This window comes from Chelonia mydas, chromosome 8 (assembly GCF_015237465.2).
Source record: "Chelonia mydas isolate rCheMyd1 chromosome 8, rCheMyd1.pri.v2, whole genome shotgun sequence".
Classification (NCBI taxonomy): Eukaryota; Metazoa; Chordata; order Testudines; family Cheloniidae; genus Chelonia; species Chelonia mydas.
Genome location: NC_057854.1, coordinates 77,854,069 through 78,142,426, shown reverse-complemented (window position 1 = coordinate 78,142,426; position 288,358 = coordinate 77,854,069). Strand labels below are relative to the sequence as shown.

At 43.8% G+C, this 288,358-nt stretch overlaps 8 protein-coding genes across 9 annotated transcripts in view; 3 read left to right on the top strand and 5 right to left on the bottom strand.

Moving 5' to 3' along the window:
- The window catches only part of DNASE2B (deoxyribonuclease 2 beta), a 13,893-nt gene extending 6,888 nt beyond the window's left edge, over positions 1 to 7,005 (top strand). For both annotated transcript variants that reach the window (XM_007068730.4, XM_043521332.1), the window contains 4 exons: positions 1,806 to 1,887; positions 3,271 to 3,432; positions 5,713 to 5,910; positions 6,501 to 7,005. In XM_007068730.4, coding sequence (XP_007068792.2) covers positions 1,806 to 1,887; positions 3,271 to 3,432; positions 5,713 to 5,910; positions 6,501 to 6,844 — 786 coding nt within the window. In that variant the 3' untranslated portion in view covers positions 6,845 to 7,005. The remainder of the gene's footprint in view (positions 1 to 1,805; positions 1,888 to 3,270; positions 3,433 to 5,712; positions 5,911 to 6,500) is intronic.
- Positions 7,006 to 26,162: 19,157 nt separating this feature from the next.
- LOC102932468 (uricase) lies at positions 26,163 to 70,189 on the bottom strand. Its single transcript, XM_007068768.4, has 8 exons — positions 70,093 to 70,189; positions 41,988 to 42,206; positions 40,630 to 40,746; positions 40,425 to 40,503; positions 32,656 to 32,842; positions 31,876 to 31,999; positions 30,018 to 30,101; positions 26,163 to 27,988 (listed from the first exon to the last, which is right to left on the bottom strand). Exons 1-8 carry the CDS (start codon positions 70,183 to 70,185, stop codon positions 27,908 to 27,910), a joined length of 984 nt encoding a protein of 327 aa, XP_007068830.2. The 5' UTR covers positions 70,186 to 70,189; the 3' UTR covers positions 26,163 to 27,907.
- Positions 70,190 to 130,273: 60,084 nt separating this feature from the next.
- Positions 130,274 to 141,176, top strand: RPF1 (ribosome production factor 1 homolog). Its single transcript, XM_037906522.2, has 9 exons — positions 130,274 to 130,628; positions 131,049 to 131,105; positions 133,916 to 133,996; positions 134,441 to 134,536; positions 136,445 to 136,598; positions 137,648 to 137,730; positions 138,708 to 138,889; positions 138,978 to 139,104; positions 140,102 to 141,176. Exons 1-9 carry the CDS (start codon positions 130,455 to 130,457, stop codon positions 140,141 to 140,143), a joined length of 996 nt encoding a protein of 331 aa, XP_037762450.1. The 5' UTR covers positions 130,274 to 130,454; the 3' UTR covers positions 140,144 to 141,176.
- Positions 141,177 to 141,723: 547 nt separating this feature from the next.
- GNG5 (G protein subunit gamma 5) lies at positions 141,724 to 146,575 on the bottom strand. Its single transcript, XM_037906523.2, has 3 exons — positions 146,362 to 146,575; positions 143,162 to 143,317; positions 141,724 to 141,969 (listed from the first exon to the last, which is right to left on the bottom strand). The coding sequence occupies exons 1-2, from the start codon at positions 146,440 to 146,442 to the stop codon at positions 143,192 to 143,194; spliced, it is 207 nt and encodes a 68-aa protein (XP_037762451.1). The 5' UTR covers positions 146,443 to 146,575; the 3' UTR covers positions 141,724 to 141,969; positions 143,162 to 143,191.
- Positions 146,576 to 154,149: 7,574 nt separating this feature from the next.
- On the top strand, positions 154,150 to 197,395 carry SPATA1 (spermatogenesis associated 1). Its single transcript, XM_043553020.1, has 13 exons — positions 154,150 to 155,001; positions 160,026 to 160,132; positions 167,070 to 167,187; positions 168,424 to 168,477; positions 168,571 to 168,904; positions 172,702 to 172,953; positions 177,099 to 177,243; positions 177,413 to 177,473; positions 179,141 to 179,252; positions 180,093 to 180,218; positions 191,482 to 191,660; positions 193,998 to 194,096; positions 196,026 to 197,395. Exons 1-13 carry the CDS (start codon positions 154,966 to 154,968, stop codon positions 196,128 to 196,130), a joined length of 1,728 nt encoding a protein of 575 aa, XP_043408955.1. The 5' UTR covers positions 154,150 to 154,965; the 3' UTR covers positions 196,131 to 197,395.
- On the bottom strand, positions 193,967 to 210,508 carry CTBS (chitobiase). Its single transcript, XM_007068732.4, has 7 exons — positions 210,036 to 210,508; positions 208,548 to 208,686; positions 207,374 to 207,582; positions 206,324 to 206,495; positions 204,022 to 204,119; positions 202,291 to 202,452; positions 193,967 to 201,031 (listed from the first exon to the last, which is right to left on the bottom strand). Exons 1-7 carry the CDS (start codon positions 210,183 to 210,185, stop codon positions 200,846 to 200,848), a joined length of 1,116 nt encoding a protein of 371 aa, XP_007068794.2. The 5' UTR covers positions 210,186 to 210,508; the 3' UTR covers positions 193,967 to 200,845.
- An 868-nt stretch (positions 210,509 to 211,376) lies between these two features.
- LOC102933140 (vitellogenin-2) lies at positions 211,377 to 246,637 on the bottom strand. The gene is made up of 33 exons (XM_007068771.3): positions 246,598 to 246,637; positions 246,341 to 246,361; positions 245,995 to 246,146; positions 241,608 to 241,859; positions 241,270 to 241,431; positions 240,956 to 241,104; positions 240,040 to 240,190; positions 239,762 to 239,919; positions 239,510 to 239,675; positions 237,271 to 237,396; positions 235,907 to 236,125; positions 234,213 to 234,430; positions 233,998 to 234,095; positions 233,407 to 233,531; positions 232,749 to 232,850; positions 232,076 to 232,195; positions 231,782 to 231,971; positions 231,281 to 231,374; positions 230,127 to 230,312; positions 228,667 to 228,811; positions 227,781 to 228,009; positions 227,513 to 227,688; positions 224,678 to 225,070; positions 222,723 to 222,935; positions 222,476 to 222,618; positions 220,484 to 220,622; positions 219,503 to 219,638; positions 217,990 to 218,176; positions 215,433 to 215,527; positions 213,778 to 213,875; positions 213,534 to 213,693; positions 212,299 to 212,460; positions 211,377 to 211,628 (listed from the first exon to the last, which is right to left on the bottom strand). The coding sequence occupies exons 1-33, from the start codon at positions 246,635 to 246,637 to the stop codon at positions 211,510 to 211,512; spliced, it is 5,124 nt and encodes a 1,707-aa protein (XP_007068833.2). The 3' UTR covers positions 211,377 to 211,509.
- Positions 246,638 to 260,759: 14,122 nt separating this feature from the next.
- Positions 260,760 to 287,679, bottom strand: LOC102933366 (vitellogenin-2-like). The gene is made up of 35 exons (XM_043553019.1): positions 287,640 to 287,679; positions 287,495 to 287,515; positions 287,229 to 287,380; positions 285,871 to 286,122; positions 285,261 to 285,422; positions 285,022 to 285,170; positions 284,207 to 284,357; positions 283,926 to 284,083; positions 283,671 to 283,836; positions 282,626 to 282,751; positions 282,074 to 282,292; positions 281,274 to 281,491; positions 281,017 to 281,114; positions 280,297 to 280,421; positions 280,064 to 280,165; positions 278,329 to 278,448; positions 278,056 to 278,245; positions 276,032 to 276,125; positions 275,711 to 275,896; positions 274,741 to 274,885; positions 274,390 to 274,618; positions 274,124 to 274,302; positions 273,182 to 273,709; positions 272,601 to 272,651; positions 269,577 to 269,711; positions 268,573 to 268,785; positions 268,331 to 268,473; positions 267,574 to 267,712; positions 266,867 to 267,008; positions 266,077 to 266,263; positions 265,456 to 265,550; positions 264,224 to 264,321; positions 263,120 to 263,279; positions 261,590 to 261,751; positions 260,760 to 260,878 (listed from the first exon to the last, which is right to left on the bottom strand). The coding sequence occupies exons 1-35, from the start codon at positions 287,677 to 287,679 to the stop codon at positions 260,760 to 260,762; spliced, it is 5,454 nt and encodes a 1,817-aa protein (XP_043408954.1).
- Between the last annotated feature and the right edge of the window lie 679 nt (positions 287,680 to 288,358).

The window sequence follows — 288,358 nt, the reverse complement described above, 5'->3', positions numbered from 1 at the left end:
ATTTGGGTAACTAGGTGTAGGCCTGAGGCTGGGTTACTTTAAGGGAACTGTGTTATGGACTTCTGAATAACCCGTGAAGTATAGCAGAAGCTAATTTGGGCTGGCTTGCTAAATCTAAGTATTGGAATATCCACCAGTTTTGAGGATTGTCTGCCCCATTCTTTGCAGTTCACCCTAATTGAGTGACCTCAGCTGGCTCTCCTGGGAGCCCAGTTCCAGGCAGGAAAAGTCTTTTTGACAGTATTTGTACAGCAACTGGTGCAATGGTTTCCTTGTCCATGATGGGCTTCTAGGTGCTACCCCAATACAAATACTAAAGAATTATGATAAATAATATATTGCCAATAGAAAAGATATTCAAAATTCAGATTATTACACTGTCCCTATGGGTCCTGTCTTGTCATCCTTACTCATGCTGAGCAGTATTTGAATCTTCATGTACTCCCACTGAAATCAATATGGCTACTTGCAATGCAACATACTGTTCGATGGGCCTGATATTCCACTGCTCCGCACCTTGCATAGTCAGTTAGACTTGTGCAAAGTGGTTGACAATGGTATTAGATACAAACATCTTACACCCACTATATACAGATATAAATGACTATACAAGGTACAAGGAAGTGGAGAATCAAGCTCAACCTGAATACAGGTGGCAGAATTAAGCTTTATGTGTGTAACTATTGTTTGCTGTCCATATAATCTAGTATGTACATTTTCCTCCTTACTTTTCTGAGCACAGTGGTTCTTAGTCCTACAATTCTGAGTAACTTCACAACTGTCCATAATCTAGAGAATGTACCATCACTTTCCCCCATCTCTGGTCACAAAGGGGTGAATTAGACACTGAGTGTTAATCTTGGCTATGTCTTTGCATTTTTCTTGTGGGTTCAGATTAGACCAGTAACATTATTTTAACATTTTTAGTTTATTTGAATCTGTGTATGGGAGAGATTTCAAGAAGTCAATCGAATATTTGCATTATCCTTGTGCTTTGTAAGTGGAAGATGTTGTTTACAATCCCAGAATGTAGCCAATAGTTACTAATCTTTCAGTTCTGCCAAGATATGGGGAGAAAAACACCTTTAAACTCTACTGAAAACTATTAGGCCAGTGGTTCTCAAACTGTTTACCATTGTGGGCTGCATATGGAGCTCTCTGTGTGTTATGCGGCCCACATCCACATAGTATATACTACCTGTATGGCCCTGAGGATGTCACATCGGGCGCAGCTGTGTGCTGATTGGGCCGCAAGCGGCCTGTGGGCCGTCATTTGAGAACCACTGGATTAGGCAAAGAAAACTTTTAGGAAGGACAGGATGGAATATGTGTGCCTTGTTAAAGTTAGGACTGTTCCTCCTAAAGAAGAACAGTTGGCATGGCTGCATTTCCTAAACAAGCATTTGATAAACACTTTTCCAACATCTGGTTGTAAATCAACAACAGACTGCAAAGAAAAAGAAAAAGCTGCACTGCAGGTTGTTACCCAATAAAGTGCTTACAAATCGTGTTGTTGCACATATCTGACCTAGCCATCTCTCTGGGAAGGCCTCTTCTACTGTTCAGGAGAACATGCATTTTTTGGTTGCATTTCATATTACATGAAAGAATCAAAATCTCAAAGCTGTATTCTGTTCTAATTTATTCCAGTACTAACCCCATTACAATCAATGAGGTTGCAGCAGTGTGAGAGGAGAATTTGTCCCAAAGTCTTCCATCTCTGAAGTTCTTTATTCTGTTACAAATAGAAATACTCTTTCCTTTCATTGAACTTAATGTGTCACAAATTGGATATTTCTCTGCAGAACGACAGCACTGTCTATGTGATATACAATGATGATGTCCCTCGCTCAAAGCATTACAGCTGGAAACAAGGACACACTAAAGGTACAGAGATAGTACTGTTCTCTGCTTTTTTCTTTATGGATGAGAATTTCTGTCTTTATCTAGCTCTATATATTGAAAATGAAACCCCTGTTTAAGCCAAAGCGAAAGAGCAGTTTGTGTGGTAGTGTTTGTGGTGTAGGTAATATTAACACATGCCAATGCTGTATCTACATTTTTTGGATTTCCCTTCATGGCATCTGTGTTATAGAGCAGCTCCACATCTATAGTGCCCTTACACCCTTCTCACAGGCGCTGAAATTGATATTCCTCACTTTTTGAAAGTAGAAAGCCACACTCTGCCCTTTGCCCAGTTGCGCATTGTGCTGCCAGCAACACTGGCTGGGACAGCAACAGCTTTTCAACTATCCTATGTGACAGAATGAGAAATACAAACCCCCAAATTCTGCTCTACCGATGGAAAATTCCATAGGAGGTTAAGGAACTGAGCCCACAATTCAGGAAATGACTTAAGCATGTGGTTAAGTCCCACTGAAGTCACTGGGACTTAAGCACATGCTTAAAGTTAAAAACATGCTTATGTGGTTTCTGAATTGGGGACTCGGTGAATTTCTAATTGTTCCAAAGAGGAAGGGGGCCAGATTTGGTCAGACTCTCTGTAGAATGAGCAGAGTCTTTGACCCCCCTAAATCTTCGGATTGCAGATGTGATGAGGTCCCTGGAAACCTTGTCTCTTCTCTGCCTCCACGGCAGTATGCCTGCTGTGAGACCAATTTCTCCCCCCACCTACTGCCTCCTCTAAGCCCCGCTTGGGGAGGGATTTGCTCAGTGGTGGTGGGCACCATGTTGACAGTGTGAGTTTTCTCTTACATGATGAATCCCTTTCAGGCTGGCTGAGGATCAGGTGCTATGATGTGGAGACAGAGTCAATGCCATTATTCTGATGCTGTTAGATTTCTAAATATAATTTATAGTTTGTAAAGTGCTTTGGGATCCTTTGAAAAAAATATGCTGTAGAAAGGCAATACAATGGGAACTAAAATAGCTGGGTTGTATTTCTAGCTCTGCCACAAACTTTCTGGGACACCATGGACAAGTCACTTACCCTCTCTATGCCTCGGAGTCCACATTTATAAAATGGGTCTAAAAGAGGTATGAGGGTCAAAAAGAGGTACGAGGATTAATGCAATAATATTTGTGAAAAGTTTAGAGATCCTTGAATGGGAGGCACTGTAGGTGTGCAAAGTGTTGTTGTTGATTTATTATCTATTAAGGTAATATATAATAGTAGCATAAATAAAGTTAAAATAGGACATTACCATCCAACTTGAATTGTATTGCCCTCTGGTATTAGAACAGTACAATGTTCTTATGTATTTCCTAGATGGGTTTCTTAATTTATCTGCAATAACTGTACTTTGACAGGATTTCTGCTCTTGGACAAATCACAAGGTTTCTGGGGGATTCACAGCATCCCTCTGTTCCCTCCATTTCCTGAGGAGGGTTATGGATATCCACCAACCGGAAAGCAAAATGCACAGATGGCCATCTGTATAACGTTCAGATATAACCAGTTTGCAGAAATAGGTATGACAACCTCCTCCTCAATCAGTTTGTGTGTAAAGGGCTTTGAAAATGTAAAGCTTTGTAAAAATGCATAATGGTCATTATTAATAATAATAATTTAAACTTTCTTCATGATTTAAAACATCACTGGGTGTTGTTGGAGCTGGAGTAACAGCACTGACACATCAGAAATATGTTGCAATGTTGTAGTCATGTTGGTCCCAAGGTATCAGAGAGACAAACTGGGTGAGGTAATTTCTTTTATTGGACCAACTTCTGTCAGTGAAAGAGACAAGTTTTCGACCTACATTGAGCTCTTCTCCAGGTAAAATATGGCATGTAGTAATAGCAGGGGTGGGAAGACAGGAATTTATATGAGGACCTTTTGTCACATAAAATATCAATACTAACACAAATGGAAATAAATCTTTTGATTACTGGCAGGTATCTCAGAATGTAATTCTGTGCTGAAAAGTGACTGTAAAAAGCATTGTGGGACGCAATGTTCATTGTCCCTCAATGCTTTTCATATCATGTGTGCTCGGTTTACAAGTCGAGAGATGACTCACTGAATTACCAGCCCTGCAAACTCAACCTGGATTCTGAAAGTCAAGTTCTGTTCTTTCCTGATCACACATCTTCAGTGATAAAGATGCTGCAGGCCACATTACATCCCTGGATCACAGTCTAAGTTCTAATCAGTTACACCTGTGAAACCCTTTTCCCGGCAACAGGGCTGCAGAAGGGTCCACAAAGGTGGACATAAACTCAGTGTCTCAGTGCCCTGAATTTTAGGTGCCCTGCCAGTTATTGGAATCCACAGCCCTGAGTTAGGTGCCCAGACTCCCTGTACAATGCTTGGGAGAGATAGGCACCTAAGAATGGGATTCACAAAAGCCAACATGTTGGAGTGGAGAAACTATATAAATTAGCAAATAGGAAATGCTGAGGAGATGGGTGGAGGAGGAAATGCTGAGGAGATGTTCCTCAAAGAGAGCTAGGCAGCTAACAGGAGGCACATCCTGCTACATGGGATTCACTCTCCTAGAGTTAGGTGTCTAAGCCAGGTTAGTCCTTTCTTGCAAAAAGCACTGGTGGTGCCCTTAAGCCCAGCATCACTGGAGCAGGGACTGGAACCTCAGTCTCCCAGGTGAGTGCCCTAACCACTGGGCTATAGAGTCTTTCTCCCTTTTTCCCTGGCCCAATGTATATGTAAGTATTTTGTACAAACTTCAACAGGAAGGTCTAAGAAACATCTAGCCCAGATACCCCATAGCAGTGGTGGGCAACCTGCGGGCTGCATGTGACCAAGTCAGGGTAATCTGCTGGCAGGCCGTGAGACAGTCTGTTTACATTGACCGTCTGCAGGCACGGCCGCCTGCAATTCCCAGTGGCCGCGGTTCGCCGTTCCCGGCCAATGGGAGCTGCAGGAAGCGGCGGCCCACCACTGCCCCATAGCCCACTGATTAAGGAACTCCCCTGGATAGTAAGAGACCTGAGTTCAAGTCCCTACCCCACATCCGGCAGGGGAAACTGGATCGACCACATCCTGCGTGAATGCTCTGGCTATTTGGTAAAAGAGCTGCACCTCCTCCAGCTGTGTTTTGGTACTGATCTGGTAGGTGGGGAAATGCCAACCTGAGGATCCTGCTGGGGCTTATGCATGAGCTAGATGCTGGGCACCAGGCCAAGGGGTTTTTGCGCATGCTCACCAACAGAAATTAGGCACCTAGAAGACTTTACCAGTAGAAACATAGGCACCTACAGTATAAGGCAGCAGCAAAGCAAGGGTTTTGAGGATTTAAATTTTGGATTTAGGCACCTCCAGTGGGAGTTAGACACCTACATCTTTTTGTGGATCTACCCACAGTGACCCTTCTGCAGCCCTATTGCTGGGAAAGGGGTTTCACAGGTGTAATGATTGGAACTTAGACCCTGATCCTGCAGACATGCCTTTGCTTAACTTTACACATGTGACCTGCTTGTGTGTGTGAAGTGTCTGCAGGACTGAGGCCTTCACTCACTGTTCTGTCAGTGATGCACAAGAGGAAATAGAACCCAGCTTACGCTCTCAGCTGTGTTGACCTGCAGGGCTAATAGGAATAAAAAGCAGTAGAAATATTTTTGTCACTAAAGTCAGTAAATCTGACCTTGAACATACTAAAGAGACAGGATGTGAGGAGTGAAAAGGCACCAAATTTATAGTTACACTTGTCAGGTTAGAACCATACTTTAGAACTTAATCGCTTATCTTTAATATGTCCTAATCTTGTACTTGTTAATGTCTTTGGTTTTGTTCAGACAAACAGTTGTTATGCTACAATCCAAACATCTACAACTGCTCCATCCCTGACATCTTTCAGCTTGACCTCCCAAATCTGCAAAAGCTCTGTGTAGGTTCTGCACTGCCTCTAGTCCCTTGGCGCCACCTCTCCAAACTCCAGTCAGCCCAGGGAGAAAACTTCCTCCACTTTGCTAAATCACGCTTTTTTGTTGATGGTAAGAAAAACTGTCCTTATCAAATACACGTTCTTGGGAAACAAACAAAGCATTTTCTTGGAGGGAAACAAGTTCAACCACAGACAGGAACATAACAGTGGGTAGGGAACATTGTTGCATCATAATACTGACACTTTTGGAAACCACTAACAAATACACAAAATAGGAGATATACTAGTAGCAAGACAGAGCAAAGAGAAAAGCTGCATGGCACTTTGTATTGTAAGGTGTTCAGTATAGGGATCTTCTTAAAACTACTCTACTTTTACTACTCAAAGGAAAAAAATGGGCTTGTGTATTTCTTTTTTGCTGCTTCAGCATGTACAAAGAAGGTATGAACAATTTCTTTTCCAGTGTGTGTTTGGTTGGTTGCTTGCTTTTCCCTGCTTATTCCTTGCATTAGAGATTCAAGCTGTCTCTTCTCTGGAAGACTCTAAGGTGGCTGGAGAACTAATGACATCTCAAAAACTAAGAGATTGAGAGCTGAGAAAATGAGAGGGGAAGGGAATATTAGTCAGACTGTTTCAAACTACTTTTGTTCAGTTGTCTTTGTTAAACATCATTTTCCCACATCTTCTGAAATTACACAGATATCTATGTAGCCTGGATGGCTCAACAGTTGCAGACAGATTTGTTAGCAGAATCCTGGCAGCATGATGGACAGGAGCTTCCCTCAAACTGCTCTCTCCAACACCACGTCTACAACATAAACCTCATTAAGACACCAGGGAATTCCACTTTCCATTCCTATTATGATCATTCTAAATGGTGTGTTTCCTGGAGATATGAAGATCTGTGGACGTGCATTGGAGACTTAAACCGTGCTCCTCAACAGGCTTGGAGAAGTGGTGGTTTCATTTGTACCCAGAATCGGTACATTTACAAAGCTTTCAGACACATGATCTTCCATTACCATAGCTGTAATAACTCCTGAAGATGGATATGAATGAACCACAGTTCTCAAACACTGTACCCACCTATTACATAGAGTATGGAGATTCCCCTTCAGGGATTCTGCTCTGAAAAATGGCATTGTAAGGTTCCGTGTTTGTCTCTTGAATCATTTCTGCAATAAAAGTGCTCAACTTTTTACAAGTAAAAAATTTGGTGTGTTTTTTTCTAGCTTCCAGCCCAGTAAACTCAATCAGGACGCTAAGAAACAAGCTCTGTTCTTTCCTTCTCTGACCTTTTCAACAGTAGGTTCTGCCTGTCACATATACACAACCCAATTGCCTTTGGTGCGTGCATAGATGTAACTGATTGGTGCTTAGTAAGCAATGCTGTTGATGAGGCATAAGAGAGAACAGAATCCAGCTCACTCTCCATAAGCTGTTTTGGTTCTGCAGGATTAATGGATATATTAAACATTACTGTATATATTTGTCACCTGTGGCCTGCTCAGGTGAAGTTAATATGAAGCCATTGAAGTCAATGGGAGTCTTTCCATTGACTTCAGTGGGACCTGGATCATGTTCTAGAGTTAACAAACATGACTGAATACAGACAAGGAGGCAAGCAGACACTTCAAACCATAATTTCTCAATTTTTCAGGGTGATTTTAGTGCATGAAGAAGTTACTCACTTTGTGCAGTAACGATGGTTCTTTGAGATGTGTCCCCCTATGGGTGCTCTACTCTAGGTGTCAGGTTTCAGAGTGGTAGCCGTGTTAGTCTGTATCAGCAAAAAGAACTGGAGTACTTGTGGCACCTTAGAAACTAACAAATTTATTTGAGCATAAGCTATCTCTTCCTACTGCATGCATCCGATGAAGTGGGTTTTAGCCCATGAAAGCTTATGCTCAAATAAATTTGTTAGTTTCTAAGGTGCCACAAGTACTCCTCATTCTTTTTATTCTTGGTGTGTCTGTGTCCCTGCGCTGCTGATTGGAGAACTTTGGTAGCAGTATCCGCTGTGCCACGAGGCTAGTCAGCTTGTCCGGGCTAACCATCCTCAATTCCTTCTCTACCGCATAGTCATAAACGAGAACCCCAAAGTAGAAGGGAGGAGGGTAGGTTGTGGAGCACTCACAGGGGGACACATCTTGAACAACCATCATTACTGCACAAGTTGGGTAACCTCTTCTTCGAGTAGTGTCCCTATGGTTGTTCCATGATAGGTGACTCCCGAGCAGTACCTCTTCTTGACGGCTGGGCTTAGGAATTGAGTCTGTTACAGATGACAGCACTGTGGAGCTGAAGATGGCATCAGAAGCAGAGTCCCCAGTGATTGCATAGTATTCTGCGAAGGTGTGGACTGATGACCATGTCACTGCTCTGCAGATCTCTGCGATAGGGACATCCTTAAGGAAGGCAACAGATGAGATTGATCTTGTGGAAAGTGTACGGATCAAGGCAGGAGCAGGTCATGTTACAAATTTGGTAGCACTGTCTGATGCAATTCTAGACCCATTTAGAGAGTCTTTGGGCTGATATTGCTGACCCCTTGGATCTTTCCGCCATAGAGAGGAAAAGTCTCAGGGACTTCTGAAAGGCTTTTGTCCTATTGAGGTAGAATGCTAGGGCTCCCCTAACATCTAAGGTGTGCAGTATAGCCTCCCTGTTGTCTTGGAGAGGCTTGGGGTAGAAAATGGGAAGATGGATTGACTGACTCATATGAAAAGGGGAGGTTACCTTAGAGATGAACCTTGGATGCAGCCTGAGTGTAACCTTGTCAGGAAAGAATGCTGTGTAGGGGGGATACGCCATCAAAGCTGCCAGCGGCGATGACTTTCTAATCAGCTTGGGGGTGCTCAACCCACCAGCTCTGCCCTTGCCCTGCCCTCACTCCACCCTTTCCCCTCAACCCCCACCCTGCCCCACCTCTTCCCGCCCACACTCCGACCCTGCTCCACCCCTGTCTCTTCCTGCCCTTGCTCCTCCCCTGCCCCCAGCGCCTCCAGCACACCACAGAACAGCCGATCTGCTGCAGGCTGGAGGCACTGGGAGGGAAGTGGATGTGCTGATTGGCAGGGCCACTGGCAGGCAGGAGGCACTGCGGGGAGGGCAGGGAGCTGGCTGTCAGTAGGTGTTCAGTACCCACCATTTTTTCCCCATGGGAGCTCCAGCCTTGGAGCACACACGAAGTCAATGCCTATGAAATCTGCTATCTCCCCTATTCTTCTAGCCAAGGTAATTGCTATCAGAAAGGCTGTTTTCGTTGATCGGTACATTAGCGAACAGGTGGTCATGGGTTCAAAGAGGGGCCTAGTCAACCCTTTCTGTACCAGGGTTTAGGGCCCATGAGAGGGTAGGGAGTCAAGGTTGAGGGAAGAGGTTTATTATACCCTGAAGGAAGCTTGTAGAGGTTGGGTGAGATAGTATTGAGTACCCGTCTATGGCTGGTGAAAAACTGTAATACGTGCTAGGTGGACCCTAAGAGAACTCAGGGATAACCCTAATTTTTTAAGGGTCAGAGCATATTCCAGAATATGGGAAAGAGTTGTAGACATTGGAGAGGTTTGTTGGGACATGAACCAAATCTGAAACCTTTTTGCAGGTAAGTAAGTCGTGTGGAGAAATTTCTACTGTGTCTTAGAACCTTTTTCACTTCCTCTGAGCATGAGCTTTCTAGGTGGTAGAGCCACTCAGGAGGTCAGAAAGGAGAGTGGCGGGCATACCGCAAGCTGTGTCAGGTAAGGGTACCCGGTCTGTCTCACCCAAGTGGGTCGTGACAGGGATTTGTCCATAGTCCAGTGGTTCTCAACCTGCAGCCCATGGGCTGATTCTGGCCCAATCAGCACACAGCCGTGGCCCATGTGACTTCCTCGGGGCCATAGAGGTAGTATTGGATGCAGCCCACAGTGGTAAATAAGTTGAGAACCACTGGTCCAGACAGTCTCTGTTCAATCTGTAAACCAAGCTAAACAATAGCTGGAGGCCTTGCATGTGGAGTCTGACCTGTGGTATCACAGCTGTGCTCACTGTCACATTTGCTGGGAGAGAAGCTGATCCCTGATTAGGGGGTGAGGCTTCTCTGACTAGGGGTCCTATAAAGGTAGCCAGCCAGTCAGGCAGCAGCATAGACAGCTGCAGCAGCACAAGAGCCAGCAAACAGAGCTGTAAACAGTGGTGTTTGAGTGGGAGTTTGCAAGGGGAGTTTGGGGGAAGACTAAGAGAGCCAGGCAGAGGAACAGACAGGGTAGTGAAGGGGGTGTGTGGTGGCCTGGCAGTGTTTTGGTGCTCGTTGGGGGTTTGTTTTGCTGGGGGTGGTGGTGTTTTGGTTTGGTTTGTGTTTCCTGTACTAACAGGACTTAGGTGAGAAGGCTATGACAGATACAGAGGCAGCAGTGGTAGTGACCCAGCAGTGGAAGACCCAATGAAGATGACTGGATGTGGAAGCTGCAGCATGTACATGATCCTGGAGGGGGTACCTGAAAAGAGTTTCATCTGCATGAAGTGCCGCCTGTTAGAACTGATGGAAGAAAAGATCTGAGGATTGGAGATGCAGGTGGAAACTCTGGTTGAGTTCAGAAGGGGGTTCAAGCAGATGGTGGAGCAAAGACATGAGGAGGCTGAAGGGAAAGCTCAGACTTGCAGATGGAAGCAGGATCAAAGAACTCTTGAGGGGAGACTGCTGAGGAAAGTGGACAGTGGATGCATGTGACAAAGAGAAGCAGGCATAGGAAAAGATGGCTAGTGAAGGAGAAATAGAGCTCAGGAACAGGTTTGCAGAGTTGGAAAATGAAGAAGGGGCACAGCAGGTGGTCACTGAAGGTGGGAGGGCAAGTCCTATAGGAAGAGGGGAAGAGTCAATGGAGATAACACCAAATATGAGCCCCAGGAGGATACGGGATGGGTTGCAGAGGATTGCAAGGGACAATAGGAATTGAGAGGACTTGCAGACAAAGGGAACAGGGGATAGACTGGGGAATAGCACCGTCACCAGGAAAAGGCAGGTCTACATGATTGGGGACTCCTTACTGAGAAGAATAGACAGGCCTGTAACCAGAGCTGATCCAGAGAACAGAAGAGTGTGCTGTCTGCCAGGTCCTAACATACGGGATGTGGACCTGAGGCTGAAGAGGATGTTAATGGGAGCAGGAAAGAATCCACTGATTGTCTTTCATGTGGGAACAAATGATACAGCTAGATTCTTGCTGGAACGTATCAAAGGAGACTATTCCAGACTGGGGAAGACGCTTAAGGAAATCGAGGCTCAGGTGATCTTCAGTGGGATTCTGCCTGTTCCTAGAGAAGGGCAACAAAGGTGTGACAAGATTCTGATGATCAACAGATGGCTCAGGCAGTGGTGCTATAAGGAGGGCTTTGGGATGTATGACCACTGGGAAGCATTCATGGACAGAGGACTGTTCTCTCGGGATGGACTTCACCTGAGTAGGGAGGTAAACAGACTTCTAGGGTGAAGGCTGCACAATTGATTGAGAGCTTTAAACTAGGAATTTGCGGGATATGGTTGGGAGATGTCCAGGTAATCGCCACGCCGGATTTTAACATTGAGAGGGAAGAAAATGAAGTAAGAAAGGATACAGCCGTGGGTAGGAGAATGGACATAAAGAGGAAGGGTAGTGTAGATACCAGTCTAATCGGTGATACTGGCAATAGAATGTCTGTGCCCAATCGGGTAAAGAATGTGAGAGAAGCCAAACAGCAAAAATTAAGATGTTTGTACACTAATGCGAGGAGCCTAGGTAACAAAATGGAGGAACTACAGCTACTGGTGCAGGAAGTGAAACCAGATATTATAGGGATAACGGAAACATAGTGGAATAGTAGTCATGACTGGAGTACAGGTATTGAAGAGTATGTGCTGTTTAGGAAAAACAGAAATAAAAGCAAAGGTGGTTGAGTAGCATTGTATATCATTGATGAGGTAGACTGTAAAGAAATAAGAAGTGATGGAATGGATAAGACAGTCTGTCTGGGCAAAAATCACATTGGGGAAGAAAGCTACTAGAGCCTCCCCTGGGACAGTGCTTGGGGTGTGCTATAGACCGCTGGGATCCGATTTGGATATGGATAGAGACCTCTTTAATGTTTTCAATTAAGTAAATACTAATGGGAATTGTGTGATCATGGGAGACTTTAACTTCCCAGATATAGACTGGAGGACAAGTGCTAGTAATAATAATAGGGCTCAGATTTTCCTGGATGTGATAGCTGATGGATTCCTTCACCAAGTAGTTGCTGAACCAACAAGAGGGGATGCCATTTTAGATTTGGTTTTGGTGAGTAGTGAGGACCTCATAGAAGAAATGGTTGTAGGGGACAATCTTGGTTCGAGCGATCATGAGCTAATTCAGTTCAAACTAAATGGAAGGATTGTCATAAATATAAAGGGAAGGGTAAACACCTTTAAATCCCTCCTGGCCAGAAGAAAAACCCTTTCACCTGTAAAGGGTTAAGAAGCTAGGATAACCTTGCTGGCACCTGACCAAAATGACCAATGAGGAGACAAGATACTTTCAAAGCTGGAGAGGGGGGGAGAAACAAAGGTCCTCTCTGTGTATGTGATGCTTTTGCCAGGACCAGAGCAGGAATGCAGGTCAGAACTCCTGTAAAAAGTCAGTAAGCAATCTAGTTAGATATGCGTTAGATCCTGTTTTCTTTAAATGGCTGATAAAATAAGTTGTGTTGAATGGAATGTATATTCCTGTTTTTGTATCTTTTTGTAACATAAGGTTTTGCCTAGAGGGATTCTCTATGTTTTGAATCTGATTACCCTGTAAGGTATTTACCATCCTGATTTTACAGAGGTGATTCTTTTACTTTTTCTTTAATTAAAATTCTTCTTTTAAGAACCTGATTGCTTTTCCTTGTTCTTAAGATCCAAGGGTTTGGGTCTGTGTTCACCTATACAAATTGGTGAGGATTTTTATCAAGCTTTCCCCAGGAAAGGGGGTGTAGTGCTTGGGGGGATTTTGTGGGGGAGACGTTTCCAAGTGGGCACTTCCCCTGTTATTATTGTTAGACACTTTGGTGGTGGCAGCGTTTAACGTAAGCTGGTAAGAATAAGCTTAGGGGGTCTTTCATGCAGGTCCCCACATCTGTACCCTAGAGTGCAGAGTGGGGAAGGAACCTTGCCAAGGATAAACAAAAATAGATCTGTGACTAGGGTTTTTTATTTCAAAAGGGCTAACTTTAAAAAATTAAGGAAATCAGTTAGGGAAGTGGATTGGACTGAAGAACTTGTGGATCTAAAGGTGGAGGAGGCCTGGAATTACTTCAAGTCAAGGTTGCAGAAACTATCAGAAGCCTGCATCCCAAGAAAGGGGAAAAAACTCATAGGCAGGAGTTGTAGACCAAGCTGGATGAGCAAGCATCTCAGAGAGGAGATTAAGAAAAAGCAGAAAGCCTACAAGGAGTGAAAGATGGGAGGGATCAGCAAGGAAAGCTACCTTATTGAGGTCAGAATATGTAGGGATAAAGTGAGAAAGGCCAAAAGCCATGTAGAATTGGACCTTGCAAAGGGAATTAAAACCAACAGTAAAAGGTTCTATAGCCATATAAATAAGAAGAAAACAAAGAAAGAAGAAGAGGGAGCGCTAAACATGGAGGATGGAGTGGAAGTTAAGGATAATTTAGGCATGGCCCAATATCTAAACAAATACTTCGCCTCAGTCTTTAATGAGGAGCTTAGGGATAATGGTAGGATGACAAATGGGAATGAGGATATGAAGGTAGATATTACCACATCCGAGATAGAAGCCAAACTCGAACAGCTTAAGAAGACTAAATCAGGCGGCCCAGATAATCTTCATCCAAGAATATTAAAGGAACTGGCACATGAAATGGCAAACCCATTAGCAAGAATTTTTAATGAATCTGAAAACTCAGGAGTTGTACCGTATGACTGGAGAATTGCTAATATAGTTCCTATTTTTAAGAAAGGAAAAAAAAGTGATCTGGGTAACTACAGGCCTGTTAGTTTGACATCTGTAGTATGCAAGGTCTTGGAAAAAATTCTGAAGGAGAAAGTAGTTAAGGACATTGAGGTCAATGGTAATTGGGACAAAATACAACATGGTTTTACAAAAGGTAGATTGTGCCAAACCAACCTGATCTCCTTTTTTGAGAAGGTAACAGATTTTTTAGACAGAGGGAATGCAGTGGATCTAATTTACCTCAATTTCAGTATGGCATTTGATATGGTTCCACATGGGGAATTATTAGCTAAATTGGAAAAGACGGGGATCAATATGAAAATTGAAAGGTGGATAAGGAACTGGTTAAAGGGGAGACTACAGCGGGTCACACTGAAAGGTGAACTGTCAGGCTGGAAGGAGATTATTAATGGAGTTCCTCAGGGATCGGTTTGGGGACCAATCTTATTTAATCTTTTTATTACTGACCTTGGCACAAAAAGTGGGAATGTGCTAATAAAGTTTGCAGATGACACGAAGCTGGGAGGTATTGCCAATACAGAGGAAGACCGGGATATCATACAGGAAGATCTGCATGACCTTTTAAACTGGAGTAATAGTAATAGGATGAAATTTAATAGTGAAAAGTGCAAGGTCATGCATTTAGGGATTAATAACAAGAATTTTTGTTATAAACTGAGGATACATCACTTGGAGGTAACAGAGGAAGAGAAGGACCTCAGAGTATTGGTTGATCACAGGATGACTATGAGCCGCCAATGTGATATGGCCGTGAAAAAAGCTAATGCAGTCTTGCGATGCATCAGGCGAGGTATTTCCAGTAGAGATAAGGAGGTGTTAGTACCATTATACAAGGCACTGGTGAGACCTCATCTGGAATATTGTATGCAGTTCTGGTCTCCCATGTTTAAGAAGGATGAATTCAAACTGGAACAGGTACAGAGAAGGACTACTAGGATGATCCGAGGAATGGAAAAACCTGTCTTATGAAAGGAGACTCAAAGAGCTTGGCTTGTTTAGCCTTACCAAAAGAAGGCTGAGGGAAGATATGATTTCTCTCTATAAATATATCAGAGGGATAAATATCAGGGATGGAGAGGAATTATTTAAGCTCAGTACCAATGTGGACACAAGAACAAATGGATATAAACTGGCCATCAGGAAGTTTAGACTTGAAATTAGATGAAGGTTTCTGAGGAGTGAAGTTCTGGAATGGCCTTCCAAGGGGAGCAGTGGAGGCAAAAGACATATCTGGCTTCAAGACTAAGCTTGATAAGTTTATGGAGGGGATGGTATGATGGGATAGCCTAATTTTGGCAATTAATTGATCTTTGACTATTAGTGGTAAATATGCCCAGTGGCCTGTGATGGGACGCTTTCCTGGGTGTCTGGCTGGTGTCTGTGCCCACATGCTCAGGGTTTAGATGATCGCCATATTTGGGGTCGGGAAGGAATTTTCCTCCAGGGCAGATTGGCAGAGGCCCTGGGGGTTTTTCACCTTCCTCTACAGCATGGGGCACGGGTCACTTGCTGGAGGATTCTCTGCACCTTGAAGTCTTTAAACCACGAGTTGAGGACTTCAATAGCTCAGACATAGGTCAGGGGTTTGTTACAAGAGTGGGTGGGTGAGATTCTGTGGCCTGCGTTGTGCAGGAGGTCAGACTAGACCAGGGGTCTCAAACACACGGCCAGCGGGGTTCTTTCGTGCAACCCGCCAAGCTCCCTGCGCCCCCCTTCCCGCATGCCTCTCTGTGTGCCCCGTGGCGCCGCAAACCCTGCACTGCTCCCTGAAGTGGCCGGAACCATGCCCCTGCGGCCCTGGGGAGGGGGGGCAGAGGTCTCCGTGCGTTACTCTCACTTCCAGGCACCGCCCCTCACAGCTCCCACTGTCCAGGAACGGGGAACCATGGCCAATGGGAGCTTCGGGGGAGGTACCTGGAGGACCAGCAAGAGCAGCACACGGAGCCGTGTGCCCCCTCACCCACCCAACCTCCAGGGACATGGTTCCGGCTGCTTCCTGGAGCGGAGCAGAGCAACGCTGGGCAAGGAGCCAGTGCAGGCAGGCAGGCAGCAAACCTGCCCTGGCCCCAGTCCGCGCCGCTACTACCCCAGAGCCACTCTAGGTAAGTGGCGCTGGGCAGGAGCCTGCACCCCGCACCCCAACTCCCTGCCCTGAGCCCCCTGCCACACCCTGCACCCCTCCTGCACCCCAGCCCCCTGCACCTCTCACCCCTCCTGCACCCTACACCCCAACTCCCTGCCCTGAGCCTCCTGCCACACCCTGCACCCCTCCTGCACCCCAGCCCCCTGCACCTCTCACCCCTCCTGCACCCTACACCCCAACTCCCTGCCCTGAGCCTCCTGCCACACCCTGCACACCTCCTGCACCCCCTGCCCTGAGCCCCCTGCCGCACCCTCCTGCACCCCACACCCCAACTCCCTGCCCTGAGCCCCCACCATACCCTGCACCCCTCCTGCTCCCCATGGGGATGGGGGGGCGGGGTTGGGGTGGGGACTTTGGGGAATGGGTTGGAATGGGGGCGGGGAAGGGGTGGGAAGAGGTGGGGCAGGGGCAGGGCCTCATGAAAGGGGTGGAATGGGGGCGGGGCAGCAAGGGTGCGGTGTCAGTGATGCAGCCCTCAGGCCAGTGCACTAGTCCTCATGTGGCCCTCGTGGTCATTTGAGTTTGAGACCCCTGGACCAGACGATCATAATGGTCCCTTCTGACCTTAAAGTCTATGAGTCTATGTCCCAGCAGTTGAAAGCAGAGTCTGGCTCATACCTGAGGACTGCATTGAGCCATGTCTGAGTGAGATCAGGGATAGGAACCTGTGTTGAGGTAGGAAGGCTTCGGCCTGTAGAGCATCCAGGTCAGCCCCTATGAACTCCAGGCATTGCACTGGCATGAGAGTCGACTTCTGGATGTTGATCTGCAAGTCCAGTTCTGTAAGCAAGTGCATCGTGGTGTTGGTGGCTTGACAAGCCTCCTGAAGCGACCGGGCTCTGAGGAGACAATGTGCCAGATAAAGGTAGATCATTATCCCTTGCGAGCGTAGATGAGTGGCTACCACTGAGAGAACTTTGGAAAATACACTCGTGGCTGACAAGAGTCCAACGGGAAAGACTCTGTATTGATAATGGTCATGTCCCATAGTGAATCTGAGGAAACGCCTATGAGCCAGTAGTACTGAAATATGACAGTAGGTGTCCTGTAGTTTAAGGGCCGAAAATCAGTCGTCTTGTTCCAGTGGTAGAATGATCATCGATAAGATGACCATCTTGAATTTCTGAGCCTTGACAAACTTGTTTGAGAGATTGAGGTCCTGAATGGGTCTCCAACCTCCCTTCCTTTTCGGTATTAGGAAGTAACAAGAGTAGAATCCCTTGCCTTGTAGATGTTGAGGTACCAGTTCTGTTGCTCCTAATTGCAGGAGTTGATCTATCTCCTGTCATAGTAGACCTCTTGTGAGAAGGGTCCCTGAAAAGGGAAAGAGAAGGGTGTTGTGGAGGAGGTAGGGAGGTGAATGGAGTATCCAGATCAGACAAAATCTAGGACTGATCAGTCTGATGTTATGTGTTCCCAGGCACTGCAAAACACTGCCAAACAGTGGTCAAATGGGTGCATGATCATAGACAGTGGTGGGGAGTAGTCTTGCAATACCTCAATCTGCCCGTCAAAAGTGATGCTTATAGACTGGGGGCTGGGTCGAAGATTGTGGACTGGACAGTTTACGTTTCATGAATTTTCCCTTTTTCCTCTGAGGATCATAATGGCGCTGTGATTGGAATTGAGACAAGTAAGGCCTGTGTTGGGATTGTGGGATAAAATGCCTCTTTTGTTTCAGGATGTATATTCCCAGCGACCTGAGGATGGCCCTCGAATCCTTCAAGGTGTGGAGGGAGGCTCTTCTCAGTGAAGAGCTTCACACCCTCGAAGGAGAGGTCCTCCACTGATGTTTGCACCTCCTTCGGAAATCCCAACAGGTGAAGCCATGATGTCCATCTCCTCATCACAGCCATGGAGATGGATCTAGCTGGTGTGTCAGCGGCATTAAGGGTCAGTTGCAGCAATGTTTTACCACCAGTTGTCCCTCCTGAATGCTGGTCTTGAAGGATTCTTGATGACCCTCTGGCAGCTTATCAGTAAAGTCATGCAGTTTGTTGGAATTCATGTGGTCATATTTCACTGTGAGCACCTGGTAATTGGCAATATGAAACTGTAAGGTGGCTGAGGAATACGCCTTCCTGCTAAAGAGATTGAGGCGCATCCAGTCCCTGTCATAGGGCGTTGCCCTGGAATGATATTGTCAGCCACAAGAGTTTACAGCATCCACTATGATGGAATTGGGTGGCGGATGGGAGAAAAAAAGGAACTCTGATTCCTATGTGGGGACATAATATTTCTTGGCCGCATGCTTACACGTCAGGGCTGCTGATGCCAGAGTTTGCCACACTGTTCTAACTGGATCTAAGATGGCTTCATTGATTGGAAGAGCAATTTTCAAGGAGGGAAAGAGTGGGGCTGAGCAGGGGTTGAGCATCCCCGGGCAAAGGGAAAAGCTGGGGCCTGTGCTATCAGAGGGACTGGATACTGACGGTCGCCATGAAGCGTGGGTGCCAGATTGTCGTCTCAGTGCCGGTGGTGCTGAGGATACCCAGCGAGGTAACAATTGCATTTGGCTAGCCCTGGGCTCACTGAGGGGACTTCCTGCTCTCTTTTCTGACTTGTGAGAGGTGTCCCCAGCCCATTTCTTCAACCCTCTACCCTTCGAAATCAAATGTTGAGGGGAAGACTCATGCCTGCCGAAGATTGGGTTTGGAGAGCTGCCTCCATAAAGATGATTTTTTTGGCAAAGCTGTCTGTCCTTGCGGGATCTTGGCCAGAGCTGCTGGCAAAGGTGAACAGTTCTGTGGGATTTGGCCCTTGCTGAGGCAGCGGATGCACTGGAAATGCTTGTCCACAACCGTGATCGCCTCATCGCAAGTGCGGCACTTCTTGAAACCCAAAGAGCCAGGAACACCCTTGCCCAGCTTCCTCCCCCCTTCCCCCCACCCATGGGGACTGACAAAAGAATAAACTCCTTTCTTCTTCTTTTTTTATTTGTGTGGGGTTTTTTTAAGAAAATGGCCAAATAAACAGTAGAATGAGAAAAGAAACAAAAGAGGCTTCAAAGGAAACTAAAGGTTAGCAAATGTAAGAGCGTTAACAATCCACAAACAGGCAGCTAAAGCTCTGTCTCAAGCCAGTGGTGGTTGAGAAGGAACTGAGGATGGTTAGCCCGCGTCAGCTGACTAGCCTCATGGCGCATGAGGAGAGACAGCACCTGTGCAGGCCTCGCAAACAGTGCTACTGAAGTTCTCCAATCAGCAGTGCAGGGACACAGACACACCTACAGTGAAGCACTTACAGAGACACTACTTGAAGAAGAAATTACTCTTCTGCAACAAATAAGTAAATGAATAAAATGCATTTCCATATGGGCAAATTAAACTGCGTTCGGGGAAATGTTCTGTTTTCAGTCTTCCTCTTCCACCAATACATATCTGCAGCAGGTAGAGAAACAAAGAATTGGGAAAAACAAACATTACATTTTAAGACCTATCAGTAGCTTCCTGGTAGCTTGCTGAATTTAAACACAAGTGGTATCAAAAGGCAAGCAGGCAGCATGTATAATGGTGATTGCTGAGGTACCTTGGCCCACCAGAGAATCACAACATGAAGTACTGGCTGCAGTGCTTCCAACCCCCCTATCTCAATGAAGAAAAGATGGTTTATCCCACTGGTGCAGACCAACTTGAGCCCCACTGCCTAGACATCCCTTAGAGGTTCTTCTCTCCTTTCCCTGGAGGATCTTGCTTCCCATCCAAAGCTGGATTATTCCCGTCCCTAATCACTCCCAGGACCCCACCCCCTACCCAACCCCCTGCTCCCTGTCCCCTGACTGCCCCGACCCCTATCAACACCCCCGCCCCCTGACAGGCCCCCCGGGACTCCCATGCCGTATCCAACGCCCCAGTCCCCAGAACCTCCAAACCATCCAACCCGCCCTGCTCCCTGTCCCCTGACCATCCCCCGAGACCCTCTGCCCCTTATCCAACCCCTCGGCCCCGGCCTGGCACCCTTAACACACCGCTCAGAGCAGCGTGTTGGAGTCAGACACGCTGACGCGCTGATCCACCGGAGAGCACAGACCTGCCCCTCAGAGCACTGCTTTACCTCATTATATCCGAATTCATGTTATATCAGATCGCGTTATATCGGGGTAGAGCTGTATTTTTGTCTCATGAGAAGACCAGACTGGCTGCTCCCTGGAGGGATGGGAGAGTGACAGGCAGTTCTCCGGGTGGGACAGGAGGATGGACAGGCAGGGAGATGGGGGAGTGGAGAGGATCATCCGCTGTGGTATGGAAGAGTGTTAGTGCTGCCCCTTCTCGAGATGGCAGAGCGGAGTGGCTGATCCCATGAGGAACCACACAAACAGCCTGTTGAATGAATGATCTGCTCCCAGCAGAACAGCAGAGTGAACATGCTGCTCCTGGCAGGAGGAGAAGGAGAAGGAAAGAAAAGAAAAAAAATGGAGAAAAGAGAATAAAATTGCAAATATCAGGTCTCAGAGCAGGAGAATGGAAAGGCAGGATGGAGAATTGTGAATTTGTAACAAAATGTAGGGAGAAGAATATTGAGAGAGAACACGAGAAGAGCCTGAACAGAAATCGACCAGGAGACAGTAATTTACTGAATAATTTATTCTAAGCAAAATAAAACAATTGGACTAGGATTTTTTTTTTTGAGTAATTGGATACAGGCTGCAGAATTGCTTTGGTGGGACTTCTGGCAACATCCTCATATCATCTTTCAACATCTGTTGCTCAGCTTCAGATCAACAACATCAGCCCTGTAATCAGGCAGAGCTGCAGCACCAGCCCACTTTATGGGGCTTAAGTAAGGGTGAGCACGCCACGCAATCTATGGGGCTCAGGTAAGGGTTAGTGAGGAGCGCAGGCCTCCTGGCCTAAGAAGAGGGGAGTACTGCCACCCAAGAGGTGGGGTGACGGGGGACACAGGCCCGCTCAATTCCACCACAACCCAGCCCAGGACCCTAACAGTGGCGGAGTGGTTTTTCTCTTGCCTAGTTTATCCATTTGTTTTTATTAGTCTTTGCCTTTTTGTTGTTTGACACATGTCCATTTGCCTTAAACGTCTCCATTTATTTGTAGTCATTTCCAAAAAATTGATACATACTTAAAAAAAAAAAATGGATCAGCCTGACACAAATACCCAGCTGGGAAATTTCAGCCTGAACTGTTTAAATCTGACAAAGTTATAAGCAACTGAAAACAAGATCTTATTGTCAGCAACTGGGATGTGGGCAGTCTGACTTACTGGTTAGAGCTGGAGTCTGGGCTAGTGGTCAGAGCCAGGGCCAGGAGTTGGATCCAAGGGTCACAGCCAGAGTCAGAAGTCATTAATCAGAGACAAAGGTTGGAGCTGAGCCAGGGATCAGTAATTGGAGCAAAGGGTCAGAGCCAGAATGAGAAGACAGAGAGCGGAGCCAAGGCTCAGAGCCAGAGTCAGAAGCTGAGCAAGTCTGGGAACAAGGCAGGCACAGGAATAATCACAGCTGCAGGCGTAAGCACTGAGCAGCCAGCAACATGCTCATGCTGCTGGGTTTAAGAGCTCATCTCCTGGTTCCCTTCAGCCATCTGTGTTCATCCCTCTGCCTGGAGACTGAGCTAGCTAGTCCCAGGCTCAGCTGCAGGCCTTCATTTCTGACACTGATTATGGGAACCTCAACTGTAGAGGGAGCTCAATCTCCACCTAAAATCCACCCCCCCCCCCCAAAAAAAAGTAATATAAAGTAACTCTGTTAACTAATTTGTTTTAAATTAATTCATTTTTTTTAAATTACAGTTTCCTATAAAGCACCCTTTCAATATGTCAGATTTATTTTAAAATTCCTTTAAAAATATTTTATAGGGTTTTTTCTGCTCTTCTGTTGATGTTTCACGGAGTCATAGAATTTAAAAACAGAAGAGAGCATTATGATTATTTAGTCTGACCTGCTACACAACACAAACTGTTCAGAAACAATCTACAATCAAACAGTTATTTGTAGGAATTACCTGGTGAATAATTTGGGACAAAGACGAAATTTTCAGTTGTTTGTGAGCCATTCGCAAACAGATAAAGAGGCAAAATGTAATTTAAAGTGATTTGCTTTGAATTCTACACCCAGTCCTATTTATTACCTAAAAGCCACTCCGATACTACATAAAAATTATTTAATAGCAATTAACAGAAAACAAAGAAACTTCATATAAAGAAAAAAGTTAGTAAAATATTTCGAATATTTGGATAGAAATTAATCATACTCCCAGTGTCGGATAAACTCTTTTTTCCTCAGTACTAGCAGGTATGTTTTATTACTGTAGTACAAGCCAGGTCTAATTACCACTAACAAAAAGGCACTAGCATCTGCCTCCCACACAGCACAGCACAGTTGCTCTACAAGAAATTAAGATGTGTTAGCCCTTGCCTAGATCTGCTGTTTACCAGCTCATGATTACAAAGACAGGCTTTGGACCAACAGGTAAAGAAACCCCAAGGATTCAGAGTGGTCTGGCTCCTCCCTTCTATGAGGATGTGCTCTGCTTCACGCTGCTTTGTCTCCGCTTTTCCAATTTAGCCCAGGTTCTATTCTTTAGGTGTGGTCCAGTCTAGGTTGGCTCATATCCTACAGGTCTGGTGTGGGCCAGTTTCTTTCCTCAGGAGCAGGTCTGGTCTGTAGGTGTCCCATGGTGAGACTGGGATTTTGTGGTTTTATTGGAAATTGGAAATCACAGAGCAGCTCAGTTCATCTTAGAATTTTATTTCTTGCATTTAGACAAAAATATGAGGGCAGGATATTGCTTTGATTTTACTTTTATTTGGCTTCATGTGGAAAATGACTGTACTCAGATCCTTGGATACAGTGATATTCAAATGTTCAAAGATAAAAAGGAGTTTGGTGGTGAACAGGTTTTTTTTTTCTTAAAGATCTAACTTGCTGCAATAAACTTGCCCAATGATATTAAAAAGGTAAAATGTTATATTTTATTTTAGAAAGGACATTTTTTCCTGGCCTAATACTTAGCTATGTAGAGTATAGAATTCTGCATTGTGGTATGGTCAATTTACATAAAGCAATTGTACTTATTTGAAAATGGATTTCATCTCTTTAATCTTTGTTAGCCCAGTTAACAAAATCTGTCTGTGCACACACTTCTTTATACAAAGTTGGTTGTACTTGGAGTTTGAACAGTAGCTGATGAGGTTCGTAGTGAGACCTTCCTGGCCAGCTACTAGGACTGGCCAGATGCTGGGGGCTACACAAATGGAAACCAAAATGGTAGGAACCATTGTGTGCATGTGTGAGACCCCCAGTTAGGTTTTAATTATAGGTTCTGGGCACCAATCTGCAAGACTCCATAGGTCACTAGTGAACTACATGGGTGGATAGCTCAAAGATGCAAGGTCCAACCCCCAGGCAAGGAAATTATTTTGGAGGGCACTTTGGTGGAAGACTTCACATTCCACACGTTTTTGTAATTGACAGAGAGGAGCACTGCTAGGCAACCTATTTTTCATGGTAATGGTTTACATTTACCTTACATTTCACCTTTCATCTAACAGGTTCTCAAAGAGCTTTATAAATGATGGGCCTGCTCCTGTGCACTTTCCCAGTTAAAATTGTATAGGAGTCTATGTAGGTAGAATGTAATGATCCATATTGGAATTTGGTCAGGAGATCAGAGATAATACCTCTTCTCTCGTGAATTTTTGTTCGATGTTTGGCACTTTTCTATTCATCAGTCCGTTGCCTGCCTAACACAAAGGTCCAGATTTGTAAACGTATACAGGTGTTGCTATGCTCAGTGTCACAAAGCCTAAATGTTTTAGACAGCTAAATCCCAGTTTGCTTTTCAGTGAGACTTGGGATCCCATGTGCCTCAGTCACTTTTAAAAATGGAATTTAGTCTTCCAAGTCACTTAGGCCCAGATTTTTCTCTGCTTCTCAGGGCAAGGCCTCTGAATGGATTTTTAAAGGTATTTAGTAGGGCTGTCAAGCAATTAAAAAAAATAATTGTGATTCATCGCACTGTTAATAATAGAATACCATTTATTTAAATATTGTTGGATGTTTTCTACACTTTCAAATATATTGATTTCAATAACAACAGAATACAAAGTGTACATACTCACTCTATATTTATTTTTCATTACCAATATTTGCACTGTGAAAAACAAAACAAAAAATAGTATTTTTTCAATTCACCTAATCCAAGTACTGTTGTGCAATTTTTTTATCATGAAAGTTGAACTTACAAATGTAGAATTATGTACAAAAACCCCTGCATTCAAAAATAAAACAATGTAAAACTTTAGAGCCTACAAGTCCAATCAGTCCTACTTGTTGTTCAGCCAGTCGCTCAAACAAGTTTGTTTACATTAGCAGAAGATAATGCTGCCTGCTTCTTGTTTACAATGTCACCTGAAAGTGACAACAGGCATTCTCGTGGCACTGCTGTAGCCGGCGTCACAAGATATTTACATGCCAGACACACTAAAGATTCATATATCACTTCATGCTTCAACCACCATTCCAGATGACATGTCCATGCTGATGACGGGTTCTGCTTGATAACAATCCAAAGCAGTGTGGACCGATGCATGTTCATTTTCATCATCTGAGTCAGATGCCACCAGCAGAAGGCTGATTTTCTTTTTTGGTGGTTTGGGTTCCGTAGTTTCCGCATTAGTGTTGCTCTTTTAAGACTTCTGAAAGCATGCTCCACACCTCATCCCTCTCAGATTTTGGAACGCACTTCAGATTCTTAAATCTTGGGTCAAGTGCTATAGCTATCTTTAGAAATTTCACATTGGTATCTTCTTTGAATTTTGTCAAATTTGCAGTGAAAGTGTTCTTAAAACGAACAACATGTGCTGGGTCACCATCTGAGACTGCTATGACATGAAATATATGGCAGAATGAGGGTTGATACAGAGCAGGAGACATACAATTCTCCCCCAAGGAGTGCAGTCACAAATTTAATTAACACATTATTTTTTTTAACGAGCATCATCAGCATGGAAGCATGTCCTCTGGAACGATGGCCAAAGCATGAAGAGGCATATGAATCTTTAGCGCATCTGGCATTTAAATATCTTGCGACACCAGCTACAACAGTGCCATGCAAATGCCTGTTCTTACTTTCAAGTGACATTGTAATTAAGAAGTGGGCAGCATTATCTCCCATAGATGTAAACAAACTTGTCTTTCTTAGCGATTGGCTGAACAAGAAGTAGGATTGAGTGGACTTGTAGGCTCTAAAGTTTTATGTTTTGTTTTTGAGTGCAGTTATGTAACCAAAAAACCCTACATTTGTAAGTTGCACTTTCATGATAGAGATTGCACTACAGTACTTGTATGAGGTGAATTGAAAAATAGTATTTATCATTTTTACACGCATATATTTGTAATCAAAACTAATAATATAAAGTGAGCACTGTATACTTTGTATTCTGTGTTGTAACTGAAATCAATATATTTGAAAATGTATAAAAACATCCAAAACTATTTAATAAATTTCAATCGGTATTCTTTTGTTTAACTGTGTGATTAATCGCGATTAATTTTTTTAAGTTAATTGTGTGAGTTAACTGCGATTAATCGACAGCCCTGGTATTTAGGTGCTTAAGTGCCATTGAAATCAGTGAGAGTTAGGCACCCCAATACCTGTAAAAATCTGGCTCTTAGGCCTTGCAGCTATGAGCAGCACACTGGTTAAATACCTTTACAAATCTGAGCTAAAGGTGCACAGCTACAGAGTTCTAGAGACACTGCATGGCATGAGTAATGATGTGTGTTCAGAATCAATGGGAAGTCTGAATAGGGATTTTGTTGTTTTCTTATCATAGAATCATAGAAGGTTAGGGTTGGAAGGGACCTCAGGAGGTCATGTAGTCTAACCTCTGAAGCTGGGCCAATTCCCAATTTTTTCCCCGGATCCCTAAATGGCCCCCTCAAGGATCGAATTCGCAACCCTGGGTTTAGCAGACCAATGCTCAAACCACTGAGCTATCCTTCTCCCCTATCCCTCCCCTCTTCCTGCATCATTTCTTCCATTAAGTTAGTCTAACAGCAATGAGCAGGCTGTCCACAGAAAATAAATTACCTGTTTAACCTAGGAAGAGGTGGTAATGAAATGTTCAGGAGGATCCCTCAGCTTTTTTTCTCAAATAGGAGAGGTGGATCATCTTTTTTGGTCTAAAATTAATATTAGTAATATTATCTAGTGTGTATTCATTTGAATGAGATCCATATGGCCTCATCTCTCATTGAATAAATGGCCAATAATCAACTTTTTTTAAACTTTGCATTTTATTTTCCCATTAAAAGTTACATAGATACACTAAAAGCCCATGCAGTCATTAAATTATAAGGCAGAAGAATAGTAAAGATCTGAAACTCTCAAGTGAAATACAATAAGCTTCACAGAAAGAAGAAAGGAATGTCCCAACACAGAGTTAAATGTACTACAGACCAAATTAGTCAGGTCAACTAGTGAGCAGTTCAGGCAAATAACAGCACATCTAGAACAAATTCATCCCTTGGTGTAATTAGTCCTATTGTTTTTAAGGAGGTGACATATGGTGATGAGCAATGGCTGTCCTCCAATTTCATGTGGCATTTAAGGCAAGCAGGTGAATTCTTTTGTGCAAGAAAGAGAGAGAGATGCTCCTATGTTGCAAGCAACCTCAGTTTACCAAGCACCCAATTAAGGATGTGTTCCCCAATTTTTATTGCTTCCCAAAGCACATGATCAGATCCAGAAGGGAAAAATAAGTCTAAATGTATTGAGTGAGAAGTATAATGCGCAACGTCTTTTGGGGTAAGATTTTCAAGCATGCCTAAGTGATTTAGGCAGAAGTCCCACTGAATTTAATCGCCTATGTCATTAAATTGCTTCTAAATCCTGTCCTGGGAAACTAAAAGCAGCACTTACAAGATGACTGGAGTTGATCAAGATTTATGTTGTGCATGTGTTAGCTGCAAGTTGTGAACATGTAGGAATGAGATTAGCTGATTTTGCTATTTAATATCTTTGCTCAAAACTATGTCCTGGAGTAACTAAATATTTTTAACAAGTTGTAAATAAAGTAGACTTTGTCTACCTATTTTTTCCACAAAAAAGCAATAGCTCACTTCTTGGGTTGACTCCTGCTCCTGCGTGTTCAAAAGTAACAACAAATGAAATTAAAGAAGATTTCAGGAACCCACAGAGATAGCCCAATACCTTTAAACATTTAAATGATTAACACAAAAACAATTATACAGCTGCATAATCCCCACAGATGTTTATTTGATTAGCAATAATGTGGCAGCTGTGTAATCAGAATACTTGCATAGAAATTAGGTAGCATCTGTACTATTAATATTGTAAAGAAGATATAATATATAGGTAGGTAGAATTTTGTTTTATTTCTTCATTTGCTTCATGAAGAAAGCTGGGTCCAATTTAATTTGCATTGGAAATACAAGTAATAATTCTGCCTTATTAAATTTACAATATTGAACCAGACCCTCAGCTGTGTAAATTAGTGTAATCCACTGAAGTCATGCCAGTTTACACCACCTAAAGATTTGCTCTCATGATTATAAATTAATTTTGTTAATGGAAAGAATGCATTAATGCACAAACATTAATAAATAATAATAATGTATAGAACCTATTTAGGATTTTAAATGAGCAAAGCATATTACAGACTTTAACTGATTAACTGAAACTTTCATCATACACCTGAAAATAGTTCTCTTCTAATGAACTGATTTTAATATTTCTTATTGGGATTTTCAAAGGAGTCCAAGAGAATTATGTACACAAATCCTTCCGCAATTCAATAGGATTTGGAAATCTGAATTCCTTAGGCTCCTTTCAAAATCCCAATCTCTGCAATTTGTGGAGGCAAAAATCAATGAATGGAATGGATACATTCTGAAAAGAAAGCGACATGGTAAATTAATCTTATGTGTGTGGCTGGAGCTCAAAGGTTTAGTTTGTCCCCTGTTGAAACATTCATCCAATTCACTGACATTTCTTCTCATCTCTTGTATTTTAGGCTTGCTCTTCTAAGCACTTCTTCCTACGGACTACGCACGTACAAGAACCATAGGGAGTCTCCACTGGGACCACAACCTGAACATAAATGACATACACATAAATTATTCTTCTCCAGCTGGAGTATCCATTAGCTTCAGAGGTATCATAGAACTAAAATCAATATTCATTAGAACCTGAGGGCACTCAACCCATCATAAGATCAAGCCCACAGTGACTATTCCTGATGTTATTGAAGTCAATGGGAGATTTGTTATGGACTTAAATGGGAGCAGGAGCAGACCTATACTGGCTATTCAAAGGATGCCAGGATAAGAGTAGTGGGGGAAGGGGACTCAGACCTGAAGAGAACAGAGAACAAGGGAAGACTAATCCATTCCTCTATCAAAAGTGGCAATCATAAAATCAAATAGCCAGATTATCTTCTCACTTATACCCGGTTTGCATCAGTGTAACTTCATTAGGTCGGCTCCTCAGCTGGAACTGGGCAGTCCAAGAGCCACTGAGAGAAAGGTGTATAAATGTTTTACACCACCTTCCATCCTTGCCCCCCACAAAACTGTGAGTTGTACCCAGTTTTAACTTGTTCCCAGCTGCAACAAAATATCAGAGGGGTGTTCTGGCAGGTGGGTAGTTCTGGAATACATTCATAGATACCAAGACAAGGGGCCATTGTGCTAATCTAGTCTGACCTCCTGTATAACACAGGCCGTAGCATTTCCCCAAAATAATTCCTAGAGCATATCTTTTCAAAAAACATCCCATCTTGATTTAACAATTGTCAGCAATGGAGAATCCACCATGACCCTTGGTAAATTGTTCCTATGGTTAATTACCCTCACTGTTATAAATGTACACCTTATTTCCAGTCTGAATTTGTCTAGCTTCAACTTCTAGCCACTGAGTTGTGTTATACCTTTCTCTGCTAGACTGAAGAGCCCATTATTAAATATTTGTTTCCTACGTAAATACTTGTAGACTGTAATCAAGTCACCACTTAACTTTGTCTTTGTTAAGCGAAACAGACTGAGCTCTTTGAGTCCATGTGTATGTCTACACTACCGCTTATGTCGGCGTAACTTATGTTGCTCAGGGGTGTGAATAAACCATGCCAACATAAGCACTCATCCCGCCGACATCATTTCTACTGTTCATGGAGGTGGTTTTATTATGCTGATGGGAGAGCTCTCTCCCTTTGGCATAGAGCATCTTCACCAGACGCGCTGCAGCGGCGCAATTGCACTGCTGCAGTGTTGTATGTGTAGACATGGCCTCTCGCAGGATTGCATTAGCTCTTTTGGCCACAGTCTCACACAGGGAGCTCATGTTCAGCTGATTATCCACCACGACCACCAAATCTTTTTCACAGACATTGCTTCCCAGGATAGAATCCCCCATCCTATAAATATGGTCTACATTACTTGTTCCTAGATGTATACGTTTATGTTTAGTCATATTAAAATGCATACGGTTTGCTTGCGCCCAGTTTACCAAGCGATCCAGATCGCTCTGAATTAGTGTTCTGTCCTCTTCATTATTTGCAGTTCCCCCAATTTTTGAATTATTTACAAACTATCAGTGGTGATTTTATGTTTTCTTCCAAGTCATTGATAAAAATGTTAAATAATGTAGGGCCAAGAACCGATCCCTGTGGGAGTCCACCAGAAACAGACAGAGTCAGTCAAGATTCCTTGTTTATAACTGCATTTTGAGACCTATCAGTTAGTACTGCCGTGCTCTGGCCACACCCCCTTTCCTTCACCAGTCAATCCACTGGCCCTACATCACCAGAGGGAGTGCATAGGAAGCCAGTTAAACTAGTTTTATGACCCCTTTGCAACACCAGAGCAGTACAAATGAGCCACACTGGGGTCAAGAATTGGCTTGCTGACCTCAATGGCTTTACTTTCAATTTACAGCAGTATAAGTGAAAAGAGATTGAACTTTATCGACGGAGAAACTTCCCTTTCCCCCACCCTTAGCCTCATAATGTGATGATTGATTCCTTAATTCTATTGTACAGAAGTTATCTGGGTACTGTGCCTGTTGCGGCGGATTGGGTTTTTTAGATGATTCTGTATATTTAATGTTTTAAACATCTCCTCACCTCCTTTTCATTGGTCAATCCCAGTTTCTTCAAGTCTACGAAGAAATAGTGAACGTTGTTCAAGATGACTTCAGTCTCCTCTATCTGAAACCATAAAATTGGTGTCCACAATTTGTCACACTACTTTCAAACATGACAATCTAATACATTTTCCATTAGTTGTAAATGTAAGCGGGGCAATGGTCCCGCTATTGTGAGGAACTTTTCTGACTTTTGCACTACCCTGGTGAAATGGGCTAGTGGAAGGATCTGAGTCCTCGCTTCCACTTTCTTTACCCAGAGGCCTCCCTGACCTCGAGGACTCCCCTTCCACTCTCCTGTCTGGCAGAGTCATTGTAACCCCAACAAAACTGGGCCCAGGATTTCTGGGGGGCTTGACCCCCAACCTTGCTGTGGTCACCTAGGACAGGGGCTAGAGTGTCCCTACTTCAAGGTACTCTCTCTGCACTGGACACTTCCCTGACCCACTGATCACTGCATACAATTTAAAGCAAATACATTTAATCAGCAATTAGTTTAAAAAGGAATAAGGAAAAATGGGAAAGGTTAAAGGAAAACACATCACCACGCTCTGTGGCAGGGAACATCACAAAGAGTGTCTCTGGAATGCCAGGGCAGTTCACAGTCTGTTTCTTGTAGCTCCCAGGCCTCCTCAGGCCCTGGCTGTGCTGCAGGGATGCCGTGGGTTGGACACTCGGTCTAGCGGCGGCCACACGCTCTCAGGCTCTAGGTGGCAGGACCCTTCTTCCGAGTGTTGCCCCCGCCCCGTTAGGGTTACGATCCCCCTCCAAGTCTGGCCTACAGGGCCTCTTGGCTGGAGGCATCTCCCTGCGCTAGGCCCACTGCCCAGGGTCCCCTTCACTCTCCCCAGCTGCTCTCCGCACCCGGCTCCGGACTGCTCCAGCCCCACGTCAACCACACTGTCTCAGCACTACTGCTGCTCTGCCTCCAGCTCCCTGGGCTGCTTTTCTGGCCCCTCTGGCTCTGGTTGCTACAGCTCTGCTCCCAGGACAGGTCTGCTCTCTTTGGGCTGTGTCTCCAGCTCTGTGGCCGCGGCTCTGCTCCCAGCAGAGGATCTGCTCTTTCTAGGCTATATCTCTGGCTCTGTGGCTGCAGCCCTGCTCCCAGCACAGGGTCTGCTCTCCCTGGGCTGTGTCTCTGGCTCTGTGGCTGCAGCTCTGCTCCCAGCACACGAACTCCTCTCTCTGGGCTACTTTTCTGGCCCCCCTGGATCTGGCACAGCTTTGCTCCCCAACTCAGCTTGGGCCCCTGCTTTCTCCTTAGCTCAACCCCACTCTGCCTGACCCAGGCAATTCCAGCTTGCATGAAGGACTGGGCCCTCCCTGGCCTCCTGACTCCCTGATTAGCCTGCCTGCCCTGTCAATCAGGCTGACCTGGAGCATTGGCCTCTTTCCTTTTGATACTGGGAGCTAGTCAACCAAAACACCCTCACTGAATATTAGTAAGGGGACAACAGTCCCCTTACATAAAGAAAAACAGTTGAATGATCATAAATGGAAGGGGAGCGCAGAGGATAAAATAAACCGATTTTAGAAACACTTGAACATTATTCTGTAGCATTTTTTCTTTTTCTTTCTGAGCCTACTCCTGTGAAGTGCTGAGTGCCCTTTACTGCCATTATCTTTACAGGACGTGCTCTGCGCCTCACCAGGTTGGTATTTTGTGTGCATGCTCAGTTTTCAAAAATGGCTAGCTGCGTCTTCTGGCAGTTTCATGTTTTACTTAGTTTATCTAGACCAGTTCACGTATAACTCACATGGGCTCAGTCTGAACTTCTCGGTGGACCCCACGACTGTATTTATTTTATGAGCTAAATATTAAATGGTGAAAAAGATACCTGAGGAACTCTTGCCAGGATGAGCTTCTGAATATTGTTGACAGTCTTCTGGTAAGAGGGTGAGTATTCCCCACACTCAGGTGGCCCAGAAAATGCCTCAAGGATACACTCGTGAACAATGCCCCTTAAAAATATTGTATGAAAGTAAAGATCTAAAATTACCAATGAAGCATTTCATTAATTGCCATTATGCTTGCCTTTTTTCTCTCTAATATTTTGTTTGGTTATGATTGTAGTTTTCTGCATCTTCCTAACACCAGATATGACACAGGGTTTATACTAAGCCCACTCCCCTGCCACTTCCCCCAATTTCTCCCCAGCCTCCCTACCCCCAGTCTTACAGTTCTGCAAATAAGCATTTTATTTAAGGTATTTAACAAATTTGATGCAACTTCATATTTTGCAGAGGTGCTCTGTATTCAAATAAGAACTACCCAGATCATCAGCTGGTGTAAATTGACACAATTCCACAGTGGATCTAAGCCAGTTTACACCTACTGACAATCTACCACTCAGAGCCTTATTTTCAGAAACACTTGAACACTCATAACTTCAGCTGAAGTCAATGGGAGCTGTGGGTGCTCAGCAGCTGTGAAAATCAGGCCTAGAGAATTTAAATAAGGCAATTTTAATTGTAACAAAAAGCAAACTGCGGTTGCTTTTTGGGCACAGACTGTGCAGTGCTTACTGCCTGTGGAAGGTTTTTTGTTTGGTTTTTTTTTTTAGAGGGAGTTTAGGATAATACATTTGCCAGCAGACATAATTCAATTCAATACGTACCATATCCAGTCAAAGTCAATATCTTGGCACTTGCCATAGCTCCACTTGCAGAATAATTCTGCACTTAAAACCCTATCTGTCGTCTCAGGCAGTGTGGTGTATTTGTCCCTGAAGAAGCCTTCAAAGCCAGACTGTGTTGTTTTCTTAAGTTTCAGATCTTTAATTCCAGAAGAAACAAGCGGACAACCTGTGATCCAAAAATATCAGAAGGAAAGGGTGAGCTCCTATTCATGCAGGGAGATGGGAACTCTTTGGCGGGGGTGAGGTCAGTTCCATAGCCATGCAGCATTCACCCAAAGCTGCATTTGTATGTATTTGTGTGATACTTAGGTATTGTTAAAAATTATTTTCTGCACACACTTAAGTAGCTGAGATCCAACTTCTAAACATTAGAAGTTAGCATTTGATCCTGAAAGGTGCTAAGCCCTTACTCTAAAGAGAGGCACACTCCTGATACAAGCCCCATTAAAGTCAATAAGAGGATCATAACTATCTCAGTATCAGCCAAATTTCTTGACTTTTTAATTTGAGAAGATTTTTTGAATGAGAGGAAACTTAAGGAGCTTGGCTTGTTTAGCCTAACAAAACAAAGGATGAAAGGAGAAATGATTGCTCTCTACAAATACATCAGAAGGATAAACACCAGGGAGGGGAGATGAGTTATTTAAGTTAAGGACCAATGGTGGTGCAATGGATATAAATTGGACAAGAACAAGTTTAGGTTTGAAATTTGATGAAGGTTTTTAACCTTCAGTGCTTTCCAAGGGGTGTGGTAAGGGCAAAAAACCTAACTTGTTTTAAGACTGCACTTCGCAAGTAAAGGGAGTGGAAGGTATGATGGCATTGCTTGCAACAGCATATGGCCCATCTGCAACACCTATTAGCAAATATCTCCAGAGGCCAGATATGGGACACTAGAGGGGAGGGCTCTGAATTACTACAGAGATTTCTTACCCAGGCCTCCACATGCTCAGGGTCTAACTGATGATTTCAGGACTTGAGTAACTGAGCCAGAGTTTATGGACCTGCTACAGGAGTGAGTGGGTGAAGTTCTATGGGCCTGCAATCTGCAGGAGGTCAGACTAGATGATCATGATCATCCCTTCTGGCCTTAAAGTCTGAGTCTGTGACCACCTTGGGATGTTTCAGATGTCTAATCCTTTTGATTGTTTTGTTTCACTATAGGACGAAGATTTTTCTGAGCAAGAGAAGCTAGTTTTGTTTGATCTCAGGTAACAATTAAACCTCTTTCAGGTTTGAATGGTTGATCTGTCAAAAGGCTTTCCATTAAGATACTTAAGAATTATTACTATTGACAGTTGAGAGGTATTTCATTTTTTTAAGCCCTGGAGAAGCACATGCCCCACATACATAGCAATATGATATATGTAAAGCATGCGACACCAACCTTGCAACTACACCAAGATGTCTCCAAAACTGAGACGTTACAAGTCCAAAAGGGAGTCTGTTCTTCTAAACCAGATAAGGATAAATTTCTTTCTGCTGGTAGGGATTGGATGGCTCAGGGCAATGGCAATGGGGTATAGTCTTTGAAAGGTGCTTACACTCTGAAAAATGATTGTGTAAAAATGGCATTGTGAGTAGAGGATGGTTGGAAGTTTTCCATCAAAACTGTTTTTTAAGATAATTGAGTTTTCAACAAAACAAAATTTGTCATGAAAACTGCTCCACATAAAATACTGAGATTTTGTTGCACCATTTTTGCAGAAAAACAAAAATATGTTTTTGTGTCAGGGGTTTTGGGGGGAGGGGTGGGTTGTTTGTTTGTTCTACCAAAATTTGACATTTTTGTATAAAAATAATTTCTCACCAATTCTAATCATGAGATCTATTTTTATTCTATCTCAGTGATTTTCACATTATCTATCATCTTAAGCGCATTACAATAATTTCTGAGCTCTTATGCAATGTTTATCAATACCCTATTTTATGCTATTACTATTACTCTCTCCAGTGGGCTCGGTGCCACTAGAGGGGACAGAACACCACACTCAGGTGGTCTGTCGGTTACATACTTCCCCTAGCTGAGGAAGCGCATTCCAAGCTTCAGAGACTTCCCAGCTGAAATCCTGGGCAAGCCCCCCTTTGTAATACTAACAGACCCCGGTCATTGGCAGGTGGGATTGAACTGGTGGCCTCTGGAGCTTAGTGCATGAGCCTCTACTGCATGAGCTAGAAGCCATATGGCTGTTTGCTAAGGCTGTAGAGCAAATTTGTTAATCTCTCTCTCTCTGTCTCTGCCTCTAGATGGGACAGAACACCACACCCAGGAGGTGTGTGGGTTACAGAATCACTGCCCAGGAGGCTCTGGCCACCAGAAAACCCCCTGGTAGCCGTATGGCCAATTTCTTTCCAGGTCTAACAAAACTGTGAAACAGGGAGGAGATTGGATATTTCATAGGATTGGTAATGGGCTACAGAGCCTTTTATCTCTAGGTTACAAGTTTGAATCTAGCCTCAGTCATCAGCAATTAAAGGTTGCTACTATCTGGTGGTGGTTGTTCAGTAGCTAAGGAGTCTCTTGTTAGTATTTGTATCAGAGTAGTGCCTAGAAACTGTAGTCCCGTTGTGCTTTACACTATAGCGATCTCAGTCCAGTTCCCAGCATTACATCCCCATGTCACCAAAAATACCAACACATTTGGCTCTAACTGGCACTCTTGTTGGCAGTCACAGCAATTAACTGGAACTTATACATTCAGATTAGCAGTCAGACACATAATATCCTAATTTACATATGCAAATACAGCCTTAAATCCTGCATTTCTTGAGCATTCCAAAACTCTGACTGAAGTCAATGGACGTTTTGGTTATGCAAGAAATGCAGTATTTGCATGCACACATTTGAATGTTTACACATGAAAAATTGCTTGGACAGAAGTATGGGTGCAATTTTAGCGGTTCGGCTGAGGTCCTTCTGACAGTTGGGCCTGATTTGTAATTGCATCTTTTTAAAAATAAAGCCAGGGCATATCCATGGGCTTTGTAGTGTTAATGCAAACTAGGTGGTTGGACTTAAATTCTCTGTCTTTGGATGGATATTGACTGTTAGAGTAATACTAATAGTCAGATTGTAGGCTATACTAGAATATATTGGTTTAAGGAGCTTATTTTCAGAAGACAGTTAAATCCTGTGAGTTTATAAAGTATTAGTGCTTTGTAAACAATTGTTATTGTTATGTGTTTAGAATAACTCTATAAATATAACTCTGGATCCCACATTACTTGCTCACCCATGATTCTGTGAACAAAGACACAGGATCAGATCCATAATAAAAACTTTGTATGTGCTGCTTTCTATGTTTTACCACTACAAGGAACCTTTGATTGTGTCCTAAACTCTTTAACTCCTGCTACTATCCCTAAACCTGTCTGTTTTGAATCAATATAAGAACACAAGAATGGCCATAGTGGGTCAGACCAAAGGTCCATCCAACCCAGTATCCTGTAAACCGACAGTGGCCAATGCCAGGTGCCCCAGAGGGGGTTAACCTAACTGGTAATGATCAAGTGATCTCTCTCCTGCCATCCATCTCCACTCTCTGACAAACAGAGGCTAGGGACACCATTCCTTACCCATCCTGGCTAATAGTCATTAATGGACTTAACCTCCATGAATTTATCCAGTTCTCTTTTAAACTCTGTTATAGTCCGAGCCTTCACAACCTCCTCAGACAAAGAGTTCCACAGGTTGACTGTGCGCTTTGTGAAGAAGAACTTCCTTTTAGTTTTAAACCTGCTACCCATTAATTGCATTTTGTGGCCCCTAGTTCTTATATTATGGGAACAAGTAAATAACTTTTCCTTATTCACTTTCTCCACACTACTCATGATTTTATATACCTCTATCATATCCCCCCTTAGTCTCCTCTTTTCCAAGCTGAAAAGTCCTAGCCTCTTTAATCTCTCGTCATATGGGACCCGTTCCAAACCCCTAATCATTTTAGTTGCCCTTTTCTGAACCTTTTCTATTGCCAGTATATCTTTTTTGAGATGAGGGGACCACAATTGTACGCAGTATTCAAGATGTGGGCATACCATGGATTTATATAAGGGCAATAAGATATTCTCTGTCTTATTCTCTATCCCTTTTTTAATGATTCCTAACATCCCATTTGCTTTTTTGACTGCTGCTGCACACTGTGTGGACGTCTTCAGAGAACTATCCATGATGACTCCAAGATCTTTCACCTGGTAAGTTGTAGCTAAATTAACCCCCATCATATTGTATGTATAGTTGGGGTTATTTTTTCCAATGTGCATAACTTTACATTTATCCACATTAAATTTCATTTGCCATTTTGTTGCCCAATCACTTAGTTTTGTGAGATCTTTTTGAAGTTCTTCACAGTCTGCTTCGGTCTTAACTATCTTGAGCAGTTTAGTATCATCTGCAAACTTTATCACCTCACTGTTTACCCCTTTCTCCAGATCATTTACGAATAAGTTGAATAGGATTGGTCCTAGGACTGACCCTTGGGGAACACCACTAGTTACCCCTCTCCATTCTGAAAGATTTACCATTTATTCCTACCCTTTGTTCCCTGTCTTTTAACCAGTTCTCAATCCATGAAAGGATCTTCCCTCTTATCCCATGACAACTTAATTTACGTCAGAGCCTTTTGTGAGGGACCTTGTCAAAGGCTTTCTGGAAATCTAAGTACACTATGTCCACTGGATCCCCCTTGTCCACATGTTTGACCGCCTCAAAGAACTCTAATAGATTAGTAAGACATGATCTCCCTTTACAGAAACCATGTTGACTTTTGCACAACAATTTATGTTCTTCTATGTGTCTGACAATTTTATTTTTTACTATTGTTTCAACTAATTTGCCCAGTACTGACGTTAGACTTACCAGTCTGTAATTGCCAGGATCAGCTCTAAAACCCTTCTTAAATATTGGTGTTACATTAGCTATCTTGCAGCCACTGGGTACAGTAGTTGATTTAAAGAACAGGTTAAAAGCCATAGTTAATAGTTCCGCAATTTCACATTTGAGTTCTTTCAGAACTCTTGGGTGAATGCCATCTGGTCCCGGTGACTTACTACTGTTAAATTTCTGAATTAATTCCAAAACCTCCTCTAGTGACACTTCAATCTGTGACAATTCCTCAAATTTGTTACCTATAAAAGACGGCTCAAGTTTGGGAATCTCCCTAACATCCTCAGCCGTGAAGACTGAAGCAAAGAATTCATTTAGTTTTGCTGCAATGACTATCATCTTTAAAAAGAAAAGGAGTACTTGTGGCACCTTAGAGACTGTTAAGGAAAAGTTAGCACATGTGACTCCATTTTGGTTTGGGACCCACCATTGTTTAAATGCCAGCACATCATACACCAGGAGGAGTAATCCTTAGATACTGAATCCATGTGAAAATCCTCCTCCTTGTCTCCAGCCTGCCTTGATTTGCAGTATCTGGTTTTTGTCAGTCTCTAACTCCCTGTCTCTTGGCCTTGATGTGAGGCCTCCCATCCTGATTATAAAAGTTACTGATGCATGGCTTTAGGACCATGCTGTGTAATTAACATACTGGTATAGCACGAGGAATGCACCAAGCAGGGATAGGTGGTAGATAAGACAAGGGTTTGTTTATTGGCTAAGGTTTCCGATGCACGAGGGCAGCATGCTTTGCTAAAAGGTATATAACCTTTGTATAATTTGCTTTCAGGGTCCCCTCCTGGCTAGCAGGGGGGCACCACGCTCGAGCGTAATAAACTTAGTGTCTTTTGGGAACTCTGCAGTTGTGGACTTTATTTCTGTGCCTCAGCCTAGATTCGAACTGTGCGTGACCTATCAGGTATAATTCGCAGCATTGGTGTGCGTGTCCTATCAGGTATAATTCGCAGCACTTGTGTGCGTGTCCTACCAGGTGTAATTCGCAGCACTTGTGTGCATGTCCTACCAGGTGTAATTCGTAGCACTTGTGTGCGTGTCCTACCAGGTGTAATTCGCAGCAGTTGTGTGCTTGTCCTACCAGGTGTAATTCGTAGCACTTGTGTGCGTGTCCTACCAGGTGTAATTCGTAGCACTTGTGTGCGTGTCCTACCAGGTGTTATTCATAACAAGACTAACCAATTTATTTGAGCATAAGCTTTCGTGAGCTATAGCTCACTTCATCGGATGCATACTGTAGCTGTAGCTCACAAAAGCTTATGCTCAAATAAATTGGTTAGTCTCTAAGGTGCCACAAGTACTCCTTTTCTTTTTGCGAATACAGACTAACACGGCTGTTACTCTGAAACCTATCATCTTTAAGTGCTCCTTTTGTATCTCGATCATCCAGGGGCCCCCCTCGTTGTTTAGCAAGTTTCCTGCTTCTGATGTACTTAAAAACCATTTTGTTATTACCTTCTGAGTTTTTGGCTAGCTGTTCTTCAAACTCCTTTTTGGCTTTTCTTATTACATTTTTACATTTAATTTGGCAGTGTTTATGCTCCTTTCTATTTACCTCACTAGGATTTGACTTCCACTTTTTAAAAGATGCCTTTTTATCTCTTACTGCTTCTTTTACATGGTTCTTAAGCCACGGTGGCTCTTTCTTAGTTCTTTTACTGTGTTTTTTAATTTGGTGTATACATTTAAGTTGAGCCTCTATTATGGTGTCTTTGAAAAGTGTCCATGCAGCTTGCAGGGATTTCACTCTAGTCACTGTATCTTTTAATTTCTGTATAACTAACCTCCTCATTTCTGCATAGTTCCCCTTTCTGAATTAAATGCCACAGTGCTGGGCTGTTAAGGTGTTCTTCCCACCACAGGAATGTTAAATGTTATTATATTATGGTCACTATTTCCAAGAGTTATTTCCTGTTATAGTTACCTCTTGGACCAGATCCTGCGCTCCACCCAGCACTTGATGGAGAGTTGACTCTCCCCTTGTGGGTTCCTGTACCAGCTGCTCCAAGAAGCAGTCCTTTAAAGTATCGAGAAATTTTGTCTCTGCATTTCGTCCTGAGGTGACATGTACCCAGTCAATATGGGGATAATTGAAATCACCCACTATTATTGAGTTCTTTATTTTGATAGCCTCTCTAATCTCCCTTAGCATTTCATCATCACTATCACTGTCCTGGTCAGGTGGTTGATAATAGATCCCTACTGTTATATTCTTATTAGAGCATGGAATTACTATCCATAGAGATTCTGTGGAGCATGTGGATTCATTTAAGATTTTTATTTCATTTGATTCTACATTTTCTTTCACCTATAGTGCCACTCCCCCCACCGCACGACCTGTTCTGTCCTTCCGATATATTTTGTACTCTGGAATGATTGTGTCCCATTGATTGTCCTCACTCCACCAGGTTTCTGTGATGCCTATTATATCAATATCCTCCTTTAACATGAGGCACTCTAGTTCACCCATCTTATTATTTAGACTTCTAGCATTTGTGTACAAGCACTTTAAAAACTTGTCACGGTTTATTTCTCTGCCCTTTTCTGATGTGTCAGATTCTTTATGTGAATGTTTCTCATCTGATCTGGCCCATACTTTATCCTTTTCCATCCTCTCCTCCTGACTAAAACCTAGAGAATCTCTATGAATAGACTCTCCTCTAAGAGAAGTCTCTGTCCGGTCCACATGTGCCTCTGCAGCAATCAGCTTTCCCCTATTTCTCAGTTTAAAAACTGCTCTGCAACCTTTTTAATGTTAGGTGCCAGCAGTCTGGATCCACTCTGGTGGAAATTAAGAGACATTAAGGAAGAAGTAATGATGCTGCTGGAAAATTATAAGTTATTTACTCACCATTCTGACACTGTTCGACTTCACAAAAGCGAATTCCTTCAGGAACAAAGATAAAGGAATGGACATGGGGAACTCCATCCTACAGATTAAAAACACACATGAAAGTAAAACTGCAATGTACTATAGTATAACTTTTAAAAAATGGAACAGAGAGAAACAATTATCCAGAATATATGTGCTGCATTACACTAGCATTTTTATATACCTTTTCTAGACGCCGCCATGGTGCCTCTTGAATGTAGGCCTTGACATACACCACATGACAGTATGATGAAATGAAGTGATTGCAGATATCCAGGGCAAATTGTTCTATAGTTTCAATCTAAGAAAACAAATAACATCTTAGAGGGCACCAGTTACGTAATGTATATTGGCATACAGGTCCAGATCACTGTAAATGTTGTGGATAAAAATGGGTTTTGTGGCCAATATGGATGCCATTCAATTCTGGGTTTATAAAGACAATGTCTGTCTAACAACTGAGCACAATGCACTCTAAATTGCAATAGGAGCTAAAAAGTCATGTTTTGTCAGAGATCCCTTAGTCCTTACGTAAAGTAGGACTCACACCAAGGAAAGGACAGAGCAAGCTAGAATCACTGGATTGAAGTCCAGTCACTACTAGAACCTGACCCTTAGAAGATAAAATGTCAAAACACTCTGGGTGGGTTATCTGATTCAATAATAAGAACTGAACAAGGATGGGGTTTAATTAAAGATGGGGTTTAATTAATTAGACTGAGAATTTGGTACACAGTGTGACATAATTAGGCTATTTAGAATTAGGACATTAAAAGACTAGCTGATGAAACTAAACTGAGGATAGTGATACTTACCTTCTTTGTAAAGCACTTTGAGGTCGACTGATGGAAAGCACTATATAAGAGCTAGGTATTATTTTTGTTATTATTATTTATTATTTTATTAAAGAGTGCACCAGCTGTCCAAGGTACCCAAAGACATGGGTGAAAACAGTGCTGGCTTTATCAGATAAAAGTCTATCCCAAAACTAAAGAGGGGTCCAAATTCCAATATTCATATTCAGAATTGGATTCATACTTTTCCAAAGTTCAGGGGTATCAGACACAGGGGATCTGGCCTGATCAAATACAAAAAACATTCATGATAAGAGAGGTCAGCCAAGCCTAAAAATGTCTTCAATATATAAAATATAGATTATTCACATTTGTGCACCAAATACCAGATGAGAGAGTCTATTTTCTGTATGAAGAATCAGTACTGGAAAAAGAAAAGATCCGGTTCAAAATCTTGAAGGGAACCTTGGTGCCAAACTGGAAAGCAGACAGAGGAACAAAAACAAATGAAAGAGAGTAGGCATTTTGATCTCATCCAAACTCTCTTCACCTTTTGCCTAGAGAAGAGCTTCTGGAACTGGATGAGCTTTGGAAGGGGACAGGACAGGACAATGAAAGAGGAGGGAGGATGGTTTGATATATGATGACAACAGAAAAGTAAGTACAATGACTACTTCCAAATAAATTCCAAGACAACATCACAAACACCAATCAGTACAATACTAAGTAGAAGAGTTTAAAAGAATACCCCGTTGCATTTTGCCAAAGCAATGACGGTGTTCTTCATGGTGTCAGTAGGGATAACAGCAGAATTGTCTCCCTGCGAGTATTCATTGACAGAATCCAGTCTAAGATGTACACAAGCTTCCACTTCTTTAATGCAGTGTTTCTTGCCATCTCTTCTAATGTGAAGAAGCTTAATCATGTTCTTTCCATACTCAGAATTTAAGATTTCCAGATCTTCATTCTGCAATAAGAACACATGCATTTTCTACTCAGGGGAGATCCCAGTTACAATGGAACCAGAGTCTGGCTTAGCTGGATCAAAGACCTGTTTCCTTATCAATAAATGGTGATATTTTTATTTCTGTGGTTACCTATGATAATTAAAATAAGTAATGGTGATGGTGTGAAATCTTGGCAGGAAGAAAGGAAACATTTTAAGAAGATACTGTTATTAATATATTTAACATTTATATTGCAGTAGTGCCTAAAGACCTCAGCTATTGTGGGCTCTGTTGCGTTGGGCACTGTACAAACACCCCAGGTAATCTGTCTATAGTGTGGAACAAATGTTCTGTTTGACACAGGGAGATATAACATACCACTACGGATATTAGGCCTGATGTACCACTATGTTACTCCTCATATATATATTGGCTGTGACTCCGCTGAAATCAGTGCTAGGCTGAAATCAGTGGAGTTACACCACCATAAATTGGGAATTACAACATTTCAGAATGAGGCCCATTATTAATTATTATATTATTTTATTTTAATTTATTTTATTACTACTACTACTATTGTGGTAGGGCCCAGGGACCCCAATCATAGAACGGGACCACACTGTACTGGGCACTGTGCAAATACATTTAAAAAAAGACAGCCCCTGCCCCAAAGAGCTTACAATCTAAGTATAAGAGAAGAGACAACCAATTAATACAACAAATGGGGGAGAACAAGGAAACAATCAGACTGTGATGGAATATACAAACTCCACCCTGTCCTGGAAGGGGTTAAAGGATGGTACTGGGCCCAGGTAGCCCTGCCCCTCCAGCCTTGCATGCTCCAACTGGAGACAGGGTTGAAAAGGGAGAAAACCCAGCTGTCAAGGTTCCTTCCCCACTCTGAACTCTAGGGTACAGATGTGGGGACCCGCATGAAAGGCCCCCTAAGCTTATTCTTACCAACTTAGGTTAAAAACTTCCCCAAGGTACAAACTTTGCCTTGTCCTTGAACAGTATGCTGCCACCACCAAGCGTTTTAAACAAAGAACAGGGAAAGAGACCACTTGGAGACGTCTTCCCCCAAAATATCCCCCCAAACCCTCCACCCCCTTTCCTGGAGAAGGCTTGATAATAATCCTCACCAATTTGTACAGGTGAACACAGACCCAAACCCTTGGATCTTAAGAACAATGAAAAATCAATCAGGTTCTTAAAAGAAGAATTTTAATTAAAGAAAAGGTAAAAGAATCACCTCTGTAAAATCAGGATAGAAAATACTTTACAGGGTATTCAGATTCAAAACACAGAGGATCCCCCTCTGGGCAAAACCTTAAAGTTACAGAAAACAGGAATAAACCTCCCTCTTAACATAGGGAAAATTCACATAAAACGAAAGATAAACTAATCCACCTTGCCTGGCTTACCTATACTGGTTGCAATATTGGAGACTTGGATTAGGATGGGTTGGAGAAGATGGATTTCTGTCTGGCCTCTCTCAGTCCCAAGAGAGAACAAACAAGTAAACAAAGAGCACAAACAAAAGCCTTTCCACCCCACCCCCCAAGATTTGAAAGTATCTTGTTCCCTTATTGGTCCTTTGGGTCAGGTGCCAGCCAGGTTAGCTGAGCTTCTTAACCCTTTACAGATAACAGGATGTTGCCTCTGGCCAGGAGGGATTTTATAGCACTGTATACAGAAAGGTGGTTACCCTTCCCTTTATATTTATGACATGCCCCCCAAATCACAGATAGGGTGAAACACTGGCTGTGATTTCTTCCTGGAGCTCTAGGATAAAACAGAGTTAATAAGACACATTCATCTCTAAATATACTACTAACTGTATAAAGACTAACAATATTTCCCACATCTTAAGGACGATTTGGACCGGTTGATTCTGGGAAACTTTCACGGGAGAATGCATCAGCCACTTTGTTAGAAGCTCCTGAAATGTGTTGTATGTCAAAATCAAAATCTTCGAGAGCTAAACTCCACCGAATAAGTTTTTTGTTATTTCCCTTGGCGGTATGAAGCCACTGTAGCGCAGCATGGTCGGTTTGCAGGTGGAAACGCCATTCCCCAAACGTATGGGCATAGCTTTTCCAGAGCGTAGACAATGGTTTAACATTCCTTTTCACTGATTGGCCGGTGGCTTTCCCTCTCAGACAGCTTCTTGCTGAGAAACACAACAGGATGGAACTCTTGATTCGGTCCTTCCTGCATTAAGACTGCTCCCACACCATACTCGGACGCACCTGTGGTTACTAGGAACGGTTTGTCAAAGTCTGGGGCCCTTAGCACAGTGTCAGACATGAGTGTTGCTTTAAGCTACTTAAAGGCCTTCTGACACTCTTCAGTCCACTGAACTTCATTTGGCTGTTTCTTTTTTGTTAGGTTAGTCAGTGGGGTGGCGATTTGGCTGTATTGCGGTACAAATCGCCTGTAATATCCGGCCAGGCCTAAGAAGGATTGGACCTGTTTCTTTGACTTTGGGACAGGCCACTTTTGGATAGCATCCACTTTGGCCTGTAGGGGATTGATCATTCCTTGATCCACCTGGTGTCCAAGGTAAGTCACTCTGTTTAGGCCTATTTGACACTTCTTAGCCTTAACCGTTAGTCCTGCCTCCCTTATGCGCTCGAAGACTTTTTGTAGATGTTCCAGGTGTTCTGCCCAGGAATCCGAAAATACGGCCACATCATCAAGGTAGGCGACTGCATATTCTCCCAATCCCAATAGGAGACCATCTACAAGTTTTTGGAAGGTGGTGGGTGCATTCTGCAGCCCGAAAGGGGGCACATTAAATTCATACAGCCCGACATAGATTCATAGATATTAAGGTCAGAAGGGACCATTATTATCATCTAGTCTGACCTCCTGCACAATGCAGGCCACAGAATCTCACCCACCCACTCCTGCGATAAACCTCTCACCTATGTTTGAGCTATTGAAGTCCTCAAATCATGGTTTAAAGACTTCAAAGTGCAGAGAATCCTCCAGCAAGTGACCCGTGACATGTGTGATGAAGGCTGATCTTTCCTTGGAGGATTCATCTAGCAGTACCTGCCAGTACCCCTTGGTTAAGTCCCAGGTAGAGATGAACTGGGCCTGTCCCAGTTTCTCCAATAGTTCATCTGTGCGTGGCATTGCGTAGTTGTCTGAGCGAGTTACAGCATTTAGCTTACGGTAGTCCACGCAAAAACGTATCTCCCTATCTGGTTTGGGAACTAGAACCACTGGAGATGCCCATGCACTCCGGGAGGGGCGGATTACACCCATCTGTAGCATATCCTGGATCTCCTGTTCTATAGCAGTTTTAGCTTGAGGAGACAGCCGGTAAGGTTGGGCTCTAATTGGGTGAGCATTACCTGTGTCAATGGAGTGGTATGCACAATCAGTCAGTCCTGGGGTGGCTGAGAACGCTGGCGCATAGCTAGTGCACAGCTCCTTGATCTGCTGTCACTGCATACGCCCAAGGGTCATGGAGAGGTTCACCTCTTCCACGCCACCATCACTTTTCCCTTCGTAGTAGACACCTTCAGGCCACTCAGTGTCATGTCCTCCCTGGGCTGTAAACTGACAAACCTTTAATTCTCTGGAATAAAAGGGCTTTAGAGAATTAATATGGTACACCTTAGGCTTTTGGACTGAGGTGGGGAATGCTATGGGATAATTAACAGCTCCCAGGCGCTCTTGGACCGTGAATGGCCCTTCCCACGACACTTCCATTTTATGGGCCTGGAGCGCCTTTAAGACCATGACCTGGTCCCCTACTTTGAAGGACCGCTCTCTGGCATGTTTATCATACCAGACTTTTTGCTCTTTTTGAGTATCTTTTAGGTTTTCTTTAGCAAGGGCTAAAGAGGTTCAGAGTGTGTTTTGTAGGTTGGTTAAAGTCCAGAATGTTAGTTCCTGGAGAAGGTGTAAACCCCTCCCATTGCTGCTTCACCAACTGTAATGGGCCCTTAACCTCGCGACCATATACAAGTTCAAATGGTGAAAACCCTAACCTGGGATGTGGTACAGCTCTGTAGGCAAAGAGCAACTGCTGCAACACTAGGTACCAATCATTGGAGTGCTCATTTACGAATTTAAGTATCATGGCCCCCAAAGTTCCATTAAACTTCTCCACCATGCCATTTGTTTGATGGTGGCAAGGGGTGGCAACCAAATGATTTACCCCATGAGCTTCCAAAAGGCTTTCCATAGATCCTGCCAGGAAATTAGTTCCTGCATCTGTAAGGATGTCGGAGGGCCAACCTACCCTGGCAAAAATGTCTGTTAGTGCCTGGCACACACTTTTAGCCCTGTTGTTGCTTAGAACTACTGCTTCCGGCCATCGGGTGGCAAAATCCATGAAAGTCAGTATGTACTGCTTTCCTCTGGGTGTCTTTTTCTGAAAAGGACCCAGAATATCCATAGCTACTCACTGAAATGGAACCTCAATGATGGAGAGTGGCTGGAGAAGGGCTTTGACGTGGTCTAGGTGTTTTCCCACGCTTTGGCATGCCTCACAAGATTGGACATAGGCAGAAACATCCTTGCCCATTCCCTCCCAGTGGAATGACCGCCCCAAATGGTCTTTGGTCCTGTTCACCCCAGCATAGCCACTAGGATGATTATGGGCTAAGCTCAAGAGCTTTCCCTAGTACTTAGTTGGAACTACCAACTGTCTCTGAGGATGCCAGTTTTCCAGGTGTCCACCAAAAAGAGTTTCCTTGTATAAAAGTCCTCTTTCTACAACAAACCAGGATCAATTAGAAGAGTTGAGAGGCAGTGGGTTGCTCCGTGCCTCGGTCCAAGCTCTCTGGAGGCTTTCATCTGCTTCCTGTTCGGCCTGGAACTGTTCCCATAATGCTGAAGACATCAGTTCCTCAGTGGATTGTGGACTTGGGCTTGGTCCCTCTGGAAGCGATGCAAGTGATGGGGCTGTTTCCGTTGGTGGTGAACCGCTCTCCGCTGGTGCACTATGGGGTATTTCAGGCTCTGGCTGAGCCTCTTGTGTAGGGTCATTTGCTGATGCTGCCAGTGCAGGCTCAGTGGTGCCCTCTGGTGTTGGAGCTGTAGACGGGGTTGCAAGCACTGGACTCAGTGCTGTCAATGGTTCTGGTGCTGGTTGCTTCGCCAGTTTCGGTTCAGAGACTGGCTTTGGCTGGGTCTCTGGGACTGGATCCACTACGGCCTTTGCAGTCGTTGGCAGGGGATCCAGTTCCACCACCTCCATCTGGGTCTCTGGTAACACAGACGGGGCCCTGCTGGAAGGCTCAGGAACAGGGATAGGTGTGGAAGCTTGCTTAGTCTGGCTGTGGGTGACCATACCCACCCTCTTGGCCAGCTTTACCTGGTTGGCCAAGTCTTCCCCCAGCAGCATGGGAATGGGATAATCATCATAGACTGCAAAAGTCCACGTTCCTGACCAGCCCTTGTACTGGACAGGCAACTTGGCTGTAGGCAAATCAAAAGAGTTGGACTTGAAGGGTTGAATCGTCACTTGGGCCTCTGGGTTGATTAAGTTGGGGTCCACTAAGGATGGATGGGTAGCTGACACCTGCGCTCCAGTGTCCCTCCATGCTGTAACCTTCTTCCCACCTACACTCAGTTTCCCTTCGCTCTAAGAGTATCTGGGAGGCATCTGGGCTTGAGGACCTTTGGTGTGACCCCGGTGCAATGAACTGTAATCTGCTGGGGTTCTTGGGGAAGGTGGCCTTCACATGCCCCAGCTCATTACATTTAAAACATCACCCAGTTGACTGGTCACTAGGGCAAGGTGGGTTGCTGGAGAATGGTGTGGTGGGATGATAAGGTGTCTGGGGTTTTCCTTGGGATGTAGGTGGGTCCTTGGGTTGCCCCCGGTGATAGGGTTTTGTTTCGGGTTGCCCCTTCTGATATTCGCCCCAACTGCTCCTAGTTTTTTTTCTTTCTGCCACCTCCACCCATTTGGCTCCAATCTCCCCCGCCTCGATTACAGTTTTGGGCTTCCCATCTAGGAAGTACCTTTCTATTTCCTCAGGAACACCCTCTAAGAACTGCTCCATTTGCATTAGGAAGGGCAACTCTTCTGGAGATTTAACACTAGCTCCTGATATCCAAGCATCCCAATTTTTCACAATGTGGTAGGCATGTCGGGTAAATGACACGTCTGGTTTCCACCTTAGGGCTCTGAACCGCCCACAGGAATGCTCGGGTGTTAGCCCCATTCTGACTCTCGCCTGGGTTTTAAAAAGTTCATAACTGTTCATGTGTTCCTTAGGCATTTCAGCCTCCACGTCTGCTAAGGGTCCACTGAGCTGCGGCCTGAGCTCTACCATGTATTGGTCTGTAGAGATGCTGTACCCAAGGCAGGACCTTTCAAAGTTTTTGAAGAAGGCCTCAGTATCACCACCTGCCTTGCAGGTGGGGAACTTTCTGGGATGGGAAGTGGTACCTGGAGCAGGATTGCTAGGGTTGATTGGTATATTCTGCTGAGCCCTTGCCTTCTCCATCTCCAGCGCATGCTTCCTCTCTTTTTCTTTCTCCTCCATATCTCTCTTGTGTGCAGCTTCCTCTGCCTCCACCCTGGCTTTTTCTGCCTCCATAGCTCTCTTGTGGGCAGCTTCCTCTGCCTCCACCCTGGCTTTTTCTGCCTCCATATCCAAGCGCCTTAAGGCCATCTGTCTATCATGCTCTTTTTGTTTCTCTTCAGTTCGAATCTGGCCAGCTCTAGTTTATTAGCTGCTTCACTGGTAGTCATTTTCCTGCTTTCTTGTGCTTAACTCTAGCTATACCCGAGAGTTAGGAAAAAAAAAAAAACTTGTGAATTTCCCTGCAGGAGGTTAACTACCCTGCCTTTAGGTAGAGAAAACTCCAGCTCAAAAAGAAAAATCCCTTTGTAAAAAAACCTAACACCTCTGTCTCCAGGCAGACAGAAAACCCTCTAGCTGCTCTCAGCTTTAAAAAAAACTCTTCAGGTCTGTGCTTTTGGTTCAAAATTATCTCTGGTTCAAAATGATCCCACCTCTCTGCCACCATGTCAATGTTCCTTCCCCACTCTGAACTCTAGGGTACAGATGTGGGGACCCGCATGAAAGGCCCCTTAAGTTTATTCTTACCAACTTAGGTTAAAAACTTCCCCAAGGTACAAACTTTGCCTTGTCCTTGAACAGTATACTGCCACCACCAAGCTTTTGAAACAAAGAACAGGGAAAGAGACCACTTGGAGATGTCTTTCCCCAAAATATCCCCCCAATCCCTACACCCCCTTTCCTGGAGAAGGCTTGATAATAATCCTCACCAATTTGTACAGGTGAACACAGACCCAAACCCTTGGATCTTAAAAACAATGAAAAATCAATCAGGTTCTTAAAAGAAGAATTTTAATTAAAGAAAAGGTAAAAGAATCACCTCTGTAAAATCAGGATAGAAAATACTTTACAGGGTATTCAGATTCAAAACACAGAGGATCCCCCTCTGGGCAAAACCTTAAAGTTACAGAAAACAGGAATAAACCTCCCTCTTAACACAGAGAAAATTCACATAAAACGAAAGATAAACTAATCCGCCTTGCCTGGCTTACCTATACTGGTTGCAATATTGGAGACTTGGATTAGGATGGGTTGGAGAAGATGGATTTCTGTCTGGCCTCTCTCAGTCCCAAGAGAGAACAAACACGTAAACAAAGAGTACAAACAAAAGCCTTTCTCCCCCCTGCAAGATTTGAAAGTATCTTGTTCCCTTATTGGTCCTTTGGGTCAGATGCCAGCCAGGTTAGCTGAGCTTCTTAACCCTTTACAGATAACAGGATGTTGCCTCTGGCCAGGAGGGATTTTATAGCACTGTATACAGAAAGGTGGTTACCCTTCCCTTTATATTTATGACACCAGCTCAGAAGGGAGAGGCTGTGGAGGAAGACTACCTGGAAGGCTCCTGACAAACGTGCCAGAGAAGTCCCCCTGAGGGAACAGGGCTACATGTTGAGCCCAGTTGGGGCTGACGGTTTGGTTTCTTTTTCTTTTTACCTTATCTGGGTCCAGAAGCCTAGAGAGGAAAGCAGTGGAAAGAAGTGACACAACAAAAGTGACACACTAAAGTGCTGTGCTGTAACTGCTAGAACAAACTAAAAGGAACCTATTTCACGTTAATATATTCCTGTCTGACACATGACTACACAGAATTTCCTGGAGTGGCTCTTGATTTGTTTCCCTGTAGATGAGATCACAGTCTGTCCCTCACACTGGAGAGCCAAGTCACCCCATTGGCTCAGATCTGCACTAATATTTTCTGGCTTGCCCCTGAAAATTCATGAATTCAACCAGCCAAAAGGTGTCAAAATCCTTTTAAACCTCCCCCCGTATTTGTAAAACAACAAAATATAAGCAGAAGCAGTAGGCTCTTGCATCAGTTCAAAGCTGCTAACTCCCTGGAACCCACTTATTTTTTCTGCATTGGTTTCCTTCTACACATTAACTTGATTCATTTTTTTTGTGGTTGGCATTTTTCCCCCGTTACCTTTAAAAATATGTTTCTGACTTTCAGTAAGTGCTGAGGTTTCTAGTAACAACCCAACTAAGTATTTAAAAGAATGTATTATAATCATTATTAGTTATTATTTCAAAATGTCCACGGTTGGGTGAATACTTCACCAAAAAGGTGTAAATGACAGGTCCCCACTCCAAAGACCCTACATTCTAAGTGGTAGATCTGTCACACAAGTGAGGCTATAACATACACCAGGAAAGGAGACGGTCAGCAAAGACTGATGTTACTAATATATGAGGATATGGTTACTCAAGTTAGTCATACAAACATCTACTGGTCCAAAAAATGTGGGGAAGGGTGGGAGGGATTTTGTGACACTGCAGAAGTGGGTCTAAGTATGATTTGAATGGAGCAAGGATGGAGGCTTGATAAATGGATTTCAAAGTGTTAGTAGTAAAGAAAGATTAGTGTGAAGGTGCAAGGTAACTTTCATTATAACAACCCACCCAGGCTTTACCCAAAAATTATCTTTTGAGGCTAACATTTTCCACACTTGGACCAAATCAGGTCAAGGGTGATTTTTTAAAAAATTATTCCACCTTTCAAAGTTACCCAAACAATTGGGGGGTGTTATCTTTAAAAAGGAAATGTAACACTTTTTTATGCATGTGTGGCTGAAAAAATTATCAAAATGCAAAATTGCATACTATATCTGTGGTTAGTCCTCAGTGAAATGAGTTTGAAAAGAAGACTTTTAAATAAAAAATAAGTAGTTTAAGTGAATTAGAGTGGCACAGAAAACCTGAAGACTTTCTGTTCTTGACTTGTGTGTATAAGGACCCAATCCTGTAAAAAGAACAGTAGCATTTACTACCATAAGTAGTGTCAATCACTTTGATGGGAGTGGAAGGTGTTTAACACTTCACACCTGACACTCAGAGGTTTCTGGGATTAGGCCCAAAGGCTGTTGAAGCTGCTCAGCACTGCAGCTGTTCAGCAATGTATGTTTATTGCCATGAAACAATTCAACAAAAATGAAAACGTGTGGTTATGTCGGAAATTTTCATGGAGGCTTTTTAGTTTTTTGTCAGAAAACTGAAGGTCCCAGTGGTCAAAAAATAATAAAGCAAACACAAAAAACCCAAAATGTATACATAAATAAAAAGATCTGGTTTTCAGGGGTTAGGTGTTTTTATGAAAACCAGAAAAAAAAATTGGTTAAAACTGAAATTTTCTCACAAAAATTACCATTTTGTCAAAAGAACACTTTTTGTTGAAAAAAAAAAAGTTTAGGTAAAATATTTCAAGCCACTGTTCTCACCACCCTGTCACATGGAAGCCGTTAGAGAGACAAGGTGGGTGAAGTAATATCTTTTATTGGACCAACTTCTGTTGCTGAGGCAGACCAGCTTTTGAGCCACACAGAGCTCTTTTTCAGGTCTGGGAAATGAACGCCCAGCAGCAAAATGCAAGGTGGAACAGATTGTTTAGCATAAGTAGCTAGCACATATTGTAAGGGACCATTTAATCAACACCAACAGAGGTAGGTCCAATAAAAGATACTACGTTAGCCACCTGGTCTCTTTGCTATCCTAGTACTGACACAGCTACGACTACACTGCATGGAAGCAATTGGCAGTGAAGGGCAATTAGCACCTTACAGCACTGAGCTTTCATTGTAAATGAAACATTCCTCATTGTCTTCATTTTTCAACATCTATTCAAACTGTTTCAAAGAGGTAGCCGTGTTAGTCTGTATCAGTAAAAACAACGAGGAGTCCTTGTGGCACCTTAGAGACTAACAAATTTATTTGGGCATAGGCTTTCGTGGGCTAGAACCCACTTCATCAGACGCATGGAGTGGAAAATACAGAAGCAGATAAAAATACATGAAAAGATGGGAGTTGCCTTACCAAGTGTGAGGTCAGTCTAATGAGACAATTCAATTAACAGTAGGATACCAAGGCAGGAAAAATAACTTTTGTAGTGGTAATGAGAGTGGCCCATTTCAAACAGTTGACAAGAAGGTGTGGGTAACAGTAGAGGAAAATTAGTATGGGGGAAATTAAGTTTAGGTTTTGTAATGACCGAACCACTCCCAGTCTTTATTCAGGCCTAATGTGATGGTATCCAGTTTTCAAATTAATTCCAGTTCTGCAGTTTCACGTTGGAGTCTGTTTTTGAAGTATTTTTGTTGAAGAATTGCCACTTTTAGGTCTGTTATTGAGTGACCAAGGAGACTGAAGTGTTCTCCTACTGGTTTTTGAATGTTACAATTCTTGATGTCTGATTTGTGTCCATTTATTCTTTTGCGTAGAGACTGTCCGGTTTGGCCAATGTACATGGCAGAGGGGCATTGCTGGCACATGATGGCATATATCACATTGGTACATGTGCAGGTGAATGAGCCCCTGATGGTGTGGCTGATGTGATTAGATCCTATGATGGTGTCCCCTGAATAGATATGTGAACAGAGTTGGCAACGGGGTTTGTTGCAGGGATTGGTTCCTGGGTTAGTGTTTTTGTTGTGTGGTGTGTAGTTGCTGGTGAGTAGTTGCTTCAGACATCAAGAATTGTAACATTCAAAAACCAGTAGGAGAGCACCAGCACAGGTCTACAACAGTTCATGGAGCAGAGCAGATTATCTGCAGGTTTGGCTAGAACAAGAAGCCCCCATGAATTTGGGTTTTGAGGGGATTTGTGGGGGGCTAGGAAGTGGTGATATCTGCTGATTGTGCCAACTTCAACACAGAGCTAAAGACTAAAGCAGCCATTCAGCTCTAATAATTTAATTCCTTTCCCCTGCCCCCGCCCCTCTCTTCTGTTTGTCTGCCACACCCACTTGTTCTATCATTTTTTTACTTAGATGGTCCACTCATTGGAGCAGGGACTGTTTCCTCTGTATGCTTGTACTACATCTAGCACAATCAGGCCTCTTTCTATGTAGGTGCTTTGGAGTCTACAGTAATATAGATAAATAATAACAATAATTAATGAGAAGCTGACTGCAATGAAGCACTCAAAGAAAGTAGTCTAGAGCATGTATTTAGGGAAACCTGTATTTGATGGAGCTGTTTATTTCACCAGGGATATCCATGGCAATTGAACTACTGCTGACTATATAGAATACAGTTTGTAGAAGATTAAACTGTGTTAACAGTCTGTAAATACACAGCATGCTACAGTTTGTTAAAGTACAAATCTGTTCTGAAAAGTAACACTGTAATAAGGGCAACCTTGAATTCCATGTTTATTGTCTCTTAATTATTTCATTATCAAATATGCTCAATTTGTTGGTAAAAACATGTATCTCCTGGCTCCTACACTTGGAAATTCAATCTGGCACTTTTTCATGAATCTCCAGGAATAACAAAGGCTCTGCAGGGCAAATTAGACTCCAGGTGACATCTGTGAAACCCCCATTGCTTTCTGCACATTTTTGTAGGTGTAACTGATTGAAATTTACTAAATAATTCTGTTGATGAAGTACAAGGAGGAACAGAATCTAGCTCATTCTCTCCTAGCTCTGTTAGGTCTGAAGAGGTAACAGATGTAAAAAACAATAAAAATTACTTTCTGTCACTAGATGTGACACAGACAGCAGAACTGTTTAATAAGACAGCGTCATTTTTCAGCATAGAATTGCCCTGCAAACTATTCTAAATAGCAATGGACGTGCTTCAGGGTGTCTAGAATACTAAGGGCCAAAGTCAGACCTAATGTAAGTGGATTTAATTTTGTTAACTTCAATAGAATTGCAAGCACTTACACTAGGGCTGAGTGTTGCCTAAGATTTATGTTTCCACTGGAGCAAATCTGCGTAGGGCTGCCATCCACAATGGCAATAACAGAACACTGACTCACGCCATGGATATGTTTCTGTTTTATATATTTTTATTATTTTTAGTACATACTTTAAAATGTTTTCAGTTGAAGTTTATTTTCATGGATACAGTTCTCTCTGTGGGAGGCCCTGCTGACTCAAAGCTCTCATGTGGCACATAGCAGAAGGGGATGTTGGCTTATCCATCCCAATAGGATGATTTATAATTTCTAGTTATCCTTCATTGTTGCAGGTCTCTTCTTTATAAGTTACCAAAGTATATAAGAAAAGAAAGCCCTGGGGCTGGGCTGGAGTACATGTACATGGATTCTTTGACGCAAGTTTGGCAATTGAGTAAATTCCTGATCAATATGACAGAGTGCCCTGGGGCAAACATTAAACCAACTTTATGAAGCTTATAAATCCAAGGCAAGACTTATTTCATTATCAGTTGTTAACACATTTACTTAAACCTTCTAAAATGTAAATGAAATGAAACCAGTGCCAGATCCCTAATACGTTTTTATAAGCATAGTGTGACCTGATTGAGATTTATTTTAATAAAAGGAGGAATACATTGACTGATTTGCACCAACATAGGTCTACAAAAGTTCACGGAGCAGAGCAGATTGTCTGCAGGCTTGGCTAGAACAAGAAGCCCCCATGAATTTGGGTGCCTTCTGTGTTCAAGTCAAACCTTTCACAAAGTTAAAATATTGCTAAGAATTAGATTGTAAACTCTTTGGGGCAGGGACTGTCTTTTTCTGTGTTTGTACAGCACCTAGCGCAGTGTGGCCCTTGCGCAGGACTGGGGCCGCTAGGCACTACCATAATATAAATAATATAGTGCCAATAGAAAAGATATTTAAAATTAAAATTATTACACTACCTCTAGGGTTCCTATTCTGCCGTCCTCACTCATGCTGAGCAGTATTTTAATCTGTGAGTACTCTCATTGGAATCTCTTTGACTACTTCTACAATAACATACTACTTGATGGCCTGATATTACGTTGCCTCACATCTGGCATAAACATTTACACATGCGCAAAGTGGTTGTAAAATCATATCCGATCAAAGCGGTAGCAATTTATGCACATTTTACACCCATATAAATGACTATACAAGAAGAAAGGAAGTGAATAATCAAGCCCAACCTAAGTATGGGTGTCAAAATTAAGCCTTATGTGTATAACTATTATTTCCACCTGTATAATCTAGTATGTAAAGTTTCCTCCTTATTGTTCTGATCACAATTGTTCTTTGCCCTTCAGTTCTAAGCAACTTCATAACTGTCCATAATCTACAGAGTGTAATGTCACTGTCCCCCCGTATCTGATCACAAAGAAGTGAGTTAGAGACTGAATGTTAATCTTGGCTATATTTTTAATCTTTTCCTATGTTCAGGTTAGAGGAGGTAAATAAGGCATTTTTGGGAACAAATAACAGAAATATCCAAAACATAAAACTTGATAATGGGGGGGGGCCTTTGGGTTCCAGTGGGGGTGGGGCCTTGGGCAGAAGGGGCTGGGCCAGGGGCTAGCTAGCCTCTGCGAGCTGGTGGTTCACTTGCCACCCAGACCTGAAAATCAAAAAGGAATCCTACAAAAAGTGGAAATATTGATAAATTGCTAAGGGAGAATACAGAAGAATAGCACATGCATGTAGGGACAAAATCAGAAAGGCTGGGGCAAAAAATGAGTTACACCTAGCCAGGTACAAAAAGGCAATAAGAAAAGGTTCTTTAAATACATTAGGAGCAAGAGAAAGATGAAGGAAAGTGTTGGTCCTCTATTTAGTCAGGAAGGAGAGTTGATAACTGATGACATCATGAAGGCTGAGGTGTTTAATGCCTGTTCTGCTTCACTCTTTGCTAAAAAAGTTAATGGTGACCAGCTGCTCAACATGGTTAATATTAACAAAAAGGGGGAAAGAACACAAGCCAAAATAGGGAAAGAAAAGTTAAAGAATATTTAGATAAGTTAGATGTATTCAAGTCAGCAGGGCCTGATGATATTCATCCTAAGGTACTTAAGGAACTAGCTGAATCAATCTCGGAGCCATTAGTGATTATCTTCGAGAACTCAGGAACAAAGAGGACCCTGGGAATTATAGATCAGTCAGCCTAACGTTGATACCTGGAAACATACTGGAACAAATTAAACCATCAATTTATGAGCAGCTAGAGGATAATAGGGTGAAAAGGAACAGCCAGCATGGATTTGCTAAGAACCAGTCATGCTAAACCAATCTCATTTCCTTCTTTGATAGGGTTACTGGCATAGTGGATAGAAAGTATTAGACGTGATATAACTTGATTTTAGTAAGGCTTTTGACACAATCTCACAGGATATTCTCATAAGCAAACTAGGCAAATGCAGGCTAGATGAAATTACTATAAAGTGGGAGCACAACTGGTTGCAACACCATACTCAAAAGAAAAAGAACAAGGAGTACTTGTGGCACCTTAGAGACTAACAAATTTATTTGAGCATAAGCTTTTGTGGGCTAAAACCCACTTCATTGGATGTATGCAGTGGAAAATACAGTAGGAAGATAGATAGGTATAGATATACACACACAGGGAGAACATGAAAAAATGGGTGTTGCCATACCCACTATAATGAGAGTGATCAGTTAGGGTGAGCTATTATCAGCAGGAGTAAAAAAAACCTTTTGTAGTGATAATCAGGATGGCCCATTTCCAACAGTTGACAAGAAGGTGTGAGTAACAGTAAGGGGGGGAAATAAGCATGGCGAAATAGTTTTACTTTGTGTAATGACCCATCCACTCCCAGTCTTTATTCAAGCCTAATTTAATGGTGTCCAGTTTGCAAATTAATTCCAATTCAGCAGTTTCTCATTGGAGTCTGTTTTTGAAGTTTTTTTGGTGTAGTATTGCCACTTTTAGGTCTGTAATCGAGTGACCAGAGAGATTGAAGTGTTCTCCGACTGGTTTTTGAATGTTATAATTCTTGACGTCTGATTTGTGTCCATTTATTCTTTTGGCCAATGTACATGGCAGAGGGGCATTGCTGGCACACGATGGCATATATCACATTGATAGATGTGCAGGTGAACGAGCCTCTGATAGCGTGATAGTGTAATAATTTCTCCTGCTGATAACAGCTCACCTTAACTGATCACTCTCATTATAGTGGGTATGGCAACACCCATTTTTTCATGTTCTCTGTGTGTATATATATATATATCTATCTTCCTACTGTATTTTCCACTGCATGCATCTGATGAAGTGGGTTTTAGCCCATGAAAGCTTATGCTCACATAAATTTGTTAGTCTCTAAGGTGCCACAAGTATTCCTCGTTCTTTTTGCTGATACAGACTAACACGGCTATCACTCTGATACTCAAAAGAGTTATCAATGGTTATCAACAGTTATCAATGGTTCACTCTCAGACTGGGCAGGTATATCCAGTGGTGTTCTGCCAAGGGTCAGTTCTGGGTCTCGTATTATTAAATATTTTCAAGCTTGGAGGGTTGCAAGCACTTTGGAGGACAGGATTAGAATTCAAAATGACCTTGACAAATTGGAGAATTTGTCTGTATTCAATAAGATGAAATTAAATAAAGATAAGGGTGAAGTACTTACGTTAGGAAGGAAAAATCAAATACATAACTACAAAATGGGGAATAACTGGCTAGGTGGTAAGTACTGCTGGAAAGGATCTGGGAGTTATAGTGGATCAGGTATTGAATATGATGCAATCTGACACTTGATTTTCCATTACCAAAACTGCAATAACTCTTAAAGATGGATATGAATGAATCACAGTTCTCAAACACTGTACCCACCCATTACATAAAGAGAGTATGGAGATTCCCCTTCAGGTGCAGTTCTATTCTGAAAAATGGCATTGTGAGGTTCTGTGTTTGTCTCTGAATCATTTCTGCAATAAAAGTGCTCAACTTTTTACAAGTAAAAAAAATTGTTTTTAAACTTCCAGCACAGAAAACTCAATCGGGGCTCTGAGAGTCAAGCATTGTTCTTTCCTTTACTGGCCTTTCACCAGTAATAAAGGTTCTGCTTGCTAGAGTGAGCCCTCAGTGAGACATGTGCAACCCCATTGCCTTCAGTATGTTTGCACAGATGTAACTGGTTGGTGCTTAGTAAACAATGCTGTTGATGAGATATAAGAAGGAACAGAATCCAGCTCACTCTCTTTAAGTTATTTTGGTTCTGCAGGCTTAACAGGAGTAAAAAAAAGCACTAAGAAATAGGAAAATAATAAAAAAATCCTGCTCTATATCTTTGTCATCTGTGGCTTTTGATGAGGTCCCTAAGCACACAAGTCCAGTTAGAGAGATAGGGCCAATTAACCCTGTTACAGGCTGCACCTGGAGGAGAGCGAGAGCTGATAAGGTTTGCTGGCTGATGAAGCCCAGCTGTAGGAAGAGCTGGGCTAGACATAGAATAGAAGCTGGTGGTAAGAGAGGGCTGGAGGGAGGAATTCTGCAGTCATTCCCTAGAGAGGAGAGTAGGTAACAGACAAGGGGGATTTCTAGAGGGGAGCAAGCCCTGAGATCCTGGCTTGAGATACAGACTCTGGCAAGAACCCTAGAGTGGTGAAATAGCCATAGGTAGCAGAGAAATCTCTATGGGTAACCCAGAGGTAAGTCAGAAGATAGGAAGGGAAGTAGTAAGGAGCACAGGGAAACAGCAGCAAGGTCTGGGAATGAGCAAACTGAGATTGCTGGGTAGAGGGGTCCCTTGCTGGAACCCGGAATAGTGCGTGGGCTGTGTTACCCTACCAGCCACTGGGGAAGTGGCATAGTCTGAGAAGTGTTGTGGAAGACTACCTGAGATGGTCATCCACGGAGAATTTGATACTATCCCTGAAGGGGAAAATTATAGTTACCTGGCCAGAGGGCTAAGCCACAAAAATCACCCTGAGTGATGAAGAGGGAGTAACCTGACTCGAGAGAGAGAGAGAGACAGACAGACAGACACTCACCATGGAGTTAGTAACTGAAAGGGGTAGCATCAAACTGGTCATGAGCTAATCCCCAGGTAGGCCACAATGTGTTGCCACAGTGGTGAATAAAAACAATGAGGAGTCTTTGTGGCACTTTACAGACTAACAAATTTATTTGGGCATAAGCTTTTGTGGGATATAACCCACTTCATCAGATGCATGGAGTGGAAAATACAGTAAGCAGGTATAAATATACAGCATATGAAAAAATGGGAGTTGCCTTACCAAGTGGGGGGTCAGTGCTAATGAGGCCAATTCAGCTAGGGTGGATGTGGCCCATTCTCAACAGTTGACAAGAAGGGGTGAATATCAACAGTGGGAAAATTACTTTTTTCAGTGCTAACAAGGCCAATTCAATCAAAGTGGATATGGTGAATACAGTGGTGAATGTATCCCTTGATAGGCCTGCTCAGGTGAAGTTAATGAGAAGTCACTGAAGTCAGTGGGAGTCTTTCCATCGACTTTAGTGGAAACTGGGTCAGATCCTAAAGCTAACAAATGTGACTGGACACAGACTGGGAGGCAAACAGATCTGCGGAGAAAGAAGGTGCCTTTTTTACACAGTTATATTTTTTAGAAATAATCCTACTTTAAACCATAATTAATTGCTCAGAAATGATTCTAGTGCATTTCACTTTTCTGCAACAAATAAGTAAATGAATAAAATACATTTTCAAAACACAAATTAAATGTTCTGTTTATGGTCTTCCTCTTCCATCAATATGTATCTGCAGCAGGCAGAAATATTCTGTATATGCTAGAGAAAAAAATGGGGAAATGCAAATGTACTATGTGTTATTTCATTTGCAATTTCAGTAGAGATGGGCCTAGTCCATTTACTTTGGATCTGGATTTTCAACATGCCAAATCTAGGTGTGTTGGGGTTGGAAATTTTGGTTTGGCTTATTTTAAAGACAAGGGCCATTTGCAAAATTTTAACCTAGATTTGTATTCATATTTCAGAAGTACAGCTGTTTTTAGATCTTGGGTTTGGTGCAAGACCATATCCCTGTTGTAGGGTTATAAATTTTTTCTGACTTGTCACTATCAATTACTGGCATATGGTCAGTCACCACTACTAATATTTTTGTGCCTTGCTCTATGTGCACTCAGTCTACATGACTCATTCTCCCCCCCCCCCCCCCCATGAAAATGTCTGCAGAGGAAGCTGATATTGCAAAGCAAATGCTCACCCACCACAAGCAGTAGGCAAAGATTTCCTTCCCCTTTCCTCCTCAGAAACCAGAACTGAACTGCAAAGTATACAGAATGCCAAGAGAGGCAACTCAGAGAATTTGTGGGGTTTTCTTGAAGTACTGATTTCTGGAGCCTGTTTAATGGGGAAAAGGGGATGAATGAATTGACCTGCAGTTCACTGAACTTCCAGATGAATCTGGAGATTGTAACAGAAGCACAATGATACAGGGGGGAGTCACTGCTGGATAAGTGAGGGGCCAGGAATAAATGGGAGCAGTGGATGATCCCAACTGCCCTCTGTTGCTTCTTGTTTGCACTTAGTGTGTTATCATGATATGCATAGAGAGACATGATATGAAACACCCCATAATGCATAGCATGGTAGCTTGCTGAATTCGAACCACAAGAGGCAGCAAATGGCAAGAGGGCAGCACATATAAAACTGAGGTATCTGGACCTATCAGAGAATCACAACATGAAGTGCTGGCTGCAATGCTTACAACCCCCTGGATGGCCTAGGATGTTCACAAGAAATGCAAGACAAGTGCTCGGTGGGTTCAAGGAAAACTGCCAATTAGAGCTGTGTATCTGGAGAATATTACCAGCAGCAAACCAGCTGGTATGCATTGACTTCTTGCCTTTAGAAGTGGGCAGAGAGAATATTGGGAACATTTTATTAGTGACTAACCATTTTATGCAGTATGTGCAGGCATATCCAACACATGACCAGAAGGCCACTACCATTGCTTGAGTGTTGTGGGAGAAATATTTTTCAGTGTATGAACTTCCAGCTTAGGTTCATTCCAACTAGTGATAGGATTTTGAGAGTTACCTTCTGAAGGTGGTGCTCAGGATGGCAAGAATTAAAAAGTCCAGGACAACCCCATATCACCACAAGGTGACCCTCAGCCAGAGCAGTTTAATTAAACTCTGTTAAATATGCTGGGGACTTTGTCCAGAGCAGAAGACAACTTGGAGCCAGCATGTTGTAGTTTTGGTGCATGCCTACACTGCCACAAAGAATGATGCTATGGGAGTTATACCATATTTCCTGATGTTTGGGCAAGAACCAGATTACCCATGGATCTGTGCTTTGGTGTATCAGAGGATGGAGATAGCTCTGAGATGCATCAGCAGTATGTCTCCCAATTAAGATAAGTTGTGGGATGCTTATCATTTAGCTATGTCTGCAGCCTGCAAGAACACAGATAGTAACAAGCACCAGTATGATGCTAGGGTGAGTTTGCAGGAGCTCCAGATAGGAGACAGAGTTCTATTGCAAAATTTGGGAGTTGCTGGCAAACACAAGTTACTTGACAGACAGAAGGCACTACTTTACCTACGGATGAAAAAACGGGGAGATCTGCCAGTCTACAAAATCAAACCTGAGATGGGACCAGTGAAAATAAAGACCGTACATGGAACCTCTTACTACCAGTGGAAGAATTAGTAGGCACCCCCTACAAAATAGGCCATGACATGGGACCTGGGTGGCAAAAAGGTGCTGGACCGAAGCCATCTTCCCGCACAGGTAGTGGGCCCCGTGGAGCTAACCCACCACTACCCAAAGCATCTGAGAGTGAGTCTGAAGAGAACACATTCTGGTCTCAATCTGCTGAACTCAGTGAGAGCTCCACTTCTTCATTCCTAAACCGCATGGCAGAAGCTTTAGGCCTGTTGCTGGCAAATCCATGCCACCAATGAGACCAACCTGAAGTAAGAAGTCTGCCCAATCAGTGCTTCCAGACCTCCTTGAAGAAAGACAGGAATCAGATAACCCAGCTAGGTTGTTGGACAGTGGGGACAAACAGGTGGAAGGTGCCCCTACTGCTCTGGACCCTCCAGTACTAGAAGAGGAGGTCCATGGGCCTATGCCCAAGAAGTTGTCCCCCCTGCCCCAGCAATGCCCATTCTCAATAGGTATGACAGGATTATCAGGCCAGCAAACAGGCTAACTTATGATGTTTCTGAAGTGGCTTGTGAAGGCTTGTGACACTTGGCTCGCAGGCTTGTGACAACCATAGTAGGCATCCTAAGACCCTATGGGGAGAACTAGTAGACCTGGTCTAATATGGAGTGCAATTGGCCGGGATGACAAATTCTCAGCTGTGAGGAGAATGTAAGCAGGGTCTGAATGCGCTCTCCCCTGACATCTAGTGACAACCTGTGGGGAAATGACTTCAGGAGTGGACCGTATTTGCATAGACACACCTACTCTGCCTAGGTGTCCGCAGATGGAGTTGCTTTACCAAATTGATCACTTTGGCGCACAGCTTGTACCTCCTGTGTCCGATGCTGTGTCATGGTGTTCAATAGCCAAGAGTATCCCAGGACTCAAACTACCACTTTAACTGTTGTCTGATAATCCTGGCCTCCAGGCCAAAAGTTAGTCTTCACAACCAGACACTCAAAGGTTAAGTTTTAATTCTTATTCTTAATTATCTTATTATTCACACGCAAAAGTGTAAGAGATGCTTCACAGAAGACAAAAAAGACACAGCCCTTACGCCAAGGAGCTTAGAGTCTACATTTTAGATGTGACACAATGAGTAACGGTGACTAACAGTAGGGAGGAGATGGGGTGACAAAGGATAAGTGTTACAGCAATATGATCATATGGATGCCTGGTTTACGTATCACACGTTTTGGGGGTATAGAAACAGATGCAATTGCAATTCTGGTTCTCTTTGATTTGAAGCAGCTTTGATTAGTTTTTGCTTTCATTGTATTTTCATGACAAATGAAAGGTATCTACTGTCAAAATACTACAGGCAAACATAAAGAAAGAATAGATATCCCAGTCTCTTCATTTCCCTAAAGAGTGCTATGATCAATAAGAAACTCTATGGATCTTCTAAAAGGATGGAATCTCAGGCAACCTGAGTAAAACTTATATTGCACTTCATTGATTCAGAAATCTAGTACGTGTTATATTCAGTCATCTAGATTTGAAATGCCTACACTTTTTAAAACACATATGTGTACATTTTTCTTTTTAAATCTGCCACTCTGTTGTCAAGAAGTTAAACACTGAATGCAACGATATCTGCTGTTCTGGTGATTAAAAAGAATATCCCAATTTTATTCTCCCTCTGCTGCCCACCTCATCCTCTGCCCTGGAGTGAAGGTTCTGTTGCTGGAGAAGAAACCCAGTCGGGTCTTTTCTGTGCTACCGCTAAGGGGTTCCAGTTGAGATGAGGCTGCTGCTCTAAGAAGGCTGATGCCTCAGACCCATGGCCCAGAGATGTGGGAGAGCTAGTTGCCTAATCCTGTTTCTGGAAACTCTGGAGCGCACTTCTCAGTGTTCAGGTGTGTCTGCAGGAGACATCCCCATGGCTGTTCTGGCAGGGGGGTACTATCCCACTCAAACAAAAGGGGAACATTAAAACAAACTAAAGCTACTTGCTAACGGAGCAGAAGATGTAAAAATCAGACCCAAGAGGGCAGATCCTTAGTTGGGATCCTTAGTTGGGATAACTGTACTATGACAATTTACACCTGCTGAGGATCAGCCCCAACATGCCTGACACAAACTCACAACAGCAAGGAAATGTGAAATCAACTTATATACCTTCTGCTCATTATACTCCACTACCAACTAGTGATTCCTTTCAGCTTGGCTGTGGTTACAGGAAGAGGGGGTTATTTTTGAAGAAACAAATGAGTAAATTCTTTGGCCCTTCTATTCTCTTAATGCATACACACCTCTAGCTCCCAAAGTTTAGCCAAGGAGAGGAAGAACAACTTTGAGGGAGCCCCTTCTTTAAATATTGGCAACACATCACTGGAGTCATTACTACGCTCCATAATTATCCCCAGAAACACCTACACCCATATGTTAATTGATATGAACTACTATATGGATATGGTTATACCTTTATTTTCAGGTATTCAGAAAAATACTTCCTTGGGTTACTCAGCCCCCTAACTTCATTAAAAGACATGAAACCATCTGCGCCCATGGTGAAATATGCAGGAGCTGGAGGTACAGCATTGTCAGCTGTCTGCCATAGTCTGCGAGATGCCTCAGCACGAGAAATCAGTATGAGCCCAAGGCTAACTGTGTTCACAGCATGATGCAAGACCTGCTTTTTCACAACATCCTTTCTACAACAACAGGGCTAAAGAAAGACCAGACTCCATAAATACAGACAGAAAATGACAGAGAGAGAAGGGGGGGGGGATTAAAAACACAAGGAAAAGTGCAGCAAAATCTGGATTAGAGAGCAGAGATCATTCAATGTACTGTGATCCTAGACTGGAACGTCATGCCTTGGATACCACAGTGATTATGTACTTTATAAATACCCAGATTATACATTAGATTCATAAGGTTTTATACTGAGATATTGGACAAAGTAACCTGCATCTTCAAGGTTAGAATGGATTAAGAGACCAGTCCTTCCGGATTCTCAGCAATTGGTCCTCAGAACCTTTTAGAACATACAACTTATCAGCTCAGGGATCAACCAAAGACATCAAAAAAGTGGGATCTATTGATGAGCTAAATTTTATATCCTTTCCATTTTAAATAAGTTGCATTGTTCCATGTATATTTTTCCATAGGGTTTTTAATCCATTTACTTAAGAGTAAAGATCCTTCCATACTTATATTTAAATATCTGAGGTATATTGTACAAGGTATATTTGATATGTTAATTATTTTTTTAAAAGTGAAATAGTAAAATATTAAAAATGAGAATGAGGAAAAAATTATCCAGCTTTCTATTGACAAAAGGTTTATGTACAGTGTAAGTGACTCCTGTTGATTTTAGTATTACTTCATTGTTTTTACAATTTTGTTGATCTAAGATTTGCGCATGAGATGTTTGGGGACAATTATGAGACTCTTGAAAGATGAGTAGAAGTAAGGAACATGCTCCCATCCAACTGACCACTTTGCAGAGCTGGAACAATGTTCAAACAGTGCAGTTTTATAAGAGTGGAATATTGTCTTCACTGCAATCCAGGACCATTCAAATTTGTGTGTGACAGGTCCAGGGGTGAAAGTAACTTAAAGGACTTACCGGTACTCTGGAGTCCTGAGCAGGGGGGCATGGCCTCAACTGGAAGAGGCGTGGCCTTTAAATACCCGGGCCCTTTAAATCAAGATTTAAAGGCCCCAGGGCTCCAGCTGTGGCTGGGAGCCCTGGGGCCTTTAAATCACCCCCGGAGCTACCAGCTGCAGAGGCAGCTTGGAGCCCCGGGGCGATTTAAAGGGCCCCAGGCTCTGTCTGCCGCTACCGCAGCGGAGCTCTGGGCCCTTTAAATCACTGCTGGAGCCCTGCCGCTGCTACCCCGGGGCTGCGGCAGAGGGGCTCGGGTGGTGCTTTAAAGGGCCCAGGGGCTCCGGCCACTGCGGGGAGCCCTGGGGTCTCGGGGGGCTGCTTTAAAAGGCCCGGGGCTCCCCACAGCGGCTGGAGCCCCTGGCCCTTCAAATCAGCACCAGAGCCCTGCCGCTGCTACCCTGGGGCTCCAGCAGCGGGGCTCGGGGGGCGCTTTAAAGAGCCCGGGGCTCCCTGCAGCAGCCGGAGCCCCTGGCCCTTTAAATCACTGCCGGAGCCCTGCTGCCGCTACCTTGGGGCTCCAGCAGTGGGGCTCGGGGGGCTGTGGCCACTGCAGGGAGACCCGGGGGCGCTTTAAAGGGCCCAGGGCTCCTCGCAGCAGCCGGAGCCCCGGGCCCTTTAAAGCATGGCCGGAGCCCTGCCGCCGCTACGCCGGGGCTCCGGCAGTAGGGCTTGGGGGGTGCTTTAAACGGCCTGGGGGCTGGGGCTGCGGCCGCTGCCCCGGGGCTCCAGCTGTGGGGCTGGGCGTGAGGGGGGGAGGCTTTAAAGGGCCCAGGGCTCCCTGTAGCGAGCCGGGGGGTGGGAGGTTTAAAGGGCCCAGGGCTCCCCGTAGCAGTCAGGGAAGCCAGTCCAGTCTGGCACGGCATACTGGCACTTGTCGGTACACCGGACCGGGCCGGCTTACTTTCACCTCTGGACAGGTCCAACAATAATTCATATTCCTACCTGCTGTGAATTGGAGAAGTGAACAGAGATGTGAGAGAGAAGGAGGTGTTGTATTAAGTTGCGTAGGAGACCTTTTACGGTACTGAAATTTCACTGGAGTGTGATGCAACTCATTAGAAGGGACGTCCCTCTTTTAAAACCCAGATTGGCCTCCATCCCAAGCTGATCTGGTGATAACTTGCTTTCTGTAATTTGGTGACATCAGAAAAGTTGACTCATGACACTGGGGTGATAGACAACATTATTTATGTTTTTAAAAAGTCCTTTAATGTTTAGAGATTCTTATGTTCCTTTGATTTTTTTCACATCCCTCATTTCGGGTCATTGTCTTACAATGTGTCCCACATTTGAACTTTGGAGACTGAGAGGAGTTGAATACTCCGTGAACTGCCTGTGATGTGCTCTAAAGCTCAGAGGGCAGCAGCTTAAGAACATTCCCCTGATAGAACAGTCCCATAGAATATAATAGAAATGAAACCAGCACACTTCTATAGAAATGTAATAAGGTTCTATAAAACCAGACCAGATTTAATGGAGAATGTAATCCTTTCAATTGGTGCTGCAATATTATCTGCTCCCCAAACTCTGAAAGACTGGCTAGGCAGGTCATTCTCATCCTTGATTCTGACTTAGCTGCTTTGATTCAGGAAGGATTTTCTTCTCGCTGCTTTCCTCTCTGGCTTTTAAAGAGAGCAGCTGGGAAGAATCAGGATCAGGAAACCCACTAACTCCCCAGTTCAGAGGAAGGAAGGCAAAATAGCAGGTGGATAAATGTGCCAACTGCAAGATGGCAGGAAAATCACATGACATCTTGGCCTGTATAAAGGACTGCATTATGTTCAGTTGTTGCCTAGTTAAAAAACTGAAGTTGGAGTTTTGGATTTTTAAAATAATTTTGGAGCCAAATTTTCAAAAAATTTAGGCATCCAAACTGTGTGCACAAATGCATGTCTAATTTCTCCAAGTGGGTACCACAGTTGTGCATGTAAATCTGTTTGCTTTTGGTGCCAACAGCTTACATTTGCACAGAGTTATACACTTGATGCATCATAGTAATTGTGTGTACAAATTATTCACATAACTGTGCATCTCAATGCAGTACCCTGAAAGTCTAACCTTTCATACTTCTGTGTGACCTAGCCCCATCATTTCCCACAGCTTGGGGTGTTATTTAGTAACAGTGAACACATTTTCACTTATGTTTTATATTATAAAAATTGCAAGACTCACTAAAAGCTGTGTGATTAAGCCATAAATTTTGGACTTGTATTTCAAATACCCCCAGACTGTTGGGGTGTTGAAATCCAGAGTTTGCTTCACACCCCTCTCTTGTGCTAAGCCTCTCTCTATTGGAAGTCAATATTTATATCTCTTCCATGCAGCTTTGCAACTATAGGTGCTTATGCATTGGTCTGATTGTTCTCAGGATCTATGCTTTGGTACCCTGGTGTTGGTGCATTAGAAATGCCTAGATGGGGTTAGAGTGCATTTAAAGTTTCCTCTGGCTCAGGAATCTGCTCCATCTCTCTCATACAGGTCCAGTAACTCACATGCATTGTGCAGGTGAGATCCTGCATCTTTCCCCTGTCACCTGCACATCTTCCAGTCCATACAGATATGATCACTCTCACCCTGAAAGCAGATGGGATCTGCAAGGAGAGAGAAATGGATCTGGCCGTTTTCCTTTAGCGCTTGCACAGTGAAGTGGAGGGCAGAGAATGAGCAGGGAACAGAACAAAGAAGCAGTTCTGCCTCTACGTCTGCAGGGGTCACTGTGTGCAGGGGAGATCAGTTACTACAATTGTTCCCAGCTGCCAGAGGGCCCTGTCTCCCATTCCTCTCTGCAATCACCTGTGCAAAAAGGCAAGGGACTGGGGAAATACGAGTGAAGAGGAGTGTGAAATGAAGAGGAGAGAACTCAGGAGACAGGAGATGAGAACTGGAGGAGGAGAGCAAGTCAGGGAAACAAAGGACCCAAGGCAGGAGCGGGGAAGACAACTGATGGAGAGAGAGAAACAAGAGGAAGAGAGTGAGGTGGCAGGAGCGGTGAAGGGCCAATAGCAGTGGAGGTGGGGAATGAGGGTGAGAGAGACACATGATAGAAGGACAATGTGGGAATAGAAAACCCAAGATGGGGGGAAGAGAACAAGATAAAAAGGGGAGGCCTCCCTAAAGGGTGGGGGGAAAGGAACGGAGAATCCAAGGAAGGAAGGAGTGAAGGGAACTGGACCTGGGGAGAGAAAGTGCTCTAGGAGCTGAGTAAAGCAGACTTGGGGGTGGGGGGGAAACAGGGGACCTGGGGAAAAGGAAAATGAAGGAGATGTACAGAGAAACCCTGAGGTGGAGGGGAATGGGAGAGATTAAAGGCCATGGGGCAGGATAGCAAAGAACCAAGAGAAATAATTAGCACTTTGCACTTTCCTTCCCTATAACTCACTGCACTTTACAAAGCATCATTCACCCCATTTTAATGATGGGGAAGTTGAGGCAGAGAGAGATTACAATGAAAGACCTAAACTGAAGTCACTTGTCCTGGTTAGTAGAAGATTCAAGGTCAGAACTCAGACATCTCCACTTGAATGTCTCGGGGAAAGAGAGAAGAGATTTCACACACAAAAATAAATACTGAATTAAACACCTGAAAAGAATGTAAGATCAGAGAAAACTAATTTGAGAGGGTCGGGGGAACTTCATTTAAGCAGTGAAGAAAAATGAAGTGAGGTAGAGACAAACCTATCTAGCCCTCCAAACCCTTTCTATATCTACAAGCATCAGTGAAAAGCGAAATTAAAAGATTATTGAATATGCTAAAAATAAGAGGGGAAAGTCCATGACTTAAGCAGTGACCCTAAACAATTCATTAGAGTGAACTTAGATTTGACCCAAAGTTCAATCTTGTAAAAATAAGTTTAAAACCAACAGGTCACTTTTTTTGTCATTCCAATGACAACAGGTTTTTTTTAATTCCAATGGTTTTAAACTAATAAAAATTCCCCTGCAACGTTTGCAACCCAAACATTAGAGCAGAGAACCTGAAAATTAAAGTAATTCATTCATTTTCGCTGCCCAGGCTGAGAGAAATGCACAAATTAAATAAAGAGCACAAATAATAAGCAAGTTGGGTTCTTCACATTCTTTCATTTGGGTGTTATTAGTAAATGCCTTTGTTTACACCTTTTTTGGTTTACAGATAAAAATCAAAATTAGGTTATAAACTCCTCTGCTTAGAAGTTTTACCTTATTTCATCTTACCTCCCAACTGTCACATTCTTTTCTACTCAGTTTTAGATGCTAAATAGGTCACATTTAGTTGTCAGAGAACTCTGTGCTAAACTGATTTGGCAACTTTAAAATAAATAGGTGAGCACAAAAATATAGCTTTACATTTAACATCACTGCTTCTCACTGCATTGAGAGTGTTAAAACTTACTGGTAGGTGACACACCGCTGGCCGCTGCATTGTTACTTCCGAGTCCTGGATCACTGAGAAGAGTAATTGCTGCTGCTCTATAAATGGTGTCATCTTGATGTCAGAGGAGGAGCAATGATTGGGGGATGGCCTCACAAATGCAAATATTTCACAAAGTATTCAGCAGCACGTCATTTTTTTTCTGCCCTGGGCAGAAACTTTAATGAAGGAAAATACCTATGGCAAAAAAAGAACGCTACAGCTAATATAGAGACAAGGGGACTGATCCTGATCTTGATCCCACTGAAGTCAATGGGAATTTACCCTCCACTTATGTGGGAGCCGCACTTCAAGACAAAGCAATCACTAAAAAAATTCCAAGGGTGAAATTGTAACTCAGTCATGGTCTATGGCATAAGCTAAAACATAAACAATATTTGGCCCCACTAACAGCTAGTGTAATCCTGCAGTGGGGGATGTCTACTCATCAACCCTGTGGTGTCTATGGGTACATCTAAATTGCAGTAACAGGGTCGACTACATCAGTGGGAGTAGACATACCCAAACTAGTTTAAATCTAATCTAGATAGCTCAGGTCCCAGAGTAGGGAAGCTGCAGCAAAACAGGCTACCCCGGCAATTACCCAGGTACGTTTGTGCAGCCCACACTAAACTGGCTTCACTGCTCCAGGACTCAAGCTATCTCTACACAAGCTGCAATCACATCCTATGATTGCAATCTAGACATACCTTGTGTGGCTGCCAGACCTCAGCCCCTGGGAGCAGTCCATGACTCTGCCATGCTGGCTGCTAGGAATGACATCAGAGAGGCCCGATGCATGTGCAGTTTCCTTGGCTCTGGAGAGGGGCAGGTTACCCTGATGCTTAGCCATGATTAAACTCAGAGGGGTGTATGTCCCAGAGATCAGTACTGGATGACTATCTATCTTAGGTTCTTATCTGTCCCCATTACCATAGTATCTGAGCACCCCACAAACATTATTTGTATTTACCCTCACAACACCCCAGGGAGGTATGGAGGAATTATTAACCCCATTTTGAAGATGGGGAATGGAGACACAGAGCAGCTAAATGACTTGCCCAGGTCACACAGGAAGTCTGTGGCGGAGCAGGGACTTGACCCCTTGTTTCCCAAGTCCTAGGTTAGCGCCCTAAACACTAAACCATCCTTCCTCTCTCACTGTTCAGAACAGCTGGGAGAGAAGCAGCATGGATTGATGCACAGTGTCTCCTGTTCCTCCCCAGTGCTTGGGGATGAGGACACATCCCCCAACATCTCCATTCAATACTCCCCACTAGCACTTCCCCCCTTTTCGGGAACCATCCTCATCCACTTTTCTTCTCACCCAGTTTTTCTGCAGGCCTTGTTCCCAGGGACAAAGGGGAATGAAGATCTGTGGGGGGCTCCTTGGGAAAAATTCAAAGGCAGGGAACTAATTTGAAAGATCTCCCCACCTTCCTGAGCATCTCTGTGGGTGCTATCATACAGCAGGCATGGACAGCAAGGAGAAATGTGGAGGAGCACAGCTCCCCCTCCTCTGCTAAAAGCAAAGTTAGAGTCCACCCTCCACCCCATCCTGGGCTCTCCTTTGTCCCATTCTCTTCCCTATGTCATGTAAGATGATACAATGTCATCACCACATGATGGAAATACCCACAACTACTTACAGCTGGTAGAACTGTTGAGCTCCTGCTCCTATTTGGCTTAACTTTAACCACTGGGTACAGAGTCCCTGCTTGACCTCTTCTGTCAGTGCAGTACAAGAGGGGACTCTTTGGGGGCACCGAAAAGGCCCTTGTTAAAATTCTGCCACCAGATTGAGTGAGGATTGGGATGATTTCCCTTTAAGGAGTCTTTCTTCTCAGGATACTACTAAAGCTTTTCCAGAGAGGTTTGTCTTTCTTGCTCATAAAATACTTCTGAAAAGCTAGTTCTATTTCCTTAGAATAAGCTTGACTCCACTCAATGGCTGGTATTTTTTTAAAATGCCCTGCCAAAGAATACACCTCATTTGCCCCCCTTCCAATGGTACACATTTTATATGGTGCTGTACTCCATTCCATGGAGTCTTCAGGATCAAAGTACAAACATTTCCGGAAGAAGTACTTAACTGAGCCAAGATAGCCAGCAACAGCACTTGGCAATGTTCAAGGTCCCATTTGTATTGAGTATGCCTAACTTCATACTAGCAGCTGAAGAGAGGATGCAGGAAATGTGGGCTGCTGGTTCGGGAACAGCTGTGGATTTTGAAAGCATTGAAAGCTGTGTGAAGCAATTTGGGTTTGCATGATTAGCTGGATGTTTTGCCTAAAATGACTGTCAGTGAAATAAATTACAATGTTAATGCAATAAAGGTGTGACATGCAGGAATGCTGGTAAGGGACTGATCTTTATTTCCTGGACACAGTCTCAAAATGTGTCATAATTACAAAAGGTTGGTACCACTGTCACATGGCAGGGTTCAGTATTCGCTTGCTCCGGTGGTTCCTGTTACATATGCTCTGTTTTTGAAATATCAAATGCAAATAATATTATAATGTCTACTAAAAATAACAGACACAAGCTAATATAGATAATTCATAAAATACCGAGGTAGAGATGTATAGTACCTCCATCTGAGCATTGGACATGGGTCAGTAACTACCATCATTGAACCTCAATGGCTTTTTGATCACACAGCCACTTCTTGTTCTCCAAACAGTTCCTTCTGCAATGGCCTCATCAGTTGCTTAGATAGATTCACCACCTGGAGTCTGTGTCTGATATACCTGATGGTGCTCATTGTCAGTGAATGTGAACAGCTGTCTCTGACCACTGCCGATAGAATCCTGGATGCCCTCAAAAGACAGAAAGCCAGTGTTCTCCTTGGTTTTGTCTCACATGTCTTCTGTTCCTCCTGTAGGCTTGACCCTGTGGATGGTTATGATGCCTGACCTTGGTGTGGGTGGTTAGCAGTTACCTTAGCAAGCTCCAAGTCACTTTTTGTTTGAAATCTAATATTCCATCTGACTTGGAATGGAGGTAACTGTGTACTTCTGTTCTAGTTTATTGGCATGCAGCTCTTTTACAAGTATTTCAGAGGCTATGTCTGCACTACAGCCGGGATCAAAGCTCTGAGATCAATCCACTGGTGGTCGATTTAGCAGGTCTAGTGAAGACCCACCAAATCGACATTAGATCGCTCTCCATTCAACCCCTGTACTCTACCCCGACGAGAAGAGTAAGGTAAGTCAACGGGACAGTTTCTCCCGTCAGCCTTCCACGGTAACTCGACTTAAGGTACGTCGACTCCAGCTACGTTATTTATGGAGCTGGAGTTGCGTAGCGTAGGTCGACTTACCGCGGTAGTGTAGACATAGCCAGAAAGAGTTGTCTTTGGCTCAAATGCTGGTTAGATGCTGGCATTGAGGTTTTTGTCCTTCTGAACATCAGTCTTTGAACTGGTGATTCCAGTTAAGCACTGCAAGTTGTGTTGCAGTATTCAAACTATGTTAAAAGTATGGAAACCAGTGTTCCTGCTCCTGCTTTTCTTTCTTTCTTTTAAATAATCAAGCTCTTTTCTGTGTGTACTGAATTTTCTGCTAATTAATTTTAGTGTGCATAGCATGGATATGACATGGTGTGCATAAACTGATCTGTGAAAGAGAACTGCCCAAATGATCCACTTTTAAATTGTGGGCCATTGTCTGTTATTAACTTTATGTCACAATGCCAATAAACATAAATTAATGTATTGTGCAATCATTCAATTTAAAAAAATCTGAGTAGTAATTCACTAATAAGAGGCCAGCTCTTTAATTTAAATAGATGTGTGCCAAACTGAAACAAGAGCAATCAAGAATTCCATGTAGTTTTACTGTTCTTTTGTATTTTGCTTCCTGCGTCTATTTCAGATTTCACATTTGGATACCTACCCTACAGTGGCAACATTCACACCTGGCCACAACAGGACATCCTGGGCTCTTGTTTTATATTTTTCAGTGTCCAGATAGGCACTGTGAATCATGCTTTTAGCATTTTTTACTTTGTTTTTTGGGATATCGTGACCCAATGTCCTTTATACAGAATCTCAACATATGCAGCAATTTTTGCTCTGTGGTTCAAATGAGGTTTTATGCTTGGAGGTAGATGGGCTTTTATGATTGACTATCCATCAAGAATTATTATTTTCTCAAGTTACCTGTAAAATTTGATCATTTGGGGTTTCTCCTTTGTGTGTGACAATTTCTGTTTTTGGAAATATCCATTTTATCCCAGCAATGCATTTTAAAGTGTGCATGTTGAACATTGTGCTAAGCTACCAATATACTTTGTATATTTTTTTCAGAAATGTCTAAATATTTCCAACAAATTTGAATTTAATATAAGTATATTTGCCCTTGGTGGTGTCCCCCTTCTTGCTTATGTTTATGGCAGAATGTGTTTTATGTAAGACGAAAAGCAAATTAATATATTCCACAGTCTTTTGCCCCTTCCCTGCAAGCACATGTAGTCTTGGGTATGAGGCTTTTTATAGAAAATTGAGGGGAAAATTTGTGGGAGACTCTTTTTAAAATATCAGGAGCACATAATTGATATTCTGCACTAGTCTCATGATCACTAGCCATTCCAATGGGACTGCTCACATGCTTGAAATTAAGCACATGCTTACATGCTTTCCTGGATCACGATCAGAGTGCTCAACACTGCAGAAACAAATTACACGCTCAGACACCAGGGTACTGGGCACATTAATTAGACTAGATTAGTCAAACCAGTGTGGAGTTCCCATGTAACAAGGGCCCTGGATTTGGCACTAAAAAAAGAAATGTAAAGATGTTTGGTTCTATCTGCATCTGAAGTAAATACAGTGTAAAGTATGTATAATGAATATAATTTCAATATGCCAGCATGTTAAATGCAAGATAGATTAACATTTAGGTAAAAGTTGTGGAACAGGCTAAGCTCTTCAAAAAAACATACATAGTAGTTTATGCACTACATTTTGTATTTGGCCATATGGTCATGAGAAGAAAAGCATTTCTTGTAAGAGGAAGTAGGTGTGGCTAGAAACTCCTACTGAAGAGATTTTTTTAAAAATTAAACCTGCTGATGCTGTTCTGTTCTTGTGTTTGAAGTACTAATTAGGAATCTGGCATCCAATTAGGATAATTACTGCTTTTTGAACACAGATTTTCTAAGCTGGAGAGACCAGTTTTCACAAAACTCGTTAGCAAGGCTTTTATGTGACAAGCATTACAACATCAGAAGAAACTGTTAATGGCAAATCAGAGATCCTGAGGGCAAATCTTGGCTTCCTCATACCTTCTCAGGATTGAGTTTTCCAAATTAAGGCCAAGTTTTTCAAAAGTGGTCTGTGAATTTGTGCACCTCCGTCGTGCGCTCACACCAGTTGAAATCAAGGTGAGCTGCCCATGCCCAGCACTTCTGAAAATCAAGTGCCCAGATGTCTTACGCTGGGCATTTGAAAACTGAGGCACCCAAAATTAGTTGCTCCCTTTAAAAAAAAAAAAAAATAGGGCTAAGCTTTGAATGTGTCACATACAGACACTTCCTCTCCATACTTATAAATACTAATTTCACTACCAAGAGAAAAACACTAAAATGAACAAAAAAATAAAATCACATACTATATTTTTTCTTCTACAAATTTATCCTAACTGGAGGTTTCCTAATATGTTGAGGTCAGATTGACACGTATGGATTCTTCTCTAGTATGATCAGTCTGCTGAGCAGTAAAAGGTCAGCAGAGGACAGTGTGATGGATGTGCTGAGGACAAATCAGCTGCTGCTATGCTTGCTGCTAGCTGCAGGCTGATAGGTCATAAGGAAGAGAAAGATTCTATAGCAGTTGGTGAGGAAAAGGGTCGCAGAGACAGGGTGTCTGGCGGGAGCATCATTTGCTCTGGAGTAAGGGGAGCAGTTTTGTCCTTCCCCCAGACTTTTCATAGGTCTATATGCTCCATTATGTCTTCTGCTTTTTTCCTCCCCTAGAGGTTACCGGATATAATAGAATGTTCTGTATACTGACACAATTTTGTCCCTCTCTCCTCCTGAATGTTTTTTGAAATGATGCCCCTAGAGTTTAGAGCATGGTGTTGTACGCAATTGGTGGAGTGCATATTGGGACTCACCAGCTGCTAAGGCCCATAGAGCTTTGGCAGCTGAAGCATCGACTGCGCTTGCCTAGGAATACTGCACCTGGTGCACTACCAAGAAATGGTGTAGCATGGCACACCAGAGACCCCACAAGGTGTCAATGATTACACTGGTGTAACTCTATGGACAGCAGTGGTGTTCCATCAGTGAAGAATATGTCCATGAGGCAGATTCTGAGCCCCTGCAATCTCATGGCTTTGTTCAGCAACAAAACTTAACATTTGTATTACTTGTTTCATTACTGGTAAAGTTTTGAGCTTTCCAAGTGCATAGTATCACTTCACAGCCTACAGAGCCCTGTGGGTCTGTCAAACGAATAATTAGTACCTGAACCACGAGTCCTTTACACAGCTCCCATCTATTTCCACTACATTTGTTATGTGACCAAGGTTACTTTAGCTTACCTTAACCAAGTTTCTCTATTTCTTTCCCCTATATGCTATGTAACGAGCAACTCTTGTACTGGAAGGTATACATGTTTATATTAGCAAAAAGAAAAGGAGTACTTGTGGCACCTTAGAGACTAACAAATTTATTTGAGCATAAGCTTTTGTGAGCTACAGCTCACTTCATCGGATGCATGCAGTGGAAAATACAGTGGGGAGATTTTATATACACAGAGAACATGAAACAGTGGGTGTTACCAAACACGCTGTAACGTGAGTGATCAGGTAAGGTGAACTATTACCAGCAGGAGAGGAAAAAAACCTTTGGTAGTGATAATCAAGATGGGACATTTCCAGAAGTTGACAAGAACGTGTGAGGAAGAGTAGGGGGAAAAAATAAACATGGGGAAGTAGTTTTACTTTGTGTAATGACACATCCATTCCCAGTCTTTATTCAAGCCTAAGTTAATGGTGTCCAGTTTGCAAATTAATTCCAATTCAGCAGTCTCTCATTGGAGTCTGTTTTTACCTAGGGAGGTCGTGGAATCTCCTTCCTTAGATATTTTTAAGGTCAGGCTTGACAAAGCCCTGGCTGGGATGATTTAGTTGGGGATTGGTCCTGCTTTGAGCAGGGGGTTGGACTAGATGACCTCCTGAGGTCCCTTCCAACCCTGATATTCTATGATTCTATGAAGTTTTTTGTTGTAATATTGTGACTTTTAGGTCTGTAATCGAGTGACCAAGGAGATTGAAGTGTTCTCTGACTGGTTTTAGAATGTTATAATTCTTGACGTCTGATTTGTGTCCATTTATTCTTTTACGTAGAGACTGTCCAGTTTGACGAATGTACATGGCAGAGGGGCATTGCCCACCCCTCCAGCATCTCTGAGGAGCACTTTAAAAAGTGGAAATTAAATCCTAGTGATGAAAATAGAAAGAAGCATAAACTCTGGCAAATGAACTGGTGTAAAAATATAATTAAGAAGGCCAAAAAAGAATTTGAAGAACAGCTCACCAAAGACTCAAAAAGTAATAGCAAAAAATTTTTAAGTACATTAGAAGCAGGAAGCCTGCTAAACAACCAGTGGGGCCACTGGACGATCGAGATACTAAAGGAGCACTCAAGGATGATAAGGCCATTGCGGAGAAACTAAATGAATTCTTTGCATCAGTCTTCACGGCTGAGGATGTGAGGGAGATTCCCAAATCTGAGCCATTTCTTTTTAGGTGACAAATCTGAGGAACTGTCCCAGATTGAGGTGTCATTAGAGGAGGTTTTGGAACAAATTGATAAATTAAACAGTAATAAGTCACCAGGACCAGGTAGTATTCACCCAAGAGTTCTGAAGGAACTCAAATGTGAAATTGCAGAACTACTAACTCTGGTATGTAACCTGTCATTTAAATCAGCTTCTGTACCAGATGACTGGAGGATAGCTAATGTGACGCCAATCCTTATAAAGGGCTCCAGAGATGATCCCAGCAATTACAGGCCGGTAAGTCTGACGTCAGTACCTGGCAAACTGGTTAAAACTATAGTCAAGGACAAAATTGTCAGACACTTAGATGAACATAATTTGTTAGGGAAGAGTCAACATGGTTTTTGTAAAGGGAAATCACACCTCACCAATCTGCTAGAATTCTTTGGGGGGTTCAACAAGCATGTGGACTAGAAGGATCAAGTGGATATAGTGTACTTAGATTTTCAGAAAGCCTTTGACAAGATCCCTCACCAAAGGCTCTTAAGCAAAGTAAGCTGTCATGGGATAAGAGGGTACGTCCTCTCATGGATTGGTAAAAGACAGGAAACAAAGGATAGGAATAAATGGTCCGTTTTCAGAATGGAGAGAGGTTAAACAGTGGTGTCCCCCAGGGGTCTGTAGTAGGACCAGTGCTATTCAACATATTCATAAATGATCTGGAAACAGGGGTAAACAGTGAGGTGGCAAGATTTGTAGATGATACAAAACTATTCAAGATAGTTACGTCCCAGGCAGACTGCGAAGAGCTGCAAAAGGATCTCTCAAAACTGGATGACTGGGCAACAAAATGGCAGATGAAATTCAATGTTGATAAATGCAAAATAATGTGCATTGGAAAACATAATCCCAACTATACATATAAAATGATGTGTGCCTGGTGTTAAATTAGCTGTTACCACTCAAGAAAGAGAGCTTGGAGTCATTGTGGATAGTTCTCGGAAAACATCCCCGCAGTGCAGCAGCAGTCAAAAAAGGGAACAGAATGTTGAGAATCATTAAGAAAGGGATAGATAATAAAGCAGAAAATATCTTATTGCCTCTATATAAATCCATGGTACAGCCATATCTTGAATACTGCGTGCAGATGTGGTCACCACATCTCCAAAAAGATATACTGGAATCAAAAAGGTTTAGAAAAGGGCAAAAAATGATTAGGGTATGGAAGGGCTTCCATCTAAGGAGAGATTAATAAGACTCGGTCTTTTCAGCTTGGAAAAGAGACAGCTAAGGGGGATATGATTGAGGCCTATAAAATCATGACTGGTGTGGAGAAAGTAAATAAGGAAGTGCTATTTACTCCTTCTCATAACCCAAGAACTAGGGGTCACCAAATGAAATTAATATGCAGCAGGTTTAAAACAAACAAAAGGAAGTATTTCTTCACACAACACACAGTCAACCTGTGGAACTCTTTGCCAGAGGATGTAGTGAAGGCCAAGACTATAACAGGCTTCAAAAAGAACTAGATAAATTCATGGAGGATAGGTCCATCAATGGCTATTAGCCAGGATGGGCAGGGATGATGTCCCTAGCCTGTGTTTGCCAAAAGCTGGGAATGGGTGACAGGGGATGGACTACTTGATTACCTGGTCTGTTCATTCCCTCTGGGGCACCTGGCATTGGCCACTGTCGGAAGACAGGATACTGAACTTTGTTCTGACCCCGTATAGCCGTTTTTATGTAATTGCAGGGAAAGTCCTGCTCAGCCTCTGTTGCCTCAGGAGCGAGCATGCTTGGTTGTTCTATAGGGATGGTGTATGCAGCCTCGGGTTAACACAGGAATTGTGAGGGCATGGAGCATGCTCAGTACAGATGGACTCTTTGGAAATTTTAGTTACCAAACTTTAACTCTTTACTCAGCAGATGTGAACTGTGATTTTTTTGGAATCCTATAACTAGCTCAAATTTTCACAGAAATTGCAAAGCTGTATTCCTGACATCAGGTCAAAATCCTCCTTCCCATCCCACAGGCCAAATTTTTAGCCCCTGTTCCAAAGCCAGTTTGCAATGCACATTTTTTCCCATTATCAAAACTACATTTTTCTTTCAAATTTTACTTTACAATGAAAAAGGTATATAAGGACTCATGTGCAGCTGCTGACACATAAGTGCGCATGTACAGTTACAGATAGATAAAATCTTCCCCATCAACTACTTCACTTCCAACCTCCCCACAAGTCTGCCCCTCCCAGCTGCCTCTTGGCCAAGCACCCGCACCTACTCTTAAGTATTAAAAAAACCTCATCAAATTAATACACAAAAACTAGGCTGTAAGCTTCTTAAAGTTGCTACACACATAACATTACAGCTGTGCACAGAAAGGTAATTCTGCTTCGCAGAGGATTTTAATATTCTGAAATGTGATATCTATCCAATTCAGAATGAAAACCAAAAATTTCAAAATTCTCCATGATATGGAATGGAGCCCCAATTCCAAGGCATTTTCCCTGTGGACTGTCCTAGCACCACAGACCCTGGAAGATCAGGGATTCCCAACTTCAAGGCCGTCTGCCTGCTAGCCCCCGCCCCCCTCGGAGCTGTAGTCTCTGGAAGCCCTGGTATCTCTGACTCCAAGGCAGTCCTGCAGGTGGGCTGCCACAAAAACAGACAGGAACCCCGCCTCGATTCTGCTCAAACATTGCTGAAATCAAACCATCACCATGAAACATTTTGACTTCAACAAATTGTCAAATCTGGCAAAAAAATGTTTTGTTGGAATTTTTCCAAACAGCTCAGCATAACACACTTGGCACAAATCCACAAATGAAAAGTAAAGCCAGTTCATAATAGGTACTTCTTTCTCTCGCAGGCACACACTTTACCATTACCACAACTACTATACATTGTGGACCATGCAACATAACTTTAACTCTGACCCCGCTCGGGTTGCCAGGCTACCATCATCCCCTTCAATTGCCCTTCTGTCACACCCCTTTGCCAAATTACCGTCTCCTAACACAACCAACTATGACACCAAAGGTCCACAGCCACCACTGTCAATAAAAAATAATCTGGAAAGAAGGATCTGTACAGAAGGGACAAAGCGGGGCAGATTTGAGGTTGCAGTGTGTGGTCTGTGGTATACAGTAGTTGTAGTGATGGTAGAGTGTGTGCCTATGAATGGAGGAGTAGGGGGTATGTCAAATTAAAAGGTAACTTTTCATTTCTGTGCTTTTGTATGTTTGTATCTGGTATATTACAGCAACTCTAACTTCTCCTAAACACAGTTTTTTGTATATTAATTCACAGGATTGTTCACAGACTAGTTCTTAATCTGGGTGAAATTCAGAGAGCCCACACCGGGCCCTAATGCGCCATTTAAGCTCCACTTAAATCACTCTGGCTTGATTTTCACCCTCAGGACATAACTCCTTCCAGTTTCTGCTAGGGTGTGTCATGTAGGTAAATGTTGGAACATTGGCTTGAGAATGTTCTGGAAAGTTCCATGGCAGTTGACTTCCATCTGGCAGTTCTTAGACTGTTGGGATGCTGAACCCAGAGCTCCTGGAGCAAGAGGAGATCAACTGGCCGTGAGGGTGACAGGAGCCCCCTGTTCCCCATAAGGACATGGAGGAAGGAAATGTCCTGAGCCAAGCAGACTGTTTTTGTCTGACTGCTTCCTGGAGGGGTGGGACAGGAGGCTGGATGGACAGGGAGGCAGGGGAGTGGACAAGATCGTCCTCTGAGGTGTGGGAGAGGAGAGGCTGCTCCGTGGCAGCATGGAAGTGTTAGTGCTGCCCCTTGTCAGGATGGCAGAGCGGAGTGGCTGATCCCATGAGGAACCACACAACAGACAGGTGAATGAGTGGTCTGCTCCAAGCAGAACAGAAGAGTGATCATGCTGCTCCTGGCAGGATGAGAAGGAGAAGGAAAGAAAAGGAAAAAAAGTGGGGGGGGGAGAATAAAATTGCAAATATCAGGTCTCAGAGCAGGAGAATGAAAAGGTAGGATGGAGAATTGTGAATTTATTTTAACAAAATATAGGGAGAAGTTGAGAAGAATATTGAGAGAGAACAGGAAAAAAAGGAAACAATTTACTCAGTAATGTTTTCTTTTGCTTAGAATAAAATCAGATTAGAATTTGTTTATTCTGAGTAATTGGATACAGGCTACAGAATTGCTTTGGCAGGATCTCCTGCAACATCCTCATATCAGCTTCAGATCAACATCAGCCCTGCAGGTTGTGTAATAAAATAATGATGCACCCAGGAAGATGATAGGCAGAGGCACTGGTGGGAAGGTGGAGGAATACACGCTAATCCCGTCACCTACACACAGGTAAGAAATAATTAGGGTTAGGTGAGGCTACATGCCACATAAGGGAACTTGTTTAACAAACAGGACTAACTGAACTAAACTTCTATAAACTATTAAATATCTATTTTTGTTTGAAGTTCAATTGCAGAGGCTGTGTCCAGGTGCATTCTCCCTTGGTGGATGTGATCCTAGTTGCAGACTTCAGAGTAGCAGCCATGTTAGTCTGTATCCGCAAAAAGAACAGGAGTACTTGTGGCACTTTAGCGATGAACACATTTATTAGAGCATAAGCTTTCGTGGGCTACCGCCCACTTCATTGGATGCATAGAATGGAACATATAGTAAGAAGATATAGATATATACACATACAGAGAAGGTGAAAGTTGCCATACAAACTGTAAGAGGCTAATTAATTAAGATGAGTTATTATCAGCAGGGGAAAACAAAACTTTTGTAGTGATAATCAAGATGGCCCATTTAGACAGTTGACAAGAAGGTGTGAGGATAGTTAACATGGGGAAATACATTCAATAGGTGTAATGACCCAGCCACTCTCAGTCTCTATTCAAACCCAAGTTAATGGTATCTAGTTTGCATATTAATTCAAGATCAGCAGTTTCTTGTTGGAGTCTGTTTTTGAAGCTTTTCTGTTGCAAAATTGCCACCCTTAAGTCTTTTACTGAGTGGCCAGAGAGATTGAAGTGTTGTCCTACCGGTTTTTAAATGTTAAGATTCCTGATGTCAGATTTGTGTCCATTTATTCTTTTGCGTAGAGACTGTCCGGTTTGGCCAATGTACATGGCAGAGGGGCACTGCTGGCACATGATGGCATATATCACATTGGTAGATGTGCAGGTGAACGAGCCCCTGATGGCATGGCTAATGTGATTAGGTTCTATGATGTTGTCACTTGAATAAATATGTGGACAGAGTTGGCATCAGGCTCTGTTGTAAGGATAGGTTCCTGGTTTACTGTTTTTGTTGTGTGGTTGCTGGTGAGTATTTGCTTCAGGTTGGGGGGCTGTCTGTAAGCGAGGACTGGTCTGTCTCCCAAGATCTGTGAGCGTGAGGGATCATTTTTCAGGATAGGTTGTAAATCTTTGATGATGCGCTGGAGAGGTTTTAGTTGGGGACTGAAGGTGACAGCTAGTGGCATTCTGTTATTTTCTTTGTTGGGCCTGTCCTGTAGTAGGTGACTTCTGGGTACTCTTCTGGCTCTGTCAGTCTGTTTTTTCACTTCAGCAGGTGGGTATTCTAGTTGTAAGAATGCTTGATAGAGATCTTATAGGTGTTTGTCTCTGTCTGAGGGGTTGGAGCAAATGCGGTTGTATCTTAGAGCTTGGCTGTAGAAAATGGATCGTGTGGTGTGTCCTGAATGGAAGCTGGAGGCATGTCCATAAGGATAGCAGTCAGTAGGTTTCCGCTGTAGGGTGGTGTTTAAGTGACCATTGCTTATTAGCGCTGTAGTGTCCAGGAAGTGGATCTCTTGTGTGGACTGGTCCAGGCTGAGGTTGATGGTGGGATGTGTCAAAGTCAGATTCAGGACTCACATAATTTGTCAGACCACTCTGTTTATTAGCAAAGCGCCTTGCTAATGCACCCAGAGGTGAGCCCCTCTCTGAGGCCCAAGATAACTTATTTATACAGCTAAGCCAAAGCCAATTTAACATAAGAGACAAAAGAAAGCAGAAACTGACAAATATACATACATATCTTATTTGCATACTAACGTTTACCAATCTCCTAGCTCAGTAGGAGCTCTAAGTTAATTAGTTTGAGGACCCATTGTCTCACACTCCTTAATGTTTCTCTTCCTGACAACTATATTTCAACAAACCCTTCAAATAGCATTTCTTTAATCAATTATAATTTCAATATAATTCATTCTACTTTCACAATCCCTCCTTTTGGTCAAGCTACGCAATGACCAACAATGACTGGGTTCCACATATCAAGCGTTCTTTATCTCTTTGTTCATCAGTGATATTTAAAATCATCAAATTAGCACTCTGGTTTGGGGCAGCTATCTGTGTAGCATGCCTGACACAATTTTGGATACAACAGGAAAGTAACTGAAAACATATAAAAATTGTTAGGGCTCCCTGAAACAACCAGTTTCCTATGCCAGAGAAATTGAAAAAGTTACTTAGCTACTTCCATAAAGAACTTGGCTCTTCATGGGGAAGATATGAGATTTGTTCTAAGTGGCTAGCACGATCTATTACCTCATTGGTGTTGTCTGGTATATACACACAGCAGTCTTTTCCAATGAGAGCACAAGTCCCTCCTTTTGCCACCAGCACTATGTCCAATGCCTGACGGTTTTGGAGAGCCATCTGTCAGATTGCCCCTGTTTCTTTGGCCAGGGCTCTTAAACTTTCTGCGGTTTCATTTGCCATTATTTCAACTACTGCTTGTAACCTTAGGAGCCTTTTTGCATGGTGTATTACTCCCCCTAATGGTATTAAGGAACTGCCAATGGCTTCTTCCCAGGTTAAGGGGCTTATGTTATTTACATACCATTGGGCATCTGTTAAGTCCCTTCTTTTTCACCTGAAATTGCGGAGGCGTTCTCGAGGGAAGGTTCCTAGCACTTGGAATTGTGGGAAGAGTCGGGCAGGATAACAGATTCCTGACCAATTAGCTGGTAGTGCGGTATAAGCTCTGGTCCCACACACCCAGTGATGGCCTATTAAGGCCGGGAAGGGTTGGTTGCACCCATTTGTCATATAGGTGTTTGCAAAGGAGGAGTAGTGTCCCCTAAAGGGTACAGGTAATTCTTCTTACGAGGAGTGGTGTTATTTGCATGACATTGAAAGATTGTATTGTTTTCACTAATGTTACTATAGGGGGAACACGAGATTGATTTCTCTGTTTGATCCCAGGTTGAGAAAAAGTTCATATCTCCATACCCGGCCTGCCACTTTTTAGTTTTGTTTGAATAATCCCATACACCATTGGCCACAATATGCTGAAGGCAACGGCTTTTCCCCAGATCCAGCCCTGTCCCATTACACACCCAACACCAATGACCTTTTCCCTCCACCACACTTATCCATTTAGATGCATTTATTCCCACCGCTTCCCAAGTGTCATTGCTGTTCCATATTTTGTTAAATGGACGAGGCCCTCCAGTGAGGTCTGGGGACTTGAGTGGGATAGCCAGGACAGGAACACCAGTTTGAGAGTGAGCTGGGATGTGGCTGCAGACCCAGCAATTAGAAATATTAAGGGTCTGAGCTATCCACACCTGCTGCTGGATAAAAGAATTGTCATCATGGTCTCCCCAGACCGTAAGATACCAGCAGCCGAGGAACAGGCTGAGGCGCATGTTGGAGGCAAGGCTCTTCTGGTTCTGACAGCCTCAACTGGGGGAACCGCAGTCACGGATTTATGCCCACCAGGCAGTAGGCACTAGGCTCACTACTGCTTTTTTGTTTGTTTGTTTTTTGTTCGTCATCTACTTCTGGCAACCCTTACGAGAGCGTAGATTGTAAGGTATTGCAGACTGTTCCTCTACGTCTTCTTCTGGAGTCAAAATTGACTCTGCGTTGTCCTGAGGTGATGATTGGTTCTCTGGGGATGGTGCCTTCTTACACTGTGAAGCATGTATCCACGCTGCAATGCCAGACAGTTTAACAGCCATTTGTGTAGTAAGCAGTACCTGATGAGGACCCTTCCACCGGGGCTCCAAGGCGTGCTTTCGATGATGGCGCCGTACGTAGACCCAATCACCTGGCTCGAGGTTGTGGCAAGCGTCGGAGGTGGATTCCGTGGGCCAGGCGACTCGAACCTGTGAATGGAAGTGACTTACAGCTTGCATTAGTCCCTTGCAATACTGAAGGAGTGAACTGTGAGTCAAGTTCAAATCTGGAACGGGAGTAATGGTAGTCATAGCTCGCATAGGGCGTCCCATAACAATTTCAAAGGGACTTAATTTATGCCTTTGGGATGGAGTGGATCTCATGTCCATAAGGGCTACTGGCCAGCTTAATCCTGTAGAGTCACAAATTTTAGCAAGCTTATTCTTAAGTACACCATTTTGTCTTTCAACTGCACCTGCATTCTGTGGGTGGTAGGGACAGTGCAACAGGTGTTTGATACGCAATATATGGTCCAGGTGTTGAACAAGTTGTCCAGTAAAATGTGTACCCCGATCACTGGACAGAGTAGCAGGAATTCCCTTGGCAGGCATAATATGATTTAACAAACATTTGGCAACAGACAGTGAGTCAGCCTTGTGACAAGGAAAGGCTTCAATCCAACCGGAGAATAAACATACCATAACCAATATAAATTCATATTGTTGACACTTAGGCATTTGTGCAAGAACGGTGCTTGAGGCACGCTCCAGAACCCCGGGCCACTTTTACAGGTTTACCTGTAAATATTATGGCTTTGGCAAATGGTACAGGCTGCACAGTGGCGGGCTGCAAAAGAGCTAAAATGGGGGGGCCCACCATCCTGTCTTTGTTACAGCAGAGACCATCCCCTCCTTTCCGACATGCGAAACACCGTGTAGCAGGGCGGCCAGAGATGGGTAGAGTGAAAAGGGGGCTAGAAAGGCACCAGTAGGTGAGCGCCAAAAGGAATTGGGATGTAGAGAGCAACCTTGGGCAATCCAGGATTCTTTCTCGGTTTCTGGGGCAGAGTCTTTGAGCAGGGTGAGGTCAGTGAGGGACCAGGAGGGTAAGAGGAGAGTGGAGAACAAGGGAATCAGACATTTCGACTAGGCGCGCTGCAGCAGCCACAGCACGCAGGCAGGGGGGTAAGCCTTGGGCAACAGGGTCTAAAGTAGCAGAGAAATAAGCCACTGGGCGGTTCTTTTCTCCGTGCATCTGAGTGAGAACTCCATGTGCACACCCAGATTTTTCGTGGCAGAAAAGGGTAAAAGGCTTAGAATACTCAGGCAGCCCTAAGGCAGGGGCAGAAGCCAAACCCTGTTTGAGGGAAACAAAGGCAGAATTGGCCTCAGGGGCCACGGCATGGGGTCAGGCACAGAGAATCGAGTGAGTTCCTGGAGAGGTTTTGCAAGGGAGACATATTGGGGAATCCATTGTCTGCAAAATCCAGCCATGCCTAAAAACTTCCGGACCTGGCGTGGGGAGCGGTGTCGGGGAAAGCTAAGGATAGCTTGGACACGGGTGGGAGAAAGTGCACAGGAACCCTGGGAGAGGAGAAAGCCAAGGTACGTGGCAGAAGCTTGACAGAGTGGTAGTTTAGAGCGAGAAGCTTTGTGACCCTTATTTGCTAGGGCAGTAAGGAGCACTAAAGAGTCAGTTTCAGAGGCAGACAATGAAGGGGAACAGAGGAGTAGACCATCTACATATTGGACTAGTGTGGACCTGGATGGGAAAACAAGGTCAGCAAGGTCTCGGGCTAATGCTTGGGAAAAATATGACGGGCTTTCAGTATACCCCTGGGACAGTGTGGTCCATGTGTACTGTTGAGACTTGTAAGAAAAGGCAAACAGGAACTGGGAGTCAGAGTGAACCGGGACAGAAAAGAAAGCAGAGCACAAATCAACAACAGTAAAACGAGTTGCATCTGGTGGGATAGAAGCCAGAATCTTTGAGAGAGGCAAGTTTTGATTCTGTCCACCTATGATTTGCCTCTTCCCACCACTGGATGAAACAATCAACCTTTCCTTTTGCCAATTTAGTTTTAGGTTGGCTGAGTTTGTCTTTTAAGACGTCTACTTGGTCCTTGTCCCAAGATCCTAACAGTGGCCACTGAATTTTGGGATTCTCCTGAGTTAGCCTTTTGCATTCCCATACACATCTTCCCCCCCTCCCCCCGCCCAAGGTCAGCCTTTTGAAGCCATCCCCCACCGATGTCATGAGGTTTTCTGTTCATTAAAACACAACAATGCTAGCAACAAGACAAACACCACAGACAAACAACACAAAACATAGATCCATGGTATTCTGAGTTATTCTTCCGCTGGTGCCAGCTTGCTTGTAGAGTCTAAAAACAAAAGAAACAATTTCCACCCCCATGGTGGGGACAGATTATTGCTTAATAAATAATACCACTTTCTTTTACAAATTTCCTTGCTAATTGCAGGAAAAAAAGAAGAATTACCTCCAGGCTGTACTTATTTTGTTCTATAGTCAGGCTGTTCTATAGTCAGGCTAGTGAATTACCCCAAGGGTTTTACCCAAGGCGCAGTGCGGCTGCGATTGTGCAGATTTCACTCACTCAGACCGTGGGGACTGGAACCCTTTGGTCAGCCGATCCCCGGATGGAGACGGCGCCCAGACTCAAACACACCACAGGGAGGATGGATAGACACAGAAACAAGACAGTCCTCAGTCCGGACAAAACTAGAAATAATTACCTGACCAGATTCCTGATGTCAGATCCCGGGATGCCTACCAGAACAGAGTGGGAACCAACAGGTTCGATGGCGTAGACTTCACTGTGGTCATGCACCCTTCTGTTCTGGCGGAGGACGGCTCGGGCCAAATGCCCAGGTGCCAGCTTGCCACGGCCGTCCTAAGAACAGTCAGGAGTCACACGGCCCCAGTGAAGACGGTTGCCATCTCGGTGGAACCTCCAAATTGTCAAAGTCAGATTCAGGACTCACATAATTTGTCAGACCACTCTGTTTATTAGCAAAGCGCCTTGCTAATGCACCCAGAGGTGAGCCCCTCTCTGAGGCCCAAGATAACTTATTTATACAGCTAAGCCAAAGCCAATTTAACATAAGAGACAAAAGAAAGCAGAAACTGACAAATATACATACATATCTTATTTGCATACTAACGTTTACCAATCTCCTAGCTCAGTAGGAGCTCTAAGTTAATTAGTTTGAGGACCCATTGTCTCACACTCCTTAATGTTTCTCTTCCTGACAACTATATTTCAACAAACCCTTCAAGTAGCATTTCTTTAATCAATTATAATTTCAATATAATTCATTCTACTTTCACAGATGGAAATTGTTGAAATCATGGTGGAATTCCTCAAGGGCTTCTTTTCCATGGGTCCAGATGATGCAGATGTCATCAATGTAGCACAAGTAGAGTAGGGGCATTAGGGGACGAGAGCTGAGGAAGCGTTGTTCTAAGTCACCCATAAAAATGTTGGCATACTGTGGGGCCATGCGGGTACCCATAGCAGTGCTGCTGATTCCTCACACGTTGCCCTACTGTTCCTCACACGTTCTTGTCAACTGCTGGAAATGGCCCACCTTGATTATCACTATAAAAGGTTTTTTTTCTCTCCTGCTGGTAATAGCTCACCTTACCTACATGGGGAGGAGGTGACCAGCCCTCTGTGGAGAAAGAAGTGTTTCGGGACTATTTAGAAAAGCTGGACGAGCACAAGTCCATTGGGCCGGATGCTCTGCATCCGAGAGTGCTAAAGGAGTTGGCGGATGTGATTGCAGAGCCATTGGCCATTATCTTTGAAAACTCATGGCGATCCGGGGGACGACTGGAAAAAGGCTAATGTAGTGCCCATCTTTAAAAAAGGGAAAAAGGAGGATCCTGGGAACTACAGGCCAGTCAGCCTCACCTCAGTCCCTGGAAAAATCATGGAGCAGGTCCTCAAGGAATCAATTCTGAAGCACTTAGAGGAGAGGAAAGTGATCAGGAACAGTCAGCATGGATTCACCAAGGACAAGTCATGCCTGACTAATCTAATTGCCTTCTATGACGAGATAACTGGCTCTGTGGATGAGGGGAAAGCGGTGGACGTGTTGTTCCTTGACTTTAGCAAAGCTTTTGACACGGTCTCCCACAGTATTCTTGCCAGCAAGTTAAAGAAGTATGGGCTGGATGAATGGACTATAAGGTGGATAGAAAGCTGGCTAGATTGTTGGGCTCAACAGGTAGTGATCAATGGCTCCATATCTAGTTGGCAGCCGGTATCAAGTGGAGTGCCCCAAGGGTCGGTCCTTGGGCCAGTTTTGTTCAATATCTTCATAAATGATCTGGAGGATGGTGTGGATTGCACCCTCAGCAAGTTTGCAGATGACACTAAACTGGGAGGAGAGGTAGATACGCTGGAGGGTAGGGTTAGGATACAGAGGGCCCCAGACAAATTGGAGGATTGGGCCAAAAGAAATCTGATGAGGTTCAACAAGGACAAGTGCAGAGTCCTGCACTTAGGACGGAAGAATCCCATGATCTGCTACAGAGTAGGGACTGAGTGGGTAGGCAGCAGTTCTGCAGAAAAGGACCTAGGGGTTACAGTGGACGAGAAGCTGGATATGAGTCAACAGTGTGCCCTTGTTGCCAAGAAGGCCAATGGCATTTTGGGATGTATACATAGGGGCATTGCCAACAGACTGAGAGACGTGATCGTTCCCCTCTATTCGACATTGGTGAGGCCTCATCTGGAGTACTGTGTCCAGTTTTGGGCCCCACACTACAAGAAGGATGTGGAAAAATTGGAAAATGCCCAGCAGAGGGCAACAAAAATGATTAGGGGACTGGAACACATGACTTATGAGGCGAGGCTGAGGAAACTGGGATTGTTTAGTCTGCAGAAGAGAAGACTGAGGGGGGATTTGATAGCTGCTTTCAACTACCTGAAAGGGGGTTCCAAAGAGGATGGATCTAGACTGTTCTCAGTGGTAGCTGATGACAGAACAAGGAGGAATGGTCTCAAGTTGCAGTGGGGGAGGTTTAGTTGGATATTAGGAAAAACTTTTTCACTAGGAGGGTGGTGAAACACTGGAATGCATTATCTAGGGAGGTGGTGGAATCTCCTTCCTTAGATATTTTTAATGTCAGGCTTGACAAAGCCCTGGCTGGGATGATTTAGTTGAGGATTGGTCCTGCTTTGAGCAGGGTGTTGGACTAGATGGCCTCCTGAGGTCCCTTCCAACCCTGATATTCTATGATTCTACCTGATGATTTTCATTACAGTGTGTATGGTAACACCCATTGTTTCATGTTCTCTGGGTATATAAAATCTCCCTACTGTATTTATCACTGCATGCATCCGATGAAGTGAGCTGTAGTTCACAAAAGCTTATGCTCAAATAAATTTGTTAGTCTCTAAGGTGCCACAAGTACTCCTGTTCTAGTTGCAGACTGAATATGCTCACTTCTCCCTGAACATCTGTGTTAAGTTCAGGTTCCTCTCTCAGCTCTTGAAATAGTCCACACACAGTCCTAGCAAACAAAAAAATAAACCCAACATCCAATTTTCCTAACCTGGCCAGGGAAAAAAACCTAATCAGATTGGAAATATGGACACGGCAAAGCGGTGCTTAGCTAATTCTTCCTTATCCACAGGGTACAGTGATCTCTTACTGAAAGGGTGTTCCTGATCCTTTTCCCTACCCGTTATCATGGAAGAAAGGAGGGGGGGGGTCAGTCTTCTGGGGTGCACTTTGTGAATGGCAGGGTGAGCACAAAATGTGCTGAACCACCGGAGCACAGACTCGAGCTAGGGATCAACAGCTGTTCAAGGAAATGTAGCCCAAGTCCCAGCTTCATGGTAAATTGGATCATACTTGATTCATGTGAAGGAAGTGAATCAGACTAAGCTGGACCAGACAAGCTCCTTCTGTAAATCACTATAAAACAAGGTGAAATCTAGGCAAGGGCTAACAGAGCATAACTTGGGGAACTCTCTGGGTTTTCTGGAGGGCAGGGGTGGCTTTATGTGAGGGAGGTAAATGCCACTGACTTTCTGTTAATAGTAATTAAGCATATCTTGACCTTTTTAATAAAAGATACATGTGCATACTGAAGAAGAGCTTCCTCCACACTAGGAGCATTACATTTTGCCAGCTAAATGTTTTACAATATTCACTACCTTCTGTTATTTCAATATTAGTATTATTTATATATTGCCCAAAGATATAGAGTTTACAGATGCAAGAGAAGAAAGGTTCCTGCCACAACGAGTTTACAATATAAATAAACACACAGACCACAAAGAGGGGGGCAATGGGATACACACCTAAAGTTTTTACCCCAGTTTTCCCTTTTTTTAAATTGTTTTTTCCTTGCATAGTTTGTCCATTTGCTTTTAAAAGCTTTTGCTTTTTGTTGTTTGACGCATGTCCATTTGCCTTTTGCTTCTCAGGTTCTTTTGTAACCATTTCCAAAAACAGATATATACTTTCCCAAAAAAATCAGCCTGATACAGACACACAGCAGGGTTTCATAAGGGTTTTTCTGCTTCCCTGTTAATGTTTCACAGTCATAGAATTTGAGACCAGAAGAGATTGTTGTGATTATTTAGTCTGACCTGCACAAACACATGCCACAGAATTTCAACAAGGGATTCCTGCATCAAGTCCATAACTTCCTGTTGAACTAGGGCAGTGGTTCCCAAACTTGTTCCGCCACTTGTGCAGGGAAAGCCCTTGGTGGGCCCGGCCGGTTTATTTACCTGCTGCATCTTCAGGTTCGGCCGATTGCGGCTCCCAGTGGCTGCGGTTCGCTGCTCCAGGCCAATGGGAGCTGCTGGAAGTGGTGCGGGCTGAGGGACATACTGAACACAGCAAAGTGGTGCTTAGCTAATTCTTCCTTATCCACAGGGTACAGTGAACAAACCGGCGCGGCCCGCCAAGGGCTTTCCTTGCACAAACGGCGGAACAAGTTTGGGAACCACTGAACTAGGGAATATCTTTGAGAAAGACACCCATTCTTGATTTAAAGACATGAAATGATGGAGAATCCATCACATCACTAGATAAGTTGTTCCAATGGTTAATTATCCTCATTATAAAATTTACACTTACTTCTAGTCTTAATTTGTCAATCTTCAGTTTCCAGCAATGGGACCTTGTTCTGCTTTTCATAAAGTAAAGAGACTTCTACTGTCATAAACATTCTCTTCATTTAGGTACTTCTAGGCCATGATCAAGAATCCTTTAACCTTATCTTTGATAAGCTAAATAGACTTGAGTTTCTTTAATTTCTCACCGCAAGCAATGTTGTCCATATCTCAGATGATTCTTGTAGGTCTTTTCTGAACCATTTCTAATTTTTCAATATCCTCTTCCAATATGGACACTTGAACCAACATAGCATTCCAGTAATGGTGTATACACTAGTAATAAAACTTTCCTACTTCTACTCAGTGTTCCCCTGCTTATCCATCCAAGGATTGCATTTGATCTCTTAGGCACCACATTGCACTGGGAATTTATGTTCAGTTGGTTATCAACCATGACTCTTAAGTCCTTTTCTGAGTCATAGATTCATATATTCCAAGGCCAGAAGGGACCATTGTGATCATCTAATCTGTATTACATAGGCCACAGAACTTCCCCAAAATACAGCCCCCACCCCATCCTATAAGGGTGTCCTGTAATCCTTGTTTCTAGACGTATGGCCTGGCATTTAACTGTACTGAAATCATGTTGTTCAAGTCCGTTCAGTGTACTATTCAGTTCAGCTCACTTTGAAGAACTGACCTGTCCTTATCATTATTTACCACTCCACCAATTTTCCCATCACCTGCAAACATTACCAGCAATAATTTTATAAGTGTCTCCTCAGCAAGGGAGTAACTGATGGTCTATAAAGAGTAACAGTGAAACTGACTATAAAGTGTCATTGGCACTCTATAAATACCTGTGATAGATATTGGTTATGCTAGGTAGATAAGGGTACTGATTCTACTGTCCATCCAATGTAAAACCACTGCTTCTGAGAGGAGAATCAGAATCAGATTTAACTATCCACCACAGGTATTTGCAGAGTACTAATGAGCATGAGATCTAGGCATTGAAATACAATAACATAAAATTTACAGGGACTTAATATTTAAATAATATGATTTTGTGAACCCACAGTCCAGGTCAACTCCTCCTGCATCTGATCAGGAGCTGGGAGGTTTGAGGGGAACCCGGGCCCGCCCTCTACTCTACAGCCCAGAGCCCTGTGGAATGCAGCTGTCTAGAGCGCCTCCTGGAACAGCTGTGCAACAGCTACAACTCCCTGGACTACTTCCCCATGGCCTCCTCCCAACACCTTCTTTATCCTCACCATAGGACCTTCCTCCTGGTGTTTGATAATGCTTGTACTCCTCAGTCCTCCAGCAGTACGCCTTCTCACTCTCAGCTCCTGGTGCCTCTTGCTCCCAGCTCCTCACACACACCACAAACTGGCATGAGCTCCTTTTTAAACCCAGGTGTCCTGATTAGCATGCCTTAATTGATTCTAGCAGCTTCTTGATTGGCTGCAGGTGTTCTAATCATCCTGTCTGCCTTAATTGTTTCCAGAAAGTTCCTGATTGTTCTGGAGCCTTCCCTGTTACCTTACCCAGGGAAAAGGGACCTACTTAGCCTGCTCTCCTGCTGCTGCCGCCCTCTGCCCTGGGCTTTCCTTGCTTTTTGCCCCTGCTTTTGGCTTCCCCCCGACCGGGCCAGACGCTCTCCCCCCTTCTCCTCCCTTTCTTTTCTTTTTGTTGTTTTTTTTCTTTCCTGCTATTGCTAGAGTGCTGGCCGGCTGCTGGCCGGCTGTTAGCCCCCCGCCCCCGCCCGCCCTCAGACGCTGCTGCCTCTCCAACTGAAACCCCCCCCGAGAGAGGGGGGGCCTGCCGGCCCGCTCCCCAGAGTGGGGGAGTGGAAGGACCCAGACCCAACCGCTTGCTGTTTGTCTGCAGACCCGTCTTCGGTCGAGAGGACTCTTATCACTTACTCCAGCATTTCTGGAATGCTATTGCTGAAAAAAAGAAAACCCAGAATAGACAGAGAAAAAGCCGTCCACCAGAGGAACACCGCCCGGGGAATCTACAAATCGCCGTGGAGGGGGCCTAAGACTGAGTAAATTTCGAACTGTGCTCTCGTGTGGGGGGAGGTCTTGACTGTGTCTTAATTGTGTTTGTAGGGACACAGGGGGTGTGGCATGGAGCTGCCCCCCGATCCGTGTCCTCCCAACCCCCACACTATGACCTTCCTCACTGCCCCCCCCCGCCATCTTTGCTGGCTATCTAACATCTGCCTCTGGACTCAGCTGCTTGCCCTGATTCCACCGCATGGACCAGAAGCACCAGCCAACCAAACAGGACTCTCTGGACAAGCGTACAGTGGTTTATGTGCCCCCCCCTCCCGAATTGTCCATCCCACAGCTTGTCCCTTTCTATCTGACCCCTACTCCTGTCAATCACCTGCCACCGCCCCTGCTGGGGTATCGGCAATGGAGAGCACTGGGGTGACCTCCACCGCTGCCATGCCCATCGCCTCCCCAGACTCTAGGGAAGCCCCTCCAGCCGGCGGGAAAGGCCAGGGCAAGAAGAAGGGGAAGGGCTCTGCTAAAACCACTGGGCCCTCCATGGCAGGGGCCACCCCCACTGCTGCGGCCCCGCCACCGACCACAGCGTCCTCCCCCGCTGCCCCCTCCACCAGCTCTGCAGATGTCCTTCCCTCAGCCCCCAGGACGTATGCCCGGGCGGCAGCAGCCCCCCCGCCTGCCGCCTCATCATCTCTCCCGCTTACCGCCTCCGCCACCGTCAATAGCGGCCGGGGCCCCTTTCCCACCATGACAAGGAAGCACGGTGTCCGATGCCTCCTGGTGCCTGCCTCGCCCCACGTGGAGACCTACGTGCGGGCGTTGGCGAGGGTGGTGGGGCCCTTAGCCATTGAGGTGGCCTCCAAAATGTACGGGAAGGTCGTCTTCTTCTTAGCATCGGAGGCTGCCGCCCAGGAAGCAGTGGAGAGGGGCCTGGCGGTGGTGGGGGTGTTTGTCCCCCTAGAACCGCTAGAGGACCTGGGCGTCCGCCTGGTCCTGACCTCTGTCCCTCCTTTTCTCCCCAATGCTGCCCTGCTACCCGCCCTTTCCACCCTGGGGAAACCTGTTTCTGTTATCAGCCCTCTCCCGTTGGGCTGCAAAGACCCCACCCTCCGTCACATTTTTTCCTTCCGCCGGCAACTTTTATTGCCATCGGCGGCACGCGACGGAGTGGCGCTCGAAGGGTCCTTCCTAGTCCCCCACCAGGGGGCCCGTTACTGGGTGTACTTTTCCACGGGGGAAGCCCGCTGCTACCTCTGCCAGGCGTCGGGGCATGTCCGGAGGGACTGCCCCTTAGCCCGGCAAGGAGGGGCACCTGGGATCCCCGAGACCCGGAAGGACATCGGCCCCGTCATTGCCGACGCCCCTGGCCGCCCAGTACCCGAACCCGCCCCCCCTCCTCTTCGGACCACTGCTACTCACGCTCAGGCCCAAGGGGCACCTCCCCTATAATGCCCAGACGAGCGGGAGAGCCCCGCCCTCACTGCTGACAATCTAGCGGGGCCTATGGAGGAGAGTGTGGCAGAGATACCACCAGGCATGGGAGAGAGCCTGCCCCAGGGAGAATCCTCCCTCCCTTATGCTGCCCCACCGTTCTCCCCACAAGTCCCTGAGCCATCGCCTTTACCCCCTGACACGACCCCTGCTCACCAGCCCCCAGATGATGCCATGGAGGGCTGGGCCCTAGACCAGGGGAAGCGAGGCAAGCGGAAGGCTTGAGCTCCGCCTCATCTACCCGAGGCGGAGGCCCCCCGGAAGACCAGGAAGGGGGGCACCGATGCCGAACCTTCCGCTTTGCCCACGAGTGCGTCCCATCCACCGGTGTCAGCCGGGAAAGACGTGGCAGCACCGGAGGATAGTGTCTCCCCTCCACGGGAGACCCTCCCCTCCGAGACCCTCGAGGAAGCCCCTTCTGTCCTGATGCTACCCGAAGCCCCCGTGAACCCCGAGACAACCGTCGTGACGGGTGCCAGCGGGGAGAACCCCAGGGCGGTGGAAAGTGTCCTCTCCTCCATGTTTGAGGAGATCGAGGCCTTAGATCTGACCCTGGTCGCCCAGGGGGAGGTCAACCTTTTGCCAGCAAATCTCGATCTGGGCGACCTCACTCCACCCCTCTTTTGCCCATGCTCCCTCCCCTTAACTGTTGCTTCCTCTCCCACCTCCGAGGAGCCCCTGGACTCCTCCACCGACCCAGCCGCTGATGGCACCCCACTGACGACCACCGAGCCTGCTCAGGTGACAGCCGGCGCCATGCAGCCGGGGCACAAGTCTCCAGGGACACCCCCCGTTGGTGCAGAGCAATCGACTTCCTTCCCGGGCGGGGGCCCTACAGAAGATAATCCACCTCCTGATGCTGTGGCCGCTAAATCCACCACAGAGCGCATGCCCAGTGTCACTGAGAGCTCCCTCCCCACCCCCTTAACCCTTGAGCCTGATCGGGAGGCACCACCATTCAGCTGCTTGCCTCCCGAAACCCAGAACCTCGCCTCTGCTCCTGCCCCTATCCAATTTACCTCCTGCAATATCATTGCCGCCCGCGGGGCTGTCTCCTTCCCTTTCCCAACTGATGACCCCCAGGGAGCGGCCTTTGTGTTCTCCTGCCCTGACCCATTAGGAGCTGCTATCTTCCCTCCACCGCCCCCTATCGCCCCAGAGCTTGAGGTGGGCCTAGAAGCTCCAGCCCATCAGGCACCCCGTTGGGAGTCCGCACCCTGCTTATCCGTTTTAGTGGATCACAGGGCTGCACCAAGGGCCCTGCCGGGGAACAACCGGGAAACCGTAACCCCACCCCCCGCCCCCATGAGCTGCGAGAAGAGCTGGGAAGTTTTTAGAGGATGTCCGTGGCTCCCGCAACAAGGGACAGCTTGCTTTCCAGCGATGGGGGGATTTTTTTTCAAATCCTCCGGGCCACAAGGGCCCTCATGGGGGAAGATAAAGGGACGGGGAAGCAGGATGCTGTGGCCTACTGGCGGGTCCGCGTCTTCCGTGACCAATTACTGACCTACGGGATGGGTCAAGGACTATTGCACGGCCCGCTGGGGGATGCGAGTGTCCCTGCCAGTGAGGATCCCCTCCGGCCCCCCCCCATGACACCTCTCACCATCGCAACGTTGAACACCCAGGGTTGTAGGATGGGTCTACGCAGGTCCCAGGTGCTCTCCTTCCTTCGGCAGGGAGGGTACTCTGTGATTTTCTTGCAGGAGACCCATACGGATCCGACCGCCGAAGACAGTTGGCAGCTGGAGTGGGGGGACAGGGTCTACTTTAGCCATTCCACGATTCAGCAGGCTGGAGTGGCGACCCTGTTCTCCCCCGACCTACGGCCCGAGGTTCTAGGGGTCGCCGTGGCCGTACTGGGTCGCCTGCTGCATCTCCGGATCCGTATAGAGGGGCTCGTGGTTAACCTGGTTAATGTCTATGCCCCGACATCGGGCCCGGAGCGGCTGCAATTCTATCAGCAAGCATCCGCTTTCCTCGGCACCTTAGATTCTCACAAGTGTCTGGTGCTGGGAGGGGATTTTAATACCACCCTCGAGGAGCGAGACCGCTCGGGGACCGAGCAGAGCCCGGCCGCCGTGGACACCCTCCGGGAGATAGTTGAACATCACTCCCTAGTGGACATCTAGCGTGACCACCACCCGGATGACACTTCCACGTTCACCTTTGTCCGGGTGGAAGCCCATCGGTCGAGCCACTCCCAGTTGGACTGCATTTATTTATCACGCTTCCATCTCTCACGAGCCCACTCCTCCAGCATCCGGCCGGCCCCTTTTTCTGACCATCACCTAGCCACCGTGACAGCCTCCCTCTGTGCGGAGAGGCCGGGGCTGGCCTATTGGCATTTTAACAACAGCCTGTTGGAGGATGAGGGCTTCGTGATGTCCTTCCGGGAATTCTGGCTGGCCTGGCAAGGGCAGCGGCGTGCCTTTCCCTCGGCGCGGCGATGATGGGACCTGGGGAAGGTGCGTGCCAGGCTTTTCTGCCGCGACTACACCCGGGGCACCAGCCGACGGAGAAATGCGGCGATAGAGCAGTTGGAACGGGAGGTCTTTAGAGCTGGAGAGGTGTCTGGCCGCCAGACCCGAAGACCCGCTCATCTGTGGAGCGTGCCAGGAGAAGCGGGAGGAGCTCCGGGCCCTTGAGGACCATCGGGCCCGGGGCACCTTTGTTCGATCCCGCATCCGCCTCCTTCAGGAGATGGATCGCGGCTCCTGCTTCTTCTATGCCCTGGAGAAAACAAGGGGGGCCAAGAAACACATCACCTGCCTCCTGGCAGAAGACGGCACCCCCCTCATGGAACCAGTGGAGATGTGTGGGAGGGCCCAAGCCTTCTACGCAAGTCTTTTCTCCCTGGATCCGACCAACCCTAGCACTTGCAGAGTGCTTTGGGAGGAGCTCCCTACAGTCAGCGCGAGTGACTGAGACCAGCTAGAGTTGCCTCTCACTCTGGCCGAGTTCTCGGAAGCCCTCCGTCGTATGCCCACTAATAAGTCTCCAGGCATGGACGGGCTGACCGTGGAGTTCTACCGCGTGTTTTGGGACGTCCTCGACCCAGACCTAGACACAAGTCTCTGCAGAGCGGGGTCCTCCCTCTTTTGTGCAGGCCAGCTGTGCTCGCCTTATTGCCGAAGAAGGGGGACCTCCGCGATTTACGAAATTGGCGTCCCGTCTCGCTCCTCAGCACAGACTACAAAATCGTAGCGAAAGCAATCTCGCTGCGGCTAGGGTCTGTGCTGGCGGACGTGATCCACCCAGACCAGACCTATAACGTCCCGGACTGCAGTATCTTTGATAACCTATTTATGGTTCGGGACCTTTTGGAACTCGGGCATAGAGATGGTCTGTCGTTCGCCCTCCTGTCCCTAGAAGGCGTTCAATAGGGTGGACCAGGGGTACCTCCTGAGCACTCTGCGGGCCTTTGGCTTCGGACCCCAGTTTGTGGGTTTTCTCCGGGTGCTGTACACTTCCGCAGAGTGTCTGGTTAAGCTCAAGTGGACCCTGACCAAACCGATCAGCTTCAGGCGAGGAGTACGGCAGGGGTGCCCCCTCTCGGGCCAGCTGTACGCTCTGGCGATCGAGCCCTTCCTCTGTCTCCTCCGCAGGAGGTTGACAGGGTTGGTGCTGTGGGAGCCAGAGCTGCAGCTGGTCCTGTCGTCATATGCTGATGTCATGCTTCTCGGGATCCAGGACCCCGGCGACTTGGTGCGGGTGGAGGCTTGCCAGGCCATCTATTCGGCAGCCTCCTCCGCCCGGGTCAACTGGGTCAAGAGCTCTAGCTTGGCGGTAGGAGACTGGCGGCAGGTGAGCTCCCTCCCACCCGCGCTTCAGACCATCCGGTGGAGCGCGGGTCCGCTGCTCTACCTTGGCGTTTACCTTTCTGCCACGCATCCCTCTCCACCGGAAAACTGGGAAAATTTAGAGGGCGGGGTGATAGAGCGGCTCCGGAAATGGACGGGACTACTCCGATGTCTCTCCCTCCGAGGGAGAGCACTGGTGCTTAATCAACTAGTCCTGTCCATGCTCTGGTACCGGCTCAACACCCTGGTCCCGGCCCCAGGTTTCCTGACCAACCTCTGGACATCGATTCTGGGGTTCTTTTGGTCAGGAACGCACTGGGCCCCTGTAGGGGTTCTTCACCTACCCCTGAAGGAAGGAGGACAGGGCCTGAAGTATCTACACGCTCAGGTTCATGTCTTCCGCCTCCAGGCCCTACAGAGGATCCTCTGTGGTGCAGGCAGTTCGGTGTGGAGCATACTGGCGCACGCCATCCTGCGCCGCATCTGAGGGCTCCGATATGACTGGCAGCTCTTTTATCTCCGTCCTGGAGGTCTTCTGCGAGACCTCTCGGGGCTGCCGGTCTTCTACCAGGACCTCCTCCAGACTTGGAAACTGCTTTCAACAACCAGGTCCATGGCGGCCACCGAGGGGGTAGATCTCCTCGCGGAGCCCCTGCTACACAACCCCCAGCTCCGTGTGCAGGTGGCGGAGTCCCGCTCGGTGTGCCAGAGCTTGATCCTGGCAGAAGTCACGAGAGTCGGAGACCTCCTGGACTATGACCGGGGTGACTGGCTGGATCCCCTGACGCTTGCCCGGCGCAAGGGGCTCTCCAGACCTCGCACCCCCTGGCGCGTACTTCAGGAGGCGAAGGCCGCTTTGCCGCCCGCTGCTCGAGCTTACCTCGACCGGGTCCTGCTCGAGGGCATGCCCCGCCCACCCTCTACCCCAGGCCCGCCGGACCTTTTAATTGGACCCCTGCCCTGCAGACCCAATCTACCCCCTCACCCCTTCACTGTGAGCCGGCTGCATGAACTGCAGCCGGTCTGCTTCCAAACCGTGCCAAGGAAACGTCTATACACGCTCGTGCTCCACACCCTTCATGCCCTCACCCTAGTGTCCCGCCCCGACACAAAGTGGCGAGACCTTCTGCCACCTTTGGAGGGTGAGCAGCCCCGGTGGACCAGCCTATATTCCACCTTGGTTCCAAGGCCCGTCGGGGACATCAGTTGGCGGCTCCTTCATGGAGCTGTAAGCACGGGCACGTATTTGGCGCGGTTCACCCCCGTCCCAGATACTTGTCCCTTTTGTGGAGTGAGGGAAACCCTGTCACACATATATTTGGAGTGCGCCAGGCTGCAGCCCCTGTTCCAGCTCCTCACAAATCTCCTATTACGTTTTTGGTTGCATTTTTCCCCTCACCTTTTTATTTATGCACTCCCCATCCGTGGCCTCACAAAGTCGCGGGATCTCCTAGTTAACCTCCTTCTGGCCCTGGCTAAAATGGCCATCTATAAAGCTAGAGAGAGGAGGTTGGCCGATGGAGTTTCCTGTGACTGTGGGTCATTTTCCGATCCTCGGTCCGTTCACGTATCCAGGCGGAGTTCCTCTGGGTGGCGTCCACCGACTCCCTTGATGCTTTTGAGGAGCGGTGGGCGCTGTCCGAGGTTCTCTGCTCGGTGGCCCCGTCCGGGTCCCTTTGTCTGACCCTTTGATTGGGGGAGAGAGTAAGGGACCCCAGCCCCAGCCATTGCTGCTGCAGACACCACCACCTTAGAAGGGTCCTTTCACATGTGGGTGCATGTGCCCCACCCGGATTGTCCACCCCACAGCCTGCCCCTCTTGTTTGGTGCTTTCAGAGAAGGGAATTGTTGGTGACACTCAGGCGTGGCGCCAGGTAACTCGAGGGGGTGGAAGACGAAGAGTGGCGATGAAGCCCCCTCGCTCTGGGCCACCAGGTAACTCGGAAGGGTGGAAGACCACGAGAGTCGAGGAAGCCCCCCACTCTGGGCCCAGGCAAGCTTGAACACTTCCCTCCCCTGAAGCTAATGAGAAAACAGTTGTGATTGGTTGCTGTGTTACACATTGCATATGCTGCTGTTTTTGCTTTGTAAGTGTGTTATGCAAATAAAAACATCTTTTGCTTCAAAAAAAAATTACTCTCCTGTAGCCCTCTGGCCTGGAGGGAGAGGGCTGCTGCTCCTAGGCCCTGGCTCTCCCTGCTGGTACTGCTGTTGCTGCTCCAGCTGCTCCCCTGGCTGTGCCAGACACCCCCCCCCCCCCCCGCTGCTACCTGATTGCTGGCCGGCTGCTGGACCCCCCACCCTTGGGTGCTGCTACTGCTCCAACTGCGGCCCCTTGCAGGGAGGGGGCCTGCTGGCCCGTTCCCTAGAGGGGGGGAGTGAGGGACCCCAGCCCCAGCCATTGCTGCTGTGGACACCACCTGAGAGGGGCCCTTTCTGCCTGCCTGGACCACCACCTAGAGTTGCTGCTGCACAGTTTACTGCCTGGAGCTGCTGAAGCCCCGAGGAGGAGAAGAAGAGGACCATCTACCAGAGGCGGAGCACCTAGAGACTTTGCAGACCACCGTGGAGGGGGCCTTAAGACTGAGTATCTTTCAAACTGTGCTCTTGTGGTGGGGGTCTTGACTGTGTTTGTCGGGACACAGGGGGCGTGGCGTGGCGTGGAGCTGCCCCCTGATCCATCTGGGTCCCTCCCCAACCCCCACCACTACCACCACCGCTGCACCCTCCACTCCCCCCACTAGCTGTTTACCATCTGCCTCAGCTCCTACCTCTGGACTCAGCTGCTTGCTTGGCTTGCCATGCCCTGATTCCACCCTTTGGGCCAGAAGCAGCAGCCAGCCAAATTGACTTTGTGCAAGCGCACGTGGGCGCATGTGTGCCCCCGGACTGCCCACCTCACAGCTTTTTCCTCTTGCTACTTGCCGCCTTTGCAGCCTTTGCCCCCCCTTTTGCCCCAGCCCCCTTACTAGCTTCAGTTTGTTTGCCTGCCCCGTCCATATTCCTTCTACAGCCTTTGTTTGCCCCGCCCCAGCCTTTGAAGCTAACCCCTTGGTTTCCCTCCTGACTCCAGCCCGCTGAGCCCCTTGCTCCATGCGCCCATGCCCCCTCCCATGCGCTTGTGCCACTCCCCATTTTAGTTTCAACCCTTTTCACTGCACCCGCAATGTTGTTGCATCCCCACACCCCTAGTGCAGCTAGAGGAGCCGGAATTCCACCCCGTGTCGGCGACTGACCCCTAACCCCTGTTTTGTCCCCACGTCCAGCCCACCCCTTTTGGTGCCCTCCTCCCCTCCCTGCAGCCTAGCGGGGAGGAGTGGTCGACCTGCTTCCCCTTTCCCCTCCTCCTTTTGGTGTCTCCCCTTCCCTCCCTGCTCACGATGGCGGGGGACGAGATGGGTGGGGCCCCTCCAGCAGCGCCAGCTACCCCCCCCCCCCGACTGCCCCTCTGTCACCCCCCCAAGCCTCTACCTCCGCTGCCGAACCACCTGTTACCGCACCTGCGGTGACCTCCGTTGCTGCCACGTCCCTCGCCCCCTCAGATTCGGGGGGAGCCCCCCCAGCCGGCAGGAAAGGCCAGGGTAAGAAGAAGGGGAAGGTCCCCGCTAAAAAAACCAGGCCCTCCATGGTAGGGGCTGCCCCCACTGCCGCAGCATTGGCGAGGGTGGTGGGGCCCGTGGCCATTGTGGCGGCCTCCAAAATGTATGGCAAGGTCGTCTTCTTCTTAGCATCAGAGGCCGCCGCCCTGGAGGTGGTGGAGAAGGGCCTGGCAGTGGGGGGGGGGGGTGTTCGTCCCCCTGGAGCCGCTAGAGGACCTGGGTGTCCGCCTGGTCTTGACCTCCGTCCCTCCTTTTCTTCCCAATGCTGCCCTGTTACCCGCCCTTTCCACCCTGGGGAAACCCATCTCTGTCATCAGCCCTCTCCCGTTGGGCTGCAAAGACCCCGCCGTCCGTCACGTCCTCTCTTTCCGCCGGCAAGTGCAGCTTCAACTGCCGCTGGCGGTGCATGACGGAGAAGCGCTCGAGGGGTCCTTCCTGGTCCCCTACCAGGGGGCCCATTACCGGGTGCATTATTCAACGGGGGAGGCCCGGTGCTACCTCTGCCGGGCGATGGGGCACGTCCAGAGGGACTGCCCCTTGGCCCGGCAAGGAGGGGCATCCGGGACCCCCGAGCCCCGGCAGGGCACCGGCCCCGTCATCACTGGCGCCCCTAGCTGCCCGGCCCTCGAAGCCACCCCTCCTCCTTCCCAGTCTACCACTGCTCCCGCTCGGGCCCAAGGGGCACCTCCCCCACTATGCCCAGACGAGCGGGAGAGCCCCACCTCTGCTGCTTGCAATCTGGCCGGGCCTGTGGAGGAGGGTGCGGCAGGGACACCGCCGGGCATGGGAGAGGGCCCGCCCCAGGAGGAATCCTCCCTCCCTCATGCTGCCCCACCGCTACCCCCCCATCCCCGAGTCCCTGAGCCATCGCCTCTGCCCCCGGACATGACCCCTGCTAGCCAGACCCTGGATGATGCCATGGAGGGCTGGGCCCTAGTCCAGGAGGAGCGGGGCAAGCGGAAGGCTCGAGCTCCGCTTCTCCAATCTGATGCGGAGGCCCCCCGGAAGACCAGGAAGGGGGGCACCGATGCCGAGCCTTCCGCTTTGCCCACAGGTGTATTCCATCCACCGGTGCCGGCTGGGGAAGACCTGGCAGCACCGGAAGGCAGTATCTCCCCTCCATGGGAGTCCCTCCCCTCCGAGACCCCCAAGGGAGCCCCTTCTGCCCTGGTACCATCTGAAGCCTCCGTAAGCCCCCAGGCGACCGTCGCGTCGGGTGCCAGCAGGGAGAACCCCGGGGTGGCAGAAAGCGATCTCCCCTCCATATACGAGGAGATCGAGGCCCTGGGTCTGACCCCGGTCACCCAGGGGGAGTCCGACCCTATGCCAGTGGGCCTTGATCTGGGCGACTTCACTCCAGCCCCCGTTTTCCCATGCTCCCTTCCCCTAACCGCTATTTCCGCTCCCACCTCCAAGGAACCCCTGGACTCCTCCATCAACCCGGCCGCAGATAGCACCCCACTGACGGCCACCGAGCCTGTTCAGGCGACAGCCAGTGCCACGCGGCCGAGACCCGAGCCAGCAGGGACACCCCTCGTTGGTGTGGAGCAATCAACTTCTTTCCCGAGCGGAGGCCCTACAGAACATAGTCCACCTCCTGATGCCATGGCTGCCAAATCCACCATAGAGCCTGCGCCCGGCATCGCTGAGAGCCCCCTCCCCACCCTCTTAAGCCTTGAGCCTGATCGGGAGGTGCCAACAACCAGCTGCTTGGCTCTCAAAGCCCAGAATCTCGCCTCTGCCCCTGTCCCTGTCCCTGATTCCGGCCCTCCCCTTGATGCTATCCCGTCCACCTCCCATGATATTATTGCCGCCCCTGGGGCTGTCTCCTTCCCTTTTCCAGCAGATGACCCCCAGGGAGTGGCCTTTGCGTTTCCCTGTCCCGACCCACTAGGGGCTGCTATCTTCCCTCCGCTGCCCCCTATTGCCCCAGGATTCAAGGCGGGCCTAGTGGCGCCAGCCCATCAGGTGCCCCGTCGGGGGTCTGCACCCTGTCTGCCCGTCTCAGTGGGCCACGGGGCTGTACCAAGGGCCCCGTCGGGGCATAACCAGGAGACCGTAACCCCACCCCCCCATGCGCTGCGAGAGGAGTTGCGGGAGTTTTTAGAAGACGTCCGTAGCTCCCGCAACAAGGTACAGCTTTCTCTCCAGCGATGGGGGGACTTTCACCAAATCCTCCAAGCCACGAGGGCCCTCATGGGGGAGGGTAAAAGGACCGGGAAGCAGGCCGCCGCAGCATACCCGCGGGTCCACCTCTTCCGTGACTCCTTACTCACTTATGGGGTAGGTGACGGACTGTTGCGCGGCCCATCGGGAGCCGCGAGCATCCCTGCCGGTGAGCAGCCCTCCAGCCCTCCTCTTACATCGCAACGTTGAACACCCGGGGCTGTAGGATGGGTCTACACAGGTCCCAGGTGCTCTCCTTCCTTTGGGAGTTTGGGTACTCTGTGGTTTTCCTGCAGGAGACCCATACGGATCCGACCGCCGAAGACAGTTGGCGGCTGGATTGGGGGGACAGGGTCTACTTTAGCCATCTCACAGTTCGTATGGCTGGAGTGGCGACCCTGTTCTCCCCCGACCTACAGCCCGAGGTGCTGGGGGTTGCCGAGGCTGTGCCGGGCCGCCTGCTGCACCTCCGGGTCTGTATGGAGGGGCTCGTGGTCAACCTCGTTAACGTCTATGCCCCGACATCGAGCCCGGAGCGGCTGCCATTCTATCACAGGCGTCTGCCTTCCTCGGCACCTAGGATCCTCATGAGTGCCTGGTCCTGGGAGGGGACTTTAACATCACCCTCGAGGAGCGGGACCGCTTGGGGACCAAGCAGAGCCCTGCCACCGCGCACGTCCTCTGGGAGATAGTCGAACACCACTCCCTGGTGGACGTCTGGTGCGACCACCACCCGGATGACATTTCCACCTTCACCTTTGTCCGGGTGGAGGCCCATCAGTCGTGCCACTCCCGGTTGGACTGTATTTATTTATCATGCTTCCATCTTTCACGAGCCCACTCCTCCAGCATCCGGCCGGCCCCTTTTTCTGACCATCATTTAGCCACCGTGACAGCCTCCCTCTGTGTGGAGAGGCCGGGGCCGGCCTATTGGCATTTCAACAACAGCTTGTTGGAGGATGTGGGCTTCGTGACGTCCTTCTGAGAGTTCTGGCTGGCCTGGCGAGGGCAGCGGCATGCCTTTCCCTCGGCGCGGCAGTGGTGGGACCTGGGGAAGGTGCGCGCCCAGCTCTTCTGCTGTGACTAGACCTGGGGTGCCAGCCGACGGAGGGATGCGGCGATAGAGCAGTTGGAACGGGAGGTCTTACAGCTGGAGAGGCGTCTAGCCACCAGCCCCGAGGATCCGCCCCTCTGCGGAGCATGCCGGGAGAAGCGGGAGGAGCTCCGGGCCCTCGAGGACCATCGGGCCCAGAGTGCCTTTGTTTGATCCCGCATCTGTCTCCTTCGGGAGATGGATCGCGGCTCCCGCTTCTTCTATGCCCTGGAGAAAAGGAGGGGGGCCAAGAAACATGTCACCTGCCTTCTGGCAGAAGACGGCACCCACCTTACGGATCCAGTGGAGATGTGCGGGAGGGCGAGAGCCTTCTATGCAAGCCTTTTCTCCCCAGATCCGACCGATCCTAACGCTTGCAGAGTGCTCTGGGAGGAGCTCCCTACGGTCAGCGTGGGCAACCGAGAATGGCTCAAGCTGCCTCTCACTCTGGCCGAGTTCTCGGAAGCCCTCCGTCGCATGCCCACCAATAAATCTCCAGGCATGGTCGGGCTGACCGTGGAGTTCTACAGTGTGTTCTGGGACGTCCTTGGCCCAGACCTAGTCACCGTCTGGGCTGAGTCTTTGCAGAGTGGGGTCCTCCCTCTTTCGTGCAGGCGAGCCGTGCTCGCCTTATTGCCGAAGAAGGGGGACCTCCGCAATTTACGAAATTGGCGTCCCGTCTCGCTCCTCAGCACGGACTACAAAGTCGTGGCAAAAGCAATCTCGCTGCAGCTAGGATCTGTGCTGGCGGACGCGGTCCACCCAGACCAGACCTACACAGTCCCGGGCCGCAGCATCTTTGACAACCTATATCTGGTCCGGGACCTTTTGGAACTCGGGTGTAGGGATGGTATGTTGTTCGCCCTCCTGTCCTTGGATCAGGAGAAGGCATTCGACAGGGTGGATCACGGATATCTCCTGAACACTCTGCAAGCTTTTGGCTTTGGACCCCAGTTTGTGGGTTTTCTCCGGGCGCTGTATGCCTCCGCAGAGTGTCCGGTCAGGCTCAACTGGACCCTGACCAAACCAGTCAGCTTCAGGCGAGGAGTATGGCAGGGGTGCCCCCTCTCGGGCCAGCTATACGCTCTGGCGATCGAGCCCTTCCTCTGTCTCCTCTGCAGGAGGTTAACAGGTTGGTGCTGCGGTAGCCAGAGTTGCGGCTGGTCCTGTCGGTGTATGCCGACGACGTGCTCTTCGTGGTCCAGGACCCGGGCGACTTGGCGCGGGTGGAGGCTTGCCAGGCCATCTATTCGGCAGCCTCCTCTGCCTGTGTCAACTGGGTCAAGAGCTCTGGCCTGGTGGTCGGGGATGGCTGGCAGGCGAGCTCCCTCCCACCCGCGCTTCAGACCATCTGGTGGAGCGCGGGTCCGCTGCTCTATCTCGGCGTTTACCTTTCTGCCAAGCATCCCTCTCCACTGGAGAACTGGCACGATTTAGAGGGCAGGGTCACAGAGCGGCTCCGGAAATGGACAGGACTACTCCGGTGCCTCTCCCTTCGAGGGAGAGCGCTGGTGCTTAATCAACTAGTCCTGTCCAAGCTCTGGTACTGGCTCAACACCCTGATCCCAGCCCCGGGTTTCCTGGCCAACCTCTGGACATCGATTCTGGAGTTCTTTTGATCAGGACTGCACTGGGTCCCTGCAGGGGTTCTCCATCTACCCCTGGAGGAGGGAGGGCAGGGCCTGAAGTGTCTGCACACTCAGGTCCATGTCTTCCTCCTCCAGGCCCTGCAGAGGCTCCTTTATGGTGCAGGTAGTCCGGCGTGGAGCATACTGGTGCACGCCTTCCTGCGCCGCTTCCGAGGGCTCAGATACGACCAGCAGCTCCTTTATCTCCATCCGAGAGGTCTTCCGCGAGACCTCTCCAGGCTGCTGGTCTTCTACCAGGACCTCCTCCGGACCTGGAAACTGCTTTCAACGACCAGGTCCGTGGCGGCCACCAAGGGGGCAGATCTCCTTGTGGAGCCCCTGCTACACAACCCCCAGCTCCACGTGCAGGTGGCGGAGTCCCGCCCGGTGCGCCAGAGATTGGTCCTGGCAGAAGTCACAAGAGTTGGAGACCTCCTGGACTACGACCGGGGAGACTGGCTGGATCCCCTGACGCTCGCTCAGCGCATGGGGCTCTCCAGCCCTCGTACCCCCCGGCACGTACTTCAGGAGGTGAGGGCCGCTTTGCCGCCCGCTGCTCGGGTTTACCTTGACCGGGTCCTGCATGAGGGTGCGCCCCGCCCACCCTCCACCCCAGGCCCGCCACACCTTTTAATTGGGCCCTTGCCCCGTGGACTCAACCGACCCCCTCCACCCCTTTACCGTGAGCCGGCTGCATGAGCTGCAGCCGGTCTGCTTCCCGACCGCACCAAGGAAACATCTATACACGTTCATGCTCCACACCCTTAACGTCCTCACCCTCGTGTCCCACTCCGATACAAAATGGTGGGACCTCCTGCCACCTTTGGAGGGTGAGGAGCCACGGTGGGCCAGTCTATACTCCACCTTGGTCCCGAGGCCCGCTGGGGATATCAGTTGGCGGCTCCTTCATAGAGCCGTGAGCACAGGCGTGTACTTGGCGCGGTTCACCCCTATCCCACACACCTGCCCCTTTTGCGGCATGAGGGAAACCCTGGCACACATATACTTGGTGTGTGCCAGGCTGCAGCCCCTATTCCGGCTCCTCACAAATATTTTGTTATGCTTTTGGTTGCACTTTTCCCCTCACCTTCTTATTTATGCACTCCCTATCCGTAGCCCCACAAAGTCACGGGACCTCCTGGTCAACCGCCTCCTGGCCCTAGCTAAAATGGCCATTTATAAAACCAGAATGAGGAGGTTGGCCGATGGAGTCTCCTGTGACTGTGGGGCCTATTTCCGATCCTCCGTCCGTTTACTTATCCAGGCAAAAGTTCCTCCCTTGACTCCCTTGATGCTTTTGAGGAGCAGTGGGTGCTGTATGGGGTTCTCTGCTCAGTGTCCCCATCCGGTTTCCTTCGTCTGACCCTTTGACCACACTCCTGTCCCTGTTATTTCATTAGTTGTCCCCCGTATTTATTTGGTGTCTAGATCCTGTGGATCCCCCTCTTAGGCTGGGGGGGGGATCCTTTAGCAGTGGGCGAGCTTTGCCTGCCCACTTCCCGGATCCCAATAGGATCACTCTCCTGTAGCCATCTGGCCCGACCCTGTCACAATACATATGCACATACATATTATGGAAGCACCCGTTGTGACTCCACTCTACCTACAGGTAAAGATGACCTGCAAAGGAGGGAAAAAACACCTTGAATATTACACTTGCAACAAACTGTTCACAAACAATCTACAGTCAAAGAATTATTTGTAGGAATTCCTCGGTGAATAATTTTGGACAGTGGGGAAATCGTCAGTTGTTTGTGTACAATTTGCAAGCAGAAAGAAACAAAATTTAATTAATAAATGATTTGCTATGAATTCTACACCTACCACTATTTAGTACCTAGAAGCTACTCCAACAATACACAAAAATACTTTAATAGCAATTAACTGAAAACAAAGAAACATAATGAAAAGACAGAAGGTAATAAATTATGTAAACCATTTGGATAGACATGAATCATACTCCCGGTATCAGAGAAACTTTTTTCTTCAGTACGTGCAGGTATGTTTTATTAATGTAGTACAAGCCATGCCTAATTACCACTAACAGAAAGGCCATTGTGTTCACCACCCACACAGAGAAGCACAACTGCCCTGCAGAAAATGCAGGTATTTCCTCAAGAAGTGAAGGTGTGTCAGCACTTGCCTAGATCTGCTCTTAACCAGCTCACATTACAAAAAGATGGGCTTTGGACCAACAGGTCTGGCTCCTCCCCTCTGTGAGAAGCTGATCTGCTTCACCCTCCTCTGTCTCCCCTTCTCTGAGTTAGTCCAGCTGCTATCCTTTAAGTGTGGTCCGGTCTGAGTTGGCTCATATACGTCAGGTCTGGTGTGGTCCAGCTTCTCAGGATAATGTCTGGTATATTAGGTGCCCCAGGGTGAGACTGAGACTTTGTCTAGGCCTTCTTTTGTTGATTCTGGCCGCTGGTTCTGGTCCAACCTCCCCCTCATGCAGCAAGGTCTGTGCTTCTTCTTGGGTATCAAGTTATATACGCCCTGTTCCACTCACTGAGAGGCTCACAGATAGGTGCTCAGCAGATAGGTCCCTTGCAGCCCAGGAGACAGGGGAAAGAGGAGAAAGAAGCAAGAACACCATTTTTATTTAATTTTTGTCGTGTCCGAGATAAATAAAAAGAGGAACAGTTGTATGGGAACTGAAGAGTACTAAATGTTGCATCAGAGAGCTGGAGTAAGAGAAAACTGCCTGTCTAGAAGATATGAACCAGTGGATTGAGTCAAAAAATCAAAATATTATAAGATACTGAGTATACATGAAAGCTGAGTTTTATTTTTAGTCTTGCACATTAATAATATTTTACATAATAATTTATTTTTAAATTATAAGCTTTTCTTCAAGTCTATCCAATTTTCATACAAACTCTGAATACCAAATACTAATAATATCTCAAGCCATGGATGGATTGATTTGAACATAACTCATAGCTCCATTGACTTCAGTTCAGTTTAGAAACAATTTTAGGGTATGGTTACACTCCTACCCATCCATACATAACTTTGACTCAGGTTTGGAGGTGTTTTAAGTCTAGGTTAGTTTCCCAGCATAGAGATGTGAATTAAAACCTGAGCTCCAGTTTACCTCAGGCTGGAGTCTGCCCACTTTGCAGTGACGATGCAGGCAAAATCACTTGAGTGTTGATAGTCCTCCAATGCCCTTCCCACAATTCCTCCCCACCAAGGACAAACAAGTTTCTCACAGTTTACAGAAAAAGAATCCTAGGTGTCTAGCACAAAGAACCATGGGATGTGCCCAAAGACACACAAGCCAGTGCAGAAACAGTGGGTATGTTTACAATGCAATGTAAGGCCAGGGTTAGTGGAACTCGAGTGAACTGACCCTAGGTTAGAGAACCCAGGGCTTGAGCATCTACATCTTGATTGTTAACCCTACATTAAGAATTTTCTAAGCCAGGTTCAAACCTGGGGCTCTGGCATCCACACTGCAGCATGCAGACCTGAGTCAAATCAACCATATCACAGACTCCCTAGCACCAACTCGAAATGTGGCCACTCTAGCCCTTTGACCGTGGTGCAGTGTGGGAAAACTTGACTGTCCACCCTGCATATTACAGGAAGTTTGAACAGCCCCAACACATCCTGCTGAGCAGTCATTTTGGTCTGTGTGATTCCCAGCTCCCGGAGCCAGCAACAAGGAAGAGAGGCACTTTCACTCCTGTGTCAGGAAATGAGCAGAGCTGCCATGAGATGCTTGTGGAGATTTCAGCAACATTTTCTGACCCACCAAAGGAACCTGACACAGACTATGATAGAGCAGGAAGAGGAGGAAGCAGAAGAGGAGGAGTACACAGGCATGGCAGACTCAAACTGGCAGATGTTTCTCAATACACTTGGGCCCTTGGTGTAAATCGATGTTTCTGGAGCAAGGCCTCAAGCACAGACTGCTGGGATCACATTGTCATGAAGGCCTGGGATGACCAGCAGTGAGTCCAGAACTTTTGCATGAAGAAAGCTATATTTCTGGATCTTTGAAAGCAGCTTGTCCTGACCCTCCAGCATAAAGATACATGCATGAGATCAACTCTGCAAATCCAGAAGTGGGTTGCTGTAGCCATCTAGAAGCTGGCTATGCCAAACTGCTACAGGTCCATTGCAAACCAGTTTGGTGCTGGAAAGTCAGCTTGGGTAAAGTGGTTGCAGAAGTTTCTGAGGCAATCAGGCATGTGATTTACCCCAAGGTGGCTCTCAGAAAAGATATTCCTGAAGTAATTGCTGGCTTTGAGCTAATGGAATTTCCAGACTGCGCTGTGGCCATTGATGGGATTCATGTGCCCATAGTTTTCACTTCTCAAGGAGAAGATAAACCATAAAGGGTACTACTCTATTGTTATGGAGGCCCTCATGGACCACAAAGGGTGATTTATGAATGTCAGCATGGGTTGCACTAGAAAAGTTTATGATGCCAGGGTTTTCCACTGATCAGGAGTCTACATTCATGGACAGGCTGGGACACTATGGCACCAAATGACATTGTCACAAATGGAGTTACTGTCCTCACCATTATTCTGGGAGGGACCCTGAAAACCTTTGCCTTGGCTTATGAAACAGTACCCTGATTTCAGAGGCCCTGGCAAAAGATGGCTTAATTACACTTTTAGCAGGTGCAGAATGATTGTTGAATGTGCTTTTGGCAGATTGAAATCCCGTTTGATGTGTTTACAGACCCATTTGGATGCCAGTGTCATCAATGCTGTCTGCATGGAATTTTAGTGCCATGCAATATTCTTTTGAATGACATGACCACTTATAAAAATGAGGGGAGGGGGTTCTTCACAGTATGAATTGATATAAGGAAATGATTGAAGTATGAATTACTATAGATAACTATATTGAGGGAAAGTCTTTGCATACTAATTCCCAATTGTCCCTGATCACGTGCTTACCTATATTATGTTGAATATGCATCATGTGATGTGAAGCAGTGATAGAAATAAACTTTCCTGATGAAATAAAAAACTTTATTTATAAACAGGTATTAGAAAAGTACGCTGACCCTTTCCCAGGCAGGCCAGCTGCCATTCCCACACCAAAACACTAGTAACAACAGAACCTTACAGGTGAAAAAAAATCAAAACAAAGCACATGAAAGTGCAAACAGTAAAATCATGTACAAGACAGAAACACTCTACCCCTGGCCACCTGTTCTCCTTTCCCTTCTGTCCTGTGCTAGTGGTGCTGTGGGAGGGAGGTGGAGGTATCCACAGGGGAGGAGGTCAATATGGAGGGCTGTATGGGGCAAGGTTGCCCTGCCCAGCAACTCATGGGACCTGATTCCATGTGCCACCCAGGCATGTAGTCTTCCAAGCTGCTTTTGGACCACAGCACAGGGTAGCACGCAGGGGACTCAGGCCATGGTGTCAGTGATGCAGCAGGAGCCACTACTCTTATCATGAGTGAGATGAGACACTCAAGCAACTCTTTCTGATGAGCTCTGTCCTCCTCATTTAGTCACCATTCCTGTTCCAGGAACTGAGAAGCAAGTGCCTACTCACACACTGAAACCCTGTCCTCAAGCTGTGCAGCCAGCCCGAGCATATTCTGTTGCCTTGCAGCATGCCCTTCCTCTAGCCACAAGTCCCTCTGTCTTTGGTAGTGGGCTTGTTGGTTAGCCCTGTCCAGAATTTCAGCCATAAGTTCATCATGGAAACACTTCCTCTTGGAATGGTCCATGAAACTACCTTGGCCCAGGCTTCTGCTGCAGAGTGGGAAAGCTGTGGAGATGCTGCAGCCAGTAGTGGTTGCAGAGCCTGCAACAGGACAACACACAGAGGATTATTGTCTCATATAGTTCACTGCAGGCATGAACACAGAAAAAATCCTTGTGAAATTTCAAGGACATAAAATGATACTTATAACAAACTGAACTTCATTATTTTCTGAGAAGGCTGCTTTAGACAACAGAAGCTCTCTGGACACAGCTAGGTTAACTACAGCAAAAGAATTGCAGGAACAATGGTAAGTTAAAAATGCAAAGTTGCTTTTCTGATTTTAGAAAATTGCAAAACTACTTGCATTTGGGGGGGAGCGGGGAGGAGGAAAGTTGCCATCAGTGGCTGTGCTACAAAAGCTTTTTCTATGATTTCAGGCCTTCCACATTTTGGAGGCCATAACAGTTCTTGTGGTGCCTGACTGTCAAAGGGAGATGTTATTCCAAGCTGCTGGTGGGAAACCTGCAATTTATGCAACAGAAGTATTCAAACATATAGTGACTGAACAGCACATCTATGAGTGGTGTTGGCTGGTCATCTACTAAGATGGCCCTGGAAAATACGCCCTTCCCTAAAATACATGTCTGGAACTTCAGGAAAAGTTTGCAGCTATCAGCACTGAGGATTGGCTCAATTCATGAGGGAATCAACAGGATGCTGTGTTAGCTCCCACTTCCTGTTAAGACTGTATGCAAACACGCAGAAATCCACAGCCTTCCTCCTCCCTACCCCTGGTACATTTCTGAACAAAATTTCAAACTGCAGTCATATTTGGGATAAAAGATTTTGTCATCTATGGACTGCATGAACTACATCTAACTGAAATGGACAAGGTTTGGGAATGTAACACATCTCCCCGAACACAGAGTTCATTGTTTCTAGGTGGCTCGATAGACCATAGAATGGTTGCAGAGTAGCATACTTACAGGTATAACAATGTAAAGTTATCATTTTTCATGAACAGGAATGGCCCTAGCAAAAATCTGTGCCCTTCCAGTCAAAATACACTTTAAAGGTGCTATTTACTGTTTGCCATTTTGAACTCCATTTGGTGATGAGGGAACCACGCTCCTGGCACACAATCCAGCATTCGTTTTGCATTGGAGCAGAAATCCCTCCCATTACTGTATTAATAAACATTAAAATGGAGCCAGAAACTTACCAGGCTCGAGGGGTGGCTTCTCTGTCTGCTTCAAGCTCCACAGCGGGCTGTTTCTCAGGGAGTGCATCAGCTCCTCTGAGTGCTGACCCAGAAGGTACTGCTGCTGTTCCAAAGCCTGCTCTGGAACTGGTTTCAGCAACAGAGTGACTTCCCTGTCTCCACTCAGTGCCTGTTGCTGGCTCCCATCAGCCCCCATGCTGGACTCTGGGGCCAGCAGGGCACCATCCCAGGTGACCAGATCATCATTCACTATGGTTGGCTCCACGCTGGGTGCAGGGCCCAGTGCCCGGTCAAACTCCTCATAAAACACACATGATTTTGGCAAGTTGCCCAATATGTGGTTCTGGTTACTGGTTTTCCAGTACCCTCTCTTGAGCCACTTAATCCACTCCCTGCACTGGTCACTGGGCTGGTAAATTTGCAAAGCTATCAGTTTCTTCACTATTTGCTAGTACGCATGGTCATTCCTGGTACTCTGACTAAAGTCCACAGTTCTGCTGGCCTTGCACCAGAAATTTACCAAAATCAGTAGGGTTGCCACCTTTCTAATTGCTGGTAACTAGACCCCCGAGGCCCCACACCCTGCCCTGCCTCTTCCCCCCAGGCCTCACCCCCTGCTCTGCCTCTTTCCCTGAGGCCTCACCCCCTCCTCCGCCTCCTCCCTCCAAGGCCCAGAATCCATCACTCGCTTCTCTCCCCTGCCCCCCATCACTCACTGGATAGTCTGCAGGTAGGAGGCAGTCCCAGCTGAGCAGGGGCTGGCACAGGTTAATGACCCGGCGCTTTCTCCTGCCCCGCGGCAATCGGACTTTTGGTTCCCAGCTGGGCAGGGAGCCAGGATCCTGGGGCACAGCAAGGTTCCCAGCAGGGAGCCTGGGCGGCAGCCCAAGCCAGGAGTCTGGGTGGCAGCCCGGTTTGGAGTGGAGACCGGGCGGCAGCCCGGCTGGGAGCCAGGAGTTAGCTTTCTTGTAAATTTTAAGCCTCCAATGGAGCCGTGAAATTTACAAGAATGATAGCCAACAGCCGATGTAAGGAACGCAGTGTCTACACGCTAATAAAGTGTGTGTCCCATTCCCTTCTAATGGCTGGTCCACATAAAGGAGAACACCTTAGTACTGTACCAGTTACTCTGCTAGCACAAGTGGCAGAGGTCTGTTCTGTGGATCTCAAGATTCCAACCCTTGTTGCCTGTGCAACTTTAATTCAACCCCACTGCACATGTACATTATGATACAGTCTTTAATTCAGTGTTCCCATGTACTTAAGTGTATTGAAGTATTCTACATACTTGTATTTAAGTGCTTTAAATATTCTGTACTTAGTACTTGTATTTAAGTACATTTAAAGGTACTTAAAGTGTGAGTAACTTTTTTATCTGTAAGTACTTTTCAAAATAGCTTTTTGAAACAATCACATCCCTCCCAACTGTCTGGGATTCTGGTTGGCCCCCTGAACCCACTGTCCCAGTTTGGGAGCTTCAGGCATTGAGTTCCAGCTGCCAGCGCTTTTTCTGTTAGCTCTGCTATTCTAACCGCAGGGGGGTAGCAGCCCTGTTCCCATCACTTCTGATTGGTCATGCAAAAGGGAGCAGGGAGCCTTGCTCACTAGCCCAGCAGCAGTGGGAAGACTTATCATCTAGCCTGGCCAAGCCCAGCAGAAGGGTGAATCAGTGTAGTAGGGCTGAGACCCCTTGGGATGCTTATTTGTCTCAGTTTAACTTCACAGCCCAAATGAATGGCTACAGAGATAGACAGAGAGGGGAGTTTCTAGCAGCCAACCTGAGGGGCCCAACTCCAGTGGTGTTGCAGAACATACCTCCAGAAAAGAGACTGAGTTAAACACATCTGGTACACGCTCTTGATATGCAGTTCAGCACCAACCATCCATCTGAGCTGGCCAGGGAACAGCTAAGAGCTAGAATGAGATGGATAGAAGGGAGACCACCTGAACTGGCAGAGGACCAGAGGAGATGTGTTCCTGGCATATCCAGATACTAACAAGTCCTGCCAGGATAAATTAGCAATTCACCAATTCATAGATGCTCATCTGGATTTGGCTTTCAGGTCAGTGAAAGGAGGCCAAGGACACTTCAAAAGGCTGTGAAATTTGCCATGGAAGTTGATTCTTTCCTTGCAGCAGTCCATCAGTAAAGGAAGGAGGAGGGATAGCTCAGTGGTTTGAGCATTGGCCTGCTAAACCCAGCGTTGTGAGTTCAATCCTTGAGGGGGCCATATAGGGATCTGGGGCAAAAATTGGGGATTGATCCTGCTTTGAGGAGGGAGATGGACTAGACGATCTCCTGAGGTCCCTTCCAACCCTGATATTCTATGAAGCAGCCTCTAGGAAGATGAAAGCTGTCAGTACAGACATGTCTAATATGCATGATGGAAAAGGGGATTCTAATTTGGTTTGTGACATTTTTAAACAATTGGAAAAAATGTTAAATTTGGTTTGTAGAACAAGGAAAATTGGCAATATTGCAAACATGAAGAGAAGCAGTTCAGTAAATGGTGGTACTATGGAAAATTGTCCACAAAAAGGATTGTTATAAATTTAAGGTTGGCCAGGACACAGCATCACAGGCGGTTAGTGAAAGTCCATCACCCACTACAGAAAATGGGGGCCATCAAGCTGAAGGGGTAAAGTTTGGAGGTCTCTCCAGGCTTCTCGTGATACACTACAGTACAGCCACAGAAAGGTGTGTGAGATCTTCCTGGAATGGTGCATTTGTGGAATTCCTGTTCCTGAGGGGCCACTCACAGAAGAAGGGGATGCGGGGGAAGAGGAAGAGGTAACGGCAGAGGAGGAGGAAGAGGAAGAGTAGCAGGAGGTTGTGGCTCTCAAGGAGGGGCGCCATCAATGTCCATGACAGGCCCAGCGGCAACAGTCCCTTGTTGACAGAGGAAGGAGCATATGGAATCAGCTCCTGTGAGAGGTGTTCTAGACCATCAGCAGGTACCTGTTAACTTAAAATGAATTTTAGCAAAAAAGAAAGATAGACTCCAAAGTGTATGCCAAAATTTACTTCTATTTAGTGCAACACAAATGCTGGGGGAGGGAGGAGTGGTACCTAACTAAAGAAGTTGCATAAAATTCCACAAATAAGGGTCTGAATAAAAGACAGAAACAATATAAATCTGAATTAAAACAATACAAGGTTCAAAAACACTCTGAGTTAAAAATGCCAAATGGTCAGGTGCTCTGAGTTAAAAAAACATCGTGTTCCAAATCAGAAAGCTAAGATGATGTCCTTAAAATGCTGTAGGTGACACACTCAAACAAAATGGCACTGGATGTTCTGCTCAGAGATAAAAGGTTAAAATAAGGATCAGTTAAAACAATGAAAGAATTCTCATGATGATAATTGACTGGGTACATGTCACCTCAGGACGGGATGCAGAGATAAAGTTTCTTGACACCTTAAATGACTGCTTCTTGGAGCAGCTAGTCTCTGGAACCCACAAGAGGAGAGGTAATTTTAGATTTAGTCCTAAGTGGAGCACAGGATCTGATCCCAGAGATGAATATAGCTGAACAGCTTGGTAAGAGTGACTATAATATAATTAAATTTAACATCCCTGTAGCGGGGAAAACACCACAGTAGCCCAACACGATAGCATTTAATTTCAGAAAGGGGAACTACACAAAAATGAGGAAGTTCATTAGTTAAACAGAAATTAAAAGGTACAGTGCAAAAAGTGAAATCCCTGCAAGCTGCTGCATGGAAACTTTTTAAAAATACCATAATAGAGGCTCAACTTAAATGTATACCCCAAATTAAAAATCATAGTAAGAGAATCAAAAAAGTGGCACTGTGGCTAAACAATGAAGTAAAAAGAAGCAGTAAAAGGCAAAAAGGCATCCTTTAAAAAGTGGAAGTTAAATCCTCCTGAGGAAAAGAGAAAGGAGCATAAACTCTGGCAAATGAGGTATAAATTAGGAAGGCCAAAAAAGAATTTGAGGAACAGCTAGCCAAAGACTCAAAAAATAATAACAAAAAAAAAAAAATTAAGTACATCAGAAGCAGGAAGACTGCTAAACAACTAGTGGGGCCTTTGGACAATTGTGATGCTAAAGGAGCACTCAGGGATGATAAGGCCATTGTGGAGAAACTAAATGAATTCTTTGCATCAGTCTTCACGGCTGAGAATGTGAGGGAGATTCCCAAACCTGAGCCATTCTTTTTAGGTGACAAATCTGAGGAACTGTCCCAGATTGAGGTGTCATTAGAGGAGGTTTTGGAACAAACTGATAAACTAAATGGTAATAAGTCATCTGGACCAGATGGTATTCACCCAAGAGTTCTGAAAGAACGCAAATGTGAAATTGCAGAACTACTAACTCTGGTATGTAACCTATCATTTAAATCAGCTTCTGTACCAGATGACTGGAAGATAGCTAATGTGACGCCAATTTTTTAAAAAGGCTCCAGAGGTGATCCTGGCAATTACAGGCCTGTAAGTCTGACGTCAGTACTGGGCAAACTGGTTGAAACTATAGTAAAGAACAGAATTGTCAGAGGCATAGATGAACATGACTTGTTGGGGAAGAGTCAACATGTTTTTTGGAGAAATCATTCCTCACCAATCTACTAGAATTCTTTGGGGGTTCAACAAGCATGTGGACAAGGGGGATCCGTTGGATATAGTGTACTTAGATTTTCAGAAAACCTTTGACAAGGTCCCTCATCAAAGGCTCTTAAGCAAAGTAAGCTGTCATGGGATAAGAAGGAAGGTCCTCTCAGGAATCGGTAACTGGTTAAAAGATAGGAAACAAAAGGTAGGAATAAATGGTCAGTTTTCAGAATGGTGAGAGGTTAAACAGTGGTGTCCCCCAGGGGTCTGTAGTAGGACCAGTCCTATTCAACATATTCATAAATGATCTGGAAAAAGGGGTAAACAGTGAGGTGGCAACATCTGCAGATGATGCAAAACTACTCAAGAGAGTTACATCCCAGACAGACTGCGAAGAGTTACAAAGGGATCTCACAAAACTGTGGGACTAGGCAACAAAATGGCAGACGAAATTCAGCGTTGAAAAATGCAACGTAACGCACGTTGGAAAACATAATCTCAACTATACTTATAAAATGATGGGGTCTAAATTAGCTGTCACCATTCAAGAAAGAGATCTTGGAGTCATTGTGGATACTTCTCTGAAAACATTCACTCAATGTGCAGCGGCAGTCAAAAAAGTGAACAGAATGTTGGGAATCATTAAGAATGGGAAAGATAATGAGACAGAAAATATAATATTGCCTCTATATAAATCCTTGTCCGCCCACAGCTTGAATACTGTGTGCAGATGTGATCGCCCCATCTCAAAAAAAGGTATATTGGAATTGGAAAAGGTTCAGAAAAGGGCAACAAAAATTATTAGAAGTATGGAGCAGTTTCCATATGAGAAGAGATTAATAAGATTGGGACTTTTCAGCTTGGAAAAGTGGCAAGTAAGGGAGGATATGATAGTCTATAAAATCATGACTGGTGTGGAGAAAGTAAATAAGGAAGTGTTATTTTCTCCTCATAACACAAGAACTAGGGGTAACCAAATGAAATTAATAGACAGCAGGTTTAAAAGAAACAAAAGGGAGTATTTTTCCACACAACACACGGTCAACCTGTGGAATTCCTTGCCAGAGGATGTAGTGAGGGCCAAGACAAAAACAGGGTTCAAAAAAGAACTAGATAGATTCACAGAGGATAGGACCATCTATGCCTATTAGCCAGGATGCACAGGGATGGTGTCCCTAGCCTCTGTTTGCCAGAAGCCGGGAATAGGTGACGGGATGGATCACTTGATGATTACCTGTTCTATTCATTCCCTTTGGGGCAACTGCTATTGGCCACTGTCAGAAGACAGGATACTGGACTAGATGGACCTTTGGTCTGATCCTGTTCTTATGTTCTTATGTAATGCTAAAATAAGGCTAAGAATAATGGTAAAATAAGGATAATAAGGGTAAAAACAGAACAGTATTGAAATGGTATCCAGTTAAAAAACTGCTTTACAGACATGTACAGTGGGGTGGGCTATCAAGGTGTGGTGCTGTAGGAAGTGGGGCTATCAGCGAAGGAGGTGTCAAAAGCAGAAACCCACCACCGCTTAACACCTCATACTTCCGCATTTTCCCTGTGGAGTGTCTACAAAGCCCAAGCCTGGCAGTGACTATCTCTGCATGTTCTTGGCCAACTTGAAGAGACATGCAGACACTCGGGGGGGCCATATTTGTCAGGATTATGTAGTCACATGTGAGGACAATGGGGAAGCCTTGGCAGTGAGAGGGACCTGATGATGGGGAATTTCTGTTTTGGTCTCTATGGAGATGTGGGGAAATGGGGGCGGGGGTGTCTAATGGTCTAAGTTGCTGGGGGAGGCGGTGTCCAGGGAGAGGCAATAGGAAAACATATGTTGGGTGCAATAGCTTCTTCAGTGGGGGAGGGGGAAGGAGAGAGAGGACCCCAGACAGGGAAGGGTGTGGGTCAGGAAATGGATTGGGAGGTGGGGAAGGCGAAGGGGTGGAGGAGGACATGGGTGTGAAGACAGAGGAGCGCAAGAGGAAGGGATAAAATACATGGGGTGAGTAAGATTGCACAACAGGGAACAAGACATTCAATGAGCGCTGACTGAAGCTGTCAGAGAGGAAAGAAATGGGGTATTGGACAAACAACACTGAGAGACAAGGCAGAGACAGATGAGGGGGCATGATGGAGGGACACCTGGGGTCAGCAGGGAAAACAGTGGGGGAAAGAGAGGAGGGGAGTGTGATGAAATAGGAGGCAGAGAGAGTGACAGAAGAGAACAGAGAGAATGTCAGAGGAAGAGAAAGAGCAGGAGCAGAAGAGCAAGAGGGAGTAGGAAAGAGGGTGAGTGGGGGGAGAGAGAACAGGAAAACATGATGAAGAAGTAGGAGGAGAGAGAAAAGGGAAGCCAGGAGAAAAGGAGATAGGAGAGGTGGGGGAACCAAAATTGGGGTACCCAGGCTCCAGGTGATGACAGTAACACTCTGGGGGTCTGGGTGGGGCTTGGTCTCTGACACATTCAGGAGGTGAGTGCTGAGGCCCCACTGGTATGGGTTGCTTCCTAGGGAGAACAGATGCATCCTGGTTCTGGGTGGCATTAGCAATACATCAGCTATTCAATTCACTGCCAGAACTAGTCTGTCCAGAGTCTCATTCTGAGCTAAAATGACCTTGTAACGCCATTGTGGATGACATTGCTCACGTGTGCCTCTTTGATCTGTAGATCCCAGTGCCACATCACCCATTTGAGACCTTTTGGATGCCCCCTTCTAAGCCCTGCAATTTTTTGCACCAGGGCCTTATTCTGAATGACAAGGAAGCAGAAACACTCTTGTATTACCAGAACTGGGACCGGTTGTGCGTTTGGTGGCTCCCTGGGCTCATCTGGAGCTTGGGATGAGATAAGCCTAGATTCTGATGTTGTGTTGTTTGAGGGAGCTATATCCAGGGCACCCTGCCCGTGATGTTTCACTTCCTGGATCAGTGGCGGGCTGTGGACAAGGAGGGAGCTGGTCGAGAGCAGGATCACAGGGGAAACAGCAGAGGAACAGGATGTTGCAAGGGACATGCCAGATCGTGATGGTGTTCCAGTGGACGCATGCAGCAGGGTAACATCGGGTCTGCACTTGGGGTCTGTGGTGATGTCGTAGATGTGCCAGGTCATGGGAAATGAAGGTGAAGTAATGGAGGTTTCAGATAAGGCAGTGAGGCAATGTGCAAGATGATGTTGGTGAGGTGCTCCAATTCAGTGCTGATAGGGGGGCTTGTTCTTTAAGGACTGGGGTGCATCACCTGGTGATGTGCTACATGGGAAACAGAAACCTTCGGACTGTGAAAAGCTTTCTTTGTGTAGTGTGTACCACTATCAGACACCTTGCAGTGCACTACCTGAAGACCCATACTGGAGTGACAAGTGGCAATATGTAAGACTGATGCCTTTCCTGGGACTGGGAGAGAGGCGACGGGATTAATGGGAAATGGAATTATGGTGCTTCTTTGTTGCTGTGATCCCTCTCTGGACAGTAGGACAGATGACAGTGGAGTCTGTGACTGTACAACATAGCTATTGCAATAAATGACCTATAAAGTGCATGTGTCCAGTCCATGCGTTGCAGTGTCCTCATCCGTCCTATTGCTCACACTTACAACGTTACTGGTGACGCACCCCTGTGGTGTCAAACTCCTCACACCCATCATGATCAGGGCAGTGAGGGTAGCCCCTGCCAACCTCAGTTTCTCTGGGAGTTGAGCCACCCATGCTTCTTCCTCTTATGGCCCCACTTTCCTCATGCAATAGCCTGCATGCCTACTTTTACCTGCTGCTACTTCTTAATGTCTTTGATTCCCTGCCCATGACCTCCCAGGGCGTGGACTTGAGCCCTAAGCTTCCCTCAAAACCTGTCCCTAGCAGCTGAGTTTGTGTTTGCAGCACCCATCAAGACGTTGACTGAGGTAGTCATAAATGCATTTATGACCTCACAGTGTTGGTTGGTTGTTCTAATCCTTTTTTAAAGTTGTAATTCCCTTTTAACTATAGTTCTCCAGCTTATTGTTCAATACATTCTGGTTGCTATTTCAAAACCTTACCTTCTCCCTTAACCTTCATATTTTTTCATTTATTTTCTTTTACTCTCTCTGTAAATAATTTGTAATGGCATATTTTATCCCCTGCTGTACACACCCTCCTTTCAACCTGACCCTAACGCACTCCCAGTTACTTAACTGACATGGAGAAAAAAAAACACCAGAAGCTGCCAGAATCTTGTGTATGCTACAGCTCCAATTGGTGCTACCACCAGAGACGGTCAACACGGGTTACACAAATGCAGTTTTTCCCAGAACAATTCCATACCGTACACACGACCTGAATGTTGACTTTTTCCATTACTGACCCCCAGTTGGACCAGCCATTTGTCAATTAACCCAAAATGAAACTCCCAATGTCTGTTCTTATTAAAGTACCGAAGCAGCTTGTCCCAGAGCATCAGCTGAGTCTGCTAGCACTGAGACATGACAGTTGTAAACATCTCTGGACTAAGTATTTAGAATCTGCAGCTAAGATTAGCACAAGACTGCAGGGCCCATCAAGCCAATGAGAGACATTGTATCTCTTATTAGTAAATATTTGTTTAGTAGTAGGTTTCAGAGTAGCAGCCGTGTTAGTCTGTATTCGCAAAAAGAAAAGGAGTACTAGTGGCACCTTAGAGACTAACCAATTTATTTGAGCATAAGCTTTCGTGAGCTACAGCTCACTTCATCGGATGTCCGATGAAGTGAGCTGTAGCTCACAAAAGCTTATGCTCAAATAAATTGGTTAGTCCGATGAAGTGAGCTGTAGCTCACAAAAGCTTATGCTCAAATAAATTGGTTAGTCTCTAAGGTGCCACTAGTACTCCTTTTCTGTTTAGTAGTAGTTTGTCATGTTTTAATTCAATGGTTATGTCTCCTATTAAAGTATTAAGTGATTTTGCCATATTCTTCCCAAGTTCACATTGTAATTTTGTTTGTGTTTGCAATTATTTCCATTGCCTGTCCTGGGCTCTGTGAAGTTTTAGTATTTATTAACATATATCATTGGTGAGGGGAAATGGGATTACTGGAAGAAAAGCTTTGGAATATTAGCAGTCTACCCACCCACCCCCTTTACTGGAACAGGAACAGATAATGTGGTTTTTCACAGGTAGGAAATGAGCTTCTTACTGTAACCTGAGCCCCGCCGCTCATAGTTGAAGCCGTTGCAGTTTGGCCCTGGACAGTGGGGCTCAGGCTTTGGTTTTGGCCCTGGGCTCCAGCAAGTCTAATGCCAGCCCTGGTGACCCCATTAAAACAGGGTTGCGACCCACTTTGGGTCCCGACCCACAGTTTGAAAACCACTGTAATACTCAATGAAGAAAACTACCCATGCACTTCTGATCAGTTTAAAGTACTATTGGCAACCATACTTTATGCTGCGTATCGTAAAGGCTTTAGTTAGCTAGTCGAATTGCCACTTCTGGTTGCAAAGTCTAGAAAGATTTTCACAGGGCATAACTGTTGTAGAATCTGTGTCAGGACCAAAATTACCTAGCACTATGCCAGTATTTTTTTAAAAAAGAAACATCTGTTGAATGTAATGAAGAAAATGCTAGACAGTCTTGGGGCCACCAAAGGACTCCACTCCACACTACTATTTCTTCCCCTTAAGTATCGGGGTGAGAAGAGGCAGGGCTGGGGCAGAGCAGACGTGGGCCACGGGCTGGAGCAGCACACAGCTGTGCAGGGCACCAGGAAATTTGCTGCGTACTTTGCATATGGGTAGCGACGGCCCTAGTTAGAAGAGACCTCAGAAGGCCATCTACTCCAATCCTCTGCTCAAAGCAGGACCAACACCAACTAAATCATCCCAGCCAGGGAAAGGTGTTGTGCTCCCCGTCAGGAAACCAGTCTCCTGCGTGAAAGGCAGGAATACTCACCACTATACTAACGAGGAAGTTGTATGGTCCCACCCTAGCTCAGAGAATTTGTCCTCCAGTTACTCTGCAGTTTGAGACTGAAGAATAGAACTCTATACTTTGGAAAGTATTTGACCCTTAAAGCCTGAAAGTTCAGGTTCTATGCAGATGGAATGTGGAAAGGTAAAATTCACCACCGGAAACCACAACCAGGGTCTGAGATTGCTGCTATGCAGCAACCCTCCCAGCTGCTATGCTAGTCTTTGCACAGTAAAAGCAGCTGCAGCCCTAAGAACTAGTTGCACAGGACACTGGGGTCACTGGATCTGCACAATCACAGATCCAGTTCCTCAGTACTGCCCTGTGCTGGCCTTGCACAGGTTAGTATGGAGACTAGTTTTGTGATATGTGAGGCATGTGTAGGCCCCCCTGCATGGCTGCTTCGCCAGCCAATCCCTAGCACAACCCCTACAAGAGGGTAAGTGGTGTGGAGGGCCAACACAAGACCCTCTAGTCTAAACTAACAGTTAATTTCACTTAAGTGGAAATACAATAAGACCTCCATGTGTAGGCCCTAAGATTTAACAGCCCAAATAAATTTAAGTAAAAAGATTTCAGTTATCACAGGAGCCAAGTACAGCTGTAATGGTTAAAGAGACTTTATGTGTAACCTTTTACATTTTCAGAAATGCTTGCTGAACACATTATAAGATGACATGTAAGTATATTTGTTTTCCTTTTGATATACAGTGGAATACCAAACTACCTATGATTTTAATAAAGCTGTGAAATCTCTAGGTCTGGGAATTCTCATTTCACCATCACAATAATTAAGAATCTTGGCACAATTTACTTCCTTTCAGATAAAAAAATCATAATTATTTAAAATATGTGCTGATTCTCATATATTAGCAAAAATAAATAATATTTAAAAAAATTGAGAATATGGGGAGCGGGTCAATTATGCAAAAAGAGTTGTTGTACCCACAATGTCCTACAATTAATTTAAAAAAAAATACGTTGAGCAAATAACTAAATGCGAAACAATGAGTATATACTAGAAAATACAGAACAGCGAGCATGCTCATACCACTGACTTCCATTTGAGAACATATGACAGCTGTGTGAATGTTGTCAAAACAGAAAACTTTAAAAATTAAGACAATGTGGAATATACGTGTGACTATAAGAGTTGGCGTGACAGCCCGATTATAAATTACATATTAATAATACTTTACATTCAGGAACTGCCTTTCATCTGATGATCTCAATGTTCTTTGCAAGATGAGTAGTTACTAATATCCCTATTTACACACGGGAATAGTGAAGCACACAAAGGTTACGTGAACAGCCTACAGTCACGTACAAATTTAAGTATCACTATAATTGGAGAATTCAAGAGTTCTGACTCCCAGACTCCAACACTTACCCCTGACCAACACTGTTTTAATAATAAGTCTCACCTCACAGCCATTACTATATTTGGCACTTGGGCAGAATTCTCTGGCATAATGCTGTCCACACTCACTCACCTAAAAAGAAAAGGAGGACTTGTGGCACCTTAGAGACTAACAAATTTATTTGAGCATAAGCTTTCATGAGCTACAGCTCACTTCATCGGATGCATAAAGTGGAAAATGCAGTGAGGGTGTTTTATACACACAGACCATGAAAAAATGGGTGTTTATCACTTCAAAAGGTTTTCTCTCCCCCTCCACCCCACTCTCCTGCTGGTAATAGCTTATCTAAAGTAATCACTCTCCTTACAGTGGGGGGGGGGAAGGAAAAAACAAGGGGAAATAGGTTACCTTGCATAATGACTTAACCACTCCCAGTCTCTATTCAAGCCTAAGTTAATCGTATCCAATTTGCAAATGAATTCCAATTCAGCAGTCTCTCGCTGGAGTCTGGTTTTGGAGTTTTTCTGGTGTAATATCGCAACTTTCATGTCTGTAATCACGTGACCAGAGAGATTGAAGTGTTCTCCGACTGGTTTATGAATGCTATAATTCTCGACATCTGATTTGTGTCCATTTATTCTTTTACGTAGAGACTGTCCAGTTTGACCAATGTACATGGCAGAGGGGCATTGCTTGCACATGATGGCATATATCACATTGGTAGATGTGCAGGTGAACGAGCCTCTGATAGTGTGGCTGATGTTATTAGGCCCTGTGAAGGTGTCCCCTGAATAGATATGTGGACACAGTTGGCAACGGGCTTTGTTGCAAGGATAGGTTCCTGGGTTAGTGGTTCTGTTGTGTGGTATGTAGTTGCTGGTGAGTATTTGCTTCAGGCTGGGGGGCTGTCTGTAGGCAAGGACTACCCTGTCTCCCAAGATTTGTGAGAGTGATGGGTCGTCCTTCAGGATAGGTTGTAGATCCTTGATAATGCATTGGAGAGATTTTAGTTGGGGGCTGAAGGTGACGGCTAGTGGCGTTCTGTTATTTTCTTTGTTAGGCCTGTCCTGTAGTAGGTGACTTCTGGGTACTCTTCTGGCGCTGTCAATCTGTTTCTTCATTTCATCAGGTGGGTATTGTAGTTGTAAGAATGCTTGATAGAAGTCTTGTAGGTGTTTGTCTCTGTCTGAGGGGTTGGAGCAAATGCGGTTGTATCGTAGAGCTTGGCTGTAGACAATAGACCATGTGGTGTGGTCTGGGTGAAAGCTGGAGTCATGTCGGTAGGAATAGCGGTCAGCAGGTTTCCGGTATAGGGTGGTGTTTATGTGACCATCGCTTATTAGCACCGTAGTGTCCAGGAAGTGGATCTCTTGTGTGGACTGGTCCAGTCTGAGGTTGATGGTGAGATGGAAATTGTTGAAATCATGGTGGAATTCCTCAAGGGCTTCTTTTCCATGGGTCCAGATGATGAAGATGTCATCAATGTAGCGCAAGTAGAGTAGGGGCATCAAGGGACGAGAGCTGAGGAAGCGTTGTTCTAAGTCAGCCATAAAAATGTTGGCATACTGTGGGGCCATGCAGGTTATGGGTGAGGACAAAGTCATAAAGTTCAGCCACCAGGTTTGCCGTGACATTATCGGGGATAGTGTTCCTGACAGCTTTGTCCTCACCCATAACTATTTCACATTTGGGGACAATGTATACCTTCAAATCAGCGGCACTGCTATGGGTACCCGCATGGCCCCCCCACTGTTTCTCAGACGTTCTTGTTAAACCCTGGATTTGTGCTGGAAATGGCCCACCTTGATTATCATACACATTGTAAGGAGAGTGATCACTTTAGATAAGCTATTACCAGCAGGAGAGTGGGGTGGGGGGGAGAGAAAACCTTTTGAAGTGGTAAACACCCATTTTTTCATGGTCTGTGTGTATAAAACACCCTCACTGCATTTTCCACTTTATGCATCTGATGAAGTGAGCTGTAGCTCATGAAAGCTTATGCTCAAATAAATTGGTTAGTCTCTAAGGTGCCACAAGTACTCCTTTTCTTTTTGCGGATACAGACTAACACGGCTGCTACTCTGAAACTCACTCACCTGAATCCACAGGCTCCACAACTACTGTCACAAGTATCAGCAGGGTTATTAATTCAAAACCTAACCACGTATTGACAAGATGGCAACTTTAAAAGAGCCACAATTTAGTGCACGGAAGCATTTATTTTTATTCATATTTATTTCCATGCTGTCTTCTTTATATTGGTGTTTTAGACGCTTTGACATTTAAAGCTCCCCCTACGATTTTCGCATTAAATACTTAGCTTATAGTTAGAACTTTTGAACTTGAAGGTGCCTTATAAAAGGTAAATAATTAATCCTCATCCCGTGCGGGGAGGCGAGTAAAAATTGTCTCCATTTTAAGATGTGGAAACTCAAACAGTGTGAAGTTGTGCAACAAGCCAAGATCCCATTGCACGGTACAGAATGTGTTGTCCTGGCTCCCCAGTCTGTGCGCAGCCTATCTCTGATGACATCTGCCTCTCACACCACTTCAAAGGGGACCTGACACACGCTCTTTACAAGCATTAGATGCCTTCTTGAAACCAGCGAGTCAGGCACTTCCACTCCATTTAAACAATAAAGGCCACGCGCTTGGGGCCAGCCAGGGACACTGCGCACCCGCCAGCCCTCCTCCCACAGGGACCGGCAGGCGCAGCGACGAAGAGACGGACGCCAGCGTGCGCGCGACCCGTGCCGTCCCCAGGGCGGAGGGGCGCGCACCCTCCGCGCTCCCCCATCCCATAGACCACCTCGCCTGACGCAGGCGCGCACCGTTTCTATTTTTATTGCGGTCTCACCCCACTCCCATCGCGCAGGCGCACAAACCAGTTGCTGGTTGGTCGGAGAAGAAACAAGGGAGTCCTGCAGCACCATACCCTCCCCCCCCGCCCCCCGCCCTCCGGTACTGGCTTCTGGTCCCTACTGAGCTGGGGACCGTGCCTCCTGTTTGCGCATGCGCACTTAGAGGGTCCACTGGCGGCCCCGGAAGGAAAATGTCTGGCCTGGGCAGCATGGCCAGCGGAGCGGCGGGCTCGGCCGCGGGGCCCGGGGACGCGGCGCGGGCCCCGGACCAGGCCCTGTTCCCGCCGGGATTCAGCGTATCGGAGATCAAGAACAAGCAGCGGCGCCATTTCATGTTCGTGCGCTGGAAGCAGCAGCAGAGGAAGGTGGGAGGCCTGGGGCTGCCTGCGGGGGTCAGCGCTCGGCCCGCCCGGAGGGCGTGTGGCGCTTGCTTGTATTGCAGCACGTGGGCCGGGACCCGCTGGGCTCGGTGCTGTAGCAACCGCCGGCAGGACAGCCCCTGCCCCGGAGAGCTCACACGCTAAGTATCAGCCCCGACCGCTGCAGACACGCAGGGCAGCACAGGAAACACTGTTTCAAAGGGGGGCTCTGTCACTGGGTGCATCGTTAAAATACTTCCCAGCAAATGGTTTTGGAGTTAAAGTCCTTCCTCTCTGAAAGGGCGGCGGATGGACCCAGTGTAGAGAGGGGATTCCTGTGCGAAGGCCAGCAGAGTGACTGGCATATGCAGAGCTGCCTTTAACCCACTGTTCCCAGCTAACCAGTCCGATATCTGTCTTATTCAGGATAAATTGGCAAATAAGAAAAAACGGAAAAAGGAGAGAGAAGCCCTTGGAGATAAGGTAAAAAAAAAATGTTATTCATAGGGTCCTGTGTGTTACTATTTGTGTCTGTAAAGCATTATGCATAGTATAATATTCGTATCCCTTTAAAATAAAATTTTAAGTTTAGTATTGTACCTTTTGCAGTTTGAAACCTGGAATTATTTCTCTAAACATGCTCTAACAAACTGGGGTAGTGGATGCTTTATAATTGTGTAGTCAGACCATTAGTGATCACAGTGCTGTTCACATCTATTGTTGTGGCAGAGGTGGGGAGATACAGTGAATATTGTTTTGAATCTAAGAGAACTGTTGTTTAATATTCTGTTGAATTGTGGTATGACTTTGGGCAGATAATTTCTCAGGTGTTTCAGTCAAATGGACTGTAAAATTGGGGAAAAGCAAGGCCTTCCTGAAAACCAGATGCAGTATTTATATATGCACATATATATAAACAGTGGCTTTGCTAGGTTCTAGCCATTTGACAGAATCACTATACAACACTGTGTCTCAACAGCACTATGATGAGCAGTCCCAGGTAAACTGACTATAAATACTCATATTTGTACAAACAGTGAATAAATTGGTTTTTGCTTGTTGCTGAAACCCAGCGACGTTTTGGTATTTGCTTGTTGCTGAAACCCAGGGGTCTTTTAATCTCCACCGTTGCAATGTTCATGAGGAGCTGGACACATTACTTATACATTTCTGCACTAATGCACTCTGTATCTAATGCTGCTTTGAGTGAAACAGCCTGACGCTGTGTGATCTTAGTCAACTTTACAGCGGATGCTGTGGGTAAAATATTTTGCAGTAGGGACCTGGTGCTTTTCTTTCACAGCTACTGGCTGAAGCCTGGAGAGAATGGTGGGGAAGAAAAAAAACAGGCTGACACAGAACAAAGAAACGGGGAACATAATGGGGAGCAATCACTTCCTATGAACTTGGAAACTAAGTGGGTTGAATATTGTAGTTGTGTTCTGCTCCATATATTGCCTTTCTAGTATTAAACTAATGATCTCCTTTCAGAATGAAGGTGATGGTATCACTGATGTACAAATAAAGTAAGGCCTCGTCCACACTTAAAATTGAGGTTGATTTAGTTACCTCGGTTGGGGTATGAAAAATCCACATCTGTAAGCAATGTAACTATGCCGACTTAACCCCAGTGTTGATGCAGTTACGTCAACAGAAGAATGCTTCTGTTGACTTAGCTACTGTCACTTAATGGATAAACCTTTTCCATTGGTGTAGGCTGTGTCTGTACTATGGATTTGTGCCAGCATAGCTGTGGCAACATATCTATGCCAGTATAGTCTCTGTAGTGTAGACAAAGTCCACAGTTAGTCTTAGGGCACGGTTCTCAGCCTTTTTCTTTCTGAGCCCCCCTCAACATGCTGTAAAAACTCCATGCCCCACCTGTGCCACAACAGTTGTTTTTCTGCATATAAAAGCCAGGGCCGGTGTTGGGGGGGTAGCAAGCAGGGCAGTTGCCCAGGGCTCCATGCCATAGGGGGCCCTGCAAAGCTAAGTTGCTCAGGCTTCAGCTTTAGCCACAAGTGGCGGGGCTCTGGGCTTCTGCCTTGGGCCCCAGTGAGTCTAACACCAGCCCCCTTGGCAGGTCCACTGAAACCTGCTTGCAACCCCCCCACCCCGGGGGTCTCAGACTCCTGGTTGAGAACTGCTGTCTTAGGGTATCTTCCAGCTTTTAAAGAATTATTACTAAAAACTGACATAAAATGCATTACAGAATAATTGAGTCACTCACTTGAATGTGGAATTGAGCTCATTGTTTGACTCAGAGCTTGTCTACTTAGCTTGGCAAAGTGTGCCAGAAGGATGTGATTTGTAAGCAACTTTGTTGATGTGAACTAGGTTCCTTTAGAGCATGCCAGCAGGGTTTCCACAAGATAGAGCACAGCATATTAGAGCACTTTACAAATCACAACCCTCTAGCCAAGGAGTGGGCAAACTATGGCCCACAGGCCGGATCCAGCCCATCAGGCTTTGGATCTGGCCTGTGGGATCGCAGCCCCCGCGCCGCTGCTGGAAGCAGCCGGCACCGCGGCCCCTAGGGGAGAGGGCACAGAGGGCTTCTTGCGCTGCCCTCACCTGCAGGCCCCGCCCCCCGCAGCTCCCATTGGCCAGGAATGGGGAACCGTGGCCAATGGGCGCTTTGGGGGAGGTACCTGCAGGGGAGGGCAGCGCGTGGAGGTCCCTGTCCTTCCTCTGCAGCGCCCCCGGGGGCCACTGGGCCATGGTGCTGGCCGCTTCCGGGAATGGCATGGTGCGGGGCCAGGGCAGGCAGGGAGCCTGCCTTTGCGCCGCTGCCACCCCGGAGCTGCCCCAGGTAAGCGGCTCCGGGTCAGAGCCCACACCCTGAACCCCTCCTGCACCGCAATCCCCTGCCCTGAGCCCCCTGCCGCACCCTCCTGCACCCCAACTCCCTGGCCTGAGCCCACTCTGCACCCCCTCCTGCACTCCAATCCTCTGCCCTGAGCCCGCTTGTACACCCTGCACCCCTCCTGCGCCCCAGCCCCCTGCCCTGAGCCCCTTCCTGCACACCGCACCCACTCCCACATCCCACACTCCCTCCCACACCCCAACCCCCTGCCCCAGCCCCTACATTCATGACCCTGCATGCAATTTCCCCACCCCGATGTGGCCCTCGAGCCAAAAAGTTTGCCCACCCCTGCTGTAGTCTGCTTTGCCAGCACCATGTAGACAAGCCCTCAGTACCACAAAGTACAAATAATGCCTTACATTTTATTTTTTTAAAGGGATTATTGCTGTAATTTATTGTATTCTTAATAAACTACTTTATATTAAAGGCACCACCAAAGCCTGTACCGAAGACAATTGAAAATCAGAGAGTTTATGACGAAACAACTGTAGATCCTAATGATGAAGAGGTAAATGTATAATCCCTACATATGTGGTAAAGCACGTTTTGGAGGAAATCATGGTTTAACTAAAAGGGACTGATTATAAAGTATGAATATATATTTTCCACTCTTATGTTAGGACATTTATGAATTGATAATATTGCAGATGTTGTCATCCCTTTATCATTTCATTTAAGATAATTTTCTTAGCAATAATTTCTTAGCAAGCCTTGTCTGTGATCTTCTCTCCCGTTGTATTGTTAAAAACACAGATACAAAATGGGACAGATTGACTAAACAATACAGTATAGCCCAGAACTTGGACCCGTATAGAATTTTGCTGTTGACTTCAGTGGTACCAGAATTTAAGTGAACTGTGTAAAACTGTGTAACAGGGCTGCTACTCTGAAACCCAAAAACGGTGCGTTTTTCCTGTACGTTTTTTAATTCGCCATCTTTTTTGGTTCCCAGGTTGCTTTTGATGAATCTACTGATGAGTTTGCACCATACTTCAATAGACAGACAGTTCCCAAGATTCTTATCACAACTTCAGATAGACCTCGTGGGGTAAAATACATTTATAAAATTTAAGTGTAATCTTTAAATTTTTGTGAATCACTTAATGGGGAGGTCTGAAAGACTTAGGCAGCTGATTATGGAATAGAGGTTTTCATTTCATGCTAGATGGTGTTACTGGAGTCCAGAAGTGACTTAAACAATGATCCCTTTGTTGGTAATCTCAACAGAGAGACAGAGGACTTAATGGGCAGGGAAACGTCTTAATTCTCAACTCTGCGGTTCCTCTGTGTCAGGATAGATGTACATTGGCAGTGCAGCATCAGGAAATGTTTACTGCCACTGTCTTAAGCTTTGTCTCTTCATTTGATGAATAGGAGACTTCATTCTGTAGATCTTTAAATGTAATGCCTTTCACAAGCCCTCTGCATTTGCGCAGTCTTAAAAGAACACCTCCAAATTGAAAATTGCGTCTCTATCTGAATTGTTTTTCTTCAGTTGGTTTACTTTGTTTATAGTCTGTTCCTTCCCTTTGATCTCAATCCTGCAATGAACTCTTCATGGGTAGAGCCTTGTGCCAACGCAGTTTTTTATTGCAGGATTGGGGCTATTGGTGGTTTTCGCACAGAGCATAGAAGAATGAAAAACACTCTTTAAAATTAAGAAAATGTGATCTGTAAAACCTCAAATTGTCCGGGGACTTGGGCAGGTGTCGTACCTGAAACTACTTTTAACTCTTTTTTTTTTTTAAGTGATTTATTTGCAAGCCGATTGTGTACCTTTAATGTTCTGTTATTGTATTAAAACCATGAGTGCTATTACTTAATATTAGAATTTTTCCACTTTACTGTGTTCAAGGAATAATGGAATCTCTACAAAAATAGTGTTTTCTGCATTTTTTGAGTGTCAACACAGAGTGCTCTCCAAAATGGAGGGAAGCTACTGTCCTTGCCCCAAGGAGTTTACTTTCTAAGTAGAAGATGGACAATACAGTTCAGACCTGTAATGCAGCAGAATATCAGACACTTTTTTTCTCTAGTGACTGGTGTGGTGTTTTCAATGTACAGCACTTTGCTTTGTGTTAATGTTGGTAGAGTTCATGGAAGAAATGTTTAAGAAAAACACAGTACGGTAAAAGCTTTGTTATCCGATATGTTGGGGGAATGGGGGATGCCGGTTAGTCAAAAATTATAGTTAACTAAGAGTTATACTTACCAATGGAATACCAATTTTCAAAGCATTAGAATACAATAAAACGAATAAACTATAAAATAGTACTCACTAATCCAGTAGTAGTACTGCACTGCAGGGTGGTTGGTTTCTTGAAGCACTTAGGTGTATACAGGTAAAGGTTTCTATACAGGTGAAGGTTTCTATACAGTAGGTTATCTTATGACACCACGTATCACTGTGGGAAGCACATGACGTGCACCCAGATCACAAAAAATACACTTAACACTAAAACTATACTGAATATAATTTAATCTTTGATTCTGAAGACACTTCAGGATCTTGCAGTGCCTCAGAGTCATCATTATCAACATCAATTATCATTGTAGATGTAGAAGGTATAGGAGATTGGGCTGAATCTGTAATGACCCTATGACAAACCTTGGAAGCTGCTTTTTTGAATAAATTCCTGGTATCAGCTTGCTTACTTGTCTTCTGCCTCTTTTGCATAAAAGTAGAGTGCAGAATGTGCAATTGCATAACCTACTGGGCAGTATACTAGTCCCGGTTACTAGATTGAAGATTTGTATTAGGAAATATCAGAAATGCCGGTTAATAGAGTTTTCTGGTTGATAAAGTGCCAGATAACAGAGCTTCTGCTGTATTTGATGAAGAGGTAGCTAGATACACTAAAAGAAGGAGGCAGTTGTATGAAATGTAACCCTTTTTATGAGCCTTACAATATACCCAACAATTGAGATATTGCAATCAAGGCTTTCTATTGTGCAGAGAACAGTGAGATTCTGTGAACAGCTGTCTACTATCATACCTAACTCACATGTTTACTATCGAAGAGGACTGGCTCTGAAAAGAATTATCCCACAGTGCATCTCAAGAGACTTCACAGATCTGATTGTTATTAATGAAGATCGCAAAATACCAAGTATCCTTCATATACAAGAGGGAGTTTCTTCATAGAGTTATCTCTATTATATGATGAAGATATTAGTACACTAATTCTAGACAAAGTTAAGAAAATAATTGGGCTATATAAGTCTCCAAGTTCTCTCCCAAATCCTTTATGCTTTTGTCTTCACTGTGCAATTTCAAGTTGATGTAGTGCAATTTTTCACTGTCTTTAGAAGTTAAGAACCAGTATTTCTACTTTTCTACAGGCCAAATATGAAACCAAAGGCCATTTTTTGGGTCTGTCTCAAACTGTAACTTGTAATTTTGTATTTATAAGGTTTTAAGAACAATAACATGCTACTCAGATATCTGCATGCCTCAGGTCAATTCTGAGGCCCACAGCGCAGGTGCCATAATATGGTTCCATATCGGTATTCGATTTGGCCACATCCTTGTATGTATTGTTTTTATGTCTGATCATAAAGGGGATCAATTTAGCACTTTAAATGGAGGGATATTCTTGGTGGTTAGGTAAAGAAATGATGAATGTATCCAATATACCAGCATTCTATGTATGGCTTGGAATTCTTATCAACAAGTGAATCACTCTATTTTTTTTGAGACAACTTAGTGCATGAATAAACATTCTTATTGCCCTAAATTTAAGCAGTTTAATCAGCTGTTGGATTTTGTTAATATACATAAACTTTCATTGTTATGTTTATAGTGATCTATAGGAAAATAGAAAATAAATAATGTGTTCTGGTTAACTATTTGACAAGTAAAGTTTTAATGATACTTCCTAATATGCTAATACATTTTCTATAGTGTCTTTGTGTAAGTATGGAAATTTTAGTAATATGAGACCTTGTTGCAGCATTCCAAGCTCCACTATTGCTGAGAAGAGGGTAGGTATAACTGTCTTATATATGAAATATAGGTTGTATAAATTAGAAGAGCTCTAATGTAATGTTTCTGTGGAACTCAACGCAGGTTTCTATATAAATCACTTCTGTTGTATTCTGTTTAAATTGCATTCTGAACTTCTTATCTATGCCAGCTTTTCTTAACTCTCTGAAACAGATGGGCTTGTTTTAAGTCATTTGCCTAATGGTCCAACTGCTCATTTTAGAATGAGCAGCGTTCGTCTGCGTAAAGAAATAAAGGTCAGGTTTATTATTCCCTCAATAACAGCAAAAAACTAATAAATGCATGATCCAAATGACTTAGTGGTATAAGTTTTTCCTTTCACATTTTCTTAACTTTTGTCTGCTGAGGAAACTGTTCAGACTTGCATGATGTGCAGCTGATTTCATAAAGATGGTGATGTTCTACTGTTTTTGAGGCGAGGAGGACCAGGACCTCTATTCTCTAGTTTGACTTCTTACACAACAGGGGCAATAGACTTTCACCCAATAATTCCTGCAGTGGATTGATCACTTTGTTTTTATCTCTGATACATTTTTGCACTCATTGCAATAGCATTATATAAAATCAGTTGTGTACCAACTCCCAAAGTCTCAGTTCTCCACTTTGTGTATATATTCTCTTACTTTGTTTTTTATACAGTGCCATCACGAATGTATAGGAATCCTGATGGTGTACTGGAAATACTGAACTCTTGTTTAGCCCCAAGTAGTCTAAAAGCTCTCTGCTCTTTTTTTAATGCACTTTAACAATGAAGGAACTGAAATGACCTTTAGTCAATCTGGCGTCATTAAAGGTTGGCCTGGATGCATGGATGAAAGAGTAGCTTTGGTAGCAACGAGACTTGAATGTCCGCAGAGATTTTCAAGGTTTTTGTGATGGCTGAACTGATTTTTTTTTTTTTTTTTTTTTTTTTTGTGAGGGGAAAATATAGAAGGAATAACTATCATTCTCTTCATATTTATTCAAGAAATTTGTTTTTTTTAATCAATGAATTCGTAGAATTTTGAGGTCCTTTAAATGTTGCCAAATGATGCTGCACTATATATGTGTTCTTTATAGCATTTAACATGGGGAGTTACATCATCTTTTGGCCTTAACCTTCTTCCCCTCTTTTTTTATATTTGTTCAAATTTCTGTCTTTGAATATATATATCTTTGGAAATTTTTTTGTATTTAACTTGTTATCCTCCCTACCTTGTTACTTTCATTCCAGCGAAAAGGAAAGGCGCCCACAGAACATCAACCTGAAGTAATCCTGAATAACTTTACAACACGACTGGGCCATTCCATTGGTCGCATGTTTGCCTCTCTCTTCCCACATGATCCTCAGTTCATTGGAAGACAAGTAGCTACCTTTCACAATCAGCGAGACTATATCTTTTTTAGATTTCACAGGTAATCTTTTCTCACATTTTGCTAGTGGCTAAGAAAAACTGCATTCCTGTAACATCCCACCCTAATGTGTTCCCCTTTGGCTTTGAAGGTACATCTTCAGGAGTGAAAAGAAAGTGGGAATTCAAGAGCTTGGGCCACGATTTACCTTAAAACTGAGGTCTCTTCAAAAAGGAACCTTTGATTCCAAATTTGGAGAGTATGAATGGATTCACAAGGTATGCCTTTCAGTAATGATATCGGGATGGGCACTTAAAATTTTGGCATTCTGAAATGTGACCACAAACGTCAGCCTAAAAGAAAAGTAGTAAATGGCATTTAAAGTATGGACGTGGCTAACTGAAACTTCATTTAGAGTTTCTAAAGAAATATAGCAGAACCTTTCTAACTTGCATATTGGAAAATAAGTGATCAATAAAAAAAAGCAAGGATAACAAGTACTAATATACCTCAATCAGTTATTTGTAAAGTGTAGTTGAACTTTAGCATAATTAGTAGTATACAACTGTTCTGTGACAGAACTTGTAAAAAGTCTTACTGAGACTTTATTAATGTGGACTTGCTACTGTCTTGCTGGTAAAGTTGATTAGAGTTATTTCTGTTTACACCCTAATGAAATAATCATAATGTGCAAATAAGTGAGGATTGATTGTGTGCATAAATATCTCAGGTCAAACTGACTTTTCACATAATTTTAAATAAAATGGGAGTGATAGAATCAATAGGTAGTATTGAACAACTTCACTAGTCATTTTTGGCCATGGAGTTGTAGCGCTTAGCTTCCAAGTTTAGACATATTAGGCAGCATTGCAAAGCTACAAGAGGGAAAAACTCCGGTACGCTTTGATCTGTCGGAGTAAGTGGTAGATGTAGTCCTCTTCTTAAACAGACATGAAAGAACCATAATCACCTTTATGGTGAGTGTGTCAGCACATCTCCATTTATGAGCCATCTGTGTGATTTTGATAATGCCACACCTAAAAATGGAATATGTACTCTCTGATCTTCATCTTCCCCACTGCTAATCCTGGCAGGCTGAATTCAAAAACTAGTTAAAGTACATTGCAGCTGCAGTGCCACTGGGAAGATACATACCACCTTCCTCCCCCTGCTATAGTTTTGTTTTAAAATATGTATTTGCCCATTTCTTTAGTGTCTGCTACTGTTACATTTAACAGCAAATTTTACAGTGAATATCTTTTCTTTAAATTTCAGCACCGTGAAATGGACACAAGTAGAAGAAAATTCCACTTATAATGGAAATGATCATCTAGTTCTACCTAATTAATAGGAGTGCAGAACTTTCTTGAATTCTTCTATAACTAAATTGAGTCTGGCTTTGGTCCTGTCATCTCAAATTCATTGTTGTTAAACAATGTTGCTCATCACTGAGCAATGTTATCTGCACAGGCAAGCAGACTACAAACATCTTCAAACTTTCTACAACAGATATTTTGAAACAGAATTGGTGTCGTCCTCAACCTTCCCACTAGGCCTCAATGCTGACTCCTAAAGCAGTGCTACTGCCTCTAAGGGTATGTCTGTGCAGCAGCTGGGAAGCACAATCCCAGTGCTGGTAGACAAACACGTACTAACTCTGCTTGAGCACAGCAGTGTGGCTGTGGGGGTGGCATGGGCTAGCCACCTGAGTGCAAACCTGCCTGATCCCCTAGGAACTTACTTAGATGACTGGCCTGAGCTGGGGCTCATGCCACCCCCAGCCACGCTTCTATTTTTAGCACTCTAGTATGAGCAGAGCTAATGCATGTTGGTCAGCCTGCATTGGGAAGCATGCTATAGAATGCTGAGTAGACACATCCTTTGATTCAAAACTGGCAGAGTTTCCTAGAATGTGAGTAGTAGCTGCCAGTAGGTTGCACGGTAGTAATTACTGAGACTGTATCATGACTACCCCAATGCCTTAGTAACAAAGCTGTTTGGGAGTAACATGGTTGGTTGTGCTCAAAGGTAAGTAGACACAGACTCTACTGTCAGTTAAAATAGGTTAGACATGAATGTTGCTGTTTCTGTAAATTGTGCTGTCACAGCTCTACTTCTACTGTTTCAAGAACTGTATTTCATAACCAGATTAGCTGTACTTGAAGAAAAGCTTTATTGTGAGAGGTGGAGTCTAAAGGAAAAGATATCTGACCAAAGATACGTATAGTCTCTTACTAAGACAGCACAGAGTTAAATACACTAAGTATTTAACAAGTTTCCAAAAATGGAGCAAGTGTGTGTGTATATATAGCTGTATCTGAACTTCATTAAATGCACACACTGTCTGAAAGGCAGCTTCTTCCATTTGAGTAATTTGCCTCCGGGTGCAAATATAGCCCTAATCTGGGTGCTAAAAAGCGAATAGCTGGCTAGTGGTTTAACAAATTGGTAATCAAAGTCCATTTTGTAGACAAACGCTTTAAATCAGCTAAATGGGTGTGAGGAATTGGGTTGTACAGCTTCCAAGAGGGACTTTTGTAACGAATCAGTCTTATGTTGCTTTTAAGAACAAGTAACATAAAAATTATGAAGATACTTTATGTATCTTGAGTAGAAAAGAGCAATGGTTCTTCTCTACTGCAAGTAACGAGTAAAACAAAAACCTTCACTGGCTTCAGCATGTGAGCACCGACTTTGTATGGGCACGGATGAGTACTTCTGAAGAAATCTGTGCTTTTGGCTTCAGTTGGAATTGTTACAGGCTATTGATGTGGAATACCCACAATATTTGAAGTCTCCGATCAGAGTATGCTTTAGTAAATATATAACTCAAATAACTTTTGAGAAGTATCGGAGTCACGGTAACAAAACAGCTGCACAGTCATTCCAAAAACAGATTAAGTCAAAACATTTTTATTTTTTGCTTGGTATGTAAAACTGATTCCCTCATGAAGTAGAAGTTATTGCAACTAGCACACAGTTCATTTGGAGAGGTAGATGGTAAGAGGTTTGATAACAGTAGCGATTTACAGAGTTAACTTGGCACATTGTTAAGGCTAAGCTTTTGTACAGACTTCAAACCAAGCCACTCCTTGAGTCACATTCTCTCCACACAGAGCAGCTGTGAAAAGGTGTTAAAAGATCTGAAAGACAAAAAAAAAAAAAAAAAGGAAGTGGTTAGAAAAAAATAATGAAAATCTGTATGCATGCTTGATGAAGGTACTCCCACGTAAATCTGACACTATAGACAAGTAAAAAGAAAAGGAGTACTTGTGGCACCTTAGACTAACCAGTTTATTTGAGCATAAACTTTCGTGAGCTCTAGCTCACTTCATCGGATGCACAAGTAGGTATAAATTAGTTCACCTTCACAGGTAGCTCATGGGACAAAGGGTGGCTTTCATTGCCATCACTTTCAGAAGTTTATATACTGTAAATTCTCCCAGGTAGGATGTTATACAGCAGGGACTAGAGGCAGAATCCAACTTGTACAAGTAAATAGGGGGCTTGTTGTCCTGGGAGCTGGATCTGTTAAATTGAGTGGTCTGAACTGGTTGACCAGAGAAAATAAATTGTTCTACGGCAACAATAGTTGCAAACATTCTCCTCTAAATACCACCTCCACATGAAGAGAGACAGACTATTGGGTGAGAGGTGGTAGCTACTGCCTCCACTAATGCTGTAGACCAAGGACAATCACTTTGCTGCCCCACCACTACCAGGTGTTCCTAACTTTCTGGCTCATCCTCAAAACAGAGTAGGACTGCCCCCATAAAGTTTGCTGTTTGGAGAGGTTACAGGGGGGAAAAACCCTCTCTTTTAGAGGTAGTATGTCTAAACTGTTGTCCAAAGGACTTCTGCATGTGATGTCAGCAGAAACAGATGTTTCAATTCCCCCCCTGCCCCCCAAGTTGTGATGGTAGGGGCTGGGACTTGAGAAATAGCATTTAAATTCTTATTACAAGTAAGGGGTTTTTTGAGTGGAGTACTAAAAGAACTTGATTACCACTGCATCTTAATTCCTGGGTGTGGTTCTCAGGAAAAGCTTAGTGTAGAGCAAAATCTTACACTGCCAGAATCCATGTTCTACCTGCTCCATGGACAAAAGACTTTAGGACTGGCAAACAGGATATTGTTCACTAGCATTAAATTCTTTTCTTTGGTGAGGAAATGAGCAGTCTATTTTAGTGGAAAAGTTTATTGAAAAGTCAGAACTTTTTAAAAATATACTCCACAACGAATGTTATATACATTTAAAATGAATGACCTGATGGCAGCTTATATTATCAGGACAAACAGGAACAACTTGTATCATTGTTCGTTTAAAAAACTTACCACTGAAAGAGACCAAGATAGTTCACCAAATTACAAAAATGAACAGACTTTCTGGGGTCTGAATGGATTTGTACTTGAAGACACTCCTGTCAGTAGGGGATCATGTTGTGCATTCTGCAGACAGAACTGCTTCAAGTCTGCTGCGGCTTGAGAAACCTAGTCATAAAATAAATTTTAAATTAGGATTCACAGCAAATACTTTATCTTGTATGTAACATTCTGTAACGTATAGAGGGTGCTGCATTCAGTACAGCTAGATTTTATTACACACAAAACACTTGCATTTTAGTTTTTGTTCAGTCAGAAAAACTACAGCATTCAGTAATATTCTATTTTAAGGGAGTTGGTCTTGTCTTCAGATACTGGGTGCACAGTTCAGCACATCTTTGAAAGTCAGCTCTTGGCTACTATACATACAGGTCCCTCAAGCTGAAGTAGCATTGAATGCACTATGGCTAATTTTTACAAGACATGCAATCATACACCAGTGTCTGCCACCTGATGCAAGTCCCAAGACTGTTTTACTTTATACTTTTTCTAAGGGCTTGTCTTCACTACAGGGTTAGCTCAAGGTATAACAAGTGTTGACTCTATCCCAGCTCCTGTGCACAAACAACTAGGTTCAGATAAGTGGTGCTTTTAACTTGAGGTGGCTGGTTTGGCAGTGTATAGGTTGAAGCTCAAGTGTTGCTAGGACAGAGGTTGGAAACTACGGCCTGTGGGCCACATCTGGCCTGTGGGACCGTCCTGCCCGGCCCTTTAGCTCCTGGCCGGGGAGGCTAGCCCCTGGCCCCCCTCCCTCCCCTGCAGCCTCAGTTTGCCGTGCCACCAGTGCTCTGGGCAGTGGGGCAGCAAGCTCCTGCTGGGCAGCATAGCTGCCAGTCCTGGCACTCTGAGCAGCATGGTAAGGGGACAGAGGGTCCTGGGGGGCAGTTGGGACAGGGAGTGGTTGGCTAGGGGGTGGGGTTCCGGGAGGGGGCAGTCAGGGGACAAGGAATAGAGGGGGTTGGGTGGCTCTGAGAAGGGCAGTCAGGGGATGGGAAGTGGGAGGGGGCAGAGGCCAGGCTGTTTGGGGAGGCACAGCCTTCCCTACCCAGCCCTCCATACAGTTTTGGAACCCCCATGTGGCGCTCAGGCCAGAAAGCTTGCCCACCCCTGTGCTAGGACTAGTAAAGCAGTGGGGACTCAACTACTCCATGCTGCTAATCCAATCCTATTGTGCTGCTCTAATGTTTTTCAGTGTTCTCAACTCCTCTCACTTGAATAAGTGTGAACTCGATAACTTACGCTAACACTGAAGACAAGCCTTCTTAAGAATAACAAGAGCCATGTTAGTATACCATTTTTGTATAAATATATTGATAAAAGAATCTATATATGCCCTCAAGAATGTGAAAAATCCACCCACCGTATTTTAAATTCAGTTCCAAACTAAGCACAGTGATGATCCTAGAAGTGGTATCTATCTGTATTACAGTTGCAGGCTGATGACTCAGAGTGGGGTGACACTGTGGAGGTCACAGTGCAAACTCATCACAGTCCCTCCCCAAAAGAGTTTAAGCCTTTGAATTAAGTGGGAGGAGTGGCTGAAAACAAAGCCTAATTTACTCTAACCAAACCTTCCAGTAGCTGGTCATTTAAACTGTATTTTATCTGCACCAAAATGTGAGGGAAAAGCCTTCTGCCATTCAGGTGAAGAATTTTAAATAAGTGGTTTTCAACCAGGGATATGCATTCTGGGGTTACATAAACTTATCTAGGTATGTGTCTAGTTTTACAACAGGCTACAGAAAAAGCACTAGTGAAATCAGTACAAACTAAAATTTCATACGACTTATTTATACTGCTCCATATGCTGTACACAGAAATAAGTATATTTATATTCCAATTGATTTATTTTATAATTCTAGGTAAAAATGAAAGTGTGCACATTTTCAGTACTAGTGTACTGTGACACTTTTGTATTTTTATGTCTGATTTTGTAAGCAAGTAGATTTTAAGTGAGGTAAAACTTGGGGGTTTGTAAGACAAATCAGACTCAAGAAAGGGGTACAGTAGTCTGGAAAGGTTGAGTCTCACTGTTTTAAATCATCCTTGATGCTGTCATGCTTAACTAACATGTCTGCAAGTCCATCACCAAATAAATTTTAAAAAAACCAATTCTCTCTAACTTAGCCTGAAGGTTGCTTTACACATTTTTTAAGCTTTCCCCAAAACATAAGAATAGCCCTCATTGTGGAGGAAAAACAAGGCCAATTGTGGCTGTCTCAGATAAACTAACTTCATTCTCCCATTCCTCTCCATCAAGAAAACATTCTTGGGATGAGACAAGACATGAAGAGCATTATTTTTTTACAAAAGGTTGTAGGTACATTAAAACATAACAGTAAAATGAAAACATAGCAGGTGCTTTCTCCCCAGTTACTCATTTTGAAAGGAGACCTGCAAACTGTATCTTGCCAATTTGACACAAGGCCTAGCCTAGCCACCAAGTCCACAGGCGATGCTCACTCCACGTATGCGAGGGCTCCAGGGATGTTTCCATTTTATATCTGAATAATCAAAACGGGGTAGAGGCCTGCAACAGCCGAAGCCGGGGTAGTCAACAGGTGGACCGGGGGCCAAACGCAGATCAGTGGGAACGGACCTGGACTTTTAATTATTTTCTCTGCAGTTTGGACCTTGACCAAAGCTAATCGACTATCCCAGGCCCAGGCTGAGCGAGCCCTGTGCAGAGAGGTGGCAGGGCGGGGAGACTCCGCACAGCAGGGCACCTTAAGTGACGGGCCCGGAGGGGAAGGTGCCCAGCTGGGGCAGCCCCGCCCTGCAGCGCAGCACACCCCGGGACCAGGAAGCGAGCGGCTGCGGCGCGCTGAGCCTGCGGCCGCTGGGACCCCACCCAGTTGCCCGGCGCAGCAGCGCGGTACGAGAGCCCTGCGCGTGGGGCGCGTCTGTCCGCACGTACAAGAACGGCCCGGAGCCCCGCCCCTGCGCGGCGGGCCCGCTCGGGGCTCGGGGCCCGCGCGGACAGCTGGGCACAGGGGCCCTCGACCAGCCGTTAGCCCAGAGTAGCGGGAGCTGCGGGCCGCCCCAGGGGAGGAGGGGACCGGTGGGCGGGGCGGGCGGCAGCTCTGCCCCTCCGGCGCGGGGCCTGGGCGCGGCACTGGCGGCCCGGCCGGGTGCCCCGCGGCCTTTCCCACCTTCACGCGGCTCACGCTGGCCTCCAGGCGCAGCTGCTGCACCACCTTCTTCATGGCCGCCACGCTGGAGGAGCCCGACATGGCGCGCGGGGAGCGGCTCGGCTCGGCTCGGGCGGCAGAGCCAGGCGCTGCTCGGAACTTTAGCACGAAGTTTCCGGCGCTTCCCAAACTGCCGCCGGCGCCTGCGCAGCCGCCGTCTCGGCTGGAGGGCGGCGCGCCGGGCGCGGCCTGAGGGGGCGCTGTGACCGCGCTCGGGGGCTCGCCGGAGCGGCCCCTGGCAACGGGGCGGGGCGGCCCCAGCCCGGGTGTGCTGTGGGGTCTGGGGCGGCGGAGCCTGTGGGAAATGACGCCAATGTCACTGTCCCGATACAGCCCCGCAGGTATCCCCGTAGCGGCGTATCTCCCTAGGGCCTGATAGCGTGGCCATACCCCCGTCCCTGGGCCGCCCCAGCGCCAGGAGTCCCGGGGTCGGGGTTCAGCGCCTCGGCTTGGTTTGCTCCGGCCCCTGGGACAAATGGCGAGAAGGCGCCGGGGCAGGTCATCGTGGCTCCTTAGTGACCCGGTGTTTCTGTGGTCAAGGGCCTCTGCTCGCCTGGCCGTGTTTGAAAAGGGAAACGTTACCCAGGCAACCTCTCCCTCGGCCGGGGCAAGGCCAGCCAAGCGGCGCAGGGTAAATCAAATAACCCAAACCGAAGAAGAAACATGCAAGATAATGTAATTTGCGGCTCTGTTGCACCTGCTAGCCAGAGATCCCAAAGTGCTTCCTATATAAACTCATGAAGTGAACCTCCTGCCCTGCTCACCTTTGGAGTAACAGCCCATTTTATAAATGGGGAAGGAGAAGCTGCAACTTGCCTAAGATGAGATCACACAAGCCTGTGGCAAAGTCGACCAAAAACCGCAATCTCCTTCCCTCATTATATTTGAACAATCAGAACATGGTTCCTAGGAGTGCCCCTCTGGCACTAGTGACTTCTGTTTCTTTCATGTACTGCTTAAACTGGCTTATCCTTTCATCAACACAAGTTGACTTACCTCACCCACCCTGCCTCTAGGACAGTTAGTTCTACAAGTATACATTAGTATACCGTTTTGTATTAGATTTTTCATGGATTTTGAGTATTTGATTTATAATTCAATATTTCTGAGAAAAATAAGGTGAATAGTAAAACAAAGTTTCAATCCCTGGCATATAATGCTCCCACTATATATTGAGGGTTTGGGACTTTGCTTTTCTTTAGTGGCTTCCAAGTAATTTCTGGAGAAATTCCCCTAAAATGGAGACAAAATGGAAAGTTTTTTTATGTTGGATTTAGGGAGAAAATAATGCTGAATCCAGGCCTAGAGAGTTTTTATACTATAAAATAATGCTTGTGATGAGTCAGAATAAAATTAGCTCCTCACTCAGATAAATTGACCTAAACATTTCAATCTAATTTCAACAGATGTTTCTAGGAAAAAATACTTAATTTAGAGGACTCCCATTAACTAGATGCATTTTGAGTTTGTTGCAATTAATTCAGACAACTAAAGATTAATAGAAATTGTAGTTTGGGGGGTTTTTTTGCTGAAAAACATAAATTCTCATCTAAAACCTTTTGACACCTGGTTTTAAATCCCTTATTCTAGAAAAAGATGGTAACTGAACGACTGTGATATAGTGTTTGATAATAGATATGTTGTACAATTATTGGCCATTTTATAATCCCATTGATTTCAGTAGAAGTTAGGAACCTAAATACCTCCGAGGTTCTTGGCCAAAGATCTTAGAATCTGGATTTACTTTGACAAAACAGGAAAAAGCAATGGGATAGAGACCGAGAGGGAGGAAATAAGGAAGGAAGGAATCTGTAGAGTAAGGCACTGGGGTGGGTGGTACAGTAAGCATAGGCTTTTTGTTTGTTTTTATAGTGATAGAAAATTACATCCGTGTAAAACACAAGATTGGAGAATTTGTGGTTTGTAGGCCAAGGGCCTAAGGAGACAATTAAATCTGTTGTTTTAAAGGAACCATTAGATATGGTAATCTCAGTCATCAATGAAAAATGTAAACAGTGTTTGCAGTCTAGATGGAATAGGAGGAAGAAGAATACTTTGCACTCCTCAGGTCTTTTTACTGAGGATCTTAAAGCACTTTATGAACAATCATTAATCAAGACTCATATCAGCCATGCGAGGTCAATGAGAATTATTATTTTCATTTTAGTGATAGGGATACTGAGGCACAGAGTTGTTAAATGACTTTCCTAATGTCTCAAAAGAGGGGTCTGATCAAAGTGACCTTGTGTTCCTTATTCAGGTAAAACTACTGAAGTCAGGATCAGAACTCAATGAAGGGCATAACTGGAAATGAAAGCCAGATGCTCAATTCTGTCCTTTTAATGATAATCTATCTGTCTCTATTTGTTAATCATAAATAGGGCTTCTTAATTTAGGTTTTAACCAAAAAACACAAATAAAACACCCCCGATGCAAAACAAATTAAATTGGTGCTTATCCAGTTAACACCAGAAAAGGTTACTTGTGTCTGAGGGTATGTCTACACTATGGAATAAGGTCGAATTTATAGAAGTCGGTTTTTTAGAAATCGGTTTTATATATTCGAGTGTGTGTGTCCCCACAGAAAATGCTCTAAGTGCATTAACTCGGCGGAGTGCTTCCACAGTACCGAGGCTAGAGTCGACTTCCGGAGCGTTGCACTGTAGGTAGCTATCCCACAGTTCCCGCAGTCTCCGCTGCCCATTGGAATTCTGGGTTGAGATCCCAATGCCTGATGGGGCTAAAACATTGTCGCGGGTGGTTCTGGGTACATATCGTCAGGCCCCCGTTCCCTCCCTCCCTCCGTGAAAGCAAGGGCAGACAATCGCACCTTTTTTCCTGAGTTACCTGTGCAGACGCCATACCACGGCAAGCATGGAGCCTGCTCAGGTAACCGTCACCGTATGTCTCCTGGGTGCTGGCAGACATGGTACTGCATTGCTACACAGTAGCAGCAACCCATTGCCTTCTGGCAGCAGACGGTGCAATACGACTGGTAGCCGTCATCGTCGTGTCCGAGGTGCTCCTGGCCACGTCGGCCACGAGCGCCTGGGCAGACATGGGCGTAGGGACTAAATTTGGAGTGACTTGACCAGGTCATTCTCTTTAGTCCTGCAGTCAGTCCTATTGAACCGTCTTATGGTGAGCAGGCAGGCGATACGGATTGCTAGCAGTCCTATTGCACCATCTTCTGCCGAGCAGCCATGAGATGTGGATGGCATGCAGTCCTTCTGCACCGTCTGCTGCCAGCCAAAGATGTAAAAGATGGATGGAGTGGATCAAAACAAGATATAGACCAGATTTGTTTTGTACTCATTTGCCTCCTCCCCCGTCTAGGGGACTCATTCCTCTAGGTCACACTGCAGTCACTCATAGGGAAGGTGCAGCGAGATAAATCTAGCCATGTATCAATCAGAGGCCAGACTAACCTCCTTGTTCCAATAAGAACAATAACTTAGGTGCACCATTTCTTATTGGAACCCTCCGTGAAGTCCTGCCTGAAATACTCCTTGATGTAAAGCCACCCCCTTTGTTGATTTTAGCTCCCTGAAGCCAACCCTGTGAGCCATGTCATCAGTCGCCCCTCCCTCCATCAGAGCAACGGCAGACAATCGTTCCGCGCCTTTTTTCTGTGCAGACGCCATACCAAGGCAAGCATGGAGGCCGCTCAGCTCACTTTGGCAATTAGGAGCACATTAAACACCACACGCATTATCCAGCAGTATGTGTTATCCAGCAGTATGTGCAGCACCAGAACCTGGCAAAGCGATACCGGGCGAGGAGGCTACGTCAGCGCGGTCACATGAGTGATCAGGACATGGACACAGATTTCTCTGAAAGCATGGGCCCTGCCAATGCATGCATCATGGTGCTAATGGGGCAGGTTCATGCTGTGGAACGCCGATTCTGGGCTCGGGAAACAAGCACAGACTGGTGGGACCGCATAGTGTTGCAGGTCTGGGACGATTCCCAGTGGCTGTGAAACTTTCGCATGCATAAGGGCACTTTCATGGAACTTTGTGACTTACTTTCCCCTGCCCTGAAACACATGAATACCAAGATGAGAGCAGCCCTCACAGTTGAGAAGCGAGTGGCGATAGCCCTGTGGAAGCTTGCAACGCCAGACAGCTACCGGTCAGTTGGGAATCAATTTGGAGTGGGCAAATCTACTGTGGGGGCTGCTGTGATGCAAGTAGCCCACGCAATCAAAGATCTGCTGATATCAAGGGTAGTGACCCTGGGAAATGTGCAGGTCATAGTGGATGGCTTTGCTGCAATGGGATTCCCTAACTGTGGTGGGGCCATAGACGGAACCCATATCCCTATCTTGGCACCGGAGCACCAAGCCGGCGAGTACATAAACCGCAAGGGGTACTTTTCAATAGTGCTGCAAGCTTTGGTGGATCACAAGGGACGTTTCACCAACATCAACGTGGGATGGCCGGGAAAGGTACATGATGCTCGCATCTTCAGGAACTCTGGTCTGTTTCAAAAGCTGCAGGAAGGGACTTTATTCCCAGACCAGAAAATAACTGTTGGGGATGTTGAAATGCCTATATGTATCCTTGGGGATCCAGCCTACCCCTTAATGCCATGGCTCATGAAGCTGTACACAGGCAGCTGTTCAACTACAGGCTGAGCAAGTGCAGAATGGTGGTAGAATGTGCATTTGGACGTTTAAAGGCGCGCTGGCGCAGTTTACTGACTCGCTTAGACCTCAGCAAAACCAATATTCCCACTGTTATTACTGCTTGCTGTATGCTCCACAATATCTGTGAGAGTAAGGGGGAGACATTTATGGCGGGGTGGGAAATTGAGGCAAATCGCCTGGCTGCTGGTTATGCGCAGCCAGACACCAGGGCAGTTAGAAGAGCACAGGAGGGAGCGGTACGCATCAGAAAAGCTTTGAAAACCAGTTTCATGACTGGCCAGGCTACGGTGTGAAAGTTCTCTTTGTTTCTCCTTGATGAAACCCACCGCCCCTTGGTTCACTCTACTTCCCTGTAAGCTAACCACCCTCCCCTCCTCCCTTCGATCACCGCTTGCAGAGGCAATAAAGTCATTGTTGCTTCACATTCATGCATTCTTTATTCATTCATCACACAAATAGGGGGATGACTACCAAGGTAGCCCAGGAGGGGTGGTGGAGGAGGGAAGGAAAATGCCACACAGCACTTTAAAAGTTTACAACTTTAAAATTTATTGACTGCCAGCCTTCTTTTTTTCGGTAAATCCTCTGTGGCGGAGTGGCTGGTTGGCCGGTGGCCTCCCCCCACCGTGTTCTTGGGCGTCTGGATGTGGAGGCTATGGAACTTGGGGAGGAGGGTGGTTGGTTACACAGGGGCTGTAGTGGCAGTCTGTGCTCCAGCTGCCTTTGCTGCAGCTCAACCATACACTGGAGCATACTGGTTTGGTCCTCCAGCAGCCTCAGCATTGAATCCTGCCTCCTCTCATCACGCTGCCGCCACATTTGAGCTTCAGCCCTGTCTTCAGCCCGCCACTTACTCTCTTCAGCCCGCCACCTCTCCTCCCGGTCATTTTGTGCTTTCCTGCACTCTGACATTATTTGCCTCCACTCATTCGTCTGTGCTCTGTCAGTGCGGGAGGACAGCATGAGCTCGGAGAACATTTCATCTCGAGTGCGTTTTTTTTTTCTTTCTAATCTTCACTAGCCTCTGGGAAGGAGAAGATCCTGTGATCATTGAAACACATGCAGCTGGTGGAGAAAAAAAAAGGGACAGCGGTATTTAAAAAGACACATTTTATAAAACAGTGGCTACACTCTTTCAGGGTAAACCCTGCTGTTAACATTACATACATAGCACATGTGCTTTCGTTACAAGGTCGCATTTTGCCTCCCCCCACCGCGTGGCTACCCCCTCAACCCTCCCCCTCCCCGTGGTTAACAGCGGGGAACATTTCTGTTTAGCCACAGGCAAACAGCCCAGCAGGAACGGGCTCCTCTGAGTGTCCCCTGAAGAAAAGCACTCTATTTCAACCAGGTGACCATGAATGATATCTCACTCTCCTGAGGATAACACAGAGAAATAAAGAACGGATGTTGTTTGAACGCCAGCAAACATACACTGCAATGCTTTGTTGTACAATGATTCCCGAGTACGTGTTACTGGCCTGAAGTGGTAAAGTGTCCTACCATGAAGGACTCAATAAGGCTGCCCTCCCCAGAAACCTTTTGCAAAGGCTTTGGGAGTACATCCAGGAGAGCCGCGAATGCCAGGGCAAAGTAATCCTTTCACATGCTTGCTTTTAAACCATGTATAGTATTTTAAAAGGTACACTCACCGGAGGTCCCTTCTCTGCCTGCCGGGTCCAGGAAGCAGCCTTGGGTGGGTTCGGGGGGTACTGGCTCCAGGTCCAGGGTGAGAAACAGTTCCTGGCTGTCGGGAAAACCGGTTTCTCCGCTTGCTTGCTGTGAGCTATCTACAACCTCATCATCATCATCATCATCTACTTCGTCCCCAAAACCTGCTTCCATGTTGCCTCCATCTCCATTGAAGGAGTCAAACAACACGGCTGGGGTAGTGGTGGCTGAACCCCCTAAAATGGCATGCAGCTCATCATAGAAGCGGCATGTTTGGGGCTCTGACCCGGAGCGGCCGTTCGCCTCTCTGGTTTTCTGGTAGGCTTGCCTCAGCTCCTTAAGTTTCACGCGGCACTGCTTCGGGTCCCTGTTATGGCCTCTGTCCTTCATGCCCAGGGAGATTTTGACAAAGGTTTTGGCATTTCGAAAACTGGAACGGAGTTCTGATAGCACGGATTCCTCTCCCCATACAGCGATCAGATCCCGTACCTCCCGTTCGGTCCATGCTGGAGCTCTTTTGCGATTCTGGGACTCCATCATGGTCACCTCTGCTGATGAGCTCTGCATGGTCACCTGCAGCTTGCCATGCTGGCCAAACAGGAAATTAGATTCAAAAGTTCGCGGTTCTTTTCCTGTCTACCTGGCCAGTGCATCTGAGTTGAGAGTGCTGTCCAGAGTGGTCACAGTGGAGCACTCTGGGATAGCTCCCGGAGGCCAATACCGTCGAATTGTGTCCACAATACCCCAAATTCGAGCCGGCAAGGCCGATTTAAGCGCTAATCCACTTGTCAGGGGTGGAGTAAGGAAATCGATTTTAAGAGCCCTTTAAGTCGAAATAAAGGGCTTCATCGTGTGGACGGGTGCAGGTTTACATCGATTTAACGCTGCTAAATTCGACCTAAAGTCCTAGTGTAGACCAGGGCTGAGAGCTTGTCTACATGGAGCAGTAATGCAGACTATGGGAGGTGTGATTTGTAATTCACACTAACATATTGCAACATTAATTGGTCTCTGTAGACCTTGCTGATGCTCACTAGGGAACATTACAAAGAGATTACTCATTACAGCATATATGACTGTAATGAGTAATATATATATATAACATATACAAAGAGAAAGCCATGAAAAACCCTGGTTTTTGGACATCTACATAAAATTCAAAAATTGATAAAAATAATCCTCCCAAAATTAATAAACTCAAAAAACCAGAAGCACTAATCATCAGCCTGTCTATACTAGCACGTTTGGTACTTGTCAGCAACCTGACCAGTAGTGTATATTTATGGCAGCAAAGGATCTAAAGCAAGTGTTGTGTAAAAGCCTAGGAAGTGTATGTGCCTTTTTGATGTTGAACCTTGTACCCAGGCCAAGAAACAACCTTTATTCTGGTTTGACCAGGCATTTGCTTTTACCAGTCTAGCTTCCAACACTGATCCAGGAAGCCTTTCTTGCATTGAAACAATGCATTGATGGTTCAATACCCCGCTAAAATGAGGGTTAAATAGCATGAAAAATCTGGGTATTGGAATCCGTGGAGAAATGATTACAGTTTGAAATGTGCATATCCGTAGATAGGATTAATGGTACAGGGACTTGCCCATTCCCACATCCTCTCTTGCTTCATGGATAAAGCCCAGTGTCCTTGCAATACTTTTCCGTTTTGATTCTTGCATGCTGAAATGTCATAGGTGTGAATGACTGCATGGCTTCAGACTCTGCCATTCTTGCCCACCTACCAAAAATAAATCCAGACACTGGAAGAAATACAATTTGCGTTTGTTAGATGCACTGTAGAAATATATAGAAAACTATATACAGTAATTAAATACTTTTTGATGAAAGAAGAATGGAAAATGTTACTCAGAATACTAATGCAAACCTCAGTTGCACAACTGCAATTATGCAATTCACTGGGTTACTTAGGTGATATTTAGTTGTATAGAAGGTGTGTTCACTTCAAAGGGAGTATTAAACCTACTAGTCAATACTTAACTCTTTGCAGTTTGTCTTCAGGTTTTGCTGGAATCAAAGCCTTCAGCCTGAATCCAGGACCTACTTACAAGCTCTCTGCTGCTTTTTTCTAAAACTTTTGTACGAAGTGGAAACAGATTCAAACTGAATGGAATGCCATTTTTGACTTACAGGATTTATCATAACCCTTACTGTTAAGTAGTGCTAAGATACAAACGAAATTTAAAAATCCATCTGGAATTCAGTGACATCCAATACAGGCACCAGTGAATATGTCATTCAGTCAAACTAGACCTCCAACATCAGAGGTGAGAATTTTTGCTCTGAATATTTTAGAAAATCTGTATAACTGTTCTAAATTGTGACAGTTTCTGCCATGCATTTTCTGACAGATGTGTGAAGAAAATATCCACTTATTTTAAAGATGTGTACGTGAAAAACCATTCAAAGTTAGTTTATATTTAATACCCAAAAGTTTGTAGGAATATTCACTAAAGCTTATTTGTGATGGTTGTTTATATAGGCCACATCTACACTAGGAAACTTTTCCAAAAATTTCCCACTATTTCTAACACTGGTTCAGCTGCATCAAAGATAGCAATATTGGCAGCTCAGCTATCAACAGGGCTCCCATGGCCATCACAGTTTTAAGCATAATGTCACCTAACCCTCCTCAGTTCAGGTCCAGTCGTGGTTTGAACAGCCACTGGCCTGTGCACTTGAGTACTTGGACTATTGCTATAATTCTTAGAAGTCTGGAAATGTTTTGAAATTTTTTCCTAGTGTTGTCAGGACCTCCGTCTGTATTTGTCATTAAGAAGACGAATGTATATTAATGGTGAGCCCTGCACTCCTTTCTGTTGCATGGCTCAGAGTGAAGGCAAGGAGTAAAACTAGAGCATAAAGGGTCTGATTTTCCATTGCCTTACACTTTGTGTAGCCATTTACAGCCATGCAAAGTAGTTGTAAAATGCCAGCATTCTGATCCAGAAAAGTGTATATGAATACACAAGATGCAAGGCAGTAGAGACAGTGATTAATTTGTGCCAGGGCTGAGCCTGGCACCTCTAAGTTTTGCATTTCATAGCCCTGGCACTTCTGGGCTTGCTGCATCAGTTATGAATGTAAATAAATTGCTTGAACCCCAGCACCTAATTGCTTGAGCCCTAGCACCTCTTTCATTACTAATTAAGCCCTGAGCCCTTTCCCTCAACACAGGCACATGGAGGCTTCTCCACACACCGTTTTACACTGAGGCCCTGATCCAAGCCCATTCAAGTTCATAGAAGCCTTTGCATTGACTTCAATGGACTTTGCATCAGGCTCTTAGAGCTCTACAGATTTTGGGAGGTCACATATCTCTCTGAGGACTTCAAGTATTTCTAATCAGTTCCAATCATTGCTGGCGGAATAACATCCAACAGCAGCACAGCTCCTCTCCCCTGACTTCTACAGAATAAAATATAAAATAGTTTCAACGTTCTTTCTGTGAAAAATTTCCACACTGAACACGCTGTCAATTGAAATGTGTGCGGTCCAAATCCAGCCCTCATGATTATTTATGTCGCCCACGTGAAATATTCAGATTGTGCTGAATCCAAGTTTTCTTTCTTTCTTTTTTAAAGTACTTTTCTAGAACTTATAATTGCAGAGAGAGCCTGCCAAATGTGAACCAAGTGTAAATTGATATAATGTCTGCAAACAATGACTCAGAGGTCTAAACTCCTCTGCTGGTCTTGAGTCTGCATTAGTATTTTTATTAATATAGAAAACATTTATAATTTTATAAAATGATAATTGGAGTGAGGTTTGTAAGGAGCAGAAAGGAGATATTGGACCCAAGTTTATAGTTCTACTGAAACATTCTAATTTGCAAAAGTGAACCTCTACAATCAGGAAAAAATGTTTTACAAGATATCATTGATAATTATTCCATGGCTGACATTTGTCAGCACTTTAGCTATTTTTCTTATTCGTGAGCCATATCCTATCACTGGGAAATTTCTGAGTTAATACTGAAGGATTTGGTCCATTACTATTATATTATTTCAGGTTTCAGAGTAACAGCCGTGTTAGTCTGTATTCGCAAAAAGAAAAGGAGTACTTGTGGCACCTTAGAGACTAACCAATTTATTTGAGCATAAGCTTTCGTGAGCTACAGCTCACTTCATCGGATGCATACTGTGGAAAATACAGAAGATGTTTTTATACACACAAACCATGAAAAAAATGGGTGTTTATCACTTCAAAAGGTTTTCTCCCCCCCCTCCCCCCACTCTCCTGCTGGTAATAGCTTATCTAAAGTGATCACTCTCCTTACAGTGTGTATGATAATCAAGGTGGGCCATTTCCAGCACAAATCCAGGTTTTCTTTCTCCCCCACCCCGCAAACAAACCCACTCTCCTGTTGGTAATAGCTTATCTAAAGTGATCACTCTCCTTACAATGTGTATGATAATCAAGGTGGGCCATTTCCAGCACAAATCCAGGGTTTAACAAAAACATCTGAGGAACAGTAGGTGGGGGGGAAAGGAATAAGCAAGGGGAAATAGGTTACTTTTTATAATGACTCAACCATTCTCAGGCATTGGCACCCAGACAGCAGGATTGTCTGGCTATGTAGACTCCCTCCTCAGGCCCTACACTTCCAGCACTCCCAGCTACCTTCGAGACACCACTGACTTCCTCAGGAAACTACAATCCATCGGTGATCTTCCTGATGACACCATCCTGACCACTATGGATGTAGAAGCCCTCTACACCAACATTCCACACAAAGATGGACTACAAGCCGTCAAGAACACAATCCCCGATAATGTCACGGCTAACCTGGTGGCTGAACTTTGTGACTTTGTCCTTACCCATAACTATTTTACATTTGGGGACAATGTATACCTTCAAATCAGCGGCACTGCTATGGGTACCCGCATGGCCCCACAGTATGCCAACATTTTTATGGCTGACTTAGAACAACGCTTCCTCAGCTCTCGTCCCCTAACGCCCCTACTCTACTTGCGCTATATTGATGACATCTTCATCATCTGGACCCATGGAAAAGAAGCCCTTGAGGAATTCCACCGTGATTTCAACAATTTCCATCCCACCATCAACTTCAGGCTGGTCCAGTCCACACAAGACATCCACTTCCTGGATACTACAGTGCTAATAAACGATGGTCACATAAACACCACCCTATACCGGAAACCTACTGACCGCTATTCCTACCTACATGCCTCCAGCTTTCACCCTGACCACACCACACGATCCATTGTCTACAGCCAAGTTCTGCGATACAACCGCATTTGCTCCAACCCCTCAGACAGAGACAAACACCTACAAGATCTCTATCAAGCATTCTTACAACTACAATACCCACCTGCTGATGTGAAGAAACAGATTGACAGAGCCAGAAGAGTTCCCAGAAGTCACCTACTACAGGACAGGCCTAACAAAGAAAATAACAGAACGCCACTAGCCGTCACCTTCAGCCCCCAACTAAAACCCCTCCAACGCATTATCAAGGATCTACAATCTATCCTGAAGGACAACCCAACACTCTCACAAATCTTGGGAGACAGGCCAGTCCTTGCCTACAGACAGCCTCTCAACCTGAAGCAAATACTCACCAGCAACTACATACTACACAAGAGAACCACTAACCCAGGAACCTATCCTTGCAACAAAGCCCGTTGCCAACTGTGCCCACATATCTATTCAGGGGACACCATCACAGGGCCTAATAACATCAGCCACACTATCAAAGGCTCGTTCACCTGCACATCTACCAATGTGATATATGCCATCATGTGCCAGCAATGCCCCTCTGCCATGTACATTGGTCAAACTGGACAGTCTCTATGTAAAAGAATAAATGGACACAAATCAGATGTCAAGAATTATAACATTCAAAAACCAGTCGGAGAACACTTCAGTCTCTCTGGTCACTCGATTTCTGATCTCAAAGTTGCTATCCTTCAACAACAAAAATTCGAAAACAGACTCCAGCGAGAGACTGCTGAATTGGAATTAATTTGCAAATTGGATACAATTAATTTAGGCTTGAATAGAGACTGGGAATGGTTGAGTCATTATAAAAAGTAACCTATTTCCCCTTGCTTATTCCTTCCCCCCTCCCCCCCCACACTGTTCCTCAGACATTCTTGTTAAACCCTGGATTTGTGCTGGAAATGGCCCACCTTAATTATCATACACATTGTAAGGAGAGTGATCACTTTAGATAAGCTATTACCAACAGGAGAGTGGGTTTGTTTGAAGGGGTGGGGGGGAGAAAACCTGGATTTGTGCTGGAAATGGCCCACCTTGATTATCATACACATTGTAAGGAGAGTGATCACTTTAGATAAGCTATTACCATCAGGAGAGTAGGGTGTAGGGGGCAGGGGGGAGAGAAAACCTTTTGTAGTGATAAACACCCATTTTTTTCATGCTTTGTGTGTATATAAAGATCTTCTACACTTTCCACAGTATGCATCCGATGAAGTGAGCTGTAGCTCATGAAAGCTTATGCTCAAATAAATTGGTTAGTCTCTAAGGTGCCACAAGTACTCCTTTTCTTTTTATTATATTATTGTAAATCTCCTTTCTGCTAGCAGTCCAAAGCCCGTATAACTGACTACCTGATAATGATTTTTAACCATGTATATACATTACTTCGAAAATCTACCTGACTCTGCAAGTCTAAATGTTATTATTCAAATAACTGGTTCACTGATACCAAGTAAAAGCCTTGTGTGCATTAAAAACATGTATGTTCTAAGGAGCCTGCCCTGCCCGCAGTGCGCACCAGGCTGGACCCGCCCCCAAACCCCTCCTGCAGCCAACCCCCCTGCTGCACCCCACACCCCTCATGCACCCCGACCCCCTGCCCTGAGCCCCTTGACACACCCCACACTGCTGCCCTGAGCCCCCTGATGCACCCCACACCCCTCCTGCACCCCAATCCCCTGCCCTGAACCTCCTGCCACACCCTGACCCCCTGCACCCCAACCCCCTGCCCGAGCCCCTGCCACATCCTGCACCACTCCTGCACCCCCTGGGGGCAGGGAGCAGCGGAGTTGGGATGGGGATTTCAGGGAAGGGGTTGGAATGGGGGCAGGGAAGGGGTGGGAAGAGGCGGTGCAGGGGCGGGGCCTCACGGAAGGAGAGGAGTGGGGGCAGGGCCAGGGCAGTGGTGGGGGGTGGTCAGTGGTGCAGCCCTCAGGCCAATGTACTAGTCTTCATGTGGCCCTTGTGGTCATTTGAGTTTGAGACCCCTGATTTAAATGCTTACTGTATATCTATAACTGAGATAATCTTCTCTCACTGCATTTAGTTGGTAGAGCTTCATGTTTTTTATGTCCCAGAAGAAGTGTGGAACTTCACATTAAATACAGTTTCTGCAGCTCTTACTAGCAAATTCATTTCAGCTGGATTTATAAGGTGAGTAATTCCTAAATAATGACGAAAAACGCTGCTTTAGACCCCAATCCTGCATACACATATGCACATGCTTAACTTTGTGCCTGTGAGTAATTCCTTTATACAGTGCTTCAGCTAATCCATGCAGCTGGATAGCTCTGTAGGGAACCATTGCAGCACCGCATTAGCTAGAACAGTCCTTGATGTTCCTGTTCTGTGGTCGCTTCCAGAATCCAGGAGACACAAAGGTGGCACACAGCCAACTTTGCTTTTCTTGGGCTACACGAAACTTAGCTGCACCACAGCCAAGAATCTGGACCACTAAAATGCATTTCCAAAAGGGGAATTAGTGAAAGAGAGAGAGAGAAAGAGAGAGTGCCTCCCTTTTAGAAAGACATGGTGTTGGACAGGTGGTTAGACAGCAACATGAATTCCACAATTGGAATGTTTTTTATTCATACAATTGGTAATTCATACAATTGGAATGTTTGCCTTTCCATATTTATTGTCCTTTGTGTAACTTAGACTCCAATTGAGCTCTGCTTGGAACCTATTAAAATTGATGTGGCTCCATGTGTGCATAGGGTCTACCTGGGCAGAGCTCATTGCAGAATCTGGGCCTAAATTTCTAAAATATTTTTACCAGACCTTGCAACAGAAAGCAAAAGGTTAACCTTTAACATTTTTTATTTTCTGAATGTTTTCTCTTTTGTAACATACAAGTTATTAAGGATGAAACCCTAACCCCTTTGCAGTCCTGAGAGTTTTGCCATTGATTTCACCACTAAAAGTCTAATGAGTTTAAGAAAAGGAAGCGAATGCTATAGTTAATTTAACTTGAAAGAAGACACTGTCTGACATGCTTTAAAACAGGGGTCTGAAACTCAAATGACCATGAGGGCCACATGAGGACTAGTAAATTGGCCCAAGGGCCGCCCTGCTGCCCTGGCCCCGCCCCTGCTCTACCCCTTTTGTGAGGCCCCGCCTCTTCCCATCCCTTCCCTGCCCCCATTCCAACCCCTTCCCTGAAATCCCCACCCCAACTCTGCCCTCTCCCTGCCCCCAGGGGGTAAAGGATGGGTGTGGCAGGGGGCTCAGGGCAGGGGATTGGGGTGCAGGGTGTGGCAGGCAGCTCAGGGCAGGGGGTTGGGGTGCAGCAGGGGGCTCAGGGCAGGGGGTTGGGGTGCAGGAGGTGTGCAGGGTGCGGCAGGGGGCTCAGGGCAGGGGTTCGGGGTGCTGCAGGCGGCTTAGGGCAGGGGGTCGGGGTGCAGGAGGGGTGTGGGGTGCAGCAGGGAGCTCAGGGCAGGGGGTTCGGCTGCAGGAGGGCTGCGGGGGGTGGGTCTGGCCCGGCGCACACCAGGGGCAGGGCAGGGGAGGGCAGGCTCCTTGCCTGCCTGCCCTGCCCCTCCGCTGCTCCAGGAAGCGGCCGGGACCTGAGAGGGAGGGGCCACAGGGGTCTGTGTGTTGCCCTGGCCGCTCCTCCAGGTACCTCCCCCGAAGCTCCCATTGGTCGCGGTTCCCCATTCCCGGCCAATAGGAGCTGCGGGGGGGGGGCGGTGCCTGGAGGAGCTGCCAGTGCAACACTCAGACCCCTGTGCCCCCCCCTCCGCCTCCCTCAGGTCCTGGCCCCTTCCCGGAGCGGCACGGGGGCAAGGCAAGCAGGCAAGGAGCCTGCCCTGTCCCCGGTGCGTGCTGGGCCGGAGCCACTTTAGGTAAATGCTGGGGGGGGGCGGGGGTGCCGCGGAGAGCTGGCGGGCCGCAGAAAATAACCCCGTGGGCCGTGTGTTTTAGACCCCTGCTTTAAAAGAATGTTACCCCTGACTTCCTACTGAAGGCAGGTCATGTTGGTGTGAATGACCAGCTGAAGCCCAATCCACTCCCACTTAAAGCAGGATTGAGCCCTAGTCTGTGATCACAGGTAAGGAAGGGTACTATCATCTTTATTCACAAGAACAGCCATTAGGAACCCTGAGGGTGCAAAGAAGTTACAGAAGATCAAAATGATCTAAAGGTAATAGGTACCATCAAGCAGTCTAACACATTGAAATGTTCACTTGCATTGTAAGCTCTCTGCATACCAAAAGGATAGCTAGTTGTCCTTGTCACGTGAGCCCCAAAAGAACTCCTTACAAAGCACGGAGGGATGCCAAAGTAAATATTCTCTCACTTTCTTTGTGGAGCTTTGAGAAGAAAACTAATCACTGATGGAGATCTTGCAATGTAGAAATCAAGTTTAAAATAGCAAAGCAACCCAGAGTGTGGGTTTGTATTGCACACAAATTGGGGTATTAAATTATGTACCTGTTTAGCTTATGGTAAACGTATCAAATGTTTATTATGGTAATGTTTTGATGTTGCAGTGAACATTGTATCTGTGTTTGCATTATATGCTCCAGGTTTATTTTCAAGAGTTGCTATGTGGGCTGCAAAAATTTGCTGTTAGCTAAATCTTGACACCCAAAGGTTTAGAGAAAGAATGAATATTTTCTTTTTGAGGTAAAACATTAGATTTTTTTTCTACATGATGGAAAGAAAAAAATAGTAAATTTGTCTGTTTTCAGATAAACTCCTGTGCTCTAATTAAATAACAACATTGTTTTTGAAATTGAAATTTTCTAGCCTACCTGTCTAGCCTTAAAATATACAAGGAAATAAGATAAAAAGTCAGCTCTGGCTCATGAGATGATTTCTGAAATATTTCATAATATCTTCATGTCACAATACCATCCCAAAAGGTCCCATGCTGTGGGAAACCATCCCTGAAGGATGGACAGCAAGTGAAGGCAAAGTATATGAGAGGTTTCAGAGTAACAGCCGTATTAGTCTGTATTCGCAAAAAGAAAAGGAGTACTTGTGGCACCTTAGAGACTAACCAATTTATTTGAGCATAAGCTTTCGTGAGCTACAGCTCACTTCATCGGATGCATACTGTGGAAACTGCAGAAGATCTTTTTATACACACAAAGCATGAAAAAATACCTCCCCCCACCCCACTCTCCTGCTGGTAATAGCTTATCTAAAGTGATCACTCTCCTTACAATGTGTACGATAATCAAGTTGGGCCATTTCCAGCACAAATCCAGATTTTCTCTCCCCCCGCCCCACAATAATGTCACGGCTAACCTGGTGGCTGAACTTTGTGACTTTGTCCTTACCCATAACTATTTTACATTTGGGGACAATGTATACCTTCAAATCAGCGGCACTGCTATGGGTACCCGCATGGCCCCACAGTATGCCAACATTTTTATGGCTGACTTAGAACAACGCTTCCTCAGCTCTCGTCCCTTAACGCCCCTACTCTACTTGCGCTATATTGATGACATCTTCATCATCTGGACCCATGGAAAAGAAGCCCCTGAGGAATTCTACCATGATTTCAACAATTTCCATCCCACCATCAACCTCAGCCTGGTCCAGTCCACACAAGAGATCCACTTCCTGGATACTACAGTGCTAATAAACGATGGTCACATAAACACCACCCTATACCGGAAACCTACTGACCGCTATTCCTACCTACATGCCTCCAGCTTTCACCCTGACCACACCACACGATTCATTGTCTACAGCCAAGCTCTGCGATACAACCGCATTTGCTCCAACCCCTCAGACAGAGACAAACACCTACAAGATCTCTATCAAGCATTCTTACAACTACAATACCCGCCTGCGGAAGTGAAGAAACAGACTGATAGAGCCTGAAGAGTTCCCAGAAGTCACCTACTACAGGACAGGCCTAACAAAGAAAATAACAGAACGCCACTAGCCGTCACCTTCAGCCCCCAACTAAAGCCCCTCCAACGCATTATTAAGGATCTACAACCTATCCTGAAGGATGACCCAACACTCTCACAAATCTTGGGAGACAGGCCAGTCCTTGCCTACAGACAGCCCCCCAACCTGAAGCAAATACTCACCAGCAATCACATACCACACAAGAGAACCACTAACCCAGGAACCTATCCTTGCAACAAAGCCCGTTGCCAACTGTGCCCACATATCTATTCAGGGGACACCATCACAGGGCCTAATAACATCAGCCACACTATCAGAGGCTCGTTCACCTGCACATCCACCAATGTGATATATGCCATCATGTGCCAGCAATGCCCCTCTGCCATGTACATTGGTCAAACTGGACAGTCTCTACGTAAAAGAATAAATGGACACAAATCAGATGTCAAGAATTATAACATTCATAAACCAGTCGGAGAACACTTCAATCTCTCTGGTCACGCGATTACAGACATGAAAGTTGCGATATTACAACAAAAAAACTTCAAATCCAGACTCCAGCGAGAGACTGCTGAATTGGAATTAATTTGCAAATTGGATACAATTAACTTAGGCTTGAATAGAGACTGGGAGTGGCTAAGTCATTATGCAAGGTAACCTATTTCCCCTTGTTTTTTCCTGCAAACCCCGCCCACCCCCCAGACGTTCTTGTTAAACCCTGGATTTGTGCTGGAAATGGCCCACCTTGATTATCATACACATTGTAAGGAGAGTGGTTACTTTAGATAAGCTGTTACCAACAAGAGAGTGGGTTTGTGTGGGGGGGGGGGGGGGGAGAGAGAAAACCTGGATTTGTGCTGAAAATGGCCCAACTTGATTATCATACACATTGTAAGGAGAGTGATCACTTTAGATAAGCTATTACCAGCAGGAGAGTGGGGTGGGGGGAGGTATTTTTTCATGGTTTGTGTGTATAAAAAGATCTTCTACACTTTCCACAGTATGCATCCGATGAAGTGAGCTGTAGCTCACGAAAGCTTATGCTCAAATAAATTGGTTAGTCTCTAAGGTGCCACAAGTACTCCTTTTCTTTTAAAGTATATGAGGAGGCAGTCAACCAAAGAGAGGCTAAATTCCCAAGTAGAACCTTGCATTCTCATGTGGTTGGCTCTGTCCCATTTCTATTCTACTCTACCTTGGTATCAGTGGGCTTTTCTACACTTAAAACTTTACAGCAGCACAGCTCTGCCTCTGCAACTTCACTGCTGTGGCACTTCTGTGTAGTCCCTACCTATTGCTGATGGGAGGGATTCCCCTGTCAGTCTAGGTAATCCACCTCCCCAGGAGGCAGTAGCTAAGTCTACAGAAGAATTCTTCAGTCAATCTACAACTGTCCATAGGGAAACTTAGGTCGGCTTAACAATGCTGTTTAGGGGTGTTGATTTTTCACACCTGTGACCGAGGTAGTTAAACAACCTAATTTTCTAGTGTAGACCAGGCCTAAGTACCTTCCAGTAGCGCATTAAGCACCATAGAATCATAGAAATGTAGGACTGGAAGAGACCTTGATAGGTCATCTAGTTTAGTTCCCTGCACTGAGACAGGGCTAAGTATTATCTAGACCAGGGGTCTCATACACGCGGCCCGTGGGGTTATTTTCTGCAGCCCACCAGCTCCCCGCGGCACCCCCACTCCCGCAGCATTTACCTAGAGCAGCTCCAGCCCGGCATGCACCGTGGACAGGGCAGGCTCCTTGCCTGCCTGCCTGCCTTGCCCTCACACTGCTCCGGGAAACGGCTGGGATCTGAGGGGGGGCGGCGGCGGCAGCACAGGGGTTCCCGGGAACAGGGAACCACGGCCAATGGGAGCTTCAGGGGAGGTACCTGGAGGAGCGGACAGGGCAACACACAGACCCCTGTGCCCCCGCCACCCAGGTCCCGGCCTCTTCCCGGAGTGGCGCGGCGGCAGGGCAGGCAGGCAAGGAGCCAGACCTGACCCCTGAACCCCTCCTGCAGCCAAATCCCCTGCCCTGAGCCTCCTGCTGCACCCCGCATCCCTTCTGCACCCCAACCCCCTGCCCTGAGCCCCCTGCCACACCCTGCACCCCCTGGGGGCAGGGAGGGGGCGGAGTTGGGGTGGGATTTCAGGGAAGGGGTTGGAATGGGGGCACGGAAGGGGTGGGAAGAGGCGGGGCAGGGGAGGGGCCTCACGGAAGGGGTGGAGTGGGGGCGGGACCAGGGCGGGAGGTGGTCAGTGGTGCGGCCCTCGGGCCAATGTACTAGTCCTCATGTGGCCCTCATGGTCATTGAGTTTGAGACACCTGATCCAGACCATATCTGGCAGGTGTTTGTCTAACCAGTTCTTAAAAACCTCCAGTGATGGAGGTTCACAACTTCCCTAGGTAATTTGTTCCTTACAGTTCGGAAGGTTTCCTAATGTCCAACTTAAATCTCCTTTGCTGCAGTTTAAGCCCATTACTTCTTGTCCTGTCCTCAGTGAAGAACATTTTATCACCTTCCACATACTTGAAGACTGTTACCATGTCCCCTCTGAGACTGCTCTTCTCCAGATTAAACAAACCCAATTTTTTCAATCTTTCCCTGTAGGCCATGTTTTCTAGACCATTAATCATTTTTGTTGCTCTCCTCTGGTCTTTCTCCAATTTGTCCAATAACATGATTAATATCTGTCACATATTTTTGTTCTCTCATCCTTCTCTGGGGAAGAAGTGTGTGCTGTGGAGTATTTTGTTTAATAACACACATGCACATACATTCCTATATGTTTCTATTAGAGAAGGCAAGATGCACTTTGCATTTAGAGTACATCTGTGATACTCCTTTGTTCCTAGGGGAATTGACTCCGCAGTTTTGGGCCAGCCACCAAGAAAGTTCTGTCTTTTGCACAGATACCCTCATTGTAGTTCACAGTAATTTTGTCTTCTAGTGTCAGACAAGCAAAAGTGTTTCCCACACCTTTTTCAAATTGCAGGTCCTGCCCCTTTGCTTTTTGTATGGATAAGTGAGATGTGAACACTTCTCAGGTAGTTTTGTGATCACATTTGATTCGCAGTATTATCATATTGTGATGCACCATCATGACTTTGAAACACTAAGCCTGTCTGATCTGGAAATACAACATTTCAGGCACATTCTCACATTGCAAACTAAATAGCCATCATCATTTCTTACAAATGTAATAATGAATAATGGTGTTCTAGGGTGCCTCGTCATGTCACATTGAGAGTACTGCGGGAGCAGCTTGGAGACTTCCTGGGTGAAGATGCTGTTGCAGATAAGTTTATATTTCTGAAACATATAGGGAAAAAGCTAGCAGTGGTAAGTTATTTCTGCATTTTCCCTAGATTTTTTCTTTTGCATTTTTTTTGAAACTGGATATTTGGCAACATTTTATACCTTTTCCCCCATTAAACTTTTCTGAAGCAAAACAGGGAAGTTTTTCCCCTGCTCTACTGAGATTGTCAGATATTTAATAAAGTATTTTTTCTTTAATAGTTAGAAAATTAAAATATCCTAGCATAGATAACTGGACATTTTTAGCACCAAGCTGTAAATATTGATTTAATCTTGTGAATTTTAAAGTAGTCCTATGCAGTTGGTATTATCTTCCTGTTTGTTTGGGGTCATGGTAACCTCTTGTATTTATATCTCTGTGATCAAATATTTGCTGAGTTTTTCAGTTCTGCTCTTTCACAACAGTAACAATGTAAGCTATTCCAAGAGCTGCACCTTTCTTACAAAGTAAGGGGCATTTGAATTAGGAAAACATTTGAATTAGGAAAACATGTTAACTTTTTTTTTTAATAATTTGTAAGTGAAATCGATGTTATTGCCTTTGAGTAACTGAGAGCAGAATTTTGTCCTATATTTAGTTTAATTGAATTTATTTAATTGGTTCAAGATAGGGTTAAATAGAAGTTCAGATTTCTTATTCTCCATAAGACACACTGATTTCAAATATGCTCTTAAATATGCATTGATCACCTGAGATTTTGTTTATTAAGAGGACTAAGTGAAAATCTGAAAAGGATGTAGCCAAAGATATCAAGACAACTAATAAAAAATTCCTTAAGCACAATAGAAGTCTGCAGGAGAGTCAGTGGATTCTTTTTCTATATTAAAATATTTGTTTTAACAATTGAATTGAGAGAACCATATTACTTAACACACACTTCCTATTCAGACTGGGCCTAATCCAACTCCTAATGAAGTCAACAGGGAGTCTTTCCACTGACTTCAGCTGGGAGTTGGCTAAGGGCCTTTGAGCCCTAAGTGAAAGCGTAACGGGTGAAGATATTTATAAAAATACACACATGCTCCTGTTGGGCTGATTCTAGCACACATTTTGAAGTCTGACAAAAGTACAAATGAATAGATGCCATGTCAGAAAACAGAGAATTGTCATCTATGTTATTCCCACCCAAAGTGCTAGTGTAATAAATGTAATTTGTCATATGTAACTTACCAAGAAAATAACATACAAATCGATTGGTATGCTGCATTCCTTTTATAGAAGTTATTTTGTTGATTTTACTTGCTTTTTTGTGTTCCAAGGTGAAGGCAAAACAAGAAACAGAACTGAAACTCAAGTTATTTGCTCCCCCACATGTATGTATCATACAGTTTTCAAGTTATCATTTCAAGTGTGCACTTCATGTCGCTTATTTCTTCCTTGTCTAATTAACACATTGTATGTTTTAGGCACTTCATCCCGAATTATATTTGCTTCCTGGAGTGGACCACTTAGAAATTGCTTATTCATCATCATCAACTCCAGATACACAGCACTTTAATGTAGAATCCCATAGGTCTCCCCATGGACCAAGTACTTTAAATCTTCCAAAGAAAAAGCCTGAAAAAAGTCCAACATTTCTAGAAGGTCCACAGAAACATACTCTCAGGCAGAATCAGGAAGATTCTAGTTCTTTAGGATGGAGTGAGACAGAAAAAGAAATGATTCCAGTTTTGCACATAAAACCTGAACAAAGCCTGAACAACAGGACTCAGGAAAAAAAGATTCCACATAGAAGGAAAGGTAAGATTTAACTAGTATGGGGAAGGGCGAATGAGATGCTTAGGTACAGACCTAAACAGGAACTAAAAAGAAAATGGCCAATTACACTATAAATCCAAACAAATCCAAACCTGTTGAAATAACGTTGTAAGAAGACTGACTTAAATGATCAAATTCAGATCTGAAGATGAAGCCATTTCCTTCACCTCACTATATCATACTAACCGTCAAATAATTTACTTCTTTGTACTTCGCATTTGGTGATTGTTGTTGTTGTTGTTCAGATTGACTTATAAAAGAAGGGAAATGGATTTCTGCTCTTTTTTGCCTGATTAGAATGCACAAAGTAGTCCTGAAAGGGTGATTTTTGTTTGGGGTTGTATTTCTTTCATTTTTTTTCAGACTAATTTTTAAATTACAATACAGATCTTTTCTTCTCTGGGAGAGACTGTGGATAGCTGGAGAATTGGTATGGTTATGACATCAGGGAGGTCATGCCATTAAAACTTGATTAATTGAGATTTAAAACTTTGTTGTTTGTTTTGGTGATAACACACACTTAAACCAAAATACTCTACAAAAGGAGGGAAGAAAAGATCTCTTTCAAATATTTAACACACAGCCTAAGGGCTGAGAAACCTCACAATATACATGAGAGACCTCCAATATGTTCTCCATCAAAGCTAGAGAAGATCAGACTTGATGTTTCTTTTGCTGTTTCAAGCCTTTGTATTTTATAAGGAAGCTGAAAATAAAGAAGCGTGATGCTATCTGAAGTGGCTCACAACCGTGAGTCTGATCTCAGGTCAGACTGTCAGAAAAAAAGTGCAGAGTCTCCAAACTGGTGGTATATCTATAATTAGATTTCACCAAGCCAGTAACATATGTGCATGCCTGGATCACTATATTAGTCTTACCATGGAGTCACAAACAGTCCCCCTACCTTGCTACCCAGACAAACTGGACTTTATGATATTGGTCACGATACCAAATATCACATCATGTGAGGGGTTACTCCCAACTCCAAAGGGCCAGTCACTTACCCAGGTCAAGTTGGTACTCCAGATCTCACCAAAGACAATGCTGAAGCCAATTTCTCTAGTAAACTAATTAAGGCCATATCAACACTTACAAGCTCACAGCGGCACAGGTGTACCGATACAGCTGCGCTGCTGTAAGATCACTGGTGTAGCCACATTATGCCAATGAGAGAGAGCTCTCCTGTCAACTTAATAAAACTAACTCAATGAGCGACGGTTGCTATTTCAGCGGACGAACATCTCCTGCCAACATAGTGCTGTACACATGAGCACTTATGCGGGAAAAAACTTATGTCACTCGGGGGGGGGGGTGGTTTTTTCACACCCCCGAGTGACAAAAGTTTTGCCGACATAAGCACTATTGTAGACATGGCCTAAAGGTTTATTCACCAATAAAAAGAAATTAGAGTTATTGAGAGGTTAAAACAGGTTAAATACATTAATAGGTGAGTCCAAATTTGTAAGTCCAAAGTGATAGCAGAAATGTGGTAATCTGCAAGTGTTCTATAAATTTCTCAGGGTTACCCACAGTAATTCTGGGGATCTCAGTCCACTTGTTCAGTATTTCACCCTGTTAGAATCCAAAACACTTCAAAGATACAGGTAAGGTTGCCAACTTTCTAATTGCACAAAACTGAACACCTTTGCCCCACCCCTTCCCTGCCCCCCCACTCGCTCCAACCCTCTGCCCTTCTTCTGTTGCTCACTGTCCTCCACCCTCACTCACTTTCACTGGGCTAGGGCTGGGGTTTGGGATGCGGGAGGGGATGCCGTGTGCAGATTCCAGGAGGGGGCTCAGGGCTGGGGTTGGGGTGCAGGAGGAAGTGCAGGGAGTGAGCTCTGTGAGGTGGTTTGGGTGTGAGAGGGGGTTCTGACCTGGGGCAGGGGGTTGGGGTGCAGGGTCTGGGAGGGAGTTAGGATGCAGGAGGGGATTCCAACTGGGGGCAGGGGGTTCAGGGTGCAGGCTCCAGCCCAGTGACGCTTACCTCAGGCAGCTCCCGGTCGATGGTGCAGCAGGGCTTAAGGCGGAGTCCCTGCCTGCCCTGGCTCTGCGCTGCTTCTGGAGGCGGCCGCCATGGCCAGCCAGTTCCCAGCCAATGGGAGCTGCAGAGGTGGCCCTCGGGGTGGGGGTGGCGCACAGAGCTTTCCTGATCGCACCTGTGCCTAGGGTCTACAGTGACATGCCGGTCACTTCCAGGAGCTGCATGGAGCCAAGGCAGGCAAGGAGCCTACCTTAGCCCCACTGCGCCGCCAACCCTACTTTTAACGGCCTGGTCAGCAATGCTGTCCGGATCCACCAGGGTCCCTTTGCAACCGGGCGTTCCTATCAAAAAACAGACGCTTGACAACCCTAGATACAGGATCGATCCCTGGATCCATTCTTTTAGCATCTTTTCAGGAAAGGCAATCTGGCAGCCATATTCATTTACAGCATGGGCTCTTCCTTTGTTGATTAAATGCAAACAGAGTCTGTGAATATCCATTGTCAAACAAAATGACCCATGCTTTGAAGTTAGCAATCTTTTACATTTCCAATGCGCCAATCTTGTGTGACGGATAAATGTAATGTAAACACATTGTGACAGCCAGAAACAATCCTTCATTAGTTTTCATCAAGTAAATTCCCATCTTAATACTAACACACAGTTTTGATCTAGGGTTAATTAAGTACAGGGATATACATAATGTAATGTGATTGCATTCAACAGGTTACAAATAAGTGAAGACAATAATCATAGAATCATAGAATCATAGAATATCAGGGTTGGAAGGGACCTCAGGAGGTCATCTAGTCCAACCCCCCTGCCCAAAGCAGGACCAATCCCCAATCAAATCATCCCAGCCAGGGCTTTGTCAAGCCTGACCTTAAAAACTTCCAAGGAAGGAGATTCTGCCACCTCCCTAGGTAACGCATTCCAGTGTTTCACCACCCTCCTAGTGAAAAACATTAACACTTTTTTTATATCCACACACAAGTTAACTGTCCTATTCCTCCTTTGATATTCACACACAAGTGAATTAGTCTATGGCTTTGATTTGAGCTGGTCTGTCAGCGTCACAAGCACAATCCCATTTTCTTCCCTGAGAAGGCTCAAATTAGGGAAATGACAATTGGTTGGAAGTAGGAGAAGGATATTTTCACTGGGATGTACAGGGGTTAAATTGGCAGCCTAAGAAATCCAGCAGCAAATAGTGTAATTTGTGCCAGCTATTTTCCATTCCCGGGTTCTCGAGAGCCTCTCTTGCATAGGCAGCATGGTTGGTAAAACAGATGGCACAAGATCTGAAACTGATGCAGACTTGGCAAGTTGTACAACCGATAAGTCCTATGATGTTTTATAGACTTGTTTCCTGACCTGTTGTTTATCACCAAGATCTGTATGGTCTGAGAGTCTGTACTGTGACCATGAATTCCACTGAGAGCACTGAGTTTAGGAAGCAGGGACATTTCTTTTGAGGGGCCTGTATAACCCTGAAATTCTCTCTTTCTGTCATTGATATCATTTGGAGAAAGCTCAAAATCTGTTTGTTTCCTTTTAATTTTGTGTATGTGGTCTGATTATACTTATTCCTTACTGCTTTGCTCTGAGACATACTTGGGATGTGTTGTTCTTTTGTGGTTATCACTTTTAGTTTGTTTTCATTTACTAAGGCTTTCAAAGGTCTTCGGCTATTGGACTCTGAAGAAAATAAAATGTATGATTATTAACATTTTAAGGGGCACATTTAAAATTGTGTATTTCTTTTCCCATGTAAAATTGCTCCATTGTAATGCAGACCAAATTGGATCCAATGGATCTCTCCACATACCAAGTAGTTTAAATCCCACGAAGTGGGAATCTGGAAAAAATCCTACATCTTTGGAAAGTGCTCAGAAAAATCATCTCAGCCAGGATCAGAAAGAATCTAATACACTTAGGTGGAGCCAGAAAGACAAAGGGACTCTTTCAGGTCATCATGTAAAACAGAGCATTGAACAAGCCAAGAACAATGAGACTCAGGAAAATCACATTCCCCCTGGAAGAAAAGGTACGATTAATTAACTTGTCTACTCTTTAAGGGTGCTTTTTAGAAAGGGGGCATATAAAGCTAAACAAGAATAAAAAAATCTCTAATTTCACTATGAAAACTGTTCAGACAATGTTATAAGAATGATTTGGAATCACAAAAACAAAGGAATCCAATTCTTTCCTTCACCTCACCCTGTTGTGCCAAAGGCACAGTAAAATGCTCTTTAACTGCATCCACTGTTTTGAGACCCTTGCAATATGTATGCCCAGTTATATAAATTAATGGAATTTCTGCATAAACTCTAAATTTTATTGTGGAGAAATAGTAGTTAAAAAGTTTGAAGCCAGTTTCTGTTATAAAAAACACTTTGACTTCCGCTTTCTTAATTTCCTCAAAATCTACCTGAAATTTTGCAGCCATTAATTTATGTTGGGGTAGAATTTTTCTGGAAAGTTTGAAGCAAAATGGAAAAGGCCTTTGGGAAATAAGGTTAAAAAAATGAGGTGAGCTTGTTTCTTGAACATTTTCTTGAATATGTTTAGCTCATCATAATTCCAGAATGGTTTGGTTTAGAAACTCTGAATTTGATTTAATCTGTTAGCGTTTGAGATGAAGAGATTGGGAGGCAAACTTCCGTGTTTTTCAGAATTTCTAGGTTAATTTCAAGATTAGGTTTTTTTGACTGAACCAAAGTGTTCCCTTAAGTAATTAATAGATGTTTACAGTATTAATTTAAGTTTAAGAAAGTTTTCTTTCTCATCTGGAATTTATCATTTAACCAGATGTACTAGAACCTTCAGATGGTAAATGTAAACGTTTATTACAATCCGTAACTAAAATCCTGATTCCGTTGAAGTCAACAGCAAATCTCCTATTGTCTTAAGTGAGGCCAGAATTTCATCCATAATTTTTACACCATATGCCTCCTACTGTAATGGTCAATCCTTATTAATATATGGCATGAAATATGAGTTTATGTCAAGGTCCAATTGTCCCATTTATCCTTCACATATATGTATTTCTTGTTCCCCATTTTACTGATACGATTTCCTCAACATTTTCAAACACAAGTTCCTAAAATTAGGCTCTTAAATCCATTGTATCTGCAATACCCAAAGAGTTCAGTGTAGATGTTCAGCATCCATGAAAATAAAAATATTTTATTCAGATGACTTATAGATTTAGGAGCCTAAATTTAGACACCTGACTTTCAAAAATTTGACTTACAAATATAGTTTTGTGGGTACACTAATACCTTAATTTCCACAGTGCATAGATGTTTCCTCATATACCTTGTCAAATACACAGTGAGATTTTTGTTATTTTCTGGGAATGTCATTTACAGAAAAGATCTAAAGATCTAAAAGCTATGGGTGCTAATGGGTTCTGGATCAGGCCCAAATTACACACTCAAAACTCCCATTGACCTCAATAGAAGTTTTGTCTAAGAACTGAAAGATGGGACCCAAAATTTTTAACCTGTGATATCAAGGCTCATTATATAATACATAAATAAAGTGATTGAACAATTAATCTGTAGACAGCTGCTTTATTGAGCTATTTTACACTTTAAAATGAAAGCCTTTTATGATTCTCCCAGAAAACACTTTCAGAGATCTGCAGCTGTGATTTATCCTGGCTGAGCCCTCCATCCCTGACTACTGATACGGGAATACTTAAACATGCTCAGGTTTCAGAGTAACAGCCGTGTTAGTATGTATTCACAAAAAGAAAAGGAGTACTTGTGGCACCTTAGAGACTAACCAATTTATTTGAGCATAAGCTTTTGTGAGCTACAGCTCACTTCATCGGATGCATACTGTGGAAAGTGTAGAAGATCTTTTTATACACACAAAGCATGAAAAAATACCTCCCCCCACCCCACTCTCCTGCTGGAAATAGTTTATCTAAAGTGATCACTCTCTTTACAATGTGTATGATAATCAAGGTGGGCCATTTCCAGCACAAATCCAGGTTTTCTCTCCCCCCCCCACCACACAAACCCACTCTCCTGTTGGTAATAGCTTATCTAAAGTGACCACTCTCCTTACAATGTGTATGATAATCAAGGTGGGCCATTTCCAGCACAAATCCAGGGGTTAACAAGAACGTCTGGGGGGGGGGGGGGTAGGAAAAAACAAGGTAACCTATTTCCCCTTGTTTTTTCCTACCCCCCCCCCCAGACGTTCTTGTTAAACCCTGGATTTGTGCTGGAAATGGCCCACCTTGATTATCATACACATTGTAAGGAGAGGTTTCAGAGTAACAGCCGTGTTAGTCTGTATTCGCAAAAAGAAAAGGAGTACTCGTGGCAGCTTAGAGACTAACCAAATGCTCAAATAAATTGGTTAGTCTCTAAGGTGCCACAAGTACTCCTTTTCTTATTGTAATGAGAGTGGTCACTTTAGATAAGCTGTTACCAACAGGAGAGTGGGTTTGTGGGGGGAGGGGGGAGAGAAAACCTGGATTTGTGCTGGAAATGGCCCAACTTGATTATCATACACATTGTAAGGAGAGTGATCACTTTAGATAAGCTATTACCAGCAGGAGAGTGGGGTGGGGGGAGGTATTTTTTCATGCTTTGTGTGTATAAAAAGATCTTCTACACTTTCCACAGTATGCATCCGATGAAGTGAGCTGTAGCTCACGAATGCTTATGCTCAAATAAATTGGTTAGTCTCTAAGGTGCCACAAGTACTCCTTTTCTTTTTTCTTTAAACATGCTCAGTGGATTTTTGCATGAAAAGACTTTATTTCCATATGATAATTAGGAGCAATAAATTATTAAAATCCTTTATCAAGAGTCTGAATTAGAATACGATAACGGGGAAAGTAATTTCATTCACTTCAGTTTTCATTTTTAACGATATCTACTGCAATTTACATTTAGCCATGCTCTTAGCACTCAGAAAAGGAAAATATTTCTACTGTCCTCCCACAAGGTAGAATTTTAATTTGCTTTTACAATATTAAAGTTTGACTCCTAAAATTGAGAATTGAACATTTTCTCTGAATAGACTAGAATGGAAATAGTACAAAAGTGTGGGTGGGATTAAAGCAAAAATAAAGCTAACAGTTATATGCCAGAATTGAAAATGTTTTTTTGAAAGAGATCTGTCAGCTACACATTTTCATCTAACACTGGATGGTTGCTGCGTACTGGAAGCCAATATTTATAGTAGTCTCTTCAGAATGGTCTACTACATTACTCTACTACCCAATTTAAAAGGAAATTATTGATTCAATGGGTATAGTTGGATTGTAAGTGACAACTGATGTAACGTTAGTAGCTTGCCTATGACCATCTTCTTGTCTTTCATTTCTGAAGAAGACAGTTTAAAAAGTTCTAATTAATTCTTTGTTTAGCATCCATTCTGATTAAATTACAGTTTTAAATCACATTGCTAATACAGCATTCAAAATCTGAATACAAAGAGGTTTACAGTCAAATATAAAAACCTTACATTGTCCTACCTTAGCGTTAGCTGATAAAACTTGTACTGAGAAACTACTAGATGCAATAATATTCCAAGTTTTCAAGTGCACCGGCACTATTAAATGTTAATTTAGGCAAACCCCTGGATGTCCAGCAATTTGGATTAGCACCCAGTGGTTTGGATACTTATCAAAGTTTTAGCCAAATTTCTGTTTTACACTGGAAAAAAAATGATGGTTCAGAGAATCCAATCCGTCTTTTAATGTTGCACATTTTCACGTGTTTTCAAAAACTCTAAGATTCTTTAATTATATAAAGATATAAGATTGTATTTTGTTTGAAAGGAGTGCATCCTCTGAATCAATATTTTCATTTTGAACATTGGATCTTAATGTAATTGTCACTCATTTTTAATAACATTGCGAATATATAGATTTGATTTAGACAAAATCAGAATCTGCTTTTGAAGTCAGACACTGGAAGTGTAAATTACTGGATTATCTTTTTAAAGATAAAAAATCAGGAAATGTTCAAAATCATATTTGTATGCAGTGTAGTTGACAGTTTCATTTTATTTTCCCTAAAGCAACAGTGAGCTTTCCAGTTTTTCTTAATGATGCTAACAAGACCTATTTTTAACTTGGTCCTTTTGATGGGCCATTAGTAAAGTCCAAAGGGACCCTTGAATATTGTATATGTTGCCTAAATATTCTGTACTTTGTTGTAGAAGAAATCCCTATAGTGGTGGGTGCAAATGTGGAAAATAGATGCAATCTAAAAGCTATCAGGATGGGAAGAAACACTACAGGGGATTCTGAAATTCCAGAATCATTGGAAGTTGGAGACAAGGAATATTTGCACAATAAGAAAAGGTAATTATAGTGAGTAGTTATACTGACAAAATATTTCATTAATGGAAACTTCTTTAAATACTTATATTAAATGAAACCAAGGAGAAAAATATACACTTTAATTAAATTTAAGACAAATTTATGTTTTTTAAGTTAATTTTTACTTGGTACTTTTTTCTTTTATCTTCAGTCCTCAGCAGTCTGGAATTAGAGAATCTGTGGCTGATACTGGTATCAAACAGGATGATAAGGTATGTTTCAAAGATAAAGTATTAGTGCTAGTATAAAGAAATAGATCCATTCCTCCCAGCAGGAAAATTCCTAATTTTAGTACAGCTGGCTCAGGTTACAAAGATGCACTATTCAAATGTAGGTTTCAGTATAATTGAAAAACGTTGAGTCTGCTCTGAAACAAATTTGCAAATGAAAAATATCAACAACTGCTTAAGCAATCAATGAACCCCTCAAAAGTAGGCATTACAGTGACTAGCAGCTTGTTTCATTGAATAGAGACTACATTTACTAGGTATTATAATATTTTTTAAATCTTAACTGATTTTGGTCCTGCTCATTACCAAACATAAATATAGATTTATTGACATTGGCTGCTTTTTAGTAATTAGTATCCATTTCCTACTGGCAATATCTTGAAGACCTCATTCAAGTACAAATGCCATTGAAGTATAATATAAAAAACCACTTATGTTGAGACTTCTGAAAACAACAGGTATAGTATATCTATAAAGCTAAAATTAGAGCATCTTTGAAACAGTGCAGAAGACACATCTGAGGTCCTGAGTACCACTTAAACTCAGAAATTAGAGTTCAAGTGGGTTTAACTCGCACATGTGGGCCTTCTGTAGAGTGACTTTTGATCGTTAGTTGAATTACTTTTGTAGAATCTTACTAAAGGAATTGGACAACACAAAGGCTGCTCTTATGACTTCTGCTATACTTAGAGTAGAGCTGGCTGAAAAAAATTGAAAATTTCAATATTTGACACACTTTTTAACAATTTTCCCACTTTTTAATTTTCACACAGCTCTGCTTTACAGCAGTTGAAAGTTCTGGTTTTTTAAAGGAAATGGTTGTTAGTTGTCAGAAGGAACCTCACACCAGCTGGATTGTCTGTGAAGAGTGACTTTTAGTACAAGTTATTTTTATACTATCATAAATTATACAGAGTGTGTGAATACACGTATTTACATTCTTTTTTTATTTTATTAATGATAAAATATAACCACACATAAATATATTTATCACTCAATAAGAAGAAAGCTACATAATAAAAAAGATTACCACAAATCTTTGATTTCAGTATATTTCTCAGGGATAGTGAAAGATTCATTACAGTATCAAAGGATATCTCTTAGAAATGTGTAAGAGAAATGGAAAGCTCATAAAAGTTATCTGAAATGTTAATGTTCAGCTTACTCTGAAATGTGATTCAATAAAATTGGCATTGTGGAGCTTCATGTTTTGTCTCAATGATTTCTATATAAAATGTTCTCTGTTTACAAGTAAAAAGATGTTGTTCTTTCAGCCCTAAAATTCAACCTGGATCTAAGAAAGAAGCTAGGTTCTTTTCTTCTTGTGCATTATCACCAGAAATTAAAGTTCTTTAGGCTAAATTCTGCCATCAGATTTACCTCTGCAACCCTACTTCTTTCTTTTGGTTTGCAGAAGTCTGACTGACTGGAGCTTAGTAAACATGTCTTTTGATGACACACAAAAAGAAAGCTTAGTCAAATTCAGACCTCCCATTCACCCATGCATTCTTTTTGGGCAGCACAGATTAAGGGGATGGCTGAGTTTGGCCCCTCATGCATATTAACTTGATTAGAAACGTTTCTCCAAATACAGTACAAGAATTCAAGGGTCAATATTATGCATTTTTATACTTTTCATTTGCCTCTAGACAGATAAGAATAACGTAACTCATCTTGAGTATTCAAGTCGATACATTTCTCCTCCTCCTCCACCGGCTCTTTCTATCAACAGAGCTCAAGTTCCCATATTTCAGACAGAGAGTAAGTATACGCTTCCAAGAAATTACAAGAAATTGAACCTTTATTCAAGATGTGAATGTTTATTTTAAAAGGTGAATTTATAAGTGCAAAGTATTAGTTAGCCCTGGAGCACCCCTGGAGTCGGCGCTATGTACCAGATCACATCTGCCAGCTGAGATAGATGGGCGAATGCCTAGTCCATGAATCTCCCTGGAGCTCAGGTGTGAGCTAGGAGCTGAACTTCTCAGCACCATCAGAATGTAGATGGCTTAGCACATGCCCCAAGACACTTAGGGGATTCTAACAGTGGAAACTTAGGCATCTATAGGATTAGGTGGCAGCTGAGCCAGGGTTCTGCAAATGCCCCTGGCATCTAAGTGTTGGACTTAGGTGCCTAAAAAGGAAGTTTGGTGCCTAAATCTCCTTTCTGAATCTAGCCTCTAGTCACTAACTAACCATTTTGTTGCAGTATATTTAGCAAAATGCTTTCAGCAGGAAATAGCCCTCTTGAGTTTTTGGGTATCTGGCAACAGTTTTCAGCACATGTAACGTGTTTCTCATGCCTTCCCTTTTAAATATAGTTTTAGTGATGTATATGTATTTAATATGGACATTAGTTCTAATTCATTTATGCATTTATAAATATATATATAACCCTTGTGTGAAGCATCAAGTAGAGGTCAGTGTTAGAGATAGTTTATTGGACTGTGGGAATCCCTACTCTATGTTCCTGCAAGGAGACAAACTGAAAAAGTTGGGCATGCTTTATGATACATGCACTTCACTGAGACATAACTATGGCTGGCCTTTCCCACTTTTAGCATCCAGAACTTTACTAAGTGTAGGCTGTAATTTCTTTAGAAAGCAAGATGGTTGAACAACTGAAACAAATGAAGGCAGAAAGAAGGCACATGGAAAGAACTAGAGAGGAACTGGTTAAAAAAGTCAAAGGTTTGATTGAACAAAATAAGCTGAGGAGATATCATGGTATGTTTTTCAATTGTATCATAACTGTGTGAAAGTAAATGTGAAACTTCTTATCTGCCTGTGTCTATGTAGTGTTATAGTATATGCTTAATTACAGAGATAGCAGCTGGAAAAAAATACCGCTCAAAAGGCTCATTTGTATGACTAAGTATGGTAGAGAGGTCGAGGACTAAAATGTCTGCTCCCATTGATGCTCAGTGGTACTCCTATAAATATCTATGTCCCTAGATATTATGAACCATAGCACCGTTATGTTATCTGTAGAAGTACAGTATTCAGAAGGCATCCATAAACCACATCATAGTGCCAAGCTCATGAGTTAAGCATTCCAAAGTGCTGTTTTTAGGAGTGGTACATGAGGGCATGACAGAAAACTTGTCTGCTACGACCCATACAATTATTAGCGGCACCCAGGTACCCCTCTATTTTACTCCATGAAATAACTGGTGACAAACCTTATTTTTCTATAATAACAGATAAAGCCTATAGAAACAAAATGCATACAGAACACGAACTTCTCTGAAAACCAGATCTGTCTCTTTGGCACGGCCCATGCCTTCTTTTGTGCTTGTACATATAAAACATCTTAATTCTTTTCCCTTTCAATTGTTTAAATGATAAATTAATTCTCAAAACAAAAATATGGTAAGTACCTTAGGGGAAAACAAGCAATGTAGTAATGCTCCATTTCATAGGTGTCAGGCAGAATGAAAAGAGCTCTGGACAAATCTATGGATTCTGTGAGAACCACACAGGGTACCTTACAGAGTCACATGCATCTCTACAGCCATATGATGAGTGTCACTGCCCAGAATGGTTAAATATCACAGATACCTAACTGATCTATGGAGAAATATCAATATACAGTAATTATTGATATAGTGCAACCTACATTATACAAAAGTCTCAGTGGACAACTGAAAACTTCAACTCCTGTTGGGCTGGTTTCCCCCTATCATAGAGACAACAGGCCTCTGCAGGCCTGGTTGGTTTTTTATACTCGGGACTTCACGTTTCCAGTAGAGTCCTGCCATTCCATTTATCAACAGCCCCAAGAGTTTTCACCAAGTGCCTTGTGGTAGGCATTTTTAAGATTACAGAGTATTCATGTTTACCTTACCTCAAAGACTGGCTCATTTAAGGAACTTCTCCTTAGCAGGTCTCAGACAAACATCCATTACATCCTTGCATTCTTTGCCACGTCAAGGCTCAGGGTAAGCAAGAAGTCACCTGTAGTACCTTTCCAAAAGACAGAATTTGTAGGCGTGCAACAGCATACTTACTGCCCATCAGCTGTGAAGTTGTGGCAGAGCTTATGAGTCAGTTACACAGCAATCCTCAGACAACAGTACAGGAATGTCTAAGAATGCTATATTACATGCATTGTGCATGTTTGTCACTCCTCATGCGTTGTTGTATTCAAGACTGGTTGAAGTCCAGCTACCTATCAAGCAAACACCACATAGATATGGCAGTGCAGATACCTCAGGAGGTCCTATTATCATGAGATCGGTGGAAGGATCCTCTTCAAGTATGCAGAAGTGCTCAGTTTTCTTCTCCTCTGTACACAGTAATGCTAGTAATGGATGCTTCCAACCTCAGATTGGGAGTGTACTTGAATCAACATAAGACACAGGGACTATGGTCAAGAGCAGAGGTGGGCAAACTATGGCCCGTGGGCCACATCCAGTCCGTGGGACCCTCCGACCCGGCCCCTGAGCTCAGTGGCCCCTCCCCTCAGCTCACGGCACCGCCGGCACAATGCTCTGGGCGGGGGTGGGGGGGGCAGGAGCTGCGAGCTCCTGGGGCAGCGCAGCTGCAGAGCCCCGGCCTGACCCGGTGCTTGGAGCTGCGTGGCAGCGTGGCTGTAGCGCCGCCAGCCACTGGTGCTCCAGGCAGCGCGGTAAGGGAGCGGGGGGGTTGGATAGAGGGCCGGGGCGCTCGAGGGGCTGGTCAGGGGTCAGGGGTGTGGATAGGGGTCGGGGCGGTCAGAGGGTGGGAAACGGGGGTTGAATGGGGGCAGGGGTCCCAGGACGGCGGTCAGGAAGGAGAGGAGGGGATGGATGGGGCGATGGGGGGAAGTCAGGGGCAGGGGGTCTGGGGCAGTCAGGGGACGTGGATTGGGCAGGAGTCCCAAGGGGGGCCATCAGGGAACAGGGGGATGGATGGAGTAGGAGTGCTGGGGAGGCCGTCAGGGGGCGAGAAGCAGGGTGGGGTCGGATAGGGGTCGGGGACAGGGCCAAGCCTGGCTGTTTGGGGAGGCACAGCCTTCCCTAACCGGCCCTCCATACAATTTTGGAAACCCAATGTGGCCCTCAGGCCAAAAAGTTTGCCCGCTCCTGGTCAAGAGACAAGTCTCATCTTCACATAAATATCTTAGAACCCAGAGAAATTTGTTTACTGTATATGACATTCCAGTCTCTAATCCATGGTAAAACAATACAGGCAAGACAAACAGCTTGGCGATGTTTTACGTAAACAGACAAGGAGGAAGCAGATCATTTCCATTATGCCAGGAAGCTGTTAGCGAACGGAACTGGTGCAGCCGACATCAGATTACCCTGACAGCCATTCACCTTCCAGGATTAATATCCTAGCACGGTGTTTCCCAAACTTGGGACGCCACTTGTTCAGGGAAAGCCCCTCGCGGGCCGGGCCGGTTTGTTTACCTGCCACATCCGCAGGTTCGGCCGATCGCAGCTCCCACTGGCCAGTTCACACAAACCGGCTGGGGAAGGAGGAACTCCCTCCCACATAGCTTTTTGCCCTATAGTTAGGGTATTCACCGGGGTTGAGGGGGACCCCCACCCCAAGTACCCCTTCTACCTGAGGAAAAGAAGGGATTTGAACACGTCTGCTACTTCTCAGGTGGGGCATAGGACATTTTGGGGTGTGTGTTGGGGGCGGGGTGGGGGAGGGCTCCCTCCGTTTCATTGGAGCAGGGGAACTGGATTTTTGGGTTTCCCATCTCCTTGATAAATGCACCGGCCACAAGCGTCAGTGTCATACTTTCTTTCTCACTGGTCCAATGCCGCTTTCATTATTTTTCCACAGTGGAATGTTTCAACAGGAGAAGCTCACATCAATATAGTCTCTAGCCCAATGTTTAGGCCACCTTCTCCAACAAGTAGTAGATTCCCTATTAAAATCCCTTCTTTCAGTGCAGGTGAAGGGGGACTTCAAGAGGGTGTCTCCCATAAGCCAGGTAATCTAATGCCAAGGAGGGGGGTTGCACTCAAGAATGCCAAGCAGATGGAAGTGCTTCGCTGAAGTCTGGACTTAGCCCTGGTCTACACTAGGACTTTAGATCGAATTTAGCAGCGTTAAATCGATGTAAACCTGCACCCGTCCACACGATGAAGCCCTTTATTTCGACTTAAAGGGCTCTTAAAATCGATTTCCTTACTCCACCCCTGACAAGTGGATTAGCGCTTAAATCGGCCTTGCCGGCTCGAATTTGGGGTACTGTGGACACAATTCGACGGTATTGGCCTCCGGGAGCTATCCCAGAGTGCTCCATTGTGACCGCTCTGGACAGCACTCTCAACTCAGATGCACTGGCCAGGTAGACAGGAAAAGAACCGCGAACTTTTGAATCTAATTTCCTGTTTGGCCAGCGTGGCAAGCTGCAGGTGACCATGCAGAGCTCATCAGCAGAGGTGACCATGATGGAGTCCCAGAATCGCAAAAGAGCTCCAGCATGGACTGAACGGGAGGTACGGGATCTGATCGCTGTATGGGGAGAGGAATCCGTGCTATCAGAACTCCGTTCCAGTTTTCGAAATGCCAAAACCTTTGTCAAAATCTCGCAGGGCATGAAGGACAGAGGCCATAACAGGGACCCGAAGCAGTGCCGCGTGAAACTTAAGGAGCTGAGGCAAGCCTACCAGAAAACCAGAGAGGCGAACGGCCGCTCCGGGTCAGAGCCCCAAACATGCCGCTTCTATGATGAGCTGCATGCCATTTTAGGGGGTTCAGCCACCACTACCCCAGCCGTGTTGTTTGACTCCTTCAATGGGATGGAGGCAACACGGAAGCAGGTTTTGGGGACGAAGAAGATGATGATGATGAGGTTGTAGATAGCTCACAGCAAGCAAGTGGAGAAACCGGTTTTCCCGACAGCCAGGAACTGTTTCTCACCCTGGACCTGGAGCCAGTACCCCCCGAACCCACCCAAGGCTGCTTCCTGGACCCGGCAGGTGGAGAAGGGACCTCCGGTGAGTGTACCTTTTAAAATACTATACATGGTTTAAAAGCAAGCATGTGAAAGGATTACTTTGCCCTGGCATTCGCGGCTCTCCTGGATGTACTCCCAAAGCCTTTGCAAAAGGTTTCTGGGGAGGGCAGCCTTATTGCGTCCTTCATGGTAGGACACTTTACCACTCCAGGCCAGTAACACGTACTCGGGAATCATTGTACAACAAAGCATTGCAGTGTATGTTTGCTGGCGTTCAAACAACATCCGTTCTTTATCTCTCTGTGTTATCCTAAGGAGAGTGAGATATCATTCATGGTCACCTGGTTGAAATAGGATGCTTTTCTTCAGGGGACACTCAGAGGAGCCCGTTCCTGCTGGGCTGTTTACCTGTGGCTAAACAGAAATGTTCCCCGCTGTTAGCCAGGGGGAGGGGGGAGGGTTGAGGGGGTAGCCACGAGGTAGGGGGAGGCAGAATGCGACCTTGTAATGAAAGCACATGTGCTATGTATGTAATGTTAACAGCAAGGTTTACCCTGAAAGAGTGTAGCCACTGTTTTATAAAATGTGTCTTTTTAAATACCGCTGTCCCTTTTTTTTTCTCCACCAGCTGCATGTGTTTCAATGATCACAGGATCTTCTCCTTCCCAGAGGCTAGTGAAGATTAGAAAGAAAAAAAAAAGCACTCGAGATGAAATGTTCTCCGAGCTCATGCTGTCCTCCCACACTGACAGAGCACAGACGAATGCGTGGAGGCAAATAATGTCAGAGTGCAGGAAAGCACAAAATGACCGGGAGGAGAGGTGGCGGGCTGAAGAGAGTAAGTGGCGGGCTGAAGACAGGGCTGAAGCTCAAATGTGGCGGCAGTGTGATGAGAGGAGGCAGGATTCAATGCTGAGGCTGCTGGAGGACCAAACCAGTATGCTCCAGTGTATGGTTGAGCTGCAGCAAAGGCAGCTGGAGCACAGACTGCCACTACAGCCCCTGTGTAACCAACCGCCCTCCTCCCCAAGTTCCATAGCCTCCACACCCAGACGCCCAAGAACGCGGTGGGGGGGCCACCAGCCAACCAGCCACTCCGCCACAGAGGATTGCCCAAAAAAAAGAAGGCTGGCATTCAATAAATTTTAAAGTTGTAAACTTTTAAAGTGCTGTGTGGCATTTTCCTTCCCTCCTCCACCACCCCTCCTGGGCTACCTTGGTAGTCATCCCCCTATTTATTTGTGTGATGAATGAATAAAGAATGCATGAATGTGAAGCAACAATGACTTTATTGCCTCTGCAAGCAATGATTAAAGGGAGGAGGGGAGGGTGGTTAGCTTGCAGGGAAGTAGAGTGAACCAAGGGGCGGGGGGTTTCATCAAGGAGAAACAAAGAGAACTTTCACACTGTAGCCTGGCCAGTCATGAAACTGGTTTTCAAAGCTTCTCTGATGTGTACCGCGCCCTCCTATGCTCTTCTAACTGCCCTGGTGTCTGGCTGCGCGTAACCAGCAGCCAGGCGATTTGCCTCAACCTCCCACCCTGCCATAACGTCTCCCCCTTACTCTCACAGATATTGTGGAGCACACAGCAAGCAGTAATAACAGTGGGAATATTGGTTTCGCTGAGGTCTAAGCGAGTCAGTAAGCTGCGCCAGCGCGCCTTTAAACATCCAAATGCACATTCTACCACCATTCTGCACTTGCTCAGCCTGTAGTTGAACAGCTCCTGACTACTGTCCAGGCTGCCTGCGTACGGCTTCATGAGCCATGGCATTAAGGGGTAGGCTGGGTCCCCAAGGATACATATAGGCATTTCAACGTCCCCAACAGTTATTTTCTGGTCTGGGAATAAAGTCCCTTCCTGCAGCTTTTGAAACAGACCAGAGTTCCTGAAGATGCGCGCGTCATGTACCTTTCCCGGCCATCCCACGTTGATGTTGTTGAAACGTCCCTTGTGATCCACCAGAGCTTGGAGCACTATTGAAAATTACCCCTTGCGGTTTATGTACTCGCTGGCTTGGTGCTCCGGTGCCAAGATAGGGATATGGGTTCCGTCTATGGCCCCACCACAGTTAGGGAATCCCACTGCAGCAAAGCCATCCACTATGACCTGCACATTTCCCAGGGTCACTACCCTTGATATCAGCAGATCTTTGATTGCGTGGGCTACTTGCATCACAGCAGCCCCCACAGTAGATTTGCCCACTCCAAATTGATTCCCACCTGACCGGTAGCTGTCTGGCATTGCAAGCTTCCACAGGGCGATCGCCACTCGCTTCTCAACTGTGACGGCTGCTCTCATCTTGGTATGCATGCGCTTCAGGGCAGGGGAAAGCAAGTCACAAATTTCCATGAAAGTGCCCTTACGCATGCGAAAGTTTCACAGCCACTGGGAACCGTCCCAGACCTGCAACATTATGCAGTCCCACCAGTCTGTGCTTGTTTCCCGAGCCCAGAATCGGCGTTCCACAGCATGAACCTGCCCCATTAGCACCATGATGCATGCATTGGCAGGGCCCATGCTTTCAGAGAAATCTGTGTCCATGTCCTGATCACTCACGTGACCGCGCTGACGTCACCTCCTCGCCCGGTATCGCTTTGGTTCTGGTGCTGCATATACTGCTGGATAATGCGTGTGGTGTTTAATGTGCTCCTAAAGTGAGCTGAGCGGCCTCCATGCTTGCCTTGGTATGGCGTCCGCACAGAAAAAAGGCGCGGAACGATTGTCTGCCGTTGCTCTGACGGAGGGAGGGGCGACTGACGACATGGCTTACAGGGTTGGCTTCAGGGAGCTAAAATCAACAAAGGGGGTGGCTTTACATCAAGGAGTATTTCAGGCAGGACTTCACGGAGGGTTCCAATAAGAAATGGTGCACCTAAGTTATTGTTCTCATTGGAACAATGAGGTTAGTCTGGCCTCTGATTGATACATGGCTAGATTTACCTTGCTGCACCTTCTCTGTGAGTGACTGCAGTGTGACCTAGAGGAATGCGGGGTGGGGGAGGGAGAGCAAATGAGTACAAAACAAATCTGGTCTATTTCTTGTTTTGATCCACTCCATCTATCTTTTACATCTTTGGCTGGCAGCAGACGGTGCAGAAGGACTGCATGCCATCCACATCTCATGGCTGCCCGGCAGAAGATGATGCAATAGGACTGCTAGCAATCTGTATCTCCTGCCTGCTCACCATAAGACGGTTCAATAGGACTGACTGCAGGATTAAAGAGAATGACCTGGTCGAGTCACTCCAAATTTAGTCCCTGCGCCCATGTCTGCCCAGGCGCTCCTGGCCGATGTGACCAGGAGCACCTCAGACATGACGATGACGGCTACCAGTCGTACTGTACCATCTGCTGCCACAAGGCAAGGGGTTGATGCATTGCTGTGTAGCAATGCAGTACCACGTCTGCCAGCACCCATAGGGTGACGGTTACCTGAGCGGGCTCCATGCTTGCCGTGGTATGGCGTCTGCACAGGTAACTCAGGAAAAAAGGCGTGAAACGATTGTCTGCCCTTGCTTTCACGGAGCGAGGGAGGGAACGGGGGCCTGACGATATGTACCCAGAACCACCCACGACAATGTTTTAGCCCCATCAAGCATTGGGATCTCAACCCAGAATTCCAATGGGCAGCGGAGACTGCGGGAACTGTGGGATAGCTACCCACAGTGCAACACTCCGGAAGTCGACGCTAGCCTCGGTACTGTGGAAGCACTCCGCCAAGTTAATGCACTTAGAGCATTTTCTGTGGGGACACACACACTCGAATATATAAAACCGATTTCTAAAAAACCGACTTCTATAAATTCGACCTGATTTCGTAGTGTAGACACACCCTTAGATGTGAAACTCTCTGAGAGAAGTGGGGCTTCGGCCGTACCCCACATCTTGGCAGCTCTCATTGGTTAGCTCAGGGAGCCACCTAGCATGTTGGCTTTTGTTAATCCCATTCTAAGGTCCCTATCTAGCCTCACTCATTGTATAGGGAGCGTAGGTGCCTCACTCAGGCTTTGTGAATCCCAGTGATTTTCTAGGCACCTAAAAGGGGGGTGTGTGTGTGTGTGCGTGCGCGCGCGCATGGGGGTTGATGGTGACCATTGCCACACTTACACGCCTTCGTGAATCTAGCAGTTCATGAGTTGCATGTGCTGTGTGTGTGCGGGATTGGACTCTCTTGCCCAACAGTGTTTGTTGGCTTGTGCCTGCCCCCTAAGTGCCCGGACACACACCTTCACGGGGCATAAAAGGGTGGACAGGGAAGAACTACCTCTCAGATCTGTTGGCAATGTAGAATCCAGGTGTTACAGGCTCCCAGAGTACTGGGGAAGTAAGGGCTGGGGGGGTGTCATGGAACACATAGACAACATCTCTCATAGAACCAGTGTTACTTTTTTGAGGGATTGTCTATATGTAGCACACAGGAGTGGCAAGTTGTATGGGCCTGTGGTGCCTGGGAGCCCGGCTCCACCAATGTTTGGGGCCGGGCCTCTTCCCCAGCCCCAATGCACCTCCCCTCTCTTCCCCAGCCCCAATGCACCTCCCCTGAGTGTCCCTTGGCCCCCCACTTGCTCCCCCCATGCACCTCCCCCCAGCCCCCGAAGCATCCCTGCCTCTCCCCTGCAGCTCCACTCCGAGCTGCTGGCTCTGGGCATCAACTTCCACCGCAGGGTCCTAGTGCCCCCCCATTCATTAGTGGCAGGGCAGGCTGCCCTTCCGCCTCGGACCCTTCCCTTTTCCAGCAGGACCCTCCATCAGCACAGGGGGCTCCCCCCACCCGCAGTCACCGCTCCTGCCCCACGGTGGGCAGGGGGCAGCTCCATCCCTCACCCACAGTGAGGCGCAGCAGGAGGGGAGGAGGCGCACATGTGATGGCAGCACCACAGGGGAGGCGAGGGGGTTTCCTGGACCTGAGAGGGGCTCTAGGAGCACGGGTAGTGGTGCAGGGTGAGTGTGCTGCTGGGGCGGGGGGCATCCCCCAGAGCTCACTGCTGCTGGCGGGGAGAGGGCTGGGGGGGGGGGTCCTCCTCTCTGGCCCCAGCCCCAGGGCAGCCTGCCTGCTCCCCAAACTCCTCACGCTCTGCTCCACCCCAGAGCCTGCACCCCCCCAGCCAGAGCCCTCACTGCCCCTTTCCCCCCCCCCCCCCCCGGCACTGCTACGTGAGTCCTTGAGGAATGAGCCTTAATTTGAGCATGAGGTCCTAACTTAGCTAACTGATAGCATAATATAAAACAGTTTGAGCTTCATTTAGCTAATTGCTGGAAAGAAATGGCCTAGCTGCTCATTCTTTCAGCAAATGCTACAAATACTCTAGCTGTGCGTCTGAAGGACTGAGTTCTCTTTAACTAAAAAGAAAAGCTGTGATATGTCCAGGGAGTAAAGGCTCTTCTGTTATCATTACAAAGGGTTTTAGGGAGAAAATAGGTATGTGAATACAGTAGTCCGGTTTACACGAAAATCTGAAACTACATTAGGAACAAATTTTGGCTGGGGTTTAAGGGAGACCTTATCCTTATCAAAACTAGTGTATAATGGCCCTGCCATGACTGCTTGTGGGTCTCCTACTCTACATGCCAGGGTAATTGCCACTAAGAAAGCTCTTTTCACAGAAAGGTAGTATAAAGAACATGATGCTAATGGTTCATATGGCAGCCCCCATCAATCCAGCTAAAGCCACAGTGCAATCTCAGGAGGGAGGTGGCTCCTATATAGGAGAGAATATATGTATTAATTCTTTGACACTGTAGGATGTGAAAATATACTGTGGTAAGTGGAGATAGTGTATTCTTTTAATAGTGTATTCAGATCACTTTAATCCACATAGATAATTTTAAATCATGGGACTGAATGGGAGAGTTGATGTTGTTCTGCTCAAAGAGCGAATCTTTTCCATTTGGTGTAAGTGAGCTTTGTCAAGGCCTTCCTGCTGTGAATCAAGATGTTCTGGACAGCTTTGGAACATGAGTTCTCTGTATTAGTCAGGCAGCCAGCATCTAGGCTGTAAGGTACAGAGAGAGTGGATCTGGCTGGAATGTCTTGGGAGATTATATCCAGATCCAGGGGTAATGTTATTGGAGATTATACTGAGAGTGTTAACAGGTCTGAGAACTATAACTACCTGCACCAAGAGGCTGCTAGCCATATCTATATGGCACCATCTTGTCTGAGCTTCCACACTGTCCTCAGAATTGGAGGGATCAGTGGATAGATATAAGTTAGCCCAGGAGATGAGCTGAGGAAAAGTATCCAAAAGAGATCCTGGACTCAGACTCCCTTCTGGAATGAAAGGTATGGCATTTCTTGTTTGACTCCATCACAAACAAGTCTATGGCTGGGTGATCTCATTTGTGAAAGATATGTGATTGACTGAATCCTTTACGGACCATTCATCGTTAAAAGAAGAATGTCTGCTCACGTGATCTGCTGGGACAGGAGCTGCTGCTGCAGCAGGGATAGTGTAGGGGCAGACTTGTTCTCCAGCCAATTCCATCCTCCCCCCTGCCTCCCCTTTGCACCTGGCTGGGATTAGGGTTGCACTACTGGGGCAAAGAGTGCTGCTGCGGATGGTCAGTGCCCCCCCTTTGCATCAGTATATTGCACCCACTGAGGCAGGAGGCTACATCCACCTCCGAATTCTGCTCAGGAACTCTGGACCTGTGGAGTTCCCCAGCTCTGCATAACACATGCTCCTAGTTGGGCTTCTCTTTAGCACTGGACCTGCAGAACTAGCAAACTTGGCGCTCTTTTGTACATCTTAGTCGTGCAGCACTGCAGAGCTCCACAGGACTGAAACTCTGGTCCTACAGCGTTCCTGCTGCAGCTTCAGAGAACAGATCTAGCCTTTAATTTTAGTTGGCTGGGGTCCAGCTAATCCTGGTTTGACTGAATAGTTAGTGTAATGTTTAGTTTAGCTAAACATTCATTGATTTTTAAAAAAACAATCTTACATTTTTCATATATGTATAAACCACTGAAGTTGAAGCACACTACAGCAGTACTGTGTGCTGGTCATTATTAATTATTATTATTAATGTACTGTATGTTAACCTGATCAAGAACAAACAGAGCTGTTGTTGTCCTGTATAGCCCGTGATGCATGGAAAAAGAAATACTTTGAAACTAAGAAAGCTACCACTTCATTGGAAGACATTTTAAATAAACTGCGACAAGATTTAGAGCTTTACTACCAAAAGTTACTGTTGCAGCTGGAAGCCAGAGATATCAGGAAACGACCAAACAATTTAACACACATTGCAAACGCCAAGGTAATATCATTTGTTCATATTTGTCAATTCCCTTCTCTCTTTCCATGAAATTTGGCTTCTGTTATAGAGTATAAATTGTAACAACAAATCTACCACCATAATCCAGAGATTCCAAATTTTACTAATTGCTTCTGAATGACATTATCTGTAAAACAGTCATATGTCCTTCAGAGGTGAGCATAGCCCATCTAATTTAATCAGTGTACACCATTGACCAGGTTTGTTTTAGGGATTTTATATCTAAAAAAAGCTTAATTAGTTTACCAAGAATAGGAGCATTAGTCCATTTGCATAGTATAAGCCATTCTGTTTGCATAGGCCACGTGTGGACCATCCCTGCTGATCTTATAAATTACTCTTTGTTTGCCCAGAGTGTTTCATGGAAGTAGTATACACCCCATTCCATGAACGCTGGATGAATGCATGAGTGTGCATGGAAGAACACAGTTTACTTCTTTTCCATATGGTAACAACTTGTTTGGTTTTGTATAAACTAGTATTTTTTTTAATAACAGATTTTTCATGAATGAATTCTATGTATCACACTTTGTATGCTGGTGTAAAGATGTTCCAAATGCTTTTGTACAACAGCACAGCCATAGCTCTGTGTGCACACTGGGCACAAATATCCTTTAGGAAGTACGTAATCTTTCTGCATGAACTTACTCTGTTGAAGAAGTAGGGAAATAGTAATCTTGGTCTAAATGCCTTTGGTGCACTTGCACTTTGAAAATTGTGTGTAGCTCTGAAACCCACATTAGCAGAAGGAATTGGTGAGAGTTAAGGGAAGAGTAAACTAAACTGGTCAGACAGACTGAGGAAAAGCTTCCTGACAGTGAAATCTCCTAAACAGTGGAATAATTTGTCAAGAGAAGTAGTGGAAGCCCTTTTGATAGTTAATCTGAAACTAGACTAGGCAAAATAACAGAAAACCTACCGTGGCAAAGTATTCGTGGATGTTTTTTTGTTCACATCTGAAAGCTGTAAGTGTAATTATTAAGCATACTAATGTTCATGTACCAGCGCGTGGCTCTCTGTCTGCCCTGCCAGTATTACAGAAGCATGTGCTCTGTCAGTTACTTCTATTACTTCAACCTCACTTTAAGGGGATTTCTTTCATTGGTGTGTAGTGTACCTGTATGTGTAAGCCCATAGCACAGCTACCAGTAGCAGTGTAGATGGTGAGGCACAGCTCAGACAAGTAAAAGCATGCTTGAACAATGTGCGCATGTACCTGCATACATACCCTGATGGCTCTGGGCTCACCCTAGCTCTGCCTCCACATCTACACTGCTAGTTTCAGTAGTGTAGTGTCCTCTTGCTTGCCCACCGCAGGAGCTTTTCTTCACCCCAGGAAGAGACTCTGGCAGCAGGGAAAGGCTCAGGCAGGTTGAAAGACTCCAGCAGTGTTGAAAGGCTCTGGCAGGGGGCAGCCACCAGGGCTCAGGCAAAGGCTCTACCAGCTCCCTGCTGCTGGAGCCCTTCCCCCACCACAGGGAAAGACTCCAGCAACACGCTGCCAGACTCTTTCTTTGCCACAGTAAAAGGCTCCAGCGGTGGAGAGCTGCTGAAGGTTTTCTCCGCTGCCTACTCTCTGCTGGAGCCTTTCATTAACACATGTAGCTACATACTGCAGTGTGGACCAACCTGTTTTTCACTGTGCCATGTACACCGCACACCACCGCCAGTGGCATGTAATGCAGATATAGCTGCTAGGATATAAAGAGGTTTTCAAAGGCCTAGAGCATCAAAAAAGACTAACACACACATCCCCTTCAGCTTCATTCACTTCAAGGAAGTAATGCTGATTTACAGCAGCTAAGGATCTGGCCCATACTTTTGAAAACTAAGCCATTTAATTTTTGAAAAATGACACTGCCATTGCAGAGGTGGTGTTCTGTTTAATCCACCACTATTCAAGAATATAGCAGATTGCCATCAATGTCCTGACTGAGACAAAGTAATGGCATTCTATGGGTGAGATTGAGACTTCATATTTTTTTATATCATAGACAGAGTCCAGTCGTGAAGACCAGTAGCAGAATAATGTGCTACTATACATTGCCCAAAGTAACAGGGATTGGGAAAATTGTGGGTGCCCCCTGCTCATCTGAAGGCCAGCAGGGCCTGGCTCTTGGAGGGAGCTTCCCTCCTTTTGAGAGAAGACTGCTACAATACAGGACATTTGAGGGCGGGAAGTCAAAAACTGAAGGAGGCTTGGAAGAAGAGTTTAGAGGATTACTATCCGGGGGGGGGGGGGTGTCAATAACTGCAGCGGTAGAAAAAAATATGTAATATAGCGGAGCTGCATAAAAGCTTTTTGTTTATTCCCCATAGAACACCACAATCATCCAGATTACAACAGTGCAGCACGAAATTGATCAACTAAAGAGAAAGCTGGATAATACAAAAATGAAACTCATAATAGAAATTAAGGTAATCTGCATTTATTCTAGCCAACTTGGAAATTAAACAAATAGAGATTTTCTTCGCTATAAAATCTAGAGCCATAATATATTTGAAATTTTTAAAAGTTAGGCAGTATTTGAGGAGATATTATGTTATATGACCAACCTGCCTTACTCCACATCATGTAGTAATAAGCAGCATTCATAGTGTTTCCATTTTCCATGAACTGCATAAACTAAAGCCTTGTCTACACTGCACAGTTTTTTCAGCAAAACTCTACTGCTGTGCCAACAAAATAAAACCCCCTCGACAAGAGGCATAGAGCTTTTTGCGGCAAAGTTAAAACGACAAAGCATCAGTGTAGACACTGCTGTCTGCTATGTCACCATAACTGACCTCCCCCAGTATCCCACAATGTCCACCGTGACCGCTCTGCTCACTGTTTTGAACTCGGCTGCCTTGGCATGCAACCGCTCCCCTTTCAAAGCTCTGGGAAGTTCTGACAGCGGAGCATGCTGCTCTGCTCCGGCAGTAAAGAGCAAATCATTGCCATGGAATCCTGCTCTCTCCAGCACTAGGGTTATCAACTTTCTAATCCCCAAAAACCAAGCACCCGTGCCCCACCCCTCCCTAATGCTCCATCCCTGCCCCATCGCTCACTACCCATCTCCCTGGAGGAGAAAGCTGACATAGTAGACAATATAGGCCATAGTTTGGAGACTCTGAGATTGACACATCCTCGTAGAGCCTTTCAGAAATGTCTGATGAAAAGATGAGTAGCGTGATATGGAAGGCTACACCAGCCTAAGAGTTGTAAAGAACCAGCAGACTTAGATGAGCACAATAGAAAAATCTATAAATAAAAAAAAAACACTGATGTCCATTGCTCACTAATGAAAGAAAGAGGATGCAGAGGTGGAATAAGCATCCCATGAAGTATTTTCAAATCTAAATCAATGACACTGAGGGCATTTTGGAAGGGCAAAGTAAAAAAGGGACCTGAGAAAGTTATTACTGCCTCACATTGTATCCAGACAGCAAATGAAGTGGAACAAAAGTTGAGTATTTGGGAAAACAAGCTCAAACACAGCTCTAGGACAGTAATTCATTATCCAGCCTTGTTTGTAAGACACCAACTTCAGAAAGTGGAAGAAAAACATCTAATTATAGCTGTTGGAGATATATCCTTGATGTAGAGTCACATCTATGAGAGACTGACAGGAGTAAATTCACAATTTTAAACATCCACAGGGTAACAAGGTATTGACATCCTCAAAGGGTACTAATGGAGCAGGCAACAACAGAGATGAGATAAGGAGGCTAGCAAACATTTATAAAGAAATGGAAAAAATTAATATCAGGGAAATCAGATGGTCTAACCTGAAGATAAAGGACAGAATGAAAACCCATGAGCGTTTAATTGTCTGACAAGGTCATTTTATTCACAGACCAGGTCTGGTCTAGACAGCTGCAGTACAATACACATCTTTTCACACGAGCTTGTAGCCAGATTTTAATTTTAGTTATGGAAAAAAGTGAGTTCAGAGTATGACACTGAAATCAATGTGGATTGTACTGTTGCAACTAAAATAAGAATTTGTCCCTTTGCCTTATCATCTGCAGTGTGGGAGACAATTCTGTCCATTGCTAGCAAAAGTCAAACGACTAGAAAATGTATTTCTAGAAGAGAAATATTGTCAGTTGTACAAAGCAGTCCTGAGAGTCTTAGTCAGGCAAACCCTTACTGATGGCGATCGGAATTTGCTGAGTAAGGATTTCAGGATTTGACTTTTAAAGATGACACCACAAAGGAAACATGCAGAAAAGCAGGGCTAGAACTGGATAGAATCAAAGCGTCCTGGAGATGAAAGGCACATTCTATATCCATCTAACCCACATAAAAATTAAATCTTCAACTTCAAAATCTTCCTTAAATAATCTCTAGTTCTTTTGCAGATGAGAAAGCAGGCAGCCTCTGATTTACGAGCATTGAGAGCAGAGCTGGCACAGAAGAAAATTCAGTCATCTTTAATACTCCAGTCTGAAACACCAACATTTTAGAAGGATCACATTACTTGGGATTGTGTAATATATTTGTATCGAAGCTCAACATATCAGTAGTTGGTTTTATGTTCCTATGCTTTTATTGTACAGACTTCTCAATATGGAAGATAGGATAATTGTATATGTTAAAATAGAGGTATATCATTTATTTAAAATGCCCTAAAATATCTCAAGCTAATAATTGTAACTTAGTTGTAATTCACTTATACTTATAAAATATGCAGTTTAACCTATTAGCGTGTTTATTTTTGACTATAAGCTAATCAAATGTAAAGAAATGGCATTAATTTTTTTTCAAATAGTGAATTATGTTTTTTTATATAATGAAGATCAATATGGAATTGTAATTTGAACTAGTATACCCATAGTTGTGGATAAAAATGTATTTTTGGTCTTTTGAAGTACATATAGCTCAATCAGTTTAACCCACAAAATAGTTGGCAATTTTTACAGGACTGGGGCAGCAGAAATCTGATTTCAGATATCTACTCATTGTGCTTTGAAATTCAAGCATTGTAATCATAGCAGTCTTGTAGTTTCTTTTCTCTCTTTTAAATGTAGCTGCACTGACAATCAAGTGCCCTTGTCCTAGCCATGAGGTTGTGAATATGATCATGGTCAGACTTATATGAAAGAAAATGTAGCGCATACAGTATTTATTAACCAAGTTCAGAGTGGAGGCAACAGGCATGTTCCTGTATGGAGCATCAGATCTCTGGAAGGGAAATAGTACCCCCTCCATGTTAACTTTTTCCATTCTCTCCTGCTTGCTCCCTCAGTTCCAAAGGGTATTATATCTAGCAAAGCAGGACGCTGCAAGAGGTTAATGTGAAGCAGCCACAAAACTGACAAGGCTATACTAAATTATTGCAAGTGACAGAAACAGACAGGATGTCAGTAATAGGATGTGAAAGTTTTTGAAACACTTTCAAAAGGAGGAACTCTAAATCTTGTGAGCTATACAACCTCTCTGTCTCCAATGTAATCCTTCTTTAAAGCCTTCCCTAAAGCCTTCCCAACAAATGAACCAACCCCTGTTCCACTTCAAGATTGGAACCTAAATCCTATGAATCTGAACTGTATTGGCTAGGACCAATTTAGATTTCAAACTCTAGAAGGAAGGGACTGTCTTTTTTCTGTTTATACAGCATGGAAAACACTAACGGTATTTAATAAATAAGAGCAGAGGACTGGACTTTGGGTTCCATTCTCTGCAGTGATACAGAAAACTTGAAATTATAAATAGTTCAATTAAAATTCTAGTTGATGAAACAGATTCAAGTGTTTAATTTTTAAAGTTTTAACAAAAGTTAGCATATGAAATACACAGCAGCAGATGAAAAGAGATACCACAGATAAAAGGTGATCTAGTCCCTTTTGTTTTACAAGTGTAAGGAATCCAGATCCAATCTGTGACCCCCTGAGGGCTGGAGGTTTAGAGTCATGGCTCTGCAGCAGCATCCCTTTTCCCCAGAAGCACTTCATGGGAATGTGGCTCAAAATGTTGGGAGGGGAGTGGACTGAGACAGTTCCCCGAAGCATTGTCTTTTCTCAGCCCCATAGAGATTCCCCATTCTCAGATACTGCTGAAATCCCTTCATAGGAGTCAGGTTTCACAGGGTTTTGAGGCAGGGCCAAAGGGTAAGTGGCTACAATATGTGATCATCTCCACAGCAGAGAGGACACCTAAATGAATATCCACGCCCAAATTAACAGCTAACTCATGCTCCTTGCATGCACCTTCTTCAGGGAGGAAAGTTTTACATAAATGCAAGGTGTCTCCTCCCTGATGGTACACACTGAAGTAAACCAGGTCACCTCCACCCAGAGTTTCCTAGCCCCTGTAGTCCAAAAAGTCTCTCTCAATGTGATCACACACTATAATAATCTACAAGAATAAATGACAACATATTAAGAGGACAAAGAGGGAAATGGTTGTGTATTAAATAGTAGATTCAATCCAGTTCTGTAATGATTTCTTCTTTTACAGAAAAAATCCTCAATCTAGCATTTATAGAAGTTATTTATTTGCTGGATGCTGGCTTAATATTCCTCAGTCCCTCAGATGAAGTCTAAAAGCAGTTAGATAAACATTCATACCAAACATCCAATTTACTTCTTAGTTTTCAGCACTCTACCAATGCTTACTTTGTTGGTGTTGTGCATTTTCCTAATACAATTCTGCAGCAAGCAGTCCACACAAACCTGTTTAAGCTATACTGTGTTCAACAGTAAAGTTTTATACACCCCCAGCAGTGTCCATTTGCACTTCTCTAACAGTTATAAAACAGCTTTTAAAGATTTTATGACTGACACTATGTTAAGCACTTTTCAACTAGTAGAGAAAGTACAGTAGAACCTCAGAGTTAAATAATTGACCAGTCAACCACACACCTCATTTGGAACCAGAAGTATGCAATCAGGCAGCAGCAAAGACAAAAAAAAAAAAAAAAAGCAAAAACACAGTACAGTACTGTGTTAAACATAAACTACTAAAAAAAACAAAGGGGAAGTTTAAAAAAAAGATTTGATAAGGGATCATTTGAATTAAGATGGTTAAAAGCGGCATTTTTCTTCTGCATAATAAAGTTTCAAAGCTATATTAAGTCAATGTTAAGTTGTAAAATTTTGAAAGAAAATCCATAATGTTTTGTTCAGTTATGAACATTTCAGAGTTACAAACAACCTCCATTCCCAAAGTGTTCATACCGCTGAGGTTCTACTGTAACATCAGTTGCAAGTTATAGCATAGTCAGGGCCTAACTTGACAATGTTAGGTATTTAAACCAAAATCCTGATTAAGGAGGGGGGAATGTCAGACTCCTATTAATTATTTCACTGTGTCCACAGATTCAATAAGACAAATATCAACATTTAAAAAACAACACTTAGTATATCAACTTAAGTGCATACCTGAGTAGTCCCACTGACTTCAATGGGAATACTCATAGCATATAAAATTAAACAGATGCGTAAATGTCCACAGGATATGGGCCTATCTTTGTAACAAATACACAGCAGGACTAGAAAACAGTTTTCTTTCTTCTTTCATTGCAGTATGTTCAAAGACAAACCACAGACTCAGAAAATTTGGATTACACCTCACTTTTAAAATGTTATATACAGAAAATCTCTCAAACAGTTTAGTAGATCATTTATTTATGAAATAATCCTTGAAACATTAAAAAACAAATATTGTATTTTGCTTCTAGGAAAATGAAAGTGCCATGAATTGTTCTTTTGCCTCAGCCTTAATATTTCCTTTCCATTTTAACAAAACTTCACTGAAATACGCGCATGAGCACACACGCACACTCGCTCTCTATAAATGTTTGCAAACATCTTAATATTTCATTCAAAATTCCCCTGGCACAATGAATCATCATCAGAATATATTAGGACTAACCTGAGATTTTCTCATTCTGAATATTTTCACATTTTATAAGCAACTAGAAATGAATATAGGGTCCTTTTATTCAGCCTGAGTTTTGTGTAAAGAAATGTGAAAAACACCATGCTAGATCAAGGAATCTATCCTCTTTAGTTGTCAGGAATCACAGCATTTAAAGACGAAAAACATCTATTAGATTATCCAATCCATCTCTCTACTGATACAGGATTGTTCTCTCCGCAAGATCTACATAAAATTGACCTAAAGACAGATTTTTTCAGGGTACCATGTTATAGCCAAATTCTAACCTCACTTTTATCCATACAACCCCTTTAACTTGAACAGAAACATGATTTATCCACACACACAAGATCAAACCACAATATAGCACAAATGAAGCACTAGCACTAATAAATACTGTGCCCCAAAACAAATTCCAATGTGTAGATGGGCACCTTTTCTACAAAAAAAGTGTTAAACTAGCCAATATGTGTGCATATGTTTCCCATAGCTAGTAGTACCAGTTACTGACATGAAGGATGAGGCGAATAAACCTCTAAATACTTAGAGAACACCATCCATTCCTCTGATTATGAATTAAAAGCACCATGTAGACTTTATACTAGCATCAGAAATTACAGCAGTATGGTGACTACAATTATCTAGTTCAAAAATGTAGACACTTAAAAATGCTAATTATGAAATCAATGTGTTCAGACAAGTCATAAGAAATGCTTATCATCATATACACTTTAGAATGCTGCTTTGAGAAAAATGGGCTTTCTTTGAAGCCCAAGGTTTTCTGGCTTTTGAAGTTGTAAAAGAACCTCACAATGTTATGTAAACATAAAAAGAATATTTAATTCTTCAGTTTCACTGGCAACAAAGCTAAATGCTACAAATAATTAAAACCTTCACAACCTTTACAGAATAATTAAAACCTTCTCAACCTTTACAGAATAAAGAACAGTAATTGGTTATGTTAAAGCATTTGTGTTGAGCAGAGCACTTCATTCTCATATGCTCTCTTTTAAATGGTTCAACGTACATATGTTGTTAATATATATTATGAGTGTCAAGTTCAAGGTCTGATGCAGTTATGAAAGTTTTGAAAATGAGAAAAACCAGAACCTGTTAAAACAGTGTTAATGCAATGTTAAATACTTTCTAAGGTATAAAGCACAGACTGACAAGATGAAGTTTTGCTTGTAACCAGTGCATGCTTGCAAGAAGGCATAAGACAGTATATTAGCCATAACAACTACCAATTAATTTTCTACAGTCTAAATCCAGAGGTAGTGTTCACTATCTTACATAGTTGCTATGGTCTCAAGGCTCGCCACATTGCTTCAGTCTGCTGCTCTGCTACAGAACTTCTGGAGTAGTCAAGACAATTTCCATTCCACATGCCAATACCCCTTAAACCACGTTTCTTTGCAAACGCTGCCTTCAGGGAAATGCTCTGCGGATTATCGTACCATACTTGATGAAAATGACCAAGAGAGTCCTATAAAAAGTTCATCGGACATTTGTGTTAGCATATATTAACACTGTATACAAAGAGGTTAAATGCAATGAATCAAAACTATAATTATAAATGAAGTAAAAACTCAGATGAATAAAATGTGTACAGTGCTTTTCCAGACTTACATTTAAAAGCTCTCCAAACAAGACAATCTAAAATTCCCTTTCCAAAAGTGCAAAGAAGCTTCTTAAAAGGGGGGGGGGGGGGGGGGTGTGTGTGTGTGTGTGTGTGTGTGTGTGTGTGTGTGTGTGTGGTTTAAAACAAAACAAAACAACAAAAAACCCCACAACTCCAGCTATCTTTCTTCGACAATGCACAGACCAGTAAACATCTCTGCTTTCTTACTCGTATTTTTCTCTGATCTCCAGACAAGCAACCACAAATGAGTTACAAAGATGTTTGTATTAATTTTCATTAAATGAGATGACTAGATCTGTGTGTATTTTATTGATAAATTTAATTTAAAAATCTGATAATATCAAAGGCTTGGGCTAGGATTTCAATCGTGCAGTCTAATCTAGTAAATGAAATTCAGTCACAGAGTATGTGTTTGTGTTCCTAGCAATAAACATAGGTTTAGAGAAAGTTATGGAATTTTGCTAAATAAAAATTATATTGCTTTCAGCTGGTGATGACTTTTAGAGCTTTTAGTCAGTCATCACTGCACTAAAGTTATACAAAATTTAATACCAGGTAACTGACAATCCATCACCAACGGAACCATAAGAAATATTTACAGCTTTATAAATGCACACCAATAATATATGGGCTCAGTCTTCCACTGCATCCAGATGGAGTTTGGACACAGTGAAGAGGGGACGCCAAAGGGAGACAGTTACAGCTCCCTGATCTTGTGCCACCCAGCACCAGCCGCAATTAAGAGCGGCTGGGATCCTGTTTTAACTTATATCACTGGCATAAGGTTCCTTAGGGGCCTTATGACAAGGGAGGATAGGCATAGTGGAACTCTGTCCTACCAAACCCCCTTCCTGGCATCATATGCATCCTCCCTCTCAGTGAAGAGGTGGGAGGCTAGTGCAGGAGCCAGCTCTGCCACTTCTGCCAGCATTATGTCAAAGGAGAGTTCCCCTGCACAAGTTAAGCTGGAATCCATCCACTCTGCAACACATAAGCATCCAAAGTGGACAGATCACACCTGAGAATCTAGCTTTATGAGAACAGAACTAAGGTTCATGTACATTTAGTTCACAGCTCAAACGTTTGTCTAGGAAACTGCTTACCTTATATTCATAATATGGAGCCTTCTGCTCCTCATCCCACAGGCTCCCAGAAATAGAACTATTCACCTGCTTCATTATTGTTCCATAGGTGACCTGACGCCCTGCAGCATCGCTGCATGGAGCCCCTCGGAAAGGAATATTTGGGAGGGAACAAACATGATCCTGAAAAAACAGGGAGTTCTGGTTCATGTTTCTTGGATTTATTAAACCCTTCAGAAGGGATAAGCCTGGAAGAAAGTCAGAAAGAGGCACCTGCCAAAAATAACTAAATATTCACACCAGATATGGATTACTATCTGTTTCAATAAAATGTAGAGAAAGAAGTTCAATTGAAGTTCAATTTCATTTAATTGAAATGAGTAACTTCCAGCTCCTCATACTGGTCTACTGTAGGAAACAACACTAATATTCACTTTATATTATTTGTATAATAAAATAAAATAATTAAATAAATAACAAAACTCCTCAATAATATTTTGTACTTGTAGCCCCCTTGCTAATTTGGCGGCTTCAGAGAAAGAGGAGCAGAGGCACAGACTGGATCTTCAACTGAGACTGCTTGATTCACCTATGCTTGAGCCCCAGTGTCTGTAGGGGCTGGCCCAGGAACCTGACTGACATGCCTGGACAATCAACTGCAGGTCCCAGAAAGCCTTCATATGCCTGGGCCACATGACTGAGCATGGCAGGGACCATGTGAGGAGGGAGAGCTGATTTCAGGAAGTCATGTTGGAAGAGAAGCAGCCTCAAGACAGCATCTCTCTGCAGTAGAAGGGGAGATGGCTATTTTGACTCTCCCTATCAGAGGGCCTGAGACTGACCTGGAGCCCCTAGCTCCACAACAGAGAGACCAATCCCAAGATTCTGCTGCACCAGTGAGCGCTGAAAGCCAGCAGAACCCGACAGTCAGGGCTCAAGGCCACCAGGGACTCCATTCAACTGAAAGGAAGGACTATCAGTTTCCCAGGAATGGATACCAGCCATCCACATCAAACTCCCAATCCCTCCACCCCCAAGATAAGGCCTCTAGGGAGCACTGGTGGTGGCAGGGGGAAGAGGGAACTGTCATATCAATTTAGTGTGTGGGCTTTTATTTGCAGGATTTGGGGGGTAAGGAGCTTATTTAACATCTTTGATTCCTTTTCCTGTTCTCTTCCCCTTCCTTTTAATTTACCCCTATCCTTTTCAGGAATTAAATGCTATTTATGTAATTCCTTGATTTATTGTACCCATAAATTATAATATCCTAGAGGTCACAGGGTTGATTACGGATTTGCGCACCTGAACACAGGATGGAGGCACCAAGAACTCAAAGACCACTGGTCCTAAAGGGGGTCACCAAATCCCTGTAGAGGGATAAGAGGCTCCACTACCTTCAGAAGGGATCAGGCTGCCCCACAAGAGGGAGTTACATACTTATATAGCTCTTTTCATCCAAAGATTTCAAAGCACTTTTGGGTATCCAAGTATCATCTTAATTTTACAGAGGAGGAAAGGGAGGCACAGAGGTAAAATGACTTGCCTGGAATCACACAGTAAGTTACTGGCAGAACCAACTAGAACACTGATATCTTAAGTCCCTGTCCTGTGCTCTTATCTTAGAGACCACACAGTCTTTGCATTTCCTAACTGTAAAAAAAAAAAAAAAAAAAAAACCTACCAAAAATTATATAGCATATCATAGAAAAAAATATCAAAAACACAGCTATGATAGAACTGCCTTAATCTTACCTTAGACAAATCCAGACATCTATAATCATAGCCATACCAGGGAACACCCATCACAAGCTTCTTTGGCTCAATGCTCATGTTAATGTAGTCATCATATCCTAATTTAAAAGAAAATATGAATTTACATGCATACTTCTTTTTTCTGCTGTATATATTTACTAACTTGCCAATGTAATATAAGGTAATGTAGTTAATGCAAATCCATAAGGGTTTATGGAAAACAGACCCTGTTAAACAAACGATATCTTTTTTGATGAGATTACTAGTTTGGTTGATAAAAGACAACAGTGTTGTCATAAGACTTCGGTAAGGTGTGTCACTTGATATATACCACATTTTGATAAAACACCTAGAATGATATAAAATTAACATGGCACACATTAAATGGATTAAAAACTTGCTAACTGATAGGTATTAAAATGTGTAACTACACATGGGAAATCGCTTTGGAGTTGGTCTGTCTCCAGTGGGGTTCTGCAGGGATTGTTTCTTAGCCCTACACTAAGAACATAACTGTTTACCATTTTTACCAATGACCTGGAAGAAAACATACCATCATAAATGATAAAGTTTACAGATGACACAAAAATTAAGGGAAACAGTAATGAAGAGGACAGATCACTGATTCAGAGCAATCTGAAACGTTTGGTAAACTATGCACAAGCAAACGGTATGTGTTAATACAGATAAATGTAAATGTATACATCTAGGAACTAACAATGCAGGCCACACTTACAGGACAGGGGATTCTATTCTGGAAGGCAGTGACTCTGAAAAAGATTTGGGGGTCATGGTGGATAATCAGCTCAATATGAGCTCCTAATGTGACGCTGTGACCAAAAGAGCTAATGTGATTCTGATATGCATAAAAAGGAGACTCTCAAGTAGGAATAGAAAGGCTATTTTACCTCTATATTTGGCAATGCTGTGACTGCTGCTGGAATACTATGTCCAATTCTGGTGCCCACAACTGAAGAAAGATATTGATAAATTGCAGAGGGTTCAGAGAAGAGCCATGAGAATGATTAAAAGATTAGAAAAAATATAGCGATAAACTTATAGTGATAGACTGAGCTCCGAAGAGAAGGTTAAGTGGTGACTTGACAACAGTCCATAAGTATCTACATGGGGAACAAATATTTGAGATAACAGATTCTTCAAACTAGCAGAGAAAGGTACAACACGATCCAATGGCTGAAAGTTGAAGCAAGACAAATTCAGACTAGAAATAAGGCATAATTTTTTTTAACAGCAAGAATAATTAACCACTGGAACAATTTACCAAGGGTCTCCATTGCTGATAATTTTAAAATTAAGATTGGATGTTTTTCTTAAAGATACGTTCCAGTCATTACTCTGGGGAAGTTATATGGCCTGTGTGATACAGGAGGTCATAATGATCCCTTCCGGCCTTAGAATCTATGCCTAGAGCAGATTTCTCAACACTAATGAAGCAAAGGTTATCAAGGCAGATATTCAAAATACAAATACATCTACGACCCTCTTTCCAATGTAATTCCTTTGGTATAACATTCTTTTACTGTTTGATCTACCATATGATTAATTTATTAATAAAGAAATGTCTAAAATCATATAAAATTAAGTACTAAAAAGACTCAAGTATCAACTATCTGCAAGACATTAGGAAGCTCCAGGGAAGTGCACCAATTAGCTTTCACAGCCATGCTTTCATATGATACCCTGGCCAGCGAGGAAAAACAAAGGGCGTTTCAGTATATGCAGAAAGCTGCCAACATTATTGAAATATGAATTCTAAATACAAGAAAGTTCTACATGATGCACAGAAAGGAAAGAAAGATTAACAGCAGAATAAAGCAGTTCAAGATGTTTCAGTAGCTGATAACCTGAGCAGTTGTAGGGTGACAAACTGCATGAGCCATTAACCTGATGTGGAACCCTGCATATTTAAATAATTTTCAGTCAAGAAAGAAGTTAAATGGGTGCAGGTGGAGCCTTAGGTAGGTACCATTTGTGCCTATGCCCTAATCCAACTCTTGCCCATGGGTGTACCTGAATCCCACTGAGGGTGACATATAATTCAGGTGTCAAATAGCACATGACTGCTCTACGTCCATCCATGGTGCCACAAAAATCTGAGGTACCTATTCCCCCAATGTGAAAACAGTTCTCTTAGTAGATTTTAGTAATATCAAAGGCTTCAAGAAAACAAATAATGCAATCAAAAGGCATTTAATATATTTTAGGAAAAAGGTGTCCCCTTCCAATAATGCATTTTAAAAGAGAAATGTGCCAGTTGCTGACATTATTGACTGATTCTTACCATCTAAGGTCTGACTGTAGGGAGCATTCGCTCTTGCAATACATCCTGTCCAGACCTGACTCTGCTCATCATAAGACATCACGAACAAGAAATCACAGGCATCTGCAATCCCACTGTAGTTGTAGCATCTTTTGTCTATGCATGCTGGAGACCAAGCCACATCAAAGGTGACCTGATAGAGAAAACCACAACTTTAAATCTAGTGTGGAATTCATATGTTCTATTCCTTTGCTGTTTTGTAAAGCAGAGCTATGTAAACTTTAGTGGGATGTTTTCAAAATGCTGCGCTGTTCGATACCCATGGATTGTAAGAGGAACTGTAATATTTCTGAGTTTTCAGAGCAAATCTGCCTTTACAACTATAAAATTAATATGCATAAAAGGGGCACAGTCAAGACTAGTGGGCCCAAAATCTGATTCACCTTTTTTAAAAATATGTCTGCAAAGTCTTCTATGTGTGTGTAATTTAATACACACACACAAAAATAGAATTATGAACTATGACCAATGATAATCTATTTAAGAACATGACAGAGAACAGGCAAAGAATAAAGATAAATCTTTTCAAAGGAAATCTTTAACATCTTTCATTCCTTTGCCTGTTAAATCCTGCTAAAGATTTATCAAGTTTTTCCTCACATCATGCTGAAATTATCAGTATTTTCAAAGTTTCATTAAGTCATACCAACAACAACATAAAAGTGATTTACCTCTGGCAGCCAATACACCAAAAAGGTCTGTAATGAAAATACTGTCAATCCCAGCAAAATTGCTTCTATTTTAATATTTGAGTTCCATAAAGGATGCATTTTCAATTATCCTTCAGAGAAAAAGAATACAGCCATTTTTGTTCTGTTTGTACAGCACCTAGCTCAATAAGGAGCTTATATATGACCATAATAATAATATATAATACAATGTACACTTGGGAAACAGTGCCAGTGGCTTGCACAGAATTTTACAGACAAGTGCTCTTTACATAATGGAATAAATTGCCAGGACATCACAGATTTAAAATCTATCATTTTATAAAATAAATTTTGTTTTCACCTGTGATCCTGGAATTTCTCTATGAAAAGCATCAGTAGTTTCTTTAACGAGAGCCGTTAATGCATAGTATTCAGGTGACATCTCACGAACTTCTTGCTCTATGTCTATATTAATTCCATCCATATACTGCTTTTTGGCCAGGTCCACCTGTTGTGCTATCCAGGCTGTTCTGTTAGCAGAGTCAATAATTTCCTTCACAGGTACATCTCCTAAACAAGAAATCTTAATAAATTACCACTTATTTGAATAATGGTAGATATTGGGGTGGGAGGGAATCCTATTCTGCCATATACTTCATTTCCATGCTCTACGTGGACTGTATAGTGGAGACCAATTCAAGTGTGGGGTAGCTTGGTATTTTTTTGGTACAGTTTCCTTGGGAGATCATACTATGCCGTGAGATTATTCCTGAATTTTTCTTTGTAGTTTCATCCCACTACTTCTGGTTATTCCTTCTTTAGCCACTGTGAACAATTGCTCTCCCTTCCTCGAAGCTGACACCTTTCTAATACTTCCAGACATAGTGACGCACTCTTCTTGTTTCTTTTAACCTTTCCTTTTAAGCGATCCTCCTTATTCCCACATCTTTGTTGCCTTTTTCTGTCTTTTTTGTAATGAGAAGTCCAAAACTCTGTGTACAACTTGTAAGTGTGGCCACAAATGAAGGATTTCATATATAAAATAAACCCCAAATATGAACAGCATTTTCAGCCTCATAGGTATTACACTATTTTTTTTTTATTATTATTATTTTTTTTTTTAACATTTAATACTTTACACACTCCTTCCTCCTAGTATATATTTGGGGCTATTCTTGTCCAAGAACCTTTAAGATTGAGTTGTAGCTCCTTAATTCAACATTTGATTTTTAAGTATTATACAAATACATGGAGCAGAGACCTGGCACAAGTCCTGCATATGCTTTTCTCTTCCCATTTCTTCCTCTCCATTCCCATGTGACTTCTACTGGTCTCTTTCCCAGTAGATCCTTTATTTTGCTGACACTGAAGTAGTTTTGTTACTATTGGGGCAGAAAGAATTGGAGTTTTGCCTGTTTTATACTTTTTTAAAAAATTCTGGGTGGTAGTGTATTATGACCCTATGCAAAAGGGGGCATATTATTCTCTTATAAATTTAATACATAAATGCCCACATTTCCCTAACTGTAACCAACCTTTTAGTACTACCCTGGCTCCTTTAGAATGAGCATAACACAATAGCTCAGGGTCATACTTTCCAAAAGCTGCCACAGTTGTAATCTGTGACCAATCATAGAACTTCCAAGATTTTCTTCCAACATCAAACACAAAGACCTGCAAAAGCAGAACAAAAAGTAAGTGACTGGAAGCACACCAAATGTCAGACTCTCATGACAGTTTAATTTAAATTAAAGCTGCGTCATTCCTTTCCCTTGCATCCCAAATACATTCTAGGTAGAGTAAAAAGTTAAATTATTCATGCTTCTTGAAAGCCAGCTTGTCCTTTACAGATCTAGTGCCTGCCAAATTCAATAGCTGACTGGTCTCAAAATGCAAACAAACTGGCAGGAGCTTTGACAGGATCCAACATCATTTCCCAGTAATTCATGCTGACCCAGTTTATAAATTTTTTGTCAAACAGAAGCTGCCAGATCAAATAAACCTACCCTAACTGATTAGATTAATTGAAACAGTTTGCTAATGAACTAATTTGGACTCATTTAAAACTTCAGGAAGGTCGTCATGGATTACAACTCATTTTATTCTATTAAAAATAAGACTGTTTTGATTTAATGGGCTGGATTTTGTAAGAGGTTGAATAAATCATCCACATAATTTAACAGCAGACCAACATTTGAGGGTCTACTCTAATCAATTTTCAAAGTTTCATATGTAAAGGTGTAATGACCAGAAAGATACATTAGAGCCCAAAAAAAGAGAAGCAACCGATTAGCCACGAACACCTGAGTAATAAAGACAACAAAACAGCTCACTCCCCAACTCCAGCTTCTGCCCTAAGAGGAGTCACAATTCATATGTACTTTAGCCTCAACCTTTCAGCTCGCTGGCACTGCCAGGGTGGTACACAGAGTCCCCGGCCATAACCGACCCCTTAAAAGGGCCGTCAAATGCCCTGGAAGAGCTGCGGCCAGCGGGACTTTGCTTCGAAGGCGCCAGCCCGCCCATGTCTCCAAGCCCTGACGAGCCATCGCGGGAGCTGGCTGGGGCAGGCGGGCGGTGCTCAGGAGCCCCTCCCAGCCCCTCCGTAGCCATGCGACACGCCGCGGTGCTGAGGGCTGGCAGGCAGCCCGAGTGGGAGGGGTCTGGCGGCGGGGCTGGGGGAGACCCGGAGCGAATCCGAGACTCTCCGCCAGGGAATGGGGAGGCAAGGACGGCACGACGCCGCCCGCCAGGCCCATGCATCGGGGGTGGCACGGGGCAGCCCGTAGAGCGGCGGTAGGCCCCAGCCAGGGCCACGCCACTGCACTGTGGACTGGGATCAGCAGGCGCCAGGGTGGGAGGCCAGAAGGGCCGCACCGGTGAGCTGAGGAGGCTGAGGCGCGCAGCGCGGACCGGACGCGAGGCCCTCTGGGGGAGGCGGTGCAGGAATCGCCGCAGGGCCCTGAGACGGGCAGCCCCGTTCCCAATCCCAGAGCCCCTTGCGGCGCTCGGAGATGGGATACCTCGAACTCCCGGGCGCCGGCGATGGGGAGACAGAGCGCGGGCTCGCGGCAGGGGCACGCGCCGCTGCTCCAGCCCAGCCGCAGGAGGGCGAGAAGGAGAACAGGGCAGCCGCGGGACGCGCACGCGCCGGCCCGCAACAGCCGCCTCATGCTGAGCACTCTCGCTACGTCACCCTTCCCTGATCCGGGCACGCGGCAGCCGCTGCCGGATCTCAGCTGGGAGCCGCGCTTCCGCCTCGACTCCAGCTACGGGAACGGGAGCGGGCCAATCCTCCAGCTCTCGCTGCTGGCCACGCCCCTAGCAGCGCCAGGGGTCCCAGGCAGCCCCGCGCCGCCCGCCAGGGACTCCGGCTGACGAGACGGGGCGACACCGGCAGCTCCAGGGCTGCTTGGGAGGGGAGGCAGCACGAGTCCGGGCTTCGGCTGGAAGCGCGCTGGGGGCGGGGGCGGGTTGTGGGGGAAGCCAGGCTCCCCGGCCCGGAGCTAGGCGGCGGGGCGTGTAAATACCGCCCGGGGCCTGGAGACTCAGGGCCAGCCCGTCACTGACCGACAGCGAGCCCCGCCCTCCTGCGGACCACGTGCCGCCCGCCAGGCCCCCGTCGGCCCAGTGAGCGGCGCTGGAGGTGGGAGCCTGGAGGCCCTTGTGCCTCTGCCAGAGTGTGGCCCGTTACTTCCCCCGCCCCCTTTTAACAGCTGGAGAAACTGAGGCAAAGGGAGCAAGTAGTTTGGCAAAAGGCTCCAGAGGAAGTAGGCGCGAGGGCCACCCCTGGACGGGCTCTCAACTGTCGCCCGCTCCCTGCTGCCCCCCTCCTTGGTGCCCGGCAGTACTGGAGCTGGAGGTATGCGGGGGGAATCAGGCCCCACGGAGCATTTACTCTAACCTAGCCTCGGACTTTGGCTACCTCAGTTATTGGTACCCAAGAGATCCAGGCCTGCTTTTTACAGGCACTGAAAATATGTAACACAAATGTAAGCCCATAGGAACTGCATGTGCTTAGCACTGATGAAAATGAAGCCTTGGAGTGTGTAAAATTGATTATCCTAAAACTGGGACACACAAAATAGGCTCCAGTCCTGCGATTGACACTGCATGAGTAGGCGCCTGCACAGTGCCAGTTGCAGGATTGGGCCCTGGAGGCAACTTTTAAAAGTGTAGCTTTAAATGACGGCTGAAGGTTGCTGCATAGCGCAATAATATAATGAAGCGTTTTATTTCTCTGTGACAAAATAATTATGTGTAGTCAAAAAATAAACCTGAACAACTGTTTAATTTAAAGTACAAATATTTATTAAGGGTAACCAAAATTGTTTTCAAAATTTTAAAATATTACATTGAGAAATCATTTTATAAAATAATTCAGTGTTACCTTCACTGTTTGAAACAAAGTAGTGTGTCCATAATTGCAGAGAACGAGTATACATACATCAAAAAAACCCCCGCCATTAGGGGTATCTAACCCTGTGAAATGTAGTGTCATGCTGCACACTGTAGTTGTTCACAGGAACACATTGTATGAGCATCAACTGTGTTCTCCAAATCCTCAGACTTCTGGTCTAACCTAATCTGCTCTTCATCAAAGCTGGTTGTGGAGTCTGAAAATAAGAAAATGAGGGGAGGGGAAGTGATGCGAAAGTTATTTGTATACTTTCCCTGGACTCAAATGTGCTAATTCAAATGGATTATCTATGATTATACAGTTTCAAAATCTGCATTTTGATTACTTGAAGAGTAAAGCAAACATCTCAAAACCCTAGGCCAAAGCAATAAAAAACTAAAAAAAAGTTGTAGGAACCAGTCTTTATGCAGGTCCAACTCCCACTGAACTCAATGAGAGTTTTGAATGCAGAAAGACTCCAGGGTCAAGCTTGTCATTTTAATGAGCATCATTATTTGGAATCTTATTTTTTTAAGACAATACACTTTTAAAAATCATTTAGGCTAGCTTCTCCTACCCTTACCCATGTTGAAATAACTTTGCTCTGCAAGTAGACTTTACTGCTTTTTTATTCCTCCCAAAATTTAGGGTTTGGGGGTATTTGGGGCTTTTTCACATTAGAAATAACACATCCTCTCTTCTTTGTGCTGAAGATTTTTGGTAAACTCTTTGAACAACATGAATAACAGTGTCAAAGGAGGCTGTAGCCTGGACTGATGCACTTCCTCCCATAGCTGATGGGACAGGGGATGCTAAGTCTTCATAGAGTCTAACAATCGGACATCCATGATACACCTCCTGAAAAGGTATGGAGTTTTGAGACTTACCAGCTGGCACACAATGGAAACCAACAAAGACAGGGGCAGTTCTAGTTGCTGAACATCCTTTCACACAGCGCAAAACTGGCTCGACTGAATAGCATTTTGAGGCCACGTTTTCAAAACCAACTGGCTTCTCAATTTTGATGAGTGTGTGCTGCAGTTTACAAGCTACAAGAAGTCAAATAATTGGATTTTAAAACATAAGCTCGAGAAAGCATATACATTTCCCCAACTACAACTGAGCATTACATAGAAGAATCAGTGAAATCAAAGAGATCTAAACAAACTAGATCAGTGATAAATAATATTTTAAATTTGCTCCCATTGAAGTTGATGGGAGTTTTACCATTGATTTCAGGAGGAGGAGGATCAGGCACTAAATTCTGCCCTGAAGAATGCCAACGGGATAACAACTACATGTCTGTAACAGGAGGCATCCTGCAGTAACAGGCCAAGACAGCGCAGGGCAGGTGTTATGCTTTGCAGAGTAGGGTTGCTCCTTTGTGCAAGTGTGATGCACATGCCTGACCTGCTCCTGGCAACATGGGCGGACTACATGCTGCTCACCTTGGGGCACAATTACATTCCTTTTCTTCCATGTCACATCACACCGCCTTTGGCCATAGAGGGCATTCTGACTTCTTACAGGGTGTAGCTGCTAATATGTTTTTGTACATCATGGCAAGATGTCATGTGCCCCCACCCTCTATCCATTAAAATGTTGTCTCTCTATAGCTCCTAATCAGTTTAGTGTAATTAGGAGAGAGAAACTTTATATTTTTGATAGACAATAAAAACATGAAAGTAGCAGAATACAAATCAGCAATGAAGATATGCCCAATAAAATGCCTTTAAAGAATATCTGTTTTTCATAGGCATTTACTGGTCCTTACCTGACTTACATTGCAAAAAGTCATTTTTGTGTTTATATGATTTAGCACACACACATCCCTCATGTAGATGCATGATAAAACACTAACCTGGTATAACAATGCAACGACACAAGACCTTGCAATAAACTACCAGTCTCAGGAAAATGTACTTTCTTTTATCTGTGAGCACCAATCACATTGATAGTGAAAAGCATGCACTCGTAGCAGATTGTCAGGTACTCTATTGTCCACCTCTGCTTTAGAACTTGGATCCAGTATAGCACATATATCTAAATATTGTAGCTATTCTTGAAGCTATTCACTTGTGACTCATGGTAATAGCACAAATATATTTTAGAATCTTCATACCTCCAGCACAGGGCTCTTCTGAGAGAATCCAAGATTGAGCAAAGCTCACTGCATCTTTAGCTACATAGCCACTAGGCATTTGATATTTCTGTTTACTCTCGCCGTCATATTTTCCACAAATACCACATGTTTTTCCAGCCATCCAGAAACCAACTTGAATCTGTATGAAAACAAAGGAAAGGTCAATTTAAATGTTTATTTTATAAAAACAAAAACACTAACAGTGAAGAAAAAAGTACTGTACCTTAAGTGTATGTCCATCATAATAAAGTTTATCTATGCCATACTCTGGGGCTTTTACTGACAAGCCGTCCTTCTCACTGCTGATCAGTATGTGTGCATCTGCAACATAATAGCAAATTGATCTTTCTTTGAAGGCAAAAGTCACTCTTTTAGAGCCTGATCCAACTCCCATTTAAGGAAAAGTCTCCTGTTAACTTCAATGGCATTTGGATCAGGCTCTTAAATTGACAAGTCTCTAAAACCTCAATCCTGAAATCAGATTGGCAAATGAGTACCTCAGCTCCTGTACAAAACCCCAAATAAGTAAAGGTGCCAAATTAATATTACTTTGTTAGGCTCTGATCCTGCAAGCAGGTCCAATGAGGGTCTTTGTCAAGAGATCTGATTGCAGGATCAGGGAATAACACAGTAATTGTTACATATTAAATCAATTTGGGAATAGCTGTTATAAAATATACACTGAATACAGTCAACCTGTACAATTCCTATAGTGATGACAGTTGTCTATGGAGAGGAATGGCATGCTCTAACATTGTTCTGGCTGCATGCCACAGAAAGAAGCAAATTTTTTAATATAATTTGTGGGAAATAATTTTTAAAACACCAATACGATCCATTTTAACTGTTTAAGTGAGCCATTATTTGTTTCAAACAAACAAACACCCCCAAATCAGAAAACATAAATATTGGAAACTATAATAAAAAATATGGGATCAGATTGTGCCAATTGCCTAGAGTCCAGGCATGCAGAACAGGAATGGGACACAATTAAAAATGACCACTGCTCTGGCAGAATCCCAGAGACACTTGGCAACACCCCCCCACCCCACACGGTGGCCAATATGTTAGCCAAGATGCTGCAATACTGTAGCTGCTGTAACTCTATTGCTCCATTTCGACAAATAGAGCTGGGCTAATTTTTTGTACAAAAAACTTTTGGGGCAAAAAAATGCAGATTTGGCTTCAAAACATTTAACAAATCCATGTCAGTTTTGCCAAACTGTTTTGGTCAGGAAAAAAACTAAAAAAAAAAATCAAAACGTTTGATTTCAACATTTTCAAAATGAAATGTTTTATTTAAAATGACTTTTTGAATCAAAATCTTCAATTTTTATTGTTAAAAAAAATCAATAATGTTTACAAATGCTTGAAACCTTTTCATTTTGGGTGGAATGAAAAGTTTCATTTTACCCAAACAATATATTTATGTTTTTGGATAAACTCGGGTACAAGATTATGCAGATCCAGTGTCCCTGTTTTTTGCCCATCTTTTTTGCTGCCCTCCAAAACAGTCTTGGTGGAGCCAGTGCAAAGAATCACAGTGTGGCATGCAGAGGGTGCACAGGCCACCCTGTACACATTCCTCTGTCATGGTCTGTCTGTTCCTTGCCTACCGCCAATGGAATTCTTAAGTAGTGCCGAGGGCCTTAGTCAGGCTCTCTAGATCAGGGTGAATTTTATCCTGAGAGAGTTCTGCAGAACCACGCTCTTAAATATTATTCCCCAGCCACAAGTCTGATAATATTGTTAGGTTTTAATTAAAATACTGCTGCTACATTTATGGGGCTGACGTGCCTGGTGTGGTTCTCCCTCTTTCTTCTTCAAATATATAGCAGGAAAGATTAAATGCAATATAAAATATTCTGTGTCACGTACCAGAATTAGATGTGTATGGGAGAATCTGTGCTGGGGTTTGAACACCATTAATCATCAGCTGGATGAGTCCATTTGAAGGATACATGTCAATCTCACTTTAAAAACAGAACAAAATTAGTTTAAAGTAGGGGTGGGCAAACTAAGGCCTGCAAACTACGGTCCAACCCATCAGATCTTTTAATTCAGCCCTCGAGCTCCCACTGGGGAGTGGGGTCGGGGGCTTGCCCCGCTCCACATGTGCTGTGGCTCTGCGCAGCTCCTGGAAGCAGCAGCATGTCCTTCCTCCGGCTCCTATGCATGGGGCGGCCAGGTAGCTCCGCGTGCTGCCCCTGCAGCTCCCATTGGCTGGGAACTGCAGCCAATGAGAGCTCCTGGGGCGGTGACTGCAGACGGGGCAGCGCGCAGAGCTGCCTGGCCGTGCCTCTGCCTAGGAGCTGGAGTGGGGACATACCGCTGCTTCCAGGAGCTGCTTGAGGTAAGTGCTGCCTGGAGCCTGCACCCCTGACCTCCTCCCATACCCCAACCCCCTCCTGCCCTCCGAATCCCTCAGTCCCAGCCTCCCGCATCCCAAACCCCTCATCCCCAGCCCAACCCCAGAGCCCGCACGCCCAGCCGGAGCCCTCACCACCCCCCCACACCCTAACCTGCTGTCCCAGCCCGGAGCCCCCTCCCACACTCTGAAATCATTTCTTGCCCCACCCCAGAGCCTGCAGCCACAGCCCTCACCCCCTCCCTCACCCCAACCCCCAATTTAGTGAGCATTCATGGCCCACCATACAATTTCCATACCCAGATGTGGCCCTAGGGCCAAAAAGTTTGCCCACCCCTGGTTTAAAGGAATGTTTCCCTTTTGTGCTAGTTAACTCACAATTCATAAACACTGTAGCTCTGACCCTGCAGGGTCCTGAGTTCCTTTACTACCCTGAAGTGAAGTACCCCAACACACTATAGGAGCTAAACAGATACTTCTATAATAATTAAAGTGAGTTGATGGTGCTCCACATTCCACAAGAAAATTGGGTTCTCTGTGGCAAAATTATGATCTAATTATCTGAAAATACTACATATTGTAGCATTTTTCCCCAGGAAAAATATGTTTTAAAATTTTATTTAGACATTACATTTACCATAAACAGTTTAGTTCCCCCAAAATATTTTAGCAATCATGATACACTGTTCATAATGTTTAAATAAGAATTTTAACAGAGTCAGAAAATAAAAGACTGTTTCCTTATTAAATTACCACTTTAAAATAAAAATGATCCATAAGAATGGAGATTCAGTCACTTTTTTCAAATGTTCCCAAATGAGCTCACCACTCCTGAAAGGTGATAGCCTATTTGAATTCTAGGGAGCAGTAGGCAGAGCCCACCAAACTAAAGGCTCATCCCCATCAGGTGAGAAAGGGACCATAAGATCCAGGATACAAATGATTACTTGGGACAAAACATAATACAAACAGGAATGGGAATGCAGGTCCAAAGTGTAAAACAAGGGCACTGTATGGGGACAGCGAGCAGGGAACCCCAGACAGCACCCACTGCTCTGTGAGGAGTCGGTGGATGTTTCCTAGAGGAACACCTCCAGGATGCATGAAATGACAAGGGAATGGAAAAATTCTCCACTGTCACAGAGAACGCCCCTAGTGCAAAAGGTGCTAGACCAGGGATTCTCAAACTGGGGGGTCGTGACTCATCAGGGGGTCACGAGGTTATTACATGGGGGGTCGTGAGCTGTCAGCCTCCACCCCAAAACCACAATTCACCTCCAGCATTTATAATAATGTTCAATATAAAAAAAGTGTTTTTAATTTATAAAGGGGTTCACACTCAGAGGCTTGCTGTGTGAAAGGGGTCACCAGTACAAAAGTTTGAGAACCACTGTGCTAAACCGACAGACTTGGAGCCTGCAACCTTTTATTTTGCCACAAAACAGGTACAGCACACTGTAAGCTTCCCTATGCTGCCCCAACTTATACCTTATACTAGAGGAGACCACCTACATTTCAAGGAAATAAAGGACAAATCTCCCTTATTGTTTTTTGTGGTACATAATCATATACACTTTATAATATCAAACTTTTCTATTACAGTGTGCAATTCTGCACAGTTGCTGCTGCAATATAAGACAATGTGTGTCCTAAATTGACTTGATTATAGATGTGGAACATTAGGCATCAAATAACGGATCACCTCTAAAATGAGAGAGTAGTTCAGTTTCCACCTACATTCAAACGTGTCCGCTCTGCCGAGATTGTCAAGCAGGATGCTAACTAGTATAATTGCAATCCTTGTACTTGCTCCCTAAGAACTGGACTGAGACAACCAACTAATTTCTCATAGTTTAATGAACAGCTGTCAGGTGCTAAAGATTTTTGATTAGTACAAACCTCAGTTGCATTTAAAAAAGTGACCTACAGGTGTAAAGCTCTGGGTGTCTTTCAATTGACTTCAATAGCCATTGGATGGGCCCTCTGCCATTATCAATCCCCTTTAATCCTCAAATTCCCTTGTGATCATTTTAGCATCTAATTGCCACATTCTCTGGAATTACTTACTGACTGGCAAGTTTGATATTGATTGCTTTAAGGTCAGCAGACTCTTCAGCTTTCTTCATCATCACCAGGAATTTCAGTTCTGGGCTACAATCTTGGGCCAAGACATGGTAGCAATTTGCAGGCATTGAGTAGTTGAATTCAACTTCATTGAAGGTTGTGATCATGTTCTGGGAGACTGAACAATGACCTGAAAAAAAAGCCCACCATTAGTGAGCTTTTTTCATTTTAGGTGTTCAAATGTAGTAATTTTTTTTTTAATTTGTTCGGCCAGTTTCTGTTCTTGCCGACGCTAGCATAAATTCAAAGTAACCCCATTCTATTGAATAATTTCATATTGGCTCCAGTGTGAGAGCAGCATTTGGCCCAGCACTGCACACAGGCAAGCAGAAATATGACCATTACGAACACTGAGATAAATTCTGCTCTTACTTGCTCTGGTGCAATCCTATAAATTTGGCCTATTGACCACAGTAACCTTGATGTGATGTAAATGAGAGCAGAATTTATCTCACCATGTTAATAATAATTACCACATCATTGACTTCAGAGAAGTAGCACCAGAAGATGGAGTTCCATGACAGAGTATTTGACATCTTATATGGCTTTATTGATTATACTGAGTTTTATCTGGATTAGTGCTGGTTAAAACCAAATCCTCAGAATATCAGCATTCTCCCCAACCCACTTTTCACTGAAATGGCATTCTCAGAAATTTTCCTACCAGCTCTAATCAGCTTTGACGTCAATAAAGTAAAATCATGGGAATTTGTCCCAGTGGGTTTATGGTCGTGTAACTGAGAGCAGAATTGGCTCCTATATGTTTTCTTATTAAGTTTCTGAAACAAATGTAGAGACCAGTTCTGCAGTCCTCCACATTGGGCCAAATTCAGCTGTGATACAAATCTATTGACTTCAGATGAATTGTGTCCATTTGCACCAGTGCATAATTTGGCCCTTTCATTGAAGATTTTACCTGAGAAAGGATCGCACAACTGGGTCCTTAATATTTCATTATTGAAAAAGTAAACCCTTAAAAACACAAATAAAGGAGGTGAGATTATGGCCAAGATTTGCAGAAGTGATTTTGGGTGCTCTTTAAGGAGTCTAAAGCTGCTTGCCCAAACACTGAAGTACTCAAAATGATTGATCACTTGTAAATCTTGGCCATACATTCCAATCTAATTTTATCCCAGGATTCTTAAGAGATAATGAATCTGACACAAAATAATGTGCAAATTTGGGAGAATGTGTGTTTTTCACTGCTGTCAATGGGCAGAATCAAACCTTAATTCCTGACCTAGATTTGAATATTTGTAGTCATTAGTACAACATATGGTACACTGAGCCAAATTCTGCTCTCATTTACACCTGTGCAACCTAGCTCACCTTGATTATAGATGTAAAGTTTTTATTTGCAGTTCAATTTATTTTTTAATAAATGTAAAATAATTCCAAGTAATGAAAAAAAAATGAGGATATTAGTGCATGCCTTTGAAGATGATTAATTACTGACCTTTAAGACTGTCAATGACTGAGGATGGTATTTTAGTGAAGAAATTCCAAGCAGGATACTGCAGCACTGAAGTTGATATATGTGGATCTAAAGGGAGTGGCAGTGGAAGGCTAATGTCTCTGTCATAAATTGTGAGCTGAAAAGGAAACAGAAAACAGATTAGAATATAGACTATGCCAAATTTCTGCAAAACCAATATTTTTATGGTACTATTCAAAGGGGGCCGTGTTATGCATTATCTTTTCACTGATCGAAATCTACATGGGTCACAAGTGAAAAGGAATGGAAGTCCCTATTTGTCTACACTACACAATGACTGCACAGGTGGTACATATGAAGTCTCTGGAATAACAAAAGGTGATGTAGATTAGCTCTGAGGTTCATTAATGGAGCTCTTTGAGGAAACATATACCACAAACCTCCACTGCCCAAATGGCCTGGGACCTGTTTACATGAGAGAGGAACTTCCCAGGTCTGAACTACCAGAGTCAAGATCAGTGAAGCCTCAGACTGGAGCTATATCATTTTGAAAGGGCTGCTGATAGGACATTATCTGTCAGGGGTCCTCAACAGTAATGTGTTCTCCCTGTTCTTGGCCCAACAGAGCCTGGATTTGTCAACCTTCCAAGCATGCTATTCTCTTCCCGGATATTTGGGGAGGTGGTACTCTGAAGGCTGAACTGTTTTTTGTTAGTTAGTTAGTTGTTTGTTTCTTTGTGTATTTGTTAGGCTGGCGCTATTTTATTTGCTGATTTGTTTTTTTATCCATTTGAGTAGGGAAAAGTCAATTACAAGATATTTTTATTATGAAACAAAATTATGTAAAAGCAGCAAGAGCGTAGAATAGGAGTTTATTCCTGTTTATATAAACTGAAAAAAATATTTGTGGCTCAAGCCAAAACTCTTAACCTTCAATTTTGCGAGCGCTAAATTCTCTGGCAAACCTCTTTTTAAAAAAAATAAAAAAAGTAAAATATTTACATCAGGTAGCTTGAGAGCAACATCACAGGTTCTTGGAGAAGTTAGAGCCACAACCAGAGTAGCCTGTTGAGAGGGATTGTTCTGTTCCCTTTGGGAAAATCCAAACATGTATGCAACTCCTGGAACAAATGTGTAAAACCTGGAAGAGGGAATAAGTGATGTAATTGATTTTCTGTGGAGAGTTTTATTTAAATTCCATTCATACCAAAACACTCATAATGAAGTAAATGCTGTATTTGGCATCGGTTACAGAGCAAGCCTGTCACCAAGCAGTGCATGTTAGTATGTGGTACTGTGCAGGGCAGGAGAGGCAGCAGTATCAAAAACACTGAAAATTGCTACTGAATTCAGGAGGCCGCATGGCAGCATGCAGTAAGCGGGGTGGGATAGCCAAGCGGCGTTAAAGACATTCAATGTTGAGAATTGGGTACCCCCAATCCATTAAATACCTAAAAAACAGACAGCTTTTTATTAAAGCCCCACTATGTGTTAACAGGATGCATTAGCATGGGCCCTTACACTCACTTGGATTCTCACTGTGAAAAGATGAGGACCTCATCATCAGTCCCTATTATAGGTTTGGGTCCTAAATAAGCAATACAAAAAATTGCCTCAAAACAAGTGTTGCCTCCAAAAGAATAAGAATGAACTCTGTTACACTCAGTCCCCTGTTCATCCTCCACAATAAGTGCATGTATTGTACATGAAAAAATGCATTCAGAACAGAATTTTCCAGGTATCCCATTGGATAGTTTCTATCTAGGGTAGCAAGAGCAGATATCAGCCTAACCAAGTAATCCAACCTAGTTTAAACTATGTTCTCCTCAAGCATCTGGTGGTAATTTGTTAACCAGGCAGCTACTATCCCAGTGTCTCTAACTAACATGTACATGTATGTATTCAGGTGTCAAGAGAAGTTGCCATCTGTGTGTCTCCATGTTGGACAACATTGAAAAAACCCCACTGTAGTGTGGCTGTGAACCCATAAAAGAAACCTATTCTGAATCTAGCAATGCACCATTTTCTTATAATCATTGCCACATTAATTAAAAAACGAGGAGTACTTGTGGCACCTTAGAGACTAACAAATTTATTAGGGCATAAGCTTTCGTGGGCTAAAACGCACTTCATCGTATGCATGCAGTGGAAAATACAGTAGGAAGATATATATATACACATGAAAAAATGAAACCCACTACATGAAAAAATGGGTGTTGCCATACCAACTGTAACAAGACCAATTAATTAAGGTGGGCTATTATCAGCAGGAGAAAAAAACCTTTTGTAGTGATAATCAGGATGGCCCATTTCAAACAGTTGACAAGAAGGTGTGAGTAACAGTACGGGGAAAAATTAGCATGGGGAAATAGTTTTACTTTGTGTAATGACCCATCCACTCCCAGTCTTTATTCAAGCCTAATTTTATGGTGTCCAGTTTGCAAATTAATTCCAATTCTGCAGTTTCTTGAGAAACTGCAGAATTGAAAAACTGATAATAGCCCACCTTAATTAATTGGTCTCGTTACGGTTGCTATGGCAACACCCATTTTTTCATGTAGTGGGTTTCAGCCCACGAAAGCTTATGCCCAAATAAATTTGTTAGTCTCTAAGGTGCCACAAGTACTCCTCGGTTTTTTTGCTGATACAGACTAACACAGCTACGACTCTGAAACCTGCCACATTAATGTACTCTAATCAGTATTTAATGAACTTTGTGTTTCAAATGGACCTATTGTGCTGCTCTAAGAGAGACTCATGCTAAGGATTACACTAAAAAAAAAGTGAATTGGAGACTAAATAAAATAGGAGAGACCAATGTGTGGTCTGATCCTTCGAAAATTTCCACATTCAGGAGTTTTGCCTGTGTGGGAACTGCAGGATTGCGCCTGTAATGGTTGAACGCTCATTGCTGAATATGCATTCTCCAAGTTTGATTATGTTGTAAAATAAGTAAAGAATTTAGATTTCAAAAAATGATGAGTCAAATCTCACCATCTTGCAGCTATTTTGATTCTTGAAGGAACTTTAGGCCACTCTAGCTTGATCTGTGTGGCTGGGTAATCAGCAAATTGGCCAGTTACAACTTTTCCAGCAATCCTGTAGTCCTGGCAATCCTGACCCCATTTTAGATAACCCTAAGAGAGAGGAATAATTACTTTTATTTTCAATTTAAAATATAAAAACATAGTAATATCAATATAAAACATTTACTGTTGGTCAGATTATGTTTGAACCTTACCACTGCTTTGTAAGAATTTACTATTGAAGCATCAGCGCAGAGTTTCCATATACTTGATTCTGAGATGTTTGACACAAACACTTGTATCCTGGGTGTTGTGGAGTGCAAGTCTGTGTACAACACAAGCTGGAAGCCTGCCAGCTTTCTGTCATTTCGAACAGCACGAAGAATAACAGCCAGTATTGGAGGTTTACTGTCTCCCAAGAATTTAGGCTAAAGTCACAGGAGAAAAAGTCAGTTGGATCATTTTTAAAAGTAAAGTAAAGTACTACACTGCATGTCACATAAATTAATATTTGTTAAAGGAATGGTCTTTATTAAAAAAAACATGCTGTGTGCAGTATTCGGCAGAATCCTATCCAGAAATACTGGGAAATCCTTTAAGCATGTGATCCAGCCCATTGAAGTCATTGGGAGTTTTGCCATTGACTTCCAGGGGAGCAGGATCAAACCCTAAACAAGTAAAACAATAATGGAAAAAATCTTTTACAAGAGCAATTTCAGTCTAACAGAAGGAAACATGGAATAGAAATGTGACCTGACAAAGAACAGATCTTTTAGATTAACAAGATTTGGGATTGAGCCTGCATTCTTTATTCATTCAAAACTCATAATGAAATCAAACAGCACAGGATCAGATTCTTTCATTGTACCAAACTGAAATTTAGTTAATAAAATAACTGCCTTCTTAAACAAATACATTTTAACTTTTAAAACCATAATAATTTATGTCAACAAACAGATCTGTTCAGCATATTTACACTGCACAGAGAAAACATTATGTTCATTAAGGTCCAGATGCTGTCTGTCATTCTTACATTGTGTAATACCTGACTATGCACATAGGATAAAATTTTCAAACGTCCCCAAGTCCCATTAACTTTCAGTGGAACATAGGTTCCTAAATGTCTATGTCACTTTTGAAGATAGGACTTTGGTTCCTAAATCACTTAGGTGCTGTTGAAAATTTTACCCACGGCCTTGTTGAGATGAATGGAACTACCTGCAGAGAAAGGCTCTACTACACATGCATCAGGACAGCAGAATCAGGACCTAAGCAGTACAGGATGCAATCTGCTGACAACACAAACCAGAAATTGCTATAGGCCTGATTCAGATACTTTTATACATGTTGAGTAGCACTTCACAAGTGGTCCCATTTATTTTAATGGGACTACTCACTTAGTAATGCACTATGCATCATGTGCAAGCATATCTGTTAGGTTCCGTTAACCCACCTTTATTGGACATAGTAGTAAGAGCTATTCAGTGACAACCCAAGGCACAGTACTTCTACACTAGCAAGAAAGAGAGTTATAATAATTTATATATTATTTAATTATATTATTTAATATAATAACTCACTAATTATATCTTTCCTTTACTAGTATCAGAATTTTACAATAGATGGAAATCCGTGGCAGTGTTGACTCCCATAAAAGCTACTTTGGGTTACTGCTCCAAAAGGTGCAGCACAAAATATGGCAAAATATTAGGTAATAATTTCAGTAATAAAATATACGCAACACTCAAATCTGAGTTACTCAAAGAATCTCAGAAGTTAGAGATGGAAGAGATCTATATTAGGTCACCTAATCTATCCCCATGATGGCAGAGAGCAATACTGTACAATATATTTTTATTACTTTGCCCAGTGCTCCATATGCTTCTAATTTCCAGCCTCACTCTCTGTATAAACTCTCTTGTATAAAGAGGGAAGTAAGAGTAAATTCTACTAATGCCACTGAACTCTCTAGGTCTAATTCTGCCCTCAGTTATGTGAGTGTAACTCTCATTCAATTCAGTGAAGTTACTCCTGTGACGGGGCCGAATTGGTCCTTATATAATTAATTCATAATGCATAATTTCCTGATTTATTATAACAAAGTGCATAAAGTAACGTAACAATTACCAGAAGTATAATTCATACAGACTTAAGAGTCCGAATGAGTTACCTGCTGTTTGGAATACTCGCTGTCACTGCTGCTGCTACAGCTCCTCACTGGTTTGTCACTTTTCCCTTGCTGTTCCTTGTTTGCAGCATGATCCTCTTCATCGCTACTGCAGCTTCTGCTGTTACTACTGTCACTGCTCCTGCTCCTGCTGCTGTCGCTGCTGCTGCTTCCTTCTCTTTGTCTAGGTTGCCATGTTTTGTCTTTCATGTCTGTATTCCTGTATTTGTCACCAACAGAAGAGGAGGAGGAGGAGGAAGATGATGATGAGGACAACGATGAGGATGAGCTGGATTGATATTTAGCAGCTGGATCTGTGCGAATTTCTGCAATTTTGACTTTATCTTTCTTGGCAGCCTGCTTCTTAAGGTGCTGATGCGCACTTCTGTTTGCAGCCTGCAAGTCCAATCAAATGTTACTTTGAAGAATTGTATCAGTTAGTGAGGCAGATTTTTAAAAATTCATTTTCCCATCATATTCAGTGCAATGTTATTGAATTTAAAGCCACCTGCATGTTCTTGACTTTCCAGGAATAATAGCTTCATTGCTTTGGGAATTATATAACGTTCAGGCCTCCTATTCCCCTATGTTGGAAATATCCATCGAAGGGACAGGAGATTTTGTGATTCTTCCTCCAAATCATTTGGCAGGGTTAGCCCTGCCTCTTGACGAACGGGGCACTTTGCCCCATAAACCTAGCCTTTCAGATGCAGGATATCCACAGGACATAGGAGAAGCTTTTTGGAAGCCCAAGATCTCCACACTGCTTCCTTGGCTCTCATCCTCCTATGTAGCACAGTCAAGTTCACATTCTGTATCTCGTCATATACTAGCACAATGCTGCAATGTTTGCGTTGTAAATACTGAGAGGGAATGTTTCAAAGTATAGAATCATAGAACTGGAAGGGACCTTGAGAGGTCATCTAGTCCAGTCCCCTGCACTCAAGGCGGGACTAAGTATTATCTAGACCATCCCTGACAGGTGTTTGTCTAACCTGCTCTTAAAAATCTCCAGTGATAGAGATTCCACAACTTCCCTCAGCAATTTGTTCCAGTGCTTAACCACCCTGACAGGAATTTTTTCCTAAAGTCCAACCTAAACCTCCCTTGCTGCAATTTAAGCCCATTGCTTCTTGTCCTATCACCAGAGGTTAAGAGGAAAAAAAAATTTCTTCCTCCTCCTTGTAACAACCTTTTACATACTTGAAAACTGTTATCATGTCCCCTCTCAATCTTCTTTTTTCCAGACTAAACAAACCCATTTTTTTCAGTCTTCCCTCATAGGTCATGTTTTATAGACCTTTAATCATTTTTGTTGCTTCTCTCTGGACTCTCTCCAATTTGTCCACATCCTTCCTGAGATGTGGCACCCAGAACTGAGGCCTAATCAGAGTGGAGTAGAGCGGAAGCATTACTTCTTTTGTCTTGCTTACAACACTCCTGCTAATACATCCCAGAATGATGTTAACTTTTTTTGCAACAGCACTACACTGTTGACTCATATTTAGCTTGTGGTCCACTATGACCTCCAGATCCCTTTCCGCAGTACTCCTGCCTAGGCAGTCATTTCCCATTTTATGTGTTTGCAACTGATTGTTCTTTCCTAAAAGGAGTACTTTGCATTTGTCATTACTGAATTTCATCCTATTTACTTCAGACCATTTCTCCAGTTTGTCCAGATCATTTTGAATTTCAATCCTATTTTCCAAAGCACTTGCAATCCCGCCCAGCTTGTTATCATCTGCAAACTTTATAAGTGTACTCTGTATGCCATTATCTAAATCACTGATGAAGATATTGAACAGAACTGGACCCAGAACTGATCCCTGCGGGATCCCACTCATTATGCCCTTCCAGCCTGACTGTGAACCACTGATAACTACTCTCTGGGAACAGTTTTCCAACCAGTTTTGCACTCACCTTATAGTAGCTCAATCTAGGTTGCATTTCCTTAGTTTGTTTATGAGATGGTCATGTGAGACAGTATCAAAAGCTTTACTAAAGTCAAGTTATACAGCATCTACCATTTCCCCCCATCCACAAGTCTTGTTACCCTGTCAAAGAAAGCTATCAGGTTGGTTTGACAAGATTTGTTTTTTACAAATCCATGCTGACTGTTACCTATCACCTTATTATCCTCTAGATTTTGGCAAATTAATTGCTTAATTATTTGTTCCATTATCTTTTCGGGTACAGAAGTTAAGATGACTGGTCTGTAATTCCCCGGGTTGTCCTTATTTCCCTTTTTATAGATGGGCACTATATTTGCCCTTTTCCAGTCTTCTGGAATCTCTCCCGTCTTCCATGACTTCTCACAGATAATCGCTAATGGCTCAGATATCTCCTCAGTCAACTCCTTGAGTATTCTAGGATGCATTTCATCAGGCCCTGGTGACTTGAAGACATCTAATTTGTCCAAGTAATTTTTAACTTGTTCTTTCCCTATTTTAATCTCTTCTGATCCTACCTCATTTTCACTGGCATTCACTACGTTAGACGTCAAATCACCACCAACCTTCTTGGTGAAAGCCAAAAAACAACCAACAAACAACTTCTTTATTTGAAATGTAATAATAAGATACTGAATAGGTCTGATTTGATTAAGCTTTTAACTCTTCTTTCCTTCCTTTTTAGTTTAACAAGTCTAAACTACCTCGCACTGTCCCTTCAGCATATACTTTTTTACTCCTCAGAAAATATTTACAGTTCTAACTAAATCAAACTCTGTTTTTTTCCTGCAGATTTCCCTCTAATTTTGTAGGACCATTTATTTTGTTTCGTTGAATGGGATTTTTTGTTGTTGTTCAATTATCTTTCATTTCAAACCAAGTCAATTACCTTAAATATACTTTCAATTCCTAGGATCTTCTTCAGTTTCGTTTGAACCACGTCATCTGGAGTTGAATCATCATCTTCCTCTGACACTAGGGTTACCAGCTGGATTATTCTGAAAGCTGCTCTAGATCCTGCCTGAATCTCCAGCTGTATTTTGTCAATAGCAGCAGCTGTACGGACTAAACAGCAGACACATGCATTAAGTTTTAATGCATACTGCTTTAGTTGTACTGATGTGGAGAAACGGAAAATTTTGTGCATAATACGATACCTGGTTTTAAAACTAATTTGATTTCACCCTCTCCAACCAATCTGTGTAGAAATGTATCTTTTAAGAAAGCAGCATCTCGTAACTGAAGGTTAAGACAGGTTTGGCAACCCAAACTATGTAATTTGCTACAAAAGACTAGTGCATAAGATCTTCCTCCAGCTCTGTGGTAAAATTCCTCTTCTGAGCCATAGGAATATGTCTCGGACATCCCGTCAGAAGCTGTTCTTTGCTGCATTAAACAGAAACATGGCAGGTTTAAGGGGAATTGGAGAGGGAGCAAAAGTGACTCAAAAACTGGTGCAGGACTCCCAAGCAGCAGCTGGCCCCCCGCCTAAAGGGGATTCCCAAGCACGAAGGGCACTTAGCAAAGCAGAGCCTGGGGCTGTGTTACCATTTGCACTGATTCCCACAGGGCTTGGGAAGCAAAATGCACATCCTGTTCCCTGCCCTCTCCATCCTGCCTGAGGCCTACACCTTCCATGTGGATCTGATGGCCCAGGGAAGCCTCTCTATGAGGTACTGGGAAGAGGAAGAGAGCCCCATGGTTATGGATGATCCCTCCTACTGTGAAGAAACAGCCAGATCTGTACACTTAGGGTCTGCTCTGCACAGAACAGAGGAATGAGCAGACGAAGAGTAAGAATTCCATCACTTGGCCCATTAAATTCTACTGCAGCGATGTATATGAAGACTGATTTCAAATGGTCTGAACACCTAAGTCCCATTGACTTCAACGGGAGTTATGGGAGCTCAGCACTTCTGAAAATCAGATCCATTATCTATCTATCTATCTATCCATCTATCCATCCACCTAGACCATCTATTATCTATCCATCCATCCATTATCTATCTATCTATAATATACAAATACAGGAGTGTTAATTACCGTTGTGGCACCATTTCTTGAAGTCCTTTCTGCCGATTTAAAACGTTGCTCGGAGATATCCAATACAGCTTCTTCTGGTAGAACTAACAATCTCTTTGCTGAAGTTATCTCTTCCACATTTCTTGAAATAGCATAAAGTTTAGTCCTGTGGGGATAGGCATGATACACTACTTGTAAATGGCTCTATCAATAATATATTTTATTCTATTCTGATTTTTCACAGGCCTGCTATTTTTAATCCAGAAGAGATAGAGTTGATGCTTGGCAGAAGAAAGCAATCTGAAGAAATAACAAGGGTTTTGACTGCTCTGTTTGTTGGTGGAGTCTACTCATCCCTTTCAAAAGATGTTCACAATCTCAGGGTTGTTGGGGGCTCTCTGTTGCTGTTGGATTCCCATGTAACCATAGTGGCTCAGAGTACTTTGTTTTATCTGTGGATAATAAGGGTAATCTATGACTTCTCCTTGATGACTTTGCCACAGATACTGCCTTTGTCATGTCCAGATTGGACAACTGCAATGCACTCTACTTGAAGCTGCCCTTGACGCTGCCCTTCATCTACTTAGTGAAATGCACACTACAGCTGTTGTCCATATACTGCACTGGCTCCCCATCTGCTTCTGGTTGAAATCTAAGGTGTTGGTTCTATACTGCAAAGCCCTTCATGATTTTGGATCTGGCTCTTTTAGAGACTCTCTCTCTCCCTAAGTCCCACCAAAACTGCTGAGATGAACTGATGTGTTTTGAAGACATTCTGTAGCTGTGATGACTTAAGGATTGGAGATAGGGCACTGGCAGTCTAAGGTCCCACCTATGGAACTCCTTCTCTCAACTAGTCCTCCAGAACTTAAATTTACTGCCCTGCTGAGTATAGTTCAAGACACATCATGTTCTGAACAATGGCTCTGCAGTGGACTATTTATGGTTAATTAGAGTTGATACAGTATGTTGCTTAACGGGGACAGTTCGATTTAATCGGTTTCATAGTTCTAGATGCTAACAGCATGAGCTCATAACAATTATTAACTAAATAAAACGTTAGAGTAGTTGAGCTCTGTATGAGCCAAACAAAGGATTATAAAGGCAGGGGCATTTAGAAGTGCAATAATGGCAATTACTCTACAAGTTAACTTGTATTTAACCACCAGAAGTGCACTGGGCCTGATTCTGTAGTTCTTACTCTGAGTACTCAGGCAAAGCCCTCAATGACTTCATTGCCTGAGTCAGGACTTCAGGATGAGGACCATTAAATGACAGAGGACTGAAATTGCCGGTAAAGTTGAATACAAAAAAATACATCCTGAACATAGTGAGCAAAAGAAAATATTTAGCATTCTATAACTATCCTACTACAGCAAAGTCTTAGCAAAAAGCTGTGTCTTTATCATTTTATAATAAGTAATTCACCATCAATTGTACAGAAGAGTTAAAACTAAACAAACTAAATATAACTGCTGTACCTTGCAGTCACTAGTTCAGTTTCCTGGTGACACGGGGTTGTTTCAAACTTCAAACTTTTATCTTTGATGTTTATTCTGGCATAAAATTTCATTGGGATGTTGGCACGGAACTTGGCATGAAATTCAAGACCACTCTGAAAGTACTGTGTATTGATTCCCATCATTGCCACTGTATGAGTGTATATGCTGAAAGAGAGGGAAAATATAAACATGCCTAACCATATAAATCGATAAATATATACTTAGCAAGCACACTTTGAAATGTAGAATTCCCTTTATATAAATATCTTTTTTTGGAAATGAGAGTTTGTTGCTATAAAAGGAAAAAGGTCAATCTATTGACAGATAAAGAGATATATCATATATGTGGAGGTGAGATCCAGATGACGAATTGCAGAGTCATGTGATAAATGAATTTAACATGGACCATTAGACCTCCTCACCTGCCCTCTTCAGTTCTAATCCATCACCCCAGTTCTTATTCTAATATTAGAAAACTCTGAGCTCTTTCAAACAGCTGCTATTTTTAAAAAACCAACTATCTCAAAAATATTTCTTCTTCTCTTCTTTTCTTGCCCGCCCCGGCAAAATTACACTAGCCTGAGGCCCAGAATGACCATATTTAGTGCTGCATCAGTAGCAGCTTTTTTATATGTAAAATGTCATGACTTTACATCTGATATCACTCATCCTTGAAGGGGTAGAAATAGAAGCTTTATGAGACATGGTAGAATCCCAGCTTCCCAGTTTGGATCCAGCACACACTGATAGCACTGCAAGGTCTGGGATAACATACTTTACAATCTTGGCATTTTTTAGGTATAGAAAAGCTATTTTATGTCTTGTTTAGAGATACTGTATTTATATGGTTTGCTCTGAGGCCTGGATTAATGATGACTAAGTCACCCAGCAGTGTAGGCACAAAAAAACCATAATTCCAGGATATTTTTTTAAATGCTCTGTAATGTATGTGGCAAATACAGAACATGATGATGTAGTGTGGAATAAAAGGTTTAACAGCACCTGTTTGGATTGACCTATATAACTTACACGTGGCTTCACCCTTGTAAATAATTCAGCTATCCTAAATCTCTGCCAATAAAATTATACCATACCATCATATTTATATACATATATATCCTAGTTTTCCTCACCTTGGGTTGATATCAGCATGAAGTTGCACATTGGCATCAAAGAACTGCAAAGGTTTAAAAGTGCCAGATAAAGAGGGGGACATATTTACACCAACTGTAAAGAGATAGAAAAGAATTATAGCAATGGCAAAACAATATATTAAGGGTTCCAAATTGACAGTTTTGTTAAAATAATAATAATTAGCACTTAGGGAGCACTTTTGCATCTTCAAAACACTTACAGAATTAAGGGCCCAGTTTTACCCTTGTAGTGCCTACTGAAATGAATCAGGAGTTACACATCTGTATCCAAGGGCAGTATTTATACCCAGCTAATTAATTCTTACACCACGTATGATATAGTTATGTATTACTACCTCCATATTAGAAATCGGGAACTCGAGACAGAAGGTAGGCGACTTGCCAAGACTACAGAGGGATTTAATGTTAGAGCAGGGATTAGAACTCTGAAATCCCTATGTGTTGAGGTGAAACCATTAAATGATGCTTTTCAAAACTCACCACTGGCTGTAGCGTGTATCAGACCAGTACTATATAAACTAAGTTCCAGTGGCAGACCAACACAGGTAGGGACAATGTGCCGAACTTCTCCTGCCAATATTGCCTGTGTCCATTGTCCTGCAATGCCTCTTTGGATTTGATTGATCACTTTCTTCACTAACATGTGCCTATCTGATGATTCAGTCAGAGCCTGCAAAGGGACAAAGATCCAGAAGGTTAAGTAGAGGGATCAGAGGAGCGGAAGGAAACTGTGAAGCCCCTCAGACAAAACAGAAAAATAGGGGCAATCAATACCTTCACTGTCTGTTGAATGAGCTCCTTGTTGACCTCAGCAAAGGCAAGCTCATGGCCAAATACTTTTACATAGGCTGATATGAGTGGGTTTTCAGGAGGCAGTTCCTTCCATCCCAGAACCTAGAGAAAAAATGTTGCTTTATATATAGGACTGTATTAACAAATACTGGGTCAAATCCTGAGGATGTTATCTAGGCTTATTCAGGCAAAACTACCATTGACCTCAGTGTGAACTTGCCCATTTAGTACCTGGGTAAAGACCATTGTAAACAGTGGGCTACACCCAAGAAAGCGCTAATAAAGAAAAAAATCCTATACAGCAATCATATTTTTAAAGAAAATTGATATACTGTATTTTAACATGCACTTTAATGTTTGTATTAATTATTACTATCATCATCATCTGTACTGGCCCCAATCAGGGATCAGGGCACCCTTGTGCTAGGCACTGACACATATACAGTGAAAAGATGGTGCCTATCCCTAAAAGCTTGCGGCGTATGGCTAGATATGTCATTTGGGGCTTTCTCCTGTACTCTTCACTCACTGACACTGCTGTGGGAGTTTTGGCTGGGTACTAGTTCTAGATGCTAACAGCATGAGCGCATAACAATTATTAACCAAGAATTCCAGTAATATTTTTCAAACAGACGTGAAGAATGAATACACATACCGTTTTCCCAAGCACCTTCAATTTTTTGTATGTGTCATATTCAGCAAAGGGGATGTTCTGTTTCCTGACGAGCTCTGTTAGGCCTTGTGACTGGAGAGCCACCTATGCAAAACAAATAAAATTAGGCAGACCAGAATATGACACAGTTAAAATACAGAGAGTGGAGAAGTATCAAACATTGGTCTTTACTAGGTGAAAGCCATGAGAAAACTAGTAATGATGGAGAGAGAAAATATGGAGGGTCAGATTTAACTATTGTCATGAGCCGTCATGACTCCATTAAAGTCAATAAAATTGCTGCTGTGTATCCAGTAGTGGATCTGGCTCAAAGAGTAGCAGGAAATCCCTAGTATAACCTTTACACACATATATGTTAGGCAGTTATGGTTCAGGTTTACAGACAGATATTCAATGAGCCTTCTGAGATTTCCTTTACTTTTGTTACATTTTATTTCCACACTGAATGCTTTCACAGCCTCTCTCATCAAAGTCTGTAGGCCAAGAGGGCCAAGAACAACTGCAATCAGACTCCCTCTCCAAGCCTTCCATCTGCACCAACCCCTATTCAGGGCTGTGGTTAAATGCTGCAGTCCATCCAGAAGGCTTCCATGAGAAATATTTGTATAGGTTTGATTGTTGCTCTAAATGTAATATTTACCTCGACAAAATCAGTTGCGGTATTTGCATAGTATCCTCTCAGTTTCATGATTATTGCAGATGGCAACATACTGCTTGGACTGTTCATGAGATAGATTCTTCCAATTGCACCAGCTCTATATTTCGCTATAGTAGAAATCAAAATACAGCAGAGGTTTGGTTTTCATTATGGTGTCCAATGATATCTTGTGCACATAAGGTATAGTCACCTTCTGTGTGTAATCATGTAAATGAGTCTGTCAGCACTGATTTCTATGTGTTGCCCAATCTTCACATGCAAAGTCTCTCTGAGGGGAGAATTTGGGATCATGTCCATTCTGGGAGGTGAGGCGGCAGGTCTGAGGAATATTGGGTGTCTACACAAATACCTCAGTCCATAGCTGAAGTCTAGCGATCCATAGTATTCTCCATAGATCCTGAGACATCTGCAGTTTAAGAGGTCTATGTGCTTTTCCTACTCCAGGAATGGACAAATCCCACTGCCAATGGCAGGATTTCAGTTGAAATTCATGGCATGTCATGGCTTTTCTATGGGAATTTTCTAAGAATATAATATTAGCCAAAGCAGTTCCCCAGCATATCTGGTACTCACAGTAATAGCCGCCAACGTGAATAACCTTGCTGTAACGATAGCTCAGCCTGTCAAGTCTTGGGCTCAGTAGTTTAAGGGCAATGTTGCAAGCAGCAGATCTAAATAAAATGGAGATAATGCTCCATAGTAACTGAATTCACTTTGCATTTATACTTAGAAAATTGTAATGGAAATCACTACTTACAATGGAAAGTTTTACTTCTCTTTTTACTCACACATTAAAGAGCTGTGGGATCCTGCTTATTGCCAAAACCTTCATATGGGAATATGTGAAACTGGCAACCTGCAAACTGCTCTCCTTTAGCAGAGCATTGGCCATAGCTGTTACGAGAGGAAGAGCAGGCTTAGTTTCAAAGATGACAACACAAGCCATCATTCGGACAGTAGGAGTGAGTGAATGGTCCACAAAGATCTGGAGAAGAATTTCCTGTACCTGAAGGGGAAAAACAAAACAAAACAAAAAACAACAAAAAAATACATTTCCAGGTCCTAATAACTTCTTAGGGTGTATTCTCCCTTTAAAAGAATGCAGTTTGCACTGGTGAGTCACCCACATATATTGAGGGGAGAATAAAACTGAAAGTATGTCCGTCTGTGCAACGTAGGCGCTGATGCACAAAGATAGGTATTATTGGGGCACAATGAACAGAAGTGGGGGGGAACTGCCATTAATAATATGCCCAGTCTTGCAGCTTACAATGACCTAATTCCCACTGATATCAGGGAGAGTATATTGTGTGCAATAGGGAAGAATCAAAGTAATTTGTATTCACCATTGCTTACATTACTTGCTATCAGTGCAACTTCCATACATAGATTGTAGTCAGTCAGATACAACAGTAATAAGCATGGTATAAACGCATAGACAGACAAATAGACAATGGATTAACACACACTCTCTTTCTCCCCTGTATTATTTAAGTTAATAAAAGATCTCAACATACAGTATAGGAAACAGAATTCTTTTTCATCTGCAGTTTACAATTCTGATAAAGAATCCTAAAAAACAAGGAAGTGCCTATACTTATTACATTTTTATAGTTTTACTTTTTAGAATGAGATCCCGCGGTCCTTTTTTACTTAAAATTCCTACTGATGTCAGTGTGAGCTTTGCGTGGACAGCAACGACACAATCAGGAATGCCTATAATAATGATTATCCAATTTTATTTGATTTTTTATATATCCTCACAGTGATCAACTTTCAGCTTATGCATTAATCTATTATCTATGTCCAGCCATATATATGTGAAGAGCTAAGGGCAGATCCTCAGCTGTATAAATTGCTATAGATATGCCCATTGGTGTCAGTGGGCCTATGCTACTTTACACCAGCTGGGAATCTGCCCCTAGTGCATTCCGTAGTAGTGCTAGAGACAAAACAATCAACAAACCTGGTGAATGGAACCATTTTTGAAAACCCATGTCATGAGCCATGCTAAAATGATGTAACAGTATTTTACTCTTCTGAATTAAAATAAGACTATTTCTTGTCTTAATTTTAAAGTCTCATATAGCCACAATATGGTATATTGTACCACTGATTCTACTACTATGAACCTCCATTGCAAATTATTTTGGGCTCAAACTTACTTCCACTGCAATCAATGGCCAAACTCTTCTTGATTTCAGTGAGACCAAGGTCAGAGGGAGCAGTCTTTAATTGTGTACATAAAAAGCATGACAGGTCTAAGAGATAAGACATTAAACAATGCGAACCAGATCCTCAGTTGGGGTAAATCAGTTTAGTTTCACTGAAGTCAATGGAGCTATGCTGACTTACTCTAGCTGAGAATCTGGCCTTGGGTATCTGATATTACATACTGACTGCACAAAAAGTGTGTCACGGACATGACCAGCATTACATTCTTTATGTCCAATGAGTTTGTTTAAACAATAGTTTCACTTACTTTTGAAGGGTCTTTCCTGGCTATTTTTCTCAAGGCCAAAACAGCATCAATATAAATTCTAACTGGAAAAGCCATCGCGGCAGGTGAAAATATTGGCAAGAACTTCAGGATGCGCTTGATACTGGCTGGTTCTCCTGCATTGCCAATGGCTTTCAGAGCCAAGGCCATGTCATCTTCATGGTTCTTGCTGACTGCCTCAGCTGCAAGGTCATGGAGGGGCTGCAAACAAAGCAAGAATGTGTAGCTTTGTTAATTCAGATAATAATCTCACATGTACACACTGCCATCCTTGCCCACAGGGAATAAAAAGCCTTTTGCTCCAAGACCTTGCGCTCTTCTTTGAGCTGAACCTTGCACATTTCATTCCCAGGCTCCCATTACCATAGTGCCAAATACAGAGAAGAGGAAGTAGTACTCACTGACTTAGACTAGTGTAACTTTCCCTGCATTATACCTGGGCCAGGTTCATCCCTGTTCACCCGCCCAGGGAGTTGCAAACTGCACCTCCCCAGTCCAGCCTGGCCCCTGAGCCCTGGGGGAATTCACAGGGTGACTCTCTCAATGATTCTATTGCAGCTTCCCGAGCCCCATAAAACAGGCACCAAATTCAGTATTGACAACACCCCTAGCAATCTCTATTAGAGTCCATTAGGTGCTGCTAAATGTGTTCCCCTATATTCTCATAACTTCATCTGAATGTTTTCTGCTTCCCAGATTCATTGGGTAGGATTTACCCATATGACAAGGACAGATTACTTTTATACAGGCTTTCCTTTGTTTAACCCTTTTGTGCTGGTTTTCAAGGTTCAAACACATTCTGATGTAAACAGACCATCTCAGTACTCTGGTACTTCTGAACATAGGAATAGACCTCCATAGACTGAAGACAATGATCAGAGAAGACCTGGGACAGTGTACAGTGTACAATCATGAAGTTTCTTCTTAAGATGCTCATTTTAGGAGCCGTGACTTGGGATATGTCTGGAGCTTCATTTATAGTGGTATTGAGGAGTAATGTTACCAATGTAAAGTAGCATGTACTATATCTAGGAACAGATACCATAGTACTCTTATTATAATCTGACAAGTTGCCACTCGTAAATTCAATTTCAACTTGTTTACAGAATCCATTTTTCTTATGGACTATCACTGCTTGCATTCAAAATTCTGAACAGTTAAGGTTTTTCAAAGAGCTTCCACTCACCTTCTAATTTTGTTTGCAATTTTGCAGTTGACCACAGCTGCAAATGATGGAATTTAAACCTCTATTGACCTGATTTACACACAATTAGGTGGGAACTAAACTAGAAGCAGTTTCTGAAATTTCTTCAGGTATTAAAAAATCTGAAATAAAACCCACTCACCTGAAGAATTCTATTAGGACAAGATGATGATACAGAACAATATCTGTTTATCATGGAACCATATGCCAGGTAAGCAAGCTTGCGAAGCATAGGAGCTCTCTGAATTCGGAAGCTGGTCACTAGATCCTGCAGAAGTAAGAAGCAGCACATCTTAATATTGGTATCCAGTAAAAATCATATTTAGTTGAATGTTCACCTTACCTATTAGAACAAATCAGAAACTATCTTGGATTTTCCTAGGTATTTTCAGTAAAATGAAACCAGACTTGTAACAAATTCAGACATACGACCAGGATGTGAAGTTGTTGTGATATTACTGACGGTAACTAATTTCCCTCACATATTAATGATCAGAGTGGGTCTAAATTGTCCAAATTTCTATTTCTGGCAGAAAAAAATGATGAAAATTTTCATAGATGGGGGGGAGGGGGAAAGGGTGGTTGACCAGCTATCATCAAATATCCAAGGTGCTTAAAAATTTTCAATGATTGAAAAAATTCATCAAAATATCAACATTTTTCTAATGACCCTGAACTTTACAGTGAACTGCTTTAAAAAGGAAATATGTCACATCCACCACATATCATTGTGTAAATTCACTAATAAAAGTGGATTGGGGTCTGCTAGTAGAAGGAGGACCCAACACATGGACATTACACCACATGCCAATATCCTGGACTCTGCGATCAGCTTCAACAATGGAACCCTATAGACAACTATATACAAGAAACCCATGGATCACCACACCTATATTCACAGATCCAGTAACCACCCCAAACACACCAAGAAATCTGTTATCCACAGCCAGGGACACAGATACCACAGATTATGCTCTAAGGGGAAAGTCCAAGATGTACACCTTAACCCACTTAAAACCGCCTTCACCAAACAAGGACACTCCCCCAGAGAAGTAGATCAAATCATGGAACAGGCCACCCAAATACACCAAGAGAATCTGCTTCAATACAGAAAAAAACACCCGCTTTGACTGCGCACACCTAGTTGTTTCCTGCCACCCCGTACTGGAGTCCATACAGGGTATCATTCCACAATTACAATCCAGACTCGATGGGGACCACATCTGGAAAGAAATCTTTCCTAAGCCCCCTCTTCTGGCCTTCAAACAGCTGCCCAGTCTCTCCAGGCTCATCATCAGAAGCAAGCTCCACACATACCAGGTCCTACCAACTCAAAGCAGCACCAGACCCTGCCATAACAGATGCAAAACCTGCAGACGTATCTCCACTGCTATAATGATAAAAAAAAAACCCACAACTCACCTTTCAAGATCAATGGGTCTTATACATGCCTGTCACAACATGTGGTGTATCTCATCCAATGCACTAAATGCCCCAGTACAACTATGGGGGGTGAAACTAGACAATCACTACATTCTCAAATGAACTCAAACAGAAAAATGTTAAAAGGTAAAAACACCATATCAGACATGAGTGAACACTTTTCACAAAATGATCACTCCATATCTGACCCCGCGGTTCTCGTCCTCAAAGGAAACCTGCACAACACCTTCAAAAGATGAGTCTGGGAGCTTAAATTCATAACATTGCTAGACACTAAAAATCATGTTGTCATAAAGACACTGGATTTATGGCTTATTGCACCAATCTGTAACCCACTACCCTCCCGCTTTTCTATCCTATGGCTGCAGTGACGTTAACTGGACACTTCACTTTGAATAGTCTCTTAGAATGTAACTACTTCTGGTAAACAATCTGTTCCACCCTGTGTTTCGCATGACAATAAGGGCAGATCTACCCTGCAGCATTACTTCGGTGTAACTACACCTCCCAGGGATGTGAAAAATCCCCATTCCTGAGAGATGTAGTTATACCAACCTAAATGCCAGCGCCGACAGTGCTATGTCGGCGGGGGGGCTTTTCCTGCCGACACAGCTACCACCTCTCGTGGGGGATTAACTACGCCAACGGGAGAGCTCTCGCCCATCAGCGAAGAGCGTCTTCATTAAAGCACTACAGCAGTGCAGCTGCACTCATGTGGCTGCGCCCGTGCAGCATTTTAAGTGTAGGCTCGCCCTGAGTACCTGTCCTACACCTGAAGAGCAGCTCTGTGAAGTTCGAAAGCTTGTCTCTTTCACCAACAGAAGATAGCTCAGTAAAAGATATTACACCCCTCACCCCACCCCCCCACACACGCTGTCTCTCTAGTAGAAGAATTACAAGACAACAGAATGAGGAATGATCCTATGTACTGTACTCACTGCTACAGCTTGTAAAGTGTGGTCATCAGCTTTGGATAAATGGAAGGCGAGAGCGATAGTCAGAGCTGATTCCAAATAGCTCATGTCCTCATTATGAATTTTTTGCTTAAGGAACATGAATGTCTCAGTAGTTCCTGCTGCACAGATTGCGCTCAATAACCAGCGCCTGTAAACAAGAGGAGGCATCTATTATTTTCATTGTCAGAATTTCTCTATTCAGAAATGTTGATTGAGAGTGATACAGTCAATTACCGATATTGAGGTTTATCAGCAAATTGTTTCCAAAGAGACTCAAGGTTTTCAGGGGTTGCCACACGACAAAGCTGGATAAGTTCTAAGAATTTGGCTGGAGCTTCTCTATTGTACCCTTGTTGATCATGCTGAATTAATTGCTGTAGTATTTCTACTATCTGATAAAAAAACAGAAGGCAGAAGGGATTACAAGATATCGTAAGTGTCTGAAATAACTTCCTGATCTTCCATTAGCTTTATAAATAATGAAAGAGCCTAAAATATTAAGCATCTTATACCTGTGATTCAGGATTTTTCATCTTTATTAGATGAATTGGCATCTGGAGTAGTTCTCTTGCAAAATGGTAACGAAGACTTCCATAGTTTTGCAACTGAATTTCTGATGTGCTTGCTTGACTGTTTCTAATATCATTCAAAGTAAGTTCTTGTCTGCAAGGAAAAGAGTGAAATGTAGCCATAACATTTTACTTTGGGTGCTCCATTTGTCTAAGCTAAATCCAGTGGATATTATAACTGAATGAAAGACTCCCAACAATAACTTCACATTGTCTGCAAATGGGTCAGAAAATTCTCAAATTTATTCATTATTCAAAATCCTGAAAAATTTCTTGAGGTTATCATTTTACATTTGCAGATTGTTCACAAACTGTTCAGTAAGAATATTAACAAGTCACTCCATGTTGGTTATTTATATAAGCCATCAGGGTGTTGGGAGACTTAACTGGAGTTTGTAAACACATGGAGATCTCTGGCTAAAAATATCAAGTGTAAAATATGAGCACGTATGAAACTTGCAACAACATGAACATTTTTACAGTACAAAGTTTATATTTAAATCTCACAGCTTCTCTATCATTTTAACAAGGCAAACTGAGGAGAAGCTAGTATTAACAGCATCTTATTGATATTTACATTTCTCAGATATTTCAGTTTACATGTATGTGACATGTACCCTATGCAAAAGTGAAATGCCACGTACAGCAATTTGGGCTGCATTAATTACAGAGAAGAAACTTAGATACAGGCAGAGACACATAGGACCGGATTACTCCTCTGAATGCCAAAAACTAACAAAAGAACCATCCAGTTGCAGCAATTTTTATTTTATTCCCAAAGTCTTGGTGAATGTATTTTAAAGCTATTCTCCCCGGTCTGATCATTATACTCATTTACAGTGTAATGGCTGAGGCCTACCTTGCCTCCATGACAGCAACACCAGCAGGTTCACTGAAAGGGGAAATCTGATAGACCTGCTGCGACACAGCTTGTGTGATCAGGGTGCCAGCATCTGTGTATTTCATTTTGTAGGTGAATGCAGCTGTTCCTTTTATGATCTTTTCTTTCTAAAAGGGCAAAGAACTCCCATAGTAAATGAGAACAGACCATTGTTTAACTCCAGATTTATCATGAATGAGCCAAATTCACCATTGAAATGAGTATACTCCATCTCTGCGATATGTGTATACACCTGCAGTTAATTTGGCATTATATGTCTATATGTTCCATACCAGTGGGCAGGTAGCACAAGAGCGGATGTAAGCCATTCCAATGTTCTTCTCCACTTTATCCTGGCAGTTGTTGAGGTCTTTGGTTTTGAATACTGTGACTCGGTTACTCTTCCTGTCTTCCTGGATAATGTACCTTGTATGGCAGACACCTCCAATCCCGGCCTATAGAGATTGATAGAGCTTAATTGCATTTCTCATTTGAAACAGACTTTCATTCCAGGACAAGGAGCAGGTGAACAGTAACCTTCCTGGAAACTGTATCTGAATCAAAATAATTTTATAATAAAAAATGAATGTTTGTTCTTATGACAGAGTAGAATTAGAAAGGAAAAACAAACCTCTTGCAAGTCATATGCGTTCTGTGACTTTTTGACAGTTATCTGCAACATGTTCAGAATCCCTCTCACTAGGTTAACACATGTGACAGGAGTATCTTTGGGGGCATAAATGTTCCCAAACTGCCCTCTGTTGTATTCAAACTTAAAGAGTTGGGTGAGACATGATGCAATTGTCAGGATGAGTTTGGAAGATCGAGTGAATGGATCTCTGGGCCAGATTCCATTGTATTCGTCCAACTGTGGAGATAGGATCTGAGAACAAAATTCAGAAAACACACCTGTCAAAATTTTTGTCAGTTAAAAATATTTCCCCAAGAGAAGAATCTAAGCTCCATCATGAAGCCACTTGTCTAAACATTTCATAAAATTATCTCCTTTCCTTTCCTATACTTGGGTCTGGGATGAGGCTGTCAAGGCACAATTTCCACAAAGGATTTCTGCCCACCCAAAGTTCTGACAGAGAATAAAACAAATCATGCAACCTTCATTAGTCCCACAAACCTGGTAGTACCATCTGAATGTTCAACTGGAGAGCAAAAACCTTGATTACACAGACTATCTGCTGGGGAGGGAAATACCTTCCCTATCCCCAAAGCTTCAGTCAGCTTTCACACAAAGTGTTCTGGGAAGCGCAGCCGAAACACTGCTTATGTGTGCCTCCATATACAAATGTTTAGAATTACGGCTGCTAGCCACTGTGCTGCACAAAAACATCATTGATTAGGAGAATAAGGGGACCATTGTTTTTAATAGGGGAGGAGGAAGGATCTCTGGTTCCTACCAACACAGATATTATGCCCTTCCCTCTGGAGGTGTCAACCAATTATAGTGCTAGGTTTCAGAGTAACAGCCGTGTTAGTCTGTATTCGCAAAAAGAAAAGGAGTACTTGTGGCACCTTAGAGACTAACCAATTTATTTGAGCATGAGCTTTCGTGAGCTACAGCTCACTTCATCGGATGCATACTGTGGAAACTGCAGAAGACATTATATATACAGATACCATGAAACAATACCTCCTCCCACCCTACTCTCCTGCTGGTAATAGCTTATCTAAAGTGATCATCAAGTTGGGCCATTTCCAGCACAAATCCAGGTTTTCTCACCCTCCGCCCCCCCCCCCCCCCCCCCACACACACACACAAACTCACTCTCCTGCTGGTAATAGCCCATTCAAAGTGACCACTCTCTTCACAATGTGTATGATAATCAAGGTGGGCCATTTCCTGCACAAATCCAGGTTCTCTCACCCCCTCACCCCCCTCCAAAAACCACACACACAAACTCACTCTCCTGCTGGTAATAGCCTATCCAAAGTGACCACTCTCCTTACAACGTGCATGAAAATCAAGGTGGGCCATTTCCAGCACAAATACAGGTTTTCTCACCCCCCGCCCCCCCCCGGAAATGGCCCACCTTGATTGTCATGCACATTGTGGGGAGAGTGGTCAGTTTGGATGAGCTATTGCCAGCAGGAGAGTGAGTTTGTGTGTGTGTTTTGAGGGGGGGGAGGTGAGAAAACCTGGATTTGTGCTGGAAATGGCCCACCTTGATTATCATGCACATTGTAGGGAGAAAGAAAAGGAGGACTTGTGGCACCTTAGAGACTAACCAATTTATTTGAGCATGAGCTTTCGTGAGCTACAGCTCACTTCATCGGATGCAACTGTAGCTCATGAAAGCTCATGCTCAAATAAATTGGTTAGTCTCTAAGGTGCCACAAGTCCTCCTTTTCTTTTTGCGAATACAGACTAACACGGCTGTTACTCTGAAACCTGTCATTGTAGGGAGAGTGGTCACTTTGGATGAGCTATTACCAGCAGGAGAGTGAGTTTGTGTGTGTATGGGGGTGGGGGGGTGAGAAAACCTGGATTTGTGCTGGAAATGGCCCACCTTGATTATCATGCACATTGTAGGGAGAGTGGTCACTTTGGATAAGCTATTACCAGCAGGAGAGTGAGTTTGTGTGTGTGTGTTTTTTTGGAAAAAAAAGGTGGGGGGGGGGGGGGTGGGAAAACCTGTATTTGTGCTGGAAATGGCCCACCTTGATTTTCATGCACGTTGTAAGGAGAGTGGTCACTTTGGATAGGCTATTACCAGCAGGAGAGTGAGTTTGTGTGTGTGGTTTTTGGAGGGGGGTGAGGGGGTGAGAGAACCTGGATTTGTGCAGGAAATGGCCCACCTTGATTATCATACACATTGTGAAGAGAGTGGTCACTTTGAATGGGCTATTACCAGCAGGAGAGTGAGTTTGGGGGGGGGGGGGGGGGGGAGGGTGAGAAAACCTGGATTTGTGCTGGAAATGGCCCAACTTGATGATCACTTAGATAAGCTATTACCAGCAGGAGAGTAGGGTGGGCGGAGGTATTGTTTCATGGTGTCTGTGTATATAATGTCTTCTGCAGTTTCCACAGTATGCATCCGATGAAGTGAGCTGTAGCTCACGAAAGCTCATGCTCAAATAAATTGGTTAGTCTCTAAGGTGCCACAAGTACTCCTTTTCTTTTTGTGAATTATAGTGCTAGCAGCCTATAAAAGATGTTTAATTTTACAAGTACTTGCTTGTAATCTAGAGACGTGAGGGTAAGGGGGAATGTAAAAACAAGATATCTCCTATATATAATTCTAATTCTATTCTAAGCCTAGTTTAGTGACTGCTGCTAAGTGTGGATTGCCCCTTTGTCATTTTAATCTATGTCAGTATTCTGTAATTCAGAATCCCTGCATGTTGCCCTCAGTAATGTAAAGACAGAGCTACAGAATCAATAGACATTTAGGGTCAATTATTGGTTTCTTTTACACCAGTGAGACTCTTAGAGTTCAAAAAAAAAGGAGTACTTGTGGCACCTTAGAGACTAACAAATTTATTTAGTCTCTAAGGTGCCACAAGTCCTCCTTTTCTTTTTTGCGGATACAGACTAACACGGCCGCTACTCTGAAACCTCTTAGAGTTCAGCTGGGTTTCCCCAGTATAACTGTGATCAGAATTTAGCAAAGTGAATAAATATTTCTAACAGATATTATATTATTTCCATTCAGATCTTTCATTATGTTACCATTATCCTATCGTAGGGTGAGGTACATAATAAATTACGTTGGTGTGGCACAGATCCATTTGTTACAGTAAATGTAACAAAGAAAAATAGCTTCTGGGCCAAATTCTGGCAGTGTTTATATATATATATATATATATATATATATATATATATATATATATAAAATATTCCCCCACATTTGTCTCTTATTTCCATTTGTTTAGATGCTTAGACCCCTTTTCTCTTGCCATGTTTTAAATTGTTGAATGTATTTTTTTCTAATGAATAGGAACACTCCTATATTATATTATTGTTGTAATTCTCCAGTTCTGAATAAAAATTAAAGCTAAACAATATTGAAAAAACAGATCGAGGAAACAGGAAATAACACCAGGCATGACATTTTATCTACAGCATTCAGCTTTTCTCAAGCTATGGAAAAGATATGACAAAATGGGGTTATTTTATTCTTGAATTTTTATTAACTTTCTTTTTAAAACGTCCTGTTTGTCTGATAAAGTATTTGTACAGACAGTTGTTTTCACAAATGCCTCTGGTATTTTTCAAGCATTCAGGGTAATTATGTGAATACAGCCTTGAAACAACTTATGTAACTTTGTTTTGAAAAGCATCTATAGATCTGTTGCCTGCTCCTGCTTCCTTTGAAATCAGCGGGAATTTTGCCATTGACCTCTGTGGTAGTAGGATCTTCCCCTGATCTGTAATTTTCCATACACAATCTGAGTTCTCCAAAACTTTTTGGGTGCCTACTGCTGTGGAGCGCTGAGTGCTCTGAACTCCTCAGCTTCCAGCAAAACCATCAGGAGACAGGGCATTCAGCAACATACACGATCAGCTATGAGGCCAATTCTTAGGTCTGGCTCAGTACAAAACCTTGGTGGGGGGGCAAAGAAGGCTTTATACCACCTTCACCACCACATCCTGGGGCCACCCAGAGACCAGTCAGCTCCTAACACAACTAAGAGCAGCCTTAGTGCTGCTCCAATTTGAAACAGTCTGCAATAGCTCTGCATTGTGTCAGTCAAAGACAGCAGCAGCACTACTGGTCATGCCCTCTTTCCCCAGCCACCTCCTTAGCTGAGCACCTACACTTGGAACTGGGAGGGGGGTATAGAGCTAAACACACTGACTCTGCACTACCTGGGGATTCCCCCATGCCGGGGGAAATCCTTAACTGACTGCTTATGGAGTTACAGGGTCCTAGGATTCTAATGTGGTTGTTCTCTGGCTGCCAGTCCATTACACAGGCCTGGATGTATTACTATAACTTCCATTACTATTTAATGCATCTTCCTTTGCTTGCTTGCTTTCCTTCATATACATTGTCATTTACCTTCAGCATGTGATAGTTGTGTGACAATCCACTGATCTCTACTTTGCATGTCAGCCTTAGCCCAGCTCTTGCCAAACCTCTCTCTTGCAGACCATGCAGAATGAGGCCTTCATAGCTGTACAAGTAGGTCTTGCTGTTGCTAAAACCAGGTGCTAATAAAAAAAAGTAGTTGAAATATCTACTTATGCCAACATTTTTGTGACATTATAGTTCATCATCATCATCACAACAAAAAGTCACATGCCCAATTCTACCCCCAGAAAAACAGGAGACGTTAGTGGGAGAGGTACCAGTATATATGATGGCAGAGTTAGGTCCATTAATTTAAAATGAGCAGTAGACTTACCAATGTCATATTTCTGACTCCCTGTGGGGAAAAAAATCAAATGGATATGTGAGACACTGAAAACAACTATTTTCACTTCACATTTAATATACTGACTTATCCATAAAACTCTGATAAAGCTTGTGACTAGGGCTTTAAAAAGTGCCTAAGGGAGTTCAGCTCCATCTCACGTGAAAGTCAATGAGATTTGGGTGCCTAATGTCTTCAGGCCCCCTCTGAACATCCCTGCCAAGTATTATTAGAAAAAAGGAGCTTACCCACAAAAGCGAACATCAGTGCCAGTATGATTCTCCTCATGATGAAGGTGAAAGAAGCCCTCAGGGGAACATGCAGCTTTTATAGAAGAAGAATCATTAACTGGTGGGCACTGCTGGGGTGAATTTTGTTGAGTTATCAACTTTTTATCAAGTTACTCAAACAATTTTTTTCCGATGCTGTTGACTTTTTATTCTGAACTGAAGGTATCGTTGGCATAGTCCCACTCTGATCGTTCCACCCGAGCCATTTATACCTTTTGAAAATAACTTTCAAAACAGAGCTGCTTTTTAGACTTTTTTTGAAGGATCGTTTTAAAACAAAATATTTAATTCATAAAGAAAATTGTTGATGAGCCTTATTTTCTGGAAGTTTCTGGTGCTGTAATGTTTGTGATAACTTTGTCCTGGTTATTCTGACCTGACATAAGGCACAAGAGCTTATCTAACTGATAATGGCTCAGAAGAATTGTGCAAAAACACCAGAGAAGCGGAGAGTCACAAGGTTGTCGTTACCTTAGTAACCATATTAAAAAGTTTCATTTTAAGTACTATTTGTGCATATACTAAAGTAACATAGCAATATTAAACTTGCCTAATTGTTACAACGGCTATGGCCGGAAAAAAAGGTCATGAACTTTTCCGTCTCTGTTTGCTATAAGAAAGAGGTGTTAATAACTTAAGGTATGTTTATACTGTATTGTAAACCTGGGATGTAGGTTTCAGCCCAAACCCTCCATTGGCCTAACACAAAATCTTTCTGGCTTGGGTTAGTAAACCTTCAGGACCCAGGTCCAGACCACCCAAGAGAAATACGGGGCCTTGGACCATCAGGTTCACTGGAGGCCTCACCCCCTCCCATTTAACTTTATTAATACAGAAGTTACAGACTTTTTTGTGGGGAGGGCACCTGAGCTTGGGGCCCCAGTACAATTGCCCTCTCTTTCCCTCCCTGTCATCAGCCCTGCCCCACAGACCCCTCCCCTGCCCCCAGGGACGGGTCCAAGCCCGAGTCCCACTGTGAATCAGGTCCAAGCCTTGACATGTTGCAGTGTGGATGCAGCCCAAGCCGCAGACCTAAGTCACAAGAGCCGTGTAGTACAGTATGGATGCATTACCACAGTTGTGAGACCCGGGGCCAGCAACTGTAAATCCAGGTTTACAATGCAGTGTGGATACTCAGTCCCAGGCTTGGAAATCTCAAGTCCACAAGTGAAGAGCCCAGAGACCAGGGTTTATAATGCAGTGTAGACATACCTATAGGTCAAACTGTTTCTCTCCACTCATGTGGGCAGGTTGAACTGGGTTGCACAGTAAGTGAAGTATGGTGGGGAGGGGGAGCAGCTTTATCCCAGCAAGAATATTACTGGATCATACAGAATCTGATCTATTCTGATGCATGACTTATTCATATTTGAATGTCTGATTCTAAACACCCTGCCAGAATTATTATGTCAATGGGATTACTTCTGTAAGTATGGGGAGCAGGAGTTGAGCCATGAGCAAGAGGGCTGTAATTTCAAGTATCTCTTCTTTTTGTTTTCAGGCAAAATGCCTAGATTTAATTTATTATTCTTAGCAAATCCAAAATACAGTTTATTTCAATATGGAGTGACAATTCACTGAATTTTATATAAATTGAGCTGTCAAGCTTATCCAAGTCAGGTGATTTAGTTTTACTAAATTAAGTTTTTTTGGTCACTGGTGTAATTTCCGATATCACTGAATGGCGGGGATTATTTTTAGCTCCTAAAATTTTCTCTTTTTTATAAGGTCTGAGAAAATGTAGATGTTGCTCCTTGATCAGCAGTTTCTTCTGAAAGGTTTTTCTAAAAAATACGTAGTAACTATTTCACCAATAGTCATTTGTAATGATAGCATTAATCCCAAATCTGTTTTTCCCTTCCTATAAATATTTGATAAGAAAAAGTAATATTTCACTCCATACAAAGAGAGAGAGAGAGAGAAGCCAGCCTTATCTTTCAGACCTAAGAGTGTTTATATCTGAACTGAATAGATTTGAAAGGTGTAATTCATCCTAGATTCATAGACTTTAAGGCCAGAAGGGACCATCACGATCATCTAATCTGACCTCCTGCACACCGCAGGCCACAGAACCTCACCTACCCACTCCTGTAATAGATCCATAACCTCAGGCTGAGATAATGAAGTCCTCAAATCATGATTTAAAGACTTCAAGTTACAGAGAATCCACCATTTACATTAGTTTAAACCTGCAAGTGACCTGTGCCCCAAGCGACACATGGCAAAAAGACGAAAAGCCCACAAGGTCTCTGCCTATCTGACCCGGTGGAAAACTCCTTCCTGACCCCAAATATGGCGATCCTTCCATCCCCCGCACAAAATAACTGGCTTTGTATGAGACACTACGTAAGAGAATTCTTCCATGAGAGTTCCATTCTTCCAACTCTCCATGCTGCATCTCCATGCTGCACTCTCCATGTTCCCTACATGGGGGGTTCTTGGCTAATGTACCATGCTGATGGATCCCATGGACCCCTATGCCAGCCTTAGCTGCCTTTTCCTCATCAGCCTGTTTGGAGCTGATGTCCAGCTCTATTCTGTGTCAGGCAAAAGGTGCAGAGGCTCTTCCCACTGTAACATATTGTAGCCCTCTCTCTTTAAAATTAGTTATATGTAATCACTGGAGGGCCTCCCAGTGAAAGAGGTCTCTCACATGATGCAGGCACACTCAGGGTCTGCATGCTCAGAGTCTGTAGGAGCCATCTTGTTATGTATCTAATAAAGACAATTGTGGGTTAAACTGTACATCCCTGGTCTCACTTCCCAAAATACAGAGGCTGTAGTATACTCCCAAGGAAGTCACTCTCAGCTCCCTGTCTGTGCTAGAAAGCATAGAATCATAGAATCATAGAATACCAGGGTTGGAAGGGACCTCAGGAGGTCATCTAGTCCAACACCCTGCTCAAAGCAGGACCGATCCCCAATTAAATCATCCCAGCCAGGGCTTTGTCAAGCATGACCTTAAAAACTTCTAAGGAAGGAGATTCCACCACCTCCCTAGGTAACGCATACCAATGTTTCACCACCCTCCTAGTGAAAAAGTTTTTCCTGATATCCAACCTAAATCTCCCCCACTGCAACTTGAGACCATTACTCCTTGTCCTGTCATCCGATACCACTGAGAATAGTCTAGATCCATCCTCTTTGGAACCCCCTTTCAGGTAGTTGAGAGCAGCTATCAAATCCCTCCTCATTCTTCTCTTCCGCAGACTAAACAATCCCAGTTCCCTCAGCCTCTCCTCATAAGTCATGTGTTCCAGTCCCCTAATCATTTTTGTTGCCCTTCGCTGGACTCTCTCCAATTTTTCCACATCCTTCTTGTAGTGTGGAGCCCAAAACTGGACACAGTACTCCAGATGAGGCCTCACCAATGTCGAATAGAGAGGAACGATCACGTCCCTCGATCTGCTGGCAGTGCCCCTACTTATACATCCCAAAATGCCATTGGCCTTCTTGGCAACAACGGCACACTGTTGACTCATATCTAGCTTCTCGTCCACTGTAACCTGTAGGTCCTTTTCTGCAGAACTGCTGCCTAGCCATTCGGTCCCTAGTCTGTAGCGGTACATTGGATTCTTCCATCCTAAGTGCAGGACTCTGCACTTGTCCTTGTTGAACCTCATCAGATTTCTTTTGGCCCAATCCTCCAATTTGTCTAGATCCCTCTGAATCCTATCCCTACCCTCCAGCGTATCTACCACTCCTCACAGTTTAGTGTCGTCTGCAAACTTGCTGAGGGTGCAACCCATGCCATCCTCCAGATCATTTATGAAGATATTGAACAAAACCGGCCCCAGGACCGACCCTTGGGGCACTCCGCTTGATACCGGCTGCCAACTAGACATGGAGCCATTGATCACTACCCGTTGAGCCCGACAATCTAGCCAGCTTTCTACCCACCTTATAATGCATTCATCCAGCCCATACTTCTTTAACTTGCTGGCAAGAATACTGTGGGAGACAGCGTCAAAAGCTTTGCTAAAGTCAAGGAACAACACGTCCACTGCTTTCCCTTCATCCACAGAACCACTTATCTCGTCATAGAAGGGAATTAGATTAGTCAGGCATGACTTGCCCTTGATGAATCCATGCTGACTGTTCCTGATCACTTTCCTCTCCTCTAAGTGCTTCAGAATTGATTCCTTGAGGACCTGCTCCATGATTTTTCCGGGGACTGAGGTGAGGCTGACTGGCCTGTAGTTCCCAGGATCCTCCTTCTTCCCTTTTTTAAAGATGGGCACTACATTAGCCTTTTTCCAGACGTGACGTGACGACAGACGTGACCACAGTTTGCATGAAGCGGTTGTTTTTGTCAGGAGCACTGTGGATCAAATTACTACACACAGACAAGAAACTGCGGTTAGCAGACCAGCAGGAACCAAACAGAAGCTACAGAGTACTGAGACACACTGGCCATGTCTACCTTCAGCTGGGAGGTGTGATTCCCAGCATGTGTAGAGGTACCTGTGCCAGCGCTGCTTGAGCTAGTGTGCTAAAAATAGTGGTGTAGCTGGGCTAACATGGGCAGTGCCATTTACTCGGGCTAGCTGCCTGGGTACAAACCCAAGGAGTCTGGGAGGGGTAGACATACTCAGACAGCTAGTCAGAGTTGCTCTTTTTAGTGAGCTAACTCAAGCAACAGCGCAGTGACGTCTATGCAAGCTGGGAATCCCACCGCCCAGTTCAAAGGTAGATGTAAATAAGACTTTAACAGCGGCCATACTGGGCCAGACCAATGGTCCATCTAGCCCAGTATCCTGTCTTCCAGCAGTGGCTGGTGCCAGATCCTGCAAAAGGAATGAACAAAACAGTAATTTACTGAGTGATCTATCCCGTATCATCCAGTCCCAGCTTCTGACCATCAAAGGTTCAGGGACACCCAGAGCACGGTGTTACGTCCCTGACAATCTTGGCTAATAGCCATTTATGGACCTATTCTTCACTAACTTACTGAATTATTTTTTGAATCCACTCATACTTTTGGCCTTCATGACATCCCATGGTAACAAGTGCCACAGGTTGCCTGTGTATTGTGTTAAGAAGTACTTCCTTTTGTTTGTTTTAAACTTGCTGCCTATTCATTTAATTGGCTGACCCCTGGTTCTTGTGTTATGTGACGGGGTAAATAACATTTCCTTATTCAGTTTCTCTACACCCAGTCATGACTTTTAAGTACCTCTATCATATACTCCCTTAGTCATCTCTTTTCTAAACTGAACAGTCCCAGTCTTTTCAATCTCTCCTCATATGGAAGCTGTTCCAGAATCCTAAACATTGTTGCCTCTCTCTGTACTTTTTCCAATTCTAATACATATTTTTTGAGATGGGGCAACCAGAGCTGCACACAGTATTCAAGGTGTGGGTGTACTATGGATTTATAAGTGGTGGTATGACGTTGTCTGTCTTATTATCAATCTCTTTCCTAATGGTTCCTAACATTTTTTGACGGCCGCTGTACATTGACGGAATATTTTCAGAGAACTCTCCACAGTGACTCCAAGATCTCTTTCTTGAGTGGTAACAGCTCATCTAGACTCCATCATTTTATATGTACAGTTGGGATTAGGTTTTCCAGTGTGAATTACTTTGCATTTATCAACATTGAAATTCATCTGCCACTTTGTTGCCCAGTCGCCGAGTTTTGTGAGATCCCTTTGTAACTCTTCACAGTCTGCTTTGGACTTAACTCTCTGGAATAATTTTGTATCATCTGCAAACATTGCCACTGTTTACCCCTTTTTTCAGACCACTTATGAATATATTGAACACCACTTGTCCAGTACAGATCCCACAGAGACCCTGTTATTTACCTTTCTCCATTCTGAAAACTGACCATTTATTCCTACCCTTTCTTTTAACCAGTCACTGATTCAGGAGAGGACCTTCCTTCTTATCCCATGACAGCTTACTTTGCTGAGGGACCTTGGATCACCCTTGTCCACATGTTTGTTGACCCCCTCAAAGAATTCTAATAATATTGGTGAGTCAAGATTTACCTTTCTGAAAGCCATGTTGACTCTTCCTCAACAAATCAGGCTCATCCATGTGCCTGATTATTCTTTACTATAGTTTCAATCAATTTGCCTGCTACTAAAGTTAGGCTTACAGGCCTGTAATTGCCAGGATCACCTCTGGAGCCTTTTTTTAAAAAAGGCATTACATTAGCTCTCTGCCAGTCATATGGTACAGAAGCTGATTTAAGCAATGGGATACATACCACAGTTAGTAGTTCTGTAATTTCACATCTGAGTTCCTTCAGAACTCTTGGGTGAATACCATCTCATCCTGGTGACTTATTACTGTTTATCAATTTGTTCCAAAATCTCCTCTAATGACACCGCAGTCAGGGACTATATCTCAGATTTGTCACCTAAGAATAATGGCTCAGATTTAGGAATCATGGCTTTTGCTAGTTGCTCTTCAAATTTTGCTTGTCCTGCCTAATTATTTTACACTTGCCAAAGTTTATGCTCCTTTCTATTTTCCTCACTAGGATTTGACTTCCAATTTTTAAAGGATGCCTTTTAGCCGCTAACTGCTTCTTTTTACTCTGTTGTTAGGTATGGTGGCTTTTTTTTTTGTCCTCTTGCTGTTCTTTTTTTATTTGGGGTATACATATTGTTTGAGCTTCTATTATGGTGTTTTTAAATAGTCTCCAGGCAGTTTGCAGGCATTTAACTTTTGTGACTGTTCCTTTAAATTTCCATTTAAATACCCTCCTCATTTTTCTGTAGTTCTCCTTTTTGAAGTTTAATCTACTGTGGTGGGTTCCTTTGGTATTTCCCCCCTACTAAGATGTTAAATTTAATTACACTGTGGTCACTATTACTAAGTGCTTCAGCTATATTCACCTCTGGGACCATATCTCGTACAGCACTTAAGACTAAATCAAGAAGCTCCAAGAAGCTGTCATTTATGGTGTCTAGCAATTTCATCTCTGCATCCCATCCTGAGGTGACATGTTCCAGGTCAATGTGGGGATAGTTGAAATCCCCCTTTATTATTGGGTTTTCTGTATTTGTAGCCTCACTAATCTCGCTGAGCATTTCACAGTCACTGTCTCCATCCTGCTCAGGTGATTGGTAGTATGTTCCTACTGCACAACCTGACCAATTTCTGGTTCCCCTGGCCTACTTCCTACCCCACTCTGCCAGCATTGCTTTGTCAGCATCAGGCTCCATCTCACTGCTTTGTAGTTGGGTGGTGTCCCCTCAGGTCACTCCTCAGGACTGCCTGGGTCAGTAGGGTGCTGGTCTGCTCAGCCGCTGGTCTAGGATCATGAAAAGGGCTCAACTCTCTAGCAGAGACATCCACCTCCTTCCCTGGTCCAGGCTGGGCTCTGGGGGCATAGGAGGTGCAGGTGTCTGGGCTGGGCGGGTGCCCCGCAGCTGGGCTCTGGGGGTGGAGGTGGCAGAGAAACAGGAACTGGGTTGCTGTAGCGGTTTCTTTCTTTACTCCTGGGGGAAAAATTTTTGTGCCTGTATTGTCACAGGCATACTTGCTGACAGGTATTTTGAAATAAATTACCATAATATTTGAAACTGGTGTGATTACATAGTGTTATTTTGACAAATAAAATATGCAGAATTTTAAAATAATGTGTTCAGAATTTTAATTTTTTTGGCGCAGAATCGCCCAGGAGTAACACATCATCAAGCATTGCAGTGAAACATACTACAGACCCAGATGGTGAAATCACTGGAGAAAAGGTTGTCTATGCAGTTGAGATCACTTCCACACTCAGCACAGACTTGTTAAACAAACTGAAGGAGGATGAACATAAATCCTGTAATGCACACCTTACACCGTATTGTACATGAGGGCTGGCCAGGCAGCAAAAGACGTATGAATTCCACACGGCAGCCATATTGGGCTGTGAAAGACACTATAGTGTTTCATTACAACAAGGTTCATTAATTAACAACGTGGCAGGACATGCTTAACTACTTACATGAATCACATCAAGGCATTCAGAGAACAAAAGCAAGAGCTAAGCCAGGTCTGACCCAACACAGAATAACGCAGAGCATATCAGAAATATAGGCCAAGAAACCAAAAAGACACATTGTGGTCTCATGAGATTAGTGATGGTCCATGGCACAAGACAGCTGCAGGTATTTTTGACTTTGGCAAACACACCTATCTACTACTTTTCCAAATTTCTAGAAGTTCTGCATCTGCAAGACAAGTCAGCACACTCTGTCAATGCTAAACTGAGAGCTGTATTTGTAAGACACGGCATCCCTAAAAAGTTAGTGAGTAACCATGTTCCATTTGCAAGCAGAGAAACGGGTAACTCAGAGATCTTAGGGAATGAAACGCGCTCACTCCAGTCCTGGATAGCCACTCTCAGTGGCAGCTGGTGAACTTTGGGGCTAGTGCAGCATAGCAAAAAAAAACCCCATGCCTGCTTGTCCCCATGGCACTCCTACCCCTACCCCCATCCCCAAACACAGAGAATGGAAGGATCAGCCCAAGGAAAGTTGCCCTACCTTGCCACCTAGAGTCCTTACATACCTTAGCCAGTCCCAGGCTTGGACCTCCTTTCCAGGATCGGACCTCCTTTCCAGGATCCTCCTCTTGTCCCTCTGTTGTGTTCCCTCTCTCTGCCGCCGACTTCTTCTGCCCTGCCTGGTGAGGCCTCCGCCAGCAGCTCTGCTGCCTTCACTGCAGCACTGAGCTGCAGGCCTTGCCCCAGCCAGCAGAGCCTGACACAGAGACAGCCCTCCATCCAAGTCAGTCCTAGCACCTGATGCTTCCTTGACACGCCACTAAGGACCTCCCCCAGAGTACCTACCCACCATTGTCTCCAGCTAGGGATTCCCCTCACCAGGCCCATACCCAGCTAGGAATCACCCTAGCAACGCCCACACACTGCTCACCTTTAACAACCCACCACTAGTCTGTGCTTGGACTGGAGGGATGTAAACTGTAAAGCAGCTGTTCTCAAATTGTGGGGTGGGACACCAAAGTGGGTCACGACCCCATTTTAATGGGGTTGCCAGGGCTGGTTTAGAGTTGCTGGGGCCTGGAGCCATAGCTGAAGCCCGAGCCCCACCACCCGGGGCCAAAGCCCAAGGGCTTCAACCCTGGGCGGCAGGGTAGGTTACAGGCTCCCTGCCTGAGGCTGAAGCCCTTGGGCTTTGGTTTTGTCCCCCGCCTGGGGTGGTGGGGCTCAGGCTTCGGTCCCCCTTCTGGGGTCATGTAGTAATTTTTGTTGTCAGAAGGGGGTCGCGATGCAATGTAGTTTGAGAACCCCTGCTGCAGAGCATTGTAAAATGTTGCTTTCTAACTGGCCCCTGCTGGTGCACTCTAAAAGTTACCTAGAGCATGTTAATGGCAGCCTGTCGGTTCTTCATTTGTAATGAAAAGGGTGCCGGGGCTCAAGCAATTTTTTTACATTCATAACTGATGCAGCAAGCCCAGAGGTGCCAGAGCTATGAACTGCCAAACCTAGAGGTGCCATGGCTCAGCCCTGGTACAAATTAAGCGCCGAGTCTTGTTTGAAATGGCATTACATCTGCACAAACTAGGTACCTTTTCGAGAGCATCAGCAGGGTCTATGCAGGCCAGCTGGAGTACAATGTTACAGCATTTGCCAGTCACCGCAGCCTGTGACAGTGGATCCACCACCCCAAACACCCCTGAAAAGTGCCACTGCTTCTCTTCCTGTCAGACCTTGATTGCTCAATCTGTGCATATGCTGGAGAAGATGAATGCCCTGAAAATAAAGAGCCCTCATGAACACAGCAAATCAGTAGAAGGCTGTTACAGATTTGCTGTGTTGGCAAATTGTATTTAGTCTCTCTCTCTCTCTCTCTCACACACACACACACACACGTTTGTGTACTTTGGTGGGTGCCACAACACCCTCTAGCCATGGGCTGGCGTTGCCCACAATCCACTGGAATGGCTGAGAGAACCATTCAGATAATAAAATCAGTGTTTCACAAAACAGCTGCATCAGGTAGAGATCCCTTCTTAGCTCTTTTGGGGTTGAGAAACACATCTGAGCGCATCTCTGGCCTTCCACTTACAGTATCCCTATTTCAGTCCTATGCCATTTAGCCTGGCACTTTAGGAAGTTCAATGGCTAAGCTGCTTGGCAGCATTTATAACTACTCAGGGTTAACATTAAATTGTGCTTTTAGGGGTGTTTATGAGTGTTATTCGTTAGAAATAAGCCCAGACCAGATCCCTGACTCTGAATAGCCCCAATTTTTGAATAAAGTTGGATCTAAAGCTAGGTCTGAATTTCCATGCTGGTTTCTTGCTACCAAGGGCTGACCAAAGATCCCATTTCTGAACATGCCACATTTTGGAGAAGTTTGGATCCAGTTCAGCATCTTGCAATCACATTGCAATGTGGTTCAAGTAAAAGAGGCTGGCAGAGTGTTTTCTGTGAGGGCTCTAGGACTGTGGAATTTTCTCCTCAGTCCAAAATTGTCCAAATTTGCTGATTTTCCTGGTGCACTGCAAGAGACCTCTGTCTGAGAGGGTTTTTGGATGGGCTGAGGATGTACTGATGTTGCATGATGATAATGGGGCAGAAAGGAGTCTCTGTAAGTGGCTGGCCGAGTTCCTGTTGAAAGGAATGCATTAATGCTACTGGGATTTTATTGTATGTTTAATGAGGCATTAGGGCTGCCTAGAGCCTTGTAGAGGCTTTTTATTTACTTAAAATCTAAATAAATAAATAAAAACATTACAAGAAAATCATCCACTTTGACAAGTCTTCATCCAGGACACATGAGCCCAGAAAGGACATTTGATTGTTGGCTTAGAGCCCTACTAAATGGGATAAACGGGGAGGCCTGCAGTGGAAATGGGGGAAAAAACCGTTACCAGAACTGTTGTGAAGCAGGAGGTAATAACTGAGTGCTTCAGTGCTCCCCTCTCAGCTCAGCAGCTGCTTCTGCCATTGGGGTTGGGAAAGTTGTTGATTGGCTCTCGGCGCCTATGGATGAATTTGCTCAGGACAGGTCTCCTGCTCTGTAGGGGTGACTGTCCATTTTCTTTTAGGATCAGAGGAGTGAAGTTAGAACAGCCTTGCAAGGGAAGCAGTGGGGGCAAACTACATATCTGGCTTCAAGACAAAGCTTGATAAGTTTATGGAGGTGATGATATCATGGGATAGCCTAATTTGGCAATTAATTGATCTTCAGCTACTAGCGGTAGATATGCCCAATGGCCCGTGATGGGATGGGATCTGAGTTACTACAGAGAATTCTTTCCTGGTTGTCTGGCTGGTGAGTCTTGCCCACATGCTCTGGGTTTAGCTGACCGCCATATTTGGGGTCGGGAAGGAATTTTCCCCCAGGGCAGATTGGCAGAGGTCCTGGGGGTTTTTCACCTTCCTCTGCAGCGTGGGGCATGGGTCACTTGCTGGAGAATTCTCTGCACCTTGAAGTCTTTAAACCACGATTTGAGGACTTCAATAACTCAGACGTAACTTAGGGGTTTGTTACAGGAGTTGGTGGGTGAGATTCCATGGCCTGTGTTGTGCAGGAGGTCAGACTAGATGATCATAATGGTCCCTTCTGACCTTAAAGTCTATGATTCTATGTCTATGATTCTATGATCTTTTTGCCTCAATAACTTACCCATTAAGTTCTTTTTTCTTCTTCCTTGAGTTTGAACGGGGAGGCCTGAAAAGGGAGAGTCTTCCAAAGATTGGCATGATGCCTTGGAAGTGTGGTATACTGGAAACTGGTTTAAATGACCAGCGATCACTTTAAGCATGAGAGATTTCCTGGTTCTGCTTACAGACTAGGGGGCTTTGAGTGAAGCCCTGTAGGCTGGGTTGTCTGAGTCGGTCAACAGGCAGCCTGTCTGGAAAAAGTCAATTTAAAACAAGGTGAGGTGAATTGTGCCTCACTGCCTCAGGGAGTAGCCTGTTTTCTCTCTCTCTCTCTGTCTTTGTTTTTGGAGGACAAGCAGGGCTTGGCATCCAGCCCATGCTGAGACTGCTCATGATGGTGAGAGGGTGTATAAGGGAATGAGCTTTGCTGCAGAAAGGGGCATGCAGCTGCAACCAAAGACTGACCATCATTGGTCAGAATGAGAGTCGGGCATGACTCTTATGCCAGCACATCCCTTGGAGTTCTGGTGGGTTCATGTCTCATATTTATTCCAGGCTTTGTGGTCTGGTGAGTTCTATTACAATAATGCACTATGGGGTATTTGATGGAAATCTGTATTTTCCATCCCAGCTCCAGAGTGCAGTGTGTTTGTATCTTTGGTATTAAGCTAGTCTCAGTGCTGAAAGATTCATGCCAGGCCATATCCTCTATAATGCAACTGTCCTAATACTGCTTTGTTCAGAAAGCAAAGTACATAGTAGAAATGAGTTGATTTCCAAATGATCTACAGTCTACAAAAAGAGCAATTCTACTGAGTGCAATGTTGTTAAGGTGGGTGATACTGAGATAGTTCCAAGTAGTAAAAAGCAGCTGTGTACATCACACTATTTGTAAGACAGGGTAACCATGAAATCATTGAAAATTTAACTTACATTAACACTTAATCCTCCCAAAGCACTAACTTTGGTGCCATTTTTTCAAACAATAAATCCTTACACACAGTCACAGATGTTGAAAGTATCAGCCTGAGAGAGCAGGAGCTAGCTCACAATTATAACTCTAACCTGTACAAATCTCCCACATGTTTTCTGTATATATGAATATTATTAAAATAATAATAGTTATTATGAAAAATAATACACCATGATCTAGTGGGACAGGGATGACAGGACTCGAAATCAGCAGATCTGGGTTTCAGTACCAGAGCTGATACTAGCTCACATCATAACCATAGTAAGTCATTCTACTACCTGATGCCTCAGTTTCCCTGGCTGTATGTTGAGCATAATTATACCAATCATGCCTATCTCACAGGGGTGCTGTGTGTTTAATCAATTAAGGTTTGAAGTTCTTAGATAGAAGATGCTATATAAGTGATAATTTCAAGTAATTATAATGTTTAGCACTTATATAAAACTTTTTCCAGCTCAAAGTGTGTTGCAAACGTTAACTAAGCCTCACAATGCCAGTAAGACTGTCTTCTGCTTTGCATCAACAGAGTGTCATGTAAAAAATAAAAAGGTGTCAGTAATGAAATGGCCAGGTGGCAATATTTCTCAGCAGGATGCTTAATAGCCAGTGGGGATAAACGCAAAAGGTAAAGGTCAGTCCCCATTCAAGTCAGTGGCGAAACTCCCATTGACACCAAAATTTCACACAAAAGGGACAAGAGTTTTTGGGCCTGATTTTGACCTCACTAACACCAGTTTTACACGGATGTAATTCCACTGCCTGCAATTAAAAAACTCTTGATTCACACTGGTGTGAGAGCAGAATTAGGCTCTTTATACATTGCAATAAGTGGTTTTAAGTACTAAACAGTTAAATTCTCAAACATGCCCCTTCGTGCCTTCTCCCATGCTGCCCCACACGTTTGGGAGGCGCAGCCCATAAATGTCCACAAAACGACCTCAGTAGCCACCTGTAAAATCTCTCCTCGACGCTCTCCTTTGCCAGCATACCTACAAAAAACGTGGCAATGTTTAGGCCATGTGTGTTGAGCCCACACCTCTCACGCTGACTTCTTGCCCTCCCCTGTCTGTATGTATCCATCTGTTGTCTTTTGTCGTGTACTTAACTGTACGCTGCTTGGGGTGGGGATGGTCGTTTTGTTCTGTGTTTGTACAGCACTTAGTACAATGAGCGCTAGTCCCTGACTAGGACTCCTTGGTGCTGGGTAATAATAAATAACAACAACAATTCTTTACTACATTGAACCTTCCCATTCAGATGGGAAGTAGGTGTGTGTGACATGAAGCAAAACAGACCTCTTCCTTTCTAAATACGGTGAAATAAGGAACTCTTCGCCATTTCTTTTTAGATGCACAGATTTATTAGGAAATCACATATGTATGAAGAGTCAGTATTGTTTCTACAGCGATAAAGTGTAACATTTCCTTAAAAGATCAGTTTTCTCCAAGAAGATTCAGTAGGACTTTAAACACTTAAATTAACATATCTGTGATTGCCCGAGAGGAATTTTCTGGCATCACAGTATAAAAACAATGCTCCAAGTTTCTAATCTGCTGAACTGTAGCCTCATGCACTGCACTGTAGTTCCTCACATGAACATGCTGTATGGGCCTCAATTGTGTCCTGTATATCCTCTGACTTCTGGTCAAGCTTCATCTGTCCCTCAACTAAGCTGGCAGCTGAATCTGGACGTGAAGAAAAATGACAGATAAGAATGAAGAAGAAAAAAACCAGTCAGTTTGCAACACGTGGGATTTGTCATACAGACTCCATTAGTACACTGACTGGACTTAGATTCTCCTAATTATCATGCACATTTCATTTGACAAACTGGATTGGAAAGCAGCCATCACAGCAAACTAACCATTAATTTAAAAGACAGCAATTATAATGCTCATTTATACTTGTTCATTTTGAATCTATTGTTTTTTAAATGTCAAACTTTGAAAACAAAATTGCATTGTAGATACCAATATTTGTGAAATCTCAGTTGCTGTCTTAGAGTCTGGCCCTAACCCAAACCATTGACAAAACTCCACTGATTTCAATGGAAGCAGGATCAGGCCCATAGACAGTGATGAATAAACAATAGATAATATGGGACCTCCATTTAGCTACAGATTTAAAAAGTCATTACCAGGAAAAACATCGTAAAATGCTGACAGGCAACATATTTATTTTTACATCCACTGAAGTTAGTGTCACACACCAAATGTTAGCGATTAAGACTCCAATTCAGTGAGGTCCTTAAGCACATGCCAAAGCTTATGCATGTGAGCACTTTCATTGAAATCACAGAGTTTACTCACCTGCTTAAAGTTAAGCACCTGGCTCATCAGGGCCTAAAGTAGTAAATGTTTGGATAGCTCCTATACTATGATTTTTTGTTGACTTACCCGCTGGCAGACAATGGAAGCCAACCGAAACTGGGGTGGTCTCAGTTGCTGAACATCCTTTCACGCAGCGCAGCACAGGCTCAACAGGATAGCATTTTGAGACTTCGCCCTCAAGTCGCATTGTTTTCTCAAGTTTCACAAGTGAGCGCTGCAGTTTACAGGCTGCCAATACAACAATCATTGATATTTCAAAACCATCTGTAAATGGCTTTAGATTTTCTCCGAAGTTCTCCATCTGCTAGTGATAGTTTGTGTATATCAAATGAATTGGCTCCATCCAAAGTTCTATATGGATCACATGTAAAGCAATATCCCTGACTAATAATTTTCCTTTGCTTTATTTAATTCGATATATATGGGGATATAAGATGCTTATTTCAGATGGAGTTCTGAGTTATCTCTAGATGAATATGGAGATATTTAACTTAATATCCTAATGAATATTATGCGGGTAAATTGGCTCACTGAGTAAGTGCAAGACCTGAGTTTAACAGAGAATAGATCTCAATCTTCAGGAGAAGGACCTGGTGCTGTGCACAAATAAAAATAATCAATAGAGAATGGCATGAATATCATGACCGTTCTGATTAAATATATTTGTAGATATATGGTAGATCTGGGTGTTATTGCTATGAAGAAACAATCCCCATTGGTCAGTAACAGATAGGTCTGATCTTCGGTGATCACTACAGCCAGTTACAGGTGGATGAGAAGAACCTCAACTTACTACTGATAATTTTACTCTCTCTATGCACACATTGAATGTAGGCACTATATACACTGAACCGCATTGTAATCTAAACTAATGTAACAGAATAAACTAGAAGGGCCCCGATTCACCAAACAGTTTAAGCATGCACTTTACTTTAAGCACATGAGTAGTCCTAGTGAAATCCATGGGAATACTCACATGTTTAAAGTTAAGAATATGCTTAAGTGCTTTGTTGGATCAGGCCAAAAATAGTAGCACTGAGCCAACAATTTAAATTGTCACTCAGAGTAATAATGAGAGCTGGTCAAAAAAATCTGATGGAAAAGTTTTCTGTCAAACAATGCTGTTTCATTGAAATACAATTTTTTTGCAGGAATGTGTTGATTTTGATGCAATTCTCCATGGAAAATTTTTGAAACAATTTGAAATTGAAATGGAGTATTTTGTTTCAACTCTCTTCTTTCATTTCCTCTTGACTTTCTTCTTTTGTTTCATTGTGGCTTTATTGTTTCATTTCAACTTTTAATTTTTTTAAACTTAAATTTTAATATTATGTATGTTATATTTAATATTCATATACCAGAGTTAATATTTTATAATGTTTCAACGTTATCAAAATGAATCAGTTCAATAAAGTATTTTTGATGTTTTGAATCAAATTATGTTGGAATTTCTGTTCTGAGAAATATTTCAAGATTTCAACTTTTCATACTTATGTGGGATTTTTTTTTTCAAAATGTCAATTTCCCACAGGATGGAAATTCAGTTTTCTGACTAGATGTAGTAATCATACATTATGTATAGTAAAGTTTTCATACCGCCAGCACAAGGCTTTTCTGACAGAATCCAAGACTGTGCAAAGCTCACTGCATCTTTAGCTACATATCCACTGGGCATCTGAAATTCCTGTTTATTTTCAGCATCGTATTTTCCACAAATGCCACACGTTTTCCCTGCCATCCAGAAAGCAACTTGAACCTTTGTGAAAACAAAGTAAAAGTTAATTCAAGTTTATATTTCAGGATAATGTCAATGAAACAAAATTTTGTTACAGAATGGTCTCCTGAGGTAACATAATTGCAGAGGAAAATAAAAGTTAAGGTAAAGCCAGATTATTTGTTTTTAAAGAACAAGATTTGATTCTGTGCTTTCCATAACAATCACTCTGGCTGAGATTTTCAAAGGGGCCTGAGTGAGAGTTATTTGAATGCTTAGCTCCATGAGGTCCTTTTGAAAATCCCTGTGTCCATGTCTAATCTATTAAATGATTGATGCTGAAGATGTAAACATTTTGTTTGATGGATGTTTTTAATAGATCAATTAGCACTTGCTATACATGCCATTTATTGATCTTCTACGTTCCTAGCAGACGATTCTTCTATTCAAGTTTTTAAAAAAAATCAGAGTTTTGACTAGCTGAAGAGTTATATAATGAGAAGTACAGGGGACAGGGATTCAGAATTCCTGAGTTCTCTTTGCAACTATGTCACTGACTCAATGTGTGTCCTGGGCAAGGCACTTCACCACCCCATGTTTTAGTTTATCTAACACACAGGCAGGTTCTGAGGCTTAATTCCTCAGTGTCTGTGAAGCACTTTGAGATCCTCGGATGAGAGGTGCTATGTAAGAGCCGAATATTATGATGACTGGCTGGAGGCTGTTATTCTGTAAACGCTTTTACCCTGATCTTAAAGTTGGCTTTGCTAATGCAGACCCTTGCACTCATGCAAAGTTTCATCTACTTCAGTGAACAGGAATCTGTATGGATATTGGAGTCTGAATGTGGAATTGGAATATCACTAAATGGGGTAAAATAATCTTGTAATCTGATTAGCAGAGATTCCCTTGTGTAAATATGGAATTTTGTGGATTTTCTGGGAAGTTTATGCAAATGAAAACACTAGCAGAGGAGAGAAAAATACCTTGAATGTACGTCCATCAAAATATAGTTTATCAATGCCATAGTCAGGAGCCACAAGTGACAGACCTTTCTTCTCACTGCTGATCATCAGAGAAGCATCTGTAATAAAAATACAAATGATCTTTTATAATCTTTATAATAATTCTGTAAAAATATAATCAAAGCCTTGTTTTTCTTCAGGTATTTTGTTGTTGTTGAAGAAGCAAAACACACTGTATATTAACAAATTACTTTCCTTAAAATTTGCAAATATGGAATGTAGTTGTTGGCAGGAATAGGGAAACATGATTTTAACTCTATAGCCCTAACAATCACATTTGTATTAATTTTCCTTTGTAAATATTAACAGGTTCCTGGGAACAACAATGGAGTCCTCCAATGCTTAGTATTACATTTTTGTAGATAATTAAGGCCCTGTCTACACTCCAATGGAGTCAGAAGACTTGACTGCAACTTGGTAGTCACCTGATCCATTTATAGCAGTTACCTGTAACCAAGTCAATGATAATGGGATAAAACCCTGGACTCCCAAAATGTTAATCCAGTTTTGGAGAGGTTTGGCCACATCGATGTCCTACATTTAATTGTGTTATTATAACCAAGTCGGGGGACAACTGTATTGTATCCAGCTCTCTTGCTTGTAAACAAAGTTTTAATGTGTCTATTCATAGAACAAAATGTGTATGCATTGGGAGAACAGAACAGGCTCTGCCTGGTGGCTGACTTTATCCCTACAGTTCTCCATATTTTTTGCTAGTATTCTGTTTTTATAAATATTTCTATTGATATAAAATCCCTAAATGTCACATATAAGTCAAGTTGGCAAAAAAAGTCCCACCATATAGATATGGCAACTATAAGAAAAACTATATTTGGAAAAGTTTAATCATATAAGTGATTAAGACATTTGGGCTAAAATAATACCTTTCCTCCAGTTCAGAACTTCTGAGAGTCAAAATCCTACATGCCTACGCATTCTAGAAAGGGAGCGGTGGGTCAATGAACCTCAACTGTCTCTTCCTTAACTATTCAAAAGTTCCCAATTCTACTCTGTCTTTATAAATGCTGATCCGCAAATATGTAAATAAATGCACAATTTGTAAAGAGTAAATATTATTCTTTAGCCCTAAGTACAAAGCAATATCACTGCCAAAATGGTAGAAATACCTCTACTGGAGTATATTTCTCTCTCTCCTGATCCAACCTATGAGAAAGGGCTAAATGGACACCTACCAAAGTCAGATGTATATGTGACATTCTCCACTGGGGTTTCAACACCATTGACCATGAGGTTAAGAAGTCCATTTGCAGGATACATGTCAATTTCACTTTGAAAAGAGAAAAAAATGCATTTATATTCTGCTCTGATTGTGTTCATGAACACACCATGTCCAGACTACAACCTCTTTCACTAAATATCCCTGATTTTAGCATTATTTTGTTTCAACATCATAGTTATAAAGGGAAACACTGACACAACTCTGGGTGCAACACCACCAATGTAACGCTTAGACGGAAGTCTCTTCTGCGTTACATCTGGATGGTGTGATACCTTTGCATTTCCAGTGTCAGGCCAGAAGAGGAGCTGGATGAAAACAAACTGGCCAAATCACAGTCCAGATAAAATGGATGTGGGGCTGACGAGTTGCAGAGTATGTGGCAGAGGTAACATCTGCTCCCTCTGAGGAAAATGTAGGGAGAGTGCCCCTCTTTTTTTAGTGAAGTTTGCAAACTGGTACATCTGTGGCTGTTTCTGGATTCCCAGGTTTGCAGCAGAAGCCAAGAGTGTTTTATTCGAGGTTGCCTTTGTCACTTCAGGACTGGATGATTTTAATGAGTTTTAGAATGACTTACTGACTGCCAAGCTTGATATTGATTGCTTTAAGGTCAGCATATTCTTCTGCATTCTTCATCATTACCAGGAACTTCAGTTCTGGGCTACAATCCTGGGCCAAGATGTGGTAGCAGTTTGTGGGCAGTGAGTAGTTAAACTGTACCTCATTGAAGGTTGTGATCTTGTCTTGGGAAACTGAGCAACGAGCTGGTAAAAAAAAAAACATGCCATAGAAACAAGTGAATATTTTCCTTTTCATAAGAGATATTTATTTAAACATAATATTTTATTTTGGCTCTACATTTCAGTGAGAGAACAGATAATATTTTTCTCTAAGATTACATGGGATTTAGGCTACTCAGTGCCCATAATCTCTAAGCAAGGCATGAAAAATATATTCCTCACATTTTAGCAACAAATTAGTTTTCTGACAATTCAAAATGTATCAGTCCATATTTTCCAGAACAAATGATTAAAGTGAAGTCATGGATTCCTGTGTAAATTTATCTTGACTCTTGCAGACAGACTGGATGTGAAACAACAGCAGTAAGTGCACCAATGTGAAGAGTTTTTTGGAAAGTTTAATATCTCTGATTTCCAATCTGGAAATAAATACTTCAGGGCTTCTGTGCACCATACATTATGTTCTCTACAGTTGAAAATGATGTAACATTATCATAATGAAGAAAAATCACTAGAGTGCTATTTATTTCTTAAAAAGAGAAAAACCTTTCCATGTATTATCAGACAATGCTAAAATAGTGATAGAGCCTGTAGAGCTTGTGCCTCTAAAGAGGGAGAACTGCTGACCTTTCAGATGCTCCAGGACTGCGGATGGTGCTTCAGAAAAGAAATTCCAGATCGGGGGCTGCAGTGATGAGGCAGAGGCTGGTAGAGATGGCCCTACAGGCAATGACAGCGGAATCCTAAGGGCTGTGTTATAAATGGTCAGCTGAAAAGGAATTAGAAAACAGATTTAAAATAGAGTTCAGCAAGCTATTCACAGCAAATAATTTATCTGTTGATTTCAGCCTCTTTTCCTGTTTGTGAATTATCTGCGGGAGGACGTAGATTTTTACAAAAATATTGGTATTTAAAATTATTTGACAAATAGTTGATGTGAACATAATTCAGCATATTCACTTCTCATGAACTCTTCACCATGGCTATTGCCAGTATTCACTCCTGCTATGTGATCGGTCAACTAAATCATATGGTATTGTTTCTGCTTTCTGAGTGGATAACTTCCAAACTCAAAAAGAGTTTCCGAGATGGATGGACAAACACATATTAACATAAGTAATCATGGCACTTTCTCTGAACAAATATCACCACACAAATGTCCTTGGAAAGAAAGTAAAAGCGTCAGAGACAACCGTGAATCAATATCATAGTTTTAATCTGAACGAATGTTTTCAAATACTTTTTTGGAATGTTGACCCAGCTCTAATAAAAAAAAGCATCAAAGTATTCTATCAGGTGAAATATGTGATGGCATGATTATGCTGTATATTCACCTCAGGCAGTTTGGCGACAACATCAAAAGTCCTTGAAGAAGTTAGAGCCACAATCAACTTGGCCTGATGAGAAGGATTTTTGTGCTGTATTTCAGAGTAGCCTAGTATATAGGCAGCTCCCGGGATGAAAGTATAAAGCCTTGAAAAAGAAAAACATTATTTAACGGTAAAAAGTTTACTCAGGTCCCTCAGACACTCAGGTATTGTTTATCTGAGGCATTTCCATCTGACCATAAGCTAGAGGAGATATTAAGGACTAGCCCCTTTGTTGTGGCTGAGAGCAGATGATGTGGACAGCTGAAAAGGCCTCTGGTGTGAAGGAGCTCTTATGTGGCACAAAGCCAGCATACACAGCAACTGGCATAAATCAGAGCAGTCCCCAGGGCAACACAGGTCCACTTTGAGAAATAGTGAGCCATAATGGACTCCATGGCAGGCCCCATCCCCACTCCCCGCTTTACTGAACAGGAGCTTCGTGACGTAGAGAATCTGGCCCTAACTTTTCAGTAACTTCTGTCTGGTATAAGGGGATTACTTTCCACTTGTACAGTATGGTAGGTTTGTACAGTATATGGTTATCTTATACTCCTTAGGGGTCGTTTGATGAGTTTCCAAACTCAAACAAATCAGAAACGAGAAAATATAGAGACCAAGAATTGGCAGTCAATCACTGGAAGCTCAAGCCTGAATATGGATTTTCCCAGCTTTACTGGTACATTGTAAAATAAATTGCTGAAATGAAAGAGCAAAACCTCACCATTTGGCAACTGATTTGACTCTTGAAGGAACTTTAGGCCACTCCAGTTTCACCTGCATGGCTGGGTGATCAGCAAACCAGCCAGTAACAAACTCTGAAGAAATCCTGTAGTCCCGGCAATCCCGGCCCCATTTCAGATAACTCTATAATGGAGACAAAAACATTCAATTTTTTAAAAGTAAAACATACTTGAGATCGCTGTATTGTGTTTAGAGCTGTGCGGTGTTATTTTTGAGTCTTACCGCTGCCTTGTGAGCATTAATGATTGAAGCATCAGCGCAGACTTTCCATGTGCTTGATCCTGTGATGTTTGACACAAACACTTGTATCCTGGGTCTGGTGGAGTATAAATCTGTGTATAGCACGAGCTGGAAGCCTGCCAGCTTTTTATCATTTCGAAGAGCACGAAGAATAACAGCCAGTTCTGGTGCTTTACTGTCTCCTAAAAATTTAGGCTAAAGGCAAGGGACGAAAAAAAATGCCTCAGAACAATATTACAAAGAAATGACTATATTATGTTAGCTTTTATTTATGGTACAAATAATATAAATGGAAAGTAAGAAGTTGACAAATGCATGTAATTTTACACATTACAGATATACAATAATATAATATACAATAAATAAAAATGTAATGGGCCAAAACTTGCAATGCTTATTCAGCCACAACTCCAGTTGATGTCAATGGGAGTTTTCACAAAGTGAACATTGAGTAAAAGCTGTGGGATTTAGCCCAAATAATTAGAACAAGTGCATTTTTCTGGAAATAAAAAAAAGTGTCTAATTAAATCAGCATGTTTTAGGTATACTGTTTGTTGTTAATACTCAGCACTACGCTTTGGAGACAAGCTGTTTCTTTGTGCCCCCCTGCCTGTCTGTCTATATCACCTGTCATCTCTTGTCTTCTACTGTATGCTCCTTGGGGCAGAGACCACCTTTTTGTTCTGAGTTTGTACAGCGCCTAGCACAATAGGGTCCTGCTCCCCAAGTGAAACAGGAGCAAGCAGTCCTGTGTTTCACAGTGTTGGAAGCATGTGGCCTGCTCCTGCTATTGGCTTTTGCACAGTTGTAACATGGGAGAGAGAGGGAAGGTTTCTTGCACAGACATCTTTCTCCTGTGCTTGCAAACAAGAGGCAGCACAGACTGGGAGCTACTTTTCTTTGCCCATTAGCTGGGCAATAATTGCAAGTCCATGCCAGTGCTGCCACGCTAACACACTGCATTTCTTGAAGACTAAGAGACTGACCCGGGAACCTGCTCTGTCGGTGTCTTCGCTGCTACTGGAACTAGAACTAGAGCTTGAGGAGGAGGAAGAGGAAGAGGAGGAGGAGCTGCTGCTGCTGGTGACGCTGCTGCTGCCTGGGACTTTCTTTTTGGGATACTGCAACAATAAAAAAAAAATCATCCTTAGTAGAGCAATTTAAGGTAGTTCATAGGAAGTTGTTCGAAATGACAATGCAGAATATTCTTTTACAAGCATATTCTAATTACCAGATTATTGTCAATAACCTTTAATGGAGTAGCTGAATGATTTCCAAATATTATTCCTTTTTAATATCTTTGGGTCTAACCCTACAAATTGTTGCTCACCCATGGATCTTCTTGCCCAGGTAGTTCTTACGTATCTGAGCAGACCCACTGGGTTATTTGCATAAGTAAGAATTACTTGTATGGATAAGACTTGTCAGGATCAAGCCATAAATCAGGTTAACTTTTGCTCTCTCTTTGAGACTACTTACACAGGAACAGTGCATTCAAATAGCACTTCTGCTTTACAAGCTCTTCCTATGGCTGCGTATAAATAATACCCAAATCACTGCCACACAGCAAAGCTTTGGTCTGATATAGAAGAGTAGCACTGACTCAGTCCATTGCTCAGCAGTTTAGGGCCTGATCCCATGAACGGCTGAACCACCACTTTTCATCTTACTTTCCTACCGATCGCTTTACTTGCCATGAAACACTGATTGCAATGGAAATGGTTGGTATTGACTTCTCTTTGGATCAGGCCCTTAACAGGCACCCATCACTGATTTAAAGTAACACAGGCCGGTGTATTCTGCCGCGTTTGTCAATGCGGCTATGCTAGTTCATAGTAGCATATGAAGTTAGCTAAGAGAAGGTAGCCCAAGATGTCATGTGGTCAGAGCCTGTCAAATTATTTAAGTTCCTCATGGCAGGGCTTTTGGGCTAAGCTCATGAAGGGACTTAGGCGTGGTGCCAGTGAGTGTTGCAATGCCTAACTTTCATGCACCCTGTCACCTAGCGGAATTCTTAGGCCCGAGTTAGGCATGCATGCTCCTCTACAAGGCATGGGGAAAATTAAGTGCCTCAGAAAGAGATTCACAAACACCAGCCAACTGAGTGGGGAGCCACCTAAAGTAGCCAATAGGAAATGCCAGGGAGCGGGGCATGTTTGAAGCCCCACCCCTCAAAGATAGGTAGGTGCCTAACTTCACCTTGGATTCATAGCCATGAACCCTCACCTGGAGTTAGGCACCTAAGCCAGCTCTGCTCCTTACAAAAAACAAGAGAGAGAAAGCCTGCATTATAGCCAATAGTCCAGGAGCTCAGGGCACTTGCTGGGGGCTGGGAAGCCTGTTTTCAAATTCTTGCTCTGCCCGATTTGAGGCAGAGATTTGAACTTGTGTCTCCTACATCCCAGCTGAGTATCCTACCTGCAGGCTACAGGGTATTCCAGAGCTGGACTCTCGCAATCTCTCCTGTCGGAGGTGGTCCACTTTGTATAAATAATTAAATGAACACATGGAAGCAGTGACTTCAGTGTAGATCTCCCACATACCCGAGAGTGCCCTAACCACCATCCACCCTGAATACCGAACATCCTGGCAGTCAGGACATGCTCCTGAGAGTTGGGAGACTTAGGTTTAAGTTTCTGCTCCAAATCAGGCAGAGTGGGGATTTGAAATAGGCCTCCCACATCCTAGCAGTGCCCTAAACTACTGGGCTATTGGGTGTTCTGGGGGATGGACACACTCTTGCTCCTCTTCCCACATGTGGTCACCCCGGCTGTCTTTGATGGGGGAGGTATGCAGAGCACACTTATCAGGCCCTGCTGGGGAGATAGATGAGGGGCTGCCTAATTTGAGAATCTCGCTGGGTCTTAAAGGTGTGAGCTAGGACACTGAACACTCAGCAATGTCAGATTTAGGCAGATTTGTGCATGCCCACTGGTGGAAATTCAGACACCTAAAGGGCAAGGCAGCAGCTGAGTGGGGGATTTGAGGATTTCAGTGGCACTAAACGTTGCACTTAGGCACCTAAAATGACAGTTAAGGTAGGTCTACACTGCAATTAAGCACCCACGGCTGGCCCAGGTCAGCTGACTCAGGCCCGCGGAGCTGGAGCTACAGAGCTGTTTAACTGTGGTGTAGATGTTCGGGCTCCAGCTAGAGCTAGGGCTCTGGGACCCTTCCCCTCACCGAGTCCCAGAGCCTGGGCTCCAGCCCAAGCCCAAACATCTACACTGCAATTAAACGGCCCTGTAACCCAATCCCCACAAGCCCCAGTCAGCTGACCTAGGCCAGCCATAGGTGCTTAATTGCTGTGTGATCTACTTTTAGACTAGGGTGACCAGATAGCAAATGCGAAAAATCAGGACAGGGGGTGGGGGGTAATAAGAGCCTATATAAGAAAAAGACCCAAAAATCGGGACTGTCCCTATAAAATTGGGACATCTGGTCACCCTACTTTAGAGTCCCTTTGTTGATCTAGCGCTTGGGTCTGAATCTCTGTGGACTTGCACCTTGTATAGACATTCTGCTTAGCTAGAGTTTTATACCCACTTTGCACAGGCACAAATGAGTTCACAAGCTACAATGCAGTGGAAAATCTGGCCCTTTGTCTTCTTATATTTCTGCAAAACACTGGAACATATTTAGAAACTGTAAACATTATAAAGACTGGTTTCAGAGGGGTAGCCGTGTTAGTCTGTACCAGCAAAAACAAGGAGGAGTCCTTGTGGCACCTTAGAGACTAACACATTTATATGGGCATAAGCTTTCGTGGGCTAAAATGAATGAAGTGGTTTTTAGCCCACCTGATGAAGTGGGCTTTAGCCCACGGAAGCTTATGCCCAAATAAATTTGTTAGTCTCTAAGGTGTCACAAGGACTCCTCCTTGTTTTTGCTATTATAAAGACTGTACTACCACTTATTTTCCGTCACAAAGGTAGGAATTCCCACGTGAGTTCTTGCAGTATTTTATTCTACCCATGTCAAGTCAGACGCAATGAGTGAAGAAAACTTACCTCCTGTGTATGTGCTGACTTGAAACGATACTGATAGATCTCTGGAGTTCCCTTTGAAAATGATAAAAGTAGGAAGTTGAAGAGCCTTACACAGAAGAACCTGCTTTCTGTAATTGCATTGAAATGTGCAGCACTGCAAGTAAGTAAGGATTTCAGACTGAAAAACAACAGTATAATCTTGAAATGTTTAAATAAAAAAATGAATGCTCCTAAATTAGCAGCCCCTGGGAACGCCACCAGAGAATTGAGACTAAAACACGCAACAGCAGAGCCCGTTGAGAGAGACCAATAAAGCAACAAAGATCGGTCGCCTGGTTCTGGTGGCCTGTAACAATACTTCAGCCAAAGCAGGAGAAGCCCTGGCGATCCTTTCAAGGGGTCCCCTGAGACAGGTGGTTGCCTGCTGGGAGTGGGGTTCTTAGAGCAGATTTCACAGTACTGGACCAGTGTGTTCTGTGGCATCAATTAATAATTTCCTGATATGCGACGCAAAGCCGGCGGCTATCCGAAATATACCTCACGCTGACTTTATCGCCCCCACCCCCGCACCCCCACGCATCCCAGGGACACGCGTGAGGTACCTGCGCTTGGAAATACTCGCTGTCGCCGCCGCCACCGCCGCTGCTGCTGCTGTTCCTCTCGATGACGAGTTGATGCCTGCTCCCAGGCCGACGTGCTTCACCGCTGCTGCTGCTGCTGCTGCTGCTGCTGCTGGTGCTGTCGCTGCTGCCGCTGTCACTGCTGCTGCTGCCGCTGTCGCTGCTGCCGCTGCTGTCGCTGCTGCTGCTGCTGTCGCTGCTGTCGCCGCTGCTGCTGCTGCTGCTGGTTTTGCTGCTGCTGCTGCTGGTTTTGCTGCTGCTGCTGCTGCTGCTCTCGTCTCTGCTTCTCGGTTGCAATGTTTTGTCTTTCGGATCTTGGCCTTTGACCTTCTGACCAGACGGGGAGGAAGACGAGGAGGAGGAGGAGGAGGAGGAGGAGGAGGAAGTGTCGGAGGAGGAAGAAGGTGAGCTAGATGGATATTTAGCACTGGGCTCTGCCCTCAGCTCCGTCACCTGGGTCTTTCCTTTCTTGACAGTTTGCGCCTTGCGCCGCTGGGTTCTATTGCCAACCTGCAACAGCATTTCGAAGAACCACGCCGGTGATTAGACGCATCAATAGAAATAAATTTTTACTATTTTATCTCACTGGATTTCACACTATTTACTTGTTCTTTCCCTTGAGAGAAGCACGGATTCATCGCTGTAATTATTAAATCAGATGTGGTGGGAAAATAACCGTCCCCACTTACTTAGGCTGAAACTCGTCCATGTGCAGAGGGCCAACACCATGCCGACGTACCACCCCAGTTCCACTCAAGCCTTTGATGTTAACTCACACACGGGCCTCTCATTTGAAATTTTACCCTTCTTACTACCCTTATTCTCCATTTTCCATGCAGATATTCCATACTGTATTTTAAAGCCACTGCTTTTTGTTTGTTTAAATATGTCCCCATACACCCTCAACACCTCAACGTCAATTACCTTAAACACATTTTCAATTCCTAGGATCTTCTTCAGTTTCATTTGAACCCCATCATCTGGAGATGAATCTTCTTCTTCCTCCTCGGACTCTAGGGTTACCACCTGGATTATTTTGGAAGCTGCTCTAGATCCTGCCTGAATCTCCAGCTGTATTTTGTCTATCGCTGCATCTGTACGGGCTACACACCAGATACATCCATTAGGAGATCTACTACTTCAGCTGCACTGACACGGATAAACAGAAAATCTTGTTTTCAGTACTATACCTGGTTTCAAAACGATTTTAGCTTCATGTTCTCCAATTAATCGGTGAAAATATGTATTTTTTAAAACAGAAGCATCTCGTGCTCTCCTGTAAAAGCAGGCCTGACAACCAAAACGAGTCACTTTGACACAAATGGCTTGCGTATGTGTTTTTCCTCTTGCACTGTGGTGAAGTTCCTGTTCAGAACCGTAGGAATATTTCTTAGGTATGATGTCAGAAGTCTCTCTTTGCTGCATTAAACATGAGCACATTAGTACACTGGTAGCATTTTCACAGACAAGAAGTACAAATATCGCTATGCTTATAGTAGAGAAAATAAGTATTAATGTACAAACATGGAAGAGTTAGTTACCGTCACGGCACCTTCTCTTGAAGTTTTTTCAGACGATTTGAAGTGCTCCTTCAGAATACTTGATCCAGAACCTTCTGGGAGTACTGGAATCTTCTTCACTGTGCCTGGTTCTCCTATATTTCTTGATACAGCAAAAGCCTTATGCCTGTGGGATTATGCATGACATATTATTTATAAGTAGCTCCAAAGGGCTGTTGGATGGATTTAATCATGTCTCTATTAATGTCTCTATTTTAAGAGTCACACAGTTTTGAACACTAAACTGTAAGAGCCAAATAAATATTTATAAATGCATTTTTGCAGTCTAATAACATGATTTAGGAATCATTCAGTCCTAGATGAACTGCAGGTTGGTATAAAGACAATGGGTAACATTTTCAAAACCAATTTGACTTAGGTTCCTGAGTGCCTAAGGGTTTGGCTATATGAACAAGCAGGGGTGTACACTGCCTCTCACTAGCCTGCTGTGTGCTAAGTGTCTGTGTGGACCCTGCTGCTGGGCACTGAAAGTTCCTTAGTGCACTTTGATGTACCCCCCTTTGAAATGGCAGCAGCAACAGAGACCACATAGACAGGTGCAGCGGACTATTGTAAGGTAGATTTACACCCTAGCTTGCTTTGAACTAAATATCCATACAGCCAAGCCCTAAGTCAATTTTGAAAGAGGGAATTAAGTTCCAAAGTGATTTAGGTGCTTTTTGAAAATTGTATCCCATATTACACACACACACACACACACACACACACACACACACACACACACACACACACACACACACACACACACACAAAACCAAACCAAAAAAGAAATCATGAATTACACTCCACAAAAGAGGTGCAATGTAACTAGGAGTCACATGTATCTCTGATCATGTGAAATGATTATACTGCTTATTGTGTTGGAAGGTTTCACAAAACAATAGATTAGGGGGGAAAATTGTTTTAAATGACAGAAATTTAACAACTCTACCTTCCCATCGCTATCTCAGTCTCCTGTTGGCATGGGGTTGTTACAAACTTAAAACTTTTTTCCTTCATGTCTATCTTGGCATCAAATTTCAATGGAGCTTGTACACGGAGTTTGGCGTGAATTTCAATAGAAGACTGAAAGTATTCTGTGTTGATTCCCATCATTGCCACTGTGTCAGAGTAGATGCTGAAAGAGAGTGAAATTGCCACAGATAAGCAAACAGACACTGTATTTAGCCACTGCTCTTTAAGAGGTAGAACTCCCTTTCCACAGAAGTCTCTGTAAATCTCAGAACCATAAAAATGATAACACTTTCCTTACCTTGGGCTGATGTCAGCATGAAGTTGCACGCTGGATTCATACCACTGTGAAGGTCTAAAATCACCAGATAAAGGAGGGGACAGCTTTACTTCAACTACAAGAGACCGAGAACAAAAGTAAAAGATGGTGAAAATAAAAATAAACGAGTAAAGAGAAAAGGCTCTCGTAACAGATTATTAATGAAAATCAGAGCCATGGTGATAAGAGCAAAGTCTTGTCCTGGATTAAAAACTGGATAATCAATAAGAAACTCAGAGATGTAGTGAACAGCTACTCCTTAGAGTAGAGAGACATTGGCAGTCAGGAACATGAAGGGTACATACTAGAACTAAGGCTAGTTAATCTATTATATTAATTAATGATTTGCAGGGGAAGTGGTGAGCAAGCTGGTGACTTGTACTTATGTCACTAAGTTGTTTCTATGTGTAGAAATCATAAAAGATTCCAAGAAAATCCAGGAAGACTTATATGTGTTGGTGAATTTGACGGCAGGATGGCAGATGATATTCAGATTGGATAAATGGAAGGTGATGAACACTGGTAAATATAGGTCCTGATTCTGCTCTCAATTATACCAGTGTAAATCAGAAACAACTCCACCCAAGTCATGGAGTAACCAGTTAAGTGGGATAAGAATCAAACATCATCTAACAGGCTTACATATGCTGATCAGCCCTTAACTTGCAAGATTCATTAAAGGAAAGAAATAAAGGAGCCCAGTTGGATACCTCAGTGAAGAAATTGGGCCAGTGGGCAGCGAATGGGATATTTGGGGATAGAAGTTATTGCAAAAGTTAATGATATGATATTGAACAATGGTATGTGCTCTCCTTTGGAGGTAGGTGTTCAGTTTTAGCTTGCTCATTTTAAGAGAGACTAAAAATGGGCAACAAAGATAGCAAATGATATCATAAGACCTACATATAGTGAACAGCTACAAAAATTAGGCCTTGAAAAGAGAAGAATTAAATCACAACAAAAGGTCCCCCCCCACCCCCACTCTCCTGTTGGTAATAGCTCACCTTACCTGATCATTCTCGTTACAGTGTGTAATGGTAACACCCATTGTTTCATGTTCTCTGTGTATATAAATCTCCCCACTGTATTTTCCACTGAATGCATCCGATGAAGTGAGCTGTAGCTCACAAAAGCTTATGCTCAAATAAATTTGTTAGTCTCTAAGGTGCCACAAGTACTCCTTTTCTTTTTGTGGATACAGACTAATGCGGCTGCTACTCTGAAACCTTAAATTTACCGTTACTCAAAGGCATGGTCCCTCCCTTTGACACATTACCATACTACAGGACAAAAAGGACCACTCAATTCAATTAATGACAGGCAAGTTTAAAACAAAGGAAAATGTCTCTTCACACACTGTGTAGTCAGTTTGTGAGATTCACTGCTGCAGCGAAAGAGAGAGTCAAATAATATTATCTAATTTAAAACTCTTCTGCATAATCTTATGATCACTAAATATTCTACCACCCATTCAAACATAACATGTCTAAACTGGAACTCCTCATGTCCCCTTGCAAGCCCTCTACTCCTCCTCCCGTCTCTATCATTCCTGGCAATTCCTCCCAGTGACTACTGAGCCATCTTCAGTTCCTCTCTCTCCACATTGGTACTAAGTCTGCTGGGTGTTTCTATGCATCACCTTCAGAATCCACCCATTCCTATAGCAAAATCTCTTGTCCAGGTTTTGGTTATTTCTGACCTTGAGTACTGTCACCACCTTCTCTTTGGTTTTTCAGATTCTTACCTCACCCCCTCCCTTTTCTGTCCATCCAAAATACTGCAGCAAAAATCATCTACCTTGTTTGCTGCTGCAACTACGTCCCAACCAGCTTCAAATATTTTCACTAGCTCTCCTTCCTCCCTTTCTGTCCTGGCTTTTCAAGGCCCTACGTAAATTAGTCCCTCCTACCTTTCTGTTCTCATAACTTTTCACTCCACCTCCTCCTAATTTGTCTCCCATCCCATGGTTTGATCCAATATAGCAAATCTTATGTTCTCAAGCTCACCACGGGCTGTTGCATGTGCCAGAGCAGTAGTATATAAACTGTATTCCAATGGCAGACCAACAGTGGTAGGGACGATGTGCCGAAATTCTCCTGAATATAATGGCAGAATCCATCGTTCTGCAATGCCACTTTGGATTTGATGGATCACTCTCTTCAGCCATGCGTGTCTGTCTGCTGGTCCAGTCACAAGCTACAATGTAACAGAGATACAGCAGGTTAGATGAGGATATAAAGCTGCCAAACACTTCGAACAAAATTAGGGGGAGTCCATACTTTAATAGCCTGCTGAATGATATCCTTGTTGATGTCAGCAAAGGCCAGCTCTTGGCCAAATAGTTTTAGGTAAGATGATAACACAGGGTTTTCTGAAGGCAACTCCCTCCATCCCAGAAGCTAGGAAACAAACAAAGAAACAAACAAACAAAAAGGCACTTAATACAGTATATATGCAAATAAACATTTAATAGGCAACAGAAAAGGCCACTGACTAAGCTATATTTTTTCTTTGCCATTTGTGTTTCTTTGCTAATATCATAATGTGGCTTTTCAGAATTCCATGCAATTCAAACATACACAAGTGACTTCATATATAATGTATGTATTCTGACAAGATAACATTACATCCAATGCAGAGGGTCAGGTCACGGCCCGCCACACCACTTAAACCCAATTTAAGATAAGACCACAGAATCAAATCAATCCTTCACTTGAGGACACAGAAGTCCTGAAAACAGACCGGTTGCAAGGGGAGGAAAAGAGGCATGATCTGGGGAGGCCAAGCCTGGGCTGGACCTCTACTATGTGCTATGGAGCCCAGGTTCATTAGGGCTCACTATGCAGCGAGGTACAGGGTGTTTTGGAAACAAGACCAGAGTGGGAGGCTGCTCCAGACATCCCAGGAGAATGCAGGTGATTGAAACTTGGAATTTCCAAGCCACAGGAAATTCCAACATTTAAAAACTAATGTTCCAAATAGAAACAAAAACTATAAATTTTGATATTACTCATGGAAAGCAAATGCCAACATTTTTTTGGTCTCGAAAATTTGAAATGTTTCCATTCAATTTTTCAAAAACAAAATGGAACAGCCAGCTGTCCACACACTGGGGACTCCCCCAGCTGCTTTTGCCTCTGAGGGATACCTGGGCTGCTCCCAGAGATTTGGGAGCAGACTGGGCATTGCCTGGAGTTGGGGGTAGCTCGGGAAGTCCCCCAGAGCCTGGAGAGTCCAATGCCATGGAATGGGGAGTCTAGAAGTCCTGAGAGTCCTGTCTCAAGGTGAAGTCCTGCACTCAGGGTTCCCAGCTATGCAGCGGGGAGCCTCAAAGTTCTGGGATCCCAACTCCAAGGCACTCAGCATGGCGGGGCTACCGCAGAACCATGGACCCTGGAAGCCCACGCTCCCCAGCAGCACATCGGGGGAACGGGCAAGGAGCCAGGCAGGTTTCCATCAGAACCCTCTTTGCGTTTTGGCAGACGTTCATTGAAAATGAAAAAATTCGGTGATATACAGTGTTGTATCTGGGTCAGTCCCCGGATATTCAAGAGACAAGGTGGGTGAGGTAATATCTTTTATTCGACCAATTTTTGTTGATGAGAGAGACAAGCTTTTGAGCCACACAGAGCTCTTCTGTTTGCCAGACCTGAAGAAGAGCTCTGTGTGGCTCAAAAGCTTTTCTCTCTTACCAACAGAAGTTGGTCCAATAAAAGATATTACCTCATCTAACACATTTCTGTGAAACATCTAGGTATCAGTGAATTGGCATTTTCCAATGAAAATCCATTTTGTTTGAAAATTCTTGACCATCTCCACAGAAGAATCCTTCCCCTGCTATCCCAATGTGAATCTCCACAGTGTATAGCTGAGACACTCAGACTGGGTACAGGGGCGTTAATTTGCCTCTCAGTGCAAGGCTGAACTGGTGCTGAGAGTCTTACTAAACCCCTCTGCCCTTGATGAATTCCACCCACAATACATCACATGAAACAGAATGAGAACAACACATACTGTTTTCCCAATCTCCTTTATCTTTCTGTATGTGGAATATTCTGCAAATGGGATGCTTTGTTTCCTTATAATATCCGTAAGACCTTCTGCACGGACACCAACCTAATAAAAAAACAACACTGTGCATGAGAGGGTGCACTACAATACAGTTAAAACATACTGTTAGTGAAGAAATACATTTGTCAAAAATAAACTTTAATACGATCTGTTATTGACTTAAATATAATATTTACCTCTAGCAAACTAGTAGCTGCACCTGCATAGTTTACAATCAAGCTGGAAATTAAAGCTGATGGGAACATTGTTCTTGGACTGTTCATAAGGAAGATATTTCCAAGTGCACCAGCCTGATATCTACCTGTAGTAGAAATTAAAAACAAAACAGTGCAATGTTGTTGTTCTATTGACCTCTGGGGATGTCAATCTGAAGTTTATAATCCTTTTTTCGTAAAATATATTCTCATGAAGATTTTCAACATTTAGGTCCTGACCTAGCAAATGTTTACAAGCAAGTATCTATATACATGAATATACCACTGAAATCAATGAGATATTCAAATGAATAAATGTTTGCAGGATTGGGGTAAAATTTTGTACTAACAAATGCAGTGAAACTATTTGATCAAACTTAAATATTCTAAGTACATTTTATTGCAGTAAAAGGCATTTTACAAGAAAGTTAGAGAGCTGGTAAAATAATTTGTAAACACAAATATACTCTAATAATTCTTCATAAAGAAGAAACACACTAAACTTTTCAGAATTCAGACACAGAAAATATCTTATACAACTAATTAAATACTCCTTTCAAAACTCTTTAAAACCTTCCAGTCATTCCAAAAGGAAAGAACTCTTACAGATAGAATCAGAATGATTTACATTAGTTCTCCAGATGACTGGAAAATAGTGTTTTAATGATGAACACTCTCCGTAAATTAATTTTTTTTACTCACTGTAGTAACCACCAAGAGGAATAACTTTACTGTAACGAAAGCTCAGTCGGTCAAGTTTGGGGCTCAGTAGTTTAATGGCAATGTTGCAAGCAGCAGATCTTTAAAAAAAATGGATAAAAAAATACAAAAGTAAGCTAAATTTTACCAGAGTCAGTGTGTGTGCACGTGTGTGTACATATATATAATTTTACTTACAAGAATGTAATAGAAATGGTACTTCACAGATAATGTACAGTTTTACTTCTCTCTCTACTTACACATTATAAAAGCGTGGGAATCCAATTCTTGACAAAGCTTTCATGTGGGAATATACAAAACTGGCAACTTGCATATTGGTCTCTTTCAGTATCACATTAGCCATAGTTGTTACCAGAGGAAGTGCAGGCCCAGTTTCAAATATGACAACACAAGCCATCATTCGGACTTCAGGAGGAAGTGAATGATCCACAAAGATCTGGAGAAGAATGTCCTGCACCTGGAGAGGGAAAATATAATTTCATAAGTGTCTAATAACTTCTAAGGTGGGTATTCTCCCTTTCAGATTCAATGTATAATTTGTATCAACAAATCACACATCCATAATAAAGGGAGAATAGAACCTCAGGCGTAACCTTTTTTCCATTGCATGAACTGATGAATTAAAGAAAAGTGTGGGAACATAATGAATAGCTCTTGAGAAAATGCCATGACTAGTGAGACAAATTTATCTGTGATGTAACTCCATTGGTTTTGTGTATTTGATCCCCTGTGTTCACTGTCATTTAGACCACTTTAGCAAGGGGTGTTCCAGTAGCAGACCAATGACAATATGTGATTAATATAAGATGTCACATAATATGACAAGTGACTAAAGAAACACCATTACATTTACCTCCCAACAATTACAGTGCCTAACACGATCAGACCCTGATGTCACTTGGGGCTCTAATATTGTGATACTAATAACAATAAAGAATTGTTCTGAATTCACAAACACTGCACCACTGAACTCACTGTCCCCCTGGCATATATTCTGCATATCTCATTATTCAGGTAAACTATAATTGATTCTGCTTACCTTTCTGGAGTCTTTCAAGCCTATATGCCTCAAGGCCATTACAGCTTCGACCTGAATACGGACTGGGAAATTAGAAGCACCAGATGAAAATATTGGCAAGAACTTCAGGATGCGCTTGACACTGGCTGGTTCTCCTGCATTGCCAATGGCTTTCAGAGCTAATGCAATGTCATCTTCATTGCCCTTGCTGGCTGCCTCAGCTGCAAAGTCATGGAGGGGCTGCAAACAAAGCAGATTCTTTCATACAAAATTCAGTCATACGCATATTGTTATCCTCACCCTATGACTGTAATGCAACTGATGCGATTACAAATATTCAGTGACCTCCTCAGGATTTATTCTAAATTAGCTATGTATTCAGGGGTGATGAAAGCTTCCTGGCTGGTATCGCTTGGCTACTAAGGAAGCTTCTGGAATGAACATTTGTAAATTAAATCACTGTGTATATCCTGGATCATGTTTTCTAGAATAAAAATGATCAGGTCTCATTGCAGTTTCATTTTTCTTATCTTTTTAAGCTGTTAAAAACAATCTGAAATGAAAAACACCTACCTGAAGAGCTTCACTAGGGCAAGATGAAGCCAGAGAACAGTGTCTGTTTACCATGGATCCATATCCCAAATAAGCAATCTGGCGAAGCATGGGAATTCTCTCAAGTTGGGAGCTGGTCACTAGATCCTGCAGAAGGAAAAGAGGCACCTCTTTAAATCAGGGTTATGTTCAGATAAGGACAATTATTTAGGATTCGTCTAGAAAGGTTATTTAAAATTGAATATCTTTCACTTTCAATAACATTAAATCAAGCCACTAAAATATTTTACACAAGCTTGAGCCAGATCCACAGCTAATATACATCAACATATCTCCAATAACTTAAATAGAGCTATGCTGATTTACATCAGCTGAAGACGTGGTCTAAGAAAGACAGGATACAAAGTACAAAGGATATGGGCAGGGGCCAATCTACAAATGGAATTTCTCTGGAAGAGTCTGTAACTCTTTATTATATTAAAGAATCATGCTCATTTCATATTCTGTGTTTTCTTATATTAAAAAATAGGAATATTAACTAGAAAGAGAAGAAAGTCTACTATATAATAGATGGTTGCACTAACTGTATTGTAAAAGAGTTCGATGTTTTTATTTTGCTAATATTTCACCTACAATACTTTTACTTTATTCCAGTGTCTAGGAATGTTATGTAATTACTCTGGACTGGAAAATGTAATGCTTAAAAGAGCTATTGAAATTATCTGGCACGTCCATCACCATTAATACTTTAGAATTAACAGAAAAAGATGAACTGAGGTTTGATGGAAGAAGAGAGAATGTATGGTCCAAGAAAACTAAAATGGGGATAGCAATTCAGGGTAGGTGTGGGAGTTAATTTTTAATGCCAGCATAACAAATTGAAGATATAGGACCCAATTCCTTTTCCATACAGGCAGCTGTCAATTGAAGTAACAGAGTTTTTCTGATACAAAATGAGTGTAGGTGAGAGAAGAATCTGGCCCCTGAAGTGCTATATAATCACTAGTTATTATCAATTGTTATCATGATGATGTGACCAGAAAAGGATCCTGTATATTGTACTCACTGCTGCTACTGCAATAGTATGGCCATCCGCTTTTGTTAAATGGAGGGCAAAAGAAACAGCCAGAAGTGCTTCAATGTACTTAAAGTCATCCTTGCGAATTCTCAGCTTAAGGAACTTCAGTGAATCAATGGTGCCTGCCATAGCAATTCCACTCAGCAGCCAAACCCTGCAGCCGAGGTACAAAATCCATACATTTAGCTCTCTATGCTCCTTGTACAAGACATGTCAGTTGTGAGTGACACAGTCAGTCATTACCTGTGATGAGGTTTATCTGAAAATTGCTTAAAGACAGACTCCAAGGTATCAGGGCTTGCTACCCGACAGAGTTGGATAAGCTCTAAGTATTTGTATGGAGCATCCCCATGGAGCTCTTGCTGGTTGTCCTGGATTACTTGTTGCAGTGTTTCCACTATCTGAGGATAGAAGGCAGAGGGAATATAATAATTAGTTGCTTCTCCGTTAGCTTGTAATAATATATTGATCTTTTATTAGTCAGATAAATGGCAAAGCAGCTTAATAAACTAAGCATTCTATACCCTTTGCTCAGGGTTTTTCGTCTTGACTAGCTGAATTGGCATCTGGAGCAGTAGTGGTGGGAAACGATAAGGCAGACCTCCACGATTCTGCAGCTGCATTTCTGGAGGGCTCACATGTTCACTTTTCACTTCAACCAAGGTAAGTTCTTGTCTGGAAGGAAATAAAGAGAAATCAACATGTGTCTTTTGGAGGAGTAAGCTGTCTAGCTGCATCCATCTGACTTCACTGCTTTGGCTGTACGGTGGGGATATGGATAGTTCTTTATTTGTTTTTTCTATTACAATAAGACTTTACAATTTCTTGTGGTTATGGTCTTTCCAATGGAACAGAACACTATGAGGGGATAATGGGTATTTGCAATGAAATAACTGCTGAACTGGAGCTGAATTGTTAAGTGGAAATGAATTGTTATTTTCCAGAGCAAGAGATACTGGTTTTCTGATAACATATCATATATAGTGATATTATTCTGTGTTTGCCTCAAGTTCACTTTAACTCAGGGGATGCTGGTGCTATAAAGCGGCACTTTCTCAGTGGAATCGTTGTTGAATAGAAGCATGGATTTAGGAAGCAGAATTATTTTTCCATTTTTTTTCTCATTTAATTACAATACAAAGTTCAATTTAGATGCAGCAAAAAATTATTGTTAGTGCAAAATTCCCACAGCTTTTTTTGGGGGGAGGGGGGGGGGAGGTGGAGTGGAGTATGAATGCCTGCAACTTTATCAGCTGCCATTTAAGACAACTCCCCTTTACTTCACTTGGGAGCAAGATCAGACTGATACCTTTACACTTATTTTCACCTCTGGTCTTACCTTGCCTCCATGACAGCAACACCAGCAGGTTCATTGAAAGGGGAGATCTGATAGACCTGCTGGGACACCACTTCTGTGATCAGGGTGCCAGAATCTGCATATTTCAATTTGTAGGTGAATGCAGCAGTTCCTTTTACAATCTTTTCTTTCTAAAAAAGCAAAGAAACTCATGTAATGCATGAGAGTAGACCATGAGAGTAGACTCATTTTTAGAGTGCATTTGTTTAGATTATTCATACCAATGGGCAAGAAGGACAAGGGCGGATGAAAGTCGTTCCAATATCCTTCACCACTTTATCCTGGCAGTTGTTGAGGTCTTTGGTTTTGGTAATGGAGACTCGGTTACTCCTCCTGTCTTCCTGGATAACGTACCTTGTAAGGCAGACGCCTCCAATTCCAGCCTATAGAGAATGATAGAAAATAACTGGGCTTTGTAGTTATATCAGGTCTGCATGAGAGGAAGAACTTTCCTCTGAACTGAGATTTAAAGTGAAAATGAAATTTTGTAAGACTATAGATTAGACTGAATAGGCTAAAGGAGGAAGATATACAATAAAGATCAAAATGTCTGATAATTACCTTTATTTTCCCCATAGTCTTCTATTTTATAGAAGACACATATAGAGAATGTAATAGACAATCTGCCAGAAACAATCACCTTCATATATAAATGTATATTTTCTTTTGTCCCGATGAAAGTATTTTAATATTTTTGGGCTTGTGAGTGAGATTTTAAAATAAATACAAATAAACTCTAAGCAAGAGTTTTAACTGACTGAAAAGCATTTAATAACAACAAGTGATGCTTGGCCACAGGCAGCAAACTAGCTTGAAATGGGAGAAACAAACCTCTTGCAAGTCATATGCATTCTGTGACTTTTTGATAGTTATCTGCAGCAGGTTCAGAATTCCTCTCACGAGGTTAACGCACGTGACGGGGGTATCTTCTGGTGCATAAATGTTTCCAACCCGCCCATTGCTGTATTCAAACTTAAAGGGTTGGGTGAGACACGAAGTGATCAGCTGGGTGAGTTTGGAAGCTCGAATGAATGGATCTCTGGGCCAGATCCCATTGTATTCCTCCAGCTGTGGAGATCGGATCTGAGAACAAAATTCAGAAAATGTATTAGTCTCCATTCTGTGAGCGAAAATATTTTTACAGTATGTACTGTACACCGAAAATAACTAGGGAAAGAATTAACATTGCTGTACATGGTTTACTCTGAATATAGACTGCAGAGACCTTCTTCTGTGCTGTTTGTACAGCACCCAATACAATGGGATCCTTGCCCATGATGGCTTGGGGGCTTTTAGGCACTAAGGTAAAACAAACAATAAATAAAAATAATAAATAGCGATAAATACATAGAACTTGATTCTCCCCTCTTGCTCTTATATTGGTGTAAGACCAATATACCTCCATTGAATCAGGCCCACTGAGTATATTATATATTAAAGAAAAAAGCTAAAAACATTTGAGTTACCTCTTAATATTTTTTTAAAATCTATTCACATCAACCACTCTGAGCATAAAGTTGAATAGAAAACCCAACATAGATTTTTAGTTTTACATAATAAGTAACTGCGCAATACAAAGTCAGAAGAAGAATTTTAGGACCCTATTTCATCAGCCCTTATTTAGGCAATGCTCCGATTGAATCAACAGGAGCTTCAGCTTTGCCTGAATATTGAATAAGTAAGAGTGCTGAATAACATAAAAAGTAAGTTGGATAGAATTGTTATTATTACGTGTAAATTAAGGACTTGCCTCTGCTCCTAATGACTTCCATGGGAATTTGGAATGCATCAGGATTGCCAGATCAAAACCTCAAATGAGAGCAGGATTGGACTCCTGGTGTTGCAGGCCAAGGTTCTCAGATATGACTAGTGATTTTTGGTGCCTCGATTTTCCAGTGATAAGTTTGGTGCCTCCATTTTTGTCACCTGACCTCTGAAAATCAGATCCCATTAACGTGTCTCAAGTTGAACACTCCAAAATCAAGGCACCTCAAATCACTAGTCGCTTTTGAAAACCGGAGCCATAACTCACAAGTCATTTCCCATTCCCTAAAATCTTCAAAGGTCTTTTCTCCATTGCTTTTTTCCTGTGGCTGCCTACAACATTCAGTAGCCCAAGTATCGCTTTAACCTGACTTGCTATTCAACACTGGTTTTGCTTGATCTCTTTTGGAAATAGTGCAGTCTACCTTGAGGAGGTGAGCCCTCTGTGACAAGCCACTGATCTCTAGTTTACAGGAGAGTCTCAGCCCAGCTCTTGCCAAACCAGGCTCTGGCAGTCCATTCAGGGTCAGGCCCTCATAGTTGTACAAGTAGGTCTTGCTGCTACTAAAATCAGGCTCTGTGGAAAATGATACAAATATTCACTTTTAGTAATAGTTCAAAAGACATTCTGCTTCGTGGTCATTATGACAAAGGCATTGAATGAAGCTTAAGAAATGAACAGTAGACTTACCAGGGTCATACTTTTCACTCCCTGTGAAAAGAAATCAAATGGACACATGAATAATGGCAAACAAATTCACTTTGAACTTAAGTTTTTTGACTCAACTATAAAAACCCAGCAAAGACAAACAGAGAAGGGCTAAGTATAAACTTACCCACAAGGGTAAACACTAGCGCTAGTATGATTCCCCTCATGATGAAAGTGAATAAAGACCTCCTCAGGCATCGTGAGGCTTTTATAGAAAAACCATCACTAGCACATGGCCACTGCTAGGCTGTATTTTGCTGATTTTTCAATTTGTTATCAGTTTATGCAAACACTTTTCTTTTTGCAACCATATTGACTTTTGAATGGGAGGAATCCTGGACAGACCATGCCAGGCTCATTGAAATTATATTATTTAAATCTTTGACAGACTGCTTAAGAGTATCTCTTGCTTTTCCTAAAGTTCTTTAAAACAAATTAAAAACACATATAATATGTTACTTTATTTGCTAGATTTTGTTCATGGCAGCTTGCCTGTAATTGATTCTACCACAGATTAGAATGACTTTGCCCTGGTTATTCTGACCTGGCATACGATACACAATGTTATCTAACTGATAATGACTCAGTGAGCAAGCAGGAGTAAGTGTGACAACTGTCTTTCTCTTATTTCTTGATTTACCAAAATGTTAAAATAATATAACAATGTTATGGATTTTAGTTAAAAGCCCAGTTCCTAGATTATTCTCTATGCTGCTACGTCACATGAATTTTTGAGGTTTTTATTTCTGTTAAAGTCAGGTTCTAGATTTATGCATGAAAGGGATAGAATTAGGGTACCAGACAATTTATAGATTACAGTGATGGGCATTTCCCCACATTAACATA

What these genes read in the sequence shown, in the direction of transcription:
- RPF1 (XM_037906522.2), top strand. Translation starts at nt 130,455, where the DNA reads ATGTCTGGCCTGGGCAGCATGGCCAGCGGAGCGGCGGGCTCGGCCGCG. An exon ending in GAGAAGCCCTTGGAGATAAG is followed by an intron (nt 131,106 to 133,915) that starts GTAAAAAAAAAA and finishes TTTATATTAAAG; the next exon opens with GCACCACCAAAGCCTGTACC. An exon ending in ATCTTTTTTAGATTTCACAG is followed by an intron (nt 138,890 to 138,977) that starts GTAATCTTTTCT and finishes TTGGCTTTGAAG; the next exon opens with GTACATCTTCAGGAGTGAAA.
- LOC102932468 (XM_007068768.4), bottom strand. Translation starts at nt 70,185, where the DNA reads ATGACACCATTTATAGAGCAGCAGCAATTACTCTTCTCAGTGATCCAG. An exon ending in CATGGCGGCGTCTAGAAAAG is followed by an intron (nt 40,504 to 40,629) that starts GTATATAAAAAT and finishes TTTAATCTGTAG; the next exon opens with GATGGAGTTCCCCATGTCCA. An exon ending in ATTGACTTTGACTGGATATG is followed by an intron (nt 32,000 to 32,655) that starts GTACGTATTGAA and finishes AATATTTTTAAG; the next exon opens with GGGCATTGTTCACGAGTGTA.
- SPATA1 (XM_043553020.1), top strand. Translation starts at nt 154,966, where the DNA reads ATGTCATTCAGTCAAACTAGACCTCCAACATCAGAG. An exon ending in TAGGGAAAAAGCTAGCAGTG is followed by an intron (nt 167,188 to 168,423) that starts GTAAGTTATTTC and finishes TTGTGTTCCAAG; the next exon opens with GTGAAGGCAAAACAAGAAAC. An exon ending in GTATCAAACAGGATGATAAG is followed by an intron (nt 177,474 to 179,140) that starts GTATGTTTCAAA and finishes ATTTGCCTCTAG; the next exon opens with ACAGATAAGAATAACGTAAC.
- GNG5 (XM_037906523.2), bottom strand. Translation starts at nt 146,442, where the DNA reads ATGTCGGGCTCCTCCAGCGTGGCGGCCATGAAGAAGGTGGTGCAGCAG. An exon ending in CCAGCGTGAGCCGCGTGAAG is followed by an intron (nt 143,318 to 146,361) that starts GTGGGAAAGGCC and finishes TTTTATGACTAG; the next exon opens with GTTTCTCAAGCCGCAGCAGA.
- LOC102933366 (XM_043553019.1), bottom strand. Translation starts at nt 287,679, where the DNA reads ATGAGGGGAATCATACTAGCGCTAGTGTTTACCCTTGTGG. An exon ending in CACATATACATCTGACTTTG is followed by an intron (nt 264,322 to 265,455) that starts GTAGGTGTCCAT and finishes TTTTTATTACAG; the next exon opens with ATGCTTCTCTGATGATCAGC. An exon ending in TTGATGGACGTACATTCAAG is followed by an intron (nt 263,280 to 264,223) that starts GTATTTTTCTCT and finishes GTTTTCACAAAG; the next exon opens with GTTCAAGTTGCTTTCTGGAT.
- LOC102933140 (XM_007068771.3), bottom strand. Translation starts at nt 246,637, where the DNA reads ATGAGGAGAATCATACTGGCACTGATGTTCGCTTTTGTGG. An exon ending in GTCCTAATAGAATTCTTCAG is followed by an intron (nt 236,126 to 237,270) that starts GTGAGTGGGTTT and finishes CTTTGTTTGCAG; the next exon opens with CCCCTCCATGACCTTGCAGC. An exon ending in AGAAGAGCCCTGTGCTGGAG is followed by an intron (nt 212,461 to 213,533) that starts GTATGAAGATTC and finishes GACTTCTTGTAG; the next exon opens with CTTGTAAACTGCAGCACACA.
- CTBS (XM_007068732.4), bottom strand. Translation starts at nt 210,185, where the DNA reads ATGAGGCGGCTGTTGCGGGCCGGCGCGTGCGCGTCCCGCGGCTGCCCT. An exon ending in CCGGCGCCCGGGAGTTCGAG is followed by an intron (nt 208,687 to 210,035) that starts GTATCCCATCTC and finishes CTGCTTTTGCAG; the next exon opens with GTCTTTGTGTTTGATGTTGG. An exon ending in GAGAAATTCCAGGATCACAG is followed by an intron (nt 206,496 to 207,373) that starts GTGAAAACAAAA and finishes TTTCTCTATCAG; the next exon opens with GTCACCTTTGATGTGGCTTG.